This window comes from Giraffa tippelskirchi, chromosome 2, assembly GCF_054371585.1.
Source record: "Giraffa tippelskirchi isolate mGirTip1 chromosome 2, T2T-mGirTip1v1.2.pri, whole genome shotgun sequence".
Taxonomy (NCBI): domain Eukaryota; kingdom Metazoa; phylum Chordata; class Mammalia; order Artiodactyla; family Giraffidae; genus Giraffa; species Giraffa tippelskirchi.
Window position 1 is genome coordinate 159,050,220 of NC_137276.1, and position 288,358 is coordinate 159,338,577.

The 288,358-nt window shown below is 38.0% G+C and overlaps 3 protein-coding genes across 12 annotated transcripts; 2 read left to right on the plus strand and 1 right to left on the minus strand.

The window, feature by feature from the left end:
- Positions 1-5,341: 5,341 nt before the first annotated feature.
- On the plus strand, positions 5,342-52,102 carry OSTN (osteocrin). 2 transcript variants are annotated; one of them, XM_081537354.1, is made up of 6 exons: positions 5,342-5,432; positions 23,943-24,041; positions 26,519-26,733; positions 42,261-42,357; positions 46,117-48,153; positions 51,757-52,102. In XM_081537354.1, exons 1-4 carry the CDS (start codon positions 5,346-5,348, stop codon positions 42,343-42,345), a joined length of 486 nt encoding a protein of 161 aa, XP_081393480.1. In that variant the 5' UTR covers positions 5,342-5,345; the 3' UTR covers positions 42,346-42,357; positions 46,117-48,153; positions 51,757-52,102. The 2 variants fall into 2 exon arrangements, with proteins under 2 accessions (XP_081393480.1, XP_081393491.1); XM_081537365.1 differs by lacking the exon at positions 5,342-5,432 and adding an exon at positions 8,615-8,682.
- UTS2B (urotensin 2B) lies at positions 45,614-100,195 on the minus strand. Of its 6 annotated transcripts, none has more exons than XM_081537391.1 (6): positions 99,301-100,195; positions 65,437-65,666; positions 60,462-60,560; positions 59,243-59,280; positions 57,048-57,141; positions 45,614-46,681 (listed from the first exon to the last, which is right to left on the minus strand). In XM_081537391.1, the coding sequence occupies exons 2-6, from the start codon at positions 65,537-65,539 to the stop codon at positions 46,623-46,625; spliced, it is 393 nt and encodes a 130-aa protein (XP_081393517.1). In that variant the 5' UTR covers positions 65,540-65,666; positions 99,301-100,195; the 3' UTR covers positions 45,614-46,622. The 6 variants fall into 6 exon arrangements, with proteins under 6 accessions (XP_081393517.1, XP_081393541.1, XP_081393533.1 ...); XM_081537415.1 differs by having other exon boundaries at positions 60,462-60,542; positions 99,301-99,906; XM_081537407.1 differs by lacking the exon at positions 45,614-46,681 and adding an exon at positions 49,838-50,200 and having other exon boundaries at positions 60,462-60,542.
- Positions 99,255-177,177, plus strand: CCDC50 (coiled-coil domain containing 50). 4 transcript variants are annotated; one of them, XM_081537330.1, is made up of 12 exons: positions 100,267-100,579; positions 111,601-111,734; positions 132,256-132,318; positions 133,127-133,253; positions 137,362-137,452; positions 146,710-146,827; positions 162,230-162,345; positions 164,402-164,446; positions 164,525-164,629; positions 166,777-166,856; positions 174,629-174,735; positions 176,752-177,177. In XM_081537330.1, exons 2-12 carry the CDS (start codon positions 111,695-111,697, stop codon positions 176,769-176,771), a joined length of 912 nt encoding a protein of 303 aa, XP_081393456.1. In that variant the 5' UTR covers positions 100,267-100,579; positions 111,601-111,694; the 3' UTR covers positions 176,772-177,177. The 4 variants fall into 4 exon arrangements, with proteins under 4 accessions (XP_081393465.1, XP_081393456.1, XP_081393437.1 ...); XM_081537311.1 differs by lacking the exon at positions 111,601-111,734 and adding an exon at positions 151,786-152,310; XM_081537339.1 differs by lacking the exons at positions 100,267-100,579; positions 111,601-111,734 and adding an exon at positions 99,255-99,457.
- The last annotated feature ends 111,181 nt before the right edge of the window (positions 177,178-288,358 follow it).

The window sequence follows — 288,358 nt, forward strand, 5'->3', positions numbered from 1 at the left end:
TTTATTTTTTGCCCCTCAAATTAAACATATTCATTCTTCTATATGGTTTTTAAAGCAACTGTCTTTCAGATATCACCCTGAGCTGGGTCCTCATTTTGGGACACTCTAATTTGTCTGCAACTCTCTCAAATCTCTCAATCTGACAAGCATAGAGTATAGTAGGATGATTACCTTCATCCTTTGGATATTATGTCCGTGTTAGAGGTTTTTAAGCATTCCTATTATAGTTAATTTGCACTGGATGTCTTACTCAAAATCTTGCTTTATTGGTGCTTTTGAATGGTGGTGCTGGAGAAGACTCTTGAGAGTCCCCTGGACTGCAAGGAGATCAAATCAGTTAATCCTAAAGGAAATCAACCCTGAATATTCATTGGAAGGACAGATGCTGAAGTTGAAGTTCCAATACTTTGGCCACCTGATGTAAAGAGCTAACTTATTGGAAAAGACCCTGATGCTGGGAAAGATTGAAGGCAAAATGTGGCAGGGTTGGGCGGGGGAGGCAGGAGGAGAACGGGGGAGGCAGGAGGAGAACGGGGGAGGTACAGAGGATGAGATGGCTGAATAGCATCACCAACTCAATGGACAAGAATTTGAGCAAACTCCAGGAGACATTGAAGGACAGGGTAGCCTAGTGTGCTGCAGTTCATGGAGGTGCAAAGAGTCAGATACAACGTAGTGACTGAACAATAATCAACAAAGAGAATTTAATAATCTTGTTCCTGACTGTACAGTCAGGCCACCCAAGGTGGCTGTTCTCTCGCTCTCGCTACATCCCCTGCTCAACCAGTGCATGCCTCACCTATACTCTGCTCACATGACTGACCTTTCTACACACTTGCCCCAGGCTCCTGCTAGTGATAATTCTTACCAGAAGGAAAGGGTAAGAGGCGTGCCTCTCTTCTGGCTTTCCAGTAACCAGTGAGCCCATTGTTGTTGCTGTTGTAGTTCAATTGCTAATCCATGTCCTATGTGATCCCATGGACACGTTTTTGTGATCTCATAGACCCTGCCAGGTTCCTCTGACCATGGGACTTCCCAGGCAAGAATACTGGACAGGGTTGCCATTTCCTTCTCTAGGGGGATCTTTCCAACTCAGGTGTTGAACCCATTACTTCTGCATTGGTAGGAGGATTTTCAACCACTGACCCACCAGGAAAGCCCAAACTGTGAACCCACTTGATGTCAATTCCCTCAGAACTGGTAACTTCTACCCACCCTCGAGAGAGAGGGAAATCTCCTTCCATGTCCTGCCCCATTTGCCACACATAGTGGGATGTCACTCTAGGACCTTGCTTCAGACATGTAAGCTCCTCCATTCACTAAGCCATTGACATCTCAGTCTGAGACTCCAGGCTCTTTCGTTGGTCCTGAAGCAGGACAAGTACAGGACTTGTAGGCCTGAAGGGTGCAGTCCAGCAATGGCATTTCCTACTTACTTAAGAGGTTCTAATTTACTTGTCTTATTTACTATTGCATATTGAGCAAAGTTTATTTATTTTGTGATACCTGAGTCTCCTTCCCAGTGTGAATTTGTAGAGGTAAATTTGAAGGGTATATAATTCATAGAGACGTGACTTCTCTACAATGATGAAAGTTGATGGCCTAAATAGATCATTCCAGGAATATCAGGGATACCCAGGACTGTCAGGCTGTACAGCACAGTGAAAGCAGTATTGAAGAAGTTTTAAAGAAGAGTTTTGGAGGAGTCACTCACAAACACAAATCCCAGCTCTCACCTTTATACCTGCATGACTTTGAACATATTCCAAAACTTATTTCCCCATGATTTAATTATGGATAATTCCTACCTTGTAAGATGTGTCAAGGATTAGATGAATAAAAATACTATGAGAAATGTTAAAGAATTTTCTTTAAGCAAAAGAAAAATAATATTACTTAGAAGTGTAAATCTAAACACACACAAACACAAAAAGCAGTATCATCAATGGTAAATATAGGTAAATATAAATTTAAAAAATTTTAAATCACTAAAAATTAGACTTTGTAAAATAAATATAGAAAAAATAATTGGGTTTATAAAAGTGAAAATTAAAAAGTTTGACAATAATACTACAAAGGATCAGAAGAATAATATCAAATTATACTATTGGAAGATTGTTACCCTATATGTGAAGTGGAAAAATATGACTTGAAGGAAAGCTGTGGCAATATAATGATTGGCATATTGTAAATCTATAGCAACCACTTAAAACAAAGGTATGAACAATAATCCAAACTAAAGTAGAATAGTAGAAAATAGATGAGACAAGTAAGCACCAGTTTTAAGATTGTAGCTTTAAAATTAAGTATATCAATAATTGCAGGGGCTTCCCAGGTGGCTCAGAGGGTAAAGAATCTGTCTGCAATGCAGGAGATGCTGGTTTGATCCCTGGGTTGAGAAGATCCCTTGGGAAAGGGCATGGCAACCCACTCCAGTATTCTTGCCTGGAGAATCCCATGAACAGAGGAGCCTGGTGGACTACAGTCCATAGAGTCTCAAAGAGTCGGATTGAGCGACTAACACTTTCACTTTTCATCCTAACCCCTAATGTGATAGTATTAGGAGATGGGGGAGGGGGTGGTCTTTGAGAAGTGATTAGGCCATAATGGTGGAATCTTCGTGTATAGAATTAGTGCTCTTACAAAAGAGACCCAATGGGTTTCCCAGATGGCTCAGTGATAAAGAATCCACTTGCCAATGCAGGAGACACAGGTTCGATCCTTGGGTCAGGAAGATCCCCTGGAGGAGGAAATGGCAACCCACTCCAGTATATTCTTGCCTGGAAAATCCCATGGACACAAGAGCTTGGTTGGCTACAGTCCATAGGGTCTCAAAGAGTCGGACATGACTGAGAGACTGAGCATACATGCAAAAGAGACCCCATAGATCTCTCTCCACTTCCTGTCACGTGAGGACTCATTGAGAAGTTCCTCATCTGTGAACCAGGAAATAGGCTCCCATTAGACTCCAAATCTGCAGGCACTTTAATCTTGGACTGCCCAGCTTCCAGAAAATTAGAAATAAATGTTTGCTGTTAAGCCTTCCAGTCTATAGTATTTCATTATAACATCCTGAATGAGCTAAGGCAAGGGCATAATTCTTCCCAATTATTTTGTGAGACCACCATAATTCTGATACCAAAAGCTGAAAAATACATTTTAAGGAAGTAAAAAGCCTATCTCCCTCATAAATAAATACCCTTAAATGTATTCATTGTGATCAAGTAGAATTTATCTCAGAAGAGCAAGGTTATAATTCACTTTTCAGAAAACTAATAACAGAAGGGAACTTCTGCAACCTGACAAAGGGCCATTATAAAAACCCTACATTATCATATTTAATGGTGAAAAATGAATGCCTTCTTAACCACAAGATCAGGAACAGGGTGGAGATGTTCACCCTCCACTTCTATTGAATATTGCACTGGAGGGGCTGGATGAGACAATAAACAATTACAAAAATATGAGAGACATACAAGTTGAAGTAGAAGATACAAAACAGGTTTCCTTCCTGAACCAGAGGATTTTATATACATATATAAAATCCTGTTTAACCTATAAAAACCTACTAGAACTGATAAATAAGTTTAAGAAGGTCACAGAATAAAACATCAATAGATAATAATCAATTGTATTTTTGTAAACTAGAGATGTCCACTTAGATATTGAAATTTTAGAAGCTACATTTGTAATAGCACCAAAAATATCAAACAATTAGTGAAATATTTAACAAAATAAATACAAGATTAGTACACTTTTGAAATTTAAAAACATCGTAAAGAGAAATCAAAGAGCTAAATAAAAGAGAAGCATACTAAGTTCACACATCAGAATACTTGAAAAATGTCAGTTTTCCTCCAATTGATCTATAGATTCAAAGAGATCCCAATAAAATCCCAGCTAGTTCTTTGTACACATTGATAAGCTGATCTTCAAACCTAAATGGAAATGGAAATGACTTAGAATAGCCAAATAATTTTGAAAACTTCGAGAAGGAAACACAAGAAAAAATTACTGCAAACCTGGGTGAGGAAATGATTTCTTAGGGTATATAAAGCATGCTCTGTTTTTTAAAAATGGCAAATTGTACTTCATCAAAATTATAAATGCCTGTTCTATGAAACAAAGCTGCTATGAGAGTGAAAAGACAAGCTATAGAATGGAAAAAAGTTGCAAAACACAAATCTCATTTAAAAAATCTTGTATCTAGAATGTATAGAGAAGTCTCACAGCTGAATATTAAGCAAAAGATCTGAACCGACACTTTACTAAAGAAGATGTACAAGGCGAAGTAAGTAGATAAAAAGATTATCAACATCCCTTAGTTTTTTATGGAAATACATATTAAACACAGTAAGATAGTGCTTGTACTCAATCTTACCCGAATCTTTGCTACCCCATGGACTATAGACTGCCAGGCTTCTGTGCCCATGGGATTTTCCTAGGAAGAATACTGGAGTGGGTTGCCATGCCCTCCTCCAGGGGATCTTCCCCAACCAGGGACTGGACCCATGTCTCCTACATCTCCTACTTTCCAGATGGATTCTTAGCGCTGAGCCCCTGAGAAAGTCCCAAGTACATCTAGATACCACTATACATTTATTAGAAAGGCTAAATTTTTGGAAATGGCAATGACTGTCCAACACTAGCAAGGATGCTGAATAACTGGAACTCTCATATATTTCTGGTGGAGATGTAAAATGGTAGAGCCACTTTGGAAATCATTTTGGCTATTTCTTATTAAGTTAAACATACCCTTGCCACGTGATCTAGAAATCCTGTTTCTTTGTATTTGCCCAGGTGAAATTAAAATGTATATCCACTCAAAGACTTCTATATTAATGATTATGGCAGCTTTATTCATAATCACCAAGCATTGGAAGCAATTCAAATTTTCACCAACTGGTAAATGATTAAGCAAATGTGGCACAGCCACTCAATAGAACATTCCCATTTTAAAAAAGAAACCAAGGGCTGATACATTTAGTAATATGAATTATCTCAGAAGCTTTACTCTGAGTAAAAGAAGCCAGACACTGAAGACTACATACTGTGTGATTTCCTAAAGCCTTCTGGAAAAAGCAAAATTACAGAGACAGAAATCAGATGGGTGGTTACCAGGACCTAGGAGTGGGATAGAGGATTAACTGTAAAGGGCAGTGGGGGTGGGGGTGGCTCTAGAGATGGTCTTTATCTTGATTGTAGTGGAGGCTACATACTGTCTACATTTGTCAAAACTCATCAAACTGTGCACTTTAAAACTGTTTACAATAGCCAGGACATGGAAGCAACCTAGATGTCCATCAGCAGACAAATGGATAAGGAAGCTGTGGTACATATACACAATGGAATATTACTCAGCCATTAAAAAGAATACACTTGAATCAGTTCTATTGAGATGGATGAAACTGGAGCCCATTATACAGAGTGAGGTAAGCCAGAAAGAAAAACACCAATACAGTATACTAATGCATATATATGGAATTTGAAAGATGGTAACGATAACCCTATATGCGAGACAGAATAAGAGACATAGATGCATAGAACAGTCTTGTAGACTCTAAGGGAGAAGGTGAGGGTGGGACGTTCTGGGAGAATAGCATTGAAACAAGTATATTATCATATGTGAAACAGAACACCATTCCAGTTTCGATGCATGAGACAAATGCTCAGGGCTGGGGCAATGGGATGACCCAGAGGGATGGGATGGGGAGGGAGGTGGGAGGGGGGTTCAGCATGGGGAACACATGTAAACCCATGGCTGATTCATGTCAATGTATGGCAAAATCCACTACAATATTGTAAAGTAATTAGCCCCCAACTTAAATAAATAAATTTATTAAAAAAAAAAAGAAAGAAAAAAAAAGAAAAAAGAAAAAAAATAAAGGGTGAATTTTGTTTATATAAATTACTCTTCAATAAACCTGACTTAAAAAAAAGCATCAGGAAGTATGGCATAACAGTGTGGGTAATGGTGGCATTCACACTCAAGCTGATCTTTACAAGGAATGCCATTTGTATGTCTCTTAGTGCAATTTTGAGGTTAAACAACATGCTGAGTCCTTTATCTCTCAGGTTTGACCAGAGGTAAATACCACAGGAGATTGTATCCAGCAAGCAGAGTGAAATATCAGTGTTTGTTTCATAGGTTCCCATCCTTGTAGATCACTCTTAACTACCTGTGTCCCTTGATGAAAAGTTACACTTCTGCCAAGCAACTTTCTCTACCAAGATCCCTATGTTCTGGGTCCCTGTAATCTCACTTTTAATCCTTCAGGCTTAGGAATACCTGGCTATTATTGGGGGTTCAGTATACTGCACAATCCTTTCTGGTTCCTCCACACCCTGCCCACAATAAATTATTCTCAAATTATTCAGTTTGAATGTACCATTTCTTTATTGCCAGAATCCTGAACGATACAGAAAGCTAAGTCTTCTGGCCTCATTCCTTTTTAAAAAAAATTTATTGGAGTGTAGTTGCTTTACAATGTTGTACTAGTTTTTTGCTGTACAACAAAATGAATCAGTTATTTGTATACATACATCCCTTTTTTTTTTTTAATTTTCTTCCCATTTAGATCACTTCAGCTCATTGAGACAAATTCCCTGTGCTATAGACTAGGTTCTCACTAGCTATCGATTTTATACACAGCAGTGTGTATCATTTTAAGTGTGAGCACTTTGGCTACCCTTTCACATATTTGATATTTAGTTTCTCCATCTGTTATATAATAATAATAATAATGCCTCATTAGCAAGGTTATTATGAGAATTAAATAATGATGTAAGTTTTTAGTAATACTTTTTCTCTTTTTCATCCTAGTCTCTGTATTACTGGCTGTTTATTCTCCTTCAGTGTCTTCATATGCTTCTATTTCTACTCTCGCTTTTAAGTAACAATTTCTTTATTATGTATAAATGTATAAGTAATTTACATAGGGCTTTATAATGTTCAGAAGCCTGCATAAATGGCTTAAATGTACCGTGGTTATGTTCCTGGAATAAACTGTTGCTATTTCTACTGCTACAGAACAGTTAAGTCAAATTTTTGAATTAGGTCAACAAAATCCACAAATAGGGTGGAATCTTTGGACTGTCTAAGCAGGGATAGATCTGGAATAAATCAGCCACAGATATCACTTGTCAGCACTCTAAGGGAGGCCTTTCAAATAAGGGCGGAAGGTACATCAAGAATGTCAGCTTCTAGTAGCATTACGATGAATCCATTAAATCTATATTGAGAGTTTTCCATCATGTGGATTCAAGTTAACATAATCGTTTTATTGCAGTAATGTCTAAACAAGGATCCACAATTAGGCTGTATTTTTATCTTGACTTGTGAACTATTGCTGCCAAGTACTCAAATTTCAAGCTTGTTGAGACATATGTTATCCCTGGAAACCCTTCATAAAAATGAAGCATTTTACTGTCCCACCAATTCAGTATAGTCTGGTCAGTTCTCTGTCTAGATCTAAGTAAACCATGTAATAGTTCCTACACTAGCGAATAATATTTTAAATGGCTTTTAAAGTAAAACCAAAAAGAACAAATTTATTTCTATTTGTGCCAGTTGATCTGGTTTGGATTCTCTTTTCCAGCTTCTTAAATAATGAGACAGCATGAAGTTGTGGGAAAAGAACTGGATATGGAATTAAGAAGATCTGTATTTGAAATCTAGCTCTAATGCTGCTTCCTAGCTGTGTGATCTCATTAAATTACTTATCTAGCCTCAGTCTCTATCTGTCAAATGGGGATCTACTGGTGACTTAAGTGAGCTAATAATGATATGACAACATATTCCTTTAAGTACTTACTAACATTTTTTATAATTCATGTTTGTGAAGTTTCAAATGTGGTTAGTAAAAATGGGAATGAAGGAAACTTTCAGACAGAGGCAGGAATGTTTTGGTTAAAAGTTAATTAAAATACAAGAGAACAAAAGCAAGATAAAAATGAGTACAATGTATGCATTTATAGCCCACATGTTACAGTTCAGTATTTTAGGTTTGTAAGTGACAGCCTTCCCAGTATAGCAATGTTAATTATGAAGTAGCTGTCAGTTTCAAACTGTGCACCTGACTGAGGCTGAAACTATTCACCATTTCCACACATGATCATTTAATTTAAGAGTCCAAAATATACATCAATAAATCAGTTTGTGTTTCTGATTTTGTTTCCCTAAATCTTCTTTTGAAATGGCCTAGTGACTTTCTATTTAATGAATATTAGTGCATTTTATTTCACAAATGTGATTTGTAATTATCAGAGCTGGACTGAAACCTCGGGATGAGGTGGTGAGTCTAAGACTGAACACAATACTAAATGTATACTTAAATTTTCCAGAGCTCATTCTCCCATTGATACTTAAATTTCATGGTCAAAGCAATAGATAGAATAAATATCAAAAAGAAGAATAGGAGAGGGAAACAGAGAAAAAGAGACAGAGGTGAGGAAAGAGAGAGAGAAAAGAATGAGAGAGAGAGAGATTGAGAAGGATCTTGGGAAAATGTTCAGTGGAAAATCTGTAGAAATGATGTAAGAGAAAGCAAAGGCAGGGATTGGAGTGAGGGGTGTATAACTGAGACTATAAAAACTCAGAGAGAAAACTCACCATCAGAGCTGAGTTTGGGAGAAACTGCACAGACAAGACTCTAAAGTTAGACTCTCCTGATTTTTCACAAGGTAAGTTAAATATAAAAGCTGATAACGAGTTAAACTTTTTCCTTTTAACTGTTTTTTAAAAAGTTTTTGAATACTTTTCAAATGCTTTGATTATATCTTGATTTTGTTAAAATTAGAAATGTTTTTGGGAATATTATCCTCTCTAAAAATGAGTAAAATATCTAAGATATTTTGTAATGCAAACTTAGGGTAGAGATAATTGTTTACTCAGGCATTTTATGTTTATTATATTGATTTTGCTTTTATATTCTATTTCAAAATAAAGACAAAGGGAACTCAAAATAATGATCCTATAAGAGTGTTAGATATATTAATTTTGCTTTTATCAAATATGTCCAGTGTTAGGAAATTTTCAAAGTTACAAAGTGGCCTGATTCTAAAACCTTAGGTAGAAAAGAAAACCAAAGTTACAAAGTGGCCTGATTCTAAAACCTTAGGTAGAAAAGAAAACCTTAGGTTTCTCTCTTATCTTTGTTTCTATTAAAATTAGAACTTAACAAACATCCCTAAATTAACCAAATTATATGTTCTATGTTCTTCAAACCTATACTATCCAGTGCTTTTATTCTTATGAAACTCAAATAGACAAATATGATACTAGTAACCTAGTTTAAAATAGACTTAGGTCATGTTTATTCTTCAGTATTTGAAGTGCCCTTGCTATTAATGATTGAAATAAGTGTTAATCTGAAACATACGCCTGAGTTCTGTTTAAGAAGAAATTTAGAAGGTTGTTTCAACTTTTGATCTGTGGAAACTGTGTACAGTCTACACATTCAGTTCTAGCAAAACAAAATATGACTCCTTTGAATTCCAATTATAGGTTCCATAAGTTTAGGAAAGTGATTACTATATATTTCTGAGTTATCTTTCTAGAAATTAGATAAACAATGATTTATGATGATTTCAGTGCTCAGGTAAGCTATAGAATTGATAGCAGTATATTTAATGGTCTCCCACAAACATCAGGCACATTTTGCATCTTCTCTTTAATTTGGTATTACTCTTCAGCACTCTTACAGAACTTTTCTAAGGAGAGCTTCCTGTAGATATGCATTCAAGTCTCCTCTTTATAAGTTAATTGAATGTGGCTTCATTCAGTAAGTTACTTAAGGTATTTAAGGTTATTTGCTTTCTCCCTTTATTTCTCAGGGTTTTTAACTGATTCTGATACAATGAATCATGAGCAATAAACAAGCAGTTATGTTTAGAGACTAGGTTTGGGGACCTTAGGGGTACAATTTTAACTTATTCAAATATTTTCATGATTTGAACATTAGTTAATAATTTAGATTGGAACAGAACTCAAATTGAGAAGTCTCAAAATATTACCCTAACTCTGTCATTATGCAGTTGTGCAACTTCAGGCAAGCACAGCACAGAGTATTATTGAAACAGACAAAAGAACTAAAAGTGCCAGTGATATTGAATGTGAGAATGACCTGGGAAGCTCCCACATCTATCACTTTTCACTATATTAGAGAATGAAGAATCAATATCATAGAATCCTGGGGCTAATCCTTAGACATCATCTAATTTAACCTTCTTACCAACAATTCATCTACTGTGATCTGTACCCACCAGACAATCTTTGCTTAGATTCAATGTTATCAGAGGAACACAAGCTTTGGAGTCAAGAAAACAGCCTTCTAATCTCAGTCCTGACTTCATCAGCTTTTACTCAGCTTCCCAGGGGCTTCCTTCTTTCTTAGTAAAACTAGAGTTTGTGTGTATACAAATGGAGAGTCACACGTTCCCTCCTAGCCCTGGACACCTCTCTACATGGGCCAACTTCTATGTCCCTGAAGATCTCTCTAATTAGAGATATTTTTAGCTGAGTTCTCCTCCTTTCTCCAAATAATTCTCAGGGCAACTCACAGGAGCAGTGGTTGGCATCACTGGCCAGTAATTACTGGTGCTTTGGTTGGCATGAACTGGCTGTTGCTTAGTTTTGCCTTTTCTCCTTTATCTACGATGCCTCATCAGCTCTGATCTCAGCACAAAGCACACACTCCCTCCAGAACCAACTCTTCTGCCATGCCTCCTTCTGCTTACCCTCTCTTCATCCATTTTATACCTCCCTTTCATCTCCTCTTCCTTAGATAAGTTAATTACCTTTGAGTCTGGCTCTCTCCATTTACTGAGAATGAAAGTGAAAAGTGAAAGTGAAAATTGCTCAGTTGCATTCAACTCTTTGTGACCGCATGGACTGTATAGTCCATGGAATTCTCCAAGTCAGAATACTGGAGTGGGTAGCCCTTCCTTTCTCCAGGGGATCTTCCCAACCCAGGGATCCAACCCAGGTCTCCCACATTGCAGGCGGACTTTTTTTCCATCTGAGCCACAAGGGAAGCCCAAGAATACTGGAGTGGGTAGCCTGTCCTTCTCCCAGGGATCTTCCAGACCCAGGAATCAAACCAGGGTCTCCTGCATTGCAGGTGGATTCTTTACCAACTGAGCTATCAGGGAAGCCCTTACTGAAAATAGTAAATTCCAGTTTCTGATGATAGCCTCCTTCCTTTCTAAAACTCTATGTCCCTATGACACAAGGCTCTAACCACTGTGAAAAATTCACCTTTAAAATATCAGCTGGGCCACCACTGATAACTTGGCTGTTGGCCTACCAAGTAAGAGCTGTGGCTTTCCATGGTCCTCTCCAAGAACCTTCCCATGGACTTCTCCATGACTTCCCTGTGTTCCCACATTGGTGGTTGCATTTCCTTGCAAACTCTGACTTGTCCATCCATGCCAGGGCACTAAGACATTTAAAAAGTGACATCTCTTCCTCTTCCTCTTCCACAGTCCATCCCTTCCTGGCTGCTCCCATATTTGTGTACAGTCTAGTTCCTGTAGTGAAGTCCTTAACTACCATAACACCCATGCTGGCTCTGCTTCCATTACACACCCCAACTATGCTATACTGTCAACGTTACAAAAACTGGGAAAACCATGACTCAACATAATTAGTGATTTTTTTTAAAAAAATAAAATTAATAGAGATATTTTATGAACCATAAAACAAAGTATAAATCATTTAAAATTCAATTAAAATTTTACTTCAGTTAATATAATAAGAGTTTAAAGAATAATTATATTTTAAGTATAACAGATTTCTTCCCTTTGCTTTCTTTTCATTATGATATTGTTCATGCGTGCATGCTTGCTAAGTTGCTCTGGTCATGTCCAACTCTTTGCTACCCCATAGACTGTAGCTCACTGGGCTCCTCTGTCCATAGGATCCTCCAGGCAAGAATACTGGACTGAGTTGCAAGGGATCTGCCTGGCACAGGGATCAAACTCACATCTCTTATGTCTCCTGCATTGGCAGTCAAGCTCTTTCCCATTAGTATCACCTGGGAAGCCAGATATTGTTCATAGTTTTATGCTAATATTTTAATAGAAATATTATGGCTGAAATTAATGATAATGCATAGTATACTATAACATTAAATGTTAAAAGTGATTGCCATTTATAACTCTCTTTAGTAAAATTTCCTTCCCTCAGTCAATATTATTTTATTATATTTTATTTTCTATCACTATGTTATAATTCTAAATTCCAAGGTCCAATTTTATTCCTTAAAATGAAGAAGGATAAAATTTTTTCATAAAAATAAAAGAATAAAAAGAAATATTTTGACAAATTGCCATTTTTAGAAGGCAATATTAGGATATGGTGGTTTAGTTGCTAAGCCATTTCTGACTCTTGCAACCCTAAGGACTGTAGCCTGCCAGGGTTCTCTTTCCATGGGATTCTCCAGGTAAGAATACTGGAGTGGGCTGTCATTTCCTTCTCCAGGTGATCTTCCCATCCCAGGAATAGAACCCAGGTCTCCTGCACTGCAGACAGATTCTTTACCAACTGAGCTAGGAGAGAAGCCCTTCGTATCAGGATAATAATAGCTATTATTTAACAAGTTATCACATTATGCCTGTCCCTTTACCTGTATTATTTCTAGTCCTTATAATAAACCTAAAAAGTAAGTTTTTGCCCCATTTTCCTGGTGAAGATATTAAAACAATGAAGCTAAGTAACATTTCCAGTCAGGAGTCATATTCAGGTCTGTGTAACTTAAGAACAACCAATATCTTTCTACTAACTCACTTTTCTTGGATTAGAAAATATAACTACAATACCAGGAGTCAGGAGATGAGGAAGTAACCTGAGCTGAGTCAGCTCATCTATTAAAAAATAGAATTATAATATTTTCCATATAAATCATAATTTGACTATTAGGAGGATGAAAGGAGATAGATTTCAAAATAATAAATTACCTTGCAGACATTAAAATAAAGAAGATTATTTACAACAACTGTACTTGAAGGAAATGAAAGCATTACAGGAAGAGTCTGCTCTTGTAGGAGGAAATCATTGGCTGGGCAGCGCCAGTGGCCGAGGAGTTTTCATCTCCGCCAGGCTGTGAGCAACTGGATGACAGAAAGAGTGTCTCATTCATGTCTATATCCTTGGTGACTGATAAACGGAGTATATCTAATAAATGCATCTTGTTGTTGAGTATTATAAAATATATTTGGGGCTTTTATTTATATTTTAGAGTATTTTTTCACTGATTATATTGTCTAATTTAATGTAATTAAAATGCAATTTACTATTTTATTAAATAGTATTCATACATGCTAAGTCGCTTTAGTCGTGTCCAAATCTGTGTGACCCCATGGACTGTAGCCCCCCAGGTTCCTCTGTCCATGGAACAAAAGCAAGAATTCCAGGCAAGAATACTGGAGCGGGTTGTCATGCCCTCCTTCAGGGAATCTTTCTGACTCAGGGATCAAACCCATGTCTGTCATGTCTCCTGCATTGGAAGGTGCGTTCTTTACCGCTAGTGCCACCTGGGAAGCCCATTAAACAGTATATGCAAGTACAAAGTGGAGTAAAAAGTGAAGGAGGTGGTAATAGTCCACACTATCCTGATGCATATATATGCCATGTTTAGCTTCATTTATCCAACTTTACTCTCTGAATGCCTTTTCACATCACTTAAAAGTGGCTTGTATCAAATGACCAAATAGCATGTGTGTGCACAATTTTATTAACATTTCACCATCTCTAGTTTTGAAGATTCTTTTTTCTCCCATTTATTAACTGTTAGAATTAAACAACAAGTTCCCTTACCAGTATTGTACACAATCATACACAAAGTTCTCTTCTATTTCTAGAGGACATAGTTTTCTATGAAGAAATTTAAAATATTTCAGGGATCAAAATGCAAATTAGTGTTTGATAAGGAGAAATCTTAAACTTTACTGGAATAATGATTAGGAAGGACACATGTCCCTCTCATTAGAATGAGAATCTGTAATGTGAAACATGAACAGACATACCAGGAGTTTGGCATAACTTCATCATATATGGGCAAATCTCTTCCCATGATTAAGCCTTAGTTTCCATATCAGTTAGTATCTGTCCCACATTTCTGTTTACCTACCGCAAAGGACTGCTTCATTCATTCATTCTTTCAACACTGACTCCCTGCCAGGCATTATGTTGGGTGCTGACATAAAATAGTGAACATGACATAGTTCCTACCCTCAAGGAGTTTACAGTAACATTTACATACTTTACTTATCTGGGCTTTTTAATAATGTGATGTTACTAATATCATGGTAGGTTTCTACCTTCTTAAATTTGTGCAAGAAAGATACTAGCAGTATGGTTGAAAATTCAAAATAGAAAAAAAAATTGACGTATTCAACAACAAAGTTTTATGATTTTGGAAGGCAATAGTGTCTGAAAAAGAACAAAAATGGTGCCAGACAGAATAAAGTCAGTTAACACATGTATACTAGTAAATTATCATTCTTCCTGATTTGTAGCACTCAGGGAAAGTCATTTTAAAATGCAGGTGTCTGTCACATTAAGAACACCTCATCCGTACACATCTGACTTTATAAGCAATTTGTTTTGGAGATGGGAAAATGCTTTCAGTTCAGTTCAGTTCAGTTGCTCAGTCGTGTCTGACTCTTTGCGACCCCGTGAATCGCAGCACGCCAGGCCTCCCTGTCCATCACTAACTCCCTAAGTCCACCCCAACCCATGTCCATCGAGTCAGTGATGCCATCCAACCATCTCATCCTCTGTCATCCCCTTCTCCTCCTGCCCCCAATCCTTCCCAGCATTAGGGTCTTTTCCAATGAGTCAACTCTTCGCCGGAGGTGGCCAAAGTATTGGAGTTTCAGCTTCAACATCAGTCCTTCCAATGAACAACCAGGACTGATCTCCTTTAGGATGGACTGGTTGGATCTTGCAGTCCAAGGGACTCTCAAGAATCTTCTCCAAGACCATATTCAAATGCTTTACACTTCCACAAATAAGTTAAACTTGAAAAAGCAGGAAACTGAGAGGCTGAAAGCATTGCATTGTTGTTCTGGCTCTTCTAACTGGCTTTGTGACTTTGGAAAATTGACTACTGCTGATAGAAGAACAATGAGAAATGAGAAAGAATGCATTCCTGACATTTTCATTTCTTTAAAATAAGGAAATGTTAAATTTCTCAGTCTCAATTTGCACCTTCCTTTCAAAATCATACTCAATATATCAAGCAAATGCCCATCACACAATCTACTGAAAAGAGCAAATTTCACGAAAAGAATTTTAAATAAAATAAACACCATGAGTATTTCTCAGATGTATTTCAGTGAGAATGAAACAGACAATGTATATGCTAGTGATAGAAGCAACCAGTTGTAGTTCAATTGCTCTTTGGTGAAAATCTTCAATGACTTTAAATTTAGTATTTGAGTTTAAGAGGATCTGAAATTAATCCCCACTTCTGAAGTTCTAAGTGCTTTAGCCACAGTTAGTTCTCTTGTTTGTGGAGCTGACTGCACCAAAGGTTGTGGCATGGCAGCACCAATCAAGAAGAAATTCCAGCGTCCAGGTGTCTGCTTTCCAGCAGGAAAGTGTCTCAAGCATCTGGTTTCTTCTACCATCAATGAAAACTGGAAACAACCTTAATGCCCGGTTCAAATGTCACTCATTGAAACATTAAGATTATACCTATAATGTCGAACTGTTATGTATCCTCTTGACTTTTAACATAGACTTTAAAGATGGCTCCAAGTTCCCTGTGTCACTCTGCATATAAGCTTTACTTTCCCTGGAAGAACTTGACTTCAAATACCTACCTTGTGCTCAATAATAATCATTTTTATACAAAATGGTTTCATGGAAAATTTAGAGTTTCCATTGAAAAGTTTTACCTATGATAAAATAAGAATGACGCAGTGTTTTTTCACAGATAAATGTATATCTTTATACATTCTCAATAATAATATTAAACATACAATACATGTTTTATTGCTCTTATTCGGCAAACAAGGCAAGTCCATAATGATTTGTGCTATTTGTAAATTAAACAATTCTAAATTAAGCAAATTTAATTAATTAAAATGTGAGATCATAGATCATACATGAATTTTATTAGACAACTTGACAGTTTAGGCATCTTGCTCAAGGTTAACTAGCACAACAAAGACAGTTATCCCTGTCCTTCAAGTCTTATTCTGAGTTTTCCTCACCATCACAGAAATGTTTTCTATATATCTGAAATTTTCTATTATCAAAAATTCCTATTTTTGTATTTAAAATAAGAACTTTTGATAATGGTAATAGTAATTTTTTATCCATTAATATATGAAGTAGGAAACAGCAACCCACCCCAGTATTCTTGACTGGAGAATCCCATGGTCAGAGGAGCCTGGTGGGCTATATACAGTCTATGGGGTTGGTGGAGTATAGTCCATGGGGTTGCAAAGAGTTGGACACGATGAAAAGACTGGGCACATCCAGTAACACTAAGACTTGTAAGTACTCTGAAAATATTCAAATGATTATTTTACCTGATTATTTTATTTAGACACACTGTTAATAACAAATGCAGAGAAATAGGAACTTAGTCAAATCTTTAAATTTTTTATAATTCTGTGATTTAAAAAAAATTTACTCATTTTCTGGCTGCATCAGGTCTTAGTTGCAGCATGCAGGATCTTTGTTGGGGAACACTGGCTGTGCTTGGGCAACACTAGTTGCCCCGAGGCATGAGGGACCTTAGTTCCCTGACCAGGAATTGAGCCCACATCCCTTGCATTGTAAGCTGGATTCTCAACCACTGGACTACCAGGGAATTCCCAACATTATGTGATTTTTTTTAGAATTTATAGCTAATACTGCATGAAATATTGCACAATCCTTTCTCTCACCCCCAAAAAGCAGATATAACTGCTGCATACTGGGGCATCTGGATCTTCCCTCAGCTGTAACATCTTTGTTTCTAAAGTGTGGGGGAACTGAGTATACTCTCTTAAGAATGATGAGAAAAAAAAAAACTTCAAGCAAATATTTGAAGGTAAATAGGTATAGCATATTTCATCCATTCTGTGCACATTTAACATCTCTAAAATTGGAATGTCTTACCCTTGATTGCTGTTGTTATTTAGTTGCTCAGTCTTGTACGACTCTTTTGCGACCCCATGATCTGTAGCCTGTCAGGCTCTTCTGTGCATGCAGTTTCCCAGGTAAGAACACTGGAGCGCGTTGCCATTTTCTTCTCCAGGGGATCTTCCAGACACAGGGATCAAATTTGTGTCTCCTGAATTGGCAGACAGATTCTTTACCACTGAGACACAGGGAAGCCCTTCCACCTGATTTGCATGTCATAACTTAATTGATAGCATTTTTTTCTTTCTTAAAATACACTTATGAAATAGAATCGCTGCAAATGAAATCTTAAAATCGAAGACTTGAAGGCCCTCTCTTTTCAGCTAAAAATACTTAAAATTCATGAGGAGTATTTTTATGTGAAAACCTAAATGAAAAGTCTTATGCATAGACTCACCTTATTTGAGGGAAGGCAGAAAGGTTTTCTCAGCCAAACCTACACCAACAACATACAGTGTCTGTGCTTCCATCAGAAAAGAGTCGGATTCAGCAACAGTCTTTACAAAAGCTAGAAGCAACTTTAGAGGTCATTTGCCCAAAATCATACAGTGAAATAGCAGCCAAGCAAGAGCAGGACCTGAGTCTCAGAACCCCTAGCTCAGGTCTCTATCATACAGACTTTGTGTTAACCATTGTCCCTTAGACTCACCTTTACAATAAGAAAAAAGGTAGTTACTCTATTATCTACTATGCTGGAAGCTTTCCTCTATTATTAAAAAGACTCGGGTGAGCATGACTTTATGGAGAAGGATAAAGGCTACACTGTAGAAGTAGCCTACAGTATCAGGCTTCCCAGGTTGTGATAGTGGTAACGAACCCACCTGCCCATGCATGAGACATAAGAGACTCGGGTTGGATCCCTGGGTTGGGAAGATCCCAAGGAGAAGGGCATGGCACCCCAGTCCAGTATTCATGCCTGGAGAATCTCATGGACAGAGGATCCTGGGGGGCTACAGTCCACAGGGTCACACAGAGTCGGACACAACCAAAGCAACTTAGCATGCAAAGGGTACACTTTAGAATTTACTCTGCTTTTCAGTTTTACTGTGGGACCAACCTGACCCACCACTTGCCTAGAAGACCATCCCTGTTTTCAGACAAACAAGGTTTGAGAAGTGTTATGTGCAGGCTCACAAGGCCATTTCCCAGTGACAGAACTAGGGACCTTTCACAACATGTCCTGTTAAATCTCACTTAAATGCCTTGCAATGTCACAGTGGGAGAGGATTTTTAAGTTTAATTACTTTTTTAAGTACTTTATATTTAATTAAGACTTTAATTTCTGTTGAAAGTAAGGTGGGTAGAGTCTATCTTGTATATTTCCAATTAAGAAATTAGTAAATTAAAACATCCAAAAAATTATCTAGACTCGACCTAAAAATTTAGTCTTCTCATGAATTGCTAATGGTTAGATCCACTATCTCTAAGTCAGACCTTGTTGAGGAGAAATTTCTTTAGTCACCTGAGTGATTTGGTTTTCTTTAACACCAGCCCTCAAAGACATTGGCAACCATCAAAGAATGGTTGCCAATCTTTTCTTTTCCTAGCCCAGCCCACTTTAGAGATTATTTTTCATAATAAGTATGACTCACTGCAGCACTGATGGTTAATAATGCCAACATCTTTTTCGTCTTAGCAGACTTCTCATTTAATCCTATTTTAAATATAATTAAACCAGAATTTTTAATATGTCAGTGTGTACTGTCAATGTTTTAAAGGAATATGTGTGAAAGCGAAAGTTGCTCAGTCATGTCTGACTCTTTGCAACCCCAGGGACTGTAGTCCGTGGAATTCTCCAGGCCAGAATACTGGAGTGGGCAGCCTTTCCCTTCTCCAGGGGATCTTCCCAACCGAGGGCTCCAACCAAGGTCTCCCACAGGGCAGGCAGATTCTTTACCAGCTGAGCCACAAGGGAAGCCTTGTGGCTGTCTATCTGCAATCCAAACTTCATTGACAAAACATCAGGTCTTCCTCCTGCCACCACCACTCTAGCCACAGATTGGATGATCCCTTCAGGGTATAGTGAGTTCTTGCATGAGTCTTTGAAACAAAGGTTAAGATGTTACACAATGTAAGATGTTTGTTTATTCAGCAAAATCATTAGTGACAATATGTGCACATGGGAGACCAATTGACTGAAAATGAAGTACACACCTAATTTTATAAGGTAGATCTCATGCCCACCATCTATTTGGAAACTCCTCACATTAGAGGACTATTATTCAAAAATTTCTCAATTAAAATTATGACTGTAGAAAAAAAACTGCAGGTGCCTCCACTGTCATATAGTCACACAATGAACATCCTTTGAGTGTTCTTTCTATAATTCACAGTGTACACGGTGCTGAGTAGATTTTTAGTCATGGACTATATTTACCCACTATCAACAAAATAGGGAAATGGAGCTGAACCTGGTCTTTTCCTTCCCTCCCTATAATTTCCTGTTTCTAATTTTGTAGCAATCAAGTTTCAACTAGTTAATCAAATGTCTTTTGTGTGGCAGGTGCCAGGGTGTTTGTTTTCATTAGTGTACCAAATGCCATATTTAGGAACTTGGCCTTTTGGTTAACTGGCTACAAGCATGGCTTTAAACCATTAAATGTGTGTGTTTAAACTCAACATTTATTTTTATTTCTCCCTATCCAAATAATGAGGATGTGGTTATCTGTAAGATGACACATTATGACTTTTTTCCTATATACACCCAAGAACAAAAATATATACCTCAGACATGATCATCAATATTATAAGCACCCATCATCCTGTGCTGTTTATAAGATTGCAGAGATGAAGAGAAACCGGGTTAGTAAAATGTACATAAAAATAGATGAAGAAAGTCCACATGGGAAAGCTTATAAAATTGAAAAACGTCACACTTTGAAACTGTTTTTTTTAAGATGATTTAAAAAAAAAAAGTGGAAAGAAAACATCAGAATTATAAGCTTATCTTTGAGTGAATGGAAGAGTTATTTTTTTAAAGATATGCCAGAAATATGAGATCATTGTTAAAAAAAAGTTACATTTTTAATATATCTTACCTTTTGCTGAGGAAAGTCAAAGATATCAGCAAAATCAGAAGGAAAAATAAGATTCAATGCTTGATTTTCTAAAAGAATAAGTAATGCAGTTTTTGGTTGGTATTTTTTACCAGATAACTTTTACATTTCTTCCTGTTAGTTTTCTTCTGTCCTAATTTAGAGAAATAATCATGATCAGCTCTTTTTAGATGCCTAGGTGCTGTTTTAGAAGAGAAGCTATGGGGCAAAGGAGAAAAGAAAAGATATACCCATCTGAATGCAGAGTTCCAAAGAATAGCAAGGAGAGATAAGAAAGCCTTCCTCAGAGATCAAAGCAAAAATAAAAAAATAGAGGAGAAAACAATAGAATGGGAAAGACTAGAGATGTCTTCAAGAAAATTACAGATACCAAAGGAACATCTCATGCGAAGATGGGCACAATAAAGGATAGAAATAGTATGGACCTAACAAAAGTAAAAGATATAAGAGGAGGTGGCAAAAATACACAGAAGAACTACACAAAAAAGATCTTAATGGTGTGATCACTCACCTAGAGCCAGACATCCTGGAAAGCAAAGTCAAGTGGGCCTTAGGAATCATCACTACGAACAAAGCTAGTAGAGGTGATGGAATTCCAGTTGAGCTATTTCAAATCCTAAAAGATGATGCTGTGAAAGTACTGCACTCAATATGCCAGCAAATTTGGAAAACTCAGCAGTGGCCACAGGACTGGAATAGGTCAGTTTTCATTCCAATCCCAAAGAAAGGCAATGCCAAAGAACGTTCAGACTACTGCACAATTGCACTCATCTCACATGCTAGCAAAGTAATGCTCAAAATTCTCCAAGTCAGGCTTCAATGGTATGTGAACCATGAACTTCCAGATGTCATAGCTGGATTTAGAGAAGGCAGAAGAACCAGAGATCAAATTGTCAACATCTGTTGGATCATAGACAAAGCAAGAGAGTTCCAATAAAACATCTACTTCTGCTTCATTGACTACGCCAAAGCCTTTGACTGCGTGGATCACAACAACCTATGGAAAATTCTTCAAGGGATGGAAATACCAAATCACCTTACCTGCTTCCTGAGAAATCCATATGCAGGACAAGAAGCAACAGTTAGAACCAGACATGGAACAGCAGTCTGGTTCCAAATTGAGAAAGGAATACGTCAAGGTTGTATATTGTCACCTGCTTATTTAACCTCTATGCACAGTACCTCATGAGAAATGCTGGCCTGGATGAAGTTCAAGCTGGAAACAAGATTGCCAGGCGAAATATCAATAACCTCAGATATACAGATGACACCACCCTTATGGCAGAAAGTGAAGAGGAACTAAAGAACCTCTTGATGAAAGTGAAAGAGGAGAGTGAAAAAGTTGGCTTAAACCTCAACATTCAAAAAATGAAGATCATGGCAACCTTTCCCATCAATTCATGGCAAATAGATGTGGAAACAATGGAAACAGTGACAGACTTTCTTTTCTTGGGCTTCAAAATCACCGCAGATGGTGACTGCAGCCATGAAATTAAAAGATTCTTGCTCCTTGGAAGAAAAGCTATGACCAATCTAGACAGCATGTTAAAAAGCAGAGACATTACTTTGACAACAAAGGTCCACCTAGTCAAAGCTATGGTTTTTCCAGTAGTCATGTGTGGATGTGAGAGTTGGACCAGAAAGAAAGCTGAGCACCGAAGAATTGATACTTTTTAACTGTGCTGTTGGAGAAGACCTTTGAGAGTCCCTTGGACTGCAAGGACATCAAACTAGTCAATCATAAAGGAAATCAGCCCTGAATATTCATTGGAAGGACTGATGCTGAAGCTGAAACTCCAATACTTTGGCCACTTGATGTGAAGAGTCGACTGATTGGAAAAGACACTGATGGCTGGAAAAGATTGAGGGCAGCAGGAGAAGGAAACAACAGAGGATGAGATGATTGTATGGCATCATTGATTCAATGGACATGAGTCTGTTCAAGCTCTGGGAGTTGGTGGTGGAAAGGGAGGCCTGGAGTGCTATAGTCCATGGAGTCTCAAAGAGTCTGACACAACTGAGCAACTGAACAACAATATATTCAGTGAAGAGTTTATAGATGAATTAATCCAAACCTCTCAAAGTTCTTTTGAAGTCAGCATTGCTCCTCAATTTCACCAATATGGAAAATAAATTTCAACAGGTTAAGTAACACACACTCAAGATCATACTATTACTGAGGCAAATATGAGTCTCAAATCAAATTATTCAGAATGAATAATTCTTCTTTTTGCTCCCTGCAGGTTTCCAAATGATTTTTTTAAGGAAACAGAAGTTTGATGAGAATTCTTATTAATGATTAACTGGGGGACTTCCCAATGTCATGTGCCAAGTGGAGAAGTCAAGCCGCTTTTATTGGTAGCCCAGAGCCAGAGATCTTCTCCCAGCAGGGCAAGGCCTCCCATTTTAACCAGCAGTCAGGCTGGCAGCCAGAAGGTCTAATCTATATCGTAAATAAGCTTTAATTGGATTTATAGTGCTTTACTAATGTAAAAATTCATAAAAGTGTCAATGACACATGTTTGTGCTTACTACACAGAATTAATAAATGTAACCTTTTGACTTGCTGGCTTTCCTCTGTTTATATAGGTAAAATCTGAATCCCTATGTTTTCTTCATAATCTTATATTCTCACCCACTTTCCTCAGAAGCAATCAGTCATGAATCAACTTCCACTGGTCTCTATTTTAATTATAGGTTAGATTTCAAAATACAGGACATTGCTTTATGTATTTCCAATTTAGGTAAATGGTAGCATGGCATATATACTGTTATAGAATTTCTAATTTCCCCTCAGATATTCTCTATTTTAAATCCATGCATATAATTACACATATTGTTTGAAACATAGATAACACATATATTTAAATTGTTTGCTTTAAGTCTACAGTATGAATGTACCTCAACTGACAAATTCATTTCCTTCTTAGTAAGGTACTTGGGTTGATTCATTTTTTCACTGCTATAAACAATGAGGCTATGAACTTTCAAATACATGTTTTCTTATAAACTTTGGCCCATTTTTATTTAATTGTGTCTGTTTTTTAAATTTTACTTATCAGAATTACGTAAATGTTTCAAATGCTAATCTTACTTTTTTATATCTGTTCAAAATACATTTCATTTGTAATTTGTTATTTGTTGCAATTTGTTTACTGTACCTTATCACGTGAAAAATTTCAACTTTGATATAGTGTAATTTGTTAATTTTTTCTATGAAGTTCATCTTTTGAATCTTATCAAAAAATCCTTTTAAATCACAGAACATAAAGATATTCTACTATTGGAACAGTGATGTTTTTGAAATGTCATATAAAATTGCTTTTAGACACAGCACATTCTCTCTTGTTCACCGCAAACCCCAGCAGGGGTTGGTTTATCATACTTGGTCAATTTAACACATTTCTCCTTAGGTACATGATGTTGTAACCTGTGGATTAGACACTCAAAGAATAAGGTTCCACAAACTAGATTCCTCAGACTTGGGTTTTTTTGAGTTAAATTATGATTATAGCTGTACAACTCCAGTCTAGGTTTCCATGGAAATGAAGCCTTGATAGAATTCATTCTGGGAGATTGACAGCCTCTATTAAGTATAATTTAAGTGTTGCAAAGGTGCACTCCAATGTAGAGAAGCTGAATAATTTAGTTTATTACCTGCCTATAACAAGCTTTACATGCATTTTTGTTTCCTATCTTTATATGTCAAACTAATGAATGTTAACCCTGTTGTGTGTGGCCCTTAGATGCTGGACTGGAGATTAGCAAGTGCACATTTCATCCTGACTATGACACTGATGCTCTGGAGCTCAGGAAAAGTGCTTTCAGTGGGTGTCACAACAGAGGTAATGGAAAATAGGGGCCATATTTTTTAATGAACTTAAATCATTTTTCCTAAGGTCAGTAGCAGGTGCTGTTGACAAATACGGAGAAGTTTCAATAACACAGAAATCAACTAAATAGATGTTTCTTTCTATGCTGTGTCCTCACAATGGATTCAGAGAAAACATGGTATCTAAATATTTAAAAGAAAAAAAACTGTAAATAACAACAAAGATTGGTATTCCATAAACCAAAAACTTTAAGAGAAAATTCATTATAATTTTAGGCATATATATATATAATTTAATGAATTATATAAAGATGAAGTGATTTTATGTGAAATTTAAAGTTGTTTATATGTCAGGATTTGAGTCACTTGGCCAAAATTTTATCACTCTACAAATGTTTACTTGCTGCCAATATTGAACTACAAAGGAAAAGAAATGAGAGGCTATCTTGACACAAGAAAAGTTAACTTGGTTCATTTGATCTTAAGAGAAATATGCATTCTTTGTACTTTCTTAAATAGCATGAAGTGAGAATCTGAAATACATTTTACTGAAGAGCAAGTTTTACAAAAGGTTTGTGCCTTTTTTCCTGAGGATTAAGAATATCTTTAAAAAGAAAGAAAAATTGACTGTGTATGTATAGCAGTAGGAAGAATGAACACATATTTTTTGGAGGACCCTCTGAGAGACAATAAAAGATCTCGTAACTTTGCCCTTTGGTTTTTCTCCTGATCGTCATAATTTCTTTCTCGTGATTATTCCCTCTTTAGTTTCTATCCTTCCAAGTTTATGTAAGGAAGTAAAAGAAGGTAAGATTTTTTAAAAGGAGTTCTGGACTTTGCACTGTAGGTAACAAAGGGTTACACAGATTTTTAATTTTTTTATATGATGAAAGTAGTGTTTGAAGATAATTTACTTCATGGCAGTACTCAGGACAGAATAGAGAAGAGACAGAGAGAGGGGATAAATAAATTATATGGGGATTCAGAGTGTGCACTGAGTGAAGAGGTTGTTGCTGTTGTTCAGTTGCTGAATAGTGTCCGATTCTCTGAGACCCCACGAACTACAGCATGCGAGGCTCCTTTGTCCTTCACTGTCTCTCAGAGTTTGCTCAAATTCCCATCCATTGAGTTGGGTATTATATCTAACCATCTCAGCCTCTGCTACCAAGAGGATCTGATATCAGTCACTCCTGATAGGAATCAGAAAGAGCAGGGCAAGAGGGGTTTTCCAAGAAGAACTAGCCATACTTAGAGCAGATTTGATTTGTTTAGGAAAGAAGTTCAATGGCCATTAGTCTCAAGAGCTTTGAGGCAGACTGGAAGTATTCCAAAAGAGAAATGTTTGAGTCGGTGATGAAAAGGTTTAGAAAGTGCTACTCTTTCATTTTATTGGGGGAAAAAAATGAACGGAAGAGAAAGAGAATGAGATAAACAATTCAAAAACAAAGACAGGATGTGAAAAAAAATGAGTCCTGCTCACACCAAGAGTCTGGCTGTAGTTAATGTTTCCGCTCGGAGGGGAATATTCTCAAACTCTTGGGAAAGAAGTTACATCCCCTGGACTGCAGAATGACTCCAGATTGTTAATAGGAGCATTTTTTAAAATGCTGTGATTGGACCTGAGAAAGGAAGACAGACTTCATAAACCAGACACTTACACTTTTATGACTTGGAGGGACAACCAAGTGGCAATATGTGTAAATAAACAAATAAGAAATTTGACATGGGACAATAAAATCCTTGGGATAGCTCTGACTTGCCACAGATACTGATTGCTATTTGTTAGTAAATCACACTGGTAGAGATGGTAAAGCTCCCTCAAAACACAGATCGGATTTTTCTTATTTTTTTATCTCTTCGGTCAAATACAGGACCTGCATAGTGGATGTTTAGTGGTTTGAATGAATGAATGAATAGTGAAAAGAAAATAGCAAAAGGTTTATATTTTTTCAGAATTCATTCAATAAATATTCATCAGAAATATACTAATTAGTGCAATAATAATGAGCAAAATACTGGAATAGGGATTGAATAGCACAAACAAAAAGCTGATGAGACATAGTCTTTGACCTGAAGTTACTCACAATCTAATATGCAACATACATATGTTGTAGTTAATATAATACAAGGGAAAATGTAATAATTGTAGAGATGGAAGAAGTATAGATAAAATGCTATTAGAGTAATAAGAATGCAGTTGTTACTGGGAAAGAATCTGAAAGAGTAGTTAATATACTAAATTTTAGAGGCAGGTCTGGAGTTTTTCCTTTCTTTCTTTGTGTGTATATGTGTGTGTGTGTTATTTTCATTTCTTTTGGATAAATTTCAACCCTACATGTTTTTCTCCTCAGAAGTCTTTCTCTCTGGATCATAGCTCCATGAGAAACCAAGTTTCATGACATGTCAGCTAAAAATAGTAAAATCCAAATGTAGATGAGTGTATGTATACTCTTTCTCTTAATGAATGGACTCACTTTTCTTGCCCAATAGGCCTTTGATTCTGGAGTCTTAGGTGTTCAGTCATCACCCACAGTCAGAGAAGAGAAGTCAGCCACTGACCTGGCAGCAAAACTCTTACTTCTTGATGAACTTGTGTCTCTGGAGAATGACGTGATTGAAACAAAGAAGAAAAGAAGCTTCTCTGGGTTTGGTTCTCCCCTGGACAGACTCTCAGCTGGCTCTGTAAGTCATAAAGGTAAACAGAGGTAAGTGAATTCTTAGAGAAGGAACATTTTCATTTTCTAGTTCCTCCACACTGGGTTGAAAAACAGAGAATTCTACATAGAAAAAAGTACAATGAAAGTCTTGTAGGTAAACAGATTTGAAAGTGTCTTAGCTCATTTCTGAGTTTAAAGGCATCATTTTGGAAATAAAGTTTGGGGAGCAAAGTGACTGCCACTTTTGAATTATCAAAGTACTTAAAATTGAATTTGCCACTAATATGCACAATATGCACTAATATGTTTGTCAAAATATTTTCTGAAGAAGATTCTGTTGCATGTAGATACAAAGTAATTATTACTAAAGACATACAGCATTTGGGAGGTAAGGGCAAAACTGTATACTGTGAGATAAATGTTCCAGTCAATTAAGTTTTCTCTTTAATAGAGGTAACTAGAATTTCATTTTTATTTTTACCCTTGTTACAAAGCTTTCCAAATGATATGAGTAAGTCCCTTCTCCTATACCAAGAAGGTAGTGAAGATCTCTCAGGACCTAGAGTCAAAACAAATGTGTCTATGTCCCATTTCTTATTATTTCTAGCCGTGTGACTTGTATAAGGATCTTATACTCTGTGATCCTCAGCTTATTTATCTGGAAAATAGGGATAATTACTTACCTCCATAAAAATCAAATGAGAATTTTGCAAGCTGTTAATTATTATAATAAAATTAAAGTAATTAAATCTCTCTTTAATCATTGAGCAATTGTCAGTACTTTAAAGCAGTCATTCCAAACTAAATTCATTTTCTACCTCTTCAAAATCTATTCCTTGTTCTAGACACTTTGTATTAGCAGTGGCCCAGGAGACTACCCAGTTCCCATAGTCTGGAATTTGGGGAATATACTAGGATCCCTTTTGCTCACAGGACTCCTTTTCTTGAAACACTTCATTTTTCACTAACTTCTTTAAATCTTGTTTGTTTCATATGTTAAATATCTCCAAGATAGCCTTTCACATGAAGACTTTCTTAATTCTGACCTAAATGATCTCTTCACCTTTTCTTTCTCCAGTCTTCCCTCATCTCTTCTTCCACCACCATCTTCACTTCTTTAGATCACCAATTGTACCTTTTACTACCAAAAGAATCATCTAACACAAAATTTTTTTCATGAAAAGTTCCCATTGCTTACAAGAGAAAAGCAAACTCCTTAGGAAATCCTATGGAGAATTTCATTTATTGACATCTTATTTCTTCCTGCACTCATCTCCACATCCTTTAGTCCAGTTTTACTTGGTCACTTGGAATTCTAGGACTTGTCACATTTGTTTCTGGTGAATGATATGGCTTTCACTTTGATTTTCAACATACAGGATGCGAATGCTAGGCTTCTGTTCTGAAAGATTCTCAAAGCAACACTAGGAAATAAAATCACTCTGGGACTAGATTTATCCTACATATACTTGACAAAAATTCCACATCTGTATTTTGAAATTCAGATCCTATTTTAATTTAAAAAATACAAGTTAGTTTCACTTACGTTCTAGGCACTGTGTTGGACTATGGTGGAAAAAAGAAGAAAAATATAATCTCTGTCCCTCAAATAAATCACACGTCAATTAAAAGCAGAAATATTTTTAACCAACTATAACACAAAGCAAGAAGAGATACATTTAAAAGCAATTTATAAAAAAGAATATGGAAGCGCAAAGGATAAGTGGAGAAAAGATTGTGCCTTCTAATAAACAGAATTTCTTTGATTCCTGGATCTTGCAGCACAGTCTACAAAATAATTTGAAAGTCAACATGTAAATGTTTATGTAAAACTTGATCATGAATTTATAATATTGCATAAATATAAATATATATGATCTACATGGAGGTTTCATCATAAAAATTTCTTTAAGATATCAGGAGATATAATCTACTAACATAGGTCAACTTACAGGCAATAAGGGGAAATTGGTGAACATTTAATGTTCGTTTAAACAGCATTTCACATTTGAAGGCTAAAAATAAACTATTACAACTGTTTAAAAGATTAGGGAATATTGTTCTCATGAGTAGTACTTCCTGAGAAAGCTAGTGATGAATTTGTTCAGTCAAAATGACTCTAGAGTTACCCCCATAAGAACTGGTGCAAGCATAACTTTAGAATTAGCGTGTAGTGATGGTTGCAAAAAAAAGAGTGTCATGTATTATAGTTATGCAGTCTGACAATATAGATATAGCAAAATATCAAGCAATTTAGGAACAGTAGTGAGAGCATATAAAATTTAGAGTAAGTTTTTGATTGCTTCATGGCTATTAACTGAGCATTAAAGGATATTACAACAAATAGTTGCTTGTAAACACAAAGAAGAAAAGGTGGAATTTTCTCTTTATAAAATTTGTACAGCTAAAGCAATGAAGAAACAATACACATAGTAGATGAAGCCAAAATTCTTTATATAATTATTCCAGCTAATAAGTGAAGGAGGAATGATAGTATTAGAATGTCTTCATTTTGCAAAACCTAATGAAATGATGGCTCTAGACAATGATTGTCAATTTTCTGCTAGCATCACAAGAGAAAAAATAGCAAGTCATTATATGCCCTATGTTGGACTAACTCAGTACTACTTATATAACAAAATTGCAAAAGAAAATTCTGGCCTCGAGTTCCACCTGTCAATTTTCAGGAAATATGAGAAGACAGAGAAATGACCAGAAACAATACAGAGAATCTGGGACTTCCCTGGCAGTCCAGTAGTTAATAATACGCTTTGCAATGCAGAATGTGCTGGTTCTATCCCTGGTCTGGGAGATAAGACTCCACCTGCCCTGCAGCCAAAAATCATAAATACAAAACAGAAGCAATGTTGTAACAAATTCAATAAAGACTTTAAATATGATCCACATCAAAAAAAAAAAAGTTTGAAAACAATACTAGAAGGAAGCAAACAGAAAATCAGACTGTAGAAAATAAGAATAAATAACATAGTTTCTTCCATAAATACATTACAAAGATTTGAAGAAAAACAAGAGATAGGGGGACTATGGATTGAAAAGATTAAAGAAGACTTAAGGGATGTACTGTGCTTCCCTGGTGGCTCAGTGGTAAAAAAAATCCACCTGCAATGCAAGAGACATGACAGAACCCATGGGTTCAATCCCTGGGTCTGGAAGGTCCCCTGGAGAAGGAAATGGTAACCCACTCCAGTATTCTTGCCTGGGAAATCCTATGGACAGAGGAGCCTGGAGAGCTACAGTCCATGGGTTGCAAAAGAGTTGGACATGACTTAGAGACTCAACAACAAGGGACTTATTACCCAGTCACAATCTGAGGTGTCGGGGTCCTAATTCAAACAGTGATTTGTTTTAAAATTAACGAGTGTAAGAGAATTATGAATATGGACTATGGCTACTTGATTTTAATTATTGTTTACTTTTAAGTAAGAAAATTGTACTGGGGCTACTTTAAAATTAGATTTACTGTCATTTAAATATTCAGCTGAAAGTATTTTTCTGGAATTTGCTTCAAAATAATACAGGAGTAGGAATGGAATAAATGAAACAAGACTTACCATAGTCAGTAACTGTTGACTTAGAATGATACCTACATAGGAGTCCATTATACTATTCTATTTTGGACTGTATTTGAAATATTTCATAACAAAGTAAAGAAACAAAATTAAACAATAAGATAAACCACAGATTGGACCTGGCAAAAGAGTAATTACATTCATCATATGATAATGCTAAGAAAATGACTCAGAATATACCACAAAGATATGGAGACTAGAATGAGAAATTATAACATACAATTTAATCTAGTTAGAATTTAGTGGTGATAAGTAGAAGAAAATCACTGTTTAAAGAAATTATGAGTGGTTTCTTCAATAATTTTTCATTGTCTGTCTTCTCATACTCACCAATAGAAGGTTATAGGTCTGAACTCCATTTTTAGTGCTGTAGCCCAAAGATTTCACCCATCACTTAACCTAGGAATTCATAAATACTTTTTGTGTCAAAGGCCACTATGGACCTTTTCTCAGAATACTGTTTTTAAATAGACAAACTTCAAGAGTTGAAAGGTTATCAATAAACTATATAGCAACAGAATTATCAAAAAACTTAACAATGAATTTATAATGACAACATATATACTAATCTATTAATGTATAAAATAAGATCTGAAAGACACGTCTAAAAAGCAATAATTTCAAGTAGTGTTGAGTATCACAGCACTTCCGAAGTATCTGTAATGACAAAAATGTGATCCGAATGTATCTGTGATTTCTACTGTGACAAAGATCTACTTACTACTAATATTATTGCTATTTGTTCTGTACATTTATAACTGAAACAATGCTATATTTCAATTAGAGAGTAATGAGACTAAATGTGTAACATTTCCCATCCATATTGATGAATCCTTGAATTATATTGGTACATGACCCCATATTTTAAAGCTCTGTCTCAAGCATATGAAATGCATTATTTTATTTTCAGTTACTATAAAATATTCAGAAAAGAAAAATTTTTAAATCTGCTTTTGGAAAGGTCCATAAGAGATAGAAATGGAAGAATGAATGAACAGCTAGAGAAAAATAAAAAAGAAAACAAGCATAAAAAAACAGGACAAAGTCTATGTCAGATCATAATAAAAATGAAGCAAAGAACCATCTATAGTCTCCTACTTTATATTATATTTAATATTTATTCCACCTGATTATGTCACTAGCTTCATTTTCAATTGAATGTGCACATTCAATGTGCAATTGAATGTGTTGAGACCTTTAATTCTCAGAGCAGGGTTATCTCAACTATGCTTTGAAATCCAAAATATTTTCTCCATTCAGTTCACTTGTTTAAAGCCTGAAAGGGCCATTCAGTTTATGAAAAATAAAAGGAAGTAGCTTTGACCACTTTCCTAGCAAAATAATATCTACTATTTGAATGACCTTTAACATTAGAAGATATTGGAATTTTTCTAAAAAGTGGTTTCTCTCTCTTCTTCACACAACACTGAAAATGCCTTGTAAAATATTAACAATAATAATACTTTATATTTGAATTTAATTAGGGTAAATATTTTCACAACTGTATTTTTACAGTTTTCACAATTGTTCTAATTCTCCCATTAATACTTTGAGGTCAGGAATGGAAGTAATATCATGGTGTCAGTCAGCGTTTCCACAGGAAACAGACAGGACATTTGAAACAGGAAAATTTGAGAAGGGTTTAGACACAGCAAGACTATGAAATTCTGGGAGAGGCAAATCATAATGTATGGCACAATAGCCCAGGAATCTGGTCTTTGAAGAGTCAGATTCCTCGGGAGAAATTGTGACCTCCAGTTAAGAGGAAGTGATCTTGCAAGGAGGGAGCAAGTGGAAAATTATCCTGATTTCACTTCCTCTCTCCTTCCAGTCTCTTCTACCAAGGTTGTCCATTGCCTGCCCCAAACCAAAGCCAGGGAGTACAGGAATGTTTGTGGGATGCAGAAAGGTTAATTTCCTGGACTGAAAAGGCAGAGAGTGTATCTGGAGAATGGATAGAAGTTACACAGCACAGTTACATACATTCTATAGATTCAGGTCAATAAACACTTTGTTTTTAACATTGTTACTCTAATCACTTAATTGAAAGAGAAGGACTTTATAGAATATAAATAGAAAAGCAACTTTATCCCTCACCCACATGCATTCAAACACATTCAATAGGAGTTGTTATTCTCTATCTTTTGGGTAAAAACAAAAGAAGGCAATATGACTCTGTGGGTCACATTGAAATAACAAAAATTTGTCTGATTACTTTTATTAGAAAAACAATCTTATTTCAGTAATTAAAATAACTATTCATATGTCTTAGCTGTTGTTCAGTCACTAAGTCCTGTCTGACTCCTTGTGACCCCATGAACTGCAGCAAGACAGGCTTCCCTGTCCTTCACTATCTCCCTGAGTTTGCTCAAACTCATGTCCATCAAGTCGGTGATGCCATCCAACCATCTCATCCTCTGTCACCCCCTTCTCCTGTTGCCCTCAGTCTTTCACAGTATCAGGGTCTTTTCCAATGAGTTGGCTCTTCACATCAGGTGGACAAAGTATTGCAGCTTCAGCAACAGTCTTAGACCAAACTATAAGCATTAAAAATGTTTCTCCTTTTCAAGCTGGAATGCTGCAGTGGGAAAGGGTTTGTGTCAGTTTACCCTCACCCCTTCCCCTACCACTCTGGTGCAAAGAAGCAAAGAAAAGTTTTACTTTATTGATACTATCATGACTTGATGTTCTCTGCCCTCAGTAGATGCTCAAAGCTGACTCCTCACCATGGGCTGTTTTTGTGGAGTCACTGCATAACCATTGTGAACACTGACATAAATACCCCTGCCTCCAGCAATGCTTCATTTGATACCACCACCACCAGCGTCCTGCTGAGGCCGCATCAACCATAACCCCTGGCCAAAAGCAGGGGAAGTTTCCTTTTATAATTAACCTAGGCCAATTCTACCCACATGCTTGCTCTACATCTGTTCCACAGAAAACCCACATCCTTGACTCTGGTCACTGAAAGTAAAGCTGTTGCTTATGTAACCATCTCTTCACTCTGGAATTGAGCCAATTCTCACAGCTTCCTGCCCTTTAGATTTCATAGTCTGTTCTATGAGGTCCACCTTGCTTTAAAGGGTATTTGTTGTTGTTTAGTTGCTCAGTCTTGTCTAACTCTTTTGCGTACCCATGAACTGCAGCCCCCCAGGCTCCTCTGCCAAAGCATAGAGACTGACAGAGAAGCAAGATTTTCTTGAAGCCCTTTCCCCATATGAAAAAGGAGGGAAATGTCCCTGTTCTCCAATAATTTGCTCCAGAGAAATTCTCCTTATCTATTCAGTATCAATCTTTTTTTGTTTAAGTTTGGAAAAATAGTTTATAGCAACCTTCTTCACAAATACTGCATAACTCTAGCACCCTACTTTGGAATGCAAGAGGAAATACCATGCTTTTTTTCCCCCTCAGCTTTTCTGGGCCACAGCCAAAACTGTGACAGAAAGAATCCCATTTTAACATTCCAATACACTGGGTTTTTAAAATTCCTAACACCCTAAGAAAATATTATCCCCTTTTTATTGGTATATTTTCACAGATATAAAATGACTTCCTGGCTATAATCTAGCTAGAACATCAGGTTCTTGAACCTCAAGTCCACTGGCTTTCTAGAAAAATAAGCCGCTTATGATAAAGAAATTAAATTATCTGTGAATAAGGCACTTGTCCAAGGCCAGAAAAAATGAGATTCACTTAGAATGACTACATTAAATCAATCATTTTGGAAAAACTGTACCAATGATATATATGCTTCTATCCTAAGCCAGATATAAAGTTTAAACTAAATTGAGAATAGCAATTCCAACTTCAATTTGTCAGACACAATTGCCCTTCTTGACCATGCCAAAGGTTAAAGGTGAAAAATCCTAAAATTTCACATTTTTAATTCATTGTAAAACAATGCCACAGACTAAGGCCAATCCAGTTACTCCATGATTTTTTTACTTCTTTCCAGCTTTTAATTGTTAGTGTCTAAAGCAGATAGTTCAAAATGGGCTCCATTTCATGGTGAAGAACACAGAGAAAGAACTCAGAATGTGGTGCCCTATTTTCATGTTTCTTTCCTCACATTCAAAAGTCTGTCTGTTCTATAGGAAATGCCCTTGAGCATTGATCTTGGGCCATTTTCCCCAATAATTCTCCTTTATTGCTTGCTTCTTACACCCCAACTCAGGTCCATGAAAAGAAACAGTTCCTTTACCTGTTACTTCTAACCTAACTCATGCATGAAGGTTTAAAACTTTCCCCCAAAGGGATAATACTTAATTCCATAATGGGTTTTGAAATGTACATTATCCACTCCCCACAAAAGAAAATTATAGAAGACATTTTTGTGTAAATTCATTTGCTGGATAGAAATTTCAAGTGTCATTAGACCCTCCAAGAGGCTCATGAGCCAAGTAAATGAAAATCCTTTCCGTCTAGTCCTACAGATCTACAGTAGCCTCCAGATCAGGCATGTCTGATTTGGAACCCTTTAAATCTCGCTATTTAATTCCAGAGCTTCTGGTTTGTTTCTGAATGCCTGTTAATATGGCCCGTTTGGGAGATAATATCTCAGAAGCTGACATTATACCTAGTCAGCACCATCATCAAAAATTTAATAGAATCTACTTAAGATTGAATTACCACTTTTGAGGTAGAACTCCAAAAGTCATAAGTCAACTGTGTACTAATGAAGTAGCAGTTTCATCATTCCAAACATATTCCATTTGTTAAGTCATATTTTCCAGCCTCATGTTTCCAAGTAGAGGAACTCCAGTTAGAAAAATACTGACCCAAAGCATTAATCCTTTATTCATTCTTTCCCAAAGGAGAAGTAATCATGCACCAGATAGGTTAATTTGGGAGGAAGAGTTGAGCATGTTCAACTCATCCCATTTCTTCTTGTTTTTGTTTGATAATTAAGACTAATTGTATAAATCTCTCTAATCCTCAGAGGAAATGTAGGAAAGTCATTTAAATGCAAATTGAAGTCTTATTCTACATTCAGCTTAAATAAAATGACGTTTTGATTTCTATGCATTGATCATTCATATCTTATTTCTATTTTGTGTCTAAAGATGGACTCAGAAAAAAAAGGGGGGGCATTATGTATTGGTCCCTAAAAAAGTTACATCATCACTCAGACTTGTGTGGTCTTTCATCAGAACATTCTGGAATTTGAATTTGAAAGCCCAGTTGTCTCTTTTAAATTTAAAAATCCATTTAAAAGTTAACCTTTCATTCATTCTCATTTTTTACAGGTCCTTGCTGAGTCTCCTTCATATTAGTCTGTCTCATATATTAGTTTTTCTAAGCTCTTATGTTTACATCTAACTTCCTATGTCATTTATTAATTCTATAATTTTAAATTGTGATAAACAAGATTGCAGGACTCGGGGGTCACCGTTTGTTTTATTGTTTTCATATGTTCCATAAGTTCCTCTTGGAACCCTCAAATTTGGCTATGATCTCTTTTCTTGTGGAATCCCACAGCCCTTTGAGTCTTACTGTATTAGGTATCTATTGCTATTCAAGCAAGTTACCCAAATACAGCAGCTTAAGACAATAAGGAAATGGCAACCCACTCCAGTATGCTTGCCTAGGGAATCCCATGGCCAGAGGAGCCTGGTGGCTACAGTCCATGGGGTCAAAAAGAGTTGGACATGACTCAGTGACTGAGCAGCAGCAGCAAGACAATAATACACATGCATGTTCTCACTCGGTTTTTGTGCGTCACAAATCTAGGAAAAGTTTGCCTGAGTGATTCTGGCTCAAGGTCTGTTCCAAGGTTACAGTGAAGAAGCTGGCCAGGATAGCAGTAATCTGAAGGCTGCATGGGGCCTGGGGATAGCAATTTCCAAAATGGCCCACTCACAAGGCTAATGGCAGGAAGTCTCAGGCCCTTGCTAGCTCTTGGCAGGAAGCCTTAGTTCCTTGTCATGTAAACCTCTCTAAAGGACTGTAGGATGGCCTTAGAAAATGGCAAGTGATTTCCCCTAGAGTGAATGATCCAGCAAAGCAAGCCAGAAGCTGCGGCACCTTTCATTACTTAGCTCTAGAAGTCATTTCCGCAATATGTATTGGTGACAGAGGTCAGTCTTGTTCAATGTGAAAGGAGACGGCGATATAGTAGAATTATGGAAATTTATGTTGGAGCGTGGCTACTATATGCACCTAAACTTTATACATATTTAATTCTGCGTTTTACTAATCTAAATTATTGAACTATTTATTTATTTATTTGGTCACACCACACAGTATGCACGGTCTTAGTTCCCCCACCAGGGAACTAAGTGGAAGCTCTGAGTCTTAACTACTGGACTGCCAGGAAAGTCCCAATTACTGAACTATTTACATGAGCATCCTCTGTTAGCCATTACTGTATTTTCCCTTTTTGCTGTTACTCAATGTTGGTGGAGCTATATGACCTTCTTGAAAGAGTCCAGGTATTTTATTGTCCCTTTAAGATGTAGTGGCAAATCATTGTTTTGAGAGAACACTCTCCACACTAAACTTAATTCCTAAGTTTCTTTCCTTGAAACTCAAAACTATAAGCAGAATCAATACAAGTTGTTGTGTATCCTACAATTGGTGAGAAAAAATGATTAAGTTCACGTGAAACAACTGTTAAAATTAAGTAAGTGTCTGTTCACAAAATAAGCATTAACATTTTTAAAGGCTTGGTTATCACACAGAACATAGTCTCAAAGCATGAAAAAATTAAATAAATAACAAAATAATACCTAAGAAAGAAGGTATACTTTTCAATTCATTTCATGAGAATAGCATTATTTGGACACTAAAATCATGTGTGAAAAGAGTAAGAAAAGAAAATTACAGAATAACTTCATCAATAATTACAGATATAAATTCTACACAAAAAAGTCAGCAAAACAATTCTACTAATGTATCAAAAGATAACCCACTTATCATGTTGAGTGTATTTAAAAAATAAATAAATAAAAGTTTGATTTGCTTTAGAAAGCCAACTAATAGAATTAACAAATTGAAGAAACAAAGTCATACCATCTAATAGATCCAGAAATAACACTCAATAAAGTTAAACATCTATTTATGATCTAAATCACCAGTGGACTAATAACAGAAGGAAATCTTTTTTAACCAAGGAAGGACCAACTATTAAAAAACCTACAACATATTCTTAAATGATAAACAACAACAAATCTAATAAATTATTTTTATGGATAAAATTATAGAAATACATGAGCAGGCATTGAAGACAATCTAAACAGCTGATCTTGGATAGTAAGAGTCAATATTGTAAAGATTTCAATTTTCTCCAAATTGATTTATACCTTTGATTCAACACAATTACAGGTAAAACTGCAAGAGGATTTCCCATGAAACTTGACAAACTGAATTTAGAATATATAAATAATTAGGTGTGAATATAGGAAAAAAGAGAAGGAACGTGACCATGTCACTGCATAAATAAAAAGTAATTTCAAAAGGATTAAATAGGTAAATGTGAAGGACAGAACTGAAAAAATATTCAGAACAACGTAGGAAAATATTACCTAACATTAGAGGTGATTTAATCAAACAAATGTAAAAATACTGAAAAGTTTCAAAACAATATTAAAGATTTTCATGAAAGACTCAGTAAAGAAAATTAACCACAAATGGGAAAGGATATATGCTTATAACTGACAAAGTCTAATTTCAGAGTATAAGAAACTCTCTTACAAATCAATACTTAAAAAAAAAAAAAACCAAAAGAAAAATCGGCAACAGACAAATAAGTACTTCCAAAAGAAGAAATTCAAGTAGCCAATAAGCAAAGGAAAAGGTGAGCAAATTCATTCAATAGTAGTCATGGAAAGCAAACTAAGATCACAGTGAGGTCACAATGCAATGATCACTAAGTTGACAATGCAATAGACTGGCAAAATTACAAGTCCATGATGCAAGGGTTGGCATAGATTTGAAACAATAGAAATTGTCATACACTGATCTCGGGTGTGTAAATAAGTACCATTTTGAAAAACAGTATGGTATTATGTAATAAAATTAACTATAAGAATAGCTAGCAATTCTACTAAAAATTTACTATAGAGAAATCCTCAAATGTATATTACATGCATGTAAATGAAAAAAAAAAATAGCTGAAGAGTACGTAACAATAATAACAAAAAGGGAAATACCTCAAATTACTATCAGTAAAATGTGTTAATAAGCTGTTGCATATTCATTAGTCATACAATGAAATACTGTACAACAGTGAACATAAAAGAACTACATCTACACAAGTCAACATGGACAAATCTCAAAACATGAAACACATATTTGTTGAAAGAAATCAAGAAGAATTGACACATCATTTCTTTCAAATAAAATTGTAGAACCATCTGAACTAACCAAGAGACTTTTGAAGAATACATATAGATTATAAAGAAAATCAAGGGAACTATTAGACAAAAATTCATCCTTCAGATTACCTCTGTGACTAAGTTATGGGGGGATCAATTTGGGAGGAAGAACACTGAGGACTTCTAAGTAATGGTAATATTTTGTTTCTTAATTTGGTGCTACCAATAAGGATGTTTGTTTTATTTTTTAAAACTGAACGTAGATAAATTTATAGACTCTTTGATATGTGTGATTCCAAACAAAAAGTATAAATACAAGCTTTCCAACAGTTGTTTTAGAATGGTGAACATCTTTAGAAATTGAATTATCAAAGAATATAAATGACTTAGGCTGTCTATATTTTAGTGTGAAGTTTAAAGTTATGTTTAAAATAATCCATCCTCATTATATTGCTTTGCTCTATATTCTGTACCCTTAAACTACTTTCAGAATATTTTAAAATGGAAAAGATGGACTGTTTTCAATGAATATATAAGCCATGTCATTCCATTATTTTGTCACAAGAGGGACTAGATAGTTAGAAAGTATGGTTTTCCCTTTTGGTCTTAAGAATATTTTTCTGTGTTAGCATTTAAGTTTCACACACTCTGTATTCATGTCAATGTATGTGTTGAAGAGTGTAGTATTGCTATATATATTTCATATCAGCAAAAATAAAGGTAAGTGTTAGCGTGCCGTTTTACTTCTGGATTGATAGAAAACTATATAGAAATTATTTGACTTAACTATTCTCATTTTTTGGTAAGTAGAAGAAATAAATAGAATACAAGTCAATATCTCCTGATTTCTAATACTTTTTAGATCAAATCTGGGGAAAAGAAGGGAAGGAAAGAACAGGGAATGAGGGAAGATGGAAGGAGAAAGAGTTTATTTTCTTTTTATCACACCATTATGTGTTTTAGTCGCTCAATGGAGTCTCTTTGCGACACAATGGGGTGTAGCTCACCAGGGTCCTACTTCCATGCGATTTTCCAGGCAAGAATACTGGAGTGGGTAGCCATTTCCTTCTCCAGGGAATCTTCTTGACCTAGGGATCAAACCTGGGTCTCCTGCATTGCAGGCAGACTCTACCGTCTGAGCCACCAGGAAAGCCTGTAGTGCCCTCCTATCTACTTCAGCAGGAAAAGTAAATTAACTGTAGTACAGAAAGAAAAAAATGCTATTTTCATTTATTTTACTTTCACTTTGGAAAGTATATATTGGTAATATGGACCCATACATGTTCTGTTCTAATTTATAATAAGGCATGAAACCAAACCGTCATGCTGTTGCGCTGTGCCATGCTGTGATCACTCGTGCCTGACTCTCTGCGGCCCCATAGACTAGCTCACCAGGCTCCTCTGTCCATGGGATTCTCCAGGCAAGAATATTGGAGAGGGTTGCCATTTCCTTCTCCAGGGGATCTTCCCCACCCAGGGATCAAACCCACCCCTCTTGCATCTCCTGCATTGGCAGGCAGATTCTTTACCACTGAGCCATCTGGGAAGCCCCGAAACCATCACACTTCTCTAAAAGAGTAAAAGGATTATTTCTGATGACACTATCCACTCCACAGAAGCTTTCAGAGGTCAGTTCACATGTGGGCCACTACTCTTTTCCCAGCTGCCATTTCCTTTCTCTTCTCATCAGTCCTTTAAACACCTGGAAGTGCTGGTTTCTCACTTCCTCTTCTGTTGTCTGGGACTTCCCCAGAGCATTCTTCTCTATCCCAGGATGGCTTCTACTTTACCCCTTCCCTGGAGTTATAATGGGAGTTGTTCATAAAGGAATTTGAGGACTCAAGGAATAAAAATCACATGTTTCATGTTTTTAGGTATTAGCTGTAATACACTCAGACATCAGCCCTAAATCATACAAACAAACATATTCAGTTTTTTATTGCTGTAGTAATAAATTAACACAAACATCTAGGTTTAAAAACCCACAAATTTATGTATTACCTTACAACTGCGTAGGTCAGAACTGTAGTATATCGTCTTGTTCAGTCGCTCAGTCATGTCCGACTCTTTGAGACACCATCGACTGCAGCCTGCCAGTCTCCTCTGTCCATGGAATTTTCCAGGCAAGAATACTGGAGTGGGTTGCCATTTCCTCCTCCAGGGGATCTTCCCAACCCAGGGAATGAACCCACGTCTCTTGCATCTCTTATATTGGCACTTGAATTCTCTGCCACTTTTTCACCTGGGAAGCCTTTATAGATGATATAGTTTTAGTGTTTAAATTATGTAGTCTAATACTGACAATATAATGCAAGTAATTAGAAAGAACCAAAAAAACTGTTGAAAATTCTCTGAAACAAATCTTGAAACTCTTTAAGCTGTTGAATATTGACAAAGTTGTCTTGAGAGGCAATTAGATCTTCCTCATTGAGATTTTCATGTGATAAGTTGTATCATCGCTGATCAAAAATTGGAGTTGATATTCTTACGTTTGGTGCAAGAATTAACTTTAAGACTTTTTCCTATTTAAAAATGTTTGATTGCTGGTAATGTTCTTTATCTGGGTAGTAACTGTGTTTATGGATGGCATCACTGATGCAATGGACATGAGTTTGGGTAAACTCCACGAGTAGGTGATGGACAGGGAGGCCTAGCATGCTGCGATTCATGGAGTCCAAAGAGTTGGACACGACTGAACAACTGAACTGTGTTTATAATCTGTATATATCTCATATTATTCACTTAAAAAATACTTATCCTATTTTCTGTATACATATTATGTCAATAAAAACCCAAACAAATCTGTTAAGTCAATTCACCTGAGCTGTGAGACAAGTCACTTACTTACATGGCTGTCTTAGTTTCTCCCTATTTCTATCTTTCTCAAGAAGATAAAAACTTCTTTTAAATCCAGGGCCAGTGAAAGTTATGCATTCACAGCTCTGAGACCTTTCCTGTTAGCATTTTGCCTTGATAGAACTAAATAATGGCAATAACAAATCAAATTAAAAAGTGTCTTTTTAAAGAGATAATTCATAAACACAGAAACTGTAAGGCCTCTTGTAGAATTTTTTAACTTTATTATAATAATAAAGTTTTTTCTTTTTCACCAAACACTATTTGAACATATATAACAAATATAGACTATCACACACAAAGCTTCTCTAGGTAAAATCTGAGTGAAGACCTGAGGGGCACACTTACTCCATATCCAGTCTTGGCTTCAGCATCTGTTCCTCTTCCACCACCATCCTTTCCCAGGAAAACCTTTGTAAGGAAGAGGTTGGGGAAAACCACTGACCTAGTGCAACCTCCCTCAACTGGTAGAGGAACACACCAAAATCTGAACAAGGGAAAGGGACTTACCCAAACTAAACACTTAGCAGATTGGTATGCTGGTTAGATCTGGCTTTTCATCTGGCTATTTGATTTTGGATAAGTTGTTTAATTTCTCTAAGCCTCATTGTCCGCAGATGTAAAATGGAAGGGGGCATACCTACTTCAACAGATGTCCAAAAGGTAAGAGATAGTGTCTGACACATACTGGGTGCTGATGAATAAGAATTACTAGTCATTCCTACTCCAGAAGAAAGCCCCCAGATCTGTGGGAAATAAAAGAGCAAAACTAATTGGACATTAGCTTAAATATGTTATTTTTGGTTTGTTTCAGGAAAGTAGTAGATCATCCAAAGCGGCGATTTGGTATCCCTGTGGATCGGATTGGAAGAAACCGACTTTCAAATTCCAGAGGCTAATGGATTCCAATCGTGAGTAAAATTTGAAGAAATAACAATATGTGCAGGCTTTGATTAATATTTCGCAGTGGGCTAATTGATCCATCTTGGTTTATAAATCCCCCTTTGGATCTCTTGGCTTATAAACTCAATTTTTCAAACATTTCTGCACTTGATTAGTATATCGATGTTAAATAATTTAAATGACATTAAAAAACAATGCCTAGATCTACTTTGCCCTAAAAAGAAGACTTATTCTCACACACTTGCATATTGAATATTAATATGCAAACAAAGATTAAAGCTCTAATTAGCAATAAATCATTTTCATAAATATAAATAAACATGTAGTAATCCCTCTATTATTAAGAAGATACATTCTGGTGATATACACCATCTTGTTGCTCATAACTAAACTACCCAATTATCATCATAAACCAGGAGAGAAAATGATATAACAGAAAGAGTATCAGGCATGAAATGAGGACATGTAATCCAAATCCTGGTTCTGTCATTCATTATCTCATTTCCATCAAGATAACTTATTTCTCTGCAGCTTGTACATTTAGATAATAGCATTAAGGGTGTTGTGAAGATTAAACTAGATGCCTGTACTAATTCTAAATTGCATTAGACACACAATATGTGCAAGTGAGAAGAGCTTATATTATAGTTCTGAAAATTAACTCTATGCTGAGCCCTATACTTAGTTTTATTTACTCATCATGTTCCATAAAGTAAGTTCTATTACTATTCCAATATCTTGAAAAGTAGTACAGTATAACGGGTAAAAGCACCAGGTGGACAGGTCCAGTTTTGTGGGTCACATCCTGGGTCATCTATCTATTAGCTGTGTCAACTTGCTTAAATTCTGAAATCTTCCTTCATAAAATGAGGATAATAATAATTTCAACCACATTGCATTGTCCTGAGGATAAATGAATTGGTATACATTAAGCACCTAGAATTGTACCAGACATAATTAAGTACTCAATAATAATTATTATTATACAAATAAGTGGAAAGCTTATATTAATTAACTCACAATGCCCCACAGCTAGTAAGTGATACAAGTAGAATTCAGTTTCAGAAAGCTTAAATCATTAGCTTATATTTTAAATGTATTTAATTGCACATATTATATGTTTTAAACAGTAAATATTTTTTGGACACACAATCTAGGCACTCCCAATAAGGCTTATAGAGAGGGTGCATCCTTTCTCCCAAACAGATTAAGACAGCTCAGAACTGTTTTGACAATTTCAGACTGCAGAGAGAAAACTCTGCTTTTTGCTTTTCTCAAGATAATCCTCAGACCAATGATGAAGAGGCCCAGAAGCATCACATTAGGTTTGAGCCTCTTAATTTGTCATGGTGTTTTGCCTCCTCATCAAATACTCTCAACCACAATGAAAAATCAGTATTTTACCTCAACTATCTCATTCACAGAATGGCAATTAAAATAATTTTTTCCTCTATGGAATCATTGGTCAGTGAAGTGGCAAAGTTACTAAGTGTCCATAACTACAGGAGGACTTACTGAAAATAACCAATGACACTGCCTTTTGAGCAGCACCATCTTCAAAACTCAGGTTGAAATTTTTTATTTCTAGAGATATACTAAGAATGGTTACTCTTCAGGGATGTTAAAAAATCACCACATTATATTTGAGTAGGAACTAATTGCTATTAAAAGTTAAGTAACTCCTAGAAATCAGGGCCACAACCCTGCAGTTTCTTGATGTATTGAGAACATTATGACACTGAGATTAAAATAATTAAATTCAGTTGGTTTCCACATATATCCCATCACCTTTGCAACTCTGGGTTATCACCCATTTTAATATTTCTGAATTTAACCAAAACACATGTATGACAAAAAATCATATAAGAAGTTCATTTTTCCTATAAATTTTACAAATGTTTTAGACCATAAAAACTCCAGAGAGTTACTAAACTATGGAAAGGGAGTTGAATTAATATAATGTTTTCTGAATCATTGTTATGTGAAATCCAAATTAATATATTATGTCCTTTACTTAATAGATTTTATAGAGCATCAAGGGGCTCCCTAGTTGGTAAAGAATCTGCCTGCAATGCAGGAGACCCAGATTCGATCCCTGGATAGGGAAGATACCCATCACTGTCCTTATTATTAAAAGCTAAAGATAGTAATATCATAAAAATATGTTGAGAAAAGAATTTAATATCATACATTTTTTTCTTTCCCTTTCTTCAATCATTGTGGGTTCACCTGCTCAACCATTGTTTCTATTCTTTACTTCCTGCCACTATCACCAAGACTTCTCAGACATTTTTTGACTTCCTCATGTAAAGTTTCATGTTTTTATATTTTAAGAATAATAAAGGCTATCAAAATATGTTTTTAATTTCCATTTAACTTTTCAAAATTATTTTTGCTGTTTTATTTCTTATTGTCACAATATTCCCTTGAATTAAACAGGAGATGTAATATGTGAATCATTTAATAGGTAATAGGAATAATTAAATAATTTTCACATAATCATGCAATGAAATCATTTGAGATTCAAGACTATAAAGTCTCCTTCAACCTAAATAATTTTTGTAAATGAATGAGAACACAGGCTTTGAGAGGAAACTGATTTGCCCAAAATTTTATACACTTTTGGACAAAGCAAGCTCCAGGTCCCCGCCTCTGGACTTGTTAGCCAACATTCTCTTCATGGCCCATAAGATCTTTGTGCTAAATTGTTATTGCTGACTTCACTGATTATCCATTTCTTAAACAAACAGGAACAGTGTCTCAGACTTTATGAATATCTTTGTTTCACTTCTGTGGGAGCTGATATACACTCTTTGGGGGCAGTTTTATTTGTGGGTTTTCACCTTTTGGGTTTCACTGTAAGTCTTCACACTAATAACGAAACTGGTACTAACATGGAAGTTTTTCTTGGTTTGAGGTCAAGTCTAGATACAGCTGCTGTGTGTTACTTAGTTTCCAGAATAAATGTTCATCTCTTCCTGATACACAAAGGATGATAATCTGCTTTTTACACAATGTCCTCCTCAAATTGTTAATACATTGGACAAAAGTTTTGAGTTTTTAATAGGTTTCAGTTCTAAGCAACTCAGATTCAGAGTGGTAAGGCATTGTAGCTTCTCTAGCTGCAGTTAGCAAAGTTCTAGGTCTCTGCTGTTGACACAGGATGCCAACTTAATGAAATGTGGTAAATATGATCATTAATTGTGCTACCCCTTGCTGCCACAGTGCCTTAAGACTTTTAATAATGTAAAACACATGTTGTTGCATTATACTGACAATTTTTATTTTAGAACAATATTGACACTCTATCATTCTGATAAAGCAACATACCTCTCAAATAACAGAAATATTATGTTTAAATATCAGCATTTATTTGGATCCTTTAAAAAGAGCAAAATATACAATTATCAACATGTTAACAATAAACAGAAAGTAATAGTCAAATTTTCTTTATCTTTCCCTTGTAACAGCAACATCCTTTGACCTAAGATTGAAAACTCAAAAGAAATAGAGGTATGAGAAGAAAGGAGGTGTGGTTTCAGCATAAGCACCTACCTGTTACATTTAAAATACACTTTTTCATTAATTTTTATCTGAAATTATCATTTTGCATTATTGGCTCTGCAATAAAAGACATGGTACTTAAATAAGAGCTATAAGGAAACCTCAAGTAATTCAAGTTTTAGCTCTTCTCAATTGAAGTTGATAGATTTCCCCTTATGCAGAGTTCTCATTAGCTGTAACATTTTCAACTTTCATTTTTGCAGACACATCTTCCTTGGGTGAAATGTCACAGAAACATGGAAGATATTCTGGTGAAGCTCTTCACACTCTTTAATGATTAAACTTCGAAGGAAACTTCTGTCATCCTTTCCAGAGCTTGAACTTCTTGAACTTCATCACATCACAGTATTGTTATAACTTCAATTAAATTGTCCAGATAATTTCAATGCATGGATATTTTTAAAATATATATATTTGAGTTATACATGAATGGTTACTCCACCCCAAACATTGCTTCCCTAAGAAACACAATACAGTGAAATGCTTTCTGTGTGCCTTTACCATTTACATATATGAAATTGAGAAATAATAACTAAAGACTGACTGATTTATTTCAGTAGAATTTAGGTACAATCCATTTGATCATCACTGGGGAACAAGGAAAGACGATGCTGTGTATTTTCTCTTGAAGACTTTTATTCCTCTCATCTTTTATCTGTGAGCCTCTTGGGTAATGATTATGAAATTAGGCTTCTTTTACATTCAAATGTCAATTCGGTTCAACCAAATAAAACACAATCCCAGTTCCAGATATAAGAGAAAAACTTTCTGAGCAAGAAAAAACAGCAGTAATTAAGCCCATAAATTTTATTCTCCCAATAACTTGAGAAACACTGCAGGTCAGAGCACACTGACTTAGAATCAGGAATCGAAGAATATTATTCATTTGCCAAGTTTGGCTATCTCGTGTCCCCTAACAACTTTCCATTTCTCTAAATTATAACTGATAGTTAATTAAGAGTAGTGGTGGCTGATTAGGAGAGCTATTTACAGAAATAACAGATGAAATTGTGGGGGAAGTCAAATAGGAAACCACCAGAGCTCTAGGGGCCAGTTCAGTTCACCTAATTGAAGCACAGTACATTTTAGCACATTACAATAAGCAGTCTTAATGTTAACCACCAATCTATGAATCCATTTAATCTGTTTCATATATTGTGTTTAATAAAGCATTGAAGAGTATAATATATTTGAGAATGATTTCTTTAAAATGATTCAGATTATTTTTAATTCGCCTATGAAAGCACAAGGTTTGGTATTCTGGAAAGCAGTCCTCAGCAAAAACTGCACTGTTGCTGTAATTTAAGTGCGTTAGCCCATTGTGCATTGTATATGCTTTAAAAACATACAGAGAATTTATCACTTCAACAAGAGATTTAGCATAAATTAGCAGAAGTTTAAAAAGCCTCTGAAAACACTTCTTTAAACTCTGGTATCACTGTTAAGCAGACCTGATATGTGAGGAAACAAAAAAATTTGACCAGTAGAGAACGGTTTATTTTAGCTAAAAAGGAAGAGTGTAATTAGAAGGTACAGTTATACTGGAAGAAGAGGAGAGAAATGGGTAGTTGTTAATTTTAACTAAAAATAAATCAGCATACAATCCAAAGAATAAAATAAACTCAAACACAGAAATGAACATATATAGTTAGCATTGTACACAAAGTGATTTTGTATGCAGTTTCTTTTGGGGAGAAATTTTCTAATTGCTGAAAATCTTTTAATTTAATTTAGGAAAAAGAAACTGAAAATGAAATATTCTTTGAATTGTAATAGAGGAGCCTTAGCAAAGAAAAGTGAGTTTTGAGAAAGCTCACAGATTCTTTGATTTCTGTTCATACTCTTGCACTGGAAATTTAGCAGTGGTACACAGACAAAGATCCTGCAGGACTTACTATTTGAAAGAATTCTTTAAGTTATAATTTATCTTGCCCAACTTTGTGATGATTTATAGAAATGTATCCTATTCCTTAGCAACTCTTTCCTTTTTCTCACATTTGGATATTTGTCAGACTCTGCCTGCAATGCAGAAGACCTGGGTTTGATCCCTGGGTCAGGAAGATCTCCTGGAGAAGGGAATGGCTACCCACTCCAGTATTCTTGCCTGGAGAATTCCATGGCCAGATGAGACTGGCAGGCTACAGTCCATGGGGTCACAAAGAGTTGGACATGACTGAGTGATCAACACTCCACTCTACTCCAATCCAACTGGGTGCTGCTGCTTCATGCTTTAACAAAAGGTATTAAAACCTAGTGTAGCCTAAAAATTTCTCATGGTAAAGATTTAAAGTTGGGTTAAACAAATTGATTTCCTATCTTCTTTAATGTTTTAAATTCAAAATTATGCTTATGGGCTTCCATTTTAACTTAAGTAGGAAGTCACAATATATTGATTTACACTTTGTTCTAATGTGTAATGCATTTGTCTCATAGCATATACACCAGACTTACACGAAGAAAAAAAGAAAAATGTTTTTTTAATTTCTACTACTACTTTATATAGAGTAGAAACATCATGAGCGGTATTCTAGTTTAAAATAAGATATTTGTTTAACATATCAGGAAATTACATCATAATTTCTCTTAAGAATATGACAAGTCATCTCATAAATTTGTCTAATGTATTGTGTATTACTAAATCCAGCTATATATCATTGAAAGTTACCAGCTTGAAGGGACTTTTCATCTAGTTTCAAAGAAATAGATTATCTTTCTTCCTCTTTGTTCTTGTGTGAAGCTTCATGGAGCAGTGAATAGGGATTTCTGAATGCTGGTATTAATTACATAACTAATTTTTCATGGGGGATGTTAATTGCTGACTACAAAAACAAAAAATATCCAAGGAATTCTACCTTTAATTTACAGATATTGTAGGGGAAATAAACTTCTTAAGGCAAATTTAAAAAAATAACAAATTATAAGGAAAAATATTAATAACTTTCTCTAAAAGGAAAAAGTATCAGAAACTTTTTGAATAACATTACCCCTAAAGTTTAAAAATGCTTGAATATCATTCAACTGCTCCAAAGTTAATAAACATGAGATGATGAAAACAGGCATTTTATCTTTGTTTACAATAATATCATGCTTGTGTTCACAGCAGATGTAAATATGTGAGAAACATTCAGGCATTATTAAGCAACTATATATTTATGTACATTCAATTGGCTCCTAACAAGTTTATTTAAAGCACTACAGGTATATGACTCAACTTGGTCTGACTTATGAATTTTTAAATTGTTTTTCACTTAAGCAATATTGCTCATACTAGGTCATGAGACAGTTTTATTGTTAAGAACCACACAATTAACATATGTAGATAAACTACATTTCCCCTGTACTGTGATATAAGGGCATGCCCATAGACTATCTGGCCATTGATAGTCTACCATTGATATTTTTTAATTATAAACTTCCTTTGACAATGTTACGATGTCACCACAGGTGGCAAATAAAAGTGAAGTTGGATTCCTAGCCTTGAATTGATTAAATAAGTTTGCTCAGACATAAGCAAGAGCAGTGTGATGTGAAGATGTGAGAAAGAAATGAATGGAAAAAAAACTCAATGAGTTTTTATGTTTTGTTTGATGTTTTCAGTACACTGAATCTAGTCTCTCACAGACATGCTAAAAGTCTCAATTTCTGATACTGTGGTGAAGGCAGAAATAAGAATTAAGGGGCCCAAAGGCAAATTGTTATGCAAGAACATTTTCTTAATATCTCTTTCTTAAACACCTAGTACTACTTTCTCCTAGAGTCAGATAAATAAGACTTCTGCTCCCTAGTAATGCATTCATTTGGTAGTAAAAGTCTTATTGACAATTATCCTAATGAACAGAAAAGAGATAGTAGCCAGAGAATCACAAAAAAAGAGAAAGAACAAAGATACATATTTTCCACAGAGATTCAGACAATATAATTTAGTTTTCCAAGGCAATTTTTAAATTTTTTAATTGATAGCTCAACAGCTTAGTCATCACTGAACAAAATGATATGTAGACAATGAATTTATGGAAAGCATACAATAGATACAGCACTCTCAACTTTAGCTCTACAGAGTCATTCTGATAGTCCATGCCATTCAAGTGCAACTAATTTGTCACTATGATTCACAACATAAACTTTAAGCATGTAACAATCTGTATAAACTCTGCCACTATTTTTTTATGCTTGAAATATCTTTGATCTTTAAACAGTAGAATGGGTAGATATGTAACTTTTTCTAATGTTCTTATTCTTTTTTGCACCCAGAGCAAAAACTTTAGACACAGTATTTCCAAAAACAAGCTAAAAAAGAAACAAAACAATTCTTTATTAGAAAGATTTTTGATAAAAATATTACATTTAAATAAAATAGTTTAAGTATGCCTGAGTATGAGAAAGTTTTCTAAAACAGATATTTAGTGGTAGTCAGCCTCATATGGATCTTTAAATTAATTAAAATTAAATGAATTTTTGAAGATTTCAGCTTCTCTATAATACTAACCAACTTTTAAGTGCTCAATAGATGACCATAACGGGCAGTGCAAATTAGAGAATGGTCACCTCATTAAAGAAAGTTCTAATGGACAGTTTTGTTTTACATTATAATGTATGTGATACAATTCAAAGACTACAATAGGCCATCCTACTAGATGTACTCGTCTATTTTAGAAGGGCTTCCCTGGTGACTCAACTGGTAAAGAATCTATCTGCAGTGTGGGAGACCTGGGTTTGATCCCTGGGTTGGGAAGATTACCCATTCCAGTATTCTGGCCTGGAGAACTCCATAGACTATTCCATGGGGTCGCAAAGAATCAGACAGGACTGAGCGACTTTCACTTTCTATTTAGAGTTGGCATAACTTAAGTCCCAAAGAGGACTAAACAAATAAGCAAAATCAGTGAAAAGTATGCTTCTATTTACTTGAGGAAAAAGAAGGAAGAGAATTTAAACTTCACTTTGCGAACCACCAAATGATATTTATGTAATTTGATTGTCAAATTGAGTCTCACATTCTGATCATAAAGTGATTCTTCAGAAAAAAATCAAACTAATTCAAGCAGTATTTTAATCTTTAAATACATGAATGAGTGATTTTAAATCTTCTGTGGATTGTTCCCAATCAATTGCCTGACTTAACATCAGCTTCATCTAATTAATTACAAATTTCTCTAATTTCCTTCAAACTAAATGTTTTATAAAATGATGACCTTGGGGAGATAGGTCTTTGATTCACTACTGATTAATGGGATGCACAATAAAAATGAGTTGAAAAACTCGTAGGACAGTTAAGACACTCTTCACCATAAGTGATAAAAGTCTATCTTCCCACCCAGGTATCTCTCCCTAACTCCACTTACTCTTTAAACTGTGGCCTTAGTGCTCATCACCACATATACACAGAGTGTTACAATAGTACTCAGAGCTTACTTTTCATTCCTAAAAGAGCCAGAGTTTTCTTTCAACAAAACACATTCAAATCCTATGAAAGCAGAAATTTATTTTCAGACAGTAAACTGAGGAGCTTGGCCCTCTAATCCAATATGCTTTTTATATTTTGGAAAGTCCCTTTCTGTCCCTTTGGATATCTTTGAATATCTCAGTCAAGAAGGAAAATATAAATCTACACATATCCAAGACTTGCACCTCAAGAGCAGCTCAGTTCTGGTGCACTGGAATATACTTCCCAGTTGAAGGAAATCTTAATGAATGATATCACCAGTAGAACCAACTCCTCAATGCTTATCTATCATTTATCATTTACCATTTATGGGGGGAGGGTGGGCGGGAAAAACACCCTAGCCAGCCTTCTTCTGTCTCTTGACATCTATCTGGTTCTCTCTTCTAATCCCTGTTTTTAGCGTGATGCTTGGTTTTGGACAGTGGAGAAGGCAATGGCACCCCACTCCAGTACTCTTGCCTGGAAAATCCCATGGATGGAGGAGCCCGGTGGGCTGCCGTCTATGGGGTCACACAGAGTCGGACATGACTGAAGCGACTTAGCAGCAGTAGCAGCAGCATCTTTAATGAAAGGAAGGATTTACCAGGTGTCTGTCAAGTATATATTAAATGATTAAACAAATAACATTATTTCACAGAAGTTTAAGATATTCTAGCTTCAGGCTGAATCTCTGAGTTCATTCCACCTTCATATATTGTTATTCATGGTAGACTGTTTCTAGTTATCCCAATAAAAATGACACTTCAGATGTGACGTGGGTTGTTTCTGTCACCTAATCTGGGCATCTAATTCATATGTTTATCACCACAAATATTTATTTTGTTCCTACTACATGTGTAAATACTTTAATATCTCCTTGCTTAAAAACAATTACAAAGCTTCCTTGACCCCTCCAAGTTACTCCAGCTAATGTTCCAATTTTTACTACCCTTCAGAACAAAATTCCTCAGAAGAGTTGTCTGTTGTTAGTCATTTCTGTTGTTTTATCATATTCTCCCTAACCAAAAGTCCATCAAATAACTCTTGTCAAAACAATTAAAACCCTTCCCATTGCTGTTCAGATGGAAAGTCTCAGCTCTCATTTTACTGGACCTACCGTAGCTTTAGAAACAGCTGAACTATGTCTTCCTGGAAACAGTTTTTCTGTTTGACATCTGAGGCATTTTTCTCCTTGTGGCCTTTTGCCACGGTAGCTGCTCCTTCTCAGTCTGTTTTGCTAATTCTCTCTCATATGCCCACTCTCTAACCTTGGTGTGGCCTGGCACCTGTCCTTGGATGTCTTCTCTTTTATATCTATCTAGAGTGATTGCCTAAAGAGTCTCATCACAATACCAAGCAATGCTGACAGGCAGGTAACTGTCATATTTAGATCTCCAATCTGGGCTACTTCCCTAAGCTCCAACTTGATATACTCAGGGGTTTACTCAAATCACTACTGGGAAGATTTTGTTATACATGGCATAACAAGCTCAAAATGTCTATAGTAGAGAGAGGATTCTCCAACTGTTCATTGTGTTTCTTGACATTTCCCAGGTGCTCCCCTAATCCCAGTAAGTTAGATTGAGAACATGTGCCTAATTTTGGAAGGTAAGGATGCGTTTTCCTCCATATCTTTCCTATCCTGCAATAGGGACACATGGTGCAGGCACAAAATGAAGGAAAATAATCAAGGTACACAAGGCTTCATGTAAACATGAAATAAATTTTAAACCAAGTTACACCACTGAATTTTTAAGGTTATTTTGTTGATGTGGCTTGCCTAATTTATCCCAAAATACACCTTAATAACTTGAAGGAGGGTGCTACTCTAAGAGGAAGCTAAGTCATGGCACAGCCTCAGCAACTGATTAATGGCAGACAAGGAAATTAATATCATAGGCTGGAAATAAGAAGAGTCATTTTACAAAGTAGCAAAATGTGTGGTAAAACTGACATCTACAACTGTTCAGATTCAGAATGTGTTCCTCTGGAACTTCTAGAAGAAAAAGGTAAGGAAATAGAACATTGGCAGTATTTTTAGGTTTCTGGTGGATACACTTAGCCAGGTATTACAAGAAATAGTAAGCTTGGGGGAAATGGTGTCTTTACAAACAAATAAAAAAGAAACAAAAGTAGTTCAGAAATACAAGAGCTTGAAATATTTCAAGACCTGTTTCTAGGTCCCGAAACCATAAAAAGGGATTTAAAATGATTCTAAGTGAGTGAAGTCAGGTAAGTATCAATTGAAAGAAGGAATTCAGGGCAAAAAATTAGATTACTTTTCAAAGTATATTCTTCAAGGCAACTCAGTTGGGGGTGAGAATACAAAATAGTTAAAATAGTTTTTTGAAAACTGTGTAGCAATAGTTGAGAGGCTGTCTAAATTGGTACCAAAAATCATTGTCAAAGACACCATAAACCCTAGAACTAAAAACATCTTTGACACTTTAAAACGAAATAAACCTTGGGCCTCCAACTTTGGGAGAGTAGGAGGAGGCCCGAGAAAACCATTCAGGCCTCAAAGAGAATATTCCCCCAAAAACACATAAGCTGTGTTGAGGGATGAAAAATGAAAAAAAAAAAAGAGCATAAACTTCGGAAAAGGTGGAGCCAGGGGAACAACACAATGGACAAAGGACTCCTCCTACACACTGGTGGGTCCTCAGCAAGAAACTTGTCTCCATCTCCAGAGTAAGAGACCTTTGTAATATTTCCCCTGTGGGATTTCAGGATTGCTAGAGGTCACCACTCACATCTCATGTTCTTTTCCTTTATGAATAAGATGATTGATTGTTGTTATCCTTTCCCTATTCCCATGCTAATTATTGAATTTGTCCTTTTAGCTAATAAGTCTGTGAATGAAGTGGAGCCACATTGTATTTGACAAAAATTAGTATCTCCTGGAGAACCTGTTCTTTGTTCAGGGTGCAGCAGTGAAAGGAATTTGGGGTTGTCTCTAATAGAGAGTCAGTTGAGTGCAGTCTATGTGGTTAAGAAAAGATCAAAGGATTGACTGTGGTGGAGCCAGTACTCCCCATGTACTTCTGTAAGTGCTTTCTAACTTTTATTAGCTTATTCTTCCAATATTTTGGTGGCAGCTCAAGTGACTAATTAAAGGCAGTGGATCAGTAGAAGTGATGCATGTCCCTGAACTGAGGCAACTGAGAGCTGAGAGGCAGCCTCTATCCCTCTCCTTCATCTTGGTAATCTTGGAGGCAGTCAAGTTACAGCAACAATCTAGATGATACAGCCACAAAATAGAAGAGGCTTGTATTACTATTATGTGCATTGAACTTTATGGATTTCCCTATATTAAGTCTCTGAGATTTAGACTAAAATTTGTAACATATCATAGCCTAGGCCATACTGACTATGAAAAGATTCAACAAATCTCTATACCAACTCTTTTCCGTCACCAAACCCTTGCACCATGTTGCCTCCTCCAACTCTCTGTCCATGGAATTCTCCAGGCAAGAATACTGAAGTGGGTAGCCATTCCCTTCTTCAGGGGATCTTCTCCACCGAGAGATCAAACCTGAGTTTCCTGCATTGCATGCAGATTATTTACCTTCTGAACCATCAGGGAAGCCCTCAATAAACAGAAATTGCCTTTTTAACCCTAGTCACTTAGAGCAAAACCTTGGCGTCATTTACAAACCTTCCTCTTTTTTCTACAACTCACATATAATTTTAGAGCAAATTTTGTTGACTTTTTTTTTCAAAATATATCTAGTATCAGACTCCTTATCAATTCACTACTGCTACCCGAATTAAAGTTACCACCATTTATTATCTAGTTCCTTAAATTAGCCTCATTAAAGGTCTCTCTGCTTCCATTTTTGCTCCTTTTCGCAGTATGTTCTGGAGAAGGAAATGGCAACACACTCCAGTATTCTTGCCTGGAGAATCCCATGGACAGAGGAGCCTGGTGGGCTGCTTAGCATGCATGCATGCATTGGAGAAGGAAATGGCAACCCACTCCAGTATTCATGCCTGGAGAATCCCAGGGGACAGAGGAGCCTGGTGGGCTGCCGTCTATGGGGTCGCACAGAGTCGGACACTATTGAAGCCATTTAGCAGCAGCAACAGCAGTATATTCTGCACTAAACATCAAGAGTGGTTCTGTTGAAACATTTCTTAGCACTCACTTGCTCCAAATTTTCAGTGATTTCCCATATGATAATTGTTGTTCAGCCACTAAGTCGTGTCCAACTCTGTGATTCTAGAAATTGATTATAAGGGTTGAAAGAAGCACACCAGACTCCTCCATCCTCCACTATTTCCTGGAGTTTGCTCAAATTCATATCCATTAAGTCGGTAATGTCAACTAACCATGTCATCCTCTGCCACCCCTTTCTCATTTTGCCTTCAGTCTTACCCAGTATGACAGTTAGTAAAAGCTAAAGTCCTTAAAAAGCCCAAAGATTCTCTCCCTTCCACCTTCCAATATATCCTCTATCAAAGTCCTTCAGGCTCACTGGTTAAATCACTTAGTAACTGGGTTATTTTGAACATGCTACTTAACCCCTCTGAGATGTAATTTTCCCATCTATAATATAGGCATAGTAATAGCTATCTTATGGTGACTATGATGAAAATAAAATAATAATTATAGTAATAATGATCAAAACGAATTTTTAAAGTTAGGCTTACATAGTGCTGATTACATGCCAGGTATTGTTCTAAGTGACTTTCATATATTAACTTATAAAATCCTCCTAACAATCTCATAAAGATGATTATTATTATTTGCATTTGGGGGCAAAGGAAGTGAGGCACAGGAAGTTAGATAATTGCCCAAGGTCACACACGTGGGATATATCAATATTACAATTTAAACCCAGGCAGTCTAACTATAGACTCTATATACTTAACCATAACAACCTGAAATAGTAAAATATAAAATGTCTGGTATATGCTAAGTTTCTAAAGAATGCTGTTTCATCCTCTTCCATTGTAAAAACCGCTTTTTTACAGCAGTTAAAGACAAACCTGAGAGGAAGGGGACAAGTGAAAATGAATAAAACATGGCTTAGCAAATCTCATATCACATTGTGAATAAAGAGACATACATGCAATTTTTTCATACACAAGAATTTTCCAGGCATGTTATAAAAAGTTATAGGGATCCAAAAGACAAATCTTTCTAAAATTAAATATTATGAATCAAAACCTGGACTAAGTGTTATAGCAATCAGAGTACTCCTTACTCTCCAGTGTTTAGGCAAAATAGCAAGGGTGAGACACAGTTTTAAACAATGACAGACTAATTTTACTTAAATCTGAAATAGATGACCTTGCTAACCATGTTATATACGTGACAGAGGTCAAAGACATTTAATGCCTTCATCTGAATGTCTGTGTGCTCAGTCACTCAGTCATGTCCTACTCTGAGATCACATGGACTGTAGCCCGCCAGGCTCCTCTGTCCATGGAATTCTCCAGGCAAGAATACTGGAATGGGTAGCCATTCCCTTCTCCAAGGGATCCTCCCAACCCAGGGATTGAAGCCCGATCTTCCACATTGCAGGCAGATTCTTTATCATCTGAGCCATTGGGGAAGCCTTCATTGGATTTTTTTTTTTTTAATATGAGCTTTGATCTGATCATCAACATAAGATAAAGAAGTGTCAACTTAATTTCTTCCCTCTCAGAAATACTTGCAAAAGTAATCTTAGAATTCAATGTTAAGACTTTGAAGTGAAAACTTACCTCTCTTATTAGGATGGGAAGAAGATACACTGTCTATCGCATAGAACATCTCAGCATCCTTTGCTTCCATGAGCTGCTCTTTCAGCTTTTCCTGCTGTTAAAAATCAAATATGAAAATTATGCAGAGTACATCATGAGAAACGCTGGGCTGGAAGAAACACAAGCTGGAATCAAGATTGCCGGGAGAAATATCAATAACCTCAGATATGTGGATGACACCACCCTTATGGCAGAAAGTGAAGAAGAACTAAAGAGCCTCTTGATGAAGGTGAAGGAGGAGAGTGAAAAAGTTGGCTTAAAGCTCAACGTTCAGAAAACTAAGATCATGGCATCTGGTCCCATCACTCCATGGGAAATAGATGGGGAAACAGTGGAAACAGTGTCAGACTTTACTTTTTTGGGCTCCAGAATCACTGCTGATGGTGACTGCAGCCATGAAATTAAAAGACGCTTACTATTTGGAAGGAAGGTCATGGCCAACCTAGATAGCATATTTAAAAGCAGAGACATTACTTTGCCAACAAAAGTCCGTCTAGTCAAGACTATGGTTTTTCCAGTGGTCATGTATGGATGTGAGAGTTGGACGGTGAAGAAAGCTGAGCGCCGCAGAATTGATGCTTTTGAACTGTGGTGTTGGAGAAGACTCTTGAGAGTTTCTTGGACTGCAAGGAGATCCAATCAATCCATCCTAAAAGAGATCAATCCTGGGTGTTCATTGGAAGGTCTGATGTTGAAGCTGAAGCTCCAATACTTTGGCCACCTCATGCGAAGGGTTGACTCATTGGAAAAGACCCTAATGCTGGGTAGGATTGGGGGCGGGAGGAGAAGGGGACGACAGAGGATGAGATGGTTGGATGGCATCACCGACTCGATGAACATGGGTTTGGGTAGACTCCGGGAGTTGGTGATGGACAGAGAGGCCTGGCGTGCTGCAATTCATGGGGTCGCAGAGAGTCGGACACGACTGAGCGACTGAACTGAACTGAACTGAACTGAATAACAACAATACCATTTTCTATGAAAGAAGAAAGAGCAAGAAGAGGAGGAAGAAGGAAAGATGGACAAAAGGAAGGAGGAAAAAGCAACAGAAAAGGAAATAAGAGTAATTAAAAAATAAAAATAATTAAACAGAAAAATAAAAGGAAACTTGCATTTAGAAACTGGCTGGGAAAGGTCCATGACTCAACAGACAATCAGGAACAAACAGGTTTATGGTGAAGGAAGTCAAGTCTCAGTGTTCATTAATGGGAAGCCTGTAAACACAGCCTGTATAGCTGGACTTGATTTGATGTCACCCAAAATGACTCGTCCTTTTCAAGGTGTTTCAAAGACTTATGTGTATGTTCAAATTTCCTGAAATATTTTCCTTTCTAGCGGGAAAGGAGAAGTATTTTGAGACCCGAAGGTTTCTATCCAGAGTGTAAGCCAAGTTGATCTTTAGCAAGATCATTGATTGCCTAAACCCTGGAGATCTAACTCTATCAAAACAGAATTCAGCTTAAGCTTCTGCATGTATCCGTGTCCTAGCTGCTAATAATTGATGCGGCATACTTCTCTCTCACAGCCACATGGTTTACATGATAATGAATTTGCATGCAGTTGTGTTTGAAAGAGTTAAGAAATAATCTAATGCAATGATTTTCCAATTTTCCTCATAGAGAGAAGTTGGGGATAAGGTTGCTAAGGGGTTCCCTGTACCGAGGCCAAAGACAGGAGCACTTCACTCCCTCTCCTCCCAAACTAGCTGCTTCAAGCAGAACAGCTCCACTTTTATACGTTTCATTTACTGGGACCACATACAATTTTGTTTGGAAAAAAATATTTCCACTTTGAAAAGGAATAATAGCTTTTAAAAACCACCAATCTAATTGTAGCCTCATATTTTACTGATGAGGAGATTTAGATCCAGAGAATTTTAATTCTTCCATGGTGTCCTAGGTAATTGGAGAGCTGTATCTAAAACCCAGATTTCTAGACATTTTATCCCATGATCACTTCAGTTATAGTTTCGTCTTGTTTTCCTTTTCTTTTTTAGTAGAATTTGATTGTTTTTCCTAGTGAATTACTTCACTCTTTTTCTAGCAGGAATAATAGTTTTAAAATATAGTATTAATAATTTTAAAAACTACTGTTTCAAAAGAAATTGTCTTATAATAATTATGAAAATTGAGATTTCATGTGTTTCACATTCTCACCTGGTTAAGTTCCTCCAATTTGTTAGCCAGTTCTATATCTGCAAGACACATTTGTCATATGAAAAATGTACATTGCAAGAAATATATTTAATTCACTTCAGGTCACACATTCAGAAAGACAAGGCATTTTTTTTGTATGATTTGAGATCACCCATGTATCTCTAATATAAAGCCCCAAACATTTTTTCAGTGCCTGTAATGTTGAAATATAATCAGTAATATAATGAACAAGCATCTAATTTCTATCATAAATACAGAGTTTTCTTAAATAGGGACTTTTCTAGTTCTAACAAGGACTACTATTTAGAAGTAAATTTTTACACTGGCATGGGGACATTCTCATGAAAAAATATTAAGTAAAAAAAAAAAAAAGGCAGGCCACAAATCTTACCTGTAAAATTTAATCAAGAGGGAAATTTCCCAAAATACTAATAGTAATCTCTCTGGGTTTTACAATTTGAATACAGACTTTTCTTTTTATAATCATGTTCATTTTCCTCAATGAACATCTTATTTCTAATTTTTAAATCCTATATTTTTAAGTATTTATTAAGGTATTGTTTTAACCAGTACCCTGTCCATGAATAGACAGTTTTTTTAGAACAGATGTTTTCTGAGAGAGCATTACATTATCATATTGTCACACTGTCTCTCAGGTTAGACTTGCTAAATTTCTGACAATATCTATCATTTCTTGGAGACCAATCTGATAAATAATTGTAAATCAGATTATCCTGTACTTCAAAGAAAAAAAAAGCTTGGTGGAGCCTAAATTTCTTAATGGTTTCTACTCTAGTCATTTCCCAAATTGAAAGAATCTGATTGCAAAAAAAGTGCCACAAAACCAGTTAATTTAGAAATTTCTAGTGGAAACCTATTTCAAAACATTTAATAATACCCTGGAAGCATTTAGTAAAAGAAAATATTAGCTGTACCTATGGGGAGTGACATACATGAGAGGGAAAAATATGAATAAAGATAACTGTTTTGTAACTCAACAGTTACTAACCCCATTAGAATACTCTAATTGAACAAAATAAGATTTTAATGTTTTTTAAGAATGCCATTGCTTTTAGCATGAATATGAAATAACAGAGACACTTAAGCCTTCAGTGCAGCTTTAAATTAGTAATTATTATTTTCTTTAATATAAATTAACATGTAGAAAAAACAGGTCAGAAGATGGAATAAATCATGTTTGACTTTATTCTTAACTTACCAATGTTGGAAGGTCTTTGGAAGCCAAAATTTTTATTCAGTAGGGCCAGCAATAGTTCTTCACCATCTGTATCTTCTTTATCTGGAAGCAATTCATTTCCTGTAATAATTACCTCAGTGTAATGAAAGCTCTTTTCAATCTGTGTCACTTGAATGTGTTTCTGATTAAATAGATTTTACAGGTAACTATTAATGTGTATGTGTGCTCAGTTGCTCAGTCATGTCTGACTGTTTGCAACCCCATGGACTATAGTGTAACCCGCTAGGCCCCTCTGTCCATAGAATTTTCCAGGGAAGGATAATGGAGTGGGTTGTCATTTCCTCCTCCAGGGGATCTTCTCGACCCATGGATAGAACCTGAGCCTCTTGCATCTCCTGCACTGACAGGCAGATTCCTTACCACTGCACAACCTGGAAAGTGTGTATACTTGCCAATAAAATGTGTATAGAGAGAGATGTGTAATATAAAAAGACAAGCTGTTTTAAAAATCACTGAATGTATATGAACACTCAAAGAGAGATTGTGAGAAAGAGAAGGAAGCTGAGATGGAGAATATACCTGGAAGTTTATAGTCTAAAATTTACCTGTAATTATTTCTGCCTTAGTAGAATTACAGTAAGTTGTACTTTCTGTTTTTTCATCTGTATTTAAACAATTTTTTCTACTATTGTGTTTAACATAAGAAATATAAATTAAAAGTTGTTTTTAAGATAAAAATATAAAATTTGACTTTGAGATTTTATACACATGTAAATATGAGCCATTTTGTGTTCTGAGAATTGCCTTGAACCATCCAAGGCAACCTTGTGGAAGTGGTCAGATGGTGCCTAGTTTTTCTGTGTTCATGAATTTACATCTTTGTCCATTTACCTCCCAGCCCACTTTCTCAGCACTCTAAAAACAGAAAAATCAATCAAATTTTCCTAAATATTTTGATTCTGGGGTAGAAATCAGAAATAAAGCTTGAATAGCTTTATTCAAGCTATAAAAAATGAAGATTCAACAGGATTGTAATGCAATTAAAATAATAATTAGTGTGTTATAAACAAAATGAACTTTGTAAGGTGGCCTAAAATAATCAAACCTTTATCATATAATTTCTATAGGATCATTCTTCCCTCTCTTTTCCTCATGTTAGCAAACCCAGGTCCAGCTGCTGCCACTCAAAAGCCATTTAAAGAGGCCAGCTTAGTGGAAAGGAAAGTTTGCTTTATTTTGGATGCCAGCAACCAGGAGGGCTGGGGAGGGCAGAGAGCTGTCCAATGTTTGACTATCCCCTGATTGTCAGGGGGCAAGAGCTTTTATAGGCTGAGGGAGGGGGCTATATGCATAAACATCTCAGCTCTGATAGTCATCTTGAAATCGGTCATCAGTGGTCTGACCAGTGTAATTTTGCTTATTTTAGGTACTGTTAATCTTCAGTTCCAGCGTCAGTTTGTTTCAATTTCTTTGAGGCCAGTTCTCAGAATTGTGGCTGCTTATGTCATGACTACAGTCTGGTCATCAGGTAGTTAATTTCTCCACCTGATTTTTCAGTATCTATAAGAGAGCTCACAGGATATGACTCAGGATATTATCTATGGCCCTTGAGAAGGAACTAAAGGTCCTTGATTATGCTTAAAGACTACATTATTATTATTGGGCTTCCTTTGACTGTTTCCCTTTGTTTCTTCATTTTCTCAGTTCTCTGATTAAACTTATTCTTTGTCTAAAGTTTTTCCATGAAAAAAAGGAAGTCTGAGGGCATGGGCAAGGAGTTTGGGGGGCAAGGACCATAAGATCCTGTTCCATTTCAGTCATAATAACTGATATTGTGTGGACAAAAGATAGATTGGTGAGTTTAAAATTTAAAAGTGGGAATACTGAGCTTCAGTTAGAGAAATGGCTCATAATTTAACTAGACTCTTCCTTTAAATTGTCTCCTATTCCTTGTGTCTCCAAAATGTCAATTAATGAACTCAAATAACTAAATGGCTAATTAAAGGAATAAACAATTTGCTGAAAAAGACAATAAATGATCTGGGGTAGGTGGCATCATCAAAAGTTTATTGTTGCTCAATTTCCTCAATTTTAAAGTTCCTCAATTTCTATTACTTCATAGGCATAGAAATTATTTGTTAAATTCTGGGGTTCTTTTTTCTTTGAGTAGTTAAAATAATAGACTATAAATGGAACTTTTGCTTAACATCAATTAAACAAAGACCCTCAGGAATAATTTAGTTTAAGAGAAAGATATGACTATGTAATAGTGTAGCGATTTTTATTATAGCTATTTATTAAAATGTTAAATTATAATCTTGAAAATGCTTTCATTGAAAAAATGAGGAACATTGTATAGTCAGGTGATAATGATTATTTGTTTTAGAAGGAGAACTCTGATAAAAGAAACAGACTCATTGCCTTCAATTTAGGGAATTTACAAAACTAGGAGAAAGGTAACTAGAAAATGTTACCTTCTGAACCTTTTGATGGCTTAATTTACAGTCCTCTTCTCTGTGTGTTTAAGTGGAACATTTTTCAAAAGAGAAAATTAATGTATTTACCATTCTTTACCCATTTGGTTTCCAGTGATTACACACTGTCCTCAGAAATTCTTGTCACTACCTTTTAAGAAAACCACCTCTTATAGGAAACCCTGAGGAAAAGTTTTCTCAAGAAATTTAAAAACAAATTTTTTTTCTAAAGCAAGACATTAGAAAGATAAGAAAAATAATAGAAAATAAGTCTTTTTTCTCATTTTTATTTTTAGTCTTAAGACAGATACAGCTTTAAAAGAAAAAATGGATGTACTTTTAATATTTCTGTCTTTGAACTAAAAATTAGTGTTGATAAAGAAACTGTTTGAATAAAAAACTACCCAAGTGCCGATGTCCCTTTAGCAAAAAGGATGGCAAAGTTACTCAGAAATGAGAGAGTGATTACTTTTGCAATATACAGGAAAAAGAAAAAGACTCATTACTACCTGAGACACTGAAGCTTAAAAGACGCAGTTGTGTCCTTGCTTGTCATTTGAATGTGATGCTTTTTATGGGATATAGATAAGAAATTTTGCCAGAAAGAAACCTGGAACGCCCTCAAATGGTAATATACCACAAATTTTTGATAGTCTTTCTAGTCATGATATTCACTGCTGTTCATTTCACGGTGGGCAATTTGCCCAGTTTCAGGCTTATGAGGCACGCTCTCATGTGACCCCCAAACCAGAGAAAAGCTGGCAGATTGTGTTCTTGGTCTTGGATGGCATCTAACACAGAGAAGATGGTGACCCCACCTTTGTGGTCTGTCAGTGGACAAATGCTTATTTGAAAACAGTGTGTTAAAAGACTAAAATAAGTCAATCATTTAGTTGCTTTGAAAAATGGTGAGAAGTTCACTCTAATCCTGAACAATTTAGATTAGAAAATAAATTTCCCAATAATTGTCTTCTCTATTTACATGTAATGAAACTGAGATCGAGGGGTCCCAGACAGAAACCTTTCCTATATGTTGCCAATGATATATGGACATCAGTGTGTGGTATTCTGGTGTCAGAGATGTTATCTATTTGTAATCTAGTAAAAAGTTTGAATTCGATTTTTCTGTATTTCATATACATGATATCAGAAGTTATAATACAGTTACCACTAACATCCTCATTTTGCAGAGTCTTCTGTGAATGGCCAGATGTTTCTTTCCTCACATATTTTATGCTGTTAAGAACATTGAAAATCCCATTATTTCATAGGAAAAGCAATGAAGGCCTACCAAGTACAATGATTTTGGCTGGCCAAAGACAAAATGTGAGTGCATGGATAAAATCCAGATTCTTTCATCCCCAAGCTTGTATTTAGGTCTTGCAGTTAGGTCCCAGGCTTGTATTTGTTTTTCAAAGGGAAAATCCCTATAAATAAATAACAAGGGTTTATGCAATTTTATTTCCACTATCAAAAGAACTGTTCTAATTTTCATTAACTTTTAAAACCACATTTGAGGCAAAACAGTCTAGTAAAGTTGGAGTAGATCTGAAAGAGGAAACTTAATCCCTTTTCTCAACCCAGAGTCATGTAAACAAAATTTATTAAATTCTGTCTTGGCTTCCCTAAGAAAGACAAAAGCAAAGGCTGTCTGTCTCCCTCTTCCTGACAAAGAGATCAGTTAGATGACACATTCAAATTGGACGAGATATTAAAGAGCACTATTTTTAAGTTATTATTTTTAAAAGGTAAAGATATATATAAAAGTTTCAATGAGGTTAGTTGTTTGCCTAGTAAATCAGCACTAAATCTAACTCCACTGATTCCCAGATTAAAAGCTATTTCCACTACGGAATGCAATGAAAAACTTTTTACAAAGATCAAGTTCCAATATGACCAGAATAGAAACCTATTTTCTCTAAATTTATCATGGTATTTGTAGATGTCAAAAATTACATTATTTCATTTAATATAAGTACCCTAAGTATTTAGAAATCTGATTCCAGTCAATGAATAATGTGGGTGTTAACATACTCCTCCTGAAAGTACTATATAAATTTCCCAATGTATCATTCTCCCCAGGTCTCTGCACATACAAGTGTTGTCTTGATATGTTCTTAGAGTCATTCTCCTTTTATAAGTAATTTACTAATAATCTCACTGGATGAAACTCTTTTTTTTTTTCCTGAAGATGTACTTTTGAAATATGCATAGCACTGTATTACTATTTATACATTCCCATCTTTGCTAATGGAATAGAAATAAGAAAGAGATTTCCCTTGGTTAGAGACAAATGCAGTTGAAATTAATTTAGTACAGTGTCAGTTAAAATTAATTAACTGAGAACAGCATCACAGATTACATTTAATTTAAAACAGCAACTACTGAAGGGTTGTCTGAAGATTAAACTACATTGATGTTTAAAACATTATTGCCATAATGATAGAAGAATCAAAGCAACGCAAATAGGAGGATAAGGATTATTTACCCACCTGTAGGATTTTACATTCATGTGTACATACCTTGAATAAAATATGGCAGCCCATGCACCGATTCTAAAAAGATCATTACAGATAACAAAGTTAGGAGTCCAAAGCAAAGAGTGGTTGATAGAATCACGTTCATGTTAAAAATCTTCTTCCGTGCTAGCAGAGAAACTGACTATCCAGGTCAAGATGAATATTTCAATGGCTCTGGAATGCTGCAGAGATCACTTTTAAAAGGTGGCAAATGTGCTTCAACTACAAATGATCTGAACAAAGAAAAAAAAAAAAACCTTATAAAATGTATTGCTCTCTGTCAACATGATTCACTACTTGGAGAAGTGACAGGTTTTCTACTCAATCAATGGCAGGAAGAACCCAATCAATATATCTCATATCTGCCCATTTCACTAAAAGCAGGCATTCCTGTTCATGCACAGGCACTCAGACACATGCACTTCATAAAGCTAAAACCAAGACTAGAGACCCTGTCAGTTACATTTTCGTAACAATGAAATGGGAACAATGCCTTTCATTTGGCTAATTTAGAACCGGGTATAGTCTTCTGGGTACTGTTGTTATTTGCAACCATCACTTCATTGTTAACCAACCAAACAGATTTGAGCTGGGAAGAGTTCAAATTTGAAATGAATCATAATGGGAACATTAATGTCTTACTCTATCATTTTGCTGCAGCCAACACTTTTAAAAATTAAGGCTGAATCTAATTAATTCAAAGTTGGCAAATGTCCCATCAATTACTTTCTTTAATACTTGCTTTAATTGTACTTTTTTTTTTAATTAAAAGTCTTTCAGTATTTCTGTAGTTACAATTTTATGACTGACGATGCAGTAGTGACCTCTGGCCTTGGCATTTACTTTTTCTCCCAAGAGACTTAAGATGTATTTGCTCTAAAACTGTATTAGAGACATGTTCAGCTCATGGTTCCCTAATTTAAAAAAAATACGTTTTTAAATGTAAATAAAGTTATTCTGAATTTTTTTTTAATTCTGTTATACAAAACAGGGAACCCTGTTCTCATAGGGTTTGCCTTCTAATAGGAGGCTAAATAAGTGACTTGTCTTCTCAGATAAGGTTGGGTACTGATGGCTTCTTCCTAAACAAAATTATGTTCGGTTTCTTTCCACAAAGCTTTTTCAGGATATCTGATACAACTGTCTGAACCTTTTCTTCTGTTATGTTTTAGTTGATGTTGGCAATTTAATGACAAATAAGTTCCTTATTCACAACCATCCATTCACTTTGGGAAAAAAACTTACAAAGACCTTTCATTAAATCATTCGATCCTCTCTCCTTAACAATCAAATTATTTTACTAAATTCTTCTCATGAGTGTATAGCCAAATTAATTGTTCAAAGAAAAACAAATTTTCATTATTGACTGTGTTAGATAAATGAAGTTATCATGTTTGTTCCTGGAACCATTAGTATGCTGCTGCTGTGCCTTAGTCACTTCAGTCGTGGCTGACTCTGTGTGACCCTACGGTCTGCAGCCTGCCAGGCTCCTCTGTCCATGTTATTCTCTAGGCAAGAGTACTGGAATGGGTTCAAGCCATCCCCCAGGAGATCTTCTTGACCTAGGGATCGAACACGGGTCTCCTGCACTGCAAGCAGATTCATTACTGCTGAGCCACCAGGGAAGCCTGCCATTAGTAGACACGGTAATAATACATACTGAGGTTATTGTTGCCATTCAGTGAGCAGTCATCCCATGTCAGCTCCTGTTCTAAGCACTTCACATACTGTATCTTATTTAATTCCCACCTCAATCCCTCAATAATTATGTAATTGTAACATTTCACCTTTTTCAACAAAGGAAGAAAGTCGTGGAACCAAAAGTGAAACCTAGATCTATCCAACTGCAAAGTCACATTCTTAACCCAAGTTGTCTCTTGCCCATAAATAGGGAAAAACAGATTGTTCCAATAACAGAGATCTGATCTTTAAGAGAGGCTTCCCAGGTAACCTAGTGGTTAAAGAATCCACCTGCAATATAGGAGACACAGGAGATGAGGGTTCGATGCTTGGGTTTGGAAGATTCCCTAGAGGAGGAAACGGCAACTCACTCCAGTATTCTTGCCTAAAAAATCTCATAGATAGAGGAGTCTGGGGGTTACAGTCCATGGGGTCACAAAGAGTCAGACACAACTGAAGTGACTGAGCATGCACGCATGCAATTTTAAGAAACTTACAACAATTTCACTTCGCATTTTCAAGAGCAGTTTTTTAGTCACTTAATCTGTATTTCAATTACAGCAGAAAAATAACATTTTTATTTTGTCAGTAAAGACATTGTCAAATTATAATTTACAGGTAGCTTTAAGATTCACATACATTTCATCTGTTTCTCATGATGAGCAACAGGAAAAGAACAGACAGTCAGGGTCCATATGGTGACTCTAACACACTTGAATAACCACTTTTTGACTCTATTAAACTCTTGGGCTTTTTTTCCAGTAAGTAGAAAAATTGAACAACTTCATTCTCACCTCTCTCTGACCTTGTTAGTTCTTGGTAAAATTCCTGACACATTAGTTAAATGAGTGAATAAAAGCAGCAGGCAGGAAGAAGAAGGCAAAAGCAGAGACTCTGGAATTCTGACAAGTCAGTACATAGATTTTTTTAAGAGTTCAGAATGGCCTTTATTTGTCAAGATTAAATAGAAATGTCTATCCAAATACATTGAAAATTTTTTAAATTGAGTTTTTAGTGTTTTTATTATTAAGTTGTGAGGCTTCTTCATATTCCAGATACTAGTGCCTTATCAGATGTATAATTTGCAAACTTACTTTATATTCTGTCAACTGTCTTTTCACTTTGTTGATAGTGTCCTTTGAAGCACAAAAGTTTTTATTTGGATAAAATCCAACTTATCTATTTTTTTTTTCTGTTGTTTTGTGTTTTGAGTACTGTATCTAAGAAACCATTGCCTAATACAAAGCCATGGGGCTTCTTTTTTTTTTTTTGAGTTTTGTAGTTCTGGCTCTAAACTGTAGGCATTTGACCCATTTTGTATTAAGTTTTGCATATGATGTGAAGAAGGGGTCCAGCTTATTCTTTTACATGTGGACATTTAGTTGTCCCAATGCCATTTGTTGAAATTTCCCCATTGAATGATCTCAGCATCGTGTCTATATCAATTGACTATGTTATTGTTGTTCAGTCACTAAACTGTGTCTAACTCTTTGTGACCCCACGGACAGCAGCATGCCAAGCTTCCTTGTCTTTCACTATCTCCCAGAGTTTACTCAAACTCATATCCATTGAGTTGGTGATGTTATCTAACCATTTCATTCTCTGCTGACTTCTTCTCCTTTTGCCTTCAATCTCTCATAGTGTCAGGGTCTTTTCCAAAGAGTTGGCTCTTCACATTGGGTGGCCAAAGTATTGGAGCTTCAGCTTCAGCATCAGTCCTTCCAGTGAATGTTCAAGACTGATTTCCTTTAGGATGGACTGGTTTGATCTCCTTGCAGTCCAAGGGACTCTCAAGAGTCTTCTCCAGCCCCACAGTTCAAAAGCATCAATTCTTCAGGACCCAGCCTTCTTTACGGTCCAACTCTCACATCCATACATGACTACTGGAAAAACAATTGCTTTGACTATATGAACTTTTGCTGGCAAAGTGATATCTCTGCTTTTTAATATGCTGTCTAGGTTTGTCACAGCTTTTCTACGAAGAAGCAAATGTCTTTTAATTTCACAGTGGCAGTCACCATTCATAGTGATTTTGGAGCCCAAGAATATAAAATCTATCACTGCTTCCACTTTTCCCCATCTATTTGCCATGATGTGATGGGACTGGATGCCATGATCTTAGTTTTTTGAATATTGAGCTTTAAGCCAGCTTTTTCACTCTCCTCTTTCACCCTCAGTTGACTATAGATATGTGGCTTTATTTCCAGATTCTCAATCCTATTTCACTATTCATTTTTCTTTTTGTTAGTACCATAATGTCTTGATGAATGTAGCTTTGTAGTAGGCTGTGAAATCAGGGAGTGTGAGACTTCCAACATTTTCATTTATTCTGTATCACTTGGGCTGGATGAAGCACAAGCTGGAATCAAGATGCTGAGAGAAATATCAATAACCTCAGATATGCAGATGACACCATTCTTATGGCAGAAAGTGAAGAAGAACTAAAGAATCTCTTGATGAAAGTGAAAGAGGAGAGTGAAAAAGTTGGCTTAAAGCTCAACATTCAGAAAACTAAGATCATGGCATCCAGTCCCACCATTCATGGCAAATAGATGGGGAAACAGTGGAAACAGTGTCTGACTTTATTTTTGGGGGCTCCAAAATCACTGCAGATGGTGACTGCAGCCATGAAATTAAAAGACGCTTACTTCTTGGAAGGAAAGTTATGACCAACCTAGACAGTATATTAAAAAGCAGAGACATGACTTTGTCAACTAAGGTCCGTCTAGTCAAGGCTATGGTTTTTCCGGTGGTCATGTATGGATGTGAGAGTTGGACTATAAAGAAAGCTGAGTGCCGAAGAATTGATGCTTTTGAACTGTGGTGTTGGAAAAGACTCTTGAGAGTCCCTTAGACTGCAAGGAGATCCAACCAGTCCATCCTAAAGGAGATCAGTCTTGGGTGTTCATTGGAAAGGCTGATGTTGAAGCTGAAACTCCAATATTTTGGTCACCTGATGTGAAGAGCTGACTCATTTAAAAAGACCCTGATGTTGGGAAAGATTGAGGGCAGGAGGAGAAGGGGACGACAGAGGATGTGATGGTTGGATGGCATCACCGACTCGATGGACATGAGTTTGGGTAAACTCCGGGAGTTGGTGATGGACAGGGAGGCCTGGCATGCTGCGGTTCATGGGGTCACAAAGAGTGGGACACGACTGAGCAACTGAACTGAACTGAACTGTACTTCCGTATAAATTTTTGGATTAGCTTGTCAATATCTGTGGGAAAAAAAAGCAACTGGGATTTTGACAGGAATGGTCTTGAATTTGTAGGATCAATTTGGGAAATATCACCGTCGAGTCTTTCAGTCCATAAATCCAGGATATCTAACTATTTATGTCTTTTATTACTTTCAAAGTTGTCTCGTAGTTTTCAGTGAACAAGTCTTACAGTAATTTTGTTGAATTTACTTCTACATAGCTTTTTGTTGCTATAATAAATGGAATTGTTTTCTTAACTCAATATTTGCACTGTTCATTGCCAATGTATAAAATATAATTGATGATGTTATTTATGGAAAACTTGCTTACCTCAATTATTAGCTCTGATATTTTTATTTGTTTGCTTTGCAAATTTCTGCAGAGTTTCTAATTAGAAGATCATATCATCCACAACTACTGTTGTACTCTATCCTTTCCAATCTAGGTGCCTTTATTTATTTTCCCCACCAATTTTCTGGCTATAATCTTTAGTACAATGTTGAATAGAAGTGGTGAGGATAGATTTATCTTGTTCTGATCTTAGGTGGAAAAGTTTCAGTCTTTCACTTTTAAGTTTGATACTAGTTCTGGACTTTTTGTAGATGCCCTTTACTAGGTTGAAGAAATTCCCTTTGACTCCTAGTTTGCTGAGTGTTGCTTTTATAAAAGAGTGTTGGATTTTGTCAAATTTTTTTCTCATCCACTGTGGTTTTTCTCATCTGTTGTGTGCATGTGGTTTTATTCTTTATTCTACTAACATGTTGTATTACATTGATTTTTGTGTGTTAAATGACATTTGTATTCCTGGGGTAAATTCCATTTGGTCATGGTATATGATTTTTTTACTATGTTACTAGATTCAGTTCGCTAGTATTTTATGGGGTTTTTTATACCTTTATTTAAAGGGATATTAACCTGTAGTTTTCCTTTCCTTGCTATATCATTTTCCAGCTTTGGCATGAAGAGAACAATAGCATCATAGAATTAATTGGGAAGTGTTCTCTTATCTTTTAATTTTTAAAAGAGTTTCTGAAGGATTAGTGTTTACTCTTCCTTAAATATTTGGTAGAATTTGACAGTAGAGTAATCTGTTCCTGTACTTTTCTTTGTGGAAAATTTTTCTGAAATACTAGCTCAATCTTATTTCTCATAGGGCTATTCTACTTCTTGATTTAGTTTTATCAGTCTGTGTTTATCTAGGAATTTGTCCATTTCGTCTAGGTTATCTAATTGTTGGCATATATTTTTTTCATAGTATTCTTTTATATGCCTTTTTATGTCTGGAATAAATAATTTGATTATATATGTTTTAAATCTAGAAACAAAACACTGAGATACTTGTCACTTTTCATCAAGAAGAGTCATGAGATACAGAGACCTCTCTGGCAGAACCCAATGCAGAGTAATAGTAATAATAACATATACAACATATATTAAATAGCAGTAAGAACTGAATCCAGAAAAGGCTTTACTGCAGTGGATAAGCATGGCAGCAGGAATTTCTGCTGCTGCTGCTGCTAAGTCGCTTCAGTCGTGTCTAATTCTGTGCGACCCCATAGACATCAGCCCGTCAGGCTCCTCTGTCCTGGGGATTCTCCAGGCAAGAATACTTGAGTGGGTTGCCATTTCCTTCTCCAAGCAAGAATTTCTAGGCACCTGCATAATATAATGTGGGAGTTTAGCCTGTTTTCAAGTAGCATTTTTGATAATGATTAACAGCATGGTAAATATTTGAGTAGAAGTTAAGTAGGGGCTTAGATTCTGGCCCAGATTGGGGACTTAAAATATATGCTTCCACACCTGTAGTACTTCATGCAAGACAGAACATCATTCAGAACTGTAACCAAGGTGAAACCAAAGAGCAAGAAATCATATGAAATATAGCCTATGGGAACAGAAAGAGAAAAATTGGGTTCAAAATCCAGGATCTACCAGAGGATGTAAAATTAAATTAGCAGTGTTTGTGAAAGAAAAAAGTTTCTCTCAGTGCAAAGATGTTGTAAACAGCAGGAAATTAGACTCTTAGAATTGAGATGAGAGGAAAAAACTCTCAAGAAGTTTGGGCCTCATTTTAAGTTTGGGCCTCCTTGGCCAACAGGGGACCTGGGTTATAAAAAAATTCACCATCTTCCTTCAATTTCCATGGAGATGGTAGCTGTGAAGACAGTCTATCCTTCTATCATGGATCAGGAACTCCATGTGCCACTATCACTTACTCAAGGCTTTTTTCTCTCCCATCTTAAAACAAACAGGAAATAAACTTTATTAGACTACTCACACAGTCTTTCAGCTATGTTCCGAGCTTCTCCATTCCACCAAGGCCAAACTTCCTGAAATAATTTCCTGCCCCCAGTTCTTTCTCATATATTTACTTTAGCCTATTTCAATCATGCTTTAATCTTCCTCTTCCTGACTCTATTGAAATGGTCCTTCCCAATGACCTTATTACCGCTTAGGTTTTCCTTTTCATGGAGCTCTTTTTAGAATCCCCTTTGACCACTCTCTTCTTACTGAAAAACTTCCTGGTGTTCTCCTACTTTGCTAGTCATTCTTCTTCAGTTTCTTGTACCATTTCCTCCTCCTCTGACCTTTAAAAATGAACTTCCTCAGGGTTTGATTCTAGATTCTTTTTTCTTATCAGGCTTCAATCTCTTCTAGGAAATCTATGACTTTAATTATCTGCACACCAGAGGCTCCAAAATGTATCTCTCACCTCACCTTTCTTTCGTTACCATACCTGGTTTTCTTTGAATTTTCTCAACCATATACAAAAGAGAACCATTCATTTTTCACTCTAGTGCTTCGCTTCTCTTCTAATGTTTACTACCTGAGTAAGTAGTAGGGCCCTTACCAAGTTACTCATTCAGGAAAACCCTTCCTCTCCATCTTTTCCAACCAACAACAAAGTTCTGTTTAAACCTCATAAGTGTTTTTCAGATCTTTCCATTTCTATCTTCAATGCCACCTCCCTAGACTAAGAAGCTATCATTCACACTTAGGTTACTGAAGTACACTTTTTACCAAGTCTCTTCACATCCACTTTTGTCCCTTTCAATCCATCTTCCAGAAAGCTTTTAGAGTAATCTTTTGAAACTGAAAATACCAGTCTGTAATACTCCTACTTAAAACCTTTCAACTTCTTTCCATTACACTTAGGATAAAGATCAAAAGGCATAATATGGTCGATGAGGTCCTACACTCTCCACTTCTGTCTACATCTTCCATCTTGTCCAGGCTCACCTTTCTCTTACCACAGTTCAGCCACAGTGACCTTCTTTCAGTTCTTCAAAACTGTCATTTTTTCTGCCACAGGGTCTTAGTACCAGCAGGAAGTCACACTTTCCCTTCCATACACACACACACATACACACACACACACACACACACACTCCTTTTTAGGCCTCAGTTAAAATCATCATTTCCTTAGCAAAATCTGACTTTTCCATACTGGATGAGTCCTCCCATTATAGCCTCCCACCATGCCATACTTTTCTGAATGGGACATATCTTAACTTGAAATCAATTACTCATGTATGTTTTTGTGTATTGTCTGTCTCCATTGCACTATAAGGTTCACTATGCCATAAGGTTTATGTTTGTCTTGCTCATAACTATATCCCCAACAACCAGAAGAGATCCTAGTCCATAACAGTCTTCCACAGAATATCTAATGATTAAGGGTCCATTGTAGTCCTGTTGTGCTTGGGTGTCTTCCACTCAGTTCAGTTCAGTTCAGTCGCTCATTCGTGTCTGTCTCTTTGCGACCCCATGAATTGCAGCACACCAGGCCTCCCTGTCCATCACCAACTCCTGGAGTCCACTCAAACCCATGTCCATTGAGTCAGCAATGCCATCCAAGCATCTCATCCTCTGTCGTCCCCTTCTCCTCCTGCCCTCAATCTTTCCCAGCATCAGGGTCTTTTCCAATGAGTCAGCTCTTCGCATCAGGTGGCCAGAGTATTGGAATTTCAGCTTCAACATCAGTCCTTCCAATGAACACCTAGGACTGATCTCCTTTAGGATGGACTGGTTGGATCTCCTTGTAGTCCAAGTGACTCTCAAGAGTCTTCTCCAACACCACAGTTCAAAAGCATCAATTCTTCGGCACTCAGCTTTCTTTATAGTCCAACTCCCGCATCCATACGTGACCACTGGAAAAACCATAGCCTTGACTAGAGGGACCTTTGTTGACAAAGTAATGTCTCTGCTTTTTAATATGCTGTCTAGGTTGGTCATAACTTTCCTTCCAAGGAGTAAGCGTCTTTTAATTTCATGGCTGCAGTCACCATCTGCAGTGATTTTGGAGCCCAGAAAAATAAAGTCAGCCACTGTTTCCACTCTTTCCCCATCTATCTGCCATGAAGTGATGGGACCAGATGCCATGATCTTAATTTTCTGAATGTTGAGCTTTAAGCCAACTTTTTCACTCTCCTCTTTCACTTTCATCAAGAGATTCTTTAGTTCTTCTTCACTTTCTGCCATAAGGATGGTGTCATTTGCATATCTGAGGTTATTGATATTTCTCTCAGCAATCTTGATTCCAGGTTGTGCTTCCTCCAGCCCAGTGTTTCTCATGATGTACTCTGCATATAAGTTAAATAAGCAGGGTGACAATATACAGCCTTGATGTACTCCTTTTCCTATCTGGAACCAGTCTGTTGTTCCATGTCCAGTTCTAACTTTCTTCCTGACCTACATACAGGTTTCTCAAGAGGCACATCAGGTGGTCTGATATTCCCATCTCTTTCAGAATTTTAGTATGACTAATTTAAACTCCACCTGCTAGAGGCAAGAATATATGAACTATTCTAGACATAGAATAGGGCTATTTCAAGAAAAGTGGAAGGATGCCTAAAACTAGGCAGAGCTGATATTTCCAAATTCAGAATCTCAGAGCCCAGAGGAAAACAGGACAAGAGAAAACGAAGACTGGCATATATTATGTTTCGTTTTTCGTTGTTCTCCTAAGTTAGGAAATAGCTGGCATTGAGCATGACTTTGAATTAATAGGCAAACTAATTAATAATATATATATGAACATTTTAATGTGTATATAGACCAAGCAATAAACTATAATTATGCTTGCTATCCTTGAGAAAGAATGTTATTATCTGTAGGGGAAAACAGTGTTGAAAACCAAATGATGTCAGAAAAGGAACCTGGCAGGCATCCTGCACTTCACTTAGAGCCTGAATCAAGGCTTCTCCTAGAGAAGCTCAGGAGCAAAAAGCATTTTTTAATGAGAATCTCTTCAAATAAAGAGCTTCCCTATAAGTGTTTTTCTCTTTCTCCTTGTGTGTGACTCTGGGATTTGGACTTCAGATTAACTTAAAGATTTTGTCCCTTGTAAGTGTCTGACTCATAGAGTAATTCATATATATTTGGCCCATTTTCCTGACTTTACTCCTGTTAGGAACTAATCAGGAGCCCTATTTGCTCTTCTCTAACCCTGATTTCAGCTTTTCCCTTTCTCTTGCTCTGAGATCTGGTTTCTTAAAATTTGCCTCACTCTACAGTGGAGTTAGGAAAATACTTTTGAGAGATCATTCTTTTGTTCTTACCATTCCCATCATTGAGAAGATTCTTAACCTTCATTTAACCTACCTTGGAAATTCATTTAAAAAAAACCCAGAAATCCAAGATTGTATTTCTTAATTAACAGTTATAAAACCTCCTTAGTGAAGAATAAATTATTTCTTTTTCCATATAATTATAGTATAATATAATTCTATATTATAGGTAAAGTGTCTGCCTACAATGTGGGAGACCCGGGTTCAATCCCTGGGTCGGGAGGATCTCCTGGAGAAGGAAATGGCAACCCACTCCACTATTCTTGCCTGGAAAATCCCATGGTCAGAGAAGCCTGGTGGGCTACAGTCCATGGGGTCGCAAAGAGTCGGACACAACTGAGCGACTTCACTTTCACTTTCATAATTCTATATGTTACTGCACTTGTTGCATAATATTGGTTGCTACTTAAGTCAGTGTCTAGATCACTGTCTAAATCTGAGTTGCTTGAGGACAAGGATAGTTATTCCTTATTTTTCATTGTAACATATATCTTCCAGCCTGTGGTGAGAATTAAGCAACAAAATATGAGATGTAAAAAAACTGGCATGGTTCATGTCACATAGTTTGTGGTTATAAATGTTGGTCAAAGTGAATTAATGAATTTCACCATTCATTGTCTTCATTTAGATGATCTCCATTTACTAAGAAAATTAATTTAAGAAAACATTATTCATTATAAAATGTATTTAAAGAACTATGCTCATTTTTATCCAGTCAGGTTCAATGTTCTTTTGTCACTTACCTTAGAAAAACAATGAATACAATTTGCTCTACTATGTAATATTGGGACTTTGAAGATCTGGACTCCAGTCTTCCCCATATAAGATCTGAGATTAATTATATCTTAGATTCTTTCTCCTTAAATATTCTGTGCAAAATTTTGCTAAACACTTTCTTATAAGCTATACTGTCATGCAAAATCATCTTAAGAATACTGCTAAATTCTTGTCATATATTTTCATACTCAACATAGTACTGAACACAATAATAGATCCATAGTAGCCTCATAAAAAATCCATCAATTTAAACTGAAAACATCACTGTTTTTTTTTAACTTAGAATGTGTATGTGTATTAGTCACCTAATCATGTCTGACTCTTTGCAACCCCATAGGCTGTCATCCACCAGCCTTCTCTGTCCATGGAATTCTCCAGGAAAGAATACTGGAGTGGATAGCCATTCCCTTCTGGATCTTCTGGACCCAGGAATCAAACCTGGGTCTCCTGCATTCCAGGCAGATTTTTTACTGTCTGAATTGCCAGGGAAGCCCTTAACTTAGAATAGTTACTCTTTTTTTCTCACTAAATCTATTTTGTGTGTCTGTGTGTGTATTCTAGTTTATTATTCTTTTTCTTCCATTTATAGTAGTGACTTACTCCTTACCACAATATGTCACTTTCCTCTCCTTGACTGAGTCATCTCCTCCCCTTTTGTTGAATTCCAGGAAGTCTTTTTGGGTGGTTAAACAAATGTAAGAATTTATGTAAGCCTTAGTCAAACCAGCAAAAGAATTTGTCTCATTTTAACTGGTGATCTGAAGATTCGAATGGAACACTGTCATTCAAATTTGCTTGGCTTCACATAATCCATTTTGCTCAGTCTTAGTTGATTCACAATGCTACCTTGCCACCCACAAATTTCCTTTTATTTCTCATCACAATATTTTTCAAGATTTCACTGTGAGAAATCTTCTATGCTATCAATACATTAAGTAATGGATGAAATTAGACATTGAACAATTCAGTTTTATTAACTAAATTCTTGATGATATTAGTGCACCCAGAGAACTTCAGTGCAAAGAGCAGTGCTTTTGGAAGAAGATGCCATTATCATAATGAGATTTCTTCCTCTGACATAAACCATTAGGTGGAGTCAATATTTATGAAGCTTTTATCCTGACTTGTATAATTTGTAACTCCTGCTTGGGTACGACATTTCAGCTCAGCTATTCTTAAGTCCATTAAGTACTATAACAGGATGAACTCAGATTTATTGCCACTACTGAGAGCTTTTCTAAGATATGTGAGTTGAGAGGAAAAGAGTCCTTTGGAAGTGAGGATGTAGAAACAATCAATTTTGTTGACTGCTGAGATTCACCTCCATACACATCTTCATCAGTACCCCCTTGGAAGAAATATTTTCTCTGGGAATGGAGAACTTAAGAATTGGACAATAGTACCTAGGAACATATTCTCTTTATATATAAAAAAAAAAAACCTCACATTTAATTCACAAGTACCTATTTAACCCCAATCATGTAACTATCAGTGAGCCAAGTAATATGAAGGATAAAAATGTTAGGTAGGTAGAATAGGGAAAAGGAGTCCAGAACGACGGTGGCTAAAAGAAAAGGAAGGGAAAAGCCCACGAAAATAGAACAAAGGAAGGTCCGAGGAACAGAATGAGGACCTTGCGTAGAACAAACAGCACTCCTGGCTAGCCCAGTTTACATAGGGCAGGCCCAGGGGGAGGAGAAAACATATAAAAAGAGGAGCCAAGGGGCCGGGGTCTCCCCCCCCCTCTACCCCCCCCCCCCCCCCGCCCAATGCACACGTGCTCTGTGTCTCTCTTTCTCTCTCTCTTCTCTTCGTGTCTTTTGGGTCGGCATGCCCTCACACCTCAAGGGTGTATTCTCTTTTATTTTCTAAATAAAACTGATCTGTCCAAGAACTATAACATGGACCGTCCAAGAATTGTGATGCGCCGAGGGCTTTAACATCCGTCGCCTCAAATTTTTGTTGAGAAGAGACAGAACCGAGGAGATTACACTCCCCTGACATCTATGGTGCCATGAGTCAGATTTAACCTGGCTGAAACAAACTTGGTGCCGTCTGAGCAAGGAGGAGGCAAAGCACAGCAGGAGCCCAGCTCAGCAAAAGCTCCTGCGGTAGAAGCAGAATGGGAAGAAAACCCAGTGTAGGGGAAGTGACAAGAGGCCCACCGCGCTGGAAACGGGGGCAGTGAAAAGCGATCTCAGCAGGAAGCTCATGCGGCTCACTCTCAGATTCCGGAAGACCTCCAGTTAAGGTAGGAGGTCCTCGCTCCTATGGCTGGAGGGACATATGCCTAACGAAATCTTAATTCCTTTACAATCTCTCGTTTCTTGTTTCCTTGAACCTCCACCCAGTCTATTATTAAAATACCTTAATGTCCCTAACCGGGCCAGATAACCCACTCCTTTGTCATTACTTCTGTTATTACCTAAAGTGGGTCTATGACAACGAAATGTTTACCATTGGAGACACCCTAAACTGCTCTTATGGAGGACTAGGGGAAGAAATCAGTGATTTACAATCCCTTAGAGCAGTAAGAGGATAAGGCTTATGAATGTTTCACTGTTTCCCAGTCTCAGGGCACAGGCTTGGATTGCTTTGCATCATGATATCTATTCCCATCTGTGGTGAACGAACTGGCAATGAGTTAGAATTACAACCCTTTAATTGGAAGGACTGATGTTGAAGCTGAAACTCCAATACTTTGGCCACCTGATGCAAAGAGCTGACTCATTGGAAAAGACCCTGATGCTGGGAAAGATTGAGGGCAGGAGAAGAAGGGGACAACAGAGGATGAGACGATTGGATGGCATCACTGACTCAATGGACATGGGTTTGGGTGGACTCCGGGAGTTGGTGATGGACAGGGAGGCCTGGCGTGCTGCGGTTCATGGGGTCGCAAAGAGTCAGACACGACTGAGCGACTGAACTGAACTGAACTGAATCCTACCCAGCACTGGTCATGCTGGAGACCTTGGGGACGCCTAACTCCAGTCCAGGGAGTCCCAGGAGGTCAACCTGCCTTGATCTGCCTAGAGATCTGGTCCTCGAAAGGTTGTCACACCTCAACCTGCTTGGGGATCTGCCAGTCCAGGGGTCCCAGGAGGTCGTCATGCCTTGACCTGCCCAGAGAACCAATTCTCAGGAGGCCGACTTGCCTCAACCTTCCCAGGGATTCAATATCCAGGAGGCTATCACCTCTCAGCCTACCTGGGGATCTGCACCCTGAGCCGGGGACGCCTGGCTCTCAGGTTGCAACAGTACTGGGTAGGATAAGCTTCAGAAAGACTCACCACTAAGGAAGCCCACCCATGGAAATTGAAGGAGGCCTATTAATTTTTTGTTTTTCTTTTCTTCCCTGTCATGACTGTCTTTCAGATGGGAAATAACCAATCCACTTCCCAGCAGATGCCCTTGAGATGCATCCTTGATAACTGGAAGCTGTTCGATCCTCTAACTCCAAGGAGAAGTCGCTTAAAATTCTTTTGTGCCACTGCATGGCCACAGTATCCTCTGGGGGACGAGGAACACTGGCCTGAGGATGGGAGTTTAAATTACAATACCATCCTGCAGCGAGAATTATTCTGCAAAAGACAAGGGAAATGGACAGAGATCCCCTATGTCCAAATTTTCTTCCAACTAAGAGATATGAAGGAACTCTGTGTTAAGTATGGGATTGTTGTATGCCCTAAAAGTGAGCCTACTAGGGAAATGGTGTTAGGCACAGGCAACCAAGAGAAGGACCCCCCCACCCCGTGAAGGCTCACCTCCAACACCCCCAAAGAGACTGGAACCTCCCACAGCTCCCAAGTTGCCTGGTGTTCCTTCCTTGTATCCAAATGTGCCTCCATATCCGGAAGCACTCCCTCCACAAAAGCCAGCTCGTATGTCCCTTAGTTGAAACTGGAGGAGAATTTGGACCAACCCGGGTCCATAAGCCCTTCTCCCTCTTAGAACTAAGCCAGATCAAACAAGACCTGGGAAGCTATACAAATGACCCAGGCAAATATATAGATACATTCCAACACATCACCTTGGCCTTTGACTTGACGTGGAAGGACATCATGGTCATATTTAGTCAAATTTTATCAGACCCTGAGCATACTAGGGTCTTAAAGGAAGCCTGAAGGTATGCAACGGGGCTTCACATGTCAAGTGATAAATACCCAGTAGGGGAAACTGCAGTCCCTTCCTCAGATGCTAATTGGAATTATAATGGCCCTGAGCACATCTGGGAAAGGGATCATTTTCTAATCTGCGTGAAGGCAGGACTGAAAGCAGCCCAGCAAAAAGTAATCACCTATCCCCAGGTCTCAGCAATAACTCAGGAACCCAAAGAGAACCCTATTGCCTTTCTGGAAAGACTAAAAGAGGCCCTCCAAGAGTTTACCAATCTGGACTTAGACTCTTATGAGGGACAGGTGATTTTAAAGGACAAATTCCTGTCCCGATGTGCATCAGATATCAGAATAAAGTTACAACAGCTACAGCAGCAGCAGCAGGACCCTGCTGCCTCTTAAGATGATATGGTCCAGACAGCCACCAATACCTTTTATAACAGAGAAAGAAGGAGGCCGAGGCCCAAGAGAGGAGAAAAGGAAAGAGACAAGGCATGCCAAGATGCTGGCCGCCCTCCAGGGAAGCCCTATGGCAAACCCCGAGACCTTAAAGGACAAGGCATGAAGCAAATGTCTAATCTGTAGACAGGCGGGTCATTGGGCCAAAGGGTGTCCAAACTGTGGCAAGTCTCCTAAAACAGCTTGCTACAAATGCCATCAACTGGGACATTGGGTGGCACTCTGCCCTCGGGACACAAGAGCCTCAAGGTCAAGCGCCAAGCCTTCCCTCATGATGATTCAACAAGACTGAAGTGGCCCGCTCTAGCCAGCCCTCCTGTCACAGATAACCATCACAGGGCTGGAGCCAAGGGTGAAACTGGATGTGGTAGGTAGGTCCAAGAATTCCTTGGTTGACACAGGGGCTACCTACTCTGTCCTGACCTCCTACTCCGGAGCCTTCTCCTCCCAAACCTGTACCATTTTCGGTGCTACAGGAAAAACAGTTACAAAAAGATTCACCTAAGCACTTTGTTGCTGGGATGGATAAATATTTTCCCACCAGTTTCTAGTGGTCCCTGACTGTCTTTGCTTATTGGGAAGAAATCTCTCCCTGCCTTCGAAACCTTCCAGCTATTGCATTCCTGATAGAAGATGCTTTAAAACTCTCTTTTGAGGGCAAACTATTTTTACCAGCCACCAAGTGAAACAACTCCTAAATGGGAGAGGCTATTTATGGTTGTCTGATCAAAGAATCCTCAGATATCAAGTAGTGCTGATGGAAAATCCAGGCTTCACTATATCTCCTTGTGAGACTCTTAACCCAGCCACCCTCCTGCCTACCCCCGAGGGCTCTCTCCCCTGTCACTCTTGCCTAGAAACCTTGAACCGCTGGACAAAACCCCGAGAGGGATTGTCGGAAAATCCTTTGACCAATCCTGAGGAAATCTGGAGCACTGATGGAAGCAGCTTTGTCTTGGATGGAAAAAGAAGAGCTGGATATGCAGTAGTCTCCAATTTTGAGACCATAGAGGCTAAGCCTCTGCCACCAGGTACTTCAGCCCAATTAGCTGAGCTCATAGCCCTGACTCGAGCTTTAAAGCTGGGAAAAGGAAAACAGAATAGCCATTTACACTGACTCCAAGTATGCCTTTCTGGTGCTACATGCACATGCAGCTATTTGGAAAGAAGGGGCCACTTGACCACGCAAGGGTCCGTAATCAAATATGGCGATCAAATTCTTAGACTCTTGGAGGCAGTCCATCTGCCCACTGAGGTTTCAGTCTCCCACTGTAAAGTACACCAATAAGGGAGCACAGAAGTGGCATGAGGGAACCAAGCAGCTGATCAGGCAGCTAAAAGAGCAGCATTACAGAACAATGACCTAATAGGGGTTGCTACCATAGTTCCACAGGCTAATTTGCCAGAAACTCCTTCATATACTGAAGGTGAGACTCTTAAAGCTAAGAGTGAGGGCTTTCAAGAAGGTCATATGGGGTGGTTGCAAAAGGAGGGACTCCTTTTTCTGCCTGGAAACCTTCAATGAAAGTTGTTTAACTCCTTACATGCCACCATTCATTTAAGGGAAAAAGCCCTCCAAAGATTACTAGAAAGGTCCTTCAGAGGAACAAGCCTCCAAACGACTATAAGGCAAGTGGTCTCCTCTTGTCCCACTTGCTAATTAAACAACTAAGGAGCTTGAAGACCACAGCTGGCCCAGCCCATCCAATGACGTGGGGCCTACCCAGGAGAGGACTGGCAGATGGACTTCACCCAGATGCCAGTTTCTCAAAGGTATAAATATGTATTAGTCATGATAGACACATGCATAGGATGGATTGAAGGCTTTCCCACCCAGACTGAGAAGGCTGAGGAGGTGGTAAAAAAAAAACTGCTCCATGAAATCATTCCATGATTTGGTCTGCCCAGGTCATTACAAAGTGACAATGGGACATCATTTACTTCTAAGCTCACCCAAGGGGTCTCTAAAGGATTGGGCATTACTTATTATCTCCATTGTGCCTGAAAGCCTCAGTCTTCAGGAAAAGTAGAAAGAGCCAACCAATTCTTAAAATCAGTGATAAAAAAGATAACCCAGGAGACCTCCCTGGGATGGAAGGAGGCTTTACCAATAGCTATCCTTCACACCCGTATTGCCCCTAAGGAACAAGTTGGTCTTAGTCCTTATGAGATGCTATATGAGAGACCTTTTGTTTATGTCAATGACCTCTTCCTAGATCCAGAGGCTCAGACCCTCCAGTCTTATACTATGGCCATTGGGCAATTCCAATAGGATATACACCTGTGGGGTATGAACCAGGACCCAAAAAATTCCAAGGAGTCCCCACTATATGCTCCAGGGACTCAAGTCCTAATTAAAGTCTGGAAAGATGAGTCCCCAAAGACTCAACTCCAGCCCACATGGAAGGGTCCCTACCCTGTAATACTTTCTACCCCCACAGCAGTCAAGTCACCAGGATATGACTCCTGGATTCACTACTCATGAGTCTTGCCATGGAAGAAAACAGAAGAGGACACTCAATACACCTGTGAGCCCCTGGGAGATCTCAGATACCTATTCAGAACTACAAATGAGTACCATTGTGATGAACACCCCCAAAATTATGTTTCTGGGGATAAGATTTCTCAGGACCGCTCTAAAGAGCCAACACAGCTTGGCAAGGGTTGTACTCCAAAACAGACAGGAGATAGATCTTCTGATCCCTGAACAAGGAGGGACTTGAGCCATCATGGCGATGGGAATTTGGAGTTGTCTAATGCACCTCCTAGTCCTTGTTATGCCATAGTGATGCTGCTTATGATTGTTCCATGTATTATCAATTGTCTAAGCCGTTTTGTCTCTGCTCAGGTCAACAAGCTACAACATGCAGTGTCAGTTCAACAAGGATATATAAAACTACAGCTGACATGGAAAATATCACTCACCCTTAGACAGACACCGCTATAAGGACTCTGAGGCCTGAGACTAGCAAGAGGGGGAGGCCCAATACCCCTCACTGTCCCAGTTCAGCAGGATATAGCCAGAAAGACCTTGACGCCCTTATTCCCAAAGAATTGGACCTCGCATCTCTTGACGGGGGGGATGTTAGGTAGGTAGACTAGGAAAAAGGAGTCCAGAATGACATCGCTAAAAGACAAGGAAGGGAAAAGCCCACGAAAATAGAATAAAGGAAGGTCCGAGGACCAGAGTGAGGACTTCAGGCAGAACAAACAGCACGCCTTGCTAGCCCAGTTTACATAGGGCAGGCCCAGGGGGAGGAAAAAACATATAAAAAGAGGAGCCAAAGGGCCGGGGGTCTCTCTCTCCTCCTCCCAACCCTGCGCGCTCACTCTCTGTCTCTCTCTCTCTTCTTGCCTTTTGGGTCGGCATGCCCTCACGCCTCGAGGATGTGTTCTCCTTTATTTTCTAAATAAAACTGATCTGTCTGAGAACTATAACACGGACTGTCCAAGAGCTGTGACGCGCCGACGTCGCTTCAAATTTTTGTTGAGACAGAACCGAGCAGATTACACTCCCCTGACAAAATCACTTAATAAGCTGTGCTACATAATAGTAAGAACGTATCACTAAGATTCAGAATGCCTAAGTTCAATCTGTGATGCACTATTCATGAATGTCACAATGCCTGGTGAATCCTGATTTCTTTATCTTCTTTCTCATCCACTCTTCTTCCCAGTATTTCAAGCTGATGGTACAATGAACAACTGTCCATTGTCTGTGGAACATTATACATATAATATAGACCAGCACCCAAGCCACCTGGAGTTACAGTTTTCTGTGTAGCCAGAGACATTACTTTGCCAACAAAGGTCCGTCTAGTCAAAGCTATGGTTTTTCCAGTGGCGTGTATAGATATGAGAGATGGACTCTAAAGAAAGCTGAGCACCGAAGAATTGATGCTTTTGAACTGTGGTGTTGGAGAAGACTCTTGAGAGTCCCTTGGACTGCAAGGAGATCCAACCAGTCCATCCTAAAGGAAATCAGTCTTGAATGTTCATTGGAAGGACTGATGCTGAAGCTGAAACTCCAATACTTTGGCCACCTGATACGAAGAACTGATTCATTTGAAAAGACCCTGATCCTGGGAAAGACTGAAGGTGGGAGGAGAAGGGGATGACAGAGGATGAGATGGTTGGATGGCATCACCGACTCAACGGACATGCGTTTGAGTAAACTCCGGGAGTTGGTGGTGGACATGGAGGCCTGGCATGTCACAGTCCATGGGGTTGCAAAGGGTCAGACATGACTGAGTGACTGAACTGAACTGAACTGAGACATAGAATAAGATGAGACATACTTGTTCAGGGCCAACTTGGTGAAGGATCTATTGCAGAAAAGAGACTTAACTGATGGCTGATAAATTATATCTAGTAGAGTTTCTGAGACAGCCTTCATCCAATGAAAGGGATTCAAGAAATAATTGTGTTGACTTCCTTGACCTTGATTGGGACAACTCTGAAGCATGTTCTTCACTGACAGCCCAAGTTCCCTTGTAGATTATGCTCCAGGTGTCCACAATAGTAACCTACTTGATAACATACTCTATCAGCTTTCTTCCTTTCCTAGGCTCATTTCTCCTCTCCTCATCAATCTCTTCTGGTATCTACTCCCAAATAAACTACTTTTATTGAATCCTGTCTAAAGGTGTGCTTCTGCTGAAGCAGATTAAGACACCTTTAATGCAGTGTATATATAATATTAACATCAAATATTAACCTCAAAACTCCATTGTACAGAAATTCAACAAAACCAAGTTATGTACATATTGTTTATCTTTTCCCTCACTTACCCTATAAAATAAAGACGGACTACATTAACATAAAAACATAAAGAGCACATATTCACTTCAGAGACGTAGTCAACCTGTTCACTGATTTCATCATCTATAGATTAGGTGTAACGATGATTTAATCCTAGTTCATTTACAACTTGCAGATAATCTGTTTGCGTTAATAGACATTTCTTATCTAAAATCTCCAGTGGTGTATTTGGTCCACACCAAATGGTTTTGGACAGGACCAAATGGTCATGCAAATATAAAAACATTTTGGCATGGACCAAATATCTAGTGGACCAAATGTCTTGGGGAGTTTCTGTGGCGGCTCAGTGGTAAAGAATCCACCTGCCAATATAGGAGACACAGGTTTGATCCCTGGGTCGGGAAGATTCCCTGGAGATGGAAATGGCAACTCACTCCAGTATTCTTGCCAGGATTATCCCAAGGCCAGAGGAGCCTGGGGGGGCTACAGTCTATGGGGATGCAAAAGAGTCAGATATGACTTTATAAGCAAACAATAAAAACAACAACAACAAAGTATCTTAAAGACATTTTGGACAGGACCAAATGTCCTGCAAGGATCTGCTTGTCATGCATTTTTTTAGTTTAGATCTTTTCTCGTTTAATGCCCCAGTCCAAATTTAAGTCAGAAATATACAATAACCACTAGATTTGTATCAGTTTCAGAAATTGCCTGAAGCGTGATAGAGCTACTGATAAGTGGACAAAAGACCTGCTTTGGGGTTCTTTTGCTGCTTAAGCACTAAATCGTCCCCTCCAGTAAGGAAGGGGAAATTTCACGCTGGAGGTTGCCGCAGAATTCTCATTAACTAATTCCCTAAAGAAGCTTTGCTTCACCTCTGGCAGACCTTTTCTTCCCAGCACATGAGAGATGGGGTACTGACAGGAATGAGAGTGCAACCCACGTAATTAAATGAAAGAGAGGTTCATAGGAATTACGTGAAGAGAAAGAATCAGCAATCTTCGTTCCCTAGTTTAATTAGCTAATGAAGGCATGGACAGGCACCGAGTCACTTTATTGATGCAGAATTCTATTCTGACCACTCTGTGTGAGTACAGAATCATAATTATTGGAACCTGCGCTTACTTTGAATGCTAAACTTGACACTGAAGGCTCTCCCTGACCTAGCCTAGCCTGCCTCAACCTATCCCTATAGGTTCCTTGCTGACTATATTTCCATATACCCTCCATATGCCACTACATTGTGTTTTAGACCAAGTACTGTACAAAAGAAAACTTGCGGCAAAATTACATGCTGATGTTTTATTGGAGGGTACTGAAGGGTGACAGAATATGCCACTTTAAAATATGTCACTTTGACATAAGGATTATTTTGAGCTAAAGACACTTGAAAATTAAAAGCAAGTGAAAGACGGATACTGTGCCCTCCTCTTTTTCTTCCTGAAAGCAGGAAATAAAACCCCCACATGCCCTCCTCATACCAAGAGGACAGTAACATTCTTATCTGAGAGAAAACTATAAAAATAAACCTTGTTAAGCTAACAATTATCTTGCTGGTCACGTTTCTACTCAATTAACTACCCTAGCTCTAGCCCCTCTATCTTGCCACGTTCTCATGATTTACTACTCTTCGTCCAATTCAGAATAAATATGCATTCGAATCTAACAGATTCATTGGGTCTTCAGTTACTTTTGAGGGCTCTCTAGCCTGCAAAACACATATTAAATTCATTTTTATACGTTTCTCTGTTAATCTGTCTATGTCAATTTAATTCTGAGTCCCAGCCAAAAACCCTAAGAGGCTTAGAGGTAGCATTTTGCCTCCCAAATGCTACAAAAAGGGAAAGTAACGTATGGAAAGAGGGAAACCAAGTACAGAGCAATGTGCTGCTGTGCTGGCCACAGTCTCTCATGACTCACCTGAGTCCGGCCAGATGAATCTGGACTGAGTTCAAGGAAGCGCTGCACCTCAAAACAGTCCATGGTGGATCCGAAGGGTGAAAGTGAGTGTTGCTCAGTTGTGTCCAACTCTTGGTGACCCCATGGAGTAGCCTGCCAGGCTTCTCTGTCCATGGAATTCTCCAAGAAAGGATACTGGAGTGGGTAGCCATTCTCTTCTCCAGGGGATCTTCCTGATCCAAGGATCGAACCCAGGTGCCCCACCTTGCATGGGAAGGCCAAGGGATACATCTTTTAGATATTTTAGATATTTGATGGTGGTTCAAATCTCTTCAATTCCTTTGGAATGTGATATTGTTTCTTACTTATAAGATTACTGGTGATGCTATAGGAAATTGATTTAAAATTTTTTGTTCTTTAATTGTTGCTAGTATACAAAAATACAGTTGATTTTTGTGTGTTGATCTTGTACTCTATGCCTTTGTTAAATGTATTACTTCTGATAGTTGCTTCGCTTCTAGTTTCTATTTAAACGATCATGTCAAATATAACTAGAGTCGATTTCTATTCCAATCTAAGTGGACTTTATTTTCTACCCTTACTGCACTGTGGAATGTTGCACAGTAAAATATTGAATAAAAATAAGGAGAATTGATATCCTTTCACTGTTCCCAGCTTAGGAACAAACAGCGCAATATTTCACAAAACTCTATTTTTTCTTCTTATTTTTCATAAATACCTTTTACAGTATTGAAGAGGCTTCTTTCTATTCCTGGCCTGGTAAGAGTCGCTTCTCTTAAAAGTATGAATTGGTTTTCCATTTTCTCAAGATTATTTTTGATACTTTATATTGAGATGATCAAGATGTTGAGTTACAGTGACTGATTTTTGAATATTAAGTCAATTTTACATTCCTAGAAGTAACCTCAATTGGTGTCTATGTGTTATTCCTTTTGTATATTTCTACTGACCTATTAACATTTTGTTGAGAACTTTTGAATCTATCTTCATCAGGGTTATTGGTCTATATTACTCTTTTCACATAATATCTTTGTCAGGTTTTGTATTCAGTGTTATGCTGCACACATAAAATAAATAGGGTCATGCTTCCACCTCCTGATTTATTCAAGTCTTCTCACACTTCAACCTCATAGTACTTTAATTTCATTTTCCCATCTATTACTTCATGCTTTTGATATCATGAATCTTATTTTTAAATACTTTATAAAAACTACCTATAATGAACTGTTTGCTTTAAGCAATGAGTTGTCTTTTAGGGAAATAAAGGAAAAAAGAAAAGAAGCTAGTCTTCCTTCAGCCTCTTGAACTTCTTTTAGTATTTCTTGTAGTGTAGATATGATGGCTACACATTTTCTGAGCTTTCATCTTTCATAAGTTACCTTTATTTTATTTTTGAAGGACCATTTTGTACATATTGAATATTCATTTGATAGGCATTCATTGTTGTTATTACTTTACAGTTGTAATTTTTATTTTCTGACCTGTATTGTTTCTGGTTAGAAGTCAACCATCATTTACATACCTTTTCCCTTGTATATATTGGATTGGTCAAAAACTTCTTTCGGGCTTTTCCATACAATGTTATGGAAAAACCCAAACCAACTTTTTGCCCAGCCCAATAATATGTCATTTTTCTTTGGATGTTTTGAAGATTTTCTGTTCCTCTGTGGTTGTCACCCATTTCTACTAAAGTGGTCTAAGTGCTTTTTCTTTGTATTTCTCCTTGGTTTTTCCTGAGCTTCATGGACCTGTAGACTGATGCTTTGAAATAAAATCTGGGAAATTTTTAACCATTATTTTCTCAAGTTTTTTTTTTTTTTCCTCATTATCTTTCTCTCCTATCTTGGGCCCTTAAGCCCCTGTGTTATAAACAGTATGGTATTATTCCACTGGTAATAAGGGCTTTAAAAAAAAAAAGAAATGTTTTCTCTCTTTTTCTGATTAAATAATTTCTATTCTTCTGTTCTCAAGTTCACTGAGTCTGTATTTGCCATCTCCAATATATCATTAAGTCCATCAGTGATTTTTTTCTTTCACATTAGAAATTGTAATTTTTATTTCTAGGATTTCCATTTATGTTTTTGGTTTTTATCTGCTAAAATTCTATATTCGTTCACTGTTTTTTTTGTATAATTTCAATTTTGCTACTGAGTTTCTGGGTTTTCCTGGTGGCTTAGTGATAAAGAATCTGCCGCAGGAGATGCAGGTTTGATCCCTGAGTTGGGAAGATGGCCTGGAGAAGGAAATGGCAACCCAGGCCAGTATTCCTGACTGGGAAAGCCCATGGACAAAGGAGCCTAGCAGGCTACAGTTCATGAGGTCGAAGAATAGTAGGACTTGACTTAGTGACTGAACAACTGAGAGTTTCTAGCTATTTATTCATTATGACCACATATTTTGCTTTAAGTCCTTAAAAATATTTCTAATAACTGCTAAAAATAGTCCTTTTATGCCCTTGACTGCTAAATTCAATATCTGGGTCATCTTCACGTTTGTTTCCTCTGATTGCCTTTTTCTAGATTATTCATCACATTTTCCTACTCTTTTACCTGTCTAGTAATTTTGGGTGGGAAAACTTTTTCCTCCTAAACATTTTGAATGATATATTATAAAGAATCTGGGTTAAATTAACTTTTTTTTTTTAATGACTGTTGAGTTTTTTTTCAGCAGGCAGTTATATGCTAGAAGTTCTGTAAGAGCTCAGTTTTAGGGTGTGTTAGATTAGATTAACTCCAGAATATTCTTTACAAGTAGGCTATCCATATAATTTATGGCTTCTTTGGTAGCTTACCTGAATACCAAATGTGTTAATGTGATCTCTCCACTCTCAGTGGATCTTTAACATTTTCCTGCATCTGGTGCCCTCTAGAATGGCCATTTCATCCTCTATTTTGTGGATGCTGCTTTCTGTTAGGCCTCATAGGGTTGGTATCATCAGACAGATATGCAATGCTGGCTTTGACCAAGGACTTGGGAACTCCTGTGTGTGGTTCCTGCTTGTTCAATCCCCTGCCCCACAAGTTCTAACTGTGTCAGAAGCCCTGAACTCTATTTTATGACTCCCCAGAGAGAGTGCTGGGACTCCACTCCCTTTATAAAAGTTGGAAAATTGTACCAAACTAAAAAGTTAATAAGAGCATGGAAGCTCATTCACGTGTTTGTCTTCTCCCAGGGATCATATTGCCTCAAGCCCAGGACTTTAAACCATTTGCTGCATATATTTTCTCCAACATTATACTTGTTTATGGAGGGAGGACATGCTTGGAACTATTGACTCTATCCAAGCAAGAAGTGCAAGTCTAAATAGGCTTTTAAATTTTGAACAATGAAATATGTAATATTTTATATGTAAAGAAAAAAATGGAAAATATCACCACATCCAGACCAAAGTCAGTATTTTTCCATACTTGCCTCAAATAAGTGGCTTTTTCTCAAAGAATCGAAACTTTACAGATATAATTGAAATACACTCTTTTGGTTATTTACTGCTGAATATACCACTCTGGGCTTCTTTAATGGCTCAGTGGTAAAGAATCCACCTGCAGTGCAGGAGATGCAGGAGACTCATGTTCGATCCCTGGGTTGAGAAGATCCCATGGAGGAGGACATGGCAATCCACTCCAGTATTGCCTGGAAAAATCCCATGGGCACAGGAGCTTGACAAGCTATAGTCAATGGTGTTGCAAAGAGTCAGGTACAACTGAAGCAACTGAGCACAATATACCGTTCTACAGCTTCTTAATTTTAAACAATAACATTCATTTCTTTATTCTATACTCAGCAAATTGGGGGCTTCCCTGGTGGCTCAGACAGTAAAGAATCTGCCTGCAATGCAGGAGATGAAGGTTTGATCCCCAGGTCATGTAGATCCTCTGGAGAAGGAAATGGCAATCCACTCCAGTATTCTTGCCTGGGAAATCCCATGGACAGAGGAACCTGGTGGGCTGCAGTCCATGGGATCACAAAGAGTCAGATACGATTGAGCAACTATCACTTTCACTTTTTGACAAATTGCTCCAGATCAGTGAAGACAGTTTATGTCTGTCCACATGATTTTATCTGGAATGTCTCAATTGGATTTTGAAGATTCATTTTCAAAATGCTTGACAGTCCTCTTGGTGTTAGCTGTCAACTGGGAGATCCACTAAGGGTTCAGGCTTGGGATCTTTGTTCCCCTACAGAGAGCCTCTCCACATGGCTAGATAAGCTTCTCACAGCATGGAGATGTTAGGATAGTCACATTTCTTACAAGGCAACTTACTTCTCTCATAGCATCAAAGCAGAAATTTCCTAGTCTTAATGCCAGGGCTTTCAAGTCTCAGAATGTTACTTCTGCCGCATTTTACTGGTCAGTGTAGTCACAGATCCAGCCCAGATTCAATGGGAGGAGAATTAGACTCCATGTGTCAGTGAAGGTCTATAATGTCATTATGCAAGAGGGCATGTATGATAGGAACCTAGATTGTGGTCAATGTTGCAAATATAATCTACAACTCACAATCTTCTGCTTTCCTTATTCCTTCCCCTCCTCCTCTACTCAGAGGTAGCCACTGTAATCAATGTTTAAACTTCTTATTCATATTTTTATACCTTTATTAAAGCTCTCTCTAGCACTGAACACCTTTCATACTTCAAGCATTCTTTACATAGAGCCAAACAAAATATTGAAGAAATTTCACAAATGTGTAACATGACAGAAATTCCTTAGATGTATTTATCCAAGAATCTTCTAAGGCCATTACAGCGCTAACAACTTGAGTTACACAAGTTTATCCTGTTTCCTTCTCTCAATTTGAATTTATAGTCTTGCCCTTTTAGTTATAGGTATCATGGGGAAAATAACATAGAGAAAGAAGACTCCTAAATTATGGGTCTCCTGCAGAAAAACTGAGTATGCAGTTCATCTTTAAGAGTGCATTCCAATCTTTTCTAGGTGGAAGATCTTTTAATTTAGACCTTCCTTCATTCATAATTGTTTGCAGTTACTTTTGGTTGCAAAAAAATATATCCACAGAAGGTTATGCTGATCTTGGTATGTTTCTAAAAAATTTTATATATGAATCACAAATGTAACTGAGTTCATTAAAAAAATGGAATTATGTTTTATGAGAGATTTATTATTTATACAATTTGCAGATTATTTCATATATATATATATATGATAGTAATTCTATCACACAAGATATTTTTCCCCCAGAGGCTAGGAACTTTTTACCATAGCTCACACTGCTGTATCTTGCTTTAGCTCTATCTTAGGTCATGATCCTCCTCCTTGCATGAGTCAGAACCTGTGCCAGTGTACTTAACATCCCTGGATGTGAAGCCTGTTGGCATCTTACCCTAGTTGCTGCCAAGTCTCTTGGATGAGAATCCCTTGCTCTGGCTCCATGTAGACTCACTTTCTTCATTGTTGTCTCTTGCCTGCACTCTCGTGGCAGCCATGAAAAATCTCCCAAATGACAGTGGTATCCATACTTACTTTTTATGGTCCTTATTTTTTCACTTAAGAAATGTATTTGTATGTAAGAAATAAATGCCCCATAAGCAAAAGTTAGACTTCAGGACATGGTTATAAATAAGTTAAAGTTTCCTCTTGGCAAAGTTAGAGTTCTCTCTTTTTAACCTAGTTGCTTCTCTAAACCTTTTCAATGATGTCTACAATCTAGTAAGGTCTAGATTTTTTTCTTAAAACTCATTTTTGGAAAGAAAATATTAAGAAATTTACTTTAAAAATATTGTTTGATCAGCATTTTAATACTTCTTTACCAAATATTTTATTCAACAATGTATTCAATACACGTTTCATGAGCAGTTATTATGTGCCAACACTATTCTATGTATTTAGGATTCAATAATAATTCACATAGGCAAAGATCCAATCCTCTCACCTAACTAGACAGATGTATTGAATAAACATATAAACCTGTAATATAACTGACGTGGAGAGAAAAAAAGAGTGGACAGATACGGAATGACAGATAAGGTCAGGAAATATCTCTCTGAGAAGGTGGCATTTGAATAGACACTTGAATGAAATTAAGGGAGCACGTCATGAAGTTGCTTGGCAAGCGGCTGTGTAGGGTGAAGTCTTTCCAGGAAGAGGCACCAGTTAAGTCAGTCAAAGGTACTGATGCAAGAATATGCACAGCCTAGGAGGAACAGCAGGGTGTCAGGGTGAGAGAAGGACTCTTCCTTTCCTACAAGAGGAAGGAAATGAAATCAGAGTGGTAGGAGTGATTCCAGTAGATTATGGTATGCACTTTGGATTATATTCTAAAGAAGATGGAATGCCACAGAGATTCAAGTGCAAAGGAGTGACATTCTTTGCCTCATATTTGAAAATGTAGGTGATTCTGCAGACATAGAGAAAAAACTAGCGGTTACCAGTGGGGAGGGGAAAGGGAAGGAGAGAGGAGCAACACAGAGATGGGAAATTAAGAGCTACAAACTATAAAGTATAAAATAAATCACAGGATATATGGTACCACATAGGAAATGTAGCCAGTATTTTATAACAACTATTAATGAAGTATAACCCTTAAAACTGTGAATCACTCTATTACACACCTGTAATGTATAATATCATATATAAACTATAACTCATTAAAAACTCAGAAAGCAGAGAAAAGAGATAAAAAGAAAGGTATTTCTTTGTGTGTTTCATGTGGTTGAGCCACTAAATCCATCCTCACCTGAAATCTGTCCAGAGATGTTCAGTTACAGGAGTCAACAAGCCCCCCTCTCTCATGCACATCAGTACGGACCGTGTGTTCTGCTCCTTGCCACTAGGCACCTCTTGCTTGCTAGGAGCAGCTTTCCATGCATATACGGTTCTCAGGCAGAATGCTCTCACCACCTGGCATCTCAGAACACAGGAAATAGTCACCCCAGAAAATCTGCAAACCACTTGAGGCTTAGGTTCGGAGAGTTACATCATGTTCTAAGAGAGGAAGGACCACCTTTGGAGGGTACGCTGTCCAAAATCTTGGAGGAATGGATCCCAGGAACTGTCAGAGCTGAGAACATCACCTGGCATCAGCTGATCTCAGCTGCTCCCCGAGTAGTGAGGGATGGGCGTCCTTCCTGAAACAGAGGGCCTTTGGCAAACTTGCTTCTGGATACTGATATGTTTATGGTCATATCCACCAGTTGCCGGAAGTGTGGGGTGGAAACTGATTCTGAACGCACAGTCTCTGTGAATACCAACATCTTGCTTCAACATTTATTTCTGAAAACATTTTACCAGTTTGTGCTCCTTTCAGGACAGTTTGGATTCATGATGAACAGGACTACCTGGGCTTCTTCTCTCCTCGCTTCCCTGGGGCCAGTGAACCCCAAGTGGTTCCAGGGCTGAGTTCAGCTGGCAGGTACGGGCCTTACATTCCAGTCCCAGTAAATCCTCTGCTAGGCACTTGAGATCTTTTAGGATTGCCATAGGGTGAGCTTCCCGGAGCCTGTTCTCCCCAGTTGTCGTGATTGTCATCAGTTTGAAAGGAATTCTAGTCTATCGATCATAAGCATCAACAGCCTGCTGCCAGACTGTTGGGATCTGCATCTTAGATTCCCACCAAGGACTGAGCAAATGACCTTACCTCTCCCTGCTTCAGCTTCCTTCTCTGTAAAATGGAGATAATAAAACCAAACAAAAACACACATATACACACAATTTTTTTAAAATTTATATTTCAGTGGGAGTGTGGCTTTGGTGTATTTTTAGCAGAGTGAATTGGGTACCTTGATTCAATCCACCATCTTTACTGAAACATCTCCATTCACTTTTTTCTTAATAAATATATTTTACTAAGTTTAATTGACTTACTATGTTTCAGGTGCACAGTAAGGTGATTTGGTTATACATATACACATCGATTTTCTTCAGATTATTTTCCATTATATGTTATTCCTTTTGTTGCTTGTTACATGTCCATTTTTCAAAAGTAGAAATCTAGCATTCTATTCATACTGAGTCAAACAGGTGGAATCAAAATGTCATAAATTTTTTAGACAAAAATTCATGTTTTCTAAAATATAAATATTATACATACTTTATATATGTATATATATATTATTACTCCTTGGAAGGAAAGTTATGACCAACCTATATAGCAAATGAAAAAGTAGAGACATTACTCTGTCAACAAAGGTCCGTCTAGTCAAGACTATGGTTTTTCCAGTGGTCATGTATGGATGTGAGAGTTGGATTATAAAGAGAGCTGAGCGCCGAAGAATTGATGCTTTTGAACCGTGGTGTTGGAGAAGACTCTTGAGAGTCCCTTGGACTGCAAGGAGATACAACCAGTCCATCCTAAAGGAGATCAGTCCTGAATATTCATTGAAGGACTGATGCTGAAGCTGAAACTCCAATACTTTGGCCACCTGATGCAAAAAGCTGACTCATTGGAAAAGACCCTGATGCTGGGAAAGATTGAGGGCAGGAGGAGAAGGGGATGACAGAGGATGAGATGGTTGGATGGCATCACCGACTCCATGGACATGAGTTTGGGTGAACTCCAGGAGTTGGTGATGGACAGGGAGGCCTGGCGTGCCATCGTTCATGGGGTTGCAAAGAGTTGGACATGACTGAGCAACTGAACTGAACTGAACTGATATGTATACAAAAAACTTTGTAATCTGATTACTCTCTCTCAACTCTCCTATTGCTACTTCCTTATGAATGACCTGGATGTCAATCAAACGTTCTCTTTTCCAATCCTTGTTGCCCTTATTTTGTCAACATATTTGACACTACAGCCAATCAAACCTTTAAATGAATATGAAACTTAGCAGTTGGATACATGAAGGTGGAACTCATGGAGAGTTTGGGTTGAAAATATAAATTTTGGAGTTTGTCAGAATATTAGGTTGAACCACATTAATTGTCAATTTTTTTCAGTCAAAATTGTGCCATACTGGCAATTTCATTTACCCAAGAGTTAATAATTAAAGCAAAGAGACTGGATTAATAACTAAAAGTAATAAGAATAGTTAGGAAGGAATAGTTTGAGAACTAAAGTGCGGTCTGAAACACTCCAGCATTTGAAGGTCTAGGAAATTGGGAGGAACCCCTAAAGAATGTCACATAGGAGTGTGTGTGTATGTGTGTTTAGTTTTGGTGTACATTCTAGGGGTGGTCAGTTGCCTAAATAGGAATATAAACTGCAGGTGTTATAACCTAGCATTTTACCAGAAGACCATACTCTAAAGAAAATTGCAATAGGAACATTGAGCTATTTAAAAAAATTTTAGATTAATAACAGAAATTTCATAGCACAATATAATGAATATTAGAAATCAGTTTAACTTTGGGGATATTTGAAATATATAGATATGTGAATTAGCTGAAATATTTTAAAGAAATTCGCCACTCTTATTTGGGAAGGGTATAAGAACCAAGAGAGCCTTTCAGTCTTTAATTTGTACAGTGGTGCTCAAGGAATGATTCCAAAGTAATGTACGTGTTTGCACAAATCTTTTATGGACTGTGTAGTTAGAGGCTATAAAAGGTTAAGGAATTGAGACTTTATTAAGTTTTCAGAGTGGATTTTATGACTTTTTGTACCTAAATGTGTGTATATATGAATTTGGTTTCAGACATACGTTTTTTATAACCTGGTAAAAACAATTCAGGTGGAGTTGCTAGCTTATGTGTGTGTGTTCAGTTGTGTCCAACTCTGTGACCCCATGGACTGTAGACTGCCAGGCTCCTCTGTCCACAGGATTTCCCAGGCAAGAATAATGGAGTGGGTTGCCATTCCCTTCTCCAGGGGATCTTTCCGACCCAAGGATCAAACCCTCATCTCCTGTATCTCCTGCATTGGCAGGCAGATTCTTTACCATTGCATGACCTGGGAAGCCTATAACTATCTCCAATAATTGGCAGATACCAGTATCCAGAAGAGCCCTCAAAGGTGAGTTTACATTGTTTGAATCATTTTTTAACAACATGGCTAGATAAGTGAGGGAGATAAATGAGGCAAGTGAAAATACAAAAACTAAAACAAACCCCAAACCAAAAAATGTGTTAAGAAGATGAGTTGAATCATATCTATTACATGGGAATAGTAAGCCAATAAGAGGAAAGCTGAGAATTGACCCTTGGATTTGGCAACATGGAGATCATTGTTAATTCTAATAAAAACAACTGTTTTTTGGAGCAATGAGGCTAGAAAGTATGATTGAAATAGTCAAGAAAGACCAAGAGAATAGAAAGTGGAGACCATATGAATAGATGAATATGTTTTATGGTCTTACAGTGATCACAAGAAATGTAGATGTTGTTAAGGAAAATAAAGCTATGACCCTTTAGCATATCTCAACTATATTAATCAGAGTCTAGACAAAAGAAGGCACACTCAAAATGGTTAAACTGGAAAGAATATAATTAAGGGATTATTTACAATGGCGTGGGTATGGTTAAGGGAACCAGCAACAGTGTGAAGCCATTACCATTCTAGGCCTGAAGGGGCACTGTAAAGAAATGGTATTATGAGAGACTCATGAGAGCTGGAACTATGGGAAAGAGGCTTCTAGACAGGTGTTGTAGTCAGAGAGACACAGTATGACGCAAATTTTGGCCTAGCTAGCGTAAAGGAAAGGCATGTAATACAAACCCTGACATTTCTCTCCTCCTTTTTTTTTTGATCTTTTGCCAGTGTTGTGCATTGGTCTAACTCAAAAGGAAGCCACAGGGCAAGGAGACCCTGGTGATGTTTTCAAAAATGTCACCCTCCCAGAGCAGAGCATGACAGAGGAATGAAGACAATGAATTTGTGGGAGGAAAACAGGCAATACTGTTATTATAAATATTCTCTATAACCACGGGAAGTTAAAAAAAAAGTCATAGAAGGCAGGCGACTTAAAAAGCCCCACAAAGCTACCTTTCTAATATTTCTTTCTATTTACACACTTAATTTACTGGGTGTTCTTTCTGCCTAGTAATAGGGTTGGCTAACCTTTTCTGAAAATGGTCCAATGGTAAATATTTTATAATTTGAGTACAGAGGCAAGATTGAAAATATTATATTTCTATAAGCACTTAAATGTAATCATTTAAATACATAAAAAGCAACCATTCAAATCTAGTGGGCCAGAGTTTGCCACCCTCTGGCTTAGGAAATCCTCTTTTAATTTTTTGCTAATCTTAGTCAATGGCAAGTCCAAATAAACCCTCCTCCATGTGGCCTCTCATACAGTTACTCTTTGAGCTGTTGAGCGACAGAATATCAACTTTTACTAGTTTAAGGTAGTAAAATGTGCTAGCCTAAATTGAGAAGATGATGGAGGTAAATACCAGAATCCAGAACAGTGGGAATCTCAGGGACCAGCTGGTTTGCTACTATGGTAACACCAGAATACACCCTCTTCATCTCTACTGTATTCTTACCTTTACTTCTGTCTTCAATTTGGCCTCATTGTGTATCAAGAAGAGTCAACTCTCCTCACAAGAAACAATGCTTGTCTGTCCTTCTTTATATAATAACCCCAGAGAAGTATTCTGCTTGACTTGTCTTGGTCACACATCCTTGGACGAATGTATGTAGGTGAGGGAGGAAGCTTGTTGATGGTGGAGATGTTCTTTGATTGCACAAGCTTGGGAGAGAAGGCCCCTCCCGAAGAGGACTTCCCAAAGGGAGGGAGAATTCTGTTGCCAGGAGATGCAGACAGGAGATGCTGTCTATTTCAGGGAAATAAAAATGTCACAATTATAGACCAATATGTGACATGCCAGAAGAGGGAGATGTCTGACGCACGTTGTTATCACCCACAGTGTCTAACATCGCACTCGGTAGACGTTCGTGCATTTTTGATGAATGAATGACTCAGTTCCCTCAACTGGTTGTGAACATTCTCTTAACCGGCCTAGATTCTGATCAGCTGCTCTCTAGTTCTGTACATTGTAGTAGAGAGTTTTTAATGCCCAAACATCATCTTTCCTCTAATCCCAGAAGACAAAGAGTGCCCCCAGAGAGCCAGGCACACAGGAAGCATCCTGTGGAAAGAGCCCAAGAATGGGGACTACACCGGCGACAGTAACGACTGTTGTGGGGGATCCGTGCGGCTTTTTGGCCGAGGCCTTCAGGACACAAGACCCCCGCCGACAGACGCGACCCTCCCTTGGGAGGGAGGCAGGGCACGGGGGCGGGGGCCCTAGCCTCGGGCGCGTCACTCGGCACAAAGGAGACAGCAGGGAGGCGGCCGCAGGAGCTGATCTGCGCTCGCCAGCCACTTGAATTGCGGTTACAGACCTGCAGCTCCCCTCCCCCTCCCCACCCAGTCCCGCCCGCCCGCCCGCCCGCCCGCCTTTCTGTCTCCTCTCTCCCTCCGTACTGGCCGGCCTGGGTCCATTTCCGGGCTCCGGGTATTTGGTATTGATCAGGGCCGGGGGCGCGGGAGCAGGTGGCTGCGGCGGCGCAGCCTGCTGCGCCCGGGTCTGTCTCCCGCCGCCTTTGTCGCCAGCCCTTGCCTGGCGGCCCGCCCCGTCCTCCGGGCCCGAGCGCTGCCGGCTGGACTTTGCGCCGCGTCGGGCGCTACTGCTGCCGCGCGCCGGGCCGTGCTCTGTGCAGGCGGCGGCCGGGAAGCCAGAGGCGAAGTGCAGCCCGGACCCCAGGCCAACATGGCTGAAGTCACCATCGACCAGTCCAAGCTGCCGGGAGTCAAGGAAGGTAGGGGCCGGGCCGTGGAGCGCGCGCCGGGCCCCTCCGGCTCCCAGCGCCGGGTCCCTCCCGAGGGAGGAGGGCCTTCCTAGTCTCGGCGGCCCCCGCGGCCTTCGCTTGGCGCCCACCGGGTGCCGGCCCACCCTGGCCTGGAAGAAACTGAATTCCGTTTCTGCTGTGGGACCTTGGGCAAGTCACCTAAGTTCTGAGCCCCAGTTTTTCTCCAGCGTCGGGAAATGGGGGGAGAGGCCAACACCACTCTCATCAAGTGGTTGTGCGAAGGTTCTCGGGTGCCGTTAGCGAAAGCTCCGGAGCTGAGTGCCTCTGACTTATTTCTCTTAAAAATTCAGGCCCAGCCTAGCTGGCCTGAAGGCTAGCAAGTGGGGAGTGGTTGAGGTTCAGTTCCTTGTGGAACCTTTGTTTTGAAACTTGACTCTTTCCCTCCTTCTGTCTACGTTTCCTAGCGCTGCGTCTGGCTGGCTGACTTTCCCACCTTCTTCCAGGTTTAAAAGTTTAGTCTGGGCACTGCCCAGCGCGAGCAGCCAGATGGGAAGCTGCTATAAATAAGCATTTTCTCACAAAAAAGCAGTAAGCGAGGGGGAGCAGGGGACTCATTGTGATCTTGATTTTTACTAGCTTTCTATACTGATGTCCAGATGTAAGAGCTTGATTACTACTGGTCTGGTTTGACTTCTAGCAAGAAGCCCATTGACTTCTTGCCTCTTGTCTTCATCCTAGACCTTTTTTTTTTTTTTTTAAAAAACTGAGCTCTTGGGTGCTGGATCGCTGTAATCTTTAGTAATCTTAGGCTGTTATTTGTCCCTGGGAAGCATAGAAGTCCCAGAGTGCTATCCGGGCTTGCAGAGATTGTCATTGTAGTGGATGTCATTTGTTTCATTTGACTCTTGTGGTCTTAGTTGTTCTGGGAAGGTGGAATTGAAAAGGATCTTTGCTTTCTTGGAATTGTGTTTTTCATTGCCAACCTGATTTGACTCATAGGGTGTTCTGGCTGCTAGGGCTGAACCCAGAATCCAAAGAAAGCTTGACTACTTTAGGCCCCAGAGTTCCAAACACCAGGAGACAGTCGCTGGTTTTGTGTAGAATTTTTAATGCTTTTGGGCCTGTCCTATTGTTCCTAAAGGATGCTAGAGTTTTTTAGGCCAGAGATTTTTTAGCAAGTGGTGTTTTTCAACCCTTGAGTTCCCATCCTGGTTTTGGTAAAGGTTCTCTCATTCATATGTAAATAATTTTTTCTTTGCACTGTCAAGTCTGGAGCCTGAGTGGTGGGAAAGGCAAATTTGCACTTTGAAAGTCCTAGTCTTAGAGATTGTCCTTAACCTTTGTGGTATGAAGTTGTGTGTGTGTGTTTTGGATGTCTCGAGAGAAAAAGTGATCCTTGTATATATAATGCTTCCTTGGGGGCTGTGAGAGTAGGATGAGAATTGGAGTTCAGACACAACCTCAATTTGTAAACTAGGGCTTCCGTGGTGGCTCAGTCGGTAAAGAATCTGCCTGCAGTGTGGGAGACCTGGGTTTGATCCCTGAGTTGGGAAGATCTCCTGGAGGAGGGCATGGCAACTCACTTCAGTATTTTTGCCTGGAGAATCCCCGTGGACAGAGGAGCCTCATGGGCAACAGTCCATGGGGTTGCAAAGAGTCAGACACGACTAAGCGCAGCACAGAGTCATGTAGTGCTATGAGTTTACCTTGCTCCCTGTACATGTTAGTGACCTGAAACAAACTTGAAACTCACTTTCTTTCTATGTATGCATTTATATTACTCTTAGGTCTTTTGGTTTCTAATCAAGACATGAATGGTTTATTCCAATATATTCTTTCTCAAGGGTTTCAGCAAACACTTTCCATCTATAAATGCAAGATTTTTCCATTGCTAAACTCGGGAGTTTAACTCATTTGGATTGGTTTTCATTTTGCACAACTTGGTGTGAAGCAGTCCAGTTTATATAATACGTTAAAGTGGTATGGAAATTTATGTGGCTGTTTCATTAAGTTAGAATTTACATATATTGATTTACTTTGAAGATGGTCAGAAATTATTGAGAAGATCATTGTTTTTGTAAGCATCTGATTTTTCTGGTTCAAAAATCATCAAAGGAAATGATACACTATACTAGGAATGTCCTAATGGTGGTGTGGTTTTTGTTCTGGGAAGTATTCACATCTAATAAAGTGTATCTTTCTTTAATGTAACTCTTTATTATAGTCTGGTTGCTCCCTAATGATTTTTTTTAGACCCTAATTAAAGAAAATAAGGTTGGTGACCATGATTGGGTAAAACATATACAAACATTGAGACTGTTCTTAATACTGAAACTCCAACTCAGTTTGAAAAGGAAGTTTAGTAATAATTTGCTTAATATTCTGGCATAGATTTTTAAACTCCAGTTTTAAAAACTCTCTGCTTCTCTTATTAATGTAAACCTTGGTATACAATTTCAATTTGGAATCATTGGGCAGATTCCAGTAGAGACTGAGAAGAACAACGCAGTGGATGTCTGCCCCTTCCCACTGCCCTTTTCTTTAGGAAGGGACCGGGCGCCCTGGGACTTTTTTGTGAACATCTCAACAGAGGTCATGGTAGCAGCTGACTTTAGGGAAGGGGAATATTTGAAAACTTTTTTCTTCTAGGTTAAAATCTAACACTTGCTTAGTTTTAAGATAGTCAAAGATACTCATCATTTGGACAGACCTTTGAAAAAATAACTACTGCAGTATTTTTACCTTGGGAAAGCTCTCTTAAAATAGGAGATAGAGACGTGTTTGAGTTCATTTGTTGTGAAAAGAATTAAGTCAAGAATTAAGTCTAAGATGAATTTTAACACACATCATTGTTTCTGGGTTTAAAAGCATTTTATTTGGAACATCTGCATACTTTTTGTAATGGAAATACTGTTGCCATTGTTTAGAAATAATGCTTTATTCAGAAACATTTGAAGTTCTCCGCTACAAGATTTGAAATAATTCTCAACCATTTTTTTAATATCAGTAGATGTATATCTGAAATGCATCATGCAATCTGTGAATGCTAGACAAAAGTATTCTCCAATAGAAAAAGGTTCCAACAATATTCCAAAACTTTTTTTGGTTTAGATCAAAGCTTTTTTTTTCCCTTAAAAAAAAAAAGCACTTTCATTCGTTAACAAAGTTAGATTTTTGGTCAGTTTTAGCTTTGGTGAATTTTCTTCCTGAAACCACAATCCAGACTCCTCACTTTTTGCTCTCTCCAGTCCGATTCCCATCTCTGTGTGTCCAACTCTTTGTGACCGCCAAGGACTGTAGCCTGCCAGACTGCTCTGTTCATGGGATTTTCCAGGCAAGAATATTGGAGTGGATTGCCATTTCATCATCCAGGAATCTTCCTGTCCCAGGGATCTAACCCATGTCTCCTGTGTCTCCTGCTGTGGCAAGCGGATTCTTTACTGCAGAGACACTGGGGAAGCCTCTTTCATACCTCTACTTAGTTTTAATTGCTCGCTGCTAATCTTGCTCTTTCCCGTATTTAGCAAAGTTTTCACATTATCTTAAGATTTTGGTCTAAGAGGTGTAGACTGTGTATCAAAGCCATTTCTAGACTCTTTAAAGTTTATTAACTCCTTTGCAGTGTTTTAGTCATTAATGTTTTCCCACTTTTAAACATTGAACACGTAATATACAATCTACAATCCTCTCATCTACCAGGCCAACCTTCTTTCTTCTTTCGTCTCAGCAGTAAGGGAATTTATTATGTATTATGTATTTTTACTGTCCTTCAAATGAGAAGTTCCAACATCCCCAAAGTTAGTTTACTCATGATTAGCATCTGATGAGCACCTGTGCACTTGCGGTAGAGACATTTCTTGAAATGAAGGTAGCTAGCTATTCTGAGAGCAAATCCTTTTTCTTTAAAGATCAAAGTTAATGCATTTTCAGAAATATACCTAGAAAGCACTGATTCACTTTAGTGAATAGAACACCATAGTGGCAAGATGAGGGTAAATTAAATTAATGGCGTAAGTCCAGAAGTTTTAAGTGGAAAGATACAAAATTATGTCTGTTACAGTAAGTTAATCAAGTAGTTCCAGAGATCTAAAGCATGTGGCATGCCCACAAGACATATAGTGTGATGGAGGTCTCTAAGGGATCCATTTTCTGGCTCTTGGACAAACTCAGTTTTTCTTTTCCTCAAAATTCCATAGGTTTTTTTTGGGGGGGGTAGGGGGTGTTTGTTGTATTTTAATGAGACCACTGCTAAATCATGACTTATGTATGTGTCTTGTTTTTCTTTACCTTGATCTGGCTTCAGATCTTTCACATAGCTGGCAAAGATTCAGCAAATATGTGAATGTGTGAATGAATGAATGAGTAAATCGTGACTACTAAATGGTCTCTATTAGTTTAGAAATCCTATCTCTGACATAATTTCCTGTTCCTTCTCAGAGCATAAGCTCTTAGAGGGCAGAGATAATGCCTTTTAACCTTGACATCATGTATCTTAGTGCCACTATTACATTTATGAAATTGTTTTATGTATTTTTTCTAGTGTTTTTTTTTTCATAGATATGTCTTGTAAGTGGAATCCATACAAAGTTATGGATAACATAGAAAGTAAAAAAAAAAAGTCATTGCACGTTCAAAGTCCTTCTGACTTTCAAGGTAATCATTATTAAGAATAAAATTTTAGTAAAATATTTTTTAAAATGCTATTTGGTGGTTTGAATATTTTTTTGAGTAATAGGTTTAATTCCCCCCCCTCGCACCCTGAGGTAAAATGCAAAGCAGTATCACATAATTTGGAAGCTGAAAAGAACCTTAGATACATATTTTTTAGAAATTTATGTGTGTCACCTATTGTGTGAGGGTAGTTTCACAGTAAAAAGTGCCCTGTGGTGTATGGTGTGATCTTGACTGTGCTGGAAAGGCAGTCCTATAGAGTTCGAGGAGTTGTTCAAGGAGTTGTTGTAAAGAACTCTTGAAATTCTACCCAGAATGCCTCTCACATTGCTATATGTAGGTATGTGGTACCTTCTTAATGGAGAAGGCAATGGCACCCCACTCCGGAACTCTTACCTGGAAAATCCCATGGCTGGAGGAGCCTGGTAGGCTTCAGTCCATGGGGTCGCTAAGAGTCAGACACGACTGAGCGACTTCACTTTCACTTTTCACTTTAATGCATTGGAGAAGGAAATGGCAACCCACTCCAGTATTCTTGCCTGGAGAATCCCAGGGACGGCGGAGCCTGGTGGGCTGCCGTCTGTGGGGTTGCACAGAGTCGGACACGACTGAAGCGACTTAGCAGCAGCAGCAGCAGTACCTTCTTAAATAAATCAGTGATTTTTAAAAACTGAAATAGCTGCTATTTGTAAAATAAAGATTATTTTAATAATTCAAGAAATGCCTTTTTTTTTAACTGACAAGTATATAAAGAACAACTTCTCCCTTGTGGGAAACTGTTAGAAACCACTGCTCCACCAGATTTTCCAGATGAAAATCTGAGAGGCAGGATGGGGAAGTGAGTTGTAGTAAACCCCTTAGACTTAACATATCTAAAAATTGCCACATGGGGCCTAAATTTAGAAAAGTTTAGAATTGAGTATTCCACAGCTCAGTCTTCCCTCCTCTCTCCTTTTTCATCTTCCGCTTCCTTTCCCATCTTCTCCCTTCATCTCTCTTCTTTGTTCCCTCTCTGTGTTCTTCTCTCTCTTTTCAATTATTCTGTAGATAAAAAAAGAATCATTCCTGATGTATTTCCTTAATGTGTGTGTGCGCTCAGTCACTCGGTTGTATCCTTCTCTTTGCGGCTCCATAGACTGTAGCCTACCAGCCTCCCCTGTCCATGGACTCTCCCAGGCAAGAATGCTGGAGTGTGTTGCTATATTCTTCTTCAGGAAATCTTCCCGACCTGTGTCTCTTGTTTCTCCTGCATTGGCAGGTGGATTCTTTACTGCTAGATCCACAGGAGAAAAACAATGGTATAAAAATAATGAATGGCAAAACAATTTCAGAGCTTTTTCTCAAGTTGTTTTAGGGATAACCTTTGATATGAATGTTAAAAAGTTGATCTAGGTTTTATTTTATTTTTTAATTAAAAGGGCTTTGTTTTTTTAGGTTTTTGTTTTGATTCAGCAAATGAATTGCTGTATGAACTACAGGAGGTCATATTCCTGCCTCAGTGGTGTTTCCTGCATAGAAGATGCATTTCCTCTCTGGTACACTCAGCCTGAAGGGGCTAATGTTTAGAGGCTTGGATATTTTAAGAGGAGTAAACATATTGTGTTTACTCTGTTCTTTTCAGAGATGTAGAGTTTTGATCGAGATAAGTGAATTTTTGCCTCAGTAACAAAAAACAGTGTGATACTGCAAAACTTAAGTAAACTTTTCTTGAAATCCCACTTTTTTAAGTGAAGGAGTGTATTTTACAATTAACTACCCTGAACTATAGGGGAGAAAAAAGTAAACCTTATCACAGCTATGTTTGCAGTTTCAGATGTGGCCACTGGAAGGATTGTTGGATTAATGCTTTTAGCTGATGACCTATTTAAAAGTGTCCTGTGCTTCAAAACTATAAAATTAGGGTGCCCTAGATCCTAAATAATAACTACAAAGGATAATTGGCCTTGAATACCTTGGGGTTATATTGGCTCTTTATTCCCAGTTGTTTGAATTTAGAAATCAGTACAAGAATTCCTATATACTATTGTGCTGTTTGTGTGCTGTGCTTAGCTGGTCAGTTGTGTCTGACTCTTTGTGACCCAATGGAGTGTAGCCCACCAGGTTCCTCTGTCTAGTGGGATTCTCCAGGCAAGAATACTGGGTGGGTTTCCCTGCCCTTCTCCAGGGGATCTTTCCAATCCAGGGGTCGAACCCAGGTCCCCCGCATTGCAGGCGGATTCTTTACGGATTGAGCTACCAGGGAAGTCCAGATACTGTTGTGTTAGCCAAAACAGAAGAGTTTTTCAGTGAGCTGGCACAGAAAACCCGAACGAACTTTTTGGCTTATATTCTTTGCAGCCAAACAGGGAGAAGCTCTGTACAGTCAGCAAAAACAAGACCAGGAGCTGACTGTGGCTCAGATCATGAACTTATTGGCAAATTATTGCCAGAGTTAAATTGAAAAAAGTAGAGAAAACCACTAGACTATTTAGGTATGACCTAAAACAAATCCTGTATGATTATACAGTGGAAGTGACAAATAGATTCAAGGGATGAGATCTGATAGAGTGCCTGAAGAACTATAGATGGAAGTTCATGACATTGTACAAGAGGCAGTGATCAAGACCATCCCCAAGAAAAAGAAATGCAAAAAGGCGAAATGGTTGTCTGAGGAGGCCTTACAAATAGCTGAGAAAAGGCAAGATGTGAAAGGCAAAGGAGAAAAGGAAAGATATACCCATTTGAATGCAGAGTTCCAAAGACTAGCAAGGAAAGATAAGAAAGCCTTCCTCAGTGATCAGTGTAAAGATATAGAGGAAAACAATAGAATGGGAAAGACTAGAGATCGCTTCAAAAAAATTAGAGATTTCAAGGGAACATTTCGTGCAAAGATGGGCTCAATAAAGGACAGAAATGGTATGCACCTAACAGAAGCAGAAGATATTAAGAAGAGGTGGCAAGAATACACAGAAGAACTATACAAAAAAGATCTTCACGACACAGATAACCACGATGCTGTAATCACTCACCTAGAGCCAGACATCGTGGAATGTGAAGTCAAATGGACCTTAGGAAGCATCACTACAAACAAAGCTAGTGGAGGTGATGGAATTCCCCTTGAGCTATTTCAAATCCTAAAAGATGATGCTGTGAAAGTGCTGCACTCAGTATGGCAGCAAATTTGGAAGACTCAACAGTGGCCACAGGACTGGAAAAGGTCAGTTTTCATTCCAATCCCAAAGAGAGGCAATGCCAAGGAATATTCAAACTATCACACAATTGCACTCATCTCACACGCTAGTAAAGTAATGCTTAAAATTCTCTAAGCCAGGCTTTAACAGTGTGTGAACTGTGAACTTCCAGATATTAAAGCTGGATTTAGAAAAGGCAGAGAAACCAGAGATCAAATTGCCAACATCCGGTGGATCATCGAAAAAGCAAGAATTCCAGAAAATCATCTGCTTTATTGACTATGCCAAAGCCTTTGACTGTGTGGATCACAACAAACTTTGGAAAATTCTGAAAGAGATGGGAATACCAGACCACCTGACCTGCCTTCTGAGAAATCTGTATGCAGGTCAAGAAGCAACAGTTAGAACTGGACATGGAACAACAGCCTGGTTCCAAATCGGAAAAGGAGCATGTCAAGGCTGTTATGTTGTCACCCTGCTTGTTTAACTTAAATGCAGAGTACATCATGAGAAATGCTGGGCTGGTTGAAGCACAGGCTGGAATCAGGATTGCCAGGAGAAATAGCAAAAACGTCAGATATGGAGATGACACCACTCTGATGGCAGAAAGCGAAGAAGAACTAAAGAACCTCTTGATGAAAGTGAAAGAGGAGAGTGAAAAAGTTGGCTTAAAACTCAACATTCAGAAAGCTAAGATCATGGCATCTGGTCCCTTCACTTCATGGCAAATGGATGGGGAAACAATGGAAGTGGTAGCAGACTTTATTTTTTTGGGCTCCAAAATCACTACAGATGGTGACTGCAGCAATGAAATTAAAAGACGCTTGCTCCTTGGAAGAAAAGTTATGACCGACCTAGACAACATATAAGAAAGCAGCGACATTACTTTCCCAACAAAAGTTCATATAGTCAAAGCTGTAGTTTTTCCAGTAGTCATGTATGGATGTGAGAGTTGGACTCTAAAGAAAGCTGAGCGCTGAAGTATTGATGCTTCTGAACTGTGGTGTTGGAGAAGACTCTTGAGAGTCCCTTGGACTACAAGGAGATCCAACCAGTCCATCCTAAAGGAAATCAGTCCCGAATATTCATTGGAAGGAGTGATGTTGTAGCTGAAGCTCCAATTCTTTGGCCACCTGATGTGAAGAACTGACTCATTGGAAAAGACCCTGATGGTGGGAATGATTGAAGGCGGGAGAAGGGGACGACAGAGGATGAGATGGTTGGATGGCATCACCGACTTGATGGACATGAGTTTGAGTAAGCTCCGGGAGTTGATCATGGGCAGGGAAGCCTGGTATGCTGCAGTTGATGGGGTCGCAAAGATTTGGACACGACTGAGTGACTAGACTGAGTGACTGAACTGTCTGACTGATTATTTTTAAGAGGACACCACAAACACACATACTCAAAAGATGTGTGTTTTGTTTTTTTTTTAGTATGTCATTATTTCATTAAAACAAACGCACACATTAGGACATGTACGTCTTCATATGATATTGGTAACCATACACTGACATAAAAGCACTGAAAAGTTTCTAATAAACCAGAGCCAGTGTTAAACCAGTCTTGCTTATGTATCAGTGTTTTTTTCTTTTTAGCCAGGTTCATTGATGTATAATTCATGTACAGTAAAAATTCTTCTTAATGTGCAGTTCTAAGTTTGACAAATGTTTGGTCTTGTAACCACCACAGCAGTCAAGATATAGAACAATTGCATAACCCCCAAATTGTTCTAACCCTTTCTCCCCACCCTAACCAACCACTGATTTGTTTTCTAGCCCTGTGCTTTTGCCTTTACAAAAATGACATATAAATGGGATAACACAATAAATAGCTTTTTGTGTTTGACTTCTTTCACTTAGCATAATGCATCTAATACCATGTGTATATCAGTAATTTTGTTCCTTTTCATTGCTGAATTCCAGTGAATGGCTGTACCACATTTGCTTATCCATTCACTAGTTGATGAATATTGAGGTGTTTTTTGCTTCTGGTGGTTATAAATAGTCTCTATAAACATTTGCGTACAATTTTTTTTTTTTGAGTGAATGTGTTTTCACTTCTCTTGGGCTAGCACCTGTGCCTAGTTGCTCAGTGATGTAAGACTCCTTTCAACCCCTTGGTCTGCAGCCCGCCAGGTTCCTCTGTCCATGGGGATTCTCCAGGCAAGAATACTGGAGTAGATTGCCATACCCTCTTCCAGGGGATCTTGCCAATCCAGGGACTAAACCTAGGCCTCCCGCATCGCAGGCTGATTCTCTACAGACTAAGGCACCAGAGAAGCCCAAGATCACTGGCGTGGGTACTCTATCCCTTCTCCAGGGGATATTCCTGACCCAGGAAACCAACTTGGATCTCTTGCATTGCAGGCGGATTCTTTACCAGCTGAGCTACCAGGGAAGCCCTGGGTTAGAACCTGGGGTAGGATTACTGGGTTGTATGGTGAATATATGTTTAGCTTTATAAGAAACTACCAAACTGTTTTTCAAAGTAGCTGTACCATTTTGCATTCCTGCAAGCAGTGTATGTGAGCTCCAATTGCTCTGCATCCTTGTCTGTACTTTACATTGTCAAGATATATTTTTAAAAATTTTTAGCGATTTTCTTAAGGGCTTAAATTCTGGTTCTGTTGTTTTGTAGCTGTGATCTAAATTTTAACAGTGTAGTATTACCTCATGTGGCTTTAATTTGCATTTCTGTAATGAATAATGATTGGAGACTCTTCTTGTGCTTATTTCCTATTCTTACATCATTTGTTGAAGTGTGTGTTCTAAAGTTTGCCTTTAAAAAAAATCAGACTATTTTCTTGTTATTGAGCTTTGAGAACTCTTTATGTATTTGAATTCAACTCTCTTATCAGATAAATATTTTGTAAATATCAGTGGTCTTCGAACCTTGGTGCAATGTTAGGAGCTTTACTGTGAGCACGTTCCTGCTCTACTTGATACCAGCTGAACCTCTTGGAGATGGTCCCAGGAAACTGTAGTCTTTTATACCTAGATTATACATTGGGCTTACAATGGGCATTTGGAATATACTGACTAAAAATACTGTGGCCACCGTAATGCAGGGAGGCATCCTACTGTACTTTAATTCTTTATATTTTTTCAGTAGCAACTCATTACCTTTATCAGGGTTAAAGAATGGCAGCATTTTTTTCCTTTTAGTAATTGAAATTTGTTCCTCTAGGATAGAAGTTTGCAAACTGTGGCCTGTGGGCCAGTCCAACTACCCACTGCTTGTTTTTATACAGTGGAGCTGAATATAGCCTTTACATTTTTAAATGATTGAAGAAGAAGAGGAAGAAGAATGTTTTGTGACAGGTAAAAATGATATGAAATTCAAATTTCTGTGTCTGAGGTTTTATTGGATCATGACTTTGCTCATTTGTCTACATACTGCCTGGCTGCTTTTTGCTGTAAAGGCTGAAACTAGTGAGTAATTATAGCAGAGACTATGGTCAAAAAAGCTTACATTGTTTACTCTCTGTTACTCTGTGGAGAAACAATAATTTCTCTCAGACCATTTCAATGAAACCTTTTAAAAACTTCCCTAATTGATATTTTTTTTTGATACTTCATTAATCACTATAAACATCAGTTATCAAAACTTTTTTTTGATATCAGTTCAGTTCAGTTGCTCACTCGTGTCCGATTCTTTGCGACCCCATGAACCGCAGCACGCCAGGCCTCCCTCTCCATCACCAACTCCTGGAGTCCACCCAAACCCATGTCCATCGAGTCGGTGATGCCATCCAACCATCTTATCCTCTGTCGTCCCCTTCTCCTCCTGCCCTCAATCTTTCCCAGCATCAGGGTCTTTTCCAATGAGTCAGCTCTTCGCATGAGGTGGCCAGAGTATTGGAGTTTCAGCTTCAACATCACTCCTTCCAATGAACACCCAGGACTGATCTCCTTTAGGATGGACAGGTTGGATCTCCTTGCAGTCCAAGGGACTCTCAAGAGTCTTCTCCAACACCACCGTTCAAAAACATCAATTCTTTGGCTCTCAGCTTTCTTTATAGTCCAACTCTCACATCCATACATGACCACTGGAAAAACCATAGCCTTGACTAGACGGACCTTTGTTGACAAAGTAATGTCTCTGCTTTTTAATATGCTGTTTAGGTTGATCATAACTTTCCTTCCAAGGAGTAAGAGTCTTTTAATTTCATGGCTGCAGTCACCATCTGCAGTGATTTTGGTGCCCAGAAAATGTTGTGTGCTGTTGGAGACTATTATTGTTTGAACCCATGTGACAGCATGTATTATTTTTGTAGTGACTTTTAAAAATACAGACTTGCATCTGATTTTTATTTTTTAAAGAAGAACATGTGCTTCTTTAAAAATGTCTAGGTACTTCAAAATTGATTATCAAAGTAGAAACCTTATGTAAAGTAAGAATAATCCATTTGCCAGTTCTGAGTAAGGGCCAGTGGGGCTTTCATGAGTGAAGTGTATGAGTAAACAAGTTAAACTTTTGAAAAGTTTGCTTATGATTCTTAGTTTATTACTTATTACTGACTCTCTTCAAAACACACAAACCAACATTGCATGAATGAAGTGTCACTTTGTCTCTTGGAAACTTGCATCAGAAGTACCTAGGTTAATTTACCACTAAACTTTGAAGGCTCAGTGTGTGATGAGCATTTCCAGTCCTGATACAGCTTCTCAATGACCAAAATCAGGGGAGTCTCCACTGGACTTTTTGGCTTTTATTTTTCTAATGACTCATAAAGACTGAGTCACTTTCCGTTAACATTGCTCAAGGACTTTTAATTGCGTTTAGTGAAAGCACGGATGACTTACAAGGATATCTTCCCCCCTTCTCTGCCTCCCCATCAACAACAATTTTTTTTTTTTTTTTGTCTGTTGACTAAAGAGGAGTCCGTGGTTTACTTTAAATATTATACTCACTAATTTTTGAGTAGCACTTCCCATTAAATACTTTAAAATATTGGCTTTTTCTTTCATATTACGAAATTCTGCAAAATTCAGAATGTTAGGGTTGGCAAATACATTCAGAATTTTTCTTTATTGTCTAGATGGGAAACCAGAAGTAGAGAAGGACAAAGAAGGGACTCGATTAAGATTCGTATCCTCCCAACTACACGTGTTCAGTTTGGCCTAACATCTGCTAGCATCTATTTTAGAAAGGATTTGGCACTCTCAGTGTCTGCCTTTACAAATGATCCTTATCCTGTTAGTGATTGCTGGATTCTAACTTACCATATCTGCTTCTGTTGTTTTCCCAGTTTTCCACGGTCAGACCTCATTATTTTATTTAAATTGGACTGTAGCTTATCCATGAAGTCTTTCTTTTTTTCTTTTCTCCTTGTAGTTTCCCCATGAAAACTCCAAAGAGCTGATCTTTGAAAGATTATTTCAGCTGTGTGTGTGTGTGTTGGAGGGGAGAAGCTGGAGGTTTAGAAAATGGTTAGTTAGGGAGCTCTTATCAATAAGACTCCAGTTTAACGTGCTTTCAATATCCCCAAATTCCAGGAACTTGGTTGCAGTGGCCCTCAAGCTCCCGAAACTGGGATACCTATTGAAGTTTAAAGGCAGCGCTGCCAAATCATTTATAGGACAAACCCAGACACTTTGTGAGCAAAAAGGGCAATTTTAATAATTGTACCAGAATAGATACATAAGAGACTGCTGAAATACCACAGGTGGTTGGATATGATGACCAAGTGAGGTCCTTGTTAAAAAACCCTGTCTGGATATATAAAGTTTTCATTGACACTTATAGCATAAAAAATACCTGTCTCCCATAGACTGTCTTGAGATTCTAAATGTGTTTTCTATTTCATAATTGATACTAAATGTAACATGAAATCTGCTCTAAGGTAGTAGGATTAAAGTTTCATTAAGCTGTTCATAAATGAGTTTCCCAAAATTCTGCTTTTAGTTAGTTTTCTTTTTGTTTCCTATTTATCTTTTCTCCCCATATATACCCCCTGAAAGTGGGGAATGGGTGTTGAAAATATTTGTGCAAATGAGGAGAGGTAAGGAATGCACACATTTCAGATTTCTACTTACTTGTCAGTATGTAATACAACTATCATTCTCTTCATTTTAAATGGAGTAGGAAGCTACCATTTTACTCTGTATGTTTCTGCTTATGTATCTTTTCAATAATTGAGCTCCTCCTATAATTATTTTGCAGTATTTGCTCTAGTTTACCGATACATTAAATAATTTGTCCAGGTTGAAGTCAAGCTTGTATAAAATTTAGCTTAAGCAGACTAACTTCTTTGGAAAGAGAAGTATTTTGAACCTAGGCTTGTAAGACATGGTTTCACATCTCATTACTACTCATTTGATGTAAAGACTCAGAGAAAACACTCAATATCTTTATTCAGTTTCCTTATCTGTTTATTGGAAATAGCATTTGCTATGTCTAATACATGGATTTTCCATGAGAGTTAATTGAAGAAATGGATATGAAAATTTTTGCAAAATGCAGTGTTATATATTCAGTCTCGGGGATATTACTGTTCAAGTTACCCTGTAATACTCCCACTTCTCTTTTTTTCCAGACCATTGTTCTTTGAGCCCTAATCCTTTACATGATATTTCCTTCTATACAATCTAAATATAGCCTGTTTCTCTCTGCTCATCCTCTTACCACCTCCTCAGGCCCAGCTCAAATGCTGATTCTCTGTTTCATCTACCCTGCTTCTTTCCTGTGTGTCTCCTTAACCTACTTTTGAGGTACTAACTTCCTTAAGCCACATGTCTCACCCACTGTATTGGTCTGCTAGCTCTCTGTCAAGACAAGACTGGTAGCAGACTGATCTCACTACTTCTTGGGGATCCTTATTCATAGGAGATACTCCAGAAAACTTGTCAGACTATCTGACAGGCCGACTGACCTGAGCTAACTGCACTAATGACACTAGAATAAGAGCTATGATCATTTGCATGAATACACTGGGGCTGGAATAGAGGATTAGAAGCAGTCACTTTCACTTTTAGTTGCATGAATTTTTCCCATCTCTCAGGTTTCTGTAGGAGGCTGATTGGTGTTAAGGTTAACTCAAGGCCTAAACACATAGTAGGTTCCTTTGGAAACAATGATCTTGCCTGTTATGGGTTGATTTTAGTTACTTATGACCATATTACTGTGTGTAAATTTTCCAGGATTGTGATATAGTATCATTTTGTTGCTATTACTAAAGGATCCAGTTAGTTTCTTAGAAGGAGTTGGATTCTACTCAGAATTTTTATGTTTACTATTTTTTTCTTTAGATTTATGCTTAGGAAGAGGGGTCAAAGTTTTAACAAAACAGGTCACATGTAACATGTATTTTTAAGTTCTTGATTATGGAGGTGATTGCGAAGAATATAAAAGTTATGAGTTAGAAACTAAGAAGATGAATGTACAGATTGTAAACTTGGTATGGTTTATGAGATCAAAAGAGAGTAGGAAGGCATGAGCAAAAGAGTTCAAGAGTTTTTTGCTTTGGGGGTGGATATGTTTAATTCATACTTATTTGAGGATGGTTTTGTCAGTTAGGACATACAGTTTAGTCTGTTTCAGCTTCATTCTGATGTATTAGAAGTTAACACTTTTAAAAACATGCTATGCTACAAAAAACAATTTATATTGGTAAGTAGATATTATAATGGTATTTTAAAATCATCAAAATGTCTTTTAGTCCTTAAAAAACAAATGAAACAAGTGAATGCTCTAGAACAGAAAAGGTATTTGGGCAGCTTGTCTTCCTGTTCGCCGATGCAGGCTGCCTCTGATTTTCTTTCACTTCCTCTGCAGGGGAATTACATGATAATCAAATATGCTATAGGATAACCAAATATACTGTATTCAAGGCAGTTTCAGTAACAACACAGGGAAATCCAAGGCATCTAGAACCCATTATAGTTGAACTTAAATTTGGTGATCTTCAAGATCTCTGAATATGGAAGGTATTCGCTTTCCCAGGCTGTGCTCTGATCATCTGGCCCCAAGTTAATCTTTTAGTAGATCGCACAGTCCACAGTTGAGTTCATTGGACAGTAAATGAATCTCAACATGGTCTCATTTTATCATGAAACTGAAGGTTCTGTGAGAACCGCTAGTTTAGACAGGATAAGTCTGCCTTTTTATGTGGCACTAGAGTGAACAAAAGATTATTTTAAGATTTATTGGTTGTTACTGGTGGCTCAGACAGTAAAGAATCTACCTCCAATGCATGAGACCTGGGTTCGATCCCTGGGTGGGAAAGATCCCCAGAGAAGGCAATGGCAACCCACTCCAGTATCCTTGCCTGGAGAATTTCACGGACAGAGGAACCTGGTGGGCTACAGTCCGTGGGGTTGCAAAGAGTAAGACATGACTGAGTGACTAACACTTCTGCTTTCAAAACTACTGTGGGTGTTGGTGGTTTAGTCAGTTGTTCATGTCTGACTCTTGTGATCCCATGGATTGCAGACTGCCAGGCTCCTCTGTTCATGAAATTTCCCAGGCAAGAATACTGGAGTGGGTTGCCATTTCCTTTTCCAGGGGATCTTCCCGACCCAGAGGTCGAACCTGGGTCTCCTACATTGCAGACAGATTCTTTACCGACTGAGCCACCAGGGAAGCCCACTGTATAAATATGTAAAAGCAGATGTTTGCCCTTTTGTATGGCAGAAATAGGAAAACCATCAGCAACAGTAAGGAAAACAATATCTGGTATAGAAGAAAGTGTAACAGTCTTCCTGTATGGATAGTCTGTATAGGCTGTGCTTATCATGTTTTTAGATGATGTGCTTATATACTAGAGACAAATGTCTATCACTTACACTGAATCAACTAAACTTCATACTACTCTCTATCTAAGTTGGAGGAATTATTAAAAATAATTTGAACCATTTCCTTAATAGGTCAGAACATTGAGGTTCTGGTTTGGAAAGTTCTGACTGGTATCTGGAATGAAGAACTGGGCTTTTTGTACTTCAACCTGGGAAAGAGATATCTAAATGCATGTAGCAGAAAGCTTTTACAATTCAAGGAACAGAAATTAGGAAAATTTATCTAGTTTTAGGCATGCAGTATTTTAAATCTACGTGTTAATGTGTTGTTTACATTTTGACGGCTCTACTTCTACTCAATAGTCAGCTCTCCCACCGTACCTGAGGGTGATGCTTTGATGATTCTTATATTTTGGTAAACTGTAACTACATGACTTTCACATAGAATTTTTCTTTGCTTTCTAATCCTTAATATTCAACTGAAAAAAGTTTGGTGTGGTGCAACTTATTAAACATTCTAGGCATTCTGATTTTCTTTTAACTCAGGCCCACAATGTATACGTGTGGAAAATGTGTTCTCCTTCATGAGAACACCTATAATGTGGGAAAGAGCTATTGAAATGTGGTCAGTTGTTGATTATATTGTAATTCCTTGCCAGGAAATATTTCCATGCATTCATAAGAGAAAGTAGTGATTGCTTATTCCATTATAGATTTTGTATTAGGGAAGTGATAGATTTGTGTTAATCAGTGACTTAGTGTGACCTGACTAAAAGAAATACTTAATAAAAAATAACTAATTATAAAAATTCATTAATTCTGATAAAAAAGTATTAGTTGCTCAGTCATGACTGACTCTCTGCAACCTCATTGATTGTAGCCCACCAGACTCATCTGTCCATGGAATTCTCTAAGCAGGAATACTGGAGTGGGTAGCCATTCCCTTCTCCAGGGGATCTTCCCGACCCAGGGATCGAACCTGTGTCTCCTGAATTGCAGGCAGATTCTTAACCATATGAGCCACCAGGGAAGCCCCTAATTCTGATGATACCAATAATAATTGGAAGTTCCATTTATTGAACTTCCTCTTACCGAGTGACAGATATTTTCTTTGGCCCTTCATTACCTAATTAAGTCCTCACAACATTTATCTTCATTTCACAGATGAGAAACCTGAGGCTCAAAGAGATCAAATAACTTGTCTAAAATTTTTTAGCTAATAAGAATGCAGTATTTGAATCCTGATCTATATAGCTCTAAAGGTGTTTTTTCTTTTCTGAAACACTTTTTAAACTAAAAATCCCAATCAGAACCATGATGCCATTTTATGTACTCTGTTTACTTTTGTGTGGTTGAAGAAACCTCAGCCTCCTCCTTATTGGAATTTATTACTGAACTTCAATTTTTGCTTCTCTCTTCCATCCACAGAGTTTCCAGTTTTCTTTGGGAACAGAAGACAATCAAAAGTTCACATCTACTTTAAATACCACTAAGGTGAATACAGATTTCTTCCTCAAAAAGAAAAAATAAAGTAAAATATCCCCTCTGATGAACTATCAATACATGGAAGCCACAAGTGGTTGATAGAATCCTTTCTTAAAATCTGCACACAACTCCCTATTATCTGCTTAGGAAGTTTCTGGCTATACTTTGGAACTCAGGCTCACTTCTTCCAATTTGCTGTTGGGTCCTTAACCTTCTTCTGTATAGAGTATTTCTAGGAGAAGAACTCTGATTTTAGTGTAATCCTGCTTATAAGAGAAATCCCCTGGTATTCCAGGGAGGCAATCCCCTAGTAAGTGTAAAAACTGAGTTGATTCTAGGAATGTACCCATGATCTTAAGATACTTTACCAAAAAACACATTTTTAGCCAGTAAACATGACCAATTATTGAACATATGGCAGCATATCAGAGTAACATTCCAGAAATCTCGAGATCACCCATTTGTTTTATGTCCATACTTTGAGATTTACATAGTCCAAGATTACTGGAAATGTGTGTAGAATTCTGAAAACTGGTTATCACAGTGGAACTGTGAGTGCTGCAGTTTGCTGTATGGGAATAAGATTTTAAGAATATTTTTCCCATACCTACTTATCCCATGAGCAGTTTTTTTTTTTTTTTAACTTTGAGTATTACTGTTCTCTCAATATTTTGAGTTTACTAATCCTAACACGAAAGTGCTAGCTAATGTATCTGCTTGCAGAAAAGCTGAAAGTGAAAATGTCTGACTCAAGGATAAATAAAACTTGCAGTAGCTAGTACTTAAGGAAACTTGTCACATGAAGCCAATAAAGGCAAAATGGTTTTTCTTCCCTTGGTGTAAACTTGTACTTAAGTTGGATTGATGTGATCTTTTGGGTTTTAATGGGCATGACTGGGTTTATCCTACAGAGGTTTAAGGAGATGGGTGGCTTTTCTTTCTAGGCTAAGGCAAACAGAGAAACCAAACCATTTGAGGGCTGCCAAACCATTTGAGGGCTTAAGTGCCAGGAAAAGTGCCTCAAATAGAGGAACAGAATGTCGTAGTTTCTTTAGGGATACGTGGAGTAAAAATTAAATAATTTTTTTCTATGAGGCTATTCATAGTGGAAAATTGCTTTGAAAAAATTGTCTGCCACTGCTTATCTAGGGGTATTTTACCCTTTTGAAGACCCCTGTGGTTATCAGTGGTCTGTTGTTTTCTACATAAAAGGTTTATCTCTGTTGGAGTAGTTTGTGAGTACTTTTTTTTCTAAGAAACCGACACAACATTGTAAGGCAATTTTCCACCAAATAAAAAAGATGTAAAAACATACAAATTTCCTCTGATGCTTAAGTACTGGGAGAAGGCAATGGCAACCTACTCCAGTACTCTTGCCTGGAAAATCCCAGGGACGGGGGAGCCTGGTGGGCTGCCATCTATGGGGTCGCACAGAGTTGGATACGACTGAAGCGACTTAGCAGCAGCAGCAGCTTAAGTACTATAATGGTTATTATTACTCATATTACAGGTGAACAAATGTAAATGATATTAATTTATTTGAGATTATTCATCTGGTGAGTGTTAGAGCTAGGATTAGAATCTAAGTAAGCATAGTCTTGGTTAAAGTGCATCTGTATGCAGTAGGTATTCACTGAATATCTCCTTACCAGGACTCTATGCAGCGCACTACAGAAAACACTGTTTAAGAGATTCATATTTTCCTAAGTGTAATTTGATAGTCATCTTTTTTATGTTTAAATATGAAATTTTATAAATCTATTTGGAAATCAGCGGAATCATTTTAAAGCAGGAGTGCTGCTTTTTTAATCATTTTTATGTAATGTACACAGTAATTAGCTGCTATGTAAATTCATATTTTCCTGAATTGTTCTGAAGTGAAGCACGCATGTAAAATGTAATTGTTCTTTAAGAAAGCCACCAAACCAACTAAAATAAATAAATTTATTAAAAAAAAAAAAGAAAGAAAAGAAAGCCACCAAAGACAGTAAATTTAGGAGAAGTCTTCTCTGGTTATGATTAATTTAATTTTATAAGACAGTTGAAATTCACAAATGCATTTATTTGCTAATGAGAATCCAGAATTCTTCGATGAATAATCAGTAAGGTATTAGAGATCTGATAGGTTTATTCAGTAGCGGTTGTATTTCACAGAATCAAATTACTGTAACTGTATTGAATTAACAGCTCACTGTCCTTTCCAAGAGGATATTTGTTCACTTTGTTTCTGTGACTATATCTGCATAGTGATTACTTGATAAATGTAGAAAAACTCTTTTTCTTTTCATGTGGCTGAGGTTAGCAAAACTACCATCATGTTAAGGCTGAGGAAAAGAAGCATAAAACACTTTGAAATTAAATCAGTAGCTACTACAAGACTAGAAATATATTTAGGATCGTTGATTGTCCATACTGGCAAAGTGAGTTTTATCTGTTGGTTAAAACATGAGCATTCATTCTCTCTCTCTTGCTCTCGTACACACACACACACTCACGCACACGATTAAAATGGTTTTAAATGCTGCTGAGTGGTCTGGTTGTCTAAACTGATACTGTCCTTTCTATTATACTGTGATTATTGTTCAGAGCAGTATTGTCCAACAAATCTTCCATGGTGGTGGAAGTACTCTGTATTTCTCACTGTCCAAAATGGTAAACACCAGTCCTATATGTCTATTTAGCACTGGAAGTGTGGCTAGTGAGACTGAGGAATTGGATTTTTGTAATTTAATTTTAGTCAATGTAAATAAATAGCTATATGTGACTAGTGGTTGCCATAAACAATGTGGAAACAATTTTTTTTCTGACCCTAGTGGATAGAATAATGAATGGATAGAACATACAGAATTGGTTCAGTTTAAGGAAATCTTTTCTAATACCTGTTCCATCTGATGCTGGGCCCTCTGAGCACCTCCTGACTTGGGGTTTTGGAGAGTTGTAACTTTCTTGGGTTAACTTCTTAATTTTGTTACTGTCAACACAGAAAGGTTTGGCTTCAGAGCACCATTCCACAAAGTTTATGCCTGTAGGCCAGGAAGCTTGTGAGGTTCTTTGTGAGTGTATTTTTTTTTTTAATCATTTATGATAACTTGAGTCAGATATTTCCTAATGGAAAGTCTTCCCTCTGTCCAACAGTTCTACCAGGATGAGTAAAATTTTCTGTGTTTTCACCCTGCTACCTCCCTCCCTGTTTTCACCGTCCTTTTTTTCAGTATTTCTCTCATCGCCAATCTTTTTCCTTGTCACATGGAAATTTCTGACTCAGCCATTTTCACTTTTCCAATAAGCTACCCAAGTTACTTTGTGGTCTCTGATAATGATGTAGATGGTTTGTGATATTAAAGTAGTGCTTCTGATTTGAGGACATATTATCTCAGCATTTTCAAACCCACTTGCCTGCAATCTAGTGTGTCTGTGGTTAGCTATAATATATCTCCTTGCCAAACAAGTGGTTTGGGTTACTGAGGTTTTCATTTAACTTTGAGTTGGGGGAGGTTGAGGGGGGCAGGGAGAAACTCAGGAACCTATTTTGATAAATTGCATCAGAGTTAAATGTTTGGATTAAATCACTTATTCTGCTTTTTTAACATCTTACTGAGCTCAGCCTTGTGCTTTTTATTGAAGCTGTGTGTATATATTTGTATTGTAGACCATGTTTAAAACTCATACTTACACTGTATATGAGTCTATTATATAACTTAGTGTTTGCTTCTAAAGTTCCAGTGTAGTAACTGACCTTGCTTTCATGTTTGGTGCTAGTAAAGCATTTCTCTTCAGCCAGGAACTGGTGTTTTTTTCTCCTTCTTGATAATGAGAACTGAGCATCTTTTCACATTTTCCTGATTCCTTTGGTTCTCAGGAAGATCAGATACAAATTTGGGGCCTCACATAGACTTTGTTTTTGTTAGCATACTTTTTTCCTTAAAAAAAAAATAGCTTATTCTCTAATCTTAAGGAAACAGTATTAATATAATGAAATTGAGTAAATAAACATTGCTATTGCAACTTGTTTTTTCCTCTAGTAAAACTTGCTGCTTCACCATTTAGATGCTTAAGTAGGATTAAAAACATATCTTTTTATTATAAAATGTTATAAAATATTATGAAAGGGATTATGAATAATAAGATTCCATTTCATGATAGATAAATTAGAAAATATAAACACGTTTTAGAAGAAAAATAAGCTACATTATAGTCCTACAGTACATAATGAGTGTTAGGACTTTGGTGTTTATTCTTTCTAGTATTTTCGAAATGAAATTTAACTTGAAAAACCAGATATTTCAACCGTAGTCCACGTACACTATAGTGTGCCTGTGTGCTCAGTCACATGTGACTTTTTGCAACCCTATGGGCGGTAACCCGCCAGGCTCCTCTGTCCATAGAATTTCCCAGGCAAGAATACTGGAGTGGGTTTCCATTTCCTACTCCAGGGGGTCTTCCCAACCCAGGGATCAAACCTGCGTCTCCTGCATTAGCAGGCAGATTCTTTACTGTTGAGCCATCTGGGAAGCCCCCTGCTCTGTAGTATGGGCGTATACTAGACAGAGGCTCAGAGATCAGCCTTGGGCTCTGCCCTTATCGTGTTGAGTACCTTCAGGACTTCCTTCACCTGGGCATAGCTCATGTAATATGCCACGTGAATAATCATCTATTGTGTATGTAAAATAACAAGACTTCTGAGTGCCAGTGGTTTGTACAAAGCATCTACATACACTCTAGGAAAAGGTGAGTGCTCTGAGGCTGAAACTAGGACCAGGGAATGATATCTATAGATTAGCAGGAGAGTCCTTCCACAGACAATTTTGTAGTTGTCTGAAAGCTATATGGAAAGGAAGTGGGCTTCCTGTGGTTAAATATTTAGATGATTATTTGGATAGGATAAAGTTGGACATGGCAGCTACTCACACTCTTTCTGATAATTGGTTTCTGTAATTTTAAGAAAGTGATGAATCAGTCAGCACCTTTTTGTGAACAGTGACTGACATTTAGAAATATTTGAGGAAACTTGGGAACCTCAACCTATCATCCAGGAACTTTATTGTTTTCAGTGATATTTTGAGGGGATTAAAGCCTCTTGATATTCTAAGACATTTTGGATTTCTGACCAAGGTGGTGACTTTGTAGATCAGATATTTGGTGGAGCTTTGCAGAAAATCTTGAGTTACACCGTTCTGGTCTTTGTGGAGTTTTTTATAAAAAAGGGTAGCTTTCTGTCTTTCTGTAATGTTTATGGAAGGATAATTAATCTTGAAAACATTTTTCTGTTACTAGGCTTCTTAAGACTCCCCCTCTACCCCCCTCTTTCTTTTGTCTATGTCAATTTTGACTCGTTTTCCATTCACCTTATACTAATTTATTAACATTTTCTAATCTTCAGGACTATTTGGCAGCCTGCAGCTCCAGTATTCTTGCCTGGAAAATCCCATGGACGGAGGAGCCTGGTGGGTTGCAGTCCATGGGGTCACAAAGGTTGGACATGGCTGAGCGACTGAGCACAATTGTAGAGGACTTCTGAGGACAGGAGACAGTTTTTTTCAAACGAATAACTCAGGGGACTAGCTCCAGATTCTGAAAATTCATGCCAGCACTTTAGTGCACAGTGTGTTCTGCTTCAAAACACCATGTACATCTATGTACCCTGTCAGGTTGTTTAGTTTAACAAACATGTCCTCATGTATACACATTTTTCATAGCCCTGAGGTCTTATCTGGAAGTGCCACATCCTTGGCATGTTATCTCAACTTTCAGAGCCTTATTGAGTGATGTGCTTAATTGTCATCTAAAGGAACCAACAATTAACCACCTTCCTGAGAGTATAACTTTTCTAGGTATTCTAGGAGTCTGTCAGGTCATTATCCTTTCCATTATAATACATCTGAAATCTGGATGTTGGGAACAGAAACCCTTTACTGTCACTTAAGGCTTTGTGGGTGTATGTGAAGCTCCTTAGCTTTGTTTTGGTGGAGAATCTGGATGGATCACACCTCCAAAACATACATAATTTCATGGCACATCATTTACACTAGTCATTTTTCTCAGGAGCCATCCTTTCTATAGAGATTTATCAGAAAATTATTATCCTAGGCACTGGAATAAACGTTGGCAAGAAGATCATAAGATTTTTTCCTGCCTTTCAGGGTCTTGAATGTTTGCTGGGGAAACAAATGAATACATGTGTTTATAATATGATTAGTCCTCTAATATTCTGTTTATTACATGTTATGAAATCATTGGGGAAAAGAGCATAAGTAAATCTGCTGGGTTTTGTAAAGTGTCAGTTGTGATGGTTTTGGTTGTTATGTCCTGTAGGATTGGGTTCATAAAGAGGTGATATTTGAATGAAGTTTTTCTGAAGGTTGATTATGAATTTTTTAGAGAGTGGAAAGGTGCCACAGGCAGATAGGAAAGGGTCCCTACCCGCCACCCCCCACCCCCATGTATATAGTGGTCACTGAATTCCCCTCAGACTTGTATGGCTCTCCTGTTCTGTGTGTTTCACACCCACACTGACCAACCAAGAAAAACACAAACCAAAACCAATAACCATAAAAATCCCCAAACAATTGAAACATTGGTTAATGATACTTGATGCCCTGATCATTTGTACAATATGTGGAATGAAAATCTTTGCCTTTCACAAAGGAATTGCAGAAATCTCTGTGTACTTTGTGGGTAGTTTAGTAAGTAGGGGTAATTATACCAAGGATAGTAAGTACAGGAAGGTGGGTCTGATTTAATTACCATATTTTATAGATTTTTGCTGAGAAGGATCCTCTATCTCCCAGACAGATGGAATAACTATAGTAAATTGGAAAGAACAGGGGATTTGGAGACTTGATACCAGAAAAGTAACACTTCCTTCCATTGGCTACTTTTGACCAGGAACAGAGTAAGTGAAAATGGAACAGCTGTGCAGTTAACATCAGCCAAAATTAGGTGCCGCTGTGTTCTCTCTGTCATACTGTACCTCAGTTTTGTTCATTACCACAAGATGGAAATTATAAACACTAAAAGTCAGAGAAGGATCAAAGATTTCAGTTACTGTTTGTCCCTGAAAAATCAATTGCTCAAGCATTATTTAGATGTTATTCTAGGTGTTTTCAGCTTTCTACCTGAAAGTGGGAAATTTCAGTTTTCAGAGTGACCAGGGATTTAACACTATTTTGAGGCTCATAATTTTGGGGTTATTTGGGGGCAAATAATTGGGGCAAGTGGTTAAGAGAGTGTTTCCATTAAGAGATAGAGCTGAGCATCTCTAAGAAGCTGATGGTGGTGGTGATGGATGGGGGTTGGTTTTGGAGTTGGTTTCAGTGGTGGTAATGTCGATGTCACCTTACTACCTATACATAAACTTTGCTGGGGTTGAGAATATGGAAGATTTGGCATTAGGATGAGGTCTGTTCACAGTTTACCTGCATCCCATTTCTCTTCTACTGAGGCAGTTTTATTAAAACTTTAAATACAGGGAAGAGACTCTTCTTTAATGGTTTAGAGAGACATTTCTCTTGTAGGGCAGTGAACAAGAACTTAGGTATTTACATATGCTACCATTTCTTAGTTAAAATTGTCTTTAACAACTATTAGACACATTAGTCTGAATTCATTAATACTATCTTACCAAAGGAAAGGAAAGCCATTGATTTTTGGATAGAGATGGGGGAAAGTGGTTAGATCTCAAAGGGAGATTTTCCTTGGAATTTCCCACTGCAGTTACTACCTAGGGTTTTTCTTATAGGTCATCTGTGAAGCACTGTACGAATGACAGGAATTTTTTTTTTTTTGTCCTTTTCAAAAGTGAACATAGGCCAACTGTGATTGCTAGTGGCTTATTCTTGGGAGATAGATAAAGTAAACTATGTCCCATTTTTATTGCTCTATTTCAAGACTTGGAATCCACCTTCTGACCTAGATTTTATTTCGTCCTCAATTTCAAAGAACCTAATTCATATTTGTCTTTTCTTAATTAGTATTTAATAATATCACTCATTTCTGACATACTTAAATATAGACCCGTTTCTTCTACGAGTTGTTTGAACAGAAATATTTGAGCGAGAATAGTTCAGTTTGGTTTCCAATTCATTTGCTCATTTGTTGTGTTATTTTGATCAAGCACTTTATTTCTCTGAGCCTTAGTTTCCTCATAAATAAAGTGAGGATACTGACAAAACCTCTATCTTCGGAAGGTTAGGAGAAGTGTGAAAGTGCATTGTAATCTCCAAAGTACTCTATCAGTGTCAATTGTAGCTGACTGTTATTACCAAACTTTTCAAGACAAAACATCTTCCCTATGCATAGAATATGTTTCCATGTGTACAGAAAAAAGGAAAGCAAGCCTAAACCCAGCTCTCAGTATTGAGTATATATTCCATCTGCTACTAATAGCATTTACACTAAAACAGAATAATTCACAAAATTATACCAGAACATAAAAAGATAGACATAGTTGAAAGATATAGTTTCTAGTGAATGTATTACTAATCTAGGCATTTTTATGTGGGAGGAAGCTTGTTAAGATTGAGTCATAGCAATTGTATTTTCAGAATGTGTGCGATGTGGGTAAAAAAAATGACAAAGGGGGAATGACTTCTTGACTCCTCTTTTAGTTTGTATAGTTAAATGGTCCCTCTGCTAAGAATGCTTACCACTTAAACCTTTCTTTGACATTGGCTTTGTATGTTAGCTACTTTAAGGTTTCCTCATACAGCTCTGCAAGTCACCCCCCCTCCTTGCACCTGTCCCTCCCCCCGCTTCATAACAAGCATAACTGCTCCATTTTTCTGCCTCCAAAGAATTTTCTATAGGTTTTTATGTGTGTTTGCATCATTTGGTCATGTTTGACTCTTTGTGACCTCATGGACTGCAGCCCGCCAGGCTCCTCTGTCAATGGGATTCTCCAGGCAAGAATACTGGAGTGGGTTACCATGCCTTTCTCCAATAGGTCTTTATAACCTTTATCAAATTTATTGTTTTGTCTGTTAACCTTTCTGTCAATACCACCTCCTTGATGACTTGTAAATGACTTAACGCTTCTAATAATAGAATTCAGAAAATGTTTGTTGAATAACTGTGTTAACTAGGTACATACTGTGCCATTTATTTATTTAAGGGGATCCACAGATGAGTGAGAATCATCTTTCTCTTCGAGGAAAATAGGTGGGAGATCTATAAATCCTACTTCTCATTTATGAGACTTGCTTGCTTTTATGTAAACTGTTCCGCTGTATATATGTACATATCTGAATTTTAAAAATCACTAAAACTCTGTTCTTTTCATGGGAAAGGAAGAGGTTTCTAGTTTTTATTTGAATGTCTGGGTAATTTTACAAGCCTCTGTGATGCTGTCATCAAAACCAGAGCTTAATTCTTTCTATTCATAACATGTCTTCATCCTTTGTCTATGGAACTCTGTATTTTGACTTTTTTTGACCAGTTTTTCTTCATTTTTTTTTTTTCTATTAATAAGCATATCCATCTCCTGAAGTCTTACTTTATGCTACATCCAGCACTGATTGGGTGGGATATGTAGAGACTACAGGGTTGGATGAGAATGGAGAATGATGCGGTTGGCTATTCATGGCAAAAAGCCTGAGATTAAGGTGAATGAGAGTGAACATGGGAGGGAAGAGTTTGAGAATAGGGAGGGTAAAAGCCCAGGATCCAGTGGTTCCTCTTAAATGTGCCTGCAGGGAAACAGTCAGATAAGTTGATGCTCTTTATTCTCAGTACAGTTTCTAGCTGTTTGCTTCAAAGTAGATTAAGTGAAGTGAAGTCGCTCAGTCCTGTCCGACTCTTTGCGACCCCGTGGACTGTAGCCTACCACGCTCCTCCGTCCATGGAATTTTCCAGGCAAGAGTACTGGAGTGGATTGCCATTTCCTTCTCCTGAAGATCTTCCCGAACCAGGGATAGAACCCGAGTCGCCCGCATTGTAGGCAGATGCTTTACTGTCTGAGCCATCAGGGAAGTCCAAAGTAGATTAAAGGAGGAGCAAAGATCCTGTCTGAACTTGTCCTGACTGAGAAGTGTTTTCTGTAATTTCCAACCTGGTTACTGATTTACAAAAGTGGCTGGTTGTGTGACTTCACCATCTTGCATTAGAGTAGCAATGCAAAGAATGCAGAGGCTGATTTTGAAAGAGACTAAGGAGGATGTATAAGAAATTATGGATTAATCAAGTAATATTTCAGTATAAATGAAATGATGATTTGGAAGTTTTTAGTAAACTTTAGAGGCTAACTCTCTGTGTATTGCAGTATAGCCCCATGCAGGTAGGGATGTGTGTACATCTTTGTAGTCATGGAAGATCTTCTAGGTTCTTTTCTAGCTCAGGCTGTACCCATATTTTGTTTAGCCTCTACTGTAATAAGATTGATGATCAAATAACAACAATTGAATATATTTCAGCCTTGCTCTTTAAATATTAAGAAATGATTGACAGGAGTCATTATTAAGGTAATCATAAGTTCATAAATTCCTTAGCTTATTATGATATGTCAGATATGTCATCATGTTTATGGTTTAGTAGTATATGCTGCTTCTGAAATAAAAGATGTGAATTTTATGTTTTTTATATTAACAATTCTAGTTGTAGAATTTAAGTGTAATATGTATAAAACATTACAAAAAGTACAGAAAACATAGAAAATAAATATATATAAAATATACCAGAAGAAAACGCAGGAATCTACCACCTGAATTTAATAGATGTTAATATTTTGCCTTATTTGCTTCAGTCTTCTCTGTTTGTAAAGCAGAGGAACAGCGTATGTGGTAAAAGCACACTTGCTCATGTACTTGTGTCTCTAGGGGTCACCACTGTTCTCAATTCAGTTGTATCATTACCAAATATTAAAAACTTATATATTTTTGCTGCAGGTATATGTATCCATAAACATAGTTTTAATGTCATGCTGACTTCTTCACATGGCTGTCCACATGGAAAACTGCACTAATTTTATAATTTTTATTTTATTCAGCATAATATTAAAAGCATAGAAAACATATATTTTTGGTATAACTTTTTGCCCTAATAACATAAGTTGAAGTGGCTTTTAAACTTTTTTGAATGTAATTGCAGAATGATAATTTTATACATTGTGACCTAATGTATGTTGCATACACATGTATGTGTATGTAAAGCTGAAAAAAATTTCTCCAAACCATAGTTTCCTCTACTGTGTGTGATATACTCTATTTTCCAGGTTGTTCATTCTGAAATGCTTGTCCCAGGCTCAATAAATTGCTTTTATAATCTAATAATAGGTTGCCATCCATGGTTTGAAAAACATTAGTTTAAGATTAATCTAAAAAATGAGTCTTAATCTAAAATTAATACTGCCTTTAGTTTGCAAATAATAAAAGCTTTTGTAGTTTAATAAGTGTGCTTCAGATAGTAAGGCAGTGTGACTCAGTGGTAAAGAAACCACCTGCAGTGCAGTAGACACAGAAGATGTGGATTCAATCCCGGGGTCAGGAAGATCCCCTGGAGGAGGAAATGGCAATCCACTCCAGTATTCTTGCCTGGAAAATCCCATGGACAGAGGAGCCTAGCAGGGTACAGTCCGTGGGGTCACAGAGTCGGACATGACTGAGCAACTGAGCACTCATATTAAAATAGCATTCTTCTGCAAGAGGTTTGGTTACATTCATTTTGGCTAACTCATTCTGAATGTTTGTTTTGTATGAACTAAATCCATGCATGTCTAGCCATTTAATTAATTGATATTAATTAATAATAGCTAAGTGTTTTAGAGAAAGCATGTTAATCCTTGTAGAGTATCTCCTTTCAGTCTGTTCTGACTGGAGTCTACCATGAGTCCAGGAGGGCTGTCATGGCATCAAGAACAGAAAGAATTCTTGCTTGCCCAAAAACTGACTTCCAGCCCTGCCACCAACTGACTGTGTATAAACCCTTAATAAGTCCTTTCTTCCTTGTGGGCCTCATTTTCCTCATGTATTAAGCAGAAGGTTTAACTAGCTCTTCTTAAAAGTAGGTTCATTCTGTGAAATATGGGAAAACTTTGACCTGGGCCTCAGTTATTAAAATTTTATGAGAATATATCTGGTGTGAAAGAATAGGACTTTCTATTGAAATTGCTGGGTTTGAGATTGCATTTGAGCCAGGGGTCAGCAGGTCATATTTGGTTTAATATGATTTTGAGACAGAAATGATTTTCCATCATGAAACCTTTTCAGAGTAATCTGATGTCTCCAAGCTCAGCCTGCTTTTTTGTTTCATTATCTCTCAGCAAGGGACAGGGCTGTGTGAATGTGTATGTGAACGTTCATAAGTGCTAAGAATGGCAAAGGAATATTTCTGCATTCTGTTTTAATTAAATGTCCTCACAGACAAAACCAGAGCTGCAGGAAAAAATCTGTAAACTCTGGTAAAAGCCTTGGAGGACAGGTTCCTGAGTTCTACACATGGCAGGCATCTGAGGCTTTGGGAACTTTGCTCTTTAATGTGAGGTACATGTTTGGAATAGAGTAAGGATATATCACCTAAGCCACACATCCTTAAACAAAACAGTATTTTTCATGACAAGAGTCCTTCATGTGTACGTTTGCTTTAAGAAACAGTTTAAGTTACAATTTGGGTGGAATGAACCTTTAAGACCATCTCTTCCTATAGATGTCTAAAAAAATTGTCCAGGAAATACTCTGCGTGGCTGTCCAGGAGGCAGTTAGCGGCAGATGCTTAGTATTCTCCAAGGTTCCTGCTGTCTTTTGGTTTGCAGATTCTTTTTAGGTAGCTCTGCATTTAGAGAAACCTAGAGAACCAGTTCTAACTCATGTAGAACTACACTCATGAGAGTGTAGACCCACTGAATGTGACTACATTTTAAGTAGAGATCTGCTCTTGCCTGAGGGGCTAATAAAGGTGTTTTTCCCTGAGAGGATCAGGATAAACGTTAAGTCTCTGGGAGAGGATCTGCTGAACCCCATATGGCTGAGAGATAAGCTGTGTGTGTGTGTGTATGTGTGTATGCTCACGTTCAGTTGTTCTGTCGTGTCTGACTGTTTGTGATCCCATGGATTGTATGTGGCCTGCCAGGCTTCTCTGTCCAGGGGATTTCCCAGGCAACAATACTGGAGTGGGTTGCCATTTCCTGCTCCAGGGGATCTTCCTGATCCAGAGATCAAGCCCTCCTCTCTTGCATCTCCTGCATTGGCAGACAGGTTCTTTATCACTGTGCCACCTGGGATCACTGAGGCATAGGCCAGATTTCCTTTAATCCTTCTGACCATGCAAAAACTCAGATTTTTTTCAGCTCCAATACGTAAAACATTCTTAACTCTTCTACTGTCGCAGCAGTACTTGCCCTCCTTTATAGACAGGGATTAGAATTTCTGGACCTCATTCCTTAGGCCAGGATCTCACCATTGTTTGGCTACTTTGTTGTACACCTGTACTTGGCATTGAGCAGATACTATCTGGATTTGTGTGAATGAAGACTTCATACCAACTAATTATTCTTTTGGACATTGCCAGTTATAAAGTTGATCATCCTGAAGTATTAGAATGGATTCTTTGAAGTCCTGAGCAAAGTCTTTTTCTTTTTGTGTTGAGTTGCTACTAATGAGCTTTCCTGTCTGCCCTTCTCCCTCATCCTCTGCAGTGTGCCGAGATTTTGCTGTCCTGGAGGACCACACCTTGGCCCACAGCCTGCAGGAACAAGAGAGTGAGTAATAGCCCCCTGCAAGTTCCTCCAGTTTTCTTTTTTAGTGGTAGCCTTGAGGCAGGTTTCTTAGGGTGAGGTGGGGAGAAGACAGAGTCATCAGGCTACACCACCCATCATCCCAAGGGATCTGTCTAGGCAGATGACACCTCGGTGAAGAATGCACTTCTCGGTGTTTTGAAGTGAGACAGCTGCTGGGGGTGAGAAGACCGTTGGGTGTATCGGAGGAAAAGAGGGACTTGAGCCATTTCCTTTGCTAAAGCAAATTAAAATGCTGTAGGAGGGAGACAGTGGTTATATGGGGATCAGGAGTATGGAGAAGGCTGGCATAAGAATAGGGGTCCGAATACCTTTACCTAGACAATGGTGGTATCTAGATTGTAGGGTTTTCTGAATATTTATGTATGTAATTATGAAAAGTAAATCTAAGTTATAGTGTTATACAAAAGTACATATATGTGAACTTATAATTTGTGCGTCAGTATAAAAATTAAGTATTGAAAAATGTAGTTTTTAAATGAAGTGGCAACTTGTGGAGCTGGAGGAGCACCGGCCCTGGCTTTAGATGGTTTGAGTAAACGTTTAGGCACTGCCACTGCTGACCAAATACACATGACTTAACCTTTCTGATTCTCTTTTCCCTTAATGAAAAGATGAGAGTGCCAACTCCTATGCTGCATATTATGCACCATTACTGAGAGTATACGTGGAAATGATGGCTGTGAAGTTCTTTTTAATTGAAAGGCTCTTCTTAAGTTTATTACGAATAAGCCAAAGCGTTGTAATTCCTCTCTCCAATCTTCTTGTCCAGTTGAGCATCATTTGGCATCGAATGTTCAACGGAACCGTTTGGTCCAGCATGATCTGCAGGTGGCTAAGCAGCTTCAAGAGGAAGATCTGAAAGCCCAGGCTCAGCTGCAGAAGCGCTATAAAGACCTGTGAGGACTTGGGGAGTGGGAGGGCATTGCGCCAGGACTGGTTTTCAGGGAAGAGGACTTTCTGTCTGTCCCTTTGATTCCTTTCACTATTAGATTATAAATCCTACAGTGACGATCCCATAGTTGTTTTCATTTTAAAAAATTGTCTTTGTTGTTGGAATTCCTTTCTAGGTTTTGGGACATGCAGTTTCTGGTAGGACTCAACACTTTTCGCTGATGGCTTTGAGCCATTTGGTCCAGCTCTGTGTCTCACTTTTCCTTAACTGTACACTGGGGAAATGATCTCTGTCTCCTCTGCCTCCTGTGGTTTTGGGGGGAATCTAGCAAAATACTGGATGTCACAGAACTTTCTGAAGTCTACTGGGTTCCTTTACTACTTCCTAGTAATGTTTGTTACTCTTATTTTCCTTGAACCCCTTGCCTTTTTGGGGGAGGGGCATGCCACTTGACTTGTGGGATCTTAGTTCCTTGAGGGATCAAACCCATGCTATAGCAGTAAAAGTGCCAAGTTCTAACCACTAGACTACCAGGGAAGTGGAGAACCCCTTGTTTTTATATAGAGGAAAATCTTTTGGAAAGTTCTTAATTGTACCCTCCATTCTCTTCATCACTTCAGTGTCTGACCAAAATTATTTCTTCATCTCCTCCTAAATAGAGAGATCATGTCTAAGGTCTCTTCCATCATAATGACTTTTTAAACTTCTTTTTTTAATGTTTTAAAAGCTCACAGAATACATCTTCTTTGAGAGAGGTTCCTATACGTCAATCTGTAGTGGTAGGTCAGTTCAGTTCAGTTCAGTCGCTCAGTCGTGTCCGACTCTGTGACCCCATGAATTGCAGCACGCCAGGCCTCTCTGTCCATCACCAACTCCCGGAGTCCACCCAAACCCATGTCCATCGAGTCGGTGATGCCATCCAACCATCTCATCCTCTGTCGTCCCTTTCTCCTACCGCCCCCAGTCCTACCCAGCATTAGGGTATTTTCCAATGAGTCAACCCTTCGCATGAGGTGGCCAAAGTATTGGAGTTTCAGCTTCAACATCAGACCTTCCAATGAACACCCAGGATTGATCTCTTTTAGGATGGATTGATTGGATCTCCTTGCAGTCCAAGGGACTCTCAAGAGTCTTCTCCAACACCACAGTTCAAAAGCATCAATTCTTCGGTGCTCAGCCTTCTTCACCGTCCAACTCTCACACCCATAAATGACCACTGGAAAAACCATAGCCTTGACTAGACGGACTTTTGTTGGCAAAGTAATGTCTCTGCTTTTAAATATGCTATCCAGGTTGGCCATAACCTTCCTTCCAAGGAGTAAGAGTCTTTTAATTTCATGGCTGCAGTCACCATCAGCAGTGATTCTGGAGCCCAAAAAAGTAAAGTCTGACACTGTTTCCCCATCTATTTCCCATGAAGTGATGGGACCAGATGCCATGATCTTAGTTTTCTGAACGTTGAGCTTTAAGCCAACTTTTTCACTCTCCTCTTTCACCTTCATCAAGAGGCTCTTTAGTTCTTCTTCACTTTCTGCCATAAGGGTGGTGTCATCCACATATCTGAGGTTATTGATATTTCTCCCAGCAATCTTGATTCCAGCTTGTGTTTCTTCCAGCCCAGCGTTTCTCATGATGTACTCTGCATATAAGTTAAATAAGCAGGGTGACAATATACAGCCTTGACGTACTCCTTACTTAACTACAAAATCGTTTTGACGAGGAAGGAGTAAAGGAAGAAGTGAAGGGGCCCTTCTATTTACTTTATTTGTCTTATTTAAATAAACATGAGAGCCTATTACTTTTGCCACCTTTGAGGAAGGGTTTTTCTGTTCTGTTATTTTCAGAGAGGACTTTATTCATTATTTTAATCAGTTTCCTTATTTTGTTCATAAACATTCTTATGACTCTTGCTAAATAACCCTTTCACCATGAAAGGCACAAGAGAGCACAGATATGAATAAAACATAGCCATTGTTTTTAAGGGACTCGGGGAAAAAAACTCTGAGCACTTGCCAAAGTGACATGCAAGTTCATGAAGAATTCCATATTTTTAAAACTAGATTAACAAGTACTTTTTGGTAAGTTCAAAAAAGTGAGTGAATGAAAATAGGATATAGAAACAATAAATGAGTAGATTTTTATTATCAGTTCTGTGGTTTGAATTGTTCAGAATCCTATCATATTAGATCTGGAACGTGAAGTCATTAAATCCCAAAACTTTTTTAGCTAATAAGATGACATGAGAGGGCATGATTCGCTGGTTTACAGTGGCAGGACTGGAAATCCGGTCTCCAGGTATCTTGCCCAGTAATTTTCCTACTAATGACTAAAAAAGCTTGCCGTTCCCACTTCCGGCCTGTGCTCTCTGTCATGGGTTCCCTTCCTCCCTTTCTGTCCGATGTGCACGTTCTACATGTACATACACATTCCTATGTGTGCACCTGTCTACTTTCATCTCCAACTGTCTATTTCCAAACATGTTGAAAAGGACCATTTCCTTATACAAACAAGAATAGTGTTCATCCCCTCACTTTTGTTAGAATGTGTGGATTTCTATTCCTCCAGAGAAGTTAGGATATTACCTCCACCCCCACCCCCAACACTTTTCAGGTACAAAAGGCTGCTTTTAAACAGGGAGTAGACAACCAAGACTAGATTTGTTGAATAGTCTTAAGTTCAACTGGCAGAGCAAGAATAAAAGGGAATATTGGTTTAGCAAATGAACTGCATGTATAAGCCACAACTGTAGTTTTGTTCCAGCATCTTCTAGATAGTAAGCTCTAAGCATGTGTATATCTCTCTAGGTAACAACTAAAGGTTGTAAGGGCCATGTAAACACTGGCTCCCCAACATTATCACACTCTATAGAGTTATAAGCTGCCTGTTAACTTTTCCTGGGTTCAGGAAGATCCCCTGGAGGCGGTCATTGCAACCCAGTCCAGTATTCTTGCCTGTAGAATCCCATGGACAGAGGAGCCTGGTGGGCTACCTTTCATAGGGTTGCAAAGAGTTGGACACAACTAACGCAACTTAGTCTAGTCTGACTGTTCCTGAAACCTGAAACCAAAAGACCATCTCTGAGACATCCAAACCCCATTTCTTGTTGAAACTCCTGTTTCATTTGTGCTGTTTGAAAGGACGTGTTTCTACCCACAAAATGATGCATCTGGTTTCTCCCACCAAAGTATATTGTGGGGTTCTGAGCATGGGATGGAGATTTATTTAGTTTTGTATCCTCAGTGTTGAGCATGGTGCCTGGATGAGAGCACATGTTGTGTGAGTCTTTTTTGAATGCACAAATGCCAGTACAAAACAAAACTATGGTAGCAGCAGTATTACAACCTTTGGTTGCCTTAGTGGCCTGAGTGTTAAGAAAACTGGCATCAGCCACAGAGGTTTCTCCTGGCACCTAAAGCTGTGGAATATACATCCCCCCCCCCATTTTTAAAGTTTTATTGAAACTGAAAAAAATGTACGTAATTAAAAATTTATAAAAATTGTTTTGAAGTCATACCACCACCTCTAAGTGACCACAGCATTACTGACGTTTTAGTGAATTCACTCTTATTTTGTTTATGTGTACTTTGTGCATACTTGGATATTTGTGGATCTTATTCCCATAATGTACATCTCCTTTGCAGAATCTTGAGAGACTGTGGTGGTGGTTTAGTTGCTAAGTCATGTCTGACTCTTGCGAGCCCACGGACTGTAGCTTTCTAGGCTCCTTTGTCCATGGAGTTCTCCAGGCAAGAATACTGAAGTGGGTTGCCATTTCTTTCTCCAGGGGATCTTCCCGACCCAGGAATTAAACCTGGGATATGATCATACAGAAAAGGCCTGGAGCTTTCCATTGTAGTGTCTAGGGATCAGATTCTGATCCTACTACTTATTTTCTCTGTGACCTTAGGGAAGTGATTTTACTACTCTGGGCCTCAAGTTTTTTGAGCTATAGGATGTGACGGTATTGACCTCTTGGCATCATTATTTTTGTAAGGATTAAGTGAGAGAAAAATATGCCCTGGCTTGTAGTGAGTATTCAGTAAATTGTGTTGTGGTTAGAAAAGTCATTCCTTGTGTTCTTCATTCATGTTGTTTTCTCCTTTGCTTTTTAGTGAACAGCAAGACTGTGAAATTGCTCAGGAGATTCAGGAGAAGCTGGCTATTGAGGCAGAGAGACGGCGCATTCAGGAGAAGAAGGATGAGGTACAACTTGTTTAATGCCCCTCCACCCCATGGAGGAGGGCTGCTCAGCTCTGACTCTGTGTTCACAGGCTCAGTGTAGGGTCGCTGGACGGGCAGGAGAGCTTTTCCCTTTTGCATAGTCCAAGTGTTGCCCTCCATGGACCACTGTTTATTGCCCTTTGGTCGTTGTTTAAGTGGTAAAATCTTAAAAGGTGATAACGGTTAATTTGACAAAAAGTGTGACTTCGTTTCTGTAGGGCTACTGTAACAAATCACTACAAACATGGAGGCATAAAACAATAGAACTTGATTCACTCCCAGTTCTGAAGGTTGCACATTGAAATTAAGATGTTGGCAAGGCAATGCTACCTACTAGGAAAGATCCCTTCTTTGCCTCCTCTTAGCTTCTGGTGGCTCTTGGCAGTCTGCATTCCTTGCCTTGTGGTTGCATCATATCAGTCTTTACCTTTGTTGTCACATGGCCTTCTTCCCTGTATCTTTTTGTCCTCTTCTTTTCTTGTAAGGGCACTAGTCATTGGATTGAGGGCCCACCCTAATAGAGTATGATCTTCTCTTAAATAATTCTATCTGAAAGACACTATTTTTAAATAAGATCATGTTCTGAAGTTCTTGATATAAATGAATTTTTAAGAGATAATTCAACTCAATGCAAGATATCTGTCTGTGGGTTATTCCCACAACTTTAGGGAGAGCAAACCTTGAATGTAGCCTGAACAGGAGTCATAGACTGGTCATTGCTCTCCCTCTTTTTTGTTAATGGGTTCACTTTCCTATGATACCCTGCCTCAAAACAACGATCCATTTAATTCTGTATGTATTTTTAAATTGTATTGTTTTTAAGCTGAAAATGACTAAAATTAGCAGTAGTATATGGTTTGTAAAAAGACTTGAATTTGTACTTACTGATCATTGCTTTTGCATTATGTTTTCAGCATTTCTTACAAACAATTCCTTTTTCATTGTGTTGACTCTGTGTCTGCTTTTTTTATACCTATTCTGCTATTCTTGCCCATTGTCTTGACTTATAATAAAAAAATCATTTTTAATAGTAGAATGACCATATGACATTTTGTGTACTCAGAAATTTTGTGTACTCTCCTGAGCAAACTGGCACATACAATCACCCTATTAAATAGATATTTCAGGGTTATCAGTGAGCCAGCCTGCATCTTTCTCCTACTGAGCCACTCTGTTCCTCTGGAACTCCTTGTTCAATGACAGGCGAGTGTGAGACACCTGGTGTGAGTGTATTTAGCTAGTTGTTTAAGAAACAAACCATGATTATGTGATGATCAGAATTGTAAGTAAGAATGAGGGATTCCTTTTCATCCTTCCTGTTATCAACACAGGAGCTCTTTCTTACTGCTGGATGTGTTGCTTCTCTATAGTCAAGACTTCCTTGGAGATGAATCTGGAAGCTGAAAGAAGTGATTATGTTTTATAGACAGGAAAGCTTCTGTTTTAAAAATCACAGAGTAATGAAATTGGCTTCATATAAATGCTCCTGGTGTCCTGTAATATTTTTTCTTTCCGTTCAGGGGAAAGCAGTATTAGGGAAAACAAAATACTTTATTTTATGCCTGTGGAATCTGAATAGCAGTCACAATAAATAATCTCATTGTTATACTATATAAAGTATGCAGTGTTGTGAATAACTTCATTTCTCAGATGAAGAAATTAAGTCTTGAAGAAATATATGAATGACTGGTCCCCAGCTATAGTAAGATGCCAGAGAAATGTCTCTGCAGTTCTGACTGCCTCTGACTTGGGTATACTGTGACACAACATAGAACACATAAACTATGGAGTTTGAATCTTATCTGTTTAACTTTTAGCTGAGACTTTAATTATCTCATTTAGCCTAATGTAGACCCTCAGGTTCCAAACTGAAGAAGCCATGATAACTCTACGTTACCCCAAAGGGCTGCTGTGAATTTTAAAATCATGTATTTAAGGTCTCTGCTACATATTAAGTTAATAGTTGTTCTTTCCTTTTTGCTTTCTCACCAGGTGTTTCCCCCAGCGTTCTCCCTTTGTAACAACTCTGATTTCTCTAATAGAGAGATACATGCTAAATTAAAAGGTGGGGGTGAAATAAGCAGACTTAAGTGTATTCCAATATGGTATGATTTGAGGACTCTTTAGGGGTTTACTTGCCTTTACAGGCCTCCTATTACCTCCACTACTATTTGACCTACTGGAATGTTTCTCCTTGTTCAGTGCAATGGAAAGATGAGATGAGAAATCTACTTGTGGAGGTTTAATGAGACTAGCCTTTAAAAACTCAAGACTTTTTTTGCAGACGTTTTTGACTTTTTACTGATGCCTTAGTTTAGAATATGGCTGTCCTGTCAAGAGGTTCTTTAATTGTAGAAAAATGTAACTTCCAGCTGACTAGACTGTTTTAATATTAAATAAAATTTGCGTTATTCAAGTTTGATGTTGAAGGATGTACGATAATGCTTATTTGTTTATTTTAGTCCAAGGCGCCTCATGGGGAGACTGAAACAATAGTGCTAATTTTTCTGGCCCACTTTGTATTGCCTGTTACTCATCAACTGTCCGGGTTCTTTTTTTTTTTTTTTCCCCCTCTCTCTGTGCTCTTCTGCTTCCTTGTAGAGTCTGCTTAGCTAATAAGTTCTTACCCAGCAGCAGGGCTATGGAAAATTCCTCTCTGGATTTTCACCCAGATCTCTTTTCACAGATTTTGGAGTCAACTCTCTTTTGTAGCTTATAATCACCCAGAACAACCTGATGTAGAATTCAAGGTTCTTTCCTCTTGGGACAGATATTTTTTTTCTGAACAACACTGTTCATGAGAAGTAAAGTTATACAACTTTCTGTGGGTGAATTAGCATTTCTAACTTTGTTGTGGTATAATTTTATTGTGTTTTTTAACAGAGCACAGATGTAAGGCAGGCAGCATTTCCATTGGGGAGACAGATGTAGAAGAGTTTAAAAAGATCTGTATTCTTACCACCATTGTGGCTCCTTCCTTTCCTTCCCTCTTTTTCCTCTTTCCCTCCTGTTTCCTTCCTTCCTGTCTTCCTTTCTTTTTTTTTTTTTTTTAAACTCTTACATGGTATCTTGAATATAGTAGTAGTAACATTTCTTTCTTGGTGCCCTCTGGAAGGCACATGTAGCCTTTGGTAATACTGGACTGAGTTTATGGTAGTACTTGCCTCATAATCACCTGAGTTTGTGGTTAATATGGGTGGACAAATTTTATTGGAATCTTTCTCTTTGGTCACAGCTTTAGCATTTATCAATATTGTTTAATCAAGCCAAGAAATGTGTTTTTAGTTGATTTAACTTAGTTATTCTTAAATAACTAAAAAAATAAAAGTTCTTCAATAACTAAAGAGAGTTCCAGAAAAACATCTACTTTTGCTTTATTGACTACGCCAAAGCCTTTGACTGTGTGGATCACAACAAACTGTGGAAAATTCTGAAAGAGATGGGAATACCAGACCACCTGACCTGTTCTCCTGAGAAATCGGTATGCAGGTCAAGAAGCAACAGCTAGAACTGGACATGGAACAACAGACTGATTCTAAATCGGGAAAGGAGTAGTCAAGGCTGTATATTGTCACCCTGCTCATTTAACTTATATGTAGAGTAGATCATGCAAAATGCTGGGCTGGATGAAGCACAAGCTGGAATCAAGATTGCCAGGAGAAATATCAATAACCTCAGATACTCAGATGACACCACCCTTACGGCAGAAAGCGAATATGAAATAAGAGCCTCTTGATGAAACTGAAAGAAGAGAGTGAAAAAGTTGGCTTTAAACTCAAACATTCAGAAGATCATGGTATCTGGTCCCATTACTTCATGGCAAATAGATGGGGAAACAATAGAAACAGTGAGAGACCTTATTTTTTGGGCTCCAAAATCACTGCAGATGGTGACTGCAGCCATGAAATTAAAAGACACTTGCTTCTTGGAAGAAAAGCTAGGAGTAACCTAGACAGCATATTAAAAAGCAGAGACATTACTTTGCCAACAAACGTCTGTCTCGTCAAAGCTGTGGCTTTTCCAATGGTCGTGTATGGATGTGAGGGTTGGACTATAAAGAAAGCTGAGGACCAAAGAATTGATGCTTTTGAACTGTGGTGTTGGAGAAGACTCTTGAGAGTTCCTTCGACTGCATGGATATCCAACCAGTCCATCCTAAAGGAAATCAGTCCTGAATATTCATTGGAAGGACTGATGCTAAAGCTGAAACTCCAATACTTTGGCTACCTGATGTGAAGATCTGACTCATTGGAAAAGCCCCTGATGCTGGGAATGATTGAAGGCGGGAGGAGAAGGGGATGACAGAAGATGAGACGATTGGATGGCATCACTGACTCCATGGACATGAGTTTGAGTAAGCTCCAGGAGTTGGTGATGGACAGGGGAGCCTGGTGTGCTGCACTCCACAGGGTCGCAAAGAGTCGGACGCGACTGAGTGACTGAACTAAACTGAACTGATTCTTAAATAAAACTCTTTACTTTGTGTATATGTGAATATTGATTTACATATGTGCCTTTGAACCTAGGTCCAAATATGTGTGAATGTGAAACTATTTCAGGGAAAACCTTTTTTTCCCCTTAAATAAATAGTATCATGGCCAACCATGTAATGAAAAGTCTGTGGCACTAATCCAACAATTTGGAGCTATTTATAATGTGAACTATTCAGGGATAAACTTAGTAACCAGTTTACATTAAAAATTAATCTAGTGTGAGCCATGGTACTTTTTCATAGCATTCTTAATGTGATTAGAAATTCATGTCTAAAAATATATTTATGTAAGTTGGTAATATCTAGAAAATAGCTCATTTAGTAATAATTTAAGCTACTTAATTTTTTCCTATGTTGTGGCACTTTAAAAATAGGTTTACACATATATAGCCAGACAGGGGGAGTGAGTGGGAGGCCTCTGGTTGAGAAAAATTCTCTCTCCTTTTATCCTAGTTATATTGGTGTTTTTACAGCCATGAATTTGGTACTATCCTTTTTTTCTGGCCTTACAGAGTAACCCTTTTGGGATTATACCTGCTTTGCATTTCCTACTGAGTTAGATGTTAATATGTTAATTGCTAGGTAATAAAAAAGTTTAGCAATCTAATGGAATGGCTTTCCTTTTTTTTTAATTCTTCTGATAGTCATTTGACAGTTACATTTTCACATCTCCCTTAGATTGTCTTTATACCCAAGATTTTATCATTTTGAATCCCACTACAGTTATGATAGAGATGAAAACTTTAAGGGGGAAGTAACCCTGATATAAAATCGTATAAACCATAAAAGTACCCAAAGAGATCCAACAGTTCAGTAATTTGTCTTCTACTTGAGAAAGTGCCTGGGGCTCCTCTGTACCTTGCTCTGTGACTGTCTCTCTGAGAGCACTCATCTTTGCATGTCTTACATTATGTTAATCATTTTGCTTCTAGCACTTAATGGACAAGAACATTAATGATAATAACCATGTATCTTATTTCTCTGTAGGAGGTCTCTAGCAGAATATTTGAGCCATTGAAAGGAATCAGTGAATCTGTTTTCTTGACATAGCATTCCTGTGGCATTCCAGGAATCCTTAACTCTGCCCTTACTTATGCTCACAGCTTCCCATTTTCCAGAGTTGAGTGTTATTTCAATAAATGTGTTTACTTAGAAAGACTTCTGTGGGAGGAGGGGAGGGAGGCTTAAGAGGGAGAGGATAAATGTATAATGATGTCTGATTAGAGTTGTATGGCAGAAGCCAGCACGACATTGTAAAGTAATTTTCCTCCAACTAAAAAATAAATTTAAAAAAAGAAAGACTTCTGCACAACAGTTATTTCTGCATATTTACCCAAAGTAAGTCTACCTAATTAATATTATTAATTAAAAAATAATTGAATGTGACTTCAGAAGGATTTCGGAGTTCTTTTAGATTTGTTTTTTCACTAAGTTATGTTTTGTCAAACACTAATTTAGTAAGGTTTATATATATGTATATATTTTATGTAACAAAAAGACCTCTGTCACAAAATAAATTTGGCAATACCTGGGTTGCAAGAAGATAACATTACTTTTCTTTCATCAGAATGTTAACATGAGCTAATGTGTTTAAAGATTTAGATATAATACATGTTTTCTGTTGAATGTTTTCTGGTTTTTGTGTGTGTGTGTGAACCTTTGATACCAGTGTTCTCAGAAACAGCTTGGGAAATGCTGTTTTAGACTAACCTTTAACAGGAAGGAAGCAGAGGATCAACGAGGTTGTTTGTGTCAGGGGTGACTAAGCTGCATCCAAGCATGGTGACTAATAATTGCTGTCTTTAGCTTGTTTCAGGGGAGATTTTTTTTTTTTATATATATATATTGAAATCACCTAACTAAACCCACTGTGCAGTAATGTTGAAAAGCAGGGAAGAGAGCTGACTTGGCTGAGCCGTGGTTTATAGTATAGCAGCAGATTTCCGTTGAAATCCTTTTTCCTTTCCCACCTCAAATATAGCTAGCTGTTCTTATTCTTCTCAGGCAGAAGAAGCTTACTCACAAAGGAGCTGAGATGTTAAAAGAACAAAGGTTTCAGTGCTAAGATGCATGACACATTATGATTGTTATTTTTCTGCTTTGTTGAGAAAGCACTCCTTTTGACCAGCTAATACATTGTACAAAACGGGTATCACCTTTGTTTCTCTTTGGTTCATTTTTGGCTCTTCACATTGACAACATGCCCTATTACTATGTGTTCATTAAAATTCGATAGCAGGAAAGCAATTATAAAGTCCCTGGAGGGCAGTTTAATAATTTTGGCTGGCAGTTGGACCTGGTAGTTTTTCTTTATATTTTTATTCAGTTATATAAGGGGAGACTTTTTGTTTTCAGTAAAACAAACCACTTAAGAAAATGTAGTGTTGGATGTTCAGTCAACATGACAACTCAAGGAAGTGTTTACATTTTCTTCCTATTTTCGTAGTAAGATGTATAAGGATTTAGGAATTTCTGAAGTAGATATTAGTATTGGGAGGATAAATTATTTTGTCACACCTCTCTCTTCCTAACTGATTACTATATTGCTTTGTAAGGCATCAATGTAATGAACCTGGCACAGTGGAGGGCACCCAGTAACATTTCCATGATTAATAAAATGTGTATTGGGATGTCAAGACATTTGACTTTTAAGGTTCACTAGTTCAGACTCTTCATTTTACAGATAAAGAATTCAGGCCCAAAGAAATTCATTTTAATAGTTAATGTTTTTCTTCCAATGTCTCTGAAGCATCTCTGACTTGAACTGGAACTTATCAAATATATGTACATATGTATACACAGTTTCATGAGAAATTTCCAGCATAGAAGTCAGTTATAGAATATATGTTAAAAATATAAATTTGAATTTAGGCCTATTTCATGAACATTAAAAGCCACGTACATGGATGTGTGTGTGCATACGTGCGTGCTCAGTCACTCAGTCGACTTGTGTCCGACTCTTTACAATCTCATAGTCTGTAGCCCGCCAGGCTCCTCTCTCCATGGAATTCTCCAGCAAGAATACTTGAGTGGGTTGCCATTTCTTCCTACAGGGGATCTTCCTGACCCAAGGACCGAAGCGAGGTCTCCTGCGTCTCTTGCATTGGCAGGTGGATTTTTTTACTACTGAGCCACCTGGGAAGCCCTCCAAGTATACTGATAACCTCTGCTAATTCATCTAGCCTCAACATCCAACTTATTTCTACACTAATATAAGAGAAATTGAGTCATTTAGATGAATTTTATTTGCTTTGCAGTCTCAGTATATTCTTCATTTGACTTGCTCAGAAAAATGCAGAAAGAATGGTGATTAATTCTTCCCTCAGAAGTAAGCCCCTCAAACTGCCTGTGATTTTTATTACCATTTGTATGAGTGAGTATTGTTGCCGTATTTGTAAGATCTTTAAGAATCTAGTAACATCTAGGGATCTTCTTTTTTAAAAAGTGTACATAAACAAAGTTTATGTGCTATTTATTGGGCCTTTTATAGAAATAATCTTCAAATTCCAAACTCTATCTCTTGCCAGCTCAAAACCTTTAGGAACTTTTCATCCCTTACATTATAGACTCCAGAATTTTTAAAATTGACTGTAAAAGGTGCCTAGCATCCAGCCTCTGCCTGTTTTTCTAACCTCATCTTTCTCTAACACCCCACACACAGTGTTCTAATTGGACTATTGGTTGTTTTCTAGAGTGATGCCCATTAAAATATTTATAACTTTGCTGATGTTGTTCTAAGCAAAGAATATCTTCCTTGCCTATTGGAATCCAGTTCTTTGTTTAAAACCTAACATTAATGCAAAGCCTTGAACCAATTCATACAAGCAGAAGTAGTATTTCCTTTTTTGTGCTCTCGTAGACATTTTCCCCTTTTTTTTGAGGCATTTACAGTTAGATTGTGTTATAGTTTTTTTGTGTATTACTTTGTTTTCAAAGTGGGGTGGTGATTTTTTAGGGGATGAAATCAGAATGTTATTTGCCACTCAGTAGCTGCTGAAAACTTGCCTGGAGATGGAACATAGGGGAGACAGGAGGAGGACTGTTTTCTGTTTTTGTTTTTTTTAGTTAAGACAGCTGTCGTCTAACACAAAGCTAAATCACAGTCAGCCGAAAGAGTCTTTAAGAAACTTTTTTAAATGAAATGAAATCAGTGTATGTATACATTACTATATATAAAATAAATAGCTAATGGGAAGTTGCTGTGTAAAACAGGGAGCTCAATGTGGTGCTCTGTGACAACCTAGAGGGGTGGGGAGGAGGTTCAAGAGTAAGGGAACATATGTATGCTTGTGGCTGATTCATGTTGTTGTATGGCAAAAGCCAACACAATATTGTAAAGCAATTATCCTCCAATTTAAAATAAATTTTAAAAAGTTATAGATAATGGCAGTCTTCCTCATTCAGACTTAGTGAATCATCATCTTGGAAAAAGGGCCCATAAATATGTATTTTTAAAATTCTGTTCCATAACCAGTTTTAGGAATATTATATTTGAATATCTTCAGATTGAGTTAGACTTAAATTTAGTTGAAAAACCTTTCTCCCTCATCTGTATCTTGTGCACTTCCTGTTGAGCAGTCTTCTTTGACATTTGGACAGTGTGAGCATAATACCAGAAGGTCTGGAAAACCATAGGCAGAGCCACAAAAGCCTGGGAGTGGAATGTCAAACCACTGACCTGTAGGGTTACTGTATGACGTTTGTTCTTTCTCTGAAGTATTTATTTTTCTTCTCTCTGTATTTGCAGGACATTGCTCGACTCTTGCAAGAAAAGGAGTTACAGGAAGAGAAAAAGCGAAAGAAACACTTTCCAGAGTCTTCTGGAGTCAGTGCTTACGGTGATAGTTACTATTATGAAGATGGAGGTAACAATTCCGGTCTTTGGACTCAGTTGCGAGACAGCCTTTAAATTTGTCTATAAAGTGACTCTGTGCCCATTTAGATTTGTGGTGGAATTTTATCTTACCTAATGAATCCATCTGTTCTTTAGATGGATGACCAGAGTCATTTTTATGGCTGTAGAATGTGAATATAGTTTAGCAAAATCTGACGTGTTCTTTTGCACTGTTGCTACTTGGAATGTTATATAACATTCTAAGCACATAAACTAGGGTATGGAAAAATGGCAGATGAGTCTCTGCCCCAAGGAAATCTGGGCAGTACTGTTTGAAGCCTCAAAGTAGCACAAATAATAAAGGAGGTACAGCATTTATAGATTACTGGATACCAAAGCTTTTTTCCCATGCCTCTTATCTTTTAAACCTAGGCCAATGGATTATCCTGCTGGTGACAAAATTGAATATTATGATTTTTTTTCTGTTGAGTTTTTGCTTTTGATGCTTTCTTTGCTATTTGATTACCATATAGAAAGTTTTCTGAGAGAGAGAGATCCCTTCTCTAATGCCTGCTTCTGCAGTGTGGTGGTGGTAGCACTTGTGGTAATGGTGATTCTTTATCTTAAAAGTGTGTTGGGAAATGAGTATTTGCAAATATTATTTAGTTCTTTTTAAAGACATGTCAAAGGAAGGATGTTTCCTATAGTTTTTAGTGTCAGTATTTAACCGTAGTTCAGCTTGGAGACCATGTGCTGTGCTGTGCTTAGTAGTTCAGTCACATCTGACTCTTTGTGACCCCGTGAACTGTAGTCCACCAGGTGCCTGGGGACTGCCTGGGGATTCTCCAGGCAAGAATACTGTCATGGGTTGCCATGCCCTCCTCCAGGGGATCTTCTCAATCCAGGGATCGAACCCAGGTCTCCTGCATTGCAGGCGGATTCTTGACCCTATGAACCAACTTGGCTTCTGTGGTAGCTCAGTTGGATACCATACTTAGGATACCAAATACCAACCAAATAAAATCTAAAGGCAGCTCCTAGAGAGTGAAGATTTTAAGATGAGTAATACCCAAGGCCCCTGAAAATTAATTATCAGTTGCTTTTCTATAGTATCATAAAAGCTAAGTAGGTATTTTTCTTTGGTGAGTAGAGTGAAAAGTATGTGTATGTAGATAATAGGATTATTATAGTTGAGTCTTCCAGTCACATTGTTGTAAATCTTTCAAAATGAGTAGAGCTCGACTCTGTAACACCGTTAGTGAGCAGATTGACTCTCTGCTTGTGGCCTGGTGTGTTCTTCCACACATGAAATACTCAACTCTGTTTTGATAGCCATTTTCCTTATCCTGGTTTTTCTAGTCAAGTCATGTGATACATCATTCAGGAAGAAAAATTGCCAGTATTTTTCTGTACTAGCGATTAGAAGGTAAAGAGTTACTCGTCAGCTTTAATTAAAATCTTAGAGATATGATGTGGTGTTTTTTTGTTTTTTTTGTAATTCTGCTGGAAGGCATGTTCATTGCAAATAAAAATATAACCATTCTAAACTTTTGAGTCTAAAAACATTAGGGTGGTAAATAAGTACACTAAAGTACTGATTTTAGCATTCTTCATTTAAAACCTTACACTTAATGAATTGGGACTCAAACCTGGTGGTTTTGACCAGAGTATTGTCATTGTGATTTATCTCTATAGACTGTGTTAAGAATTCAGTAGATTTTCAGGGATACCTAAATTTTTTAAAAATTTATATTTAATGCTTTTGTAAACTTTCAGAGAATGCTGTATGTGCTTTTCTTGGAGTTGGGGCTGGGGGGATTAGGAATAGGATCTAGGGATCTCCTGAGTGTGTACCTGTAAAGTACTGTTGGAATTTCTCTTCAGTTGTGTTGTTGTTGGGAGATGATACATTGCTAAACATGTGATCTTCATTTATATGCCTTTTAGTTAGACCAAGGTGAGTTCCATAGAAACCACATTGTAGTCCAGCCGACATTTACAAAGCAGCTGTATGTTCTTTGCAGTGGTCCTTTCCCAACACATAAGGGATATTCTTGAATTGTACTTCTCTGACTTTGAGTGCAATACGATTTTTGTCTGTCTTACATAATAATCACAGCGAATCATTATGGAAGTGGTCGCTTTAGCTTTCATTTTACTTAAACTTTAATAAATTAATCTTTAAAAAGTAATCATTTATAGATTTTCTACAAATCTGGAATTATCCAAAACCCCTGTCAGATTTATATCAACTGAAATTGTATATCTTATTTATGAATCCATGTTTCTCTTTCAAAGCCACTCACCTGTGTTGCCGGCATATTAGAGATTTTTTTTAAGTCATGGTCTTTGGAGTCATTAGACCTTGATTCAAGTTATATCCCTTCCTTAGAAAAATTGTAATATTAAGGAAGTTATCCACTATAATCACTGTAATCCTTTTTCTCACCTGTAAAATGGAGATTCTAAAAATGTATCCTTCACATGGATGTTGAAAAGATTAAACAATAGAATTTTTGTGAAGACTTATTAAACTCCAAAGTACTATTATTTGTACATATATTAATGTAAAGTGGACTTCCCTGGTGGCTCAGATGGTAAAGTATCTGCCTACAATGTGGGAGACCCAGGTTCGATCCCTGGGTTGGGAAGATCCTCTGGAGAAGGAAATGGCAACCCACTCCAGTACTCTTGCCTGGAAGATCCCATGGACGGAGGAGAGTGGTAGGCTACAATCCACGGGGTCACAAAGAGTCAGACACGACTGAGTGACTTCACTTTTCACTTTAATGTAATGTGTGTATTAAATAATATTTAGTCTGTCCAGACAAAAATCATTTTATTTTGAAAGACAAACATGGAAGAACACAAAATGTTTGCAAATATATGTGTGTGTAAGTGTATATATGTATATATATATATACACACACACATATATATGTATACGTATATACATATATGTATGTATGTATGTATTGCCTATAAGGAAGTTAATTGTATTTGCCAAATAACTTGGTCTCAAGAAACATAGAAGTCTCAGTCCTTAACTGGACAGGGTTTTAAAGGATTCAAACATTCCTCCATCCCTTCCTTTTTTTTTGCCCGAGGTTTAAAGATATCACAGGTGATCACAATAAATATTTTTCCCTATCAACTCTGTGAAAATGTAGTGACAGTTCTGTTCTAATTCTTGCAACACACTTCCCTAAAGTACAGCTGTTAATATCTGTTAACATATTGAAAGAAGTAAAAATAAAAAACAATAAAACAATCCTGACTTCACAACTCCATGTTGAAAACAAAACCTTTCTTTTCTCTTTTTGGGTTTACAGGCAGGATTCACTCCTGCAGTTTTCTGTGGGAACATTGGTATTAACACTAAACCATTGTTTCCTCCTCGTGGTGGTCATCGTCTAAGTAGCTGGTCAGTATTATGTTAATTCACAGCAGTAGTATATAGATTCTTTCTCAGTTGTCAAGATAGCACTTAAAATAATAGTTTGCTTAAACATATTTTTTTAATACAGAGAGTAACTGTTCTGTTTCACTTTTGCTTTATGTAAAAAATAAATTTTATCGTAAATTATGAAGATAAATACCTCTACAGACTTTTTAGAAAACAGGTTTTAATTTAGACATCGTCTTTGAAGCAAATGTTCTTTTATTCTGGAAAGCTCAAGAAGAAACCATTTATAGAGTTTTGAGTGCAAGCTTTTTTGGCATCATTGATGCATTTAACACATATCCACATCTCCCCTTCCTGTATTCCTTCACTAGATTAACAATAACAAACATTAACAAAAGCTAAGAGCCCAAAACCAAACCAAACAAACAAAAAACCCCTGATAACTAAGGAAAGGTATGGTTATTTATTTTTTCTACATCCCATCCAGTTACAAGAGCTGCTTCAAATGCAGTTCAGCAAGTGACTAATTCCAATGGGGAATCTTGGCTGTCTTAACAATTTTCCATGGAATTAGGATTTCTTTTTGTTATTTCCCCATTATAGTAAAAGTTTTTGGAAATGTTAAATATGCTCTTGGAATATGCGTTGTTAATTCGTTTCCTTTGTTTTCGTAGTTTGCTTGATCCTAAAAGAGACCTGACAACAAAGCACCATGTATGTGCTGTTTCTATTGTTAAACTTAGGGACTTGTATATTTAGCACATGTTGTATTTCTATATACAGAATACAGTATCATAAAGCTTTTTGAAATGTGTTTAGGAATTGGCTTCTTTTTATGATTCCGTTATGGCATCTATTTTTAATTATTTTCCTCTGCACAGCTTCAAGTAAGATTTGAAGCAGAGTCATCCAAAGATAACAGGGTCATTTATTCACATAAAATTCTCCTTTGCTCCCTCTTCTTCCACACTGAACTGTAATTTGTCTGGGAATGTTTGCTTTAGCCACCTAAGGGGAGAGGATGGAAGAATACAAAATCTGTGGATCATCTTTCTGAACCAAAGAGAAACTAGCAATATTCTGATATAAATTTATTGTTATTTCCAATAAGTATATTTGAAAGTCTCTGACTGGAATCACAAAGCTTAGTTCTTTTTCTATTTTTATAAGATTCCCTCATCTCTCACTCACTGTGCCCCCCCCCCATATACTAGTTCCAAATTGATTTTATAAATAGAATTGAACACTTAATGACTGGAATTTTTGTTATTGGCAAATATTAAAGTACTATGTTAATCCTTCCCTAATCATGATCAAGCTCTTCTTTCAGATTTAACTTATTTCATTTAATTTCATTTTAGTTTTATTACCTTTTTGGCTATGTACCTAGAATCCTTCATGTATGCACAGACCATTCCGGCAAATACTCATCCATTCGTTTCAGTTTGTTAAACTGAAAAAATGGTCTTCTTCATTTTAAAATATATTAAACTTGAGGGCTGTCTCCATCCTGTAGTGAGTCCATACTCAATCATTAAGTTAACCTGCATTTCTGTTTTTCACGTTCCTCCACCTCTGCTCAGACCAGCCATGGTCAAGGAGGGCAAGGGAGTTGGGTTCTGGAAGCTCAAGGCCTTGTAGACTCCAACATGAGGAAAAGACTGTGAAGCACAGGAGGGAGAGATCCAGACATCCACAGGAGAACTTGGGAGAACCGGAAGAGCACTGTTCGTCAGAGAAACCTCTGTCATCTTCTAGCTCAGGTCAAGTGAGGGACGATCCCCAAATTAACACTGAGCCTGAAAGAAAACGCTGTGGCCACGAGAGGCTTCGGAGACCTCCCCTCCCCAGGATCAGTGGTGAGGTGCTTCTGAGCACTGAATCGGAGGACTGGGAGGCTCACCCTAGCCATCGAACTCAGAACTGGGAAAAACAGTTCAGACAGCAAGACCAGCTCTCTCCCAAAACCTCATGGAAAGCAGGGCTTCCCTGCAAGGAAGCCGTTTATAGGAGGGACCATGGGCAAGGTGAGCACAGAGAGAGGAAACGCAGGCCCCGGACTCCTCCCTTCTCAGAGAGAGAGGAGCAGCTCCAGCTCCACGACACAGGTAATGAAGGCCAGCCTGGTCGGAAGTCCCGCTATCGTGTATATACATACAAACAAATATATCTGTTAAGCACCGTAGACAACATGTCCTTTCTCTCTGGTTTATGCTTATGGCTTTGAAATAAATCCTGGGGCCAGATATTACAAAAGGTATTTACTTAATCTCAGATCTTAAGAAGGAGAATATCTGTACCTTTTCCCTTCTGCTTTCTAAGAGAGTACACACTCCTTGCAAGGTTCTTCCAGCCTCAAGATTGCAGTGGAGGTGCCTGTCCCAGGTACAATTTTTAATCTGCCAAGATCTTACATCAGAGATTCTGATACTAACTCAGTGCTATTGAGTTTCTGATTTTGATTCCATGAACCCAGAAGGTCTGATGACACCACCTTCATAATATTTGCCTCCAAAGAAGACCTACAGGGCTGGAAGTACTGGATTTTCTTCACCTCATCTTTCTCAGTTGTGAAGTGAGAGATGAGACAGGTGGTCTCTTAAGATAGTGTTTTTCAAATAGCCTCTAGTTTGTTTTCGTCAGAATCAGCTGGGCTGTTTCCTAAAAATGCAGATTTCTGGATCTTACGTGTGTTACCAATGCCTGGAGTGCAGCCTGGCAACTCGGGCTTGTTTTACCAGGAAGTGATTCTTATGTACTTAAAGTTTGGAAACAGTTGTTTTGAGTCCCTTCCTATGCGTTAACCAGCTTCAGCTCTACAGTTGGTACTCGGAAGCACCAGTGTCAGGTAAGTTCTTGGTACTTACTTAGGAAGGAGGTGAATGGTCGACCTAAGCCTCCAATTTCTGGCATCCCTGTGGCCTAACTCTGAAGCCCGTCACTGACCCAGTAAGGGTTCTCTCCGTGCTTTTCTGGAAACTGCTGCTGTGATGTTTTTCCATATGGCTGTACCACTACGAGTCGTAGCACTGGCTGGCTGGTGTTTTAATTAGACCATACTCATCTCCCTAGTTTTGTTTTGCTCTTATGGAATGTTTACAGAGACTCAGGGGTTATTGGGGGAAAAATACCAAGGAGGTGACTCTTCTTACCTCCTTTCATTTACTGTTGCCCAGCCAACCTCTGCTTCTGATCTGAAGAGTGGTTTCTAGGTTGCAGGTTCATGTTGATTCTTTTGGTTCCCCCTATCATTTTATCTCTTCCTGTCATGTTAGTCCTTTAAGTTTTTTAAGGACTTGGTGATAAAGAAAATGAAGATCCAGTTCAGCAAGTATCTATATGCCGCAAATCTTCTTGCCTCAGGCTTTATGTTTAGGGGTAGATGCTTGGATCTGAGCCTCAAACAGTTCATGAGTCAAGCCACAAAGATGGATATGTAAACAAGCAATTGCAAATTTGATATACTTTGAACAAAGAGCTCTGGGGCAATAGAGAAGGAAGCGATAAAATCTACCTGGAGTATGTTTTGTAAGTTACCTTATATCAGATTTAGAAAGATATGTTGGAGTCCAAAAAGTGTCAGGGAGGAAGGGTGATTTCATCGACTTCTGCATTTCTGATTTTGTGAATCCAACCCTCTAAGTCTGCTCTGAGGGCTGGTTAACCTCTATGGCTTGTTTAGTATGCTCAAGAGTATTTTAAACAGACTCAGAAAGAGTGGAAATAATATGAAAGAAACTCACAGTGACTCACAGACTCTACTACTGGAGTTGTAGGCAAACATTTTGTTCCTTTTATTTTAATAGCATAAGAGTTTTAAAAACAGTGTGACTAGGCTGTTACTAAAATGGCAACAACATAGCTACTAGCATCTGTCATCTTATTTTCAGCTTACTTTGCAGATTTCACCTACAAAGACTTTGTTGGCATTTGATTTTGTGAGCTACCCACCACCCTAAAATAGGTCAGAAGATTACATTAAAATGTAATTATGTACTGGTGTCTATTCTTGCTGTTGTAAAAGTTCTTAAAGTTGTTAGCATAGGCCAAAGTTCTGTTTAACCTAATAATGAAGAAACCAGCAGGACAACAGAGAGCTAGTTTTAAGAGCACTGGTTTATGGGACAATCAGTTGAAAAAGGAATACAATAAAATTGCTAAATTAAATATATGATTGGCTAATTTTCTAAAGAGCAGTAAATCCATACTACCTTTGAGGGTAACATCGCTACTGGGCTATTAGATTGAAACAGCTTATTAATTTTCTGGAATTTAACTTCCAACCTCTCAGAGCCATTAAACACCATTCTATGATATTCCCAAGACTGGCTTCTTACAAAATACATGTGAATGGTATCAGGATCCATGTGTCAATATATATAAGCTTATTCCATAGTTTGAGATAAGTTTATCTTGAATACCAGTACTTTTAGCAGTTTTATTTTATCAGAATTTCTTTAAAGGTAAGCTTTGTTTGTTTACTGAGGGAGGTTCTTATTTTCTCAAACTGGAGAATGATGAACAGAAAAAAATAAGCAAGAATTTGATTAAAAAGTGATTGTGGAACTGTTGAAAATGTGGCTCACCTGCTTTTTGAAAGCTAGTTTCCAGATTATGTTTAGGTTACCAAAATGAAGACCATCATTTTCTTAATTTCTTTGAATTAACTATATTTAATAACATTTTGAAGCATCTGTTTTCCATAATGACAGGCTTACAGTGTACTATATGAAATTCCTTCTTAGGTACTTAGAAAAGCTCTTTTCAACTTTGGTATGAAGTATGCAGCAGTTTTTCCAGAAAAACATCAATTTCTGCTTTATTGACTATGCCAAAGCCTTTGACTGTGTGGATCACAATAAACTGTGGAAAATTCTAAAAGAGATGGGCATACCAGACCACCTGACCTGTCTCTTGAAAAACCTGTATGCAGGTCAGGAAGCAACAGTTAGAACTGGACATGGAACAACAGACTGGTTCCAAATAGGAAAAGGAGTACGTCAAGGCTGTATATTGTCACCCTGCTTATTTAACTTATATGCAGAGCACATCATGAGAAATGCTGGGCTGGAAGAAGCCCAAACTGGAATCAAGATTGCTGGGAGAAATATCAATAACCTCAGATACGCAGATGACACCACCCTTATGGCAGAAAGTGAAGAGGAACTAAAGAGCCTCTTGATGAAAGTGAAAGAGGAGAGTGAAAAAGTTGGCTTAAAGCTCAACGTTCAGAAAACTAAGATCATGGCATCTGGTCCCATCACTCCATGGGAAATAGATGGGGAAACAGTGGAAACAGTGTCAGACTTTATATTTTTGGGCTCCAAAATCACTGCTGATGGTGATTGCAGCCATGAAATTAAAAGATGCTTACTCATTGGAAGGAGGGTTGTGACCAACCTGGATAGCATATTTAAAAGCAGAGACATTACTTTGCCAACAAAGGTCCCTCTAGTCAAGGCTATGGTTTTTCCAGTGGTCATGTATGGATGTGAGAGTTGGACGGTGAAGAAGGCTGAGTGCTGAAGAATTGATGCTTTTGAACTGTGGTGTTGGAGAAGACTCTTGAGAGTCCCTTGGACCGCAAGGAGATCCAACCAGTCCATCCTAAAGGAGATCAGTCCTGGGTGTTCATTGGAAGAACTGATGTTGAAGCTGAAACTCCAATACTTTGGCCACCTCATGCGAAGGGTTGACTCATTGGAAAAGACCCTAATGCTGGGAAGGATTGAGGGCAGGAGGAGAAGGGGATGACAGAGGATGAGATGGCTGGATGGCATCACTGACTCGATGAACATGGGTTTGGGTAAACTCCGGGTGTTGATGATTGACAGGGAGGCCTGGCGTGCTGTGATTCATGGGGTCGCAAAGAGTTGGACACGACTGAGCGACTGAACTGATGCAGCAGTTAGTCAGCAGTCTTGTCAGTCTAGAAATCTAGTATTCTAGACTGTAGAAATTTTCTATTTAATGAGATCTACAAGTTCCAAAAGTCTCTTGAGAAACCTGTATGCAGATCAGGAAGCAACAGTTAGAACTGGACATGGAACAACAGACTGGTTCCAAATAGGAAAAGGAGTACGTCAAGGCTGTATATTGTCACCCTGCTTATTTAACTTACATGCAGAGTACATCATGAGAAACGCTGGGCTGGAAGAAACACAAGCTGGAATCAAGATTGCCGGGAGAAATATCAATAACCTCAGATATGCAGATGACACCACCCTTATGGCAGAAAGTGAAGAAGAACTAAAGAGCCTCTTGATGAAAGTGAAAGAGGAGAGTGAAAAAGTTGGCTTAAAGCTCAACGTTCAGAAAACTAAGATCATGGCATCTGGTCCCATCACTTCATGGGAAATAGATGGGGAAACAGTGGAAACAGTGTCAGACTTTATATTTTTGGGCTCCAAAATCACTGCTGATGGTGATTGCAGCCATGAAATTAAAACACGCTTACTCCTTGGAAGGAAGGTTATGGCCAACCTGGATAGCATATTTAAAAGCAGAGACATTACTTTGCCAACAAAGGTCCCTCTAGTCAAGGCTATGGTTTTTCCAGTGGTCATGTATGGATGTGAGAGTTGGTTGGTGAAGAAGGCTGAGCACCGCAGAACTGATGCTTTTGAACTGTGGTATTGGAGAAGACTCTTGAGAGTCCCTTGGACTGCAAGGAGATCCAACCAGTCCATCCTAAAGGAGATCAATCCTGGGTGTTCATTGGAAGGACTGATGTTGAAGCTGAAACTCCAATACTTTGGCCACCTCATGGGAAGAGTTGACTCATTAGAAAAGACCCTAATGCTGGGTAGGATTGGGGGCAGGGGGAGAAGGGGACAACAGAGGATGAGATGGTTGGATGGCATCACTGACTCTATGGACATGGGTTTGGGTAGTCTCCGGCTGTTGGTGATGGACAGGGAGACCTGGTGTGCTGCAATTCATGGGGTCGCAAAGAATCGGACATGACTGAGCAACTGAACTGAACTGAACTGAACAAGTTCCAAACAAAGAGTTCAAATAAACTCTTCTCTCTCCCTCTAAATATTTAACCTAGGGAGAAATTACCTCAAAATTTAACAATATTTATTTTTATTGGAGTATAGTTGACATATAAGTTTCAAGTGTATATTTGTATATATTGCAAAATGATCACCAGAGTAAGGCTAGTTAACATCACCACCATACTTAATTACAATTTTTTTTCTTGTGATAAGAACTTTTAAGATTTATTCTCTTAGCAAATTTTAGATGTACAGTATAATACAGTCTCCATACTATACATTATATCCCCATGACTTATTTATTTTATAACCAGAAGTTTGTATTTTATGACTTTCTTTACCCATTTTGCCCATCCTTCAATCCCTCCTCTGACAATCACAAATCTGTTCTTGGTATCTCTGGGCTCAGGATTTTTTGTTTTTGTTGTTTTGTTTTAGATTCCACATATAAGTGAAATTATATATTATTTACCTTTCTCTTTATAGTCCAACTCTCACATCCATACATGACTACTAGAAAAACCAAAGCTTTGACTAGACAGACCTTTGTTGGCAAAATAATGTCTCTGCTTTATAATATGCTGTCTAGGTTGGTCATTACTTTTCTTCCAAGGACCAAGTGTCTTTTAATTTCATGGCTGAAGTCACCAACTGCAGTGATTTGGAGCCCCAAGAAAAGAAAGTCTGTCACTGGTTCCATTGATTCCCCATCTATTTGCCATGAAGTGATGGGACCAGAGGCCAATGATCTTAGTTTGATCAGATGTTGAGGTTTAAGCCAACTTTTTCACTCTCCTCTTTCATCAAGAGGCTCTTTATTTCTTCTTCGCTTTCTGCCATAAGGGTGGTGTCATCTGCATATCTGAGGTTATTGATATTTCTCCTGGCAATCTTGATTCCAGCTTGTGCTTCATCCAGTCCAGCATTTCTCATGATGTACTCTGCATATAAGTTAAATAAGCAGGGTGACAATATACAGCCTTGATGTATTTTGGAACCAGTCTGTTTTTCCATGAGAGTTGGAGTATAAAGAAAGCTGAGTGCTGAAGAATTGATGCTTTTGAACTGTGGTGTTGGAGAAGACTGGAGAGTCCCTTGGACTGCAGGAAGATCCAACCAGTCCATCCTAAAGGAAATCAGTCCTGAGTATTCATTGGGAGGACTGATGCTAAAGCTGAAACCCCAATACTTTGGCCACCTGATGTGAAAAATTGACTCATTTGAAAAGACCCTGATGCTGGGAAGTATTGAAGGTGGGAGGAGAAGGGGACGACAGGGGATGAGATGGTTGAATGGCGTCATCGTCTCAATGGACATGAGTTTGAGTAAGCTCCAGGAGTTGGTGATGGACAGGGAAGCCTGGCATACTGCAGTCCATGGGGTCGCAAAGAGTCGGACACGACTGAGCGACTGAATTGAACTGAACTGAACCTTTTTCTTTCTTACTTTACCTACCAAGATGCCTTCAGGGTCCATTCCTGTTGTTGTAGATGGCAAGATTTAATTCTTTTTATGGCTGAATAATATTCTTCTGTGTGTGTATATGTGTGTGTAAATCTATCTCAGATTTTCTTTATCCATCTATCCATCGTTGGGCACTTAGGTTGTTTCATGTCTTGGCTATTGTAAATAATAATACAGTGAACACAAGGTGCACATATCTCTTTGAGTTTGTATTTTCATTTTTTTCAGATAAATTCCAGACGTAGAATTACTGGATTTTATGGTGGTTCTAATTTTTAAAAAAAAATTTTTTTTGAGAGACTTTTATACTGCTTTTCATAGTGGCTATACCAATTTACATTCTCACCAACAGTGCACAAGGATTTTCTTTTCTTCACATCCTTGCCAACACTTGTTGTTTCTTGTCTTTTTGATAATAGTTATTCTAAAGATGTGCATATGATACCTCATTGTGGTTTTGATTTGCATTTCCCTGATGATTGGTGATGTTCAGCACCTTTTCGTACCTGCTGGCCATCTGTATGTCTCCTTTGGAAAAATGTCTGTTCAGATCTTCTGCCTATTTTTTAATCAGATTGTGTTTTTGCTGTTGAGTTGTATGATTTCTTTATATATTTTTGATGTTAACCCCTTATCAGATATGTGATTAGTGAATATTTTCTCCCATTCTTTTTTTCTCCCATGCCTTTTTATTTTGTTGACAGTTTCCTTTGCTATGAAGTAGTTTTTTAGTTGGATGTTGTTTTGGGTCTTATGTTCAAGTATTCAATCTATTTTGAGTTAATTTTTGTGTATGGTATAGGTAGATGGTCAATTTTCATTCCTTTGAATATGGCTGCCCAGTTTTCCTAGTGGTATTTACTGAAGAGACTGTCCTTTCTCCATTGTCTATTCTTGTCTTCTTTGCTATAAATTAATTGACCATATATGCATCTGGGTTCTCTGTTTTGCTCCATTGATCTGTGTGTCATTCTCTCTCTCTCTCTTTTTTTTTTTTTTGGCTGCACAACTTGCAGGGTCTTAGTTCCCCGAGCAGGGATTGAACCCACACTCTCAGCAGTGAAAGCTCGGTGTCCTAACCACTGGACCCCCACAGAATTCCCATGTGTTATTCTCTTTTTAGCTACCAAGAAGTCACAGACTGAACACCCTTTCAAATCAATTAAGACTCTTCATTTGACCATTTCATTTGAATGCCTTCCAAGCATCCTTAATTGATATTAAAGCAAAATATTTTCTTAGTGAATTTTATGGTATAGAGTAGGAGGCACAGCCATAGAGAAAGTTTAGTTCTCGAAATCTGAGCGCATTTCCACTGTATTTCTTTTACCAGATGGCTTACTTGAAGGAGCAGGGTGTGATCTCCCCTTTTGTCCTCAACTAGGCTTTGGACTGCTCGAGGAAGTGTCCTTTTCCTGTAGATGAGCATGAAGTGAAAGTGTTACTCACTCAGTAGTATCCGACTCTTTGCGAGCGCATAGATTGTGGCCACCAGGCTCCTCTGTCTGTGGAACTCGCCAGGCAAGAATACTGGAGTGGATTGCCATTCTCTTCTCCAGGGGATCTTCCCAACCCAGGGATCGAACCTAAGTTTCCTGAGTTGCAGGCAGATTCTTTACTGTCTGAGACACCAGGGGGCTCGGTAGATGGGCATATGGTACAGAAACCTATCTTGTCCATTGACTTTTCCCAATTGCAACTTGCCCAATGCCTATCTATTTCTATTTATTTTTCCCTAAAATCTTCCCTTCTCATTATGACCAAGCTAATCATAACTCAAGGAGGTTTATCTACTCTTGGGAGTGAGTATGCCACTGTTTCCTGATTGTCCCAAACAACTTGGAAATCTGCATTAAACCTAGCCCAGCCAGCATAAGATCTGGAAGCTCTAGGGATGATGTGAAGTTGAAGTAGGTTCCATGTTTTGTGTAAGCTGGTGCTAATTGAACTGAACCTAAGAAAGCAGGTTCACTAGTCTTCACTTGTGGTAAGGCAGATGAGCCTGTGGCTTTTGGTTTTACCACATGCTGGATTTAAAGCTCTAAAAGAGGCTGCACCAGATAAGTAAACTCTTCATGTGCCCAGGATTTAGTTGTATTTTTTTCTTTACTTTTTCTTCTTTTATTTAAAGCAAGTGAATCATGAAGTAAGGCATTTTGATAAAAATTATGTTCATCTGCAGTTAATTTGATGGACATAATACACTAGTAGTTCCAGAGGTAATTGCAATTAAGAATCAGCTATAAGATTTAAAACAAACTAACAAAGGCCAGATCTCACCCACGCTACAGCTATTAGAATCTCAGGGGTTTGGGTTAAAAATGTTCACGTGTATTTAAAGTATCCCAAGTGATTCTGATGTATAGACATGATTGAGAACCACTAATATAAAGAAATAGGCAACTAGGAGTAAATTATTTTTCCTCCCTTCAGTGACAGATTTACTGAAAGTCACTGTTCTAGATGGTTAATCTTGCATAAAGCATTTTTTATTATTTTTGAATATAATACATTCACATTGTTGAAAAATTGTAATTTATAAAGGATACCAAGAGGGCAGTACACACAATTTTGGAATAACCATTAGCATTCACCACCTAAAAGTTATAAAAGGAATATATACTGCCCTAGGTGGCTCAGAAGGTAAAGAATCTGCCTGCAATGATTCTTTATGATTCTTTAATGTGGGAGACTCAGATTTGATCCCTGGGTCAGGGAAGACCCCCTGGAGAAGGGAATGGCAACCTACTACCAGTATTCTTGACTGGAGAATCTCCTGGACAGAGGAGTCTGTTGGGCTACAGTTCATGGGGTCACAAAGAGTTGGACACGACCGAGTGACTAACACATATAACATTTCAAAGTAAAAAGTCGAAGTTCCCACTAGTCCCCACGTTCCTTTCTCCTCAGAGCAAATAAAACTCTTAAGGTCATTGTGCTGACATTTCACATATGTTATATCCTCCTTAAAATTTAACAACATTAAACTGATCAGAGCCCTGACAGAGATGTAAAGCAAGTGAATTTGAGACCATCAGAGCAAAACCCAGGGCACGGCCACTGGTTGGTTAGTAGGCACTGTCACAGAACTCCCAGGTGATGCTGTTTCTGTTCCCTCTGAAGTAAGGTCTGCAGGGCTGAGGCAGAAAAATGGAAAGCCTCTCATCTCCTCCAGCCTTGACAGCTTAGTCTCTTCAGAATTCCAGCTAACTTTCTTTTCTCTAAATTCTTTTTATTTCAGGGACTTAATCTTTTTTCACTTCCTGTTTTACAAAAGCTTCACTTTACAGTTCTTTGTATGGTTAGCTTCTGTTGGAGAAACTATGTGAGAGGCAGTTTTCACCAGACAGGTTTGGGTGGGTAACTGTGTTTAAATGTGTGGATTACCTGTATCACCTCTCCCCTGCCTAGGGGAAACAGTTATTTCCATCACACCTTACACTGAATTTTAGAGTGGATGCAGTATTGTCACAGTTAGGTACTGAAGACAAACTTCTTTTTCTTAATGTTGCAACTTCCCACGAAATTACTCAATAGCCTTATTTCACTGACTTTTTTCTAGGAATCAAGCCCAGAGTGATGAAAGAAGCAGTTTCTACTCCATCACGAGTGACCCACAGAGATCAGGAATGGTATGATGCTGAAATTGCCAGAAAACTTCAAGAAGAAGAAATTTTGGTGAGCAGAATTTAATACAAGATTTTAGGTGAATCTGGATTTTTGTGAGTTGAATCAACCTTGGCATTTATATAATAGGTGTTTAGTGCTTTCTGGTGAGAAACTGATACCTTTTTTATGGATGGAAAAAGCAAGGCAACAGGAATAAAGTGTCCAGTTTTATTCACTCAGTAAGCATTCAGTTCAGTTCAGTTCAATTCAGTCCAGTCGCTCAGTCGTGTCCGACTCTTTGTGACCCCATGGACTGCAGCATGCCAGGCCTCCCTGTCTATCACCAATTCCCAGAGCTTACTTAAAACTCATGTCAATTGAGATGGTGATGCCATCCAATGAACTCATCCTCTGTCGTCCCCTTCTCCTGCCACCTTCAATCTTTCCCAGCATCAAGGTCTTTTCAATTGAATCAGGTCCATACCATTTCTGTCCTTTATCGAGCCCATCTTGGCATGAAATGTTCCCTTGCTATCTCTGATTTTCTTGAAAAGATCTCTAGTCTTTCACATTCTGTGTTTTCCTCTGTATCTTTACACTGATCACTGAGGAAAGCTTTCTTATATCTCCTTGCTATTCTTTGGAACTCTGCATTCAAATGGGTTTATCTTTTCTTTTCTCCTTTGCTTTTCACTTCTCTTCTTTTCACAGCTATTTGTAAGGCCTCCTCAGGCAGCCATTTTGCTTTTTTGGATTTCTTTTTCTTGGGGATGGTCTTGATCCCTGTCTCCTGTACAGTGTCACAAACCTCCATCCATATTTCATCAGGCACTCTTGTCTATCAGATCTAGTCCCTTAAATCTATTTGTCAATTCCACTGTATAATCATAAGGGATTTGATTCAGGTCAGACCTGAATGGCCTAGTGGTTTTCCTCACTTTCTTCAATTAAAGTCTGAATTTGGCAATAAGGAGTGCATGATCTGAGCCCCATTCAGCTCCCAGTCTTGTTTTTGCTGACTATATAGAGCTTCTTCATCTTTGGCTGCAAAGAATATAATCAGTCTTCAGGGTCTTTTCCAATGAGTCAGCTCTTCGCATCAGGTGGCCAAAGTATTGGAGTTTCAGCTTCAACATCAGTCCTTCCAAAGGACATTCAGGACTGATTTCCTTTAGGGTGGGCTGATTGGATCTCCTTGCAGTCCAAGGGACTCTCAAGTCTTCTCCAACACCACAGTTCAAAAGCATCAGTTCTTTGGCGCTCAGCTTTCTTTATAGCCCTACTCTCACATACATACATGACTACTGGAAAGACCATAACCTTAACTAGACGGACCTTTGTTGGCAAAGAAATGTCTCTGTTTTTTTAATATGCTGTCTAGGTTAGTCATAACTTTTCTTCCAAGGAGTAAATGTCTTTTAATTTCATGGCTGCAGTCACCATCTGCAGTGATTTTAGAGCCCCCAAAAAATAAAGTCTGTCACTGTTTCCACTGTTTCCCCATCTATTTGCCATGAAGTGATGGGACCGGATGCCATGATCTTAGTTTTCTGAATGTTGAGCTTTAAACCAACTTTTTCACTCTCCTCTTTATTACACACTGTGTAATTTGGTAAAAATAGACCCTGTTCTGGCTAATGATTGCCGGGAGCAACATCAGTAACCTCAAATATACAGATGAACTGAACTGAAAGACCTATCTCACCAGATTGTCTCAAGCACAGAGTGCCTTACGCCACCCTGAACTCCCTCAGGTTGTGTTGAAGGTCTACAGCTGCCACAGTGCAGGGTTTAGTCTTTGCAGAGGTAGTTGGTGAATGCCCTATTTGTTCAATTGTCGGCAATGATCTTGGCAAGTGCCAGCTTGTAGTTGACAATATATATATATGTATAATGGAATATTATTCAGCTATAAAAATGAGGAAATCCTTCTGTCCAACAGACTGTGTGACTGAACTGAACTGGCTAATGAAAGTATACAATCTGATTATCATCTTCAGGGATGTTGATCACAATTAGTTTCAAATACCAGTGGGTTTTTTTTTTTAATGTAAGCTTTTTTTTTTTCCAATGGACAACTTAGATTCCAGTTAAATTATACTTTTTTGTATTCTCTGTACCATAGGCTACCCAGGTGGACATGAGAGCAGCTCAAGTTGCCCAGGATGAGGTGCGTTCATGTTAATTTGTTTAGCCATTATTCTTTGGAAATATCCCAATAATTTTCTACTTTGCAATTTTTGTTTAGGAAATTGCTAGACTTCTAATGGCTGAAGAAAAGAAAGCTTACAAGAAAGCCAGGGAGCGGGAGAAATCATCTTTGGACAAAAGAAAGCATGACCCTGAGTGGAAGGTAGAGTCTGTTTGTTTTTAATGAGAAATACAAGTAAAACTATAATGGGGAGTCCTCTTTTAGGCTAAGCTCACAGATATATTTAGGGCATATAAATGATCTGTCTCTGGTATGTGAATCTGACTTATAATAGTTGTTTCACCGTGAAAAATCATGTTGAATTCTTCAAAGTAACTATGTAAAGAACTTACTTATGAGGTTGAAAAACTCATTTCCTTCATTTTAAGACCTACTGAGAGGTAGATGCCTGTGGCCACAAGCAGACATAGTTTTACTCTGCTTGCCTTCCAGGAAAATGCAATGTTTTCCACATACTCTTAAATTTCCACGGTGGCCCTTCCCCTCCTCTTTGGACTTTTCTGTTTGCTTATATTGTCCTCCCTTCTTGATCCTATGCCAGCTGTCTTTCTTGCCTCTGGCATCACTTGATCCATGGCAGATGTACAGCCATTCTTATCACCAGCCATCATTGCTTATGAAACTATCTTGCATGAGCTTCAATTGTTACCTTCTTCTTGTTAATCAGAAATAGTAGAGACAAAATAGACAGCGACTGCTGTTCATTCTGCCATAATCTAATTATTGTATGTGGTGACTGCAAGTTTAGTTAAACAGATCTTACTCATTAGTTTCTGTGTGCAAAGCACCACTCTGGACTTACAGAGAGAGACAAAGATAGATTTTCCTCAGAATAATGTATAATTTTGGGAAGAAGACAGACTATAGACAGCTAACAAATGTGAGGTCAAGCTGGCTAAAAAATGCATAATGGAAAAACAAAAGGAGCTGGAGTGAGGATTTATACTGTAAAGGCTTTTAGGGAGGCAGTCTGTACTGGGCTGGAAGGATGCAGCCAGGTGTGTGTCCGTGATATGGTTGAGGTTGCACTCGGTTCTTCTCCTCCCCACTTCCCTCTCTCTCTCAAACAAAGTCCTCCCTTGGGCCTCTGGTCCTGTCATAGTCTCAGCATATGTTTTGAGAAAAATGAAGAAAGAGAAAGTATTGTAATAGTATTTCTCTACTGTTGCCTGTTGCTGAGTTGTGAATCTAAAAGCAAATGAAAATATTATTTCCATGTTATCTATTTACCCTGTTTGTAATTCAGGATTTCTCCAAATAGACATACATTATTTTCATAGAAGGCTTCCCAAATGCTCCTGTTATGTAAATTAAGCTGCAAGTAATTGCCCAAGAGTTCCTCAAGTTCTTTGTTAACTCAGCTATGCTGGAGTAGGTATTTTTAAAGATTACAAATCAGACAGGGAAGAGGAAGAAGGTCACATTTCTAGCAAGCATCAGGACTTCTGTTATTTTTAGATTCTGTCAGTGGGGCTGGAGTTGTTTCTCTCTAGAAAAGTTGACATGAATATGCCTTATTTCTGGGCTTGAAAGTTATGACTTAGGTCAGATGTTAAGAAACAAGTTTAAGAGCATGAAGCTGGATTCCATAGACTCTGGGAGTCCTCCAGTTCTGTTACTGAACCAAACTTGGATCTGCTCTCTCTTATACAGTAAAGCAAATCTACTGATATACCGGGTTGTGGTGAAGGAAAGTGTAGCATTTATTGTAAGGCTCCATACATGTAGTCAGGGACAGCTAGTACTCAAAAGGCCCGAACTCCCTGGTGGGTTTCAGGAAAGCATTTTTAAACGATCTGGAGACTATGTGCTCATGGTCATCAGGTAGTTCACGTCTTCCATTTGGTGGGGGTTTTCACATCTGTAAAACCACTCAGGGAGTGAGCACCATATACTTTTATCTAAGTACTTCATAAAAGAGCTGAAGCAGAGGCTATGGGGGAGGGGGAAGGCTTGAGACATCCGTGCTCAGTTACAGTTCTTGTCAGCTGCCACGTAGCTGCCTTGCTACTAACGAGTGACCAAGCACACCTCTGTGATAGAGCCTGTTTGTGAGGGTTTAGTCCACTCATCTGGTTGTACTGACACCTGCAACACTCTTTCATAGCTATAATTTTTTGGTCTTTAAGTGACTGTGTTTAAAAATATTTTATGTTGCTAAGCTAGGTGTAAGTAACCTAAAATTATGAACGGAGAGTTTGACATCATTTAGATAATCTACAAATCTGATTTTTCTCTGTTTGCTGTTTTCTCTGTGTGTGTGTGTGTCTTTTTTCTTTCCCACTTAGCCCAAAACAGCTAAATCAGCACACTCAAAGTCAAAAGAGAGTGATGAACCTCACCGTTCCAAGAATGACAGACCAGCACGGTAAGATGACACCTGAAAAGGGAAGTGAGGATCTTGACCTTGGGGTGAGCAAGAGATATTGGCTGCCTGAAAAGAGTGTTTGTTCCTTGGAGAGGAGATCCAGAAATCTGCAGTTGTGAGGTGGTATCAAGTCTTGCAGGATTATTTTCAAGCTTTGTTTTCTGTTTTAAACTGTGTTGAGCAAGTCAAGTCAGGAAGATGGGGAATTTTATAGAAACTGAGGTAAGGAGAGATGCACTTTTTTGTTAGGACCAGTTCTTATCTCTGGAGTCACTGAATAAACTGCACTCAACTAAGAAGGGATGAGATTAACCATTTTCTTAAGTAAAATCTCAGGTGTTAAATGTTTACTGAGTTCCATGATCACATTGGTGTGTGCATGACATTTCAGTTCAGTTCAGTTGCTCAGTTGTGTCCGACTGTTTGTGACCCCAAGAATCGCAGCAAGCCAGGCCTTCCTGTCCATCACCAACACCCGGAGTTTACCCAAACTCATGTCCATTCAGTCAGTGATGCCATCCAGCCACCTCATCCTCTGTCATCCCCTTCTCCTCCCGCCCCCAATCCTTCCCAGCATCAGGGTCTCTTCCAATGAATCAACTCTTCGCATGAGGTGGCCAAAGTATTGGAGTTTCGGCTTCAACATCAGTCCTTCCAATGAACATGCAGGACTGATCTCCTTTAAGATGGACTGGTTGGATCTTCTTGCAGTCCAAGGGACTCTCAAGAGTCTTCTCCAACACCACAGTTCAAAAGCATCAATTCTTCGGCGCTCAGCTTTCTTCACAGTCCAACGCTCACATCCATACATAACTACTGGAAAAACCATACCCTTGACTAGACGGAGCTTTGTTGCAAAGTAATGTCTTTGCTTTTTAATATGCTATCTAGGTTGGTCATAACTTTCCTTCCAAGGAGGAAGCATCTTTTAATTTCATGGCTGTAGTCACCATCTGTAGTGATTTTGGAACCCCAAAAAATAAAGTCTGACACTGTTTCTACTGTTTCCCCATCTACTTCACATGAAGTGATGGGACTGGATGCCATGTTCCTAGTTTTCTGAATGTTGAGCTTTAAGCCAACTTTTTCACTCTCCTCTTTCACTTTCATCAAGAGGCTCTTTAGGTCTTCTTCACTTTCTGCCATAAGGGTGGTGTCATCTGCATATCTGAGGTTATTGATATTTCTCCCAGCAATCTTGATTCCAGCTTGTGTTTCTTCCAGCCCAGCGTTTCTCATGATGTACTCTGCATATAAGTTAAATAGGCAGGGTGACAATATACAGCCTTGATGTACTCCTTTTCCTATTTGGAACCAGTCTGTTGTTCCATGTCCAGTTCTAACTGTTGCTTCCTGATCTGCATACAGGTTTCTCAAGAGACAAGTCAGGTGGTCTGGTATTCCCATCTCTTCCAGAATTTTCCACAGTTTGTTGTGATCCACACAGTCAAAGGCTTTGGCATAGTCAATAAGGCAGAAATAGATGTTTTTCTGGAATTCTCTTGCTTTTTTGATGATCCAGCGGATGTTGGCAATTTGATCTCTGCTTCCTCTGCCTTTTCTAAAACCAGCTTGAACATCTGGAAGCTCAGGAGTTCACGTATTGCTAAATTCTGGGTTGGAGAATTTTGAGCATTACTTTACTAGGGTGTGAGATGAATGCAATTGTGCAGTAGTCTGAGCATTCTTTGGCATTGCCTTACTTTGGGATTGGGATGAAAACTGACCTTTTCCAGTCCTGTGGCCACTGCTGAGTTTTCCAAATTTGCTGGCATACTGAGCGCAGCACTTTCACAGCATCATCTTTCAGGATTTGAAATAGCTCAACTGGAATTCGATCACCTCCACTAGCTTTGTTTGTAGTGATGCTTTCTAAGGCCCACTTGACTTCATATTCCAGGATGTCTGGCCCTAGGTGAGTGATCACACCATCGTGATTATCTGGGTCATGAAGATCTTTTTTGTACAGTTCTTCTGTGTATTCTTGCCAACTCTTCTTAATATCTTCTGCTTCTGCTTGGTCCATACCATTTCTGTCCTTTATTGAGCCCATCTTTGCATGAAATGTTCCCTTGGTATCTCCAATTTTCTTGAAGAGATCTCTAGTCTTTCCCATTCTGTTGTTTTCCTCTATTTCTTTGCATTGATCACTGAGGAAGGCTTTCTTATCTCTCCTTGCTATTCTTTGGAACTCTGCATTCAAACGGGAATATCTTTCTTTTTCTCCTTTGCTTTTCTCTTCTCCTCTTTTCCCAGCTATTTGTAAGGCCTCCTCAGACAGCCATTTTGCCTTTTTGCATTTGTTTTCCATGAGGATGGTCTTGATCCCTGTCTCCTGTACAGTGTCACAGATCTCCGTCCGTAGTTCATCAGGCACTCTATCAGATCTAGTCCCTTAAATCTATTTCCCACTTCCACTGTATAATCATAAGGAATTTGATTTAGGTCATACCTGAATGGTCTCATGGTTTTTTCCTACTTTCTTCAATTTAAGTCAGAATTTGGCAATAAGGAGTTCATGATCTGAGCCCCATTCAGTTTCCGGTCTTGTTTTTGCTGACTGTATAGAGCTTCTCCATCTTTGGCTGCAAAGAATATAATCAATCTGATTACAGTGCTGACTCTGGTGATGTCCATGTGTGGAGTCTTCTCTTGGGTTGTTAGAAGAGGGTGTTTGCTATGACCAGTGAGTTCTCTTGGCAAAACTCTATTAGCCTTTGCCCTCCTTCATTCTGTACTCCAAGGCCAAATTTGCCTGTTACTCCAGGTGTTTCTTGACTTCTTACTTTTGCATTCTAGTCCCCTATAATGAAAAGGACATCTTTTTTGGGTGTTAGTTCAAGAAGGTCTTGTAGGTCTTCATAGAACCATTAACCTCACTTTCTTCAGCATTACTGGTCGGGGCATAGACTTGGATTACTGTGATACTGAATGGTTTGCCTTGGAAACGAACAGAGATCATTCTGTCATTTTTGAGACTGTACCCAAGTACTTCATTTTGGACTCTTTTGTTGACCATGATGGCTACTCCATTTCTTCTAAGGGATTCCTGCCCACAGTAGTAGATATAATGGTCATCTGAGTTACATTCACCCATTCCAGTCCATCTTAGTTCACTGATTCCTAGAATGTCAATGTTCACTCTTGTCATGTCCTGTTTGACCACCTCCAATTTGCCTTGATTCATGGACCTAACATTCCAGGTTCCTATGCAATATTGCTCTTTACAGCATCAAACCTTGCTTCTATCACCAGTCCCATCCACAACTGGGTGTTGTTTTTGTTTTGGATCCATCCCTTCCTTCTTTCTGTAGTTATTTCTCCCCTGATCTCCAGTAGCATACTGGGCACCTACTAACCTGGGGAGTTCATCATTCATTGCCATATCTTTTTGCCTTTTCATACTGTTCATGAGGTTCTCAAGGCAAGAATACTGAAGTGATTTGCCATGCCCTTCTCCAGTGGACCATATTCCGTCAGACCTCTCCACCATAACACGTCCATCTTGGGTGGCCCCACATGGCGTGGCTTAGTTTCATTGAGTTAGACAAGGCTGTGGTCTATGTAATCAGATTGGCTAGTTGTCTTTGATTGCAGTTTCAGTCTGTCTCCCCTCTGATGCCCTCTCTCAGTGCCTACTGTCTTACATGGTTTTCTCTTACCTTGGATGTGGGGTATCTCTTCACGGCTGCTCCAGCAAAGTGCAGCCACTGCTCCGTACCTTGGATTTGGGGTAGCTCCTCCCGGCCGCTGCCCCTGACCTCAGGCGCAGGACATTTACACATGTCTATCATGTATGGATGTGAGAGTTGGACAGTGAAGAAAGCTGAGCGCCGCAGAATTGATGCTTTTGAACTGTGGTGTTGGGGAAGACTCTTGAGAGTCCCTTGGACTGCAAGGAGATCCAATCAATCCATCCTAAAAGAGATCAATCCTGGGTGTTCATTGGAAGGTCTGATGTTGAAGCTGAAACTCCAATACTTTGGCCACCTCATGCGAAGGGTTGACTCACTGGAAAAGACCCTAATGCTGGGTAGGATTGGGGGCGGGAGGAGAAGGGGATGACAGAGGATGAGATGGTTGGATGGCATCACTGACTCGATGAACATGGGTTTGGGTAGACTCCGGGAGTTGGTGATGGACAGAGAGGCCTGGCGTGCTGCAATTCATGGGGTCGCAGAGAGTCGGACACTACTGAGCGACTGAACTGAACTGAACTGAACTGAAATTCATTTCTGTGTGAGTCTCAGTGTCCTAGGCAAATACTCATTTCAGTCACTGCTGACTGTTCTTCATCCCACTACAACATGTAGCTGTGGCTACAGTATGTGTATACTTTCTAACTTCTCTCAGGCAGTCTGGGGTCATGGTTATGGAGCAACTGCTACTTTTCCACTGCAAATTGTCAACATTTAAGTCTTTGGGAAGCAACCTTTATTTTTTCTTTATTGCTTTCTGTTGCTTGTCAAGGAAAAACTGATTGGAAGAGGAAGAGGGAATGTTAAATAGAAAAAGCAAAAGTAACACTAAATCTAACATTTGAAAACTCTAAATTATTGAAACTTTGTACAGTATTTTGGTCCTGATTATTAATGATATATTTACTAATTATTAAAGCATAAGTTTTATGACATTGAAAAATATACACTCTTGTCACTCATTGCTCACACTTAAACTACTAGTCTTATTTCCTTAAATAGAATATATTTAGTGTTCTTGAAAAGCCATATTCTATTTTTAAACCCATGGGCTTTCAAAAGGTAAATACCTTTCAGAAAATTAGATTGTAAAACATTTAGGGCACAGTAGTGTACTTTGTCTAATTGTATACAATTGGTTCTTCTTATAGCTTTTAGTTACATACATGCCAAATGTCTTTTAAAGCAAATTTTAGATTTAGTTCAGCTTTATTTATATCCCTGCACAACATCTAAGTAAAATAAGAAGAATTAATATGTTCTCAGTAGGTAAATAGGTAGGTGTTGCTTATTATGCCTTTTTTTTTTTAAATAAAGGGAATTAAAATCATCTTTAGAGTTATTTTACAGCCTTTGAAGTCCTTGGACTTCTTAGAATACCAGTATTTTTGACATTATATGATAGAACAGTCTGAAATGTCTATTTAAAGGATTTATTAAAGTTGAAAACAACTTTCTGAAATGTAATGGGTTCTCTTAAAAATATTTGATATATTGAAAGAACAAATAATCAAATGATCCTTTTTAAAACTTGCCATTGTAAATGAGTGAAAAGTGGCCTATGACTAGTAAAAAAAAGTCATTTTTTGACTTAGGAATATTTGTCTTTATAAAAATAAAAAAAATATTTTTATTTTTTTAATAAAAATATAAAATACTAAAAGAAAAAAAACCTTTATTTGCAGAAAAACTCTATATATGGCAAAACAAAATGAATAAGAATTTTATGAAACCTGTATTTTCATAGTTAAAACTTATAGCTTATGATCTTATTATAGATAACTTGTACAATTAATGTTAGAAGATATGCTTTGTTAAGGTTATTAGATTCTGTGGTTTTCTCTTTGGCGTTTAATCATGGTGGAAGATGAGTTAACCATTTATACAGAAAGAGATGGTTTCAAGGATTGAGAAACACGGAGCTTGCTAGTTCAAGGGGAAACAGATTCTCATGTAGAGCTTGTAACAGTCAGGATTAAAAGTCATTTTCATTGTCCATTAAAGATTTCTACTCTAAAAAACAAAACTAGTTGGCAATAATCTGAATTAATTCCAATTCTTTGTAATTAAAAAAAGTTTTAACCTAAGTTCTAAACTGTTTTAACTATAGGATTTTATATTAATAATGCTACTTGGTATTTTGTTTTTGTATTTTTCCTTTAGAAAAACTTAAGGATTTTATAAATATCATTTGGTTCCTACAGTGTTCTTATGAATATGAAATATATTTTTCTCCACTTATTCATTTATCCAGTATTTATTGAGCCCCATAGTAATTGCCCAGACCCAGAGTAAGTGGCAGTCAACAAAAATTTTCTTGCTCTTATGAAATTTATAATCTAAACAGACAGCTATGCAACTAACTACTATAATTGTGTTAAATGCTAAAAGGATGAAAAATGCAGGTTGTTAGAAGAGCATAAGGAGACATTTAACCTAGTCTGGGTGTCTGGGAAGACTTCTTGAAGAAATGAATTTTGAGTGAATTCTGAAGTATATTCAGTTTTATCACTAGCTTAAAGATATAAATCATTTCATAAGAGCAGTTGGAAATAGGTAATCCTAATACATCAGAAACTATAAAGCAAACTATTAGTTAACAAGATTTTTCTAACTTTGGATTTAAATACCCCTAACTGAAATAACTGTCTTCAGTGCAACAGATAATTTGGTAGGATCCCTGGAAGCATTAACCCAAGATTTGTTCTCTACATAAGTAAAAAATTAATAAAACAGCACACCAATTAATAAAATGATAATTGAAGGCATTCTAGACTGATTTGTTTATCCTCATGGGGGGATCCTAGAGGATTTGTTGACATCCTAAACTTTGTTCAGCACTTCAGCATCCCTTTCCTTGGTGATGAGTTTTTCTGACAGTACCAGTTGGCTTATGTTTCTCCAGTATTTGGTCATCTAATGAGGATAATAAAAAGAGTAAAATATAGACCCTGCCACCTTGATTACAAATCCTGTTTTCTTGAGTGTAAGTTACTTCTTTAGTTAACATTCTTAATTCTGGAGTCAGATTGCTTTGTCTCAACTTTACCTGCCAAGATTTATGTTACTTTTTAAAGGTGAATGTTCTCAATGTCTGTGAATAATGAAAGAAAAACACTTACTTAATTTCTAATGTTTATAAACAAATGATTCCATGCTCTTAACACACAATTTGAGCACCCCTTTGGGAAACAGCAAAAAAAATGAGAGATTTTGTTTTACATCTTTATCAATACCAAGTGTCTTCAAAAATCTGTTATATAATTAAAATAATAAAATTTTGGAGTATTAAAAATTTCCCATATGTTTTTTTACAGTTGTCTTGTTTTGACATGAAGTTGCACATGTATTAAACCTGTCCTTTCCTTCTCGAAGCTCTACTCTGCCACCTAGTGGTTTAATGAACTTTGCTCTAAGTTTTGTGTGTTGACCAGTGTCCCATCTCCCTCCCTTCTTAGCTGCTGCCTTCTCTCCCTTAATTACTTTCTTCTCCCATCTGTCTTTTCCTTCTTTCTCTTTTTCTTGATGAAACCTGTGAAAACAAAATATATTTCTCATTAATGGCAGTGATCATACCTCATTAATCTTTATCTATCCCTTAGCACAGTGAATGAATGTGAATGTATTAGTCGCTCAGTCGTGTCCGACTCTTTGCGATCTCATGGACTGTAGTCCGCCAGGCTCCTCTGTCCATGAGAGTCTCCAGGCAGGAATACTGGAGTGGGTTTCCAGTTCCTGACCCAGGGGATCTTCCTGACCCAGGGATCGAACCCAGGTCTCCCGCATTGCAAGCAGATACTTGACTGTCTGAGCCACCTGGGAAGCCCGCCAGTGCCTCACACTTATTAGGTGCTCAGAAGATACTTGTTTGTATTGAATTATGTGCATAACAACAAAGAAACAAGTTAAATAATTTATCCAAGGTTATGCAACTGGCTAGGGACTACCATGAGGACTCTGAAATATTCCAGCTTTGCATCTCCACTGAAACTATTTTTTCTAAGTGATCCAGTGAGGGGTGGAATCGTAGTCATCACTACGTAGAGTATCTCTTTAAATCTTGACTTTTCTTAGGCCACCACCACCTGCCATGACAGATGCTGAGGGTTTGGATTACACTCCTTCTGGAAACCAGCATAATTCCACACGTCACTACTCAAAGTCAGAGTCTTCTCATAAAGGTAAGACAAATGTATACGATCAGCTGTAAGATCTTTTTTAATAATTGCCATGCTATAGTGGAAAACCCAGGTGCTATATTATAGATCACTAGAGTGGAAAAATAAGTTAGTCTTCTTCTGAGCAGATCATTATATTATTCTTCGTTTATTAGAGGGCTTCCCTGATAGTTCGGTTGGTGAAGAATCTGCCTGTAATATGGGAGACCACGGTTCGATTCTTGGGTTGGAAAGATCCACTGGAGAAGATCATTATGTTACTCTTCATTTATTAAAAAACAAACAAAAAAATGATTTAAAAACAGAAAGCAGACACGTTAAATTGAGTGGAAGATTTTCTTTGTGCACTTAGTTGAGCTTTGAACAACACAGTTTTGAACTGCTTGAGTGTCCATTTATACATGGATTTTTTTTTTTTTTCTTCCTGTAGTGAATACTGTAGTACTACACCATCCATGTTGGTTGGGTCAGCAAACAAATATACAGAGGACCTCTGTAAATTGTATGTGGATTTTCAGCTATGCAAAGGGTCAGTGCCTCTAACCCCCCCTGCATTGTTCAGGGGTCAGCAGTATTTGCATTTTCTCCAGGGAGAGTTCATAGCTTTTACCAGATTCTTAATGGGTGGCTATGTCCCCCATTTAGATCTATTGGACTTTTACTGTGCTGACTATTGTTTTCCATCTGCCTATGACTCTTTCTTAATTAGATTAAAATACACAGATACACATACACATCACAGAAACACATCACACAGAAGAAAAATGGGGCAAAGAAAATGAGGAAAGAACCTGAGATCTAAGTTGGACCAGATCTTTAAAGTGAAAGGAATAATCAGGTCTGTCTCCTTTACCAACGATAGGCATTGACTTAATGTGTAATTTTATGACAGTCATAAAATGAGATAATGAAAATGTAGTTTCTCATATTAATTTGCTCATCTTAAAGTATAGGTGATTTTAATGGTGTCAGCATCGTCAGGATTATATAAGTAAAATACGTGAAAGCAGATTGCAACAGACTTCACAAATATTAGGTCTTATTAATGTTTTTTTTATTTTTTATGGTTTTTGAAGATTTCTTAGGTGATGTTTTCATTATCTTTCCTGAAATCTAATGATTACCTTTCCAAGCTTACTTAAATTTTCTTTTCTGCAGTGATATACAAGATATCAATGCACAGGTACCACTCCAGACCCATTAAATTAGAATTTTGGGGGACACGTTTTGCCAGGCATTGTATTTTTTTTGACTCTCTCCTTATTATCCTCCAATTAAAAATAAACATAATAAAAAGCTCTCCTCCTGCTCCCCTATCATTCTGCCATTTATCCAATGTTGAGAATAAGACAAAAAGATGAGATTAGTTGAACATTATCAAAACAACCCATACACTACGATTTTCATCAGTTGGTGACCTTTTCAGCATCCCTTGTTTAACTCATGATTTTCTTTCTCAAATTATGTATAAGCATTACTTTTAGGAGGTGCATTCATGTCCTTGCCATACATTTGATACATAATACTAAACCAACACATTGATTCTGAATATAAGTACAGTTTCCCTAGGTACCTATCTGCAGCAGATTGGTTCTAGAATTCCCAAGGATCTCAAAAATCCCCGGATTCTTAAGCCCCTTATAAGATGTCGTAGTATTTGCATATGACCTACGCACACCCTCCCCTAAACTTTAAATCACCTCTAGATTACTTATATTAATAATGCATAATATAATGTAAATGCTCTGTAAATACTTCAAACATATGTCAAATTTAAGTTTTGCTTTTTGGAACTTTATGGGATTATTTTTTCTGAATATTTTCAATCCATGCCGGATAGAGAACCCACAGATACGGAGAGCCAATTTGTATGCTTACAACCAAGAACAAACAAAACACATGAACCATTTGAAATGCATAGAAATACAGATAACATTGTTTTATTTGAACAGGGAGAAAAACAGTGTCTCAGAGATTTTTTCCTTAATCGTTTTTCTTCCTTTTTCCTTCTCTCCTCAGGTTTCCATTATAAACCGTAAAAACCTAGGAATCTGCCTTGAAAACGGACTCACTGTAGCAAAATTACTGGATAATACAGAACACATTCCACGCTTATTTTTTTCTTCCTCTATTTTGTATTCCTGAGATTTATCCTCAAGTGTTTTTTGGACCACGAATAATTTTCATTCATTTAAAATGTTTTGGTTATTCCTGATCACTTGGGCAGTACAAGAAAATCTAGCTTCTGAATATTGGCTATCTCTACGGAGCATATGCTTCCTGGGGTATAGTATCTAAGAGCTCTATAAAATGCCATTTTCATTAGGTATGGAGTATTGATATTTAATGAATAGGCTTTAACTTAGCAATTAGGATTTTGTGGAGGTAATGATCGAAGTAAAACATAATGTTTGGATACAATGCAGAATAAAAGAATATAAGAAATAGCTTTTTTGGTGCATTAGTGTATGATATATTAAAAGATAAGAGACTTTTGCTTTTTTTTTTTTTTTTCGCTATTCAGGGAAAGAAAAAAATCACAACCATAAAGTATTTAAAAAGAAAAAAAAAAAGGAACAGTTGAAATATGTAACTGACTATAAAGACTGTAGAGGTTTTATGTATCCTTACACACCCTCCTGGGAAAATTGGCCTAGATATCATTTACTAACACCGTCTCTGCCATTGCCTCCTCAATAGCAAGAATTCTGAAGCCTCTGGGCATTGAACCATTTTTCAGTACTTATTGGAAAAAATTTAATTCTAAGAAGTTTTAAGTCTGCAAGATCAATTAAAGATGAAAAATTTTGTATCCCTTCTCTTATTTTACATTTACATATAAAGCCAGGGCAATTAGAATTGGAAAGTTGTTTATATAAGTAATGATGCTGTCATTTTCTCTGGCTGTAAGATTGAATTTTTCCTCTTGCATATAAAACATAGCAGCATTCATTGGTTGGCAACCTCTCAAAAATATTTTGCGTATCTGTCAATAAGCAAATTAATTGGACTTGAAGTTGAAATTGATAAAGAAGTCTTCATCCAAGTATTTAGTCCTGCACATATGTTAGTGACACATGGGCATTGGATTCCTTTGTGCCAGACCTTAAACCCCTCTTCAGGAAATCTGGAATTTTTGTTAATCTTCTAGTCTCATGGAAATGCTTCTTTTTCCATATCAGTTAGTTAACATAAATATCAGTCATGCTGTGTATTCAGCATATTTGGACTTGAGAAAAAAGTTGTTAATCCATTCCTTTCTGGCTGGGAACTGCCTTCTGTTTGCCTTATCTTTTGAAATAGTCTTTCTAGTTGGGCAATATTCATGAAGTTTTTTTAGACTAGCTTCTCAGAGGATTTGGGTTTTTCATTTTGAGGAATAGCTTTAGTTTCATAGTTTTTGGATTGTATGAACTTAAGTAAAGAATACTTAAGAGTTAAGTTTTGAGAAAATAATAATCTAGAAATAAAACCCTTAAGGTTGTAGTTATTTTGGAGAAATAAGGAAAGGGAAAAGAACAGAACTTTGCATGTCCAGGATGAAATGACTGAGGGAGAAAAATCTTCAGTTAAATAGACAAGGGGAGACCAAATGGAGGTCCTAGCCTTAAATCAAATTCCAGAGGATGTTTTCAATATCAAAGGTTAGACCTTTGTTGATTCCTAGTAATGCTATATTTTTCTTTGTCTGCCCTGTGATTTTGCTTCATGTTTTAAAAAGTTTTTTATGGTAGCTTTAAAGAAAAGAAAAACAAGGTATTTTTATTTGAAAATCAGGCAAATGGGCAACATCGTTTGCCATATTTTTATTTTATAAATGTTTATTTTTCTATCTCATACAATGATCAGTTCTTCTTTTCAAATTCTCCATTTATCCTCTCATGTACTACTTCATGCAATCATGTTTATTACTGTAAAATGCTAACTGGGTGTATTTTACTCAAAAAATGTCAGGTCACTTTACACGTAACCAGGATGTTAGTGTTTCAGCTATGTGAGTAAGTGACCAAAGGTAGTATTTCCTTCGTTACACACAATTCAACATCTGTATTGAAAATTCGTTATTTTTTTTAATGTTTTTAAAAGATCAGAGTTTTAAAATATTTTAATTTAATTTAATTTTTTTTTTTTGTAAAGCAAACACTTTTTAAGAAGTATCAGAGTAATTCTTTCCCTGTGAATAAGAAGACACATCAAATAACCAGTTGAATTCTTCTTATTCTCATTCAAATAGTGTAATTGTTAATTATTGTTAATTTTGAGACTATAGAAGCAACTGTGTGTGTCCATGGAATTTTCCAGGCAAGAATACTGAAGTGGGTTGCCATTTCTTACTCCAGGGGATCTTTCCAACCCAGGGATCGAACCTGGGTCTCCTGCATTGCAGGTGGATTCTTTACCACTGTGCCACCTGAGATGCCCCATTTAGAGGCAACTAGCACTTTATTTTAAGAAACTGCCAAACATCTTCACTGTGTTCTCTGCTTTCTACTTGTCATTTTTATATAAATATGGAAGCGTTTATTTTATTCCTTTTCCTACGCTGGAACACACACAGTTTAATTTTTGGGTCCACAGTGTATTATGCTTTAATGTTGTGATGTAAAGTAATCATTCTGGCCTTGGAAAATCTTCCTGTTTCCGTGCCTCTGTTCTCCCAGGGGCCAGACCCCATAAACATCAGTGTGACCGAATGAGCAATGTGTCATGGAGCCTTATCATGAGGCTGCTGGACGTGGACACCCCGTCACCCCAGCCTAGCTTTTTGTAAGTCATCACCTGGAAGCAAGGTTAGAAAAGGGTCAGTTTAAATGTTCTGAGTTGAAAAAAAATGTGACTGTATTGTCAAGTTGTTGATAGACATAATTTTATTGGGTGGCTGGACAGTTGCTTCACATGCTTTAAAATAAGACATTGAGATTTTTAGAAGGTGACTTTGCACACAGTGACTTAATATTTATCAAGTGAATTTACAATAACCAGCAGCAGACGAACTGCAGAAAAGACTTCATGGGTTTTGATCATAGGGAAACATCTGAAGTAGAAAAGATACAGATAGATGCTCCCAAGAGGAAAACCTTTCTAGAATAGCAGTGGCTGCTTGGAGCTAGATCAACATGTTCCAAAAAGCACGACCTTGGGCCTTGTGCTCCACTGAATTCACTTGAGAAAATTAGGAACCAAACGTGTTTTTCCTCTTTTCTTTGCGTGGCCTGCAGCATAACTGGATGATGAATAAATCCATTGCTGACTTTGTCCATACCTTTCGCACAATGTCGGGACTTTTCAGTATAAAACTAATGTTTAACGGATAATTATTTTTCTTTAATGCTGTCAGATATTCTCCGAATTTTGTCTTGTGCCAAATTGCTCTTTAGAAACCCCTGGTATAATATGGTGCATTCAGTTTACCACATGAGTGGTTAACATTTTAGGGCCTTGATTTTTAATGGGTGTTGCCTTTATATAAAAATCATGTTGGGGGAGATTATTCATTTATTCAGTGTTGATTTACTTGAAAGGTAACTGGTGATTGTCATATCCTCAGCCTATTAAAGGCACGAGACCGCCATGTAAGCAGCTTTCTGAAGAATTGAGAACAAAACAGAACTTGCTCTCAAAGGCTTGTTTCCCTTTGGTTTGTGTTGGAGACTTTAATGTAGAAAGGGAACCCTTCAGGTAGATTTCACTGTTACACAGTATGTCGTATTTCTGATAACATCAGTTTTTTAAAACCAAACATACAAAAATCAAAACCTGCTGTTTGAGGAAAAAAAAAAAAAAAGAACATTTTTAATAATACTTTGTCTATTGCTTACAGCTCAGAGTCAGAGGAGAGATTAGATAAAGTGATCCCATTTTTCCTTCCATCTGGTGGTGCCTGTGTCTTAAAGCCATAACTGCTGGTCTTACTGGTAGTAGGATCTTTTTTCTCCCTCGTCCATCATAGGTCAGCTGGGCATGGAGAAGCAAACCGGAGACTGTCCTGATGGTGCTGCGCGGGGCGCAGTGGCACCCAGGGCTATCCAGGGAGAGTCTCTGTCATCCCTGGTGGTACGTAAGATTATCAAAGGGGAGAGCTGAGGCTGCTGTTGCTCCTGCCATTTAACTCTCATTAGAAATGGTAGATTTATTTCTAGAGAAGTCAAGAAGGGAAGGGTAAAGAAGGAAACCCTCACTTCTACAGAGTCACTTCTCTTATGAGACTTATACTTATGTCAGCAACATCCATGAGGAGCAGTATTGCCTTAAATTAGTTTGATTCTGACCAAGGTCAGTGTACTGTATTTCCTATAGATGAGTGACTGTCAACTCTCCATTGAGGTATCAAATTCACAGGTGAGCCCCAAACATCCTTGTCATCAGGCGTTTTGGACCTCCTCCCACCGAGCTGTGGCTGACATACACACTGATAGGTGTATCATTTCATTTCAAATTGCCTCTCGGTCTGTGAATGAGCAGTGGCATGACCAGGAAGGCTGGTGGTCGGAGAGTGAGAATTTCCTGAGCATATTCTTCAGGTGATCACTTCCTGAATAGTTGAGAGTTGACGGTCTTCATTTCCTATGGTGTTTGTGTAGAAGATGTTTCCAAAGGTTCTGTTATTCAGTGAAGTCAGTTATTCTGTAAAAATTTTGCCAACACTCTTATTTACTGAAATGCATACATACGTTAACAAAAAAGGAAAAAAACCAAACAAAACAGAGACATTTACTCAAATGGAAGATTTGTTGATGTGAAAAGTGTTTCTATTTTATTACTTTCAAGAGAAAATCAGAAAAACTTTTGCAAGGGTAAGGAAGACACCAGAGTGGCTTTTTAGGCTTGTGTTTGATGCCACAGAGTAACACAATGTCATCTAAGTAATCATGTTGATTTGTGGAAATGTCTGGTCCTAAAGATCACTCTTCCTGCCCATAAATATTTGTGAACACTGCCTAGAAATATGTTCCTAATAGACTTAAATGTTTTTGTGTATTCTCAGCAAAGAAGATGTTTCTCTCACTTTTGAGTAAATTTGCATAGCCTGAGGAGCCGGCACTGTGCTGATTTCAGCATTTCAGAGAAGGACAGACTTAATTGTGTAACTTAGTGCCCCGTGACTCATTGCTGAGGTTCATATGGAAAGAATGGAAGAATTGAAAGACAGGGTCTGAGTGATATTTCCTTCACAAAAGAGCAAGGATTAAGGACAGCAAAGAGAAAGTTGAGAGGATATACTGATATACCTCATATGCTTGGGAGAAGCTTTTGTTGCCCTGAGTTTCGGACCATAATTGCTAAAATAGTTTCTAGCTGTTAAATATAATGGGAAGGTTTTTGATGTCAGAATTTTTTAAATTTCTCATTGAATTAGCCGCTGGAATCCCTGTAGGCTATAACTTCAGGTTTGCCATCAACTGAAAGCCAAATGCCGTTTCCCAGCTGTAGCTGTTATTTTCCACCTGCCTCTTAAAAGCAACGTAGTATTTGTTCATGAAGTATTATGAGATGATAGGGTATAAAAATGATATTCCAAAGTGAGAATTCTCTGTAAATGCGGTTGTCCTTAAGAAGAATCCATCCTAACACATTGTTGCATTTTGAAAGGTGCTGAATTATAAAGTACAGGAGTTTTTCATATGAATCAAGTTGCTCAGGAAATTTGAGATGTGCTGTCATTTGTCTCAAAATTTGGAAAAGTACGCTCTTGAGAGAGAGATATTAATAACTGCACAGTGCCCAAAAGGTTTTAGATGCTTTGGTAAAAAGCCCTTTGACGATTAGAATGTGGATGTTTAAACAAGTGAGATGTTATCCCAAGCACTTATCAGTTTGTAGCCAAGCCCTAGGGGAAAGGCAGCTTTAAATAGTTATTTCACAGAATTGAACAGAACCTTAATGGAATAGAGTTACTGGCCTCAGTTCAGAAAAAGAGGCCACCTCAAATCACATGCCTGTCTAGAGATTAATGAAGCTGAGAGACACTGTGGACGCCTTAAAGGTGACTGATACTGGATACTGGCGGGTATGTGTGCATCCTTCTGGACGAGGCTGATGGAAACAGACTATTTCAGTTCACCTTCACACAGCGCACACTCCTGCTCATGACCTCTTTGGAGAAAGTGAGAAACACGGTGCTGGAGACGTTCTCGTGTCTTGGGCGGCTGAGGTGGTGATGTCTCTCCAGTACGCGGGCCTCCCTTCAGTGCCACTTACACATCTCCATCTGTTCATCTATGCAAGCTTGTGTTCCAGTGCTTCATTTTTTTACACCTCGCATCCCATTTGATTCCTTTAACATCAGGTTTAACACTGGTATTATGAATAATTTTTAAACCAAAGTATTGTGTAAGTCTGTGTGCTTGTTTTCCTGAATGGTTGGAGGCAAACACCAACCTTGTCATTTTCTCTTAATAAAGTCATTCATTTGTTACATCAGTGGTCTCTGTCTCATGTTTTCTTTACTGCATTCAAGGACTTGGGGAGTTCTGGGAACACTGATTTGTTTTTTCTTTATAAAGTTAACCCTAAAATATCATTTAATAACAGTAGCTTGTTCTCTTATACTGGTTACTGTAACCATGTGTAACATTGTACTGATGCCTCTGTGCGGTACTGAGTCACTCATTTGTGTCCGACTCTATGTGACCCCAGGGACTGTAGCCTGCCAGAATCCTCTGTCCATGGGGATTCTGCAGGCAAGATACTGGATACTGGAGTGGGTTGCCATGCCCTCCTCCAGGGGATCTTCCTAACCCTGGGATCAAACCCAGGTATCCCACATTGCAGGCAGATTCTTTACCGTCTGTGCCAGGGAAGCCCAAGAATACTGGAGAGGGTAGGCTGCCCCTTCTCCAGGGGATCTTCCTGACCCAGGAATCGAACTGGGGCCTCCTGCATTGCGGGCAAATTCTTCACCAGCTGAGCTACCAGGGAAGCGTATATTGATGCCTAGTACATTAACGCAACGTATTCAACTCAATGTACTCAACAAGTATTCCCAAATCTAAATCCATTAGAGAAATGGCTTTGTTTTGTGTGTGGTGGTTGATAGCTTGGTTGATTTATTTGAGAGAAAAACAGATGAGTGAATGTTCACATAATAATCTGAATGATTACATTCCATTCCATGAGGCCTAAAACAGTCTGCACCACACATGTATTCCATGGATGTTGAAAATAGGCATCGATAATAACTACCATTTATTGAACATTTTAGCTTTATGAGGTGTGTTTCTTTATCTAATTATGTTTCCTAGACTAGCCATGATGTGGAAACTGATTCTTCAGAAATTCAGCTGGTTACTTAAAACTAAGACATTATTTTCAATGACTATTAAACTGATTTAAGAGAGATAACTATTTAGTTTCCCTGGACCAGACCCTAGACTTCACTTTCTTCTTTGGCAAATGTTACAGGGAGTCTAAGTGATCTCTATTACGTATTTATACTACTGTGAAAATGTGCTAAGGAAACCCAATCCAAAATTGGAGTTGGGAAGCCACGAGAGGAAGGCTCTCAACACATCCCACACATTGCTGCTCGGGTAATTTAGCAGAAGAAGGAAGATTTCCTCTCTCACTTGGCAACTCTAAGCTGCCCTAGGCTTCAGCCAATGAGCAGATGCCACCACTTTGAAATCTCATTCTCCTCAAACAAACTTTTGTTTGAAACAGCCCTTCACTTTGTTCTCCTGACTTGCTTATGTTTCAACATAGCTTGCTTGTCCCAAATTGCAAGTCCTTTTCCCAAATACACTCATTTTTGCCTAAGAAAAATTGCTCTTTGCTCTGTTTTAACGCTGTGTCAGTGCCAGACACCTAGGGAGCACCAGTGATGTGCAGACAGTATTTTTTTAAGTTGAAGAAATTCGGTGTGCTGATTCAGCCTTCAGTTTCTAAAGAATGGATGAAGCTTGGTAGGGATAAAAGTTTGCACACCTAGAAGACAATTAAAACTTTAAGTACGTAATTAAGGTAACGTCCTGTAATCTGCAGCAGGAGGTAGCCAGTATTGTTGGATAGGTCTTCTGCATATGGCTGGGTCTGAGTGTCAGGCTCTGGCCACGTGGTGTGGAGAGGAAGCACACGAGACACCCCCTCCTTTAAAGGCGTGCAGGAAAACCTTAGCCACCTTCTACACTCTGGAAATTTGGAGACATCTCTGAGAGGACTTTGGGCTATGGCACGTCATAGGGTAGGGATTTGAAGAAATCTCACCCACATATCAAGGGGCAGAAAGATCACGTGTTTCCTCCCTGTTATATCTGAGTCACATTCTTAAACAAACATGAACTGAACACTGTAGCAAAGCCATGAGTAAAGAAATCAACAGGAGTAAGGAGACCTGAGTCCTAGTCCTGGCTTTGCTGCAAACATGGTTCAGGGCCTTGGGACACAACTTAATCTTTCTACTGATAAACTTGTTGCAGTGAGGGTTGGTAATCTGTAAGCACTCCTTCAGTTGTAACATTCTAGGATCCTGTCAAAATGTGTCGGGTTCCTTTAAGATGCTCCGGAAAGAGAAGAACCTCATGCATTACTGGGGGCCTGGAAAGCCACAAACTTCCTAGGCATTCATTTGAGAGGCCTCATTTCTGACCTTGTATCCTTTAAAAAAAATTGTCCTTATTTTTGACAACTATTATATATGTGTAAGAGGTACAGTGTGATGTTTTGATGTATGTATACACTGTGAAATGATTATCACAATCAAACTAGCATTACCATCACTTCTCATAGTTACCTCTGTGTGTGTGTGTGTGTGTGTGTGTGTGTGGTGAGAACACTTGGGATCTACTCTCTTAGCAAATCTCAGTATGGAGGTTCCTTAAAAAATTAAAAATAGAATAACTGTTGTTCAGTCACTAACTCGTGTCTGACTCTTTGCAACCCTGTGGACTACAGCACGCCAGGCTCCCCTGTCCTCCGCTATCTCCCAGAGTTTGCTCAGATTCACGTCCATTGAATCAGTGATGCTATCTAACCATCTCATCCTCTGATGCCTTCTTCTCCTGCCTTCAGTCTTTCCCAGCAGCGGGGTCTTTTCCAATGAGTCAGCTCTTTGCATCAGGTAGCCAGAGTATTGGAACTTCAGCTTCAGCATCAGTCCTGCCAATGAATGTTCAGGGTTGATCCCCTTTAGGATTGACTGGTTTGATCTCCTTGCAGTCCAAGGGACTCTCAAGAGTCTTCTCTAACACCACAATTCAAAAGCACCGATTCTTCAGTGCTCAGCCTTCTTTGTGGTCTAACTCTCACATACAGTACAAGACTACTGGAAAAACCATAGCTCTGACTATACGGACCTTTGTCAGTAGAATAGTATCTCTGCTTTTTAATACGCTGTCTTGGTTTGTCATAACTTAGGAAGCTGTCAAAGAAATTAAAGTTGTGTCAATATATCCCCAGTGAGCCAAAGAGAGGATAATTTGTGCATCAACGGGGATAATAACTGAAATGGATAGAAACATATCAAATATGTTTAAACCAATGATTTAAAATGATTTTATCTGCTTAAAGTGACCCGCACTGATCACCCGTGGCAGATGCTGTGGTTGTTTTTGTTCAGTTGCTAAGTCGTGTCCTACTCTTGCGACCCCATGGACCATAGCCTGACAGGCTCCTCAGATGCTGTGAGTCAGTTCATTATTTTGAAAACGTGAATAAGAGGGATAATCAAGGATTTATTCTGCTGATTTTTTTAAAAAAATTAAGATCTATACCTTATTGATGAATAAATGAATTGTTGATTGTGATAAATTTCCCTTTATAGAACATTTTAAAATGAAGTTAAGTCGTGTCCGACTTTTTGCGACCCCATGGACTGTAACCTATCACGTTCCTCCGTCCATGGGATTTTCCAGGCAAGAATACTGGAGTGGGTTGCATTTCCTTCTCCAGAGGATCTTCCCAACGCAGGGATCAAATCCAGGTCTCCCGCACTGTAGGCAGACGCTTTACTGTCTGAGCCATCAGGGAACTCACCTATAGAACATTTTAACTAATAGTCAATTTTTTTAAAATGACAGAGTGATATTATAATCATTTTGCAACCCTCAAAGAATTAATCTATACAATGATCACCAATGTTCGGTATTCTAAAAGGTGGGAAAATTAGGTATTATATCCTGCCAAATGAAAATAACAATATTATCAACAAAATTACCAACTTTCTGTGTTTATCTACTAATATATAGGAAGTATAGGGCATTAAGCATCATTTTAAATAGCAACATAAAATTGAACTGCAAAATTCAGACTGATAAACTTTATCAAACAGCAAAAATTCTTCAAAATAAAATATGCTTATGAGGACAATGGAGAACTGGGAGGGTATAAGATACAAGCAATACTTAAGTTGAAAATAGACTGAAATCTATAAGGTGATTTGGGAAATGTGAACACTGACTGGATATTTGTTGATATTAGGAATTTAGTATTAATTTTTTGGGGGTCTGATAATAATATTGGGGTTATGTTCTAAACAAAAGAGTTCTTTTATTTCAAAGATACACACTGAAATATTTACAGATGAAATGATATGGTCTCGGGATAAGGCATATATGAGGTATAAAAAAGAAATGATTGGCCACATATCAATAATTGGAACTGGGTAAATCAGGTTTATTATGCTATTCTCTCTATTTTTGCATTTCTTTTTCTTGGGGATGGTCTTGATCATTGCCTCCTGTACAATAAAGGACAGAAATGATATGGACCTAATAGAAGAAGATATTAAGAGGAGGTGGCAAGAATACACAGAAGAAATATACAAGAAAGATCTTAATGACCCAGATAACCACGATGGGGTGATCACTCACCTAGAGTCAGACATCCTGGAATGCAAAGTCAAGTGGGCCTTAGGAAGCATCACTACGAACAAAGCTAGTGGAGGTGATGGAATTCCAGTTGAGCTATTTCAAATCCTAAAAGATGGTGCCATGAAAGTGCTGCATTCAATGTGCCAGCAAATTTGGAAAACTCAGCAGTGGCCAGAAGACTGGAAAAGGTCAGTTTTCATTGCAATCCCAAAGAAAGGCAATGCCAAATAATGCTCAAACTGCCGCACAATTGCACTCATCTCACATGCTAGCAGAGTAATGCTCAAAATTCTCCAAGCCAGGCTTCAATAGTACATGAACCGTGAACTTCCAAATGTTCAAGCTGGATTTAGAGAAGACAGAGGAACCAGAGATCAAATTGCCAATATCCATTGGATCATCGAGAAAGCAGGAGAGTTCCAGAAAAACATCTACTTCTGTTTTATTTACTACGCCAAAGCCTTTGACTGTGTGGATCACAGCAAACTGTGGAACATTCTGAAAGAGATGAGAATACCAGACCACCTGACCTGCCTTTTGATAAATCTGTATGCAAGTCAAGAAGCAACAGTTAGAACAGGACATGGAACAATGGACTGGTTCCAAATTGGGAAAGGAGTACATCAAAGCTGTTTATTGTCACCCTGGTCATTTGACTTATATGCAGAATATATCATGCAAAATGACAGACTGGATGAAGCAGAAGCTGGAATCAAGATTACTGGGAGAAATATCAATAACCTCAGATACCCAGATGACACCACCCTTATGGCAGACAGTGAAGAAGTACTAAAGAGCCTCTTGATGAAAGTGAAAGAGGAGAGGGAAAAAGTTGACTTAGAATTCAACATTCACAAAACGAAGATCACGGCCTCTAGTCCTATCACTTCATGGCAAATAGATGGAGAAACAATGGAAACAGTAAGAGACTTTATTTTCTTGGGCTCCAAAATCACTGCAGATGATGACTGCAGCCATGAATTAAAAGATGCTTGCTCCTTGGAAGAAAAGCTATGACCAACCTAGACAGCATATTAAAAAGCAGAGACATCACTTTGCTGACAAAGGCCCATCTAGTCAAAGCTATGGTTTTTCCAGTAGTCATGTATGAATGTGAGAGTTGGATTATAAAGAAAGCTAGCACCAAAGAATTGATGCTTTTGATCTGTGGTGTTGGAGAAGACTCTTGAGAGCCCCTTGGACTGCAAGAAGATCCAACCAGTCAATCCTAAGGGAAATCAGTCCTGAATATTCATTGGAAGGACTGATGTTGAAGCTGAAACTCCAATACTGTGGCCACCTGATGGGAAGAACTGACTCATTGGAAAAGACCCTGATCCTGGGAAAGATTGAAGACAGGAGAAGAACGGGACGACAGAAGATGAGATGGTTGAATGGTATCACCAACTTGATAGATGTGAGTTTGAGCAATCTCCGAGAGTTGGTGATGGACAGGACAGCCTGGCATGCTGTAGTCTATGGAGTCCCTAAGCGGACACGACTGAGCGACTTAACTGAACTCTCTCTATTTTTATATATGTTTGAAAATGTCCATAATAAGGGGCACTAGTGGTAAGGAACCCACCTGCCAATTTAGGAGACAAGAGACAGTGGTTCAATCTCTGAGTCAGGATGATCCTCTCGAGGAGGGCAAGGCAACTCATCCCAGTTTCTTGCCTGGAGAATCCCATGGACAGAGGAGGTTGTGCCAGTTATAGTCCACAGGGTTGCACAAAGTTGGACATGACTGCAGCAACTCGGCACACATCAACATCCATAATAAAGTTTTTCAAACGACAAGGAAATAAATTTTGAAACAAAAACTATGAAAAGCTACACTAAAGATGTATACATGCTGCAGGCAAAAGCAAAAAGATCTTGGGTGAAAAGTCAGAAATACAGAAAGGAATAAACATAAATGAAAAGTATATATTTGTTGGTAAATATAAGTGAATACTGATCATCTAAAACAACGGTAATGTATCTTGGCAGTTTAAAACATAAATATAATATATAAAAATTGTATATGAATTATAAAAATGTAAATGGAGTTAAAATGCCATAAAGCAATATTTCTCAAACTTTCAACATATGAATCACCTAGGGATCTTGTTAAATTGCAGATTTTGATCAAAAGATTTTCTGGAGATTTTGAATTTTAACAAGCTCCCAGGTGATATTTATGCTGCTGGTCCCAGAACATACTGAGTAGCAAGGTAAAGTTTCTGCGCTATCTTGGAAGAGTAGAAGTGCTAAATTTTATTAGACTTTGGTATGTCAAATATGCTTGCTGTAATCTTTATTATAACAACAAAAAGTGGTAAAAGAATATAAGACTACTAAGATAGAAAATACTGAAGGAAATGGAAAAATAAAATATAATCAATCTAAAAGGAACATGGGAAAAGTGAAATAATTAGAAAGCCAGCGGTTAGACGGTAAATTCAAACCAAAATATTTCAGTAGTTATATTAAGTGTTTGTGAACTAAATATTCCAGAGAAAATCCAAATTTATGCTGCTTATAAGAGAAATATTTAAAATATATGATTCAGAAAGATTGAAAGTAAAAAAAAAGATGTTCCATGAAAACACTAAGCAAAAGACAGCTGTGATAAAATTCAGAAAAAGCAAACTTTCGTAAAAATATTACTAGCGAAAAAGAGGAACATTTTGTAAATTTGCAAACTTCACTTTACCAGGATGATTTTGACAAAGCAGTCAGTGAAATTTTCTAACAGTTAAAGCTGTTAGGCTGCCTCAGGAAGTAGTAAGTTATCTATCAAGCTATGCTCCAACCCCAATGAAATTACTTTCTCCTAACATGCAGGCTGTTTTATAATTCTATTTTAGATTTAAACAAAATCTTTCTAATGCAAACAATTTCTCAAAGTTAAATAGGCTACACTGAGAAATAGTGATTTCTAACCAAAAACAACCCTGGCTAGGACTGCATCTTATTCTTGCCTAGCACAGTATCTGACACATAGTAGGAACTCAATGTAGAAGTTTTCATGGTGAATTGATCAATGGAAAGAAGACTCATAAGGCCCTCTCCAACCTTGACATTCTTGGGATCCCCATAACTATGCAGTGTTAAAAAATGATTAAAGAAGACAATTTAGGTGATACAAATGAACTATTTAAGCAGACAAACTATGAAGCAGAGTCTTCTTTTGGAGAACTGTAAAAAGGTGAAAGGTCAGAAGCGTTTATAGGATGAAGAATAGAAAAACAAGGGAGAACAATGCCAGTATCATGGTGGAGTCAGGTGTTTCCTTTGTCCCTTTCAATCTACAACCAATGTAACATCCACAACTCAGCAAAGATGCCTCTACCCACCATACCAGGATGCTAGAAAATTCCACACATCTGCACATCCAAAGGTGGGTGGAACAGAGGAGATAAACAGGGGAGCACTGGGGGCTGTGCCTGTGGTCTGGTCCCCTGGACATGGCAGATGAGCCTGCAGCCCCACAGAACCCAGCATCAGCAAGAGGAGTGGTGTACAGGACTCCAGCCATAGTGGTGCCTGTGGCCACAAGTAACTGAAAAGCAGAGGTGGCTGTTAGTCGCTCAGTCCTGTCCAACTCTTTGCGACCCCATGGAGTAGAGTCCACCAGGCTCCTCTGTCCATGGGGATTCTCCAGGCAATAATACTGGAGTGGGTTGCCATTCCCTTCTCCAGGGAATCTTCCAGACCCGGGGATCGAACTTGGGTTCCCACATGACAGGCAGATTCTTTACCATCTGAGCCACCAGGGAAACCCAACTGAGCAGTAGAGGTAGTGGCATCTGATACCACATCTTTTCGGCTGTGGAGGTGCCCACAAATTCAGGCCCCGACTGTGGCCTGCAGTGGTGGTACCTGGGAACCTGACGACACTGGACAAGGCAGACCCTGGCTCCTCGTCTTCCCATTTCTCTCCCCCTGCGGCAGCAGAAACTGAAACGAAAAAGACTTTAATGCTGTGGAAGTGCTCACCACGTTAGTGTTCCAGGCGAAGTGCCAGCATCCCCAAAGGCACAAGCAGTGCTAATCAAAGCACTTGACCAAACCTCTTACAGAGGTGGTGGAGGGCAATACAACCAGAAACAGCTCAGAGAAGAGAAACCAAAATGTTGTGCTATAGTGCCACTTGCTGGGAAATAAAAGAAAGGCCTCTCATTTCCAGCCCGTTGACTCTTTAGAATCAAGTTAGAAAAAAAAAAAAGCTTTATCTCAAGTAGAAATGCTACTTTAGAAGTATTTAGTGCTTTCACTACTTTAAATGCACCAGCAAAAGAACAACTCATCAAACACTATGAAGAACCACAAAAAAGTTGTATCACAAAAAGAAAATGACAATTCTTCAGAATTGGAACTTAAAGTCACAAAATATTAGAATCTGTTAGAGAATTCAAAAGTAGCTGTCATGAAGAAACTCAAAAAGCTGCAAGGAAATTCAAGAAAGCAATTTAATGAGCTCAGGGATAACATTAATAAACAGGATTAATTGATGAAAAAATTAATTTCTTTACCAAAGAAATTAAAATTCTGAAAAAAGAACCAAACAAATTCTGAAGCTGAAAAGCTTAATAAATGAGATGAAGAATTCATTTAAAAGCATTGATAATTGAGCAGGGGATGTGGAAGAGAGACACAGTGAGCTTGAAATAGAAATCTAGAAATGATACAGGTAGACGGAAAATGACAATTAAGATGTAAAAATGTGAGGAAATTTTCTAAGAACAATCAACTCTTTTAGAAAGGGCGACACTAGGGTAATGGGTATCCCAGAAGGAAAAGACAGCAGAGAGCTTATTGAACGAAATCATAGCTGAGAACTTCCCAAAACTTAATATTTTAACCTTAATTTTTCCAATAATAAGTTCTGGAATATGGTGTGTATTTTATACTCACAAAACCTGTCAATTCAAACATTTCAAGTATCGGAATCTGACTTGACTAGTGGCTCCTCCAACAAAGAGCACAGGTCTATTACATAACATCGGTTCAAAGGGGGACTAGGAGAGTCCCATTTTAACATGTTAACTAGCTCTTATACAGCAATGGAAGTGAAAACATTTTGTAAATTATAAAGTGATTGATCAATACCAAATGGTGTTTTCTAACCTTCAGTTCAGTTCAGTTCAGTCGCTCAGTCATGTCTGACTCTTTGCGACCCCATGGACTGTGCAGCACACCAGGTCTCCCTGTCCATCACCAGCTCCCGGAGTTTACCCAAATCCATGTCCATCGAGTCGGTGATGCCATCCAACCATCTCATCTCAGCTATTTTTGAATTCTAACCTTCACCTAACTGTAAATTCCATTAGTTTGCCTGTTGTACCCAAATTTTACCAGCAGAGGGCGCTCGGAGCTGATAAGTCGTCTTTAACTTGGACGTACTCGAGACTTGGCACTCTTACTGACTGGATTGGCTGGATATAAAAACTAATACAGTGGTTCAGTTAGGAAAAATCATACTCTAACAAAACCAATACCTTATGAAACTATTAGGTGCTAATTACAGAAATTTTTATAATTGTAATAAGGAGAATTTACATCAATTAATGCATCACCCCCATAGTCCCGCCGAAAAACAAATACTTTCTACTATGAATAAAAGTATTATTTGTTGTTTTTTTTTTTAGTATTTTTACTATGAATAAAAGTTCCAGGCTCTTTTCTGCACATAGAATTTAATTCCATGTAATCATGGTTACATTAAGGGGAATGTGGGCTCAGGGACATCCGGGCATGTTTCAAAGCTGATGAGATTGATCAACCATGATGAAAAGAATAATTCAGAACTTGCACTATTAGTAGAGAAATTCTACTACTCATAGAAAAAAATTTCTGATATGGTGAGCAACCAGAGACACATAGTCATATACATATATATATATGTATATATATATATTTGGCCTTAGAGATCACATTATAGAATAGGTTATATATAATATGAAGGCGAGAGAAAACGAAGTATAAATGACATAGATTTGGTGGTAGGAAGTAGATGGAGTTTCTTTCATTTCTTCCTTCTTTCCTTCCTTCTCTTTCTTTTTTCCTCCCTTCATTCGTTTTCTTTCTTCTGTGTAGCAGAAGAGAATTTCCTGTGCTGAGAATGAGGGGGTAAGCCTGGAAGTCTGAGAAGTGTGAAATAAGCAAAGTTCTATTCTACAAAAAAATGTGGGATTTAGAAGCCAGGGGAGAATGGTGACAGTTTGGAAAAATGGCAGTGGGAAATGATGAAGGGGACGCCTAGGAACTGCTGAGCATCTAGATCGACAGGGAAGCTGGGATTGGAATCTCTGCGTTTATGGTGGCATCGGTCTTCACGAATGCTTGCTTTTCGGCAGCTGCATCAGCACCCCGTATGTAGAAGCAGGAGATCTGAATGGTTGGAAGTGATCTATTGTTGGGGTTTAGGTGGGCACGTGTAGCAGAGTCACAGGGCCAGAAAAAAAGAAGTTGAGGTGAGGTATGATGAGATCTTGGGGTGAGGTCCAGGGGGCAGGGGAGTAACGTTCTTGAAGAAGACGGAACAGTTTTCCATGAGATCATGGTGATCAGGGTGCAGGGGTCAGGGAATGAGGGAGAGAGTGTAAAGTATAAAATGTTTTGGTCAGAAGGTGGATATTTCACATATGGAAAAGGACTTAAACCCAAAAAGGTAAGTGATTGAAGTGCAGTGCAAAGAAAGATGGCTATAGTTTGGGGTCAAGCACATTGAACCCTTGGTGGTCTAACATGTCACTTATGTGGGCCTTGACTCGTAGAACATGACAGAAGTTGTCGTCATGGAAGTTTGCATTGATAGCAAAGGCAACAGATCTGGGAAGGGCAAAAAAATTATGATGCTGATCTTGAAGGCAATCCTTGAGTAACCAGAAATTTGTGTCAATTTCTAGGCATTGAATTTGGTAATGAAACAAAGGCTCCTAGAGCAAACGAGAAAAAATATTCTTTCAAGGTAATAAATTTGAACTGTTTTCAGGCCTCGCACCCTGGGATTTAAACATTAGATAGATTTGGTTTAGAAGTAAGTTTTTGACTCTCTTGCTGCTTGTGTGACATGAACAAATTAAATATCAACTCTGAAACTTAGTTTCCCTACCTAAAAATGGGGATAATAAAATCATCTACTTCAAAAATTTACAGTGCCTTTTTCATAGAAAATATTCAATGAATAATAGTTGTAATCAAAACTAAGGGAAAAAAACTTAGACATATTTATTGATAAAAGCCAGAACATATTCAAACTGGAAGGATGTTCTGAGTTCATCAATAATAAATTCAATCGTGGGCAAAGAAAAACAGAAAGAAGCCAGGAGATGGTCAAGATCAAACTGCAGGATTTTCAAGATCTCTAACTTCTTGTTAAAATCTGTAGGTTCCTCCCCTTCCCTCTGCTCCCCTCTCCTCCTTTTCTCTTCTCTCCCTACCGCTTCTGTCTTCTCTCTTCTCTTTTTCTTTCCTCTTGACAGCTATAAGAGTTAAGAGTTTTTTCTTTCTGTAGCATATATCGGTTTTCCTTATTTCCAGTCATTTGACCTTATGCCCTCCAGCAGTTTTGCTTTCTCTTCTCATGACAGTTCCTCAGATATTTGGAGACAGTTACTGTCTCCCTGTAGTCATCCCTGGGTCTTCAGTGTCCTTTTGTGACACAGACCAGGGCCTTGGCACTTCTGACCATCTCTGTGCCTGTCTTAGTCTATCTCTGTCCCTACAGGCACCTCACCTCCCAGCTGAATCCCACAGCGCTGAGTAGGACCATCACCATCTTAAGTATGGACACAGTTCATGCAGTTAAAGCCCATGTGCATGCATGCTAAGTCACTTCAGTTGTGTCCAACTCTTTGCAACCGTATGGACTGTAGCCTACCTGGCTCCTCTGTCCATGGGATTCTCCAGGCAGAATACTGGAGTGGGTTGCCATGCCCTCCTCCAGGAGATCTTCTTGACCCCAGGATCGAACCCATGTCTCTTACATCTCCTGCATTAGCAGACGAGTTCTTTACCACTAGTACTACCTAGGAAGGCCAAAAAATTGGGGCACTGGCTGACCGAGAAGATGGCAGGTAAGAGCCTCCAAATATAAAGCCCACACTGATCTTTTATTAAGTGTTCTGTTTGTTTCTCATGCACCACTTTTATGTACTTCCCCAGAAGGGCAGATGGATTTTTGCAACAAAGGGCAGGGCTTTGCACATCTGCCTGTCATCTACCTTTGATGATGTTTTGGCATTCTGATTCTGGAAAATTGGATTTATGTGCAGATTTGAAGAACGCTGGCTAAGGCTTGGGTGATTGGCAGCTGCTCCATTTAGAGGCCTAAAAATTGTCTTTCACAGTCAGAGCCCCTGAGCCTTGCCACAGGAAGGTGGATGGAAGGAGGCTATAGACAGCCTCTGGCAACGTGCTTCTTCCTTAAAGAAGATGAACCAGAGACAAGGGGCATGTGAGCTCCAGGGTTTGTGCCAACACTGGCTCTGACAATCTTTTCTCATCAAAAGCAAAATAATTGTTCCTTTTTGAGAAGGATTGTTTTCATTTTTCCAATTGTACCCTTTCTACCACTTTGAATTTAAGTGTTCTTTAATTTACAAGATAGTTGTGATGGGAAGTAGAATTTTTTTATCCGCTTACTTGGAAAAATAAAATTTGGCCAACTGTTGACATACCAAATTAGAGAGTATTAGTCTCTAATTTATTTACATACATTAAATGATACATTTAGATACATTAAATAATGTTTTCACTTTGTAGAGAAGGGAAAAGTTTTCCTTTACCCTCTTAGGGTTCTTGGCAGGGTCTGAAATTTAAACTGACAAGGATTTAGCAAGAGAAAAGCATAATTTTCACATGTCCATGGGAAGTTTCACAAGAGAAGGAAGACCTGAAGAAACGACCAGATCAGGAGGCTTTTACACCTTTTAGACAAATAAACAATGTTGTTGTTGTTTAGTCGCTAAGTTGTGTCTGCCTCTTTGTGACCCTATGGACCGTAGCCGGCCACGCTCCTCTGTCCATGGAATTTCCCAGGCGAGAATACTGTAGTGGGTTGCCATTTCCTTCTCCAGGGAATCTTCCTGACCCAGGGATCGAACCCAGGCCTCCTGCACTAGCGGTAGATTCTTTATCACTGAGCCACCAAGGAAGGGCAAAGTAACAATAAATCCATGAAAAAATGGCAAGATGGCAAGGTGTTTGAGCCTGAAGTTCTAAATGGTGAAGAAGTAAGTGGGAAGACAATGGCAAGTTTAACAAGGTTTATTTATACAGATTCCTCAGCTCCAAACTCCCAAGCTCAAGGAGTAAGTTGGTACAAGAGAGGGAACCATGACATGAGAGGTTTATGACCTGCTTCAGGGAAGAAGGCAAGGAGGGAAGGTCAGGATGAGCTTTCTAATTCTGCTTTTTTTCTCGAACTCTTCCAGCCCCAGATTTTTAATAGGCCCAGACGCCATAATTCAGGTTTGTCCTGGACCCATCAACCTCCCGAATACTAATTTCAGGAGTGAGTAGAATTCACTATGTGTTCAGACCAAGAGCTTGCCAACACTGACTATCTTACTTCTGTAACTTCCCAATGTACAGAAAACGAAGCTAATAGGTGGCAGGACCAATGAGCACAGTAGGCTTGGTTTTCAATCCTACGTGGGATTGCCTCTCTAGGTCTTAATCAGGTTCTTGAAACACTGCGAGCCTGGGAACATAGCCATGCAATGAAAGTGTGCATCGCCTAGAAAGCGAGGTAGGAAGGAAAGCTTCTGTGTAGTCCTGTGCAAGTCAGCTCAAATCTCTAGGTCTTCGTTCACTCATCTTTAGGCTCTATGTGTGAAGCCCCCTTGCAGCTCTAAGAATCAAGTTTTTAGCCACGTCATTAATTACATACATACATTCCATGAATGGAATGTAACAGGAAAGAACGAAGGACAAACAAGTGAATGAAAAGAACTGGGGCTTCTTTCCTCATCTCTGTGTGTGTGGTTTGGGAGAGTTCTTCTCTCCTGGAAATATGTAGCTAGTTCTAGGGACAAATCCTTTTGCTAAAGAAGAGAACAAACGATAGGAAAGAGAAAAGTCTGCTAGAGTAGGGCAAAGGAGACAGACACTGCAATCAGTTGCTGTGCTTGTGGTGTTGCTGGGAAATGACCTGCCCATTAATCAGGCAGGACCATGGGGCATAAAGAAAGCCATCAACCCAGCAGGAAATGGGTCATCTTGGTAAATGCCAGATCTCTTCTGCCCTCCTCCACTCTATTTTAATTGACACGTTCAGTACTTTCTGATCTATAGCAATTAAGAGGCAGTTTCTGCCAGTGGAAGCTGGTCAGGCCTTTGAATCTGACAACAGGACCAGAGGGAGAGCTGCCGTGGGAGTCTGTGCTGTCAGGAGATGACAAGGACCTGTGGCAGGAGTAAGTGCCTTCACCCAGAGGCAGCCTTGCTAGTGAGATGAGAGCGGGCTGCAGCAAGTTAACAGACATAGAGCAGTGAGCTGGCAGAAAGAATCACATCACATCTGCCAGAGAAGGTGATCAAAAGCAACAGGACTCAGGCAGCTGGCAGAAGGTGACCCTGGATACTCGTCTGCTTCAAAAACACAGCTGATCCTGACATTTGTAAGGAAGTAAATGAATGTGTTCAGGATAAGGCTTGACCAAGTTTGTTTTTTTGTTTTTTAATAAAACTTCTCTCACTATTTAAAAAAGCAATTTATTTAATAATGTAATTAAAATTTTTTAATTTGATAATTTATTTTTATTTTTGCTGTGCTAGGTCTCTGTTGCTGGGGTGCTTTTCTCTAGCTGCAGTGAGCAGGGGCTGCTCTCCAGTTGCAGTGTGCAGGCGTCTCGTTGCGGTGGCTTCTCTTGTTGCAGAGCACAAACTTTTTAGGGAGTCTGGGTTTCAGTAGTTGTGGCTCTTGGGCTCTAGAGCACAGGCTCAGTAGTTGTGGTGCATGGGCTTAGTTGCTCCATGGCATGTGGGGTCTTCCAAGATTAGGGACTGAACCCGTGACTCCTGTATTGGCAGGTGGATTGTTTACCATCCAGCCAACAGTGAAGGCCTCAACCAAGTTAAATGTTTCCTGTCTGTCTGTCTCTGAATTTAAAAGCTCCATCCTTGCTATTTGATCACTTGCTGATTATTATGAAATAATATTTTGTATAATGTCTATACTTTTGGATTTTCAGTCTCCCAGTTTTATTCCTCGGGGAGCTCTGCCAATACTCATCTGAACGCTTCCTTAAGCAAGAGACACAACACTTGATTATTCTTTACCTCCCATCAGTTCAGGGACAGATGTTGAAAGGAAAATCTGCTTCATTCCAAGTTCAAAGAGTGTATTTTGCTAAAAGTCATGTCTGAGGCAGAAAAAGCAGTATATCCGTTTCTTTATATGAAAAGATATTTTAATCTTCTGGATCATGGTTTTTGGCCATGTTCTTTGTTTATTGTTTCATTCAGCTTGTGACTTCGTAAAAAGAAAGGGTCACTTTCTCATGGAGGTAATTTAGTTTTTCATTTTCCATAAAATCACATGGTAACTATTTGGGGTGGCACTCTCAGCTGGAAAACATTTACCATTTTTAAATAAATATGTTTACTGCAATTAAATCAATTATAGCTTATTCATCCTGAAGTCTTAAATTTTCTTAAAGTTTTATTGAAAGCATACCTTGTGTCCTAGAAAGCAATTCACTCTTCTATTGCAGATTTCAACACTGTGGAAACTGAAGCTCAGAATGATTAAAGGATCTTCACTGATGGCAGACAGGTCTTGGATTTCTTATCCTAAACCCACTCCTGTGCTCTTTCCAACCTGCTGTTTCACCTCCGTTTTCAAGGAAAAATCTATGATTTAGTGGTAAGTAATTGATCTCTACATTTTTATTCAAAATGTGGTCTAGCAACCAGTGCTATGCCCCACCCCCAACCCTGGCAGAATGTTCAAAAACAGAATCTTTGACCCTAGCCCAAACCTATGAAATCAGAATCTGCATTTTAACTCTATTCTTGGAAGAGTCATGTGCATGTTGAAATCTCTAATATACTAAGTTCTCAGATTGGACTTGTAATTGATGGATGTATTTGCTTAGAGTAGCCTCTCAGGCTTTATAGAATTGGAAAACAACGTATGTGCATATATGTTTTCATTTCAATTCATAAAGCTGTTGATTGTTCTTTAGCTTAGCTTGTTACATGACAGAAGTTTAGCATTACAGATAACTAAAGAGATAATTACTTAAAATCAAGTAAAACCTAGGAATGATCTTTAACATTACACTGACTATGGGATAACCTGAGTTTTTAGGTCCTGTCTTAATTGGAGTATTGGGCTTCCCTCGTAGCTCAGACAGTAAAGCATCTGCCTGAAATATGGGAGACCTGGGTTCGATCCCTGGGTCGGGAAGATCTCCTGGAGAAGGAAATGGCAACCCACTCCAGTACTCTTGTCTGGAAAATTCCATGGATGGGGGAGCCTGGTAGGCTACAGTCCATGGAATTGCAAAGAGTTGGACACGACTGAGCAACTTCACTGGTTAATTGGAGTATAATAATAGGGACTATGATGGTATAAAAGGACTTTTAGAAATGAAATGGGAAGGTGTGAAACTGGGCTCTCCCCTTCCACTGAGAAATAGGCAACTCATTACAGACTCAATCTTAAGACATCCTTTGTAAGCATAAGTTAAAAGCAGGGAACATTTCTTGTCTTCTTATGTGTGAATTTTCATACCAGTGATAAGAGCAGGTCTGGCATCGCAGACTTAAACTGTTTTATTGCTGTTATGGAATGTCAGAGCGGGGTGACCTTTGAACACTGGATTTTCATCCGTCTCTTATTTTTCCTCCTCTCCATCCATACAGTTTCTACCTCGTCCTCCTTCCTCTCACGACTCCAGGAATTTATTAAAATACCTTTTTCTGTAAAATAATTTTCTGTTTAACAACAAAAATGCCTTTTCAAAAAACAAAACAATCTCAAAACCTTCCCTCCTGCTTAAAACCCCCAATGTCTTCTATTTTTATAAGATTAAGTAAAAAATTCTTAATATACCTACATCTTTTAAAAAAATATTGATTCATTTATTTTTTATTGACATATAGTTGATTTATAATGTCCCAGGTGTACAGAAAAGTGATTCAGTCACACACACACATATATGTATGTGCATGTTGCTGTTCAGTCGCCTAAGTCGTGTCCTGCTCTTTGTGACCCCATGGACTGCAGCATGTCAGGCTCCTCTGTCATCCACTATCTCCCAGAGTTTGCTCAAATTCGTACCCATTGAGTCAATGATGCTGTCTAACCATCTCATTCTCTTCCACCCCCTTCTGCTTTTGCCTTCAATCTTTCCCAGCATCAAGGTTTTTCCAATGAGTCAGCTCTTTGCATCAGGTAAATCCTGAAAAAGACCCCTACATATATGTGTCTTTTCCATTACAGGTTATTATAAGATATTGAATATAGTTTGTTCTATACAATATGTCCTTATTGTTTATCTATTTTATATATAGAAGTGTATATATGTTAATCCCAAATTCCTAATTTATCCTTCCCCTTCCACTTACCCCTTCAGTAACCATAAGCTTCTCTTCTGTGTCTGTAAATCTGTTTCTGTTTCGTGAATAAGTTCATTTGTATTATTTTTTTTTCAGATTCCACATGTAAGTGATATCATAGAGTATTTGTCTTACTCTGAATAGTCCTACATCTTAATGTTCACCCTGATTTGACTCTTACTCAACTTACTAATGCAATGTGTGATCCTTGATTGGTCCCAGATAAGAAAAAGAAAATTTCAATTCTATAAAAGACATTAATGGGACAATTAGAAAAATTTGAATAACTTCTGTATATCAGAAGTATCATATCAATGTTAATGTCCTGCTTTTAATCTTGGTAGTGTGTTTTTTCAAGATAACATCTTTCAGTTTAAACAGGTATCATGTTCTCTGCAGCTTACTCTTAAATAGTTCAGGAAAATAAGTATAGTATACATATGCACACACACAGAGGAAGAGTGAAAGAGGCACACAGATAAACATAGGCAGTAGAGTAATATTTAGAGAATTTAGGTGAAAGGATTTTAGGATTTCTTTGTACAGTATTATTACTGTAGCTATTCTGTAAGTCTAAAATTTACATGAAAAAGAATTTGAACACCTGGTCATGTAGATCATTCTTTTGTCATTACACTTAACATTATGAAATCTTAATCTGTAGAATATCTGCATGATTTAGTTTTGAATGAAATGCAGGCTTATAAACAATAAGCATGCTATGATTAAAGTTATATAAACTGTGCATACACATATATTTTAGAATAGAAAATAGACTGAAACAGTAAGCTTATAAATGGCAAAGATATAATTCCTTAGCAGTGAGATTTATGGGTAATTTTAATATATTTTTCTTTTGCTTGTCTATTTTTTCTTAATTTATTCAAATGGCTGTATTATTTGCTAAAATGAAAAAAAATAGAGTTATTATACTTGCCAATTCTTCATTAGATTTAATTCCATCTTGCTTAGAAATTAAAATCACAAGTAATAAATTTATTCTTCATCTCAATTTGCAAAGTGTTAGTGCCTATTTTAACCTTGCTGAAATCAGAAATACAATGGTTTCCCTTGTATTTGGTTTTTCCTACTTGTTGACATGGAGAAAAGTTGAAAAAAATCTCTTGTTCTTTCCCAAACTTTAACCAATATTTCTCACCAACTTTAACACTTGGAGTTTAACTGAAGCTGCTAAAAAAAAGAGCCAAGTGAGACATCTGGATAAGTATATATGCAGTTGTCTTGAGCCCATTTGGCAAAGGTGCTAAACAGTGTCTTGTCAGGTACAGAGAGAAACTAAAGACACAAAGGCCCTAGATACTGTGTCTATTGAAGGGATACGAGTAGTTACATTTTTATTTAATGAATAATGCCACTTAGTAATTGACTTTGGCCCCAATAAGACCGTCATGCACCTGAAAAGGTGATTAAGCAATTTGGAGCTTTCATCAAAAAGGACAAAAGATTAAGAATTTGAAAAAGGCTGGATGAACTTTTTCTTAGATTTTATCTCTTTCTCATCCGTTGTCAGACTTGGGAGAAAGACTGTACTTTTTGAAAGTTAAAAATACTTTTTTCTTATTTTTTTTCTAGTTAAAAGCCATAAATATCGTAGATAAATTAGAAAACACAGAAAAGAAAACAGAAGGGGGAAACACTTGGTAATTCCAGAACAAAAGATGACAAGTCATTTATACATTTATACATTCTCCTCAAGCCAAATATACATGCAAATACACATATATATTTTATTAACATGGGATCATATTATTTTGTAAATAAAGGTTTTTCTAGGTAAATGTTCCACTGTATAATTTTACCATAAACAACTGAACCTGGTTCACATTTATTTCATATTTATGTCATTTCAATTTTTTTTCTCTCTTCCCTAAAAAGGACATCATTTTGATGACTATCTCTATAGCTAAATCTCTGTGCACTTAAATATTTGCCTAGGTCAAACTCCTGGAAATATGATTACTGTGGTTTTTTCTAAGGAATTTTGATACGTATTTCTTCTTTCAGAATGAAGCAATGTTGTATACTCCCACTTTGAGAAACAACCTTATCCTGCATAATCTTGCCCATTATTTTTAATCCTGGTAAAGCTGATAGTTGAAAAATACTATGTATTCTAAATGGCATTTCCTTGCTACTAGAGAGAGTAAATTTTTTTCCTATCCTTATTAGCTATTTATATTTATTATGTAAATTTTCTTCTCTAACTTGTAAAATACTAAAATATGTGAATGCTAGAGATGAGTTCTTTTTTCTTTCCTTTCTTTTTTTTTTTTAAACTGGGAAACACATTATCAAATAAAATATTGGAAGGAAACTCTGTATATAAAGTAGATAGAGTGTAGCCACACAAGTTGAAGCAGACTGCGGGGGAAGGAGAACAAGAGTCAGTGAAATATTGCTGAGCAAGGGAGGAGAAATTTGCAGAAAGAATGGAAGGGAGAAGGGTTTGAAGGCCAGGAGACCAGGTTGTTGTTGCTGTTTAGTCACTAAGTTGTGTCCAACTCTTTTCTGACCCCATGGACTGTAGCCTGACAGGCGCCTCTGTCTATGGACTTTTTCAAGCAAGAATACTGGGGTAGGTTTCTTCTCCAGGGGATCTTCCAAACCCAGCGATCAAACCTGTGTCCCCAACATTGGCAGGTGGATTCTTCACCACTGTGCCATCAGAGAAGCCCAGGAGATCAGGAAAGGACATGTAATCATGCCAGTGACCAGGACGACATTGTCTGTATTTACCATGAATTGGGAAAATTTCAAGTAAATCTGATTACTGCTTTCTCCTTCCCTCTTACTGACTCTTTTGAGAAGTTCTTCAAACTTGGAGCATGTTCCCAGACTTAATTCAGTCTGACGTAGGAAAAGTCAGGGATTGACTTCTGTAAGGCTAGAGTTGCAAAGACAGGAAACACTCAGTTCAGTGCTTCTCATACTCGAATATGCAAACTTGCCCTGAGACTTATTAAAAACATAACATTGAGGTGGGGGGTTATGTTCTGCCTTTTTAATAATCTCCCAAGGGATGCCCAGGTCGTTGCTCCATGGAGTACAATGAGGAGGAAAATCTGGTCCAACTCCCTTATTTCAGAGAAAAATCCCTGCAGAATGAGAAATGTAAAGACTTCCATTATAACTATCTGTATGGCAAGACCACCTCCCCCAACAACACAAACAACACACAACTACCTGGGATGCTGAGTAAAAGGTAATCGATTATGGCTGATTCACTTTGCTGTAGAGAAGAAACTAACGCAGCATTATAAATCAACTATGCTCCAATAAAGAAAATAATTTAAAAAATAAAAGAATTTACACAAAAAAGACGACAGGTAACTGGTGTGTTACTGAAAGCACACAACTGACCTTGAAGTAAGAAATCTCCAGGAACACTAGGAAAGAACTGAAAACTAAAGAATAAGTACATGAACTGCAATCGGACACATTGAGAACCACTCACCTAATTTTCTAAGTGACTTCCAGAGAGCGAACGCGACTTGATCAAAGTTACGTTTTTGCAAACCCAGTGTAAGCACTTAAATATTAGCCAATAGAAACTGAGGAAGATATGTTTGTATTATTTTTCAATAAAAAATTATATAATTTTTAAACATACTCCATTTACAGGTATTTTAGAATATTGACTATATTTCCCATGTTGTACAATACATCCTTGTAGCCTATCTCATACTCAGTAGAAACTGAAGATTTTGGCAAATAATAATGGAGGAAGACTTATATATCAGATTTAAAACAACTTAATGCTACTATGATTAATAAAAACAAAAACAGACAAATACATCAGTAGATCAGCATAGAGAGCAGATACAGTAAACCTGTAAATATGTATTTTCTTTGTATCTGTGTAGCCTGCATTTCAATTCAGTGGAGGGGGGAAGGTAAATTTAATGATGATAATGGGACAGCTTACTTTCTTTGAAGGAAATCAGAAATGGTACACTGCAGTCCAAATGAAAAAAATATGAAATAAATTATGTAATAAATTTAAAACACAACAGTGAGAGGAAAATAAAGGATACTCTTTGTATAAATCTTAGGAATCCAGAAGCCCCAAATATCAAGAGGACAAATTTAATCACATAGAATAAAAATTTCTGCACAGCCAAAGGCACTCTTTAAAACAAAGTCACAAAATGAACAGTAATCTAGGAGAAAAAACCTAATGCTTATTGATAAAGGAATGCTACAATTAATGTAAAACAAGTTTCCCAACAAAAAAATCAATAAACCCAAACAACTCATAGAAAAAATTTTAAAAATACAAACGGATAGTCTGGAGAAGAAATGCAAATGGGAACTTAAAGGCAATTGGAGAGATGCAAATTAAGACTATTATGTCTACTCTGCCTGACCAATGGTGTTGGTTTAGGTTTGAACTATTAAACTCATGAGAGAAAGAATAGGGTTTACTCAGCACCATGTTTATTTCACTCTATGACAGGATAAATAAAGGGCAACAACAAATCATGCATGGCACAAACTGACTGGGGTCTTCTGACTATTAAGCAGAATTTGCTGTATCCTTTTATTCTCTACACACTGAGGACATGTATGGTCACAGGGACAAAACTGAGCTCTTGGATGCCATGAGCCCTGGATTTGAATACCCTGCTAACTGTACTAGTGCTGGTACACCAACAGCTGAACAATATCGTTTATTTTTTTACTTGAAAAAGCATCTTGATGATAATGTGCAGGTGTTTGGCCCAGTACAGTGACCTCAAGCTTCTTATCATTTATCTTGGATATGATTTGGACATAATTCTAGTTGTTAGCAACATTAGTCAGTTCAGTTCAGTAGCTCAGTCATGTCTGATTCTTTGCAACACCATGAACTGCAGCACTCCAGGCTTCCCTGTCCATAACCAACTCCCGGAGTTTATCCAAACCCAGGTCCATTGAGTTGTGATGCCATCCAACCATCTCATCCTCTGTTGTCCCCTTCTCCTCCTGCTCTCAATCTTTCCCAGCATCAGGGTCTTTTCAAATGAGTCAGTTCTTTGCATCAGGTGGCCAAAATGTTGGAGTTTCGGCTTCAACATCATTCTGTCCAATGGACACCCAGAACTGATCTCCTTTAGGATGGACTGGTTAGATCTCTTTGCAGTCCAAGGGACTCTCAAGAGTCTTCTCCAATACCACAGTTCAAAAGCATCAATTCTTCGGCACTCAGCTTTCTTTATACTACAATTTTCACATACATACATGACCACTGGAAAAACCATAGCCTTGATTAGATGGACCTTTGTTGACAAAGTAATGTCTCTGCTTTTTAATATGCTGTCTAGGTTGGTCATAACTTTCCTTCCAAAGAGTAAGCGTCTTTTAATTTCATGGCTGCAATCACCATCTGCAGTGATTTTGGAGCCCGGAAAAATAAAGTCAGACACCGTTTCCCCATCTATCTGCCATGAAGTGATGGGACCAGATGTCAAGATCTTAGTTTTCTGAATGTTGAGCTCTAAGCCAACTTTTTCACTCTCCTCTTTCACTTTCATCAAGAGGCTCTTTAGTTCTTCTTCACTTTCTACCATAAGGGTGGTATCATCTGCATATCTGAGGTTATTGATATTTCTCCTGGCAATCTTGATTCCAGCTTGTGCTTCCTCCAGCCCAGTGTTTCTCATGATGTATTCTGCATATAAGTTAAATAAGCAGGGTGACAATATGCAGACTTGACGTACTCCTTTTCCTATTTGGAACCAGTCTGTTGTTCCATGTCCAGTTCTAACTGTTGCTTCCTGGTCTGCATACAGGTTTCTTAAGAGGCAGGTCAGGTGGTCTGGTATTCCCATCTCTTGAAGAATTTTCCACAGTTTATTGTAATCCACACAGTCAAAGGCTTTGGCATAGTCAATAAAGCAGAAATAGATGTTTTTCTGGAACTCTCTTGCTTTTTCAATGATCCAGCAGATGTTGGCAATTTGATCTCTGGTTCCTCTGCCTTTCTAAAATCAGCATGAACATCTGAAAGTTCACAGTTCACGTATTGCTGAAGCCTGGGTTGGAGAATTTTGAGCATTACTTTACTAGCATGTGAGATGAGTGCAATTGTGCTGTAGTTTGAACATTCTTTGGCATTGCTTTTCTTTGGGATTGGAATGAAAACTGAACTTTTCCAGTCCTGTGGCCACTGCTGACTTTTCCAAATTTGCTGGCATATTGAGTGCAGCACTTTCACAGCATCATCTTTCAGGACTTGAAATAGCTCAACTGGCATTCCATCACCTCTACTAGCTTTGTTCATAGTGATGCTTTCTAAGACCCACTTGACTTCACATTCCAGGATGTCTAGCTCTAGGTGAGTGATTACACCATCGTGATTATCTGTGTCTTAAAGATCTTTTTTGTACAGTTCTTCTGTGTATTCTTGCCACCTCTTCTTAATATCTTCTGCTTCTGTTAGGTCCCTACCATTTCTGTCCTTTATTGAGCCCATATTTGCTTGAAATGTTCCCTTGGTATCTCTAATTTTCTTGAAGAAATCTCTTGTCTTTCCCATTCTATTGTTTTCCTCTATTTCTTTGCATTGATCACTAAGGAAGGCTTTCTCTCTTATCTCTCCTTGCTATTCTTTGGAACTCTGCATTCAAATTGGTACATCTTTCCTTTTCTCCTTTGCTTTCACTTCTCTTCTTTTCACAGCTATTTTTAAGGCCTCCTCAGACAGGCTTTTTGCTTTTTTGCATTTCTTTTTCTTGGGGATGGTCTTGATTCCTGTCTCCTGGACAATGTCGCGAACCTCCATCCATCATTCACCAGGCACTCTGTCTCTCAGATCTAATCCCTTAAATCTATTTCTCATTTCTACTGTATAGTCATAAGGGGTTTGATTTAGGTCACATATGAATGCCCTAGTGGTTTTCCCCACTTTCTTCAATTTAAGTCTAAATTTGGCAATTAGGCGATCATGATCTGAGCCACAGTCAGCTCCCGGTCTTATTATTGCTGACTGTATAGAGCTTCTCCATCTTTGGCTGCAAAGAATATAATCAATCTGATTTCAGTATTGACCATCTGGTGATGTCCACATGTAGAGTCTTCTCTTGTGTTGTTGGAAGAGGATGTTTGCTGTGACTAGTGTGTTCTCTTGGCAGAACTCTATTAGTCTTTACCCTCTTTCATTCTGTACTCCAAGGCCAAATTTGCCTGTTACTCCAGGTGTTTCTTGACTTCCTGCTTTTGCATTCCAGCCCCCTATAATGAAAAGGACATCTTTTTTGGGTGTTAGTTCTAGAAGGTCTTTAGGTCTTCATAAAACTGTTCAACTTCAGCTTCTTTGCCGTTACTGGTCAGGGCATAGACTTGGATTACCGTGATATTGAATGATTTGCCTTGGAAACGAACAGAGATCATTCTGTCGTTAGCAACATAAGAAAGATTTAACCAAATGTCAAATATACATGTGTGTATGTGTATATATACATGTGAGAAAGTGAAAGTGATAGTGTTAGTTGCTCAGTCAGGTCCAACCCTTTGTGACCCCATGGGCTGTAGCCCGCCAGGTTCCTCTGTCCTCATAAGGAATTCTTTAGGCAAGACTACTTGAGTGGGTTGCCATTTCTTTCTCCAGGGGAACTCTCTCATGAGGAGGCCTTACAAATAGCTGTGAAAGGAAGAGAAGCGAAAGCAGGGGACAAAAGGAAAGATATACGCATTTTAATGCAGAGTTCCAAAGAATAGCAAGGAGAGATAAGAAAGCCTTCCTCAGTGATCAGTGCAAACAAATAGAGGAAAACAATAGAATGGGAAAGCCTAGAGATCTCTCAAGAAAATTAGAGCTACCAAGGGAATATTTCATGCAAAGATGGGCTCGATAAAGGACAGAAATGGTATGGACCTAACAGAAGCAGAAGATATTAAGAAGAGGTGGCAAGAATACACAGCAGAACTATACAAAATAGATCTTCATGACCCAGATAATCACAATGGTGTGAACACTCACCTAGAGCAAGACATCCTGGAATGTGAAGTCAAGTGGGCCTTAGAAAGCATCACTATGAACAAAGCTAGTGGAGGTGATGGAATTCCAGTTGAGCTATTTCATATCCTAAAAGATGATGCTGTGAAAGTGCTGCACTTAATATGCCAGCAAATTTGGAAAAGTCAGCAGTGGCCACAGGACTGGAAAAGTTCAGTTTTCATTCCAATCCCAAAGAAAGGCAAAGCCAAAGAATGCTCAAACTACTGCACAATTGTGCTCATCTCACATGCTAGTAAAGTAATGCTCAAAATTCTCCAAGGCAGGCTTCAACAGTATGTGAACGGTGAACTTCCAGATGCTCAAACTGGTTTTAGAAAAGGTAGAGGTACCAGAGATCAAACTGCCAACATCTGTTTGATCATCAAAAAAGCAAGAGAGTTCCAGAAAAAACATCTATCTCTGCTTTATTGACTATGCCAAAGCCTTTGACTGTGTGGATTACAATAAACTGTGGAAAATTCTTCAAGAGATGGCAATACCACACCACCTGTCCTGCCTCTTGAGAAACCTGTATGCAGGTCAGGAAGCAACAGTTAGACCTGGACATGGAACAACAGACTGGTTCCAAATAGGGAAAGGAGTACGTCAAGGCTGTATATTGTCACCCTGCTTATTTAACTTATATGCAGAGTACATCATGAGAAACACTGCGCTGGAGGAAGCACGAGTTGGAATCAAGATTGCCAGGAGAAATATCAATAACCTCAGATATGCAGATGATACCACCCTTATGGTAGAAAGTGAAGAAGAACTAAAGAGCCTCTTGATGAAAGTCAAAGAGGAGAGTGAAAAAGTTGGATTAAAGCTCAGCATTCCGAAAACAAAGATCATGGCATCCGGTCCCATCACTTCATGGCAAATAGATGGGGAAACAGTGGAAACAGTGGCTGACGTTATTTTTTGGGGGGGTGGAGTGTGCCGGAGTCCAGCTCCAGCAGGTCAGTGTTCCCTCAGGATGGACGGCGTTGGCGATACGAATGAGAAGACACAGCGAGTCGTGGTGTTTCCAAGTGTCTTCTGACTTTATTGTTTTTAAGACAGCTTTTATATTTTTAGTGGTACATAGAAACAAATGTAAAGTATAGAGTCATGCCAGATCAGCTCGATGGATCAGCAGTTTTTGATCCATATCAGAACCAGAACACTGTTTGTGTTTCTAAGTTATAAAAGGTTTAAAATTGTTTACATCATCTTCTGGCCCAGAGGCCTGCTAACATCTTGTGACTCTTTTATTGATAAGGGTTGACCAGCCAGGACACTTTTGTATCAGACACAGCAGCAAAGAATTCATTAGTAGAAAGTTTCAAGGTAAAACCTGTTTTTGGTAATTTACTCTATGCCTTGAGCTTAACAGAAAAGAATGTGGTTCCATAAAGTCATAGTACAGCAAGCTGAAATAATATAGCACAAAGGTCAGTTCTTAGCAAAATCACCAGCTGAATTAACGATTGTCTTATTATTTGTATTAAAGCTAAACTTTTATTTATACAAATCTCTAATTGTTATGTTTTCATTATATAGGCTAAATACATTAAGAGTAGAAAAGACATAATTAGTAAGTATAGACTAAGTTACAGCTTTATAAAGCAACATTTCTTATATTTTCTAACAAGCCTTTCTTTCCTACAGAGGGCTCTGTGCCCATTGGGGCTTTCTGTGTGGAGGCTCTCAATGCTGTTCTGTTGTTAAGGGGCAGTCAAACACATTAGCTCCAAAGGCACAGGTACATTTATTAAACAAACCAATATGCTAGCAAGAGGAATTTAGATTAGCATATTTTATATTCCAGATAATTTTATTTAGGGTGCTACCGTTCAGGGGCCTTGTCGATTGAGATTTTAGATTGATCTATTTTAGAAGAGAATCAGGAAAAGCCTTTTTTCTAAGTCACAGAAAATAAGAAGAGGTTTATTGTAGCAAACATCAGAAAGACAGATATCATCTTTAAGGTGAGTGCTGGGGGCAGCCTTCCAAGAATTCCTGAGGGCTGAGAAGCCGTGCTCAATCAACCCTTTACCTCATGACTCTGTCATGGGTGGGATCTCGTGAGCTGGCTCCCGGCAGGGGTGGTTCCAAAATCACTGCAGATGGTGACTGTAGCCATGAAATTAAAAGATGCTTACTCCTTGGGAGGAAATTTATGACCAACCTAGATAGCATATTAAAAAGTAGAGACATTACTTTGCCAACAAAGTTCTGTCTGGTCAAGGCTATGGTTTTTCCAATAGCCATGTATGGATGTGAGGGTTGGACTGTGAAGAAAGCTGAGCCCTGAAGAACTGATGCTTTTGAACTGTGGTGTTGGAGAAGACTCTTTAGATTCCCTTGGACTGCAAGGAGATCCAACCAGTCCATCCTAAAGGAGATCAATCCTGAGTGTTCATTGGAAGGACTGATGTTGAAGCTAAAACTCCAATACTTTGGCCACCTGATGAGAAGAGCTGATTCGTTTGAAAAGATCCTGATGCTGGGAAAGATTGAAGGCAGGAGGAGAAGGGGACAACAGAGGATGGGATGGTTGGATGGCATCACTGACTCAGTGGACATGAGTTTGGATAAACTCTGGGAGTTGGTGATGGACAGGGAGGCCTGGTGTGCTGTGGTTCACGGTGTTGTAAAGGGTCAGACATGACTGAGTGACTGAACTGAACTAAATGTGATCAGAATGCCACCTCTAATCACGGGTTAAGTCAAGTTCTTGATAGCATCAGCTTCATCAGAGTTGACTTGTTGCTCCTGGTGTGGCTATGAGAACTTTACAGTCAGCTCTGACAGATTGTCAATAAGCTTCATCTAGATCCTCAATAGGAATACTGGCTAATGCTTGCTCGCATTTGCTCTAAGCTGAAAAAACAAGTGACAGTGCCTATCTGCTCCATAAAATATGGGAGAGTCTTTGAGATCTACATCTTGGATTCCAATACTCCCAGTGGTCTGTGTTCTCCCTGGGGAGGGATTCGGGGGGATTGCCTCATGAGAGTGTCAGAGCAATCCTGGGGGTTCCCAGGGCACAATCAGCTGAACCCTGTGTGATCAGGGAGACCTGATCAGGGAGACCCATCGGAATGGTGTGCATGAAGCTCCTGAAAGTTAGATTTCTGAAATTAGATCATAGCTAGCTTTGATCTGTTCTGGAAACAATTGAGAAGACCCACTGTGAGGTTCTGAGGCTTTCCAGGTTCAGCGGGAAGAGGATGAGAAAATCCCCCATCTCCAGGGACTGGATTAGTCCTGGAATGCCAACCCTTCCATTACGGACCCTGGCTCTCACTAAAGAACAGATTTTGCTTAGGCATAGCTGTCTGTCTTTGGCAAATTTTCACAGATTTTGGCCTATTTAAAAGGACAGCCCTGATACTTAGAAGATTCGTGGGTATTTAGGTAAATTATTTATGGTCTGAAATCTTGTACATCCACTCTTCAAAGGAGTAATGCAATATGGATGAGAACTGAGTTCTGCCTCAATGCATAAACCATGCTCAGCATTCTTCCATAATGGCCTTCTCCGTGTGGAGTCTTGACAGCCTCTGTGATTTTTAAACTTTTATGGCCCCAGAATTGCTCAAGGTGAAGCAGGTGTCCAAGGAATTTCATTTTAGTGGTAACTTCCTTGTGAAATGCTTATTTGATTCACTTCTTTATTAGGATATATCTGTGCTGAGTTCTCAGCATGAGAGCAGTGGCTATTATGATTATTTCAAATTCTAAAATAATACTGTAAGGAGGTGCTTTTTTCTCATTTTGCCAGAGAATAAATTTAGACTATGAAAAATCGGATTATTTGCCCTAGATGACACAGTAAACACTTTTACAAACTCAAATTTGATATTAAATTAATTATTCCATTAGTCCTAAAATTCTCAAACTTTAGCATGCATCAGTGTTACCTGGAAGCATTTGTAAAATGCAGATTTCTGGGCTCCATCACCCAAAAATTTGTTCTTCTCACAAATTCCCCAGTGACGTTGATGCTACTGGCAGGGACCACAAAGAACCACTGCTCTAGACTATGCTGAGGTTTTGGAAACTCTGATCTGCTATAGTTTATTTGTTAGAAGCTTATATGCTTTCTAGCTTGTAGAGTGCCATCAACATCTTTTATAGTGTTATGTATGTGAGTCATTCAAGGACAGTTCTAGGTTGTGTTAGATCAAAGTGTTTATTCTTTGGACTTTCCTTTATGAAAGAAAGACTGTCTCCAAGGGAATGTTATGTCACTCGATAATTTGTTTTCATTTTCCTGTGAATACAGGATAAAATCTTGCTTGATTCTGACTGAAATAATTTATCCTCTGATATCTCTGGAACAGGTCTGAAATAAAACAATTTTTTTTTCCTTTGAAAAAAGGAAGTTAAACCCTGAGTATATCCTCTCTGTTTGGGAATGTTGAGTACCGTGCCCCCAGCTTTTTGATGATTCTGACTGTTAGTCTTAGCTCCCTATTCCATATCCCTGTGATCAGGCCTAAGGCCCATCTCAAGAAGCATTCATGGTTCTCATTTGTCAAGTCAGAGTGATGCTTCTGCATGGGTCAGATTAGTTAAGAGATATGAATGAACTTATAATTCTTCTAAAATATGAAATGCAAAATGTTTTTTAAGTTTTTAAAACTTTTTTGACTGAGTGGCATCTTAGTTTCCCATCAGGGATTTTACCTACCTATCCCACCCCGCATTGGAAGCACAGAGTCTTACCACTGGATTGCCAGGAAGTCCCAACAGTATTGTATTTTTAAAAGATTTAAATGAGTAGGGGCAAAACTATTTTGCTAGAATAGTCTATCTCTAGAAACATCAATATAAAGAACTAATTGCTCTACTGAAATATTCACAGATGAACAGAAACTCAGCTTGCTCTTAACACCTATGGGCGATACATGTCTCTCTATTTCAGAGGTCTTGAAGGTCCTTGGTTATTTTCAATAGGTCATATGCTATTTCTGCTGGCAGCAGTCAGTGGGGTTTCAGTGTAGCTTTGCTTTTTGAAAGCCATAGAACAACTCTGCCATGATTCACATATCAAAAAGTTAAGTTGGCTGTAGCCATAACATTATTTCTCAAATATAACTTAATGAGTGGCCTACTCATGCTATTTATTGCCTTCATTCTAAAAGACATTTAAGTGCTGAGCTGTTTTCTTAAACTAAAATATCTGACATTTAAAATAGCATTACCTTTATCCCCAAGATTACATTAAAATGATGGTTTCGGTTTTCACTTAATTCTTCACTAAATGACAGTGTGATAGTTGAAACACGGCAAAATTTCTGGGGAGCCTTTTGAGAGGAAGCAGAAATTAGTTGCTAATGGAGAAAACCCCTACACTCAAAAATTCATCATATATTCTGTATCACTTTGCAGAAAATACCTAAATTACTCATAAAACTTTAATGAATGAGGCCATTTTTGAAGCCATAAAGCATAAAATAATGTTGAAAGTCTTGAAGTGAAGATAAAAATGTTGCTTAATCCGCACCCCGCCCCCTTTTGACCCAGTTTCTAGCAGAAAACTCTCTTACACAGTTGTTCTCTTTCACTCCTCTTTTCTGAGTGATTGATGTGTAGGGAATTTTGCTTTGCCTTGGGTAACTTTAGAGAATACATCTTTTGCTCACTGGATTCTGCACATGTTTATTTCTGTACTATTTTCTGGCTCCAAAGGGCAGGATGCTGTCATTGGCTTTTTTTTTTTTTTTCCTTTTTCTTTGTGCCAGTCTCCTCCCCTTATCCATCTATGGTCATTGTCGGAAATGGTCAAGCATTTACAGACTGGCATTCAATTGGAAATTCTTTATAGCATCAGTTGGAATCCTGATGGGAAAATGAAAACTACATTAGTCATTGAAAATAAAATAGATTTGATTTGGGATATCACTACACAGCGAAGAGTTGAAAGAGCAAAAAGAAAACCAGGTAGCCTAGAATAATAGCTACAGGAAGAGCCTGGGATAAAGAGGAAACAGTGAAGCTGAGGAACACAGAGTAGTTGGTTTGAGGAACTAAAAAGAAGCTGCAGACTTGGACAAGGGTCATTGCTATAGCAGCTACAGCGGTAGGGACCTAGGCTGAACGGATGTTCTTTGTTCCCTTCTCCTGCTTTCTGGGGCTGCTCTCAGAGTGCTGCCTTTTGATGGGAGGTCGCAGTCAGCCATCCAGCATGGGAATCTGGGAAACAGAGTTGGTGTAATTTGAGCTCCACTGTCTCAGAATATAGAATGAATGTGGAGGCATGAGCAAACTGATAACTAGTCAATAGTCACAATAATTTTTTATGCAAAAAGAGTAATTTCTTAGTATACATTTCCTTATTAATATAGTAAGGTCCTGTAATGAAATATATAATGAAGTTTTATCAAATGGCATTTTAGGTTACTAATTTTCAGCTCTATATGCTTTTCATTCTGTAATTCATGGGTTTCTGATTTCTGCCTGTCTCTTGGTATCTTTGATAAGCACTATTTTATTTGATTTTTCTTTTGTAATTTTTAACTTTCTATTTTGTATTGGGGTATATCTGATTAACAATGTTGTGGTAGTTTCCGGTGAACAGCAAAGGGACTCAGCCATACATATACTTGTATCCATTTCTCCCAAACCCACTCCCATCCAAGTTGGCACATAACATTGAGCAGAATTCCATGTGTTATACAATAGGTCTTTGTTGGTTATCCATTTTAAATATAGTAGTGTGTACATGACCTTCCCAAAGGCCCTAATATCCCTTCCCCTGGCAACTATAAGTTTGTTTTCTACGTCTGTGAATGAGTCTTTTTATTTTAATTTTTTAACTTTTTATTTTATATTGGAGTGTAGCTGATTAATAATGTTGTGATAGTTTCAGGTGGACAGCAAAGGGATTCAGTCATACATGTACATGTATCCATTCTCCCCAAACTCTCTTCCCACCCTGACTACCACATAACATTGAGTAGGGTTTCTTGTGACAGCACTATTTTAAATTATTATAGTAAGTTTGACACATAAATATTATACATACATATACACACATATAGGGTAATTTAGAGTATGGGATTTTCACCTTCTGTGCTGATTTTAGAACTTAATCCCTATATAAGGGGCCACTTCATGATATCTAAGAACTTGGGACAATTTGAAACATGTTAAAGCAATTTAAAAATAGCTAAAGTATATAAAAATGTATTTACTCTAAAGAAAAAGAAATTGAGAACATGAAATAACCCATGAGCCTTAAGTTTCTAAAGTTATTTCCATACAATAGTCAATTCTTTCCTTAAAAATTTTAGTGCTGGACTGAGATAGCAATGAAACTATAAAATAAGTTTTACTCTCAACACATGTGACTTCAATCAACCTAGTTTTCTTGAACTGTATGAATTGGAAATGTTTTAGTTGGATGGATGAGAAAAAGGAACCCAGAAAGAAATGAGCATGAGCTAGATGGGGAGCTCATTCCAAAGAATTATGATGAGAATCTACACTATCCAAAAGGCCAAGATGCTTTGAGGTCTGCTTTGTCTATATACTTAAAGGAAGATATTTGATTCCTTTGGTGGGTGGTGGTTTAGTTGCTAACTACTGTCTGACTCTTACGATCCCATGGACAGGCTCCCCTGTCCAATGGCTCCTCCAGGCAAGAATACTGGAGTGGACTGCCATTTTCTTCTGCAGGGGATCTTCCCGACCCAGGGATCTAACCCTCGTCTCCTGTATTGCAGGCCAATTCTTTACCAACTGAGCCACCAGGGAAGCCCAGAGAAATCACCAAATTGCTTATGAAAATGAGGCAGGAAGCATACATAGTGTAAAAAGCACTAACTGAGACTTTTTCTAATGGAATAGTAATAGAACTGAGGCTCTTTCTTTATAAAGAAAAACTAAGAGAAAGCACACAGCTGGAAACTGGATTTAGGGCTCAACTTTCTCCTCTGTAAAACAAAGAAGGGAAGAAAACAAACCATCTTTTTCAGATCAGAGACTCTGGTGTTTTTATTTTTACTGAAGCTAACACAAACTGCTTTCGAAACAAGAAAATAAACTTGCTTCCTTTTCTGAAGCATTCCAGCCCACCTGACCCCTAAACACAATCCAAGTTCTCATTATGTCACAACATTTGCATTTTCCCAGACATACCTTTTCTTCCATATCATTGCTCCTACTTTTCTCAAAACACAGAAAGTCCTTTCTTCCTTTACCCTTTCTGTTGAAATTCGACCTATATTTCAAGACCCATTTCGAATACCATGAGTTTCATAAACCCTCTAAGATTCCCTTTGCTTTATTCAATTGCTTCTTCTTTCTTAGAGCATTGTGCCTTATTATTTTCTCTCTCCTTTATAAATAAGTCCTTACTTTAGCAGATATACTTCTCTGATGATGCTACAGTAGACTACTATACATGAAGCCTTATACTCTTTTTTTTCCAGAAAGTCATACCTATTTATATGAAGAATTGTATGCTAAAAGAGCTAGAGAGTTAGAAGGTGGACTGTTTTAGATACATAATACACCTTTTTTTCTTTAAAATGAAGTAGCTAATGTTTCTTTTCCTTCCCTTCCTTCTTCCTTTTACCAATCCTTCCTTCCTCCCTCCCTCCCTCCTTCTTTCTTTCTTTATATTTTTCAGGTTATTTATCCTCTAACAGTGATTTCTATTTTTTATTTAGAGACTCAAAAGTTTAGGTACTTTTTTTTCTTAGAGTGGAAGCATATCTCAACAAAGCAAATACAATTGAAACCCTATATACCAATAACCCAATATACTTACTCTGAATAATTTTGTTGAAGAAAATAAGTATATTACGCTCTAATATTATATCTTTAAAGATATTGTAGAATTAAGTAGTACTACAATTCTTAAAGTAAAAAATAGAAATATTTACATGACTGTAGAGATCAGATGAAACATTAAAACATTTTGTAGGGGTATCTCCTATGGCTCAGAGGATAAAGAATCTGCCTGCAATGCAGGAGACACAGGAGATGTGGGTTCAATCCCTGGGTTGGGAAGATCCCCTGGAGTTATACCTCTTTAAAACATTTTGTGAACTGTATGTTGCATTTGCTAAATTGTAGAAGTTATTTTTCTTGTGATGAATGAATAAGAATCCTTATAATATAAAGCCACATTTAAACATAAGCATCAAGTTGCTCTTAGCATATGAAACATTTCAGGGAAATAAAGAATACTACTTTATCTAAAATGTCTCTTGTATTGCTCGTATAGTATCTCATTTTAAGAAAACTAAATGTGAGATCTAAAACTCATTTGCACAATGTGCACTGAATTGATACCAGTAAAAGGAACTATAAAATAGTGGGAGTGACAGTGATCTCACGTCAGGCACATCTGTATCCCCCTCTTACCATCTCTTAGCCTCGCTTCTGTGTGGCAGATGTGGTGTAACCAGGCTGGTAGGGTAAATAACCCCTTTAGTGGCGGGGCTGGATATGAAAAAGGAGGCTCTGCTTTTCTGGGGACTTTTTCTTGTGACCTGATGGTTTCCTTGTCCTCAAAATAGTTAAGCCACAGCTGGCATTATCTAATTTTAGTTTTCTCCTTTCATCACAGACCTTAATGATTTCAGTCAGTCAGTCAGTTTACTTGCTCAGTCATGTCTGACTCTTTGCAATCCTATGGACTGCAGCATGCCAGGCTTCCCTGTCTATCACCATCTCCTGGAGTTTGCTCAAACTCATATCCATCGAGTGGGTGATGCCATCCAACCATCTCATCCTCTGTTGCCCCTTCTCCTCCTGCCTTCAATCTTCCGAGCATCAGGGTCTTTTCCAATGAGTCAGTTCTTCCCATCAGGTGGCCAAAGTATTGGAGTTTCGGCTTCAGCATCAGTCCTTCCAATGAATATTCAGGACTGATCTCCCTTAGGATTGACTGGTTTGATCTTCTTGATGATTTAATGACACATAAATTGCATTCCCTGAGTTTAAAGATGGAAGCAGATGCCCCTGTGGTGCTATTACACTCACATAAAAGAGTCTCATGATAAGTGAGCACCATATAGAATCACTCTTCTTTTAAATTTTTGTTTTAAGAGTCTAAATGAGACTTTAAAATGTCAGAAAAGACCTTGGAGGCTATGATATTTTAAATTAAACCAATTATTTCCAATAAAGGAATGAGATATACTTAATTTTTAAAATTCCGACATCTCATGACTTTTTCATTTACAGGCTATATGCTTTTATGCAAGATTTTTCTTAGAGTCTTAGCGTTATTTTTTAATAGTCTTTGAAGTCTTAGAAATGCATTTGATTATTTAAAATAATGTTTTAAAGATAGCCATACGTAATATTTCCTTTTAGAATACATTATTTAAGAGAACTAAAATCTCAAATGTGCCAATGGAAAACGTTTTACTTGCAAAAGACTTTTTTACCTATCTGCTGTAGTTACAGTATGCCTTTCCCTATCACAGAATCATTTTTAATAATTTTCTTTGCTAGTGATTCCTAAAATAATAATTTGTATTTCTGCAGAATTAGAAACTTTTATGCATGTATATTTGTATGTGGGCATGCAGGCAAAATTATGGGAAAAGATATTAATGTGTACAGTAGGACTCTACTGTACACATCAATAAATTCCTGATTTATTTTTGTTTTATATATTTATCTATACTTCCATATAAAATAAAACACTTGTATGTTTAAATGAGACCATATATTTTTATCATATTATTAACTGCGAAGGAGTATTGGTAAATAGCACTTGTATTCATTCATTTGACATTAACGGAGTACATAGTAGGTGCCAGAAATTGAGAAAAACAATGGGGACATGAAGAAGATAGGATCCATGCTCTCAAGGAACACTGAATCTGCAGCCTAGAGAATGCACACAAAAATACATAGACTATCGTAAAACAACACAGTCTTGTAGCTGAGTTTAGTTAAATGAGGTATGAGAGTACATAGCAGCAGAATTTCCCCAGTCTTTTAGGATAGAGCAAACGAAGCTTCCTGGATGATGCGCCAGCTGAGTCAAGAAAGAATGATGTGCAGAGGTGTGACTACTTGAAAGAGAGTATTTTATCAGGGGTTCATTCAAAGCATTATTTCAATATGACTAAAATGTCAGTATTTGCTATATATTAATACATTGCAGTTTGACTGAAGTTAGGCTACAAGGCAAATGTAGTTAGAGATGAGGCTGCAGAGACTGGCAATTCCAAACCATGGATGGCCATACTCAGAGGGAGATATTTTATTTTGAAGTCTGTAGGAATCCAATGGGCTATTTTAAGCAGTTTTGGAAATGAGAAATAGCTTGATTAGCTCTGCATTTTACAAAGACCATTCTCGTAATAGTGTGGTAGAAATACTGAAGGTGAATAAACTAGGGGCCAGGAGAAAAGGTAGGAAGGTGTATAAATGGCAAGGTTCTGAGCTTCAGAAACTGTGCAGGGGGATAGCATTTGACAGAACCAAAAGACCTTTTGTGGGGAGACTCAACAGGTTTGATGGCCAATTATATGTGAGGAGTAGGGGAGAGAGAAGAAACAAGCATTCAGAATTCAGAATCCAAGAATTTATAATTCTTGGATTCTGAATTAGGCGAGATGGTGATTCCATTGACTGAAAATAGAAATGGTTTGGAGAGATGATGAAACGTTTTGTGTGATCCTGTGGCAACTAAGATGACCCTTGAAAAAGTAGATAGAGAAGTGCAAAGGCATTTGTTGGGGTCAAGTATTTTGGAGAAACCCCTAGGTTGGAAGAATAGATCTGTGCTTTAGCCACCCAATATCAATTGAAATCCAAAGCGTAGATAAGGCCACCTGGAGACATCAATATATTATAAAGAGGAGAAAAAGAGCAAAGATGAAACTCTGAGAAACACTGTCTCTAAATGCGTAACTGAAAGAAAATGAATCCGTGCAGGAGGTTGATACATGGCTGCAGATGTGGATGGAAGAATAGGTGAGAATTAAATCATGGAACCCTTCCAGGAGACCATTTCAAGAGAAGTTTGGTCCAGACTTCTATATACTTCAGAGGAATTATGAAAGTGGTAAAAAAATTCGCCTGCTAATGCAGGAGACTCAAGAGATGCCAGTTCAATCCCTGGGTCAGGAAGATCCCCTGGAGGAAAAATGGGAAACTGCTCCAGTATTCTTGCCTGGAGAATCCCATGGACAGAGGAGCCTGATGGATCCATGGGGTCACAAAGAGTCGGACACGACTGAGCATGCATACAGCAGCAACAAAAGTAAGATTAAGGCTGAAATGTGTTTATTTTATAAGGAAAGTGGAATAACTGATCACCTTTGTGAGAAAAATTTCCCTGGAGAGATAAGGATAGAAATCACATAATAGTTGGGTGAGGGCAGAATGGAAAGGAGAATATGTAGACTTTTTTTTTTTTTTTTGATATGGACCATTTGTAAAATCTTTATTGGATTTGTTACAGTATTGCTTCTGTTTTATGTTTTGGTTTTTTAGCTTTGAGGTATGCAGGATCTTAACTCCCTGAAAAGGATAGAATACTCACCCCTTGCATTGGAAGGGGTATTCTTCAACACTGGACCACCAGGGAAGTCTGTAGATCGCTTTTAAAGAAGTTGGTTACAGAGGAAATCAGGGAGATTAAAGGATGGCTAGAAGACTCTGGAAATTAGACAACATTTAATTTTTTATAATGGAAGAGAGATTTATATGTATTTATATATGAATAGAAAGGAAGCAGTAGAGAGGGTTGTTGAGTGTGCAGAAAAAAAGAAAGATATTGTGAGGTTCCTAAGGAAGAAAATACAATTTAGGACACAGTTTGGAGGATTATGTTTGACTTGATATAATATCAACTTACTTGTGAAACTGGAGAGAGATGATAAGAGCCAGTGGAGATACTGTTATTTATTGATGGACAAGGATGGGGTAAAGGCAGGAAATTGAATGGTGACCTATATCTTAGGAAGTAAGTGAAATCTCTTCTGTGATAAAAAATAAAATAAAATAAAATGGCAATATTTCTGTGGATTTTCAAACATACTTTCACAGGAATTCTGATGACCTTCATGAAATTGAAATGGTATACTAAAAATATAAAATGATTTGTCTTGACAAAAGTTGTGTGGAACAAGATATCAATAAAGTATTTTCAGTCCCTGTTTTTATTGCTGTAGATTTCAGTGTTTAATACTTTACTATGGCACATGTTTATATACAAATATGACAAAAAAGCTAGAGTGACCAAGTGAAAACAATTTATAGGAGTTGAAGATGATAGGAGAATCAAACCTTTATGTGCTTCAAAAGTGAATGTGTGATTGGTGGGACTTTAGAGAGACTGGAAGTTGTAGAGTGACTACAGAGTACAGGGTCTCTCATCATGTTGAGACTTCAAAATATAGCTTTGATATTATCTCTAAGATTTCACATATACAGTGACTGGATTTTCTAGAGCATAAGCATAATTAATTTGTTAAATGTGAACCTTTAACATACATCAGTTTGGTAGCCAAATTTTGGCATTTCTTTAATCTACGACAAATTAATTGAAATTAAAAAACACTTGCTCCTTGAAAGAAAAGCTAAGACAAACCTAGACAGCATATTAAAAAGCAAAGACATTACTTTGCCTACAAAGTTTCATTTATTCAAAGCTATGGTTTTTCCTGTAGTCATGTATGGATGAGAGAGTTGGATTATAAAGACTGAGCTCCAAAGAATTGATGCTTTGAACTGTGGTGATGGAGAAGACTCTTGAGAATCCCTTGGGCTGGAAGGACATCAAACCAGTCAATCCTAAAGTACATCAATCCTGATTATTCATTGGAAAGACTGACGCTGAAACTGAGCTCCAATACTTTGGCCATCTGATGCAAAGAGTCGACTCATTAGAAAAGACCCTGATTGAAGGCAGGAGGAGAAGGGGATGACAGAGGACGAGATGCTTGGATGGCATCATCGACTCAATGGACGTGAGTTTGAGCAAACTCCGGGAGATGGTGAAGGACAGGGAAGCCTGGCGTGTTGCAGGCCAAAGAGTTGGACACAACTGAGCAACTGGACAATAACAACTGGAAACCTCAAAAAATAGAAATGGTTTTGACTTTACTCGCCCACTGAGATGTCCTGGTTCTTAGGTGGTAATGATGGCTCTTAGAGGCATAACTGAGGAATCTTCTATCTCAAGATCATATATTTGGATTTTTAAAAATTTATTATTCTGAGAGTATAGTAGAAACATAAGTAAAGGGAGTGTTTGTTCATAGAGTCTGTCCACTTATTTAATAACATATAAGCTGATAGGAAATTAAGATTAATCCATTGTGAAACTGGTTAGCATAGTAAATCTATATATTAATTTAATAGAAGTTATGCTAAACCAATGATTAAATATCACTGTATATAGCACATTTCTGGGTTAGCTTGTTGTTTGCTATCAACTGAACATGGAATAATTTGTATAAGCAGAAAAACTCTACCCATACTCTACCCAAAACTCTACCTGGAATTCTACTATCTAGATATCTTACTTATGGAAAATACTATTGAAACGTAGAAGCAGACAAAATATTCATTATGAAAAACTTAAAATATGAATATACAACATAATTTCAGCACTAGGGTTACCAGGCAATTTCAATGAAATATTCTAGCATACTTGATAGAAAACTGTTTAGTCAAAAATAAAGAAGATGGTAAATTTAATAATCTCTGTTGTACTCTATATTGGGTATTGTGTGACTTTTAGTATCCATTTTTTTGCCCAAAAATCTCATTTATTTTGACTTCAACATAAATGAAAAGTATACTAAGAAATATACAGCACGCCCATCCTACTATTTTGAACATGGGTTTGCTTTGTTCTTTAGTCCAAACGCTTCCCTCAAGTTGGTATATTTTTTCCCCTATAACAGTACTAAACCATTTTATATAATAAAGGAACAGCAAGTTCTTTGTTGAAAAAGATTATGTTAATTCATTGAGGAATGCTATTCTTTCCAAGATGTGAACATCATATTCAAAGCATGAACTCGTCTCCAAAGGAAATATGAAAGAAACTATTTTTAACGTGGCACCAGGAAGATGGGAATATTTCAGCAAAATAAGGAAGTTACTCACAATTAGCCAAACCTAAAACACTCAGGGGACATGACGCTGAACTTTCAAAGGCAATACTTCTCCAGATATTTGGAAATTCTCATGTACGTGTGTGTTGCTCGAGAGAGCAACTTAGATCTGCTTCAATTGAAAAGTTGAGTTCAGAAAATGAAATGATCTTCAATTTATCCTTAACTCTGAAAGATTAAGAAACTCCATCAAAAAAAAAAATTGATGTAGATTCCAGGCAGGCAAATTTTTTGATAAAGTTGATAATTATTTCCTGCTTTAAAAAAGTTCCACAAGATACAAATGGGATAGAACAAAATGAACATCAATGCTTTAAAAGATAAATAGGAGCAGGTTTAAAACAAAATAAATTTGTCCTTACTAAGTAGCTGATACACAGTGCTAATAATCATAAAAATTTTAGTCAAATGCAATGCATGAAACTTGATTGAATGCTGATTTAAAGAAAACTATAAAAGACATTTTTGGACAATTGGAGAATTTGAATATAGACTGGATATTAGATGACATTATGGAATTATTATCCATTTTCTGAGGTGTAATAATAGTACCACAATTTTATAAGAGAATGTCCTTATTTTTAAGAGAACATACTAAAGTCTTCAGGGTAACAGGGGAAAAAATGAACAATTGTACACTTACTGTATTTCACTGTATCTGTTGATTGTAAGATGTAACATTTTGTTTAACAACTAAGAGAAAAAATGCTGTCAATAAAAATTATACTGCGTGCTTTCATATCTCTTTGTATTTTATATTGTATTGATACAGTTTTTTTATTGATAAGTCATTTGTGACAGTTTGTAAAATTATACAGCTCCTTGTGCATATCTAAAAATGAAAACATAAAAAATTGGTTAAATTTTACTGCAGCTTCTCCACATTCAGAGTCTGACTCATCCGGGTCTCATTTGCACTCACATCCATGTCATTTCTCTCAATATTTTCCTCTGCACCACTAGGAAACTGATGTTGCAGCATTTCTTCAAGGAGTGCTTCATCCTTTACTCTGAGACTTTCTTCCAAGCTACAGGTACTCACTTTGCAAGGATTGACGATGGTCCTTTTGATGCTTGCCCTTGGGTAGGTAATGATCGTGTCCCCAGTGCCATCTGGTAGCAGCAGTTACAAGACACCACTGGTTTAGGATACATCCGAGTTTTAGAAATGTTGAAACTGTGGAATAGTATGCATGTCTTGTATATGTATAAACATGACACTTGGTATCTTTAGTTCAGTTCAGACCCCTGGCAACACTTAAAGCTCATTTACTAGATTCCTTTTATACTTGAATAAATCATTTGCATTGGTGTTGCTTTTCAGTCTCTAAGTCATGTCTGACTCTACAATCTTGAGGACTGTAGCATGTTAGTCTCCTCTATCCTCCACTATTTCCAGGAGTTTGATCAAATTCACATCCATTGAGTCAGTGATGCTAATCAAACCATCTCATCCTCTGCCACACCCCTTTCCTTCAATCTTTCCAAGCATCAGGGTCTTTTCCATTGAGTCAGCTCTTCACATCAGACGGCCGAAGTACTGGAGCTTCAGCTTTAGCATCAGTCCGTCCAATGAATATTCAAGGTTGATTTCCTTTAGGATTGACTGGTTTGATCTCCTTGCTGTCCAAGGGACTCTCAAGAGTCTTCTCCAGCATCACAGTTCAAAAGCATCAATTCTTCAGTGCTCAGTCTTCTTTATGGTCCAACTCTCACGTCTGTACATAACTAAAAATCATAGCATTGACAATAAGGACCTTTGTCAGCAAAGTGATGTCTCTGCTTTTTAATACACTGTCTAGGTTTGTCATAGCTTTCCTTCCAAGGAGCAAGTGTCTTTTAATTTCATGGCTGCAGTCACTGTCTACAGTGATTTTGGAGCCCAAGAAAACCATTTGCATATTACTTTATTATTTGAGAGCTGCTTTCACATGTTCCAAATAATTTAATTTTCCAAAAAATGAAATGCTTGTTGAGTACTATTATTTTTGCGTACTACTGGATACATTTGAGTTTTTGTGTACTACTGTTTATCCACATGCCCACTTTACAGATGATTAAATGGTTAGATCATAAACACTAGTAAATGCTCGAATACGAATTCAAATACAAGCTGCATGGTGCCAACATGCATGCTCTTTCCACCAGCTCTTCTACCAGTGGGGAGAGAGTGAGGGTAAGGGAAAGCAACACTGGCTTTAGGGGACAGTGGCCACAGCTACATACCCCAACAGAAATGCAGACCAAAGTACAATATGTAAATGAAGGGGCTCAGAAATAGTCTAGAGATGTTGTGGTTTTTTTTTTAAACTTATTTTTAATTGGAAGCTAATTGCTTTACAGTATTGTGTTGGTTTCTGCCATACATCAACATGAATCAGCCATTGGTATACATATATCCCCTCCCTCTTAAACCTCCCTCCTACTTCCTGCCTTTTCCTACCTGTACAAATGTTAAGTTTTGCAGTAAAAAATGTTATACTACTTTCTTAGTAGTCTATGAAATTGATGTGAGGCCTTGAGAAAAATTTAACTAGTGTTTCTTAGGCTTGCTATTTCTTTCTTGATAAGGAAGCAGTCCAATTTAAAAAGTTAAACTTCCCAAAGAACTTATTGCAAATTATTTTATTTTTAAAATAAGTTTCTGGGGATAACATATATTCAAAACATTAATAAATTATCATGTATTTTACATTGTACTAAAGTAATCATGACTTTGATATCCTAAACTGCATCCTTACTATTATTCTTCTGATTATTAATGTAGCATGCATGTTGGAGATGATTTGAAACATCCAGGAAGTGAAGAAATAAAGAATAAAGTTGAATTAAAAGCACCACATGAAATCCAACACTAAAATACAATCATTGTTAAAAATTGGCATATCCCTGCAGATTTTTTCTGTGCGTTCAAAAATATAACTCATATATCAAAAATACTTATTACGCTGCATTTCTCCCCAGACATAATTGTAATCATTATACTGTATTCTATTTTAAGTAAGAATCACTAATCTTCCTTTTTAACTGAGTGAATTTCAAAAAACCCCACACAACTATCATGTAAATGATGTATGTTAGACATTCAGAGAGCAAGGGGATAGTCTATTTTCCTGTTGACTTTTAAAAACTCCAAATATAAAAAAGTTTAAATGGACTGGGAGCTGACTGGGTGAACAGTCCCCATGAAAGTTAGTTTCTTCTTCGGGAAGGCACAGGCTGGAGTGTTAGGGAAGATGACTCGGGGATTGAGTCCTGTGACCTTGTGTCCCACACAGTGCCCTGGAAGACATCACAGTCATGAATCCTGCCTTTCCTTTGACAGAGTCTGACCTGTTTCTCTAATGCTCTGCTAGTCATTCTTTAAAGCAAGGATGAAAGGTTTCTTTAGAACCAGCTTCATGTTAGCTCAGGGCTATCATAAATCAGTGCTTTTCAAAGAGTTGAATGTGAACTGCTTTGCTTGACTCATCATTAGACTTTGAGATGTTAATCTTCCATTTTGGAGTTTTGTTTTATTCATTTGACAAATGATTTTAGTGCACTTGGATTCAGTTTAGAGTTTGACATCTATGAGTTTGATGTTTGACACCATGGGGGGGCAATTTACATTTTAGTATTATTGTCTCTGTGAAAGCACCTTGAAAGCTTCTAAAACCATCTTTAGTGCACACTGACTTTATCTGGGATATTCAAGGAGTGAAGAGCAAAGCCTTTCGTGAAAGGATTAGAATAATTAAGGTGCTAGGAGTCCACTTTTGCTGCCTAAGCTCTATTTCAAGTGCAATCTTTCTCAAAGTCATTACCTCCAAGTCTCTCTGCCACGTCTTCCATCAGAAGATGTAAGATTTCCTGCTAAAATCTGCCCTTTGTATTTCCTCTAATCTGTCTTGTAGACATGTACATGCTTAGAAAATGTCAGGAGCCCTTTAACAGCCTTCCATGTTTGAGAAGTTTCCCTCAGTTAACCGTGTGTCCCTATTCTCAATTCAGAATCCAGATATTTGTTTCCTTTGTCTTCCTAGCAGCAGAGGCACAGATATGTGTCCTAGACCCTCCCAACCAGAAACATCCTCACAAGAGAGCAACCTGAGGGAACACTCACCCTATGGGAACTGCTTTCAGGCCAGCCTGGTGACCAAAATGTCTGGCCTCTGAAGATAGGAGTGTTTCAGGCTCTATCATCCAATGTCCAGGGCAGCTGCCATATGTGTCCCCATCAATAGGAACAGTGGGGTCTGCAGAAGCGGTCCCTGGATTTTGTTCTTGGTTATACAAATCCAATTTTGACTTTATCTCCACCTCAGACATATCTTGATCCACTAACCTGCAAACCAGGTTTCCCAGGTGGCACTAGTGGTAAAGAATCTACATGTCAATATGGGAAACATAAGAGATGTGGGTTCAATCCCTGGATCAGAAAGATCCTCTGGAGGAGGGCATGGCAACCCACTCCAGTATTCTTGCTTGAAGAATCCCATGGACAGAGGAACCTGGTGGGCTACAGTACATGGGGTCTCACAGAGTCGGACATGAATGAGGTGACCTAGCAGGCACTCATGCAACCTGCAAACCAGACTCTTTTCCCAGTTAATAGGGAAGGAATTTTATGGTTTGCAATTCTAAATCCTGAACAACTTGCCCTGCCCTATCCCCTTAACCATGCTATACCCATTGTTTCCCTAGCACAGGGGCTCTGTCTTATTCCTTTTGCTCATTTTCCTCACCTTTATCCACCATCACATCTAGCACCAGTTCACAGGTTTTATGAACTCTGTAAATGGTTTTTGAGGCAAATTAGATTATTTTAAAGTAGCCTAAGGCAGCCCTGTAAGAAATGCTTGCTTACTTATCTGTTATGAATGAAAGAGGTTTCCCTTACACTCTTCATAAACAATACTTTAAAAACATTTCTTTGGTGAGCAAAATCAATATCTCTGTATAATGTGAACACAGATTTTCTGAACAGGGCTGGTTGAAGAAAAATGGCCCAGATAGATTTACTGATTTGCAAATGTAAAAGAGAGAATCCATAGGGCTTTCAGAACTCTAGTGAAAATGAACAGTTGCAATTGAGATTAAATCTTTCAATTGAACAGTCACATTGTGTTTGTTCTGATCTAAGTCAATGTGGTGGAATGAACATATGAAGAATAAATTTGAATACTTGTGTTCAGATCTTGTTGCCTTCCTTAGCTCTGTGATTTGGATAAGTTAGGACTTGGCTTTGTTAATTTTCAAAATGATATTGCTGACACATGTTCCACCTTAAAAACTTGTCATGGGGATAGTTGTTGTTCAGTCCCTAAACTGTGTCTGACTCTTCCCAATCCCATGGACTATAGCACGCCAGGCTCCTCTGCCCTCTACTATCTCCCAGGATTTGCTAAGGAGAACGAGATTGCTAGCATATGATGGTGCTTTATAACTTATAAGAAGGATCATAAAAATTATTCTTAGTGCTTTTTTCTCTAGAATCTTGTTTTTCTACTGAAAAACTTCTAAGTGCTTCAGAGAATTTGAGATTAAAGTAAGGAATATACATTAAATATCTGCTTCCTTAAGTATAATTTTTGTGTTTTCAGGGGGACTTTATTGGAATAAAATAATATAATTTGGAGAGCATTAAAACTTAAGAAAATGTTTCTATAACATACCTTATAATTAAATAAGAAAAGTTTTCTGTTAGGATGTTTGAGCTACAAGAGACAGATACTCAAATCTAGCCTAAATAACCACAAAAAAAGGATCCTATTTTTCCCTTTTCATAGAACTGGGAAGTTCAAGGACAAATTTTAAGACACAGCTGATTCAGGTACAAGTACTATCATCAGGAGTCTTTCAGATTCTGATTTCTCTATGTTGGGTTTCTTCTGAATTCTTTTTGTGTGAGGGCAAAGCTGACTACTGGAATCTCTAGGCTTAATGTTTTTTTCAGTTTAACAACTCCAAGAGAAAAGGGAGGCTTTTCTGGACATGGCCAGCAAAGTTCTGTGTGTTCCCATTGGCTCAGGCTGAATTATGTGCCATGCTAAGTCACTTCAGTCACGCCCGACTCTTTGCAACCCCATGGACTATAGCCCATCATGCTCCTCTGTTCATGAGATTCTCTAGGCAAGAATACTGGAGTGTGTTGCCGTTTCCTCCTCTAGGGGATCTTCCCCACCCACGGATCGAACCTATGTTTCTTATGTCTCCTGCATTGGCAGGCAGGTTCTTTACCACTAGTACCACCTGTGAAGTCTGAGTTATGTGCCTATACCTGATCTAATCACCGTGGGCAGGAGGATGGTGTCCTCTGGCCACATCTGGATCACACAGTTAATCCTGTAGCTGGTGCTTGTCAACAGTCTTTGAACCTCAGGGACTGAGTGTGAGCGGGAGAAAGCATTCACAGGGAGAGACTATACAAAGAAAAATTATGCTTGCTTTACACATTTTGAGAAGCAGCCAGGGCCAATGTATTAAGAAATATCTGTAGAAAGAACTTAATTTGCCTCATTTGCCTCAGTCAAGTCTTGTTCTCTATAGCTTTTATCTCTGGTTTAGTATTTGGTAATTTAGACACTCTCCCTCTGATCTCTAGACAGGATGTTTTGTGGCATTACCAAAGATATGAATGATTTTAGGTATGAATTTAGATATGAATATCCATGCTATCATCAAGGTGGACAAATGCCTAAGATGGCATTTCTAAGATGGCCAAAAAAGGGAAAAACTTTAATAAAGTGGTTTGCAAGAAGAACATGCTGCAGAATGTGTCCATTTGGAGTCTGCTTTCGTAAATTTTTAGCAAAAGGTGCTCCTGGCACATGAAACTGTCATGCCTTCATTAGGGGTGATGTGGAGGCTGCTATTTTGGTAAGCCACACATTCCAGGTGGATAGAGGGCACCACAGGGCAGAAAGGGCTCAGAGTATATTAGTTTTCAGTATGATGTTTCCTTCCCATAATACATAGTAAAAGTTAAACAAAGGATTCTCTAATGTCAAAAGCAGATATTCAAAAGTGGGCAAAGAGCTGATTTAGAATCGGAACATAGAAGTCCCAGTCCCAATTCTGCTGAGAACTTGGCATGTAGCCTAGGGCAGTCCCTTTTCCTATCTTGACCTTCATTTCTTCATCTGTAAATTCAAGGAGTTGAATATAATGAAAGCAAAGGCTACTTTCTGTCTGGTAAGTTTATCCTACTAGAAATTCTATGTTTTGATTCTTTTGTAAATTTAATTTTTTTACGCAGATAATGCATTCACATGGTTCAAAATGCCTAAAAGTATCAAAAGAACACTGTGGAAACCTCAGTCCTACCCCTACCATATCTATGTTCTGTACCAGTTTCTAATTTTATTGATTTCTTTGATATCTTTACAGTTTCCTTTTTAATTATTTTTAATTGAATTATAGTTGATTTACAGTATCATATTGATTTCAGATGTACAACATAGTTATTCAATAGTTTGACAGATAATACTTCATATAAAGTTATTATGAAAAAAATGAGTGTATATCCTTGTGCTATGCAATATATCCTTGTTACTTATTTTATGCATAGCGGTTTGTGTCTCCTACTCCCGTACTCACATACAGAGTTTCTTTCTGAAAATTCAAGTAAATATATATTTGTCCCTCCCCCCCAGTTTCTCACAAAGAAGCTAGTATACACCTTGTTTTCCCTCATTGAATGTATCCTGGAGTATTTTCATATCACTATATAAATTACTTCTTCACTCTTTACTTAGCATCCTTCAATAATTCCATTATTTCCAGTATTTTGTTCTTAGAAATAATGCTATGCATGCAGATATAATTATCGGTTAAAAACCAGAAGTAGAACTGCCAGGTCAAAGGGTAAATGCTTTTGTAACTTGTTTTTCAGGATTGGCCTTTCTAGGGATCATATAAATTTATATCCAACCTGAATAGTGTGTAGGATGGTTTATTAAGAGTCATCAACAGAGTGTGCTGAAACATACTTAGATTTTGCTAATCTGATTGATAGTTTTCTCCTTTAATGTTCTTATTACAAATGAAAGTTTAGCAGATTAACTGCTGGCTTGTCAGTGTGAGGAATTCTATTGATCTTTTCCCAGAGAAACAGTGAAAATTATAAAAAAGCAACTATTTAAAGCCTCTAGAAATGGTCCTAAGGGCAAGAAGCAAAAAAAAAAAAAAAATCCATAAGAATTGGGAAAGGCCAGAATCTATGGTGTTTGAGTTCCCTCTCTATACCCAGCTCAGCAAGGTGAAAAATTCACTTCAGAATGCCACAGCCAAGAACACAAGGCTCCCTCCACAGCAGCTCCCAATAAGAGAACTTTCTTCCTGGAAGGAGCAAGACATCAACAGTCTGCATTCTGCCTTGATATGTACCTCAGAAGCTCAGTGCTAGGCAAATTTGGTTCAGAAATGAAGATTTTCATTTCACATTCAGTTCCTACTTGTGAAAAGAACACTCTACTTGGGTGTAATATGCTGAGAGTACAAGGCTCTAAATGCCCTTGCCCAGGCTTGTAAGGCAGTGGTTAGATACAGAAGAGGCAAGCCAAGAGATGAGTTCCAACTGTGGGCTGCCCCCTCACCCACCTACCAGGGTGCTATGGGGTTTCACTCAGAGAAGCTTGCCATTGTGCTGCCAATAGCTCCAGGGCTCTGGTGTCGAGATTGTGCCTGGGAGAAGCAGCAGCTCATAAAACATATAAATATCATGTTACATTATAAATAAACTCAGAAGAATTGACATCCTTCTGTTGTTGATTCTTCCTTTTTAAGAAGTAGAGGTATTTTTAATTTGTTCAGTTCATTTGAGATTTTCAGTAGTGTTCTAAATTTTTTCTTGTGTAATACATGAATATTTCTTAAGTTTCTCCTAATAATTTTCTCTTTCTTTTTTTTTTTACAGCTGATATAAATGTGCTTTTTTCCCCCTGTTTAATCCTCTAGCTTATTTTCTGTTTACATAGATTCTTTTTATTTCTGATTTATAGTTTAGAGCCCTGCTGTATTACTGAATTCTCAGACTATACTAGGTTTTTAGTTAGTTACATGGGTCAAGTAATACAATCATATTATTTGCAAATATCATCTTGTGTTGTTGGAGGGGGTCATGGCAGTAAGTTGATCTTTGCACCGGATCTTGGCAATTGGAGGCGCCTCACTCCCTCCTCTATTCTTGGAATGTACATTCTGTTCACCATTTCCACACTGGTACATAATTTACTTTTTTAATATTTAAATTGATACCTTTTTATGCCAGAAAAATTTCCTTCAGTTTTATTTTAAAATATTTGTCCTGTCTTTTTGTCTGTTTTTTTTTTCTTCAGAGATCTTATAATGTTTATATTTGCCCTGCTTTGCCAACCTTCTATATCTGTCATTTGCACTCTATTTCATCCAATGCTTTATTGCATTTTCATCCTATTTCATATCTATCATTTTCACTAATCATGTATTTTAATTCCATTTCTTTATTTAATGTGTTTATTCCTATCCTCAATTTTCTTTACTGTATTTTCCACAATAACCACTCTTTCTTGTGCTTCTTTCAATTTGGCCACTTATATTTCACTTCCTCCTCTTATCTTCCCTCTTTTCTCAATTCCTATTTTTTCAGTTTGCCATTTTCCTTTGTGGCCATGATTGATTTATTAAACTTTTGAATTTAATAATAGATCTTTGATTATAATTTCCATATGTTATTAATACATGGCAATATACTTTTTGTGTATCTTCTTTTCTCTGACAGTAAGTTATGATTCTTTCATTTTTCTTATAGTGTTTTTTTATCAAGGCTGTGTTAGATCATCTCTTTATAATACATAGTTGAATGAATTGAATTTGCCTGAAGTAGCTCTTCAAAGGTTTGAGAAGAGGAAAAAGAGGTCAAGGCCTTCCAAATTTGTCCTCTGCTGCAAATGATACCCACTGTCTTCTTCAAATAGGATCATACTGTGAGTTTTCCTGTGAGGATGTATCTTCTCCACATGCCTCAACCAAACTGGACATTGGAGGATTTCTTCCTGTCCTGGGCTCTCCTGCTTCCTTGTTGCTTAATACAACCAAGGAGCACAGTTCTTGTCCCAGAAACATGACTGAGCCTCTTACTGTCAAAAGTTGTGTTCTTCTGGATTTTTCTGAATTTTTAAAGGCTTAACTCCTATTCTTTGACTTTGGTTCCATTTAATCACTCCATTTTAATCCATATGCTCTCTCAGTCGGATCTCAGTCTATTTCATCTCATCTCCGCTCAAAATATTTCTCCAAATTCCTTTCCCCTCAGACTCCTGGCCTCTAAGAAATACAGGTTTTTCTTTTTGGTTCTTTCTGCTGCTTTTCAGCCCCACTGGAAACTTGGTTTCTCTACCATGTACCCCTGCTCTCTATGCCACTTCATTCCATGAGGCTAAGGACAAATTTCAGCTGCTTTAGACTGCATGTATTTTTGAATTTGTGGATTTTTTTTTTCTATGTCCTAGTTAAACTGAAAATGGAACTTGCTTGTTTTCTTCCTTCTTCTCTTCCTTTCTTGCCCTTCATTCCCTTTTTTCTTACCTCCCTCGTCTCTCCCTTCCTTCCTTCCTGTGCTTAGTCACTCAGTCGTGTGACCCCATGGGCTGTGGCCCGCTAGGCTCCTCTGTCCTTGGGGATTTTCCAGGCAAGAATACTGGAGTGGGTTGCCATGCCCTCCTCCAGGGGATTTTCCCAACCCATGGATAGAACCCAGGTCTCCCACATTGCAGGTGGATTCTTTACCACTGAGCCACGAGGGAAGCCCCTTCCTGTTTCTTTATAGGGGTTCAGGATTAGAAGGGAGGAATATTCAGGCTAAAGTTAGATCCATATTCATGGTGTGATGCCCAGTGATTCAGTATAAACAGCAAATCTTGAAGATTTACATGTCTTTTCACTATTCAGTGCATGAAAATGTAGACTTTACATCAACTCTAGAGATTTATTACTAATTTTAGTGTGACTTCATGAGCCTACTAAATTCCTGAGTAGTTCAAACGGTAAAGAGTCCTAGAGAATTCCATGGACAGAGGAGACTGGCATGCTACAGTCCATGGGGTTACAAAGTGAACAACTTTCACTTTCACGAGCCTGTAACTAGTGCAGCTGCACGGGTCCCTGCACTTAGTGTTTAATGTTCTGTGATTGGTTACCAACTTAAAATTTTTAATAATTTGATATCTGAATTCTTGTCTTGTAAGCTAAGTTTGACATGACAATGGAGCATATTTAGTGGGACAGGGACCTGCGCAGCCACAGTGTCCTGCCTCCCACCATCTCTCCACCTCCCTGGGGAAAGTTCTTGCCTGCTTCGTTCTTCCCTGTGACAAACTGCTGCCCTTTGCTCAAGGAAGTGACCAGGTTGCTTGGAGGGCTGTGTTCCACCACTGCCTTCTAGCCATAGGGCACTGTGCAGGCAATTTGGCAAGGACCTCTCACCCATCTCCAATCCAGGTATTAAACTTATTCCACTGTAAAAATTTCAGTTCTTTTGGAGGTTACCCATTCACTATGGGTTCAGAGGCAAGCCCCTGGAAAGAGGACTCCCTCACTCCTGGGAGCTCTGCATATGCATTTGTGCCAGCCTTCCAGATTATGTGCCAGCCCTGTTATTTACATTTTCCACTTGAACTGCTGAGGCACAGATACAGCCACAATTCTAGCAAGGTCCTGGGTTAGGTCCTGGGTTAGGATTCTGGAGCCCAGTCTTTGTGCTCTCGCCTCTGTCTAATGCTATGGGACTGTTTGCACGATTGTGACAGAGCAGTTGAAAGGTAAATCTTGAAATTCCATTGGATTTTTCCTCCACAATTTATGTACTTTAGGTTCATCAGTACTTACTGATCTTCAAATATGTACTTGGTAATGTATCAGGTAATGTGAGAACTACAGAGATGAAACACACTTGGTCTTGACCTCAAAGATACTAGGTGTTGTGTGTGTGGAGGGTTGAAGGAGGTAGAAGTGTGGCAGAGGGAAGATGAGTTCATGGTAGTAGTAGAGATAAGATTACTTCCATTTCTAGGGGAAGTAAGTTAATACAGTTATAAACTGCTAATCAAGTTTCAAAGAAAGTTAAGAGTCAAATCCCATTAAGAAAGCAGGGATGGTATTTTAAGAGGCACTTGATCTAGCTTTTTAAGGATTCGTAAGATTTTAACATGCAGAGAAGAAAGTCATGACAATCACAGAGAGAAGAAAAAATGTGCATAAATACACAGGGATGGGGACCTTCCTGGTGGTCCACTGGCTCAGACTGAGCTCCCAGTGCAGGGGTCCAGGTTCAATCCCTGGTCAGGAACTAGATCTCACATGATCTAACTCAGATGTCCCATGCTGCAGCTAAAGACCCCTCATGCCACAATGAAGATTGGAGATCCCAAGTGCCACAACTAACACCCATTCCAGTCAAATAAATAAATATTAAAAAAAAATAATTAAAGACACAAGAATGACATTCAAGGATGTTTTCAGTGACAAAAACCTTCTGGTGAACTACAAAGTGAGTGGAAAAGATAACTTTACCAGGAACAATTGTACTTTGAAGACATCATGAGGTATCATGAGCTGAATAAGGGTTACAGCACATTCCAAACATCCCTAAGCACAACATGAGCAGACTTCTTGAGTGAGTCTCAGAGATACTGAGGTGAAAATGACTCTTTCTGCAAGACAAAATTTCCTGTAGGTACTGGAGACTCAGAATTAGTAAGACTTAGTTATACTTACTTTTACTAGTAGCCTGGTTATGCTGAGATAATTGGTAGCATTTAAATTTAATAATCTATACCCATTCATTTAGCACACATAAACTGTTATGTGCCAAGTCCTTTAGGGAATACTGTAATGACCATATCTTGGCCCAAAGGCATGTGGATTTAAGTCAGCGATAGGAAAGCGATGCGCATGCGTCATCGGTCAGCTTCTTGGATCGCTGGGTCAAGGGTTGGTCCTCAAGGTGGGGGCGGTGCTGGTGTTCCTTAGGGTGCTAAGACTGGGTGGTGCGCCACGAAGAGCCTGCCCTGGGGCACCAGAGGCTTCAGGGTGTGGACCTTACCTACCAGGGAGAAGGTCACGAAGAGGGTCAAGGTTTACGGATGTAAAGAAGACAGGCAAGTTTGATTTGTAGGTGGTCAGGAAGAGATCAGTGAAAACTTCGCAAGTGATCTGACAGCAGAGCAGCTTGTGAGCGAAGTCGAGAGTCCAGTGATACTGTGTGACTGCAGTGGCGGGGCCCTTGGCGACCCAAAAATGTACAGAAACTTGTACATGTAAAGAAACAAAGACTTGGATGTGTGGCTACTGGGAACTCCAGTTCAGACAGAACCATCTCTAGAGGGGCGAGCAGGTGAGCATGTCAGTGTTGGAATGAATCAAGAGACCCTACTGATGCACTTATTGCATTATTGGTGCCTTATAAAGGATGTGGTTCTCTAAAAAAAATTTTAAAAGGTCAGACCAGAGAGGTAGGTAAGCAGCAAAAGTAATATTGTTGAGTACTTTCTTAGATGGGGCTAAAAAACTGTGGATTCCAGATGATGGAAACATTCAAACCTTCAGGAAAAAAAAAAAAAAAGCTTTTTATTTTATATTAAAATAAATTAAAGCCTGTTAACAATGTTGTGATAGTTTCAGGTGGACAGCAAAGAGAATTAGCCATACATGTACATTTATTCATTCTCCCCCAAACACCCTCCCATCAAGATAGCCATATTGCCACATAACATTGAACAGAGTGCCCTGTGCTATGCAGTAGGTCTTTGTTGGTTATCCATTTTAAATACAGTGGTGTGCACATGTGAGGGTCATCATAGAAGTCTTCATCCAGTGTTTAGAATTTCAAATGGATTTTGAAAGATGGAGACAGTTTCACCATGGAACCACAGAGGGAGAGAATCCCAAGTGAAGAAACAGCATGAACAGAAGTAGGAAAATAAGGGGCAATATACAGTGAATAGTGAGAAATACAGTTTGATTAGGGTGGCAGTAAGAACTGTAGGGAAGGGTTTGAATGGCTAAAGATAGGTCAGGAGAGATGTTTTAACAAAGAATACTCATCATAGAAATTCTTTCAAGTGATGCCAAATTTATAACCGCAAAGAATGGCAGAGGGACAGAACAGTGAAGAGCCCCACATAAGAAAGCATGAAGCTTCTTCAGAATGGCTGTGAGCTTTCTTTCCTCTCAAGAGAAAATGCCACTGCATTTCTCAAATGACACTACTGTGACACTGCTCCAAAAAATAAAAGAGGAAATGTGCTGATCCTGAGGACTATGATTGTATCATTGCATCTTACTCCTTTCCCTGTATTTCAGGAGCCATGCTGCAGCCTTTGATACAGACTTAGAGGATGGCTGGTGTGAATTCTCAACTATTCACATTCTTGTCCAGAAAGAAAATTCCATATCTGTTCTAAGAGATAACATGTCCATGTGAGTTAAGAAATTAGAAATAGCCAATCAATTCAAACAAATTAGGTTATAGCCATAACACTCAATTTTAATGCTTAAAAAAATATTTTAGGCAAATAGAGGCAATAGATTCTTTAAAATATATTATTATTTTATAGCTATATCAATGAATAAAACACATGCCTGATTTTTTTTATGGTTTTCAAAGTGGATTCACATCCATATTCTCTGGGTAAAGAACAACATTCTTTATCAGGGCCTGGAATTTTAAGCCCTATTTTTCAGATGAGGAGCCTAAGAATGAGATATAAAATGAGAAATGAGAAACCAAAGGCTTTTAAATAGACCAAGGAACTACTACAACTACCAAATAGTATTTCCAACTGTGCTTTTACAGATATAGAAACAGAGACCTAGGGAGGTGGCTGACTCTCATCCAAAGAGTTAGAATTGAAGCTGGGAGTCAAATCCTGCATTCTGACTCTTAGACCAGGAAACTTCCCTCAGCACCCTACTGCTTCTGAACATTAAGTAAGAGCTTTTCTTTTGCTCATTGCCTCCACATGATTCAGCAAACACTCAAATTCTATTTCACAAGAACGCAGTCAGTTTTGTTAAACTTTCTGTAGCCAGCATGTGTCAGCATGGTTTGTTCCATCCTGCACTCTCCAAAATGAATAAACTCTTCACCTGCAGAGGAGTGACATTTCAAATAAAGCCAAATAATTTTCTGTTTTGGAAAATGTCAAAGATGATCAGGGATCACTTCCAGGTGTGGAGCTGTAGTAGCAATTTTTTGTTGAATGACTCTGCAATTTTAAACACAAATGGGTTGATATAATCTCTAGGCCTCTTTGGTGAGTTGCAGTTTTGAAATTCGCTTAATCCCTTGCTATCTTAGAATCAGTATCATGCATTAGATGGGCCATCCAAAGTTTAGTGTTTATGGCTGTATAAAAAAATCATTGTAGGCTACAAATCAGTGGTATACCCAAATGCTTTCTAAATGCTGGGAGAATTATTCCACAGGATGAAAGAAACAAGTAAAAAGACAGTTCACTGTTTTATAAGCTTTAGAAGGTCCAGATAATTTTGAAAATTCCTCCAACAGGCAAAAAATAACATTCAATTACAGACTGGCAAAAAAAAGGTTGATGACTAATTATTTATTATATACAAAATGTCCTTTTTCCTAGTAGGTATCACATGTGGGTTGTAATTTGGATATAGAAACAATATTTTCTGTGTCCCATTTAAAACGGATGGTAGGAGTCTGATGGGCAATTGGATTTATAGCTTCTTTTCCCACTCTCATTTTGTGTGAACTTAGGGAAAAAAATACTTATGGTAAAACAGTTTACCATTTTTAATGGTGTGTTTATAATGTCTACTTTCAACAAATGTTTTTTTAGGGCCTCCTAGATTTTATGATATAAAAATTTTACAGCCTCTGCTGGTTAATAAACATTTGCCTTATGATTTTGGAACAGAGCAAGGTGTTTGTTTGTTTGTTTGTTTTACAGTTTTTATTAACATGTGCATGACTCTTCCAAAAAGCTGGTCTGATGCACATCATTCTTCTAAGTGACAGGCAGTTCATAAATAGGCATCTGGCAGTACAGGAAGCCAGTCACCAGAAAATGGCTGATGGCAGCACTCTTTCTTCACATGGGATGTTGTATACTGGTTATGGTTATGTTGTATATTTGGCCTTGAAGGCCAAAGAATTGATGCCTTCAAACTGTGGTGCTGTAGAAAACTTCTAAAAGTCCCTTGGACAGCAAGGAGATCAAACTCATCAATCTTAAGGGAAATCAACCCTGAATACTGGTTGGAAGGACTGATGCTGAAGCTCCAGTATTTTGATCATCTGATGCAAACAGCCAACTCATTGGAAGAGTTCCTGGTGCTGGAAAAGATTGAGGGCAGAAGGAGAAGAGGGCATCAGAGAATGAGATGGCTGGATAACATCACCAATGCAATAGACATGAACTTGGGCAAATTTCAGGAGATGGTGAAGGACAGGGAGGCCTGGTGTGCTGCAGTCCAGGGTTGCAAAGAGTCAGACACTACTGGGTGACTGAACAACAGCAAATGTTGTATATTTACTTATCTGAATTACAAAATTTTCTTTTGTGGATAACATGGAATTTATCCTTCATTTCATGATAGCATGTTTATAAAAATTTGAGAAGTTACAAAAGGCCTTCTTCAAGTTTTGGGCTCTGCCCTATAGCAGAGCTTAAGGAGACGCAAGATTGTAGAGGCAGAGAAGTCAGTGTCAGCTGAAGATTTGTTTCCCTGATCTTTAGGACCTCTTATGGTGGCAAGTGAGTGGTCTTTCTTGCCTAGAAGAGAGGAAGAGAAAACTGAGTATACCTACTCTGGATTATAATAGGCTGGTGCTCTTCAACCGTGGGTTCATGTATGTTACCTAGGATAGGTGAATTCCATTGGCACATGGAAAAGAAATTGATTCAAGTACACAAGAGCTTGATCCCCCAAATATTCTCTTACTATGGCAGGGCAAACAACAAAAAGTATAAGTCTTATACCCCTCCTGCTCATGCAGGGTTTACTGCAAGGGGCAATCTCTTACTTTTCTTTGGCTTCCCTTTTTCTGGTGGATATTTGATACTCCCTACTTTACCACCCCTAAGTTTAATAAACTGTAGCAGTAGCAGTTTGTTCCCAAAACAAACAATGCATTTTGCTCAGGTATAAACTCTTCTTCTCTCTCTTTTGTCTCTTTTTCTGTCTCCTAGTTTCTAAGAACTGTAGCATAATTTTAACATTTCCATGATTTATAGACAAGAATTCTATACTTTGTTGACAAAGTTGTGAAAAACAAAATCCAAGTTGTTTACATTATTAAGATTATGGGAATATCATTCACTGCAGAACCAAGTTGTGTAATTGAATCTGTAGAGAAAAGAAAATGTAATCCTAAAATATTAACTGAGTCTCTTTAAAGAGAAAATTCTGCTAGTCAGGGCCAAATGAATTCTCTTTTCTTACAATCCATTAATTGGTCAAAGTAATGCTGTATTATAGATCAGTTCATGCCTGGACCATAATGAAATGAGCCTTTTAGAAATCTTTCTGGGAGGCTGAGGAGCCTTTTGGAGAGAATATGAAAGAGAGAGTACCTCAGGACTGTTTATTTAATTGTTAGGGTGAAGAGCTCATCTATAGACTTTGTGTCTGGCTCTAAAAGAGGATGTGTATAAGTTTAAGATAATTGTTAATTTCTCTAAGGCAGTTAGAGTTCAGGAAATCATTACTTTGATAATTTGTCATGCTGATAACTGAATAAAATATAATAATAATAAGAGAAATATTTATAGAATTTGCCCCAAAGTGAAATCTCCAGGACCTTAATGATACTTAATTATATTGGTAATAGGGTCTAATGGGCTTCTCTGGTGGCTCATGATAAAGAATCCACCTGCCAATGCAGGAGATGCCGGATATGCATGTTTGATTCCTGGGTCAGGAAGATGCCCTGGAGAAGGAAGTGGCAACCCACTCCAGTATTCTTGCCTGGGAAATCTCATGGACAGAGAAAGCTGATGGGTTACAGTCCATGGGGTCACAAAAAGTCAGACACAACTTAGCGACTAAACAATAGTAGTATCTAATGAAAGTTGTGGGATTTGGTAGGCATAACAACATGGGGATAATGGGAACATGGCAGAATCTAGTGGAAACACATACTCTATATGCAGTGGATGTGGTGGTATCAAGAAGAAGCAGATGTGGGTGCAGGAAAGGTGGTGGTACCCAGAAAGAGCTTAAAAGCAATTCATATCTGGGAGAAGTGGCAGCACTCACTGGAGATGTTTGTAACAACAGATACAACAGTTCCCAGCAAAGGAAAGTTAGTTTAGAAGTTGGAAAAAATGGTGGACTTTATAAGGAAGATGAACAGTTTGTAAGTGAGAGCTCCCTAAGGACATAGTTAGGGATGAGGAGGTAAGGAAAAAAGCTAGTCAAAAGTCAGTTATACTCATTTTTCTTTTTTATTTAGACCCTTGATAAATGTTGTGAACATTTTAATTTGTAGTTATATAAAGACATTTCTCTATAGGAACATGACATCATGGAAAAAATTTGGTCAGAGAAACTATGTTTGAGATAGATAATCTTGGACAAATCCCTTTACGGCAACTGGAGACTAATATTTTAATATGTAAATTGGGGCTAAGAAAAACCCTTCCTCACAAGGTATTCTAAGAATTAACTGAATTGATGTGAAAGTCATATGTATATTCTAATGGGTTATAGGACTCTTCACTTTCATTCTGTAGAATAATTTCAGAAATTCTTTTCCTTTCAATACTTCACACTTCCCAAACACTTGGGCTCAGATGAGCTTTCTTATCCCTTGCTCAGTGGAGCAGTGATGGCAATTAGAATCCTCACTCCCTTCATCAGTACAGTTGGTTGTCTTGGCCTGTTCTAAGGCTAAAGTATCTTCAGCATTTTTATTTTTCTCAAGGGCACTCAAAGAGGATATACTTTACAGTTCTTAGAAAGGAATGTATCACCTTATTGTTCAGAGAGTCATGGGAGGAATTTTCTCCTGAGGTAACCCGATGTCTCCCCCAGTTACAACCCCCAAGGCAGTCTAGACAACTTAGATTTATTAACAAACTTTTTGTTATTGCTGAGAATGTGAAAAGGAAATTAATTTTTGTCGCAGTAAGTCATTATTGGATTTTTTTTTTTCACTATATGTTTATTGGACTTACCTGGGGATGGTGACCAGAGTGGTCTGCAAGGAAAAGCACTAGAGTAGAATTAGTAAAGAGGCAGAACTCAAGCCTGGTTCTTTCTCTTTCCATCTGTGTAATTTTGAGCAAATATCTTTATCTATCTGAGCCTTATACATCTTATCAAGTAAAATATTTTCTGTTTCCAATAAGGAGCAGAGATATGGGGAACAGGTAGAGTTAAATATGAAGATTTCTGCCCAGTGAGTCAAGATATTGATTTTTCGTTTACTCTATTTGGGGTTTAGAACAAGAAATTTATCCTTTCTGAACGTTTTCTTAGCTATTTAAGGAGGGGACCGTCCCAATCATTTTTGAATACTTCTCAGCTCCATTCTATTTTAACTCTACTGTGAGCATCTGTGATAGTGCAGAATAATCATGTCCCAAAGATATTAAGGTCTTAATCCCTGGAACCTTTGAATCTGTGCCTTACTTAGCAAAAGTAACTTTATGGATGTGATTAAAGATGTTGAGATAGGGATATTTGGGATTATCTAGATGGAATCTAATACCATGAGTCCTTAAAATCGGACCACCTTTTCCAGCTGAGTCAGAGTGAAAAGAAGTTGTAATTACAAAAGAAAGGCACAGGCAAGGAAATATATCCTCACCTAGAAAATCCTATAGAAAGGAAGATAGCTCTGCTGACACCTTAATTTTAACCCAGTGAGACCTGGATTATGTTTCTAATCTACACAACTAGTAAAATTTAAAAAAAAATTGTTTTATGCTACCAAATTTTCAGTAATTTTATAAGACAGCTATAGAAAATAAGTACAGCCCGCATATCACTTATTTCATCAGCTTTTATTTGTCTCCAGTATGTACTGGTTGCTGTAGAAGACACAATGAAAGGTCAGACATGAGTTTTCTCCCCAAGGATCTCATAGTTAAGCCAAAGAATGCATCTTAGTCACATCTGTGATTCAAAGGGGAAAAAATCCAAGATAGCAAATGAAAGCTAACTGGAAATTCAGAGAAAGGAGAAATAAATCCTCTCTGGGATGGAAACTTCTACTGAAATCATATACTCAACCTCAATCAATCGTATACTCAATCATACTCAACCTTTAAGTATGTATAGAATGTAAACATGTGGAAGATGGGCTTACATTTTTAAGCCATGGGAATAGTACATGCAAAGGTTCTGAGGCTCCAGATCATGGCCTGGGTATAAGAAATGGCAAATAAGTACCATTTGGCTTAGTCTGAGCATGAGAAATTGAATGTTAAGCAGCCATTTTACATTATAATGACTATGAGGCAGAATGAGAAACGTTATGCAATGTAAAAAAGCCAAATGTAAATTATGTCTGCATACAAGCAAAGGCTGGAAGGAAATACCAACCACAACAAAATTTACAAATAGGAGATATTAGGGTAGAAGCATCCAGTTAATTATTTTTCTTTTTTGATTATTATTATGTGTGCAATATTTGGAAATGCATGGAAGTAGTTTGCAGATGGTTATATTTTGCAAATGTGAAGGTTTGCAATGCATATACATAGCTTAAAACACGAATAACTGGCACATTTAACTGGTGCATTTAACTCAGTGGTCGTTGTGCATAGTCTTTAATTTCCAGGAACTACAAAACAAAAGGAATCACAAATTCTCTTTTTATTTTGCATGGTTATTAGCATTGGACAGGAGGCATAAAATATATGTGCAAGGTATCCCTGCCCACAGCAAAAGACTCATCAAATAGGCACCGATCGGATAGGAAGGGGTGATTTTTCAGCACAGCATTGTGATGATAAAGCTTGGCTATCTGTAGATAAAGTAATACAGGGGATATTATTTAAATTAAAGTGATGAAATGCAAAGATTAAATAATATTCATAGAAGCCAACTTGTGCTCAAGGGACTCACTTATTAGGCAGTCTTGTGATAGAAAGTAAAATATATCTATCTATACAAAAAGCAATTTATTGCCCACCTCACTGTCTTGCTAACCTCAGCATTCTCTTGAAGTAGCTGGAAGCAGAATTAGTTGCAATAGTATTCATAGGTCTATCCACTTCTATCTTATTGCCAAGATGAACTAGACCCATTTGCCACAAAAAAAGAAATGTTGTCAACTGACATGACTTATTATAAAGCTGAAAACTCATTTGATGCTTTTACTAAATTACCTTTTCCAATCATTGAAATATATACATTGTGTATTGCTATCTTCTACAGTTCATAAGACTTTACAGATGCTGCAGTCAAACATCAGGTGCAATGACTGACGACTAAATCACTAAATCCTATGTCAAAATTAGAATAGCACCTAGAAATCATTTATCAAACTACCTTACCTTACAGAGTGGGAAACTGATGACCAGAAAGGGCAATACTTTTATGAAATTTCATAGTAAAAGTTAGTAGGAATGGAAATGTCTTTCTATTCCTCATTTAGTGCTATTTCTAAATAACATGCCATATTCTTGTTAGAAACACAGATTGGGTTCAAGGAAAACAATTATCGGTGTGTCTTAGAATGTTTTAGTGGGAAAATAAGTTTGAATTTTAGAAGGAAAATGAAGCCAGATTTACCTCTCTTTGAGGTAAGTAGTAATTAGCATGTTGGTAGGTGGTGTAGAGAGGGAGCACCATTGGAGAGTGATGTTAAGCTAATATCGCTCTGAGTTTGTGTGGCATCTTTATTTTTTCTGGTTGTGCCTAGAACAAAGCGTGGTACAGGAGGAAAATACTCATTAGTGTTTACTGAAATGATGCTCTTCTAAAATAACAATATATGGCACCAATCAGCTTTTAATGCTGAAATAGCTATTGACTTTCTAACTACATTGAGCCAGTCAGAGGCTCTGGTGGCTACTACAGCATGACATGCTTTTATCCTTCAGGAAATAGAAAGCTAGCTGGAAGGAGAACAGAATTTACAAAACAGAAACAGATACTGCTGAAAAGAGCCCACTTAATCGCAAGCTTGTTTGGCATAGTCACTAAGAAAAGGAATCAGAGATAAGAATGATAGTAACAAGTGAAGATATAGTAATAACTTCAATGAAAAGATGAAAGTTGAACTCATTCTCAGAACAGGGAGGCTCAGTATGAGTTGAAAAGGGAAGATAATGAATCTCCTTGTTTTTATTACCATTTTTTCTGGGTTTCTTTTTACATCATTGCCTGTTCTTTCTTTTCCTCCATGAGCACATTATTCTGGTTCCTTAAATGTTGGTGTTAACAAGATCTCATTTCTAGAAGTCCAATAAATTTCCTTATTTCTTTAAATCGAGTTAGGTAACTATCATTTACAACAGAAAGGGTTCTAACTTCTCCAGTGACTTTGGCTTCTTATTTATTTATTTATTTTTACCTTAAACATGCTTCTGCAGAATTTCCACCATTATTTAAGATTTAACAATTACCTCAAAGGTGATTTCCAAATCTATTTCTTGACCATAGACTTTATATTTCCACACTATATATGTGTGGTTCTCAACTGGGAGCAGATGTTTCCTCCAAGGGAAAACTGGCAATGGCTAGACATATATTTTTGATGAGCAGGGGAGGAATGTGTTACTGCTATGTAATGACTTTAGGCCAGGTGCTGCTGAAAAGCATCCTTCTAGGCACTGGATACTCCCCTTCCCCTCAACTCCCAACAAAAAATTGTCCAGTCCAAGCAGTCAGTTGAGCTGAAATTGAAAAACCCTGCTATAGAATCGTATGTCAAACTGCCAATTGGCCTTCTTCATTTGAAGGTCTCATAAATGCCTCAAATTCTATTATAAAAATGAAATACATAACTTTTTCATTTCCCAGACTTCAAAGAATGTCTGACCATTCAGTTAGTTAAGCCTCGATGATATTTATTAACTATGATAGTTTCTGTAATGAAGTTAGGTCATCCAAGTCCAAGAATTGAGTCAGCAATTTTTTTTTTACCAAGTCACAGGAACAAATTGAGGAAAAGTGACTTAAGTTGACCTGTGAGCCTTTCTCTTCCTTGATCAGGTTCATATACTCTTGGAAATCTGTTCCCTATATTTTATTCTTCCCTTGGCTCCTCAGTGCTTCCCAGGAGCCACTCACGCTCCTCTCCAGGTTAGACTCACTGGCTTTTTGGCTAAGTTAACTAATCACCATATCTTGATAACATCACCATAAAAATAACCCTGCTTTCATAAAATAACTATGTGTGCATGCTCAGTTGCTTCAGTCATGTCCAACTGTTTGTGACCCCATGGACTGTAGCCAACCAGGCTCTTCTATCCATGGAATTCTCCAGGTAAGAATATTGAAGTGGGTTGCCATGCCCTCCTCCAGGGGAATCTTCCCAACCCAGGGATTGAACCCGTGTCTCTTATGTCTTCTGCATTGGCAGGTGGATTATTTACCACCAGTGCCACCTAGGAAGCCCAAAACAGCTATACCTATTTCTAATTTGGTAAGAAATTAGTACAAGAGAAACACAACCAAAATTGGAATCCTCAATTCTCTGTACTGTAGATTGACATTCTCTATCAATCACAGTTACACAAATTTCACATATGTTCAACTGTAACTCTTTACAAATATGGAATGCTATTTCTAAGCTTTTCGTACATAGATAGAATACACCATCACTTAGAAATGCTAAGAATGGCCTTAAGATATCAACATTCCTAGTCTTTAGTATCAAGTTTATTTTTTATGAAACCCACTATTATCTAATTGCAACTTGAGGACTAAGGCCAGTAGTGTGTTGTTTAACCAACTCCCTAAAAGAAAAGAAAAAAAAGGCAACAGTTTTAATATTTGTTCATGTCCATGATGTAAATCCACCCATTGTTGTCAATTTAAAGTTGCCAATTGTTTAACCTCTGGCTCACAAAATTCCTGAATATTCCTGCCTAGTTCTGTACATTTTAATGTGGGTAAAGCAACACTAAAGTAGGACTCTCATGATGTGAGATTTTGTAATGAACCTGGTATAAATTTACTGTGTGACTCTAGGTTAGTTATTTTATGTCTCTCAAGTATCAGGCTTCTCAACTGGAACATACGACAGTTGAATTGATGTTCTCCAAGATCTAGTATGGCTGTAACAATCAAAGTTGCAAAGCATTCCCCTCATCAATTACAATGACTCTCAATGTCATTGTGTACACACAATGTGTACACACATCAAGCATCAGTACTATCAGGAAAGTGTAATAAAAATTTAAGATTGAATTGCTATAAATGAATTCTCTTTTTCTATTGGTTCTGTCTTTTAAGATTTAATTTTGAGTAGGAATTCTTCTGTGTAAAACAATTGCAAATTAGATTGAAACAATTCTTTATTTTTGCTAGTTTGTTTATTCGTTCATCAATTTCTCCAGTAAATAAAACAAACCTATAATCATTAGCTTTTTTTCTTGATTTGATCTCTCTTTGTATGAAATCTTGTCAGTGAGACTTGAGTTTGATAATGTTATATCTGAGAGATTTCATGAAGTGGCAATCAGTATAGGAAGTGGAGAATGTCCTTTTAAATGCTAATTTATTTAAACAGATATACGCTTCTATTCTATTATGACATGAATAATTTTCTTCATTCTGTGACATACAGATATTATACTTTATAGGTCTGTTTCTGTGAAGTGTAACCAAACTAAAGGAATAAGCCAACTACATATTCCCTTTTTCTGATCAAATGCAAATTTTCTGTTTAAAAATCAATTTTTTTATTACCAAAAGACAAATGTGAAATTGAATTTCATTTGGTTCCTTTTTTAAGTAGGAAATATGTGTCATATGAGAAATGCAATAGACCTTTTCCCTTGGCTATGAAATTGACATAAGAGTTAACGTGAATTTAATTAAACTTTCTGCCTGTTTTTAATTTCCCCTATCGTTTAGCCCACGATAGAACAATACTGTGGCATCATAGAAAGATACAGCTGAATGACTCTTTAAATGCTATAATCCAATTCCCTTATTATGTGCATGGAAAAACTGAGGCCGAAGCTAGGAAATGACTTGACCTAAATAATACAGGAAGAGTACCAAACTGCTCTTTCTATTCTTTCCCCAAACATCCTGTAGCTTATGTTATCTGACTGACTTTTCTGTTACAGAGATGTAAAATTAGAATGTATACTCATCCACCTAGCATATCATGACCCCCACACACCCTGCTTTTTACCTGTTTACATTTAAGAGTCACTGAACTCTTTCTTTTCTGCAAACTTCAGACCAGAATTTGATCTCACATCTTTCTACTTACTAATATGTAAGTGACTGATAACAGATAAAAGAATAAGTCCCAGGAAGCATTTGTGTTTTCACAGATATTTGAAAGACACTCACTTTTTGTCTAGCTAACTTCTTGTTTTATTAGAGTGGGTAGCCATTCCCTTCCCCAGGGGATCTTCCCAATACAGAGACTGAATCCAGGTCTCCCACATTGCAGGCAGATTCTTTACCATCTGAGCCCCCAGAGAAACCCACGGAAAAGTTTTAGATTTATAGAAACATTGTGAAGATAGAGAGTTCCCATACATTCCATATCCACTTCTCCTTATTGTTAACATCTGACATAGTGCATCTGTCACAATTCATGAACAAATACTGATATTTTATCATCAACTAAAGCCTATACATTATTCAGATTTACTTAATTTTTTACCTAGTTCCCTTTTTCTGATCCAAAAATCTCATCCAGGATAAAATACTGCAAGTATTTGTCATGTCTTCTTAGGTTCCTTTTGGCTAAGATATTCCCATTCACGGAGTGTGGTTATTTTCTTTCAGGCTGAATAGCTACATAAATTATTTGGAATCTCTCACATGGGGGGTTTTGTTTAGTCTCTACCATTTTTTTTCTCTTTTTTTCAATATTTATATCAGTGTGGACTCACAGGAGTGAAATTTCAACTTTATTTTGTTGTTCAAACTGTTCCAGCATTAGCCACTGGGAGTTCTTCATTTGGCTCCTGTATCCATTTGACATATTCCCATTATTGTGTATTTTGAGCACTTTGTTATTTTCTGGCAATATCATATGCTACAAGCTCATCTTGTCTATTTCCATTTACAGCCCTAGAATTAACCATTTCTTGAAGAAGCCCTGGTATCTTTTATTGAAAAATGGCTTTTAAAAATACTGTTTAAAATAATTTAAATAGTATTTAAAACAATTTGACCTATTTAAATTGTTAAATTTAATGTAAGATGGTTGATGGCATCACTGACTCAACGGACATGAGTTTGAGCAAGCTCCAGGAGCTGGTGAAAGACAGGGAGGCCTGGCGTGGTGCAGTCCATGGGGTCACGATGAGTCGGGCATGACTGAGCGACTGAACTGAACCTATTTAAAATGTGGTGTTGAAAACCAAGATCTGGGTGCTAGTTGTGCTCACTGTTACTACTCATTATCACCTGACAGAGCAAGGAAAAATATCTATGTTTATGTTGTGTATATTCACTTATTGATAATAATCATCCCTGTCAAAATTGACCTAGATATGCACTCACAGTCTTGTCTCCAACTCTAATCTATTATCACATGGTTCATTCTAGTATCCAAATCTTGGTTATCTAAAACTTCCCATTATGACAGTGAAACATTTGGCTCCTACTATATGTCATCCATTTATTTGGTGTTTAAATTGCAGTATATATACATAATGATTTCAAAATTCCTAAACCTGTCCATGAGGGAAATGACTTTGAAGTAAAGTACAGTGTTCTGTATAGTTCCTTTTCACTTCAGTCTTACAGATTCTATTCATTTCCAAAATTACTTAGATCAGCACATTTCCTTCCATTCCCTTCAGTGAAGTTATTTTATAAACTTGTGGTATAGTTGGATTTTAGTCACAGTCTGCACTCTGTCCTGGGATTCCCCAGCTGCATAAACAATTTCTCTTAAGTTTCATACATGAAGGTTCACTCTTTGTATTGTAAATTTCTATGAATTTTGACAAATGTATAATGCCATGTAACCACCATTACAGTATAATACAGAATATTTTCCTTACCAGCTTAAAAAATTCCTTCTACTTCACTTATTTAATCTTCTTCACCTCTCAACTCTCCAAACACCTGTCAACCACTGATCTTTTTACCATCTCCATAATTTTGCTTTTTTCAGTGTCATATAATTAGAATCATGCAAGATGTACATTTTTCAGACTGGCTTCTTACACTTAGAAACATGGGTTTAAAATTCATCTTTGTTTATTTCTTCTTATCACTAAATAGTATTCCATTGTATAAATGTACCACAACTTGGTTACAAGTTCACCTTTTTAAATCTATCTTGATGATTATAAATAAATCTATTATACATATTTGCATACAGATCTTTGTGTTGGCATAAGTTTACAAATCAGTTAGGTTAAGGCTTAAGTGTGAAACTGCTGAATAATATATTAAGACTATATTTAGCTTTGTAAGAAACTGTCAAATTATTTTACAAAGTGGCTGTACCATTTTCCATTCCCATGAGGAATAAAGAAGAGTTTCTGTTCCTTTGCCTCTGTACCAGCAATTGAAATTGTCATTTTTTAAAGATATTACCTATTTTATTAGGATTGCAGTGGTTTCTCTTTGTTGTTTTAATTTAAATTTCCCTGAGGACAGTTATCTGTGCAGGTCTTCATATGCTTATTTTCCACGTGTATATCTTCTTTGGTGAGGGATCTGATCAAATTTTGCCCATCAAAATGTTTTGTTGTTATTGCTGAGTTTTGAGAGTTTTCTGTATATTTTGGATTTTAGTCCTTTATCAGAATTATCTTTCACAAATATTTTTCTCAGTCTCTGGTTTGTCTTCTCATTTACTTGGCATTGTCTTTCATAGAGCAGAGGTTTTAATTTTAATGAGGTCCGGCTTATCGTGTCTTTTTTTTTCCTTGGATTGTGCCTTTGGTGTTGTATGTCAGAAGTCATTGTTGGGGCTTCCCTGGTGGTCCAGTGGCTGGGACTCTGTACTTCTACTGCACAGGGTATGGGTTTGACCCCTGGTTGGGGAACTAAGATTCCACATGTTCCGTGGCATGGCCAAAATTTTTTTAAAATAAATAAATAAAGATAAAGCATGCCACTTAAATCTTAATAGTCATAGGACATTTAAAAAATCTTTAAAAAAGTCATTGTCATTACCAAATTATCTAAGTTTTCTCCTATTTTTTTTCTAGGAAGTTTAGTTTTTTGTTTACATTTATGTCTGTGATCCACTTTCAGTTAATTTTTGTGAAGGATGTAAGATCTGTGTCTAGATTTACTTTTACTTGTGGATGTACAATTGTTTCATTACTGTTGAAGAGACTATCTTTGCTCCTTGCATGGCCTTTGTTCCTTTGTCAAAGATCAGTTGACTATATTTATGTGGGTCTTTTTCTGGGCTCTTTATTCTATTCCATTGATCTGTTTGTATATTCTCTTACCGGTACTGTTTTTATTACTGCAGCTTTATAGTAAGTGTTAAAGTTGGTTAGTGTCAGTTCTACAACTTTGTTCTTCAATATTGTGTTGAGTATTCTGGGTCTTTGCCTCTTCACATAAACTTTGTATCAGTCTGTCAGCATCCATAAAACAATTTACTGGGATTTTGACTGGGATTAGGTCAAGTTGGAAGTTTGTTTGTTTTCCTTTTAGTATGTCTTGTAATTTTTGTGGTTCAAGTCAGGTATGTTTTATTTGGTGACAGGAAATGAGATAAAAAGAACTCAGTCTGTAAGGATTAGCTCACAGATTAGTATGAGAATTTATTTTAAATTGGATAGGAGTTGGGCTGTGTTCAATGTTTGTTTTTGGTGTTAACGGCTTCAAATACCACATGTATCCTTCTATTTGTCTCCCTCCTCTCCTTACTGTGTGGCTTCCCCATGTACTTTTCAAAGGGAGTCCATTCATAGGCCTTTCTGCTCTAACCCATGGTTGTTACACTAGAGTCATGCTGGTGTGGTGGTAAGGTATGGGAGTGGGGAGGGTAAGTATTCTATAAAAATCCAATTTAGACTCAGTTTTTCAGTAGGCCCATGCACCTGACTGGGGCCTAAAGTAATTTTTTCAATCACATTTTTTTCTTCTCCTGACTCCATTTCCTTTCCTGGTTACAGTTTCCAATTATTTCCTTGAAGCACTGTCCCTACTGACTGATTTTTTTTTTTTTTTCCCTTAGGTTAGACAAGATTTCTGGAGGGGACTAGAGTAAAGAGGAATTCCATTTCCCTAGCTTGGAGATGGTATCAAAATTGTGTTCAGGCAATATGTTTTTTTCCTGGAGCATAGGCCTTTGCTATGGAGAAACCTCTGGATGTAGTGCATTATGGCACTTCCTTACGTCCCCCTGCCAGAACCCATGATGAGATTTTTCTGGGATTCTCATAGCTGGGGTTTCTGGAGGGAAAGCCCATAAAAATGTGGAGCCCCTCTAAGACTGCAGTGCCTGCAATTTCCTCACTCTCATGTTAGACCACAGTCAGCCACCAGTAATTCATCAAAACAAAAAAAAATAGTTTAAATATTCCTACCAGCTTAGGGTCTGATGATTTTGGTTTCAATTAAGTAGATTTTGGTTGCTGTAACTCTCTGGACTTGCCTATTTCTCCAGATTTTGGGTGTAGCAGGTTTCCCTGTAATCTCTGTTATCTGGTAAATTCAAGAAAAGTCATGGATTTTAGTTTGTCCAGTTTTTGTTGTTGTTGACAACTTCTAAGCACTTTATATGTATATATGAGAGTTGATTGATTCCAGAAATTCTCCCTCATATATGTTTTTTTGAACTTTCAAGCATGTACTAATGGAGTTACTGTTTGACAGTGGACATATGGGCTTTTGGTTATACTGATGACTCAGGTTACTTATCCATACATAGCTAATTTTTTCTCAGAGAGAAAAAGTATGTCTCAGTTTCCCTACATGAAAATGAGTTGGAGTATACTATCATTCATGACTCTGTGGCTTAAATATTAAATCCTAAGATTCATCATTCTCCTTTTAGAACTCAAGGTCATATGACAATCCACCTTTCTCTCTAGTGTCTGGTTGCATGCAGAACTTTCAGATCTACACAGGCTGTATTCTGGTCCCTCACTAGAAAGCCTGACATAGGCTCTGGTCCAGGCTCCAAGATACAAGTTTATAGCATGTTGGAGTCAAACTATGCATTGTATCTGTCAAAGCTGGAGAAAGCCTGAACATTCTTCCAGTCTACATTTCCTTTGTGAGACTTAAGGGGCCTTGCCTTTAGGGACACCAGTTGAAGAACAATTAGTTGCTTTTTTTCAGTCTGCACCTGTTGTAAATGTTTTATGGCTTTACTACTACTACCATTACAAGCTATTATTTTTTGAGCTTTTGTTATGTACATGGCAGCATTACATGCCATATGAACATTATCTCATTTATTCTGCATGTCAACCCTCTAAGCTAGATAAATATTTCTCCATCTTATCTCTGTGCCAGTTGTCATTTTGAGAGAATGGCTGGCTTACCTTTCCAATGTTTGAATGTGAATGATCAGGTTTTGAACTCAGATATGTGTCACCAAAAGACTTGGACTCCTTCATATTACTAAGTCACTTGTGTTTGAGTTGCTGGTTGGCTTAAATGTTTGTGTTCAATTATTTGCCTCCTTTGACCAGCGAATATCTTTTCATGTGATTTGCATTCACATTTCATAACTCTACAGGTGTGTTAGGTGGATATGCCATGTTTTATAACTAAATAAATAGAATGTTCTTCTGCCAGATACTGCTTGCTAATGCTGAACTATAATGTCCGAGATAGGAGTGATAGCCCAGATCTTCTAAGATCTTCTAAATGTGACCTGAATCAAGTCACATTTTTGTGTTATACCACTCTCCAGATACTGTTCTAAGCACTTTATATATATATTATCTCATTTCCCTCACATCTAAACAATTCTGTAAGACACATATTTTTAGTAATACAATTTTACAGTTGATAAAACGGGGGTATAGAGAAGTAAAATAACTTGCCCAAGGCACACAACTTGTTAGTGGTTCTGCTGAGATGTGAGCCTAGGTAGGATGACTCCAGAGTACAAATTTCTAATCATAAAATGCTGCCTTTTTAATGCACCAATTAACTGATGTTGTGTCAGTTGCTGGAAACAGTAAAAACAAGTCTGGTTCTGCCCCACTGGAGCTTGTGGTTTGCCCCACCTGTGCTCCTGCAGAAGCATGCAGGACCACCAGTAGCAGCAGAAGCAGCACTTGGGGACTTTACAGAAATGCACAACCCAACGTCCACCTATCCCCAACTACTGTATGCACATTAAAATCTGAGAAGCTGGGATTTAGAACACTAGGGCACTAGAGGGTAGATTGTGGTCCTTTGTTTTTTCCTCTGGGCTTTGGCATCTTCACCTGTAAAACGAAGGGGTTAGCCCTCTGCCTTAATATTCCTTAATGGTATCCTCTAGGACTAGGTCACATGCAGACTACTGCAGAATGAGTGACCAGGGCGACAGATGCCAGCAGAACACTGCCCGGTACTTGGGCTCCGGGTGGGTGATGGAGTGCTGTGCTTTCTGCAATGGAGAGCAAGCATTGATCCCGGGTTTCCATCTTTCTCCTTGTTTCTGTAGGCGGTTGAGAGGATTAGATTGTGCCCAGCAAGCTAGATACCGCCTTCAGACAATTTATATGGCTTTTATATTTATTTAGAGAGCAGGAGGCCTAGCCCAGCTCCTGCTAGATGAGGCAGTGACATGAGAATTTAAAAGGGCTGTTTCATTAATTTTGGAGGGAATTTATTGCTGACAAAAGACCGCATTATTGATGGTGGGTAGACAGCTCTCGCCTCGCCGCCTCTCGCCTCTCCGGAGCTGCGCGGGAGAGCCGCCCCCGCTCCTGCCGGCAGCCTCCTGGGTCGCCCAGGGAAGCCCTTCCCGAGGGAGGAGGAAGCCTGGAGCCATTCTGGCACTCGGCCAGCGGGACGCAGGGCTTAAGTGGCAGAGCTTCCAGCTGGCTGCACCGCCGCAGTCCTTGAATAGGAAGGACGATTAGAGGTCGTCTAGCTCCATCCTCGTCCTGCACGGATGGGGTCCTGAATACCCAGGGTGGTCAAGCGATTTAGCCACATATCAGGTCAGATATCAGGTAGAAATCAGGTACAGCTGCATTTAATTTTGTGAAATTAAAACTTCTTCCTAAATGACAGTGGCAGGATGTGCGTGGGCAGCTTTCTGTGTTCTTTGCACAGCACTGAACTTTCTGAGAGAATGACAATAACATATTTTTTACAGACTTCAAATCATGTAAAATGGGATTTTTCTCTCACACGCTCTCTCTGAAATGTGAGGCATGGGAAGGGCCTTTCGGCTATTGTAACTGTTTTTTCCCACTTGTGATGGGCTATGCTCTGTGATTGATTCTTTGAACATCATCATCTTTGATGACAACACTGATTTTGTGAGGTGGCTGTTATAATCCTCATTGATAGAGGTGCAACACAATTATGGAGCTGGCTCAAGGTCTTAGAGACTGTAAGTAGCAGAGAGAGAATTCTTCATCCAGCTGTTTCTGTTTTTGTTTTTTAACCATCTCATGAACCTTGTGAAGTTCAGTTTTCGGGTTAAAGAATAAACTTTTGTAAAAGGTTCCTATTTGGATTCTTGAAAGTGAAAGAATGGATCTTTCTGTAAAAAATAGAGTGAGAGTGGTGTCTATGTTGAAGCCAAGAGAGGAAACTAATATCTGTGAACTCAATGGGCTTTGGAGACATATGAACAACCCTCAGTGATGTCTTAACTCAGTCTGAGAATGAAGAGTGTGGGGAGCTGGTGGGATAGATTTACTAATAGCTAATGGGTTAGAACTGGACATGCAGCAACAGATTGGTTCCAAATAGGAAAAGGAGTATGTCAAGGCTGTATATTGTCACCCTGCTTATTTAACTTATATGCAGAGTACATCATGAGAAACGCTGGGCTGGAAGAAGCACAAGCTGGAATCAAGATTGCCGGGAGAAATATCAATAACCTCAGATATGCAGATGACACCACCCTTATGACAGAAAGTGAAGAGGAGCTAAAAAGTCTCTTGATGAAAGTGAAAGAGGAGAATGAAAAAGTTGGCTTAAAGCTCAACATTCAGAAAACTAAGATCATAGCATCTGGTGCCATCACTTCATGGGAAATAGATGGGGAAACAGTGGAAACAGTGTCAGACTTCATTTTTGGGGGCTCCAAAATCACTGCTGATGGTGATTGCAGCCATGAAATTAAAAGACACTTACTCCTTGGAAGGAAGGTTATGACCAACCTAGATAGCATATTAAAAAGCAGAGACATTACTTTGCCAACAAAGGTCCATCTAGTCAAGCTATGGTTTTTCCAGTAGTCATGTATGGATGTGAGAGTTGGACTATAAAGAAAGCTGAGTGCCAAAGGATTGATGCTTTTGAACTGCAATGTTGGAGAAGACTCTTGAGAGTCCCTTGGACTGCAAGGAGATCCAACCAGTCCATCCTAAAGGAGATCAGTCCTGGGTGTTCATTGGAAGGACTGATGTTGAAGCTGAAACTCCAATACTTTGGCCACCTCATGCGAAGAGTTGACTCATTGGAAAAGACCCTGATGCTGGGAGGGATTGGGGTCAGGAGGAGAAGGGGACAACAGAGGATGAAATGGCTGGATGGCATCACCAACTAGATGGACATGAGTTTGGGTAAACTCCGGGAGTTGGTGATGGACAGGGAGGCCTGATGTGCTGTGATTCATGGGGTCCCAAAGAGTCGGACACGACTGAGCGACTGAACTGAACTGAACTGAATGGGCTAATGGGGCTTACTTGGTAGCTCAGCTGGTAAAGAATCCATCTATAATGCAGGAGACCTGGGTTCAATCCCTGAGTTGGGAAGATCCCATGGAGGAGGGCATGACAACCCACTCCAGTATTCTTGCCTGGAGAATCTCCATGGACAGAGGAGCCTGGTGGGCTACAGTCCGTGGGGTTGCAATGAGTTGGACACTACTGAGCAACTAAGCACAGCACAGCACAATGGGCTAATGACAGAAACAACTACTTAAGTTCCAACTTTCCTTTACTAGGTTGAGAACCATCGATATGGACTAGAAATGGGCTGACAGTAGAATTATGGTCTAATCTTTCCTTATGTACAACTCATGTTCTAACTTTAATACTGTGCAATTTAGATCATTTAGACTGTGAGCAATTTGCCCACTCTGTGACCTTAAGATTCCTAAGACACTGCTTCTGGAGGGAATCTTATGCGTCCCTAGACCACCAAATTCAAATCTTTGACTTGGAAAATGGGGACAGGGTTGAGAGAAGGAAGGAAATGTTGCAAACGCTAGTGGCAGAATTAAAAAGAATACATTCGAATCAGTTCTAATGAGGTGGATGAAACTGGAGCCTATTATACAGAGTGAAGTAAGCCAGAAAGAAAAACACCAATACACTATACTAATGCATATATATGGAATTTAAAAATTTGAGAAAGATAACACTGTATGCAAGGCAGCAAAAGAGACACAGATGTATAGAACAGTCTTTTGGGCTCTATGGGAGAGGGCGAGGGCAGGATGATATGGGAGAATGGCACTGAAGCTTGTAAATTATCATATGTGGGACGAATCACCAGCCCAGGTTCAATGCATGATACAGGGTGCTCGGGGCTGGTGCACTGGGATGACCCAGAGGGATGGGATGGGGAGGGAGCTGGGAGGGGGGTTCTGGAAGGGGAACACATGTACACCCATGGCGGATTCATGTCAATGTATGGCAAAACAAATACAATATTGTAAAGTAAAAAAAAAAAAAAATCTAGTGGCAGAACCAAAGCTCAGAATCATGTTACCCAATAGCTTCTATAAAGCTCTCTCTAGCATCCAAAATGGCTTCCTTTTCATTATTTATCCACACATTTATAGTGTATAAACAGTGTGTACATTCATCACATGTGTGTGTCCACACATTTGTTTCCCTCTGCCCAATTATTCTACAAACTAAGGAGACTAATGATCCACCTTGAATGTGATGAAAACACAGTTACTGAGCATACTCTATAAATGCCTGACTATAGGAATTTCAGTTAGAAAAGTTAAAATGATTGTAGTGAGTAGAGATGTGTTTAGAGTGCAGCTGTGCCTCTTCTTTTCTGGTTAAGGATTTTACTCAGGCAAATTTTGAAGTTGAAGATAATACGATTTTGGATGTTGAAGGTCAGAGAACAGGAGTGGAGAGATAGCAGTCCTCAGAAATTCTAAGCAGTCAGGTTAAAACTGAACAATAAAGAATAGTAAAGACATAAAGGGAAAAAAAGCATTTGAACATTATTTAAAAAGAGTGACTAAATTGCCATAAGGTTATTTAGTAAGAAAACAATTGGATAATCTGCTACAATAATGGGGGTCAGGGGCATGTACTAGGAGTCAGAAGACTTGGCTTCTGTTTCTGTAAGTGGCTTGCTCAAGGCAAGTGCCCCAGGAGGGACTCTGTGTACCTGTAAAATGAGGAAGTTAGTATAGATCATTTTAAGGGTCAGTGTCAGTAACTGAGTACTTCTGTAGTAGCTATTTCAAGCTGAATTTTTTTTCAATGTGTATTTATTCATTTGATCATTATTTAGTAACTATTTATTGACTGTCTATTAGTGATAGGTGTTGTGCTAGGTCAAGGGAACACTGCATTGAAAAGGACAAACAGTTCCTCAAGAACTCAAAATCTTGTCTGGATATTCTTAGTTGTTGAACCTTTAAGTGTCCCCTTTGTTCTGGAAATTAACAGACTGTCCTCTTACCCCAAGTCAGACACTTGATAATAAATCCATTTTATACTGAGGAATTCAAAAGATTGAGAAAACAGCAAATCTAGGGCCAAGATAGTCCATGGAAAAATATGATAGAAGAGGAAAATAAATTGATTAAATGGGAGTAAAGAGAATCAACAGATTCAAGTGGTAAAATGAAATGTTATAGAGTCATTGAAGTGTTCCTCAGAGAGTGGCCCATAGATCAGTCACCTTAGAATTACTGTGTGCTGGTAACAAAAGCAAGGAATAGGGTCCCAACTTCAGTTCCCTGGAATCAATGCCTGGGAATAGGGATAGATATCTGGTTGGTAAAAACTATCATATACTCTAAATGTTTCTTATGCATGCTAACATCTGAAAACCACTGGACTAGGTAATTGTACACATTGCATATAATTAGAAAAATAAATGACATTTTACAAAATTTAATGAGTAAAGCATTAATGAGTCTTCTTGAAATTCAGAAAACCAATGTCATAATAACATCCATAAATTTTATGCTTTTAATTTGTAGAACAAGTATCGATTGGAATACTAAATAATAGACATACAATTTATGCTGCTCTGATTTATGCTCTGTGATGTAAAACTATTATAAATGAATTCCCTGACCTCTATTTTTTCCATTCATTTTAAAATTGAATGTCCTTGTACCTATGGAGGGACAAGAGGTGAGGTTAGAAGAAGGGAAAAAAGAAGGGAAAGAAGGAAGGGAGGGAAAAAAGAGAAGAGAACACTGAGAGACAGAAAAGGAAGATGACGAATGTTTTGCTTCACTAAATATAAACTCATATTTGCTTAAGGACAGCGCATAGAGTTTTAGTCCATGTGTTTCCAGTAATTAATCAAAATGATTTAACTATGCTTACAGAAAAATACGGAAAATGAGTAGAAAAAATTTCCAAATTGAGTCGCCTATTAACATATATATATATTGTGAAAGAACAAAAAGACAATGAAAAATAAGTTAATTTTTAAAGCAGTTTCCTTTAAGGAGCTTAGAAAAGTTTGCTTTTGCTTGCTACTTTGGCAAGTCAGTTCTTTATGTTTTCACAAGGTGGTGCTATAAATGTGACTTTCCTTTATTGACTGACATTTAAGATGCCTTTGGTACAGTTTGGAATAATTTCATGTTTAGTTGTCAAACTCTCTCTCTTATGATTACTTGCCAGTAACAAAGTGTTTGTCAGTGACTTTATGATGACTTGTTATTGGCCTTGAAAGAATGTACAGAAAATGATCTGGAGAAAATATAACATCTACTTTGCCCTCGGTGCAGAGAGTGAAATCCTTAGTTTAGTTGCCTATGTATCCCCGCAGTGACAAATCTCTACTTGAAATTCCCACAAACACAGTAGTGTGGCAAAAACATGAGAATGGAAAGTTCTCACTCTGTCTGATTCAACAAGCCTAAAGCCAGTTTCTTCTTTTTTTGTTTTCCTTTTTATAATTAGGGATTTGGCTAACATTATGTTAGATTTATAAAAACCCTAGATTAACGTGGTGCTTTGGAAACTTATGTTTTGATGACTAGTTAAATTGTTGTGAATAGTATACTAATATTTGTAAATTTTTTTTGTTCCCGAATGTGTATATATTTGATTGCTTAATTTGATTATCTTAAATACATTTCAAGGAGTCCTCCCAGAAAATGTATATTTTTATTTGAATTGTCTGTGGGAAAAACATTTGCTATTATTTGTAGTTTAAAATACAATTAAATCTACAAAAAAGTTAGAATTCATGGGACTTATTGCATTACCATGCTTTCTTCCCTCACCCCCTAAATTGTTGTTTTTGTTCTATTTCTCTTTCTACCTAGTCTTGGGAAATTTCATTAGTATTGAGAAATTTTTTCTTTTTGTTATAAGTGATGCAGAGCTAACCATTTTCATTCTACTTTTGTGCTAAAATTCATATAGTCCACACACATCTATATTCATATGGTTTTGTGGCTATTAGCACAGAAATTGCCTTCAGAAACTGGTATAAGGAAAACAGTAAAAAAAAAAAAGTGTTTAGAACTGGAAAAGGACTTAGAAATAATCTAGTGAAGTATGCTTTGTGATGTAATAAAAACATATATATATATATATATATATATATATACATATGGACCTTGGTTCTGGCACAGAGCCCTAAAACCCCAGGAATTTACTGAGTAATAAGAATGTCTTATTTTTTGTAAGGAGCCACACACCTGAGTTTCTGATAATGAGGTGACACTTCAAGGGAAACCTAGATAGCTTTAGAGTGGGACTTGTCCCCATTAGGAAAGCAGTCCACCTGATTAGAGGATTAGAAGTTTTAGCCTCACCCCCCATCCTGCTGGAGGAGAGAGGAGCTAAAGATTGAGTTGAATCACCTGTGGTCAATGATTTAATCAGTCATATCTTGCTGTGTCTTTAATGAGGCTTTGATAGAAACTATGCAACAAGGCTAAGTGGACTTCTAGGAGAACACACTGATGTGCTGGGAGGGCTTGCAAGTTCTGCATACTCCCACGCCTCCAATACTTTGTTCTGTGCATTGCTTCCATTTGGCTGTTCCTGAAGTTGTAGTGTGGTCATAGTGAAAGCCGCTCAGTCATATCCAACTCTTTTTGACCCCATGGACTATAAAGTCCATGGAATTCTTCAGGCCAGAATACTGGAGTGGGTTGCCATGCCCTCCTCAAGAGGATCTTCCCAACCCAGGGATCAAACCGCATTGCAGGCAGATTCTTTACCAGCTGAGCCACCAGGGAAGCTGTAGCCTTTAGAATAATACTCTAAATATAGTACTTTCCCAAGTTTTTTGAATCATTCTAGCAAATTTTTGCAACTGATGGGTGCATTGTGGGAACCCCGGGAAAGGAGTACATCAAGGCTGTATATTGGCACCCTGCTTATTTAACTTATATGCGGAGTACATCATGAGAAATACTGGACTGGATGAAGCACAAGCTGGAATCAAGATTGCCAGGAGAAATATCAACAACCTCAGATATGCAGGTGATACCATCGTTATGGCAGAAAGCGAAGAAGAAATAAAAAGTCTCTTGATGAAAGTGAAAGAGGAAAGTGAAGATGTTGGCTTAAAACTCAACATTCAGAAAACTAATATCATGGCATCTGGTCCCATCACTTCATGCAAATAGATGGGGAAACAGTGGAAACAGTGACAGACTTCATTTTTCTGGGCTCCAAAATCACTGCAGATGCTAACTGCAGCCATGAAATTAAAAGACACTTGCTCCTTGGAAGAAACACTATGACCAACCTAGACAGAGTATTAAAAAGCAGAGACATTATTTTGCCAACAAAGGTCCATATAGTCAAAGCTATGGTTTTTCCAGTAGTCGTGTATGGACTATAAAGAAAGCTGAGCGCTGAAGAATTGATGGTTTTGAACTGTGGTGTTGGAGAAAACTCTTGAGAGTCCCTTGCACTTCAAGGAGATCCAACCAGTCCATCCTAAAGGAAATCAGTCCTGAATATTCATTGGAAGGGCTGATGTTGAAGCTGAAACTCCAATACTTTGGCCACCTGATGGGAAGAACTGACTCATTTGAAAAGACCCTGATGTTGGGAAAGATTGAAGGTGGGAGGAGAAGGGGGTGACAGAGGATGAGGTAGTTGGATGGCATCACCGACTCGATGGACATGAGTTTGAGTAAGCTCTATGAGTTGGTGATGGACAGGGAAGCCTGGTGTGCTGCCAGCCATGGGATCGCAAAGAGTTGGATATGACTGAGCCGCTGAACTGAACTGAGCTGAAGTGAAGATAGTTTGGGGAACCCATTTCTGACTGGTATCTAAAGTGGAGGTGGTCTAGTGGGACTGCCTTAATCTGTGGGGTTAATGCTTATCCTGTGGGGTCAGCACTAAGTCCAGGTATTTAGTATCTGCATTGAACTGAATTGTCAGGTGTTCAGTTGGTATTAGAGAACCGTTGCTGGAAAACTAAACACCCTTCTTGTAGTCTTCTCAAAAATGATGGAAAGTTTAAAATCAAGACATGGTAAATGATGCATCTAAAATCATGCTGCAAACTACACTGGAAGGTAGCAAAACCAAGCAGGAGACTCCAGGCCTCCTGCCTGTAAGTGCCGTGCTATTTTCTCTACACTGCACTTTCCTTGTATTTGCTTTTGATCTTTACTAATAGAGCCCAGTATTCTGCAGTGGGTAAGAAAATAATTGGGGAACTTAGAAGCAGGTAGGTATTACCTGTGCTTTCTTAAACTATCTGCCACAACCAGAAAGTTGAGAGGATCAAGTGGTTATTCTGAATTTCCAAATTTTCAGTAGATCTGCTAAGATTTCCAAAGCTAATTCTAGTGAGTTGTGATTTGGAGGCAAGATTTTTCTCTCATAAAAATGGCAAGTGTTTAAAAAAAGAAGAGAGGAACTAACAGTAAAGACTTACATTTCAATGGGACTTTGAAATGTAAGTTTATTGATACAGTGCCCTATTCATCCATTATCTATTTTACTGTTAACAAAACCATGAACTTAATTAAATTGTGGCATATGCTTTGACAGATGAGGAAACTGAGGCTTAGGGAGTCTGGGGGTCAAATAATCTATGCAAGGTGAAGAACTATGAGTCATGGACCCAGAATGGAATCTTTGGGTTTTGACATCTTTTATATCAATGCTACCTCTCAGCAACATAGGAGACCACATTGTGGTTGATGCCATAAACATTTACTGAGAGTCAGCCATGCATTGTATGATAGGGGCTAGGAAGGTGAATATGATACTGTTGTCTAGTGTAGATAGCACCCAAGGTGAATATGATACTGTTGTCTAGTGTAGATAGCACCCATTCAAAAGTATTCAGTGTGATAATTCTGTGGTGGAGGTTCGTTCAGAGTACTGAGGAGCGTTGTGGAGGCAACACTGCTTCTGTTCTGATGCAGGCCAATGATTGCTCTCACCTGAGCCATCATCCTAACTTTCATTCTTCTTTCCCTCCTTACTCTGGTTCTTCACTGTCCATTCTTCCCACAGATGTTGGAATTATCCTTTAAAATGCAAATTACATCCTGTCAGTCCTCTATTTAAAATCCTCAAAAGGCTTCCCATCACTGAACTTAGAATCCAATTCAGTTCCCTTTCTAGGGCCTATTATATCTGACCTCTGCTTATTGGTCACACTTTCTGCATTAGTATTTTCTGCTCTATTCATTGGGCTTCCCAGGTGGCTCAGTGGTTAAGAATCAGCCTGCCAATGCAGGAGATGTGGGTTTGTTTGATCCCTGGGTCGGGAAGATCCCCTGGAGAAGGAAATGGCTATCCACTCCAGTATTCTTGCTTGGGAAATCCCATGGATAGAGGAGCCTGGTGGGCTCCAGTCCATGGGGTTTTAAAAGAGTCAGGCACAGATTAATGACTAAACAATAACAAACAACTCTATGCACTGTGTTCCAGCCACATTGGCATTGGCTTTATTTGCGCATGCCAAATGTAACAAACTTATTCTAATTTCCATCTTAGGGCCTCTCTGCCAGAAATACTCTGGATCATTTCCTTGGAATGCTCTGGGTTCATATTTTTTGCCCAGTTGTATTCACTCTCTCCCTTGCTCTCTCATCTATTTTTTTTTTTTTTCAGATCACAACTCAAATATCCCCTTCTCAGAGAACTCTTCCCCAGTGACCTCAATTTCCATGCTCCCCAAACCTGACAGTCCTCTATTACATTCTTTTATCTTTGCCATACCACTTAACATACTCTAAAGTTATCTGGTTTATTTATGTTTATTCATTCCTTTCCTCCCTGCACCATACCACTAGTTCCTTCTCCCTGTATTAAAATACAAGCTCCATGAGATCTGAAGACAATACATCTTATGTGACAATGGTATCCTCAGGGTTTAAAGTATTGCCTGGTGCATAGTAAGCACTTGATGCTTATTCTATACATACATACAGATTCCTGGGAGGGTTGGGTGAAAATTTCAATTAGGAGGTGACATTTTGAAGAATGAAGCTCCAGCCCAGAGAGGCTTCCAAGAAGAGAAAACTCAGTTTGTATATTGAATCTAGAATCATATATACTTGGGCAATTATTCATCCAATCTCCAAACTTGGAACAAAAATCACTTTTTCTGGTAAATATGCTACATAAATATGAAAAGCATTTTCCATTTGGGTTTCTCATTGTCTTCCTTCTGCTTGAGATGTAAACTAAACAGTGTATTCAAATAGAATATCAGCTAAATCTTTGAAGGAGTTTGTCAGTCATTTTACAAATAAAACTGTTCGGCAGAAGAGTGGGACTGGATGCTCTGTTCTACCACTGTCTTGCCTTCTCTCATCATCCTGACTCCCCCTTCTTCTTTTTATTTCTCTATTTTTCTCCTGCGTACCGATGCTCAGACTGACCAGCGACACCTAAAGGCTAATACTGCTGGCAGCTTTCTGAAAGGATGCCTTTGTTGCCCTTATTGAAGAAGCCCACACACTGCAATTGTATATGCCAGGTCACCTACGTTAAAGCTAAACAGAGGGTAGAAGCTATTATTCCGGCAATTCAAGTGAAATAAAGTACTTTATTGCCAGTTAGTTTTGCTTCTTTCACTGCTTTGTTCTGGCTATGGGGACAGTTTGAACTGAGCTTCTGAGAAAGCCCAAGGTACCTTTGTGGAACTACCAGCTGTTCTTCCATTTTCTCTCTTATGCCATCTGTGACTTGGTAAAAAAAAGTGTCCCTCAGTGTATGGTGGGGTAGGAGTGGGGGTGATGTGAAAGTACTTATTGTACCAAGCTGGCTTGTATTTCTGACCTTGCATTAATGAAGTCAGGCAGTTTTATTCTGTAGAAAAGCTCTGTAGTGTTCACTCCTATGCATTTTAGTATGAATACACTGGGGCATCTTTTCAACATTTTACAGAGGGTGCTTTAGGTTACTTTAATCTATTTCAGGCAGCACTTACTGGTACTTATTTTTAAGACCCCACACTATGAGGGATGTAGAGATGAGTAATTGAATCTAGAAGAGAGATGCAGGGGTGTCTGTGCATGCGCATGGGTGTCTGTGTATTACATAAAATAATGACCATGTTTGAAGTAATTTCCTATGAGGAATTTAAAGGAGGTTAAGATCTGGATGTGGTGGTGGTTACAAAACAAAAATCAGCAAGACAGCAGATTCATTTGAGGTGGGTCTTGAATGATCAGCTGAAGTTAAATAGGATAACCCTAGGTTAAGAATGGAGAAGGAAATGGCAACCCACTCTAGTGTTCTTGCCTGGAGAATCCCAGGGACGGGGGAGCCTGGTGGGCTGCCATCTATGGGGTCGCACAGAGTCGGGCACGACTGAAGCGACTTAGCAGCAGCAGCAGCAGGTTAAGAAAGTCATCTTAGCCTAAAGTAATGGCCTCAAGATGAGAAACTGTGGTGCATATTCAGAAAATTAAATAGAACACTTTGGCTGGAATGTATGATAGCAGTTCAGGGTAATGTGAAATGAACCTAGAAAGGTAGAAATGAGATTTATTATTGTAGAGTTCGTTAGATGACAAGGAAATGATTATTTTATAGGTAATGGAGAATCCCAGGGCTTTTGAGTAAATAGTTGACAAGTTTGGAGGTAATTCTAGAAAGATTAATTTAGTAAACTGGGTAGGGTATCCTAGAAATGAAGCAGCCAGAACAGAGACAGTGAAACCGCATGGGGTCTTTTACTTGCATGGTACCACAGTTTTGGATAAGGCATGTGAAGGGGAGGGCTTCAGGTGGACCCATCACTACTGCGAGGCCATATGGCCAGGTTGCTCAGTTTGTGGTACGTTTAGAGAGATGGAGGATTATGTCATCCATAGAAATGGAGAAACCATGAGAAGATGTTAATTTAAGGGTAAAGTAGTAGGTCCACAAAAACAAAGAGCCCTGTTCAGTTGCTGATGTCCCATCCTGTCTTGAGACACTCTCTGCTGAGTGAGTAATTTAGATAGAACTTCATGAATTTTTAGGATACATTCTTATGCCTGAAGTTGCAGAATTAGTTTATACTGTAATTCATATGGTAAATATACTGAGAAGACTTCTTGGTTCATGGTATAGTTCATCGTCTGCTCCACTGTTTAGGCAGATCTCAGTATTAATAAAGCTGTGGACAAAAATAAAATGTGGACAAAAAATGCTGCCTGCCATATAAGTAAACAAAGGATGATGCCACCATCAAGCCATCAGCAGCCACCCCCAACTGTGTAACCTGAGAGGATTCATATGGAGAAAAAACAGGATACTGGCCCTATATTGTTAAGGTACTAATCAAAGGAATGATTTCAGTGAGCCCAGACTTTTGCATCTTCTCATTCACAGAAAAGCACTAAATTCATTAACTTGAGCTGCCTGGTTTTCTTTGATTATATCAATCAAAGGTAGTTGATGGTCCAACTACCTGGATTTTTGTTGTTGTTATTGTTTGTTTCTTTCAAAAGCTCCTATACACTGTCACTCCTCCTTTACTTCTTTGGAGCAGTCCCTCAGAGCCATCTCAGAAGCTGCCTCCCTGGCCTAAGTCCTCAGCAAGTTTACCAAATAAAACACAATTCTCAGCTTATAGGCTGTTGTTTTTTCTTTAAGTTGACACTGGGTATAATGAAAGTCTATAGGCTTTAAAGTTATGGACCTGAGTTTGAATCTTGGATCTGCTACTCAATTATGGTGTGACCACAAGAAAATCAAAGGAAATACGTGCATGAATCAGAGCTTTTAAGAGTAGTTTACTACACTATGGAGTCTTTTTCTGTTTATTTCACTGAGTATTTGACAATCCTCAGTTGTAAGTACCATACACTTTCAGTAGAATATTTTCTTTTAGCCTGGATCATATGCATGCAAATTGTATTTGTTCCTGAATTCTTTCACAAGAGGCTATGTTATTGAAATGCCAAGATCTTATGATTTTGCCATAAGAGTACCTTCCTTAGAGCAGTCTTATAATTAGTCCTATTCAAAGTCAGCCATGTTAGAAAGCATTGCCTAATCCATACACCTAAACAAAACCAAAGTTAACCAGACCAGTGGTTTCGTAGAACATTTACTGATAGGCCAAAGACTTCATCATAGTTCCTGTCAGAATTTGAAAAGAGTATGTAGGTTGGAAGTTCTGGAAAGTGGTGCAAAACTATCACTGAGTCATAGTTTGCTCCTGCCATTTAAGGACAATAGGTTCATAACTTATGGAAGAAACTGGTGTGTAGAGTCAACTGGGTTAGATAGCTGCTTGTTTATGTGAATATTATCCAAGTACCTGGTGCTGATTTGTAAATAAAAGAATAGTTTTATGAGAGACCTGAAAACTTTGTATAATACTTAGGACTTTATCCCATGAGTGCCACAATTTATGACTGATAATAAGATTTACATCTAACAAATTATGACTTGATTGAGTGAAGACTCATATTTTGTCCAACTGGCTAAGCATAACCATTTCTGGTTTGGTTGTAAAATAACATTTTATATTTAATAGAAAAAGGACTAATAGACTTCTAAGGACCTTTTCATGAGTTGCTTGAAGAAACTGGGTCAGTCACAAGACTTTAATGACAAAAAGGGCCAGTCTGTGTACCATCTTAATCTGTCTGTACTTAAATTTACCTTTAAATTTCAACTAGCAAATCTGTTTAGGTATTAGATTTTAACAACTTCAAGAGATAGTCAACGAAATTATCCACTGTTAGGTTAATAAACACCAATACATCTATTTAAGTTAATCAATTCACACTTAACATTTTCCTGCCTCATTAAATATAAATTAAATGCATAGTTGGGAAGCTAAACTGAAAACATTTTTGAGAATTTATACAAAGCATGAATACAAAATATGTTAATGGCAGCTGGAGGCAGAGTGACTTCAATACTGTGATGTTGAGCAAAAAGCATGTTGCTATGTTGGTGAGCAAAACCCAGAGTGAAAGACAATTAAACATCTCTATTAAATGCACATTTTGTTATTCTGTGAAAAAATCAAAGGCACGTGTGGCATTGTCATGGCAACGATGGAATTTTTCTGTCTATAATCACTACATGCAAATTTAGTAACATTGATTTCATTTCACCTATTTCTGGGCTGTAGTTTGGTGTATTTCTGCCTGGTTAGTTCAAAGATTGTTAATGTAGGTTAAATTGAAGTTAATTGAAGATGCAAAATAGAAAACTGAACTGTAGCTAAAAACATGCTCCAACTAAAAAAAATATGATGGCTAATGTTCAGGAAAGGGAAGAACAATCAACACATTTACTCTATTGATTTACTCTATTCATTTCTAAAGCTTGGAATTTAAATAAGATGTTTTGTGTTGGCTATGGCAGTTAGTGACCATAAATAAATGTGTTCTAATGGGAACTTGGGGCGTTGCAGGTGGTGCTAGTGGTAAATAACCCACGTGCCAATGCAGGAGATGTAATAGATGTGGGTTCAATCCCTGGGTCGGGAAGATCCCCTGGAGGAAGATTTCGCAACCCATTGCAGTATTCTTGCCTATAATCCCCTGGACAGAGGAATCTCGTGGGCTTCAGTCCATAGAGTCGCAGAGGGTCGGACATGACTGAAGTGATTTAGCATGAACACATGCATTGGGAACTCATTAGAGTTCTAATTCCATAGTGGGAATCCAGTGTTGCCAAACAGTCAAGTATTGATTTCTGTAACACATACGAGGATTTTTTAAAAATAAAGAAACAATTTTTGAAATGTTTCCCATTGCTTTATCTATAAGATTTAGCTATTGTATAGTCCTTGTGTTATCACTACTATGATTCTCCTTTCTTCCCTCCTGGTCTTCTAGGATTCCCAGAAGAGTAGGGAGTGTGGGAGGGGCGCTGATAGCAAGGGGTATTTCCCACTTTCCTCATAGACATGACAATAAATTTATAGAAATAGATTAATTTCCTCAAAAGTTTTGAAAATTCTTGATATAAAGAATTGAAGACACAAAGGATTAGATTTAGTATTGTCCTTCCATGTTAAACATATTATTTAGTAAGTTTCCAAAAACATGTGCTGAAGTAGCAGGTAAGAAGTGTAAGTTTTATATTAAAGGTATATAATTTCATTTGGAGTTCTTATCATTTTAAGAATATTGTGATGAATAGGCCAGAGAATCTTCAGAGTTAATAGAATCTTTGAGACTAAAATAGATCCCCCAATCTATTTGCTTTAGTGTTATAAATATTATAAGCATTCTGCATTTTAGATCAACTGAAATTTTCAGGTGATGATGACCATACCAGTTTCAGTGATGAGACGACATGCCCTTGGTCTTATGGCATGAAAGGATTGTTGCTCATCTATTTTCTAAATTAAAGTTAAGATGTGAATGTCAAAGGAAAACCAAACAAGGAGTCTGGATAGAATAGTAATATAGTTCAGAGATTGGACTTTTCTTCTGAGGGTACATTCGTGTCTTTGCAATTTTATTTTCCTATATGTAGAATTACTGTGGATGTAGGTGAATAATTTAAGAAGTAATATATAAGAAATGGCTGTAATTTGCAGCATTATAACAATCTTTTTTTTTCTTCTCCTTTTTGCCTTCCTTTCATTCCACTTTAGAAGTCATTTGAGGGTAGAAAGGAAGATGAACCAACACTAGCTAAGTGACTACAATGAAAGTTAAGATAGACAACTTGGGGGAAAATGTATTTTGTTAATAAGTTGGGAAATTGATTTTATCTAAAGTAGAAAATTTTTATAACAGGAAACTCAGACAAGACTAATTTTTTAGCATCAACCTCTCTGAGATGAAGAGTGCATACAGAACAAAAGCAAGTACATAAGAGGTATAATAAAAAATCTCTAAATCCCTTATGTAGAACTGTGAACACCTGAGTTTTTGTTCCTATTTTCTTCAAGCTGTGTTGTGTGACCTTGGGGAAAGTCCCTTTCTCTCTCTCTCTGTAGTTGCTAAGTCATGTTCGACTCTTGCCACTCCATGGACACCGTGGACTCCTGCCAGGCTCCTCTATCCATGGGATTCACTAGGCAAGAATACTGGAGTGGGTTGCCATTTCCTTCTCCAGGGAATCTTCCTGACCTAGGAATCGAACCCAGGTCTCCTGCATTGAAGGCAGATTCTTTACCAACTGAGTTTTGAGGGAAGCCCAATCAACTGTACTCCAACAAAAATTTTAAAAAGAAGAAAAGAATTAAAGGAAAGCCAGCACCATATAAACAGCATACACTTAAATAAAAGATGAACGCTTAACACACAATGTTCTTTATTCACTGATAAGCTAAAGGTCCATTTCAAGATGTTTCTTTTGTATGCTTTATTGTTTTATTAGGAAGCAAAGCCTTATAAAAGATAGTTTCATCTAGTCCTCAACCCAGAATCATCTTCATCTTGACTAATCTGGAAGTAATGAAGCTCATAAGTCTCCTTGTCAGATGCAACCACATGAAGCCAATCACGAAGATTGTTCTTTTTAAGACATTTCTTGGTTCAGTTCAGTCACTCATTCATGTCCAACTCTTTGTGATCCCATGGACTGCAGCATGCCAGGCCCCCCTGTCCATCACCAACTCTGGGAGCTTATTCAAACTCATGTCCATTGAGTTGGTCATGCCATCCAGCCATCTCATCCTCTGTCATCCCCTTGTCTTCCTGCCTTCAGTCTTTCACAGCATCAGGATCTGTTCCAATGAGTCAGTTCTTCACATCAGGTGACCAAAGTATTGGAGTTTCAGCTTCAGCATCAGTCCTTCCAATGAATATTCAGGACTGATTTAGGATAGACTGGTTGGATCTCCATGCAGTCCAAGGGACTCTCAAGAGTCTTCTCTGACATCACAGTTCAGAAGCATCAATTCTTAGGCGCTCAGCTTTCTTCATAGTCCAACTCTCACATCCGTACATGACTACTGGACAATACATAGCTTTGACTAGATGGATCTTTGTTGGCAAAGTAATGTCTCTGCTCTTTAATATGCTGTCTAGATTGGTCATAGTTTTTCTTCCAAGGAGGAAGCATCTTTTAATTTCATGGTTGCAGTCACCATCTGCAGTGATTTTGGAGCCCAAAAATATAAAGTCTCTCATTGTTTCCACTGTTTCCCCATCTCTTTGCATGAAGTGATGGGACTGGATGCCATAACCTTAGTTTTCTGAATGCTGAGTTTCAAGCCAACATTTTCACTCTCCTCTTTCACTTTCATCAAGAAGCTCTTTATTTCTTCTTCACTTTCTGCCATAAGGATGGTGTCATCTGCACATGTGAGGTTACTGATATTTCTCCTGACAATCTTGATTCCAGCCAGTGCTTTATCCAGCTGGGCATTTCACATGATGTGCTCTGCATAGAAGTTAAATAAGCAGAGTGCCAATATACAGCCTTGATGTGCTCCTTTCCCAATTTAGAATCAGTCTGTTGTTCCATGTCCGGTTCTAACTATTGCTTCTTGACCTGCATACAGATTTCTCAGGAGGCAGGTAAGGTGATATGGTATTCCCATCTCTTGAAGAATTTTCCACAGTTTGTTGTGATCTACACAGTCAAAAGTTTTAGTGTAGTCAGTAAAGCAAAAGTAGATGTTTTTCTGGAATTCTCTTGCTTTTTCAATGATGCAGCAGATGCTGGCAATTTGATCTCTGGTTCCTCTGCCTTTTCTAAATCCAACTTGAACATCTGAAAGTTCACAGTTCATGTTCTGTTGAAGCCTGGCTTGGAGAATTTTGAGCATTACTTTGCTAGTATGTGAGATGAGTGCAACTGTGAAGTAGTTTGAACATATTTTGGCTTTGCCTTTCTTTGGGATTGAAATGAAAACTGACATTTTCCAGTTCTGTGGCCACTGCTGAGTTTTCCAAATTTGCTGGCATATTGAGTACAGCACTTTCACAGCATCATCTTTAAGGATTTGAAATAGCTCAACTGGCATTCCATCACCTCACTAGCTTTGTTCATAGTGATGCTTTCTAAGGCCCACTTGATTTTGCATTCCAGGATGTCTGGCTGTAGGTAAGTGATTATGCCATCGTGATTATCTGCATCATGAAGATCTTTTTTATATAGTTCTTTTGTGTATTCTTGCCACCCTTTCTTAGTATCTTCTACTTCTGTTATGTCCATATCATTTCTGTCCTTTATTGAACCCATCTTTGCATGAAATGTTCCCTTAGTAACTCTAATTTTCTTGAAGATATCTCTAGTCTTTCCCATTCTATTGTTTTCCTCTATTTCTTTACACTGATCACTGAGGAAGGCTTTCTTACACAAGTCAAGATGGTGGAGTAGAAGGACGTGTGCTCATCGTCTCCTGCAAGAGATCCAAAATTACAACTTGCTGCTTAACAACTGTCAACAGGAGAATGTTGGATCCCACTAAAAAAAGATATCCCACATTCAAGGGCAAGGTAGAAGCCCCAGAAAGACATTAGGAGGGGCAAAATAACATTTAAAATCAAACCCCATACCCACCAGAGATGCTCAGAGGGTTCAAACCAATCTTTTGTGCACCAGGACCCAGAGACCCCACAGAGACTGAGCCAGAACTGTGTTTGAGTGTCTTCTGTGGAGGTACAGGTCAGCAGTGACCTACAGCAGGGGCAGGGGCTCTGGGTGCAGCAGACCTGGATATGGCACAAGCCCTCTTGGAGGAGGTCACCATTAACCCCACCACAGAGCCACCGGAGCTTACACAGTACTGGGGAAAAAGACTCTTTGAGGGCACAAACAAAACCTTGTGCACACCAGGACCCAGGATAAAGGAGCAGTGACCCCACAAGAGACTGACCCAGGCTTGCCTGTGAGTGTCCAGGAGTCTCCAGTGGAGGCATGGGTCAGCAGTGGCCTACTGTAGGGTTGGAGGCACTGAGTGCTCCAGTGTGTGCATAGGACCTTTTGAAGGAGGTCACCATTATCTTCATTACCTCCACCATAGTTTGGCCTCAGGTCAAACAACAGGGAAGGAACACAGCCTCTGAGCATGACCCTATACATCAAAACAAGGCCCAGTTTCCCTGGTGGCTCAGAGAGTAAAGCATCTGCCTGCAATGCAGGAGCCCCAGGTTCGATCCCTGGGTCAGGAAGATCCCCTGGAGAAGGAAATGGCAACCCACTCCAGTATTCTTTCCTGGAGAATCCCATGGATGGAGGAGCCTGGTAGACTATAGTCCATGGGGTTGAAAAGAGTCAGAAACGACTGAACGACTTCACTTCACTTACCCCTCAGTCAGTCTCTCCCATCAGGAAGCTTCCATAAGCCTCTTATCTTTATCCATCATAGGGCAGACAGAATGAAAACAACAATCACAGAAAACTAACCAAACTGATCACATGGGCAACAGCCTTGTCTAACTCAGTGAAACTATGAGCCATGCTGTGTAGGGCCTCCCAAGACAGAGGGTCATGGTGGAGAGTTATGACAATACGTGGTCCACTGGGAATGGCAAACCACTTCAGTATTCTTGTCTTGAGAACCCCATGAACAGTAAGAAAAGGCAAAAATATAGGACACTGAAAGATGAACTCCCCAGGTCGGTAGGTGTCCATTATGCTACTGGAGATCAGCGGAGAAATAACTCCAGAAAGAATGAAGAGACGGAGCCAAAGCAAAAACAACACCCATTTGTGGATGTGACTGGTGATGGAAGTAAAGTCCAATGCTGTAAAGAGCAATATTGCATAGGAACCTGGAATGTTTGGTCCTTGAATCAAGGCAAATTGGAAGTGGTCAAACCAGAGATGGTAAGAATGAACATCAACATTTTAGGAATCAGTGAACTAAAATGGACTGGAGTGGATGAATTTAACTCAGATGACCATTATATCTACTACTGTGGGCAAGAATCCCTTAGAAGTGGAGTAGCCATCATAGTCAACAAAAGAGTCCAAAATGCAGTATTTTGGATGCAATCTCAAAAACGACAGAATGATCTCTATTCGTTTCCAAGGCAAACCATTCAATATCACAGTAATCCAAGTCTATGCCCCGACCAGTATTTCTTGCTAAGGTACTTCAAATACCTTTTAGAGAACTGTTTCTCAGAAATGACTGTGATTTTATTCTTGAAGCATTCAATATGAAAGACATTCCCAAGATTTCCAGTCTTTCCATTCAAAGACTGTATATAAATATACAGTCTCTTTAATTTAATTAATTATATATATGAATTATGTTTATATGTATTATATATAATTATGTTTTAAACTAATTTATTCTATTTAATTAATTGTATAATAACTATTATATAATATTTTGTTACATATGTATGCACATATACAGTCTCTTTTATTATATTTATATAAATATAAAGTCCCTTTATATTTTTTATTTTTTTAGGTCCTTGTATATGAAATAACTTGGTTGGAAAGGAAGATTTCAAGATTGCTTAAATCTTTGGCACAGTCATTGAGTCTGGAAACAGACTGTTTTTGATACATCTTTGTCTTCCTTTTGTTTTATGGGAATCATTTGTATTTTATTTTACAAAAGTATCAGTCTTTGATTCTGAAACACTAAAAAATGCTGGCTTCACTCTTCACCCACTATGATGCACTTTTCGGGGGGCTCCAAAATCACTGCAGATGGTGACTGTAGCCATGAAGTTAAAAGACACTTGCTCCTTGGAAGAAACGTTATGACCAACCTAGACAGCATATTAAAAAGCAGAGACATTACTTTGCCAACAAAGGTCTGTCTAGTCAAAGCTATGGTTTTTCCAGTAGCCATGTATGGAAGTGAGAATTGGACTATAAAGAAAGCTGAGCACCGAAGAATTGATGGCTTTTGAACTGTGGTGTTGGAGAAGACTCTTGAGAGTCCCTTGGACAGCAAGGAGATCCAACCAGTCCATCCTAAAGAAAATCAGTCCTGAATATTCATTGGAAGGACAGATGCTGAAGCTGAAACACCAATATTTTGGCCACCTGATGTGAAGAACTAACTCATTTGAAAGACCCTGATGCTGGGAAAAATTGAAGGTGGGAGGAGAAGGGGATGACAGAGGATGAAATGGTTGGATGGCATCACCGACTTGATGGACATGAGTTTGAGTAAGCTCCAGGAGTTGGTGATGGACAGGGAAGCCTGGCGAGCTGCAGTCCATGGGGTCACAAAGATTCAGACATTACTGAGTGACTGAACTGAACTGAACTGATGATGCACTCGTCTAGATGTTAACAATGAACCAAAGTCATTTTAAGTTCTTGTAAATTGAAGCACAAGTCATGTCTTCTTATTAGATAGAATCTTTCAGACTTCCTAGAGCCTGGAATGTCATATGGTACTTGGCACATTTGACTTTTGTGGTTTGGTCTTTGGTGTACTCACCTATCCTTCTTACTGGACTCCAAGTTTTTCAAGGGCAGGATTATCTCTGAATGTCCCTCTTTTCCTAGTATGTATTTAATCATAAAAGATAACTAAGTTGGTGCAGGAATCTCTTTGGGTTGATTTATTAGATATTCCCCTTACCTAGAAAGGGTTTCCTTGGTGGCTCAGATGGTAAAGAATCTGCTTGCCATACAGGAGACCTGAGTTCAGTCCCTGGGTTGGGAAGATCCCCTGGAGACAGGAATGGCTACTGGTTCCAGTATTATGCCCTGGAGAATTCTGTGGACTGTACAGTCCACAGGGTCGCAAAGAGTCAGACACGACTGAATGACTTTCACTTTCACTTTACCTAGAAAAGAGAGGAATGATGAAAAGTAGGAATATGTAGTGGTAGACTACTAAGCAAAGACAATGAGTCATTTAAATTCCCTCATTGAGGGAAGACAACATACTTTCATGTGCACTTAGCAGATGCTCAGTTGCTCTCCTTTGTACTTGACTTTGATGAGAGTTTTATGGTGTCTAAATTTAAACTTCCAATGAGTTGTTTATTTAACTTCTAACGATAGGGAGGAGGTATCACTCCTATCACAGAGTGAATCAACTTGTATAGTGCAAGACTAAAGTATTTTGCATGGAAATACTGATATTTTGAAAATTCTACTGCTGGTCTATACTTTTCTGCCCATTTTATGGATAGAGGAGTAGAGATGATGACTGGAAAAGAAATGGAATAGACAATGCTGCAGATAAAGAAGCTGAGAATGCCCAGAGACATCACCCACACAATTAGTAATAAAATTTATTGTTCTCTGATCTGTGCTACTCTATTCTCCTGAAGTAGTTTCAAACTTTTACTTAGTGTGCTGTGTCTAGTACTTACATTGCTCTTCTTAGAAATAGGTCAATAATGAGGATTAAGGAAATGCTGTGATCTCTCATCAAAATTGAAGAGGTTTGTTTTGGATACAGGGCCTGAAGATCACCATATGAAAGGCATTACCAAGCCATGCTGTGGATAAATAGAATCAGTGTGGAAGATATGTCTTTTAAAAATAATTATAATTTGTTATGAAGTGCTTACTTTATGCCAGCATTATTTTAATTGTTTTATCTATTTCAAGTTATTGAGTCCTCACTATAATTTATGGTAATTGCTATTATTATTGTCATTCCTACTTTACAAATGGGAAAACTTTGGCCATGGAGGAAAAGCTACTTGCTTAAGGTCACGTATCTGGTAAGAGCGTAAACTGGAATTTGAACCATGTGGTCTGGCTCCACTGCCTGTTCACCTCCCCACTACATGCTGCTGTCTCTCAAAAGAGCTGTTTTATCTTTTGGGGCTGGAGAACTTTAAAAAAATGAAAAATATACAAAGACCCATACAAATTTCATCCTAAGTCCTATCACCCAGAGATAATCACAGTTAACAATACCAAGTTGCCTAGGTGTTCTAAATAACACATCAGATTGCTTGAAAATATTCTGCTATGCAATGCAGCAACTCTGCAATTCTCAGTATTTAAACAATTCTCAGTATTTAAAGTTTATTTCATTGACTGTTATCATGCATCCAGGGATGGGAATTGCCTCAGAATATTTGTTGTTGTTGTTCTATTGCTCAGTAGCGTCTGCCTCTTTGCGACCCCATGGACTACATCATGCCAGGCTTCCCATCTCCCAGAGTTTGCTTAAACTCATGTCCATTCAGTAGATGATGCCAACCAACCATCTCATCCTCAGTAGTCCCCTTTTTCTCCTGCCTTCAATCTTTCCCAGCAGAGGCTCTTTCCCGGTGAGTCAGTTCTTCGCATCAGGTATCCAGTGTATTGGAGCTTCAGCTTCAGCATCAGTCCTTCCAATGAATATTCAAGGTTGATTTCCTTTAGGATTGACTGGTTTGATCTCCTTGCTGTCCAAGGGACTCCTAAGAGTCTTTTCGAGCCCCACAGTTCTAAAGTATCGATTCTTGGGACCCTATAAAATAAAAAGCTGCATTTGAAGGCTTACTTCCTGTTACCTTAGCACAACGCTAGTGTATCTCTTACTCCTTTGGCCTACTGACAATATATAGATTGAAATGGTCATTCTTAAATGAAGTGCTTACCTATAGACCGATGGAAGCTTCCTATATGTCTGGTCTACCTCAAACCATTGCTTAGGATAGAGGCAGGTGGGGAGTTAGTACATCAGAACTGGTGACACTCCCTAAATTAATTTTTTATATTTACAGTCATAAAGTTCTTTAGAATTCCTGATAAATGTAACTTCCTGTTATGTAGAGTGATTCCATTGTTACCAGTAACATGACAGTAGTGAAAGTACATCCAAAAGGAGACTTTATTTTAAAAAGAGACCACCTTTTCTAATAACACGACAAGCAGCTTTATATACCTTGGGCTTACTCCTTCTGACTTATCTTAATACAAGAATTGTTATGAATCAAAGAACCTCAGGATAGCATCAGTACTTAGCTATGCAGTGAATGATCATTTTCTGGGATCTGATTTGAGTGTCTGAGTGCTAAACGTGGGCTCATTATTTATATTCAGTAGTGTTGTGTTGCTAGGGAGGAGGTTTTAGGACTTATAAATAAGGAGAATTTATTGTGTTCTTTAATTTTCTTTCTATACCTTAGAAAATAATTTAATGAAAATGTGAAAAATCTAAGCAAGTAAAAAGGGGAAAGAAACTGCTGGTTTCCAAATGTTAGAATCCTTTGGTGTCCTAGAAAATGCATGTGGCTTAAATGTTACAAATCAATTTTCCTTGCTGCACTTGTGATACTTCACACATTGCTTTTACTGGTTTATTATACAATCTCTATTCAAGGAGATATTATTTAATTCTAAGAAATAAATTGCTTGTGTGTATCTGTGTGTATAGAATCCTAGTATAATTCTTTCATTTTAGCTTCTAGTGAATTTCTAGATAATCTCAGGGATAATTTTTGTTTGTTTGTTTTTTAATTATTTGCAGTTAGACAAAATTTCTGACATCATTCTCTAATTAAATCATGATTCTTACAGCCAAGTGAGTTACAGTCACTGTGAGTTACATAATAAAAAAGGAAAATCAAATAAAGCAACCACAAATTTAATAAAGGATTTCTAAATGGAAATTCTGGCAAGATAAAAATGCAAAAAATTCCATTTATTAAAATGTTTTTGAAGGGGGTCAGAGCTTCTGCTGAAAGCTGAGATGAAATGAACTTCCATGAGATATGGATTCCCTCTCATGGAACTTATATCCTAGTAGGGTAATGAAAAGAAGCAAATAAGAGTAAGGACTAAACCCATAAACTGTGATCCACACAAAATAGTGAAATTTTATATGTATAAGTTATATTTTATTGTTCTATAATTTTCATTTTTATTATTGGCTTAAGTTATAGAAGGCAATTTTATAATATGGAGTTAGTCTTTCCATTTTGGAGACTGGGAAATTCATGCACTAACAAACTGAATAACTTGGCCCTATTATTAATGAACAGTAGGAGAGTTTGTGAGTTATAGGTCTCAAGCTTTCATTCACTCTTCACGTATTCTGCCATCCTAAATAACACACTTTATTTGTCACAAAACTACAAGTTTCCAATCTAACCTTTTTGACAACCTTGGTGTTACTCGATCCTTCTTGGTAGACAGAAGCATTAATGCATGATTCTAAATCAGCAATAGGATCATTTCCATCCTTGAAAATGAAAGAACATATGACCTAGAGATGCCTTAGAGGCTTTTTTCCCTCTAGGGAGCTGTAAGAAAGGCTAGGCAGCCATTTTGTTTAGACACAGGAAAATCTCTGGGAAGATGGGGAAATAAATCTGGCTAGAGGATATTCAAAGCACCTTTCAACCTTGAATGCTTATGATTTCTTGAGGACACGTCTATTTCTATAATTCTGTAAGTCTAAGAACTAATAGAAGACTAGAATGTGGGTAGGATCAGATATTTTTCCCCTTACCAAATCTTCAGGAAAGAGGATCTCTAAAAAGAATATAATTTCTTGACAACATTCTTTGTCAATGGTTCAGCTCAGTCGCTCAGTCGTGTCCGACTCTTTGCCAACCCATGAACTGCAGCACACCAGGCCTCCCTGTCCATCACCAACTCCTGGAGTCCACCCAAACCCATGTCCATTGAGTCAGTGATAACATACTACAGTCTCATCCTCTGTCCTCTTCTCCTCCTGCCCTCAATCTTTCCCAGCATCAGGGTCTTTTCAAATGAGTCAGCTCTTCGCATGGCTATGGCATAAAATACTTTCTTGGTCAACAAAAACCACATCCCAATCCTGGAGATGCTATAGTTAGAATAAAACCTCAGCTGACATTGCTTGATACTTCTGCCTAAACAGTAATGTAACCAACAAAGCTCTGAATTGGATGAAGAGGAGAAAAATAAACAGCTACCTTCTTTTTTTTTTTAGGTGTTCAATAAATGTTTATTGAGAGATAATTTAGTACTAATTTCACTATAATTTAAAAGCTTCCAAATAAGCCTTAGTGAACATGTTTTCAATGAACAGCTACCTTCTAACTGTCCACTTTTATACAAACACTCTGTGCTTGAGCTAAACTATGACTTATCCACCTTTCCTAACTATGATTTATGCCATCTTCATTTTTCACCTCCATAGTATTTATTCTTATCAAAATCTTATCAACTTATCACATTCTTACCTATCTTCAAGACTTCTCTCAAATGCCATTTCCTTTTAAAGTCTTTTCTGATTGGCATACAATCTCCTTTTATTTGAAGCTCTAAAGCGTTCAGTGCTTTCAGTATACCCTCTAATTTCTCTTCTAGTCTCTTTTCCTTAATTTTCTCATCTGTAAAATTGGGATAATACTTTTACTTCTCTCCAGAGAAGGTTTTTAGATAAGCCTGATAATATTGAAGATCATATCTTAAATAAAATAATTCATCTAAGCAGATCAGCATCATGCCACATAGCTATTATTTTTATTGTATTCGGTACTAGGGGTGTATTGGGTACTAGGGTTATATTGGTGTATAAATAGCAACTTTTGTCCTCAAGCATCTTGTAGTCTAGTTAAGAGCACAGAAAAGAAAACAGATGATTAGAATGCATTGTTATAAATGTTGTGCTAAAGTGGCTTGCTGACAACAGCATCTTTCTTTTAGTTACCAGCTACACGTGTGCTTGCCAATGTAAGCTGGGCATTAGGACCAGGAAACTGTCTTTTTTTCTGCCCAACAGCTTAACGGCAGTCTAAACTTTCAAACTAAGGAGCTATGTGGAGGTTCTGAATTTATATTAGCACCAAATGAGTGTAACATATAATCTCACGGTCAGAGGAAGCCATTCCTCCCAGCGTTTTAATGTACTTTATGGGCATGAAAAGTCATAAAAGTGTTTCAGTCAGCAGTTTGAGTCAAACTTCTGTTAAAATTTTTCCTTACATAAAGCAATCTGAAGGAAAGTGATAGTCATAGAATTTAAAGCTTAGAGATCATTTTATCTATATCTCATCTTACAGATAAATGAAACTATGCCTGTTGGAAGGAAAATGATTTGTTCAAAGTCATTAAGATTTTAGATGGGAGAACTAAGGCTCTGCGGACACCTGATGTAGCTTTTTTAGATGCCTAATGTAGCATCTCCCTGGAAATGGCAACCCACTCCAGTATTCTTGCTGGAAAATTCCATGGACAGAGAAGCCTGGCAGGCTACAATCTATGCTGTCACAAAGAGTCACACGACTGAGTGTGTGCGCACACACAATGTAGCATCTACACCTTTAGATCATTAAACTTAAGAATTCAAGTAACCTCATCTAAATTCTTACATAAAAAGAAATTGTTTCAGGCACCTTTGGTAGATAGCCATCTCCCCTATCATTTATCACATACAGTACAGGGGAACTCACTACTTTCTAGAGCAGTTTCACTATTAGACAGCTTTAAATGGTGTAAAGTTATCTTCTCCTTATTCACCTCTTTCCCATCTCCACATACTTAGAAGCATTAAAAATAAAATATTATGCTTCTGTTCAAACTGACCCTGTAAGCCAAGCAAGAAAGAGAAATTTTCAGACGTCAAAGATGAAGATTGAATATGTATCCCTAAAGTGAATGGGAGTAGTAACCACATTTCACTTGGCAGACAGTATCAAAGCTGTCAGGGCTATGAGCATTTTTCAGTCCACACAAGACCAGGATCATGCCAACTAGGGAGTTTCAAACTGGGCTCCCTTCATAAATAAAGAATCTGTAAAATATGCCTATTATTATAATTATTATCATAATCATCATTTACTGGTACTAGAAAAATTGAGCCAAACAGGCTAAGGATATAGATACTTGCCCTATATTTATATATAAAAATAATTATCTGAGGGACATTTGGAACCTCAATCTTGACTGAGGATGACATAAGGCAGGAATTCCACTAGCCATTCAATGTTGAGAACAGCATAAAAGTGAAAACTGAAAACTCAAAAAATATTGTGGAACCACTGGACCCAGGAAGAATGGGTAAATACAATTGCAAAATTATCCTTCAGGGTAAAAGAGAATGACCACTAAAAATTGTATTATAATCAAGTATATTAGCACATAGAAGACCATACACAGTAATGAGAAACAACCAGTGAATATAACAGATAAGTAAATTGATATCCAATGGACCAGAGAATATGAACTGATCCAACTGAAACTTTAATTAAGTACATTTAAGTGTTGAAATATTAAAAAAGAAAGAAGAGAATTTATGAACCATAACCAAGATTTCAGAGAATAGGCTTAAATAAATTTGTGAACAAACCCAACAGGAATCCAAAGAATAATTAAAGTAATTGTCAAGTTAAAAACTAAATGGAGGACAACAAAAAAAAAATCCTTACCAACTATTAACTTTCAAAACAAAAATCCAAAATGTAACAAACAAAAATATAATAAAAATATCTTCTAAAATTGAGTCTTTGGGTCAACAGGTTTCAGTTCAGTTTAGTCGCTCAGTCACGTCAGACTCTTTACAACCCCGTGGACTGCAGCATTCCAAGCTTCCCTGTCCATCACTAACTCACGAAGCTTGCTCAAACTCATGTCCATTGAGTCAGTGATGCCATCCAACAATCTCATCCTCTGTCGTCCCCTTTTCCTCCTGCCTACAGTCTTTCCCAGCATCGGGGTCTGTTCCAATGAGTCAGTTCTTCTCATCAGGTGGCCAAAGTATTGGAGTCTTACCTTCAGCATCAGTCCTTCCAATGAATATTCAGGACTGATTTCCTTTAGATGGACTGGTTGGATCTCCTTCCAATCCAAGGGACTCTCAAGAGTCTTCTCCAATACCACAGTTCAAAAAATCATCAATTCTTCGGCACTCAGCTTTCTTTATAGTCCAACTCCCACATGCATACATGACTACTGGAAAAACCATAGCTTTGACTACATGGACCATTGTCGGCAAAGTGATGTCTCTACTTTTTAATACTCTGTCTAGGTTTGTAATAGGTTTTCTTCCAAGGAGCAAGCATCTTTTAATTTCATGGCTGCATCACCTTCTGCAGTAATTTTAGAGCCCAAGAAAATAAAGTCTGTCACTGTTTCCTTTGTTTCTCCATCTATTTGCCATGAAGTGACAGGACCGTATGTCATGATCTTTGTTTTCTGAATGCTGAGTTTAAAGCCAACTTTTCCCCTCTCCTCTTTCACTTTCATCAAGAGGCTCTTTGGTTTTTCTCTGCTTTCTGCCATAAGCGTGGTATCAATTGCGAATCTGAGGTTATCGATACTTCTACTAGCAATCTTGATTCCGGCTTGTGCTTCATCTAGCCCAGCATTTCACATGATGTACTTTGCATAGAAGTTAAATAAGCAGGGTGCCACAGCCTTGATGTACTCCTTTCCCAATTTGGAACTAGTCTGTTGTTCCATGTCCAGTTCTAACTATTGCTTCCTAACCTGCATACGGTTTTCTCAGGTGGTCTGGTATCCCCATCTCTTGAAGAATTTTCCACAGTTTGTTGTAATCTACATAGTCAAAGGCTTTGGTGTAATCAATAAAGCAGAAGTAGATGTTTTTCTGGAATTCTCTTGCTTTTTCGATGATCCAACAGATGTTGGCAATTTGATATCTGGTTCCTCTATCTTTTCTAAATCCAACTTGAACATCTGGAAGTTCATGGTTCATGTGCTGTTGAAGCCTGGCTTGGAGAATTTTGAGCATTACTTTGCTAGCGTGTGAGGTGAATGCAATTGTGCGGTAGTTTGAGCATTCTTAGGCATTGCCCTTCTTTGGGATCGGAATGAAAACTGGTGTTTTCCAGTCCTGTGGCCACTGCTGAGTTTTCCAAATTTGCTGGCATACTGAGTGCAACACTTTCACAGCATCATCTTTCAGGATTTGAAATAGCTCAACTGGAATTCCATCACTTCCACTAGCTTTGTTCGTAGTGATGCTTCCTAAAGCCCACTTGACTTTGCATTCCAGGATGTCTAGCTCTAGGTGAGTGATCACACCATCGTGGTTATCTGGGTCATGAAGGTTTTTTCTGTATAGTTCTTCTGTGTATTCTTCCCACTTCTTCTTAATATCTTCTGCTTCTGTTAGGTCCATACCATTTCTGTCCTTTATTGTGCACGTCTTTGCATGAAATGTTCCCTTGTTATGTCTAATTGTCTTGATGAGATCTCTAATCTTTCCATCCTATTGTTTTCCTCTATTTCTTTGTATTGATCACTGAGGAATGCTTTCTTATCTCTCCTTGCTATTCTTTGGAACTCTGCATTCAGATGAGTATATCTTTCCTTTTCTCCATTGCCTTTAGCTTTTCTTCTTTCCTCAGCTATTTGTAAGGCCTCTTCAGACAACCATTTTGCCTTTTTGCATTTCTTTTTCTTGGAGATGGTCTTGATCACTGCCTGCTGTACAATGTCACAAAACTGCATCCATAGTTCTTCAGGCACTCTATCAGATCTAATCCCTTGAATCTATTTGTCACTTCCACTGTATAATCGTAAGGAATTTGATTTAGGTCATACCTGAATGATCTAGTTATTTTCCCTACTTTCTTCAATTCAAGTCTAAATTTGGCAATCAGGATTTCATGATCTGAGCCACAGTCAGCTCCCAGTCTTGTTTTTGCTGACTATATGAAGCTTCTCCATCTTGGCTGCAAAGAATATAATCAATCTGATTTCAGTATTGACCATCTTTGATGTCCATGTGTAGAGTCTTCTCTTGTGTTGTTGGAAGAGTGTGTTTGCTATGACCAGTGTGTTCTCTTTGAGAAAATCTGTTAGCCTTTGCCTTGTTTCATTTTGTACTCCAAGGCCAAATTTGCCTGTTACTCCAGGCATTTCTTGACTTCCTACTTTTGCATTCCCATCCCCTGTGATGAAAAGGACATTTTTTTTTTTTTTTGGTGTTAGTTCTAGAACTTTTTGTAGGTCTTCATAGAACTATTCAACTTCAGCTTTTTCAACATTACTTGTTGGGGCATAGACTTGGTAAAAATATCTTCTAAAATTGAGTCTTTAGGTCAACAGGTTCAGTGTTAATAATTTATAGTTCAAGCCTCCTTCATTTCAAACATTTAGCAATAGAATTGTTTATACCAGATAGGTAGATACAGATGAGAAATAATAGAGAGAGAGAAAGGGAAAGCAAATAAAACATAGTCAGGGTAATGAAAACAACAACTATCTCAGTATATCCAAGACAGAGAGATATACTAGGTGGTTATCACTAGAAGAACCATGATGAATGTTACAGCCTGGAATAGTAAATAGTAACTGAAGCCTTGATGCCTACCTATGGTACTCAGGATTATAATAGGTCCCCCAGTATATTCAGGACTTCCCTGGTGTCTCAGACAGTAAAGTGTCTGCCTACAATGCAGGAGACCTGGGTTCAGTCCCTCAGTAGGGAAGATCTCCTGGAGAAGGAAATGGCAACCCACTCCAGTTCTCTTGCCTGGAAAAACTATGGACAGAGAAGCCTGGTAGGCTACAGTCCATGGGGTCACAACAGTCGGACATGACTGAGTGACTTCACTTTCATTATATTCATATTCCAGTATACCTGCCCAGCATCATAAAAATTATGGATTTTACTCCCATAATTAGGTTAGATTAGAAGGTACAGTGTATCATATCTTGGTTGCTGCTGCTGCTGCTAAGTCGCTTCAGTCGTGTCCGACTCTGTGCAACCCCATAGACGGCAGCCTACCAGGCTCCTCCGTCCATGGGATTTTCCAGACAAGAGTACTGGAGTGGGGTGCCATTGCCTTCTCCACATATCTTGGTAGTCCTGACCTAATCACATGAATTCCATCAAGCTTTCTATAACTGCTAGTTGAAGAGAAAGTTAGAAAATCTCATTCTGGATAGTCTGGAGGAATACAAAGACACATGTTGGAAACTGTCTGGGCTCCCCTAGTGGCAAAGAATGTAAAGAATCTGCCTGTAATGCAGGAGACTGTGTTCAACCCCTGGGTTGGGAAGATCCCCTGGAGGAGGACATGGCAACCTACTCCAGTATTCTTGCCTGGAGAATCCCATGGACAGAGGAACCTAGTGGGCTACAGTCCAGGTGTCGCAAAAGAGCCAGATACAACTGAAGTGAATGATTACACACAGCTTCTAGGAGCTGCAAGCTGTATGTAGCCAGCAACTAGCCCTAAAACCCCAAGAAATGAATTCTGCCAACACCCTGTAAAATCTTGAAGCCATCATAGAAGATTTGACTTCTCAAGTTAGTACTAGAAGGGTCTCTAAAAATTTATTGCAATTTGCTTGTTTAATGGTTAACAAACCCAGGACCTGGAGAGGTAAAACCACCAATCACCAGCTGATGAACAGGAAAGCCAAGTGATCCATTCCACATCATTTTGAACTTTTGAATTATTGTAGAACAGAAGCTGTATTTCCACAATAAAAAAAACAAAGAGAGATACAATCTATTAGAGCAACTCTAATTTAACATTTGAGGAATTT

What these genes read in the sequence shown, in the direction of transcription:
- OSTN (XM_081537354.1), top strand. Translation starts at nt 5,346, where the DNA reads ATGGAATATTACTCAGCCATTAAAAAGAATACACTTGAATCAGTTCTA. An exon ending in CAGTGGGTGTCACAACAGAG is followed by an intron (nt 24,042 to 26,518) that starts GTAATGGAAAAT and finishes CTTGCCCAATAG; the next exon opens with GCCTTTGATTCTGGAGTCTT. An exon ending in AGTCATAAAGGTAAACAGAG is followed by an intron (nt 26,734 to 42,260) that starts GTAAGTGAATTC and finishes GGTTTGTTTCAG; the next exon opens with GAAAGTAGTAGATCATCCAA.
- UTS2B (XM_081537380.1), bottom strand. Translation starts at nt 65,539, where the DNA reads ATGAACGTGATTCTATCAACCACTCTTTGCTTTGGACTCCTAACTTTG. An exon ending in GCTGCCATATTTTATTCAAG is followed by an intron (nt 60,561 to 65,436) that starts GTATGTACACAT and finishes TAATTATTACAG; the next exon opens with GAAATGAATTGCTTCCAGAT. An exon ending in CCAAAGACCTTCCAACATTG is followed by an intron (nt 59,281 to 60,461) that starts GTAAGTTAAGAA and finishes TGTGTCTTGCAG; the next exon opens with ATATAGAACTGGCTAACAAA.
- CCDC50 (XM_081537311.1), top strand. Translation starts at nt 100,531, where the DNA reads ATGGCTGAAGTCACCATCGACCAGTCCAAGCTGCCGGGAGTCAAGGAA. An exon ending in GCTCCAGCTCCACGACACAG is followed by an intron (nt 152,311 to 162,229) that starts GTAATGAAGGCC and finishes ACTTTTTTCTAG; the next exon opens with GAATCAAGCCCAGAGTGATG. An exon ending in AAGAATGACAGACCAGCACG is followed by an intron (nt 166,857 to 174,628) that starts GTAAGATGACAC and finishes GACTTTTCTTAG; the next exon opens with GCCACCACCACCTGCCATGA.